The following is a 274,168-nucleotide window of genomic DNA, read 5'->3' as shown; positions in this document are numbered from 1 at the left end:
CAGAATCCTACCTGTCCGGCCAGTCCTGGAAGTCATGTAGTTTTTCTCTAATTCCATTCTGATTTTTCAGGACTTGGTGAAATGGACAGAGAAAAAAGTTTCCACTGTTTTTTTTTTTTTTTTTTTTTTTGAGGGTCTGCTTGCAGGTTGGAATAATTCAACTCTTCCGCTCCCCGTCGAGCTTTTGCAGCTGATCACTGAGCTGAAACTAAACGTTTTAGGTGGAAAAAAAGCCTCCGAAGGAACCGTGAAATGATTAAGGAACTAAAGAGCTTCTCGCCATGTGAGATCATGTCCTGTTCTCTAAAACATCACAAGATGTCCCCAGACGCAGCCAAAAACCAAGAAACTCTGACATCTGTTGTAGCAGGAATCAAAGTTTGTTTGCAACCAACTGCCTTAAAGTGTGACTTTAGCTGTTTACAGAGCAGCGTGCGAAAGGCGGAGGCAGAGAGAGACGCCTGTGATTTTACTGAAACAAAAACAGTCAAGGGGTTTTAATGTATAGCTGGCAAAATTAAAGTGGCTGATCAACTTTTCATCAAAATCAACTGCCATAGCATGAAATGGGCAGCCACCACTAAAAGCTGATGGGGACACATCGGGGAATCATTTTCCCTCTTAAGTCTAATAATTAAATATTATCTTTCTGTTTCTTGCAATATTTGATCGAATGCTCACTTTACAGGGAATGGAACTTGTCTTTGCCTAACTATATCTGCGTGGATAATCAGACCAAAACAGTCCCTTATGAAGGATCCTTTTGTCCTAATATCAGCTTCTTGCTTTAGAAGGGCACCACGCTCCCAAAAATAGCCCAGATGATCATGAACTAGAATGAGCACCTTAAACCATAATCTCATCTTTGATTGTTTTTTAAAGAGGAGCCTAGGCTGGACTTTTCGAGAGGGAATATTTCGTGACACGGTGCCCTCCGAAATGGTATCAAAGGACCAGTCATAACAATAACATGACGTCCCACAGGCCTGGGGGGAAAATAAAAAGGTGAAAAGATCATTCGATTTCCTGCAGCCATTTACTTTGTTTTGGGTTTTTTAAGTAAGTCAGTAAGGGAAAGGTTTCTTATTTTCATTTCTTAAAAATTCTAACACCGGAGGCGTTTCAAATGTTGTCATTTTACGCAGGACCAAGTCTTCGGTTGAAATAAAGATTTTTCGGTGCATTTTTATTTTCACAATATGTGCGTCTCCTGTTTTACTGTCTCTACACTGTGTGAGAGTACACACACAGGCCTTAAAATTGCGCTCAAGACGGGATGAGGTTCAGTTTTACCAGAAAATGAAATATCGGGCTCAAAATTATTTCAAAGAACAGGGGTTGCACTTTAATCTCCTTCCCTGTTGTAGTAAATCTGATTAATTTGGAAATATTCATGCCTGTCGAAAATCTACTTGTTCCACGAGACAGCTAAGCCACCCACACTTCGCTATCTGCCATTACAGCTGAACTTGGTATCAAAATAGTTTCTAGAGACCTTATTTTTCCCCCTGAGTGCAGAATATGCTTCAGTGGATACAGTTTTAGAAAAGCGAAAGCCCCTCTCTGGCATATTTAGTGAGTGGAAAAGGGGGGAACATGGTGAGAAAGGCCGATATCGATTTAATAGCAAGCGATACATTTATGCAAAACATTATTTCACCGTACAGAGGGTGGTAAAGGCATTTTTCTAGTGGGCCAAACTCCTACCTGTCTCTGTTACAATTAAAAGGGCAGAAAGGGAATCTTTAAGCTCCAGCTTTGACTAAAATTAGCACCCACACAGCTCCAACCTTGCTTCAAGCGAGCACAGGAAATGTACAAATCCTACAGCAGCCATCTACAATGTAATGTTTCTCCCTCGGAAATAGTGCTATCCCTGAATTCTCACGGCCTCGTTAATTGATCAGTGATCGCTCTTATTATTTATTCATTATTATTATTATTAATTATTATTATTATTATTTCCACCCGATGAAAGCGCGTGGAATATTTCCTCTCCTCCTTGGCTCATTGAAAGCCGAGCTCTGGCTAGAAATCACCTTTTGGAATCGAATTTTTCTCACCATATCCTGACCTGTGTTTCAAAGGAAGCAAAATAAAGACTAGGCAGCTTATGGAGGCGTATTGATTTAAGACATGAAATGAGTAGTAATACTGATAGAAATATGCGTATTCCAAAGAACGGCTTTACCTTCTTTATCAAGCGATATTGGTGTTTTGCGGGGGGGGGGGGGGTGTGAATGGGGAGTGAAAAACACAAACCCGTGCTTGAGGAAAAAACCCCCGCGAAGATGGGAATCAATTCGCGGGTGCGTGTTTTTAAAATCTCAGCAGATATGCTGTCCTCGCATACAGTAACCTGGGCACACTGCTGTCACTTCATTTCAAATCAAATACTTTCGAAATCCACATTTATTTAAAAAAAACCACCTATTTCTTCCAAGGCCAACCACACAGAGAGCTAGGACACGTCTGGCTTTTTCCGCTCCTACTTGAATCCAGGCGGGCGGCGCCCACCTTTATAGACACCTTGTTCGATGGCCAGTCAAGGTACCACAAACACGACAGACCGTGCGGCTGAAATAAAGGGGCCCGAGCTGCCTGCTGCAGATTTGGTTTTGCCTGCAGCTCTGTTACTTCCCTTTTTCCTAACGTCCTTTGCTCTCATTTGTTTATATAAAAATAAACCCGCTCAGATAAACATTTCCTAGCCGCCTGCTGACCCCGAGGCAAAAGCCAGAAGCTCGGCGTGCCGAGGTGGGGCTCCGGCTTTCCGCGGGGCGTGAAGTGGATGAGAAACCTTGCCCGGACCTTCAGCAAATCCCACCCCACCAGACCGCGACCGAAGGATCGCAGGCTTTCCGCGCTTCACCCGTAGGCTGGGGGGGGGAGGGGGGCGGGGGGGTAACTTTAGGTCTATATTGCAAACAGGTTTAAGGGTCTTTGCTCCCCAGCCCGGAAGCGTAGCAGAGGGGGATGAACTAGCCCCAGTCATCGAAGTAAGAAACAATTGCTTTGGACACGGGGCGCCGCCGGTAACAAAGGGGAAACAAGCCCTAGGCTGTTGGACCCTCTACCCCCCCATCAAGAGAGCAGGGCTCCTTATCCCGGTGTCTGCCACGCAGCACATGGCCCCGGGCGCATTTCCTGTCGGATGGGTGCGTATGCTGCGCACATGCGCGTGTGGGTACAGGGGTGTGTGTGGACGTGTTACTGGGTGTGTGTATATGGATAGGCGCGTGTCTATGTGTGTGTTAGATTTGTGTATGGATATGGAGTTGTATACAGGCGCGTATATGTAATCCATAGAGATGCATACATACATACCTGTAGGCGTGCGTATCTCTATCCATGCATGTTTGTGTATTCTTAGCTAGCTATGAATGTAGATGTATAGTGTGTGAGTCCACAGAGAGACACCTGTATGTAAATAATCATATTTTATCCTCTGCTCGCACCTATGCAGACACGTGTCTGTCTGTCTCTCTGTCGACACAAGACCCTGTGCACATGGGAGTATTTTCTCTCTCCATGGATATGGGGACACACACGTGGCTCTCTCGGGAGGCAGACCATGGGGCCGAGTGTGCCTGCCCTTTCCCAGCTCTCCCGGGGGTGTGGGCGTGGATTTCCCCAGCGCTGGGCAGTGCCTAGCCCTTAGCGCCCAGCCCAGGAGCCGAGCCCGCGGGCCTCGCACACCTTTGGAGCGGGCTGGCGCCTCCCCTGAACGAGGGAATGGCCCCGGAGCTCAGCCCCATTCAGAAAGCGCTTGCACAGGGCTGGGGGGTTGGGGCCGGCTCCTGCCCTGCTTTCCCCAGGCAGCGAGCCCATTGGGGCTGCAAGGCCAATCCGGCCACAGCTCGGGGGGCTGGGGCCATTCGGCCCCGCACCCTGCCTTTGCTGACCCCTGACACCCGAGAGGCCCCAGCAGAGATGGGCTGGCTCAGGGCTGGGCCCGGGAGAGCGATCTGGGAGCTGCAGACACTCCCCGAACTCTGTGCCCCCCCTCCCCAAGAAGGGGCGCCACACCCCAGAAGTGCATGGGCCTCCCGTTTCTACCGCCCGCCAGCTTGGGAGCAGAAGCCGGGTGCATTCGCCCCGTGCATCTAGAAACGAACGGGTCGTAGGAGAACAAATCCAGGCCGGAAAGCTCGGGCTGTCTCCACCCCTGCGGGCCCAGTGAAGTTCTCCGCTGAATGCACTGGGTGACTGGAGTTAATGGCTCTCCCATGAAGACCCAGGAAATCCCCACAAAATCAATCGCAGGCGGGGTGCAGCAAAACCAGCTGCGGCTGGAGATGCGCAAATTCTGGCTTCTCCCAAACCCGAGGGACCGCACAAAAGCAGGCCTCAGAGATCGCTCGATGCACACACAACCCCGTTGCCGCTGGCCTCTGTGTGTGTCAGACACACACACCCACCCACGCCCACACACCCCAAAGCGCCGCTGTCGCGGGGAGTCCGCAGCCCCGCCGGTGGAGAGAGATGATCCGCTATGCCGCCCGGGCAAAGGAAGAGCAAAGCCCCGCCACGGAGAGAAACCAAGTGAAGCAAAGGGCCCTGGCGATCAGCCCCGCCCGGGGTCCGGGCCCCAGGCTGGCCGGGGCCGAGGGGGATCAGTGCACGCCAGTCCCGCCCAGGCTCGGGCCGTGGGTCATGCAAGAGGCGATGGGCCACGTCCGCCCAGCCCGCTCCCGGGAGAGAAAGCACCTGGCCCCCTTTGGGCCAAGCGACCCCCGGCGGCAAGCCACGGGCGTTACACCAGGGCGGGGGCTGGCCCCGCAGAGGGGCAGTGAGCAGGAGCCCCGAGCCGGGGGGCTGCGATTCAAACGCCGCTGGGCGGAAAGGGAGCCCTGGGTCGGCCCGTGCCACTCGGGAGGGTCGGTTGCTGTCTCTGCCCTGCGGTTCCTGCCCCCGGCTGGCGCCCTCAGCCCCACGCCGGTTACCGGGAGGTGAGGAAACACCCAGCGCACGGCGGGGGCCGGGAGCCAGAATCGCAGCCAAGCCAGGGAACCTGGGCGCCGGGCGGTTCCCCGGTTAGCAGCGTAACCGGCCTCAGTGACACCCCAGCTGGGGACCCGGGAGTCGGGGGTAAAACCCTAGACACCCTCCCCAGGACCAGAGAAACCTTCACTCCGCTACCGGCCGCCGCGATTCCTCCTGTGCCTGGGGGCTGGGGGGGGGGCAAAAGGTAACTCCGCTGCCCCCTTCCTGCTGCTGCCCTGGGACAAAAGCAGCCCGAGAGCCCAGAGCCTGCGGGGAGCGGGAGCGGGGACCCCCAGGTTATCTGCAGCCCAGGAAGGGAGGTCTGGCTTGCCTTCCCCAAGGTCACGGTCACTTTCTCCCCCTCCCCCCGGGGCCGACACTGGACTCCAGCAACTCACAATAATGGCAGCGGATCCCACTTGTTCCGAATCCCAGCCGGGCTGCGGCAGAGTTTAATACCAAATACACAGCAAGGGGACAAATCAGACACACACACACACCAGCCGGCCGCACCCTGCAGCTGCCCCCCCCTCCCCCCGGGCGCCGCTGGGAAAACGATTCTACTGGTCCAGGGGCACGGGAGTGTGAACATGAAACTGTCCCAAAGCCGCGTCCGGCCTGGGATTTAAAAGGGAAACCACGGGCATCTTGCGGGCGGGACAGCGACACCTCCCATCTCTCGGCCCTTGCACCGCAGCTCAGCAGCCGCTGCCAGGAGTTGCTTTCATACATTCCTAAGGTGTTGAAACGCGGGGCAGAGAAATGCAGACAGGTGGTTTTTTTAAGATGGGGCTTCCAAGAACCTGTTCCAATTCTCAAACCTTCGGTTCGCTAATTAGTTCTTGCCCCTGAAAGACACACCAAGAAAACGTTATTCAAATGAACGCCAGCTTGAATTCTTAGGAGAAAGACCTGCTCAGTGCAGATCCACCGGAGAGCATTAAGCCATTTTAGCCAAATTCAGGGCTGTCTGTCCTGGGTGGGTTCTTGACCATCCAATTGCCTGAGCCTGGCACGTGTAAAAATATCACGCTCTCCAGCCAGTTTTTGTCCCTTTCTTTCACCCTTTTCCCCATGGATCCCTGTCTGTTTGCTCACCTGAGAGTGTTTGAAATATGCTGATGGCCACAGATTTGGTTTTTTATTCAGCTTGGCAAGATATGTACTTTGGAAATCACTACACACTGGTCACACACTGTCTTTTTATCGCCAGGGCTCCTCGTTCGTGCGCGTGTTAAGAGCAGCAAACGGGGCTTTATGCAGCTGTTTCTCAGCACACCGTGTATTTTAGACTCCGATCTCCGAGGAGACTCCGGGGGTGAACTATCAATCCCTTTGCAATGTGTACGAACTCCCCTTGGCTTCGGTGGGGCCACGATTTCCCTCAAGGGGTGCAAAGTAGAGGTAAGGTCCCGGTCCCGCTGGCAGAAAATCGAGGGCAAAACTCCCGTGGGGGTCAGAATCGGGCCCCGAATTTTACAACGGTTTAAGTGGAGAAATTAGAACTTTTTAAAACTGATCATTAGGAGAAACCTTAGGACTTTGGTCCCAGGCAAAACAGAACAAAACGAGGCAGCGGCGAGGCAGGAAAGTGGCCATTTCCTGCGATCGGTTATTTCCTGGGAGCCTGCTTTCCCTGCGCTGTTTTTCTGCGCTGTCCTGGGCTGGAGCTGTGGTTCCCAGCGGGGCTGGGGCTGGCTCCAGGGGCCCTGGCGTGCCCCATAGACGTCTAAACACAGGAGAGGCACCCGATTTGCCAGAGCGGCTGAATTGAACCAGTTATTTTCGCCCAGGCCATTCAAGATTTGTTTCCTGTTCATTGGGGGGGGGGGGGTTGCAGCTTGCTACCAAGTCAAATCAAATCCAACCCAACCGAACCAGGGTTTTGAACATCTTAATCCCTGCCTAAAACAAACCGGGATTGATTAAACTGCTGGAGCTTGCTGCGCAGTATTTAAAGCCCAGCTGTAATTATGGTAGTTCCTAGCCCGGTCCAAGACAGGGACAGAAACACAGACTCAGAGATTTAGAGATATCAAGGTCAGAAGGGACCATTATGATCATCTCGTCTGACGTCCTGCACAAGGCAGGCCACCGAATCTCACCCGCCCACTCCTGCAATAAACCTCTCACCTATATCTGAGCTACTGAAGTCCTCAGATCGTGGTTTAAAGAAGGGTCCCCTTCGCTGGTGGGCAAGCGCCTGCGACCTGGTCCCACAGCGAACTGTCCCAGGCTGCTGCTTTGCTCCCGGTGCAGGAGGCAGTCATTCCTACAGCCTGCAGCTGGTCATGCAGACGGTGACAGCCCCCATCCTCCTCCCACTGAAGTTAAACAGTCAGAGAGAGCAGGATCGGGTCCCGCAACCAGTCCAGAGGGTGCTTTTAGTGCTGGGTGTTTGCAAGTTTCTTTGCAAATATCTGCATAGAAAAAAGGGGAGAGGTTAAAGCAGGTTTTAAAAAGAAAATTATAATCCCCCCAAAAAAATCTTCTAATCAACATGTATAATCCTTTATTTCCTCTAAGCACCAGAGGCATTGGATCCAAAATGAAAATTAGAGAAATGAGTCATTTATTTTACTGACTGAGTTTAATTTTGAAATGTTAGGCAGCTATTTCAATTTTTATTCCTGATGTTTTTCCTAAGACAGACCTTCATTTTAAAGACATTGTGTTGGAAAGAATTAAAGAATGAGACCTTAAGAGCAAAGTACCCACCTAAACCAAACAGATACATGGATTGTTTAGTCCTTTGCAAAATACAGAAAAGAAAATCCAAATATAGATGCCTAAAGGTCTCCTCCACATGCAAACTCCCCAATTCTTTATACAATAAAACCCACTCAGGGCTCAAACCATATTTTTCAAGCTTGACGAATAAGGACAGAAAGCTTTCTTAGCTGGCACTGTCTTGGTTTTATAAAGTCCATCATGTGTATCATTTCACACACAGTTTTGTTTTCTGTAAATAGCATGATGCGGGGGAATAATAATAATAATAAAAAAGAATGAAGAAGAAAATTGTTCTGTTTCTGGAACCTGATCCCTTTTCCAAACTATGTAAAGGACACTTTCTGTGGCCTTACTAATAGGTATGCAGTTAGATGGGTCTTAAACCAGACCTAGCCTTTTGTCTTTTGACCTCTGATGCATGAAATTAGTAGCAAAAGAAAATGTGACGAAAAGGATAAAAACACATGGAAAATATGTTCCAGAGCTCATTGCATCAGATCATAGCCCAGCTACTGGGAACATCCAGAATGATTTGTTTATAAGAATGTTTCCCTCCCCAACCACATGCTTGTTTTCATTTACAAGGACTCTGTATTCATTAGGAGGGATTAACCTCTCCTTTTGCTCAGGGACCAGGCAAAGGTATTATGTTGGAGATTGTACAGTTTAACTCCTTGCTCAAATTCTTTGCTTTTTACTTATTTTCCTGAAAAACCACTGACCTCCTAAATCTGCAGGACTGTCACAAAGGATGATCCTCCCTGCTAGCATCAGGAGCTGAAGGTATAAACAGTGGTTTTATTGTTGTCTCAGAGCTACATATCTGTGCAGAGCATTTGGTGCCATGATGCTGTTTATTTCACCTCTCTTCCTCATTTCATTTTAATTTCAACATATGGACGCTCGGGTAGTGATTGTGACCTAGTATCTTCCCAGGGATGAAATTAAACCCTGAGATGAGCAGGCTAATTAGACTAATGTAATTTAAGGAGCATTCGCTGGGCCCTCCCCAAAAGTGGAAAGCTGTTGGTCAATGGTATAACCTCATGTCCTCAGTGATCCTTAGGAAATTGACCAAAAGAAGTCTTCAGGAAGTAAGGTTTAAAAGAGGTTAGCTTGTGATCCATGCAGCCAGCCATCAATAACACATGATAAGTTACACCCTGTAGAAGGTGACCCAGAACTAGTCCCTCTCCTGTTTTAATGTTGATTTCATAATCAGGGAAGTTAAAAAAAAGAACTGGCAGGTGCAAAGGTGCAACTGAAGTGCCTCAGTGGCAGTATTCTGATAACATAGCTCTGCCATGTATAGCAACAATTTCAACAGTGTTCAAAATTTCAACAAAAAAGTCACATTTGGGGGGCTTAAAAAACAACGCGAGCAGTTTATCTTGCTTTCCCTGGTTTTTGAGGATGGCCTTTCTCCCCTTCCCCCATAAGATGGCTGGGTTAACAAATGCCTCAGAAATGTCTCATTTAAACAAGATGTGTCAAGTCTCTCCAGACCTGTATGCTGAATACAGTCAAAACCAACGCATAAAATTGCTCGCTTCTCCCATTTCAGGAGATACAGACCACCAGATTGTTGTACCCATTCAGCTCAATAGCATAAAACTTAGTCTTCAAATGGCAAATCCAGATTATCAGAGTTGCCTGTCCCCAACCACCATTTCATCTTCCTTTCATGTTTTGAATTCTTTTCCTCAACAGGACCACTCACCTGAATACCATGAGCAGGAGCTGCTCTTTTTATTTTTTTGGTGCAAGGATTTAGTCAAATTTAATTAATAAAACACAGGGCCTAGTCCTGTTTCTACTGAAATTAATGGCCACAGATCCTAGTGGTTTCAATGGCAGCGGGATCAGGCCCCGGTTATAGTCACTGGGTTGAGTGTTTTGTTAATTCACAAAAATAATTTTTAAAAAGTCAATTTTGGAGCAACTTCTGGTTGGCGACCCTCTTACCTGGATGGCAGAAAATGCAGGCGTGCGTGGCTGCCGTTGGCGTCTGCCTCTTCCACAAAGTTGCAGCGAGAAAGCTCAGTGGGTTCTTTGAGACTGACACCGTGGTGGGGTGGAATGGGGCATGACCACAGGGACATCAGCCTATCCCACAGTTACTGCACGTGTGTAAGTGGCTGCTTGGGCCAAGTAATGGTCCTGACTAAGATCCTCTCCATGCAAATTAGCTGGATTAGAAGGACTGAGGGATGTATAGGGCTGGTCTCAGGTAGGTGGCAGAGGGCCGTCAAACAGCATCTTTCAAAATGGCTGCATTAGGAGCAGGAGCCTGGCAGATGATGCGGTACAAGCAACACGCCTTGGATTAGCCAGTATTTGGCTGTGTTTTCAAATGCAGTCCCTTATAATTGATACAATCCGAGAGGTTCCTCACCGGGAGAAACTGCAAAATGCTGAACTGAATGAAGTGGGTGCAATGACATCACACCTACAGGCTCAAACCAAGTTCAGGGCCGCATTATGCTGCACATCCACATAGTATGAGGCAGATCCTGCCCCAGGGTGCATGCAATCTAAATAGACACAGATTATTAGGCTCATTTTACAACTAAGGATCAGAGGCATAGAGAGATGAAGTGACTTACCCAAGGTCACTTGGGGAAGCTGTGGCAGAGCTAAGACCTTTGAACAAAACATCTTCTAAGTCCCAGGCCACTTCCTTAAGTGCAAGGCCATCCATTCCTATTCAAACCCCCATATTTTACCCGTGCAATTTATGCTGGTCAAACATGCTCACAAATTGTGTGTTTTTAAACAATCTGCTAACAGAGCAGAAAGACAATTTTGAGGCGCTTATGTTGTCTCTGCAATTTTGCTTCAAAGCATATTTTGTGTTTGCCTTATTGCAACCCCCTTCCTAACTGTACTCTTTCCATAGACGTTCTGAAATGCTGGGGCCCTTCTGGGCAGGGGAAATGCTGCCAAGTAAGGAAAACTATGAATGAGATTTTTCTGATGAGACTTTTTGCAGGAGACACATCAGATGGGCCTAAACAGTGCTTGCTTTTTCAGCCTCTAAGGTCAGTGTCGCAGCAAGAGAAGGAAAATTTCAACTCAAGTACATCCTGTACTGTAACTTTTGTGCTTGCTGCTATTAAAACTCTGAAAAGGTCAAATTGATTACATTGCTAGGCTAAAAGGTAGATGGGAAGATATGAAGTGAAATGGGTGAACAGTCTGCCTCAGACAATGGCCGGCAAGGGGGCAAATACCATTGAAGTAAACAGTGCATTGATTAAGGTGATCTCTCCGATGGATAGAAAAGTAGAAACTCAATGCAACTAAAGAGAGGAAACTTAAGAAATCTAAGGTTTTCTCAAGGCACAAAAGGAGAGATGCTTAAGGTATTATTTATTTGCTTTCCTAGATGGTATTCCAAGTCAGGAATATGATTCTCCCTCGTTGATTGAAAGAGTCGTGTGGGTCACAATCTCTGAGCACATGTTTAGCATTAACCAGGTGTCTGAGATTAAAATGTAGGCAGTGCTGTGAGCCTGTTCCCCTCTGAGTTTGGGGTCTTTTGTATAGAGGTGAAAAGTCTGGGATTTCCGTCCACCTACCCCCTATGAATCCCTTGATTGGTAGACAGGTGCATCTTTTTCCTGACATGCTTTCATATGCAGTGAATTCATACGTCTATAAATCTCCCTTGGAGAAGGGTTTTGATTCTAGCACATTTTACTAAGTGGCCCATATGTGGCTGCAGGGAAGCCAGATATTCCCTGTATGTGTCTCTGGTAGATATAATAGCATATAGTTCGTATGGGTGCATGCCATATATTCTGTGGTAGACTGTCATGGGATAAGAGGGAAGGTCCTCTCATGGATCGGTAACTGGCTAAAAAATAGGAAACAAAGGGTAGAAATAAATGGCCAGTTTTCATAATGGAGAGAGGTAAATAGCGGTGCCCCCCAGGGGTCTGTACCAGGACCAGTCCTGTTCAACATGTTCATAAATGATCTGGAAAAAGGGGTAAACAGTGAGGTGGCAAAATCTGCAGATGGTACAAAATTAAATTGTTAAGTCCCAAGCAGACTGCAAAGAGTTACAAAAGAAACTCTCAAAACTGGGTGACTGGGCAACAAAATGGCAGATGAAATTCAATGTTGATAAATGCAAAGTAATGAACATTGGAAAACATAATCCTGGCTATACATATAAAATGATGGGGTCTAAATTAGCTGGTACCACTCAAGGAAGAGATCTTGGAGTCATCGTGGACAGTTCTCTGAAAACATCCACTTAATGTGCAGCGGCAGCCAAAAAAGCAAACAGAATGTTGGGAATCATTAAGAAAGGGATAAATAATAAGACAGAAAATATCATATTGTCTCTATATAAATCCATGGTACACTCACATCTTGAATAGTGCGTGCAGATGTGGTCACCCCATCTCAAATAAGATCTATTGGAATTGGAACAGGTTCAGAAAAGGGCAACAAAAATTATTAGGGGTATGGAATGGCTTCCATATGAGGAGAGACTGGGACTTTTCAGCTTGGAAGAGAGACGACTAAGGGGGGATATGATGGAGGTCTATAAAATTATGACTGGTGTGGAGAAAGTAGATAAGGAAGTGTTATTTACTCCTTCTCATAACACAAGAACTAGGGGTCACCAAATGAAATTAATAGGTAACAGGTTTAAAACAAACAAAAGGAAGTACTTCTTCATACAACGTACAGTCAACCTGTGGAACTCCTTGCCAGAGGATGTTGTGAAGGCCAAGACTATAACAGGGTTCAAAAAAGAACCAGATAAGTTATTAGCCATAATGGGCAGGGATGGTGTCCCTAGCCTCTGTTTGTCAGAAGCTGGGAATGGGTGACGAGGGATGGATCACACCTGTTCTGTTCATCCCCTCTGGGGCACCTGGCATTGGCCACTGTCGGAAGACAGGATACTGGGCTAAATGGACCTTTGTTCTGACCCAGTATGGCTGTTCTTATGCTCTTATGGTCAGAAAGTCCTCCCAGGGTTTGATCATAGAATCATAGAATCATAGAATATCAGGGTTGGAAGGGACCCCAGAAGGTCATCTAGTCCAACCCCCTGCTCAAAGCAGGACCAATTCCCAGTTAAATCATCCCAGCCAGGGCTTTGTCAAGCCTGACCTTAAAAACCTCTAAGGAAGGAGATTCTACCACCTCCCTAGGTAACGCATTCCAGTGTTTCACCACCCTCTTAGTGAAAAAGTTTTTCCTAATATCCAATCTAAACCTCCCCCACTGCAACTTGAGACCATTACTCCTCGTTCTGTCATCTGCTACCATTGAGAACAGTCTAGAGCCATCCTCTTTGGAACCCCCTTTCAGGCAGTTGAAAGCAGCTATCAAATCCCCCCTCATTCTTCTCTTCTGCAGGCTAAACAATCCCAGCTCCCTCAGCCTCTCCTCATAACTCATGTGTTCCAGTCCCCTAATCATTTTTGTTGCCCTTCGCTGGACTCTCTCCAATTTATCCACATCCTTCTTGAAGCGTGGGGCCCAAAACTGGACACAGTACTCCAGATGAGGCCTCACCAATGTCGAATAGAGGGGAACGATCACGTCCCTCGATCTGCTCGCTATGCCCCTACTTATACATCCCAAAATGCCATTGGCCTTCTTGGCAACAAGGGCACACTGCTGACTCATATCCAGCTTCTCGTCCACTGTCACCCCTAGGTCCTTTTCCGCAGAACTGCTGCCTAGCCATTCGGTCCCTAGTCTGTAGCTGTGCATTGGGTTCTTCCGTCCTAAGTGCAGGACCCTGCACTTATCCTTATTGAACCTCATCAGATTCCTTTTGGCCCAATCTTCCAATTGGTCTAGGTCCTTCTGTATCCTATCCCTGCCCTCCAGCGTATCTACCACTCCTCCCAGTTTAGTATCATCCGCAAATTTGCTGAGAGTGCAATCCACACCATCCTCCAGATCATTTATGAAGATATTGAATAAAACCGGCCCCAGGACCGACCCTTGGGGCACTCCACTTGATACCGGCTGCCAACTAGACATGGAGCCATTGATCACTACCCGTTGAGCCCGACAATCTAGCCAGCTTTCTACCCACCTTATAGTGCATTCATCCAGCCCATACTTCCTTAACTTGCTGACAAGAATACTATGGGAGACCGTGTCAAAAGCTTTGCTAAAGTCAAGAAACAATACATCCACTGCTTTCCCTTCATCCACAGAACCAGTAATCTCATCATAAAAGGCGATTAGATTAGTCAGGCATGACCTTCCCTTGGTGAATCCATGCTGGCTGTTCCTGATCACTTTCCTCTCATGCAAGTGCTTCAAGTTTGATTCTTTGAGGACCTGCTCCATGATTTTTCCAGGGACTGAGGTGAGGCTGACTGGCCTGTAGTTCCCAGGATCTTCCTTCTTCCCTTTTTTAAAGATTGGCACTACATTAGCCTTTTTCCAGTCATCCGGGACTTCCCCGGTTCGCCACGAGTTTTCAACGATAATGGCCAGTGGCTCTGCAATCACAGCCGCCAATTCCTTCAGCACTCTCGGATGCAACTCGTCCGGCCCCATGGACTTGTGCACGTCCAGCTTTTCTAAATAGTCCCTAACCACCTCTTTCTCCACAGAGGGCTGGCCATCTCTTCCCCATTTTGTGATGCCCAGCGCAGCAGTCTGGGAGCTGACCTTGTTAGTGAAAACAGAGGCAAAAAAAGCATTGAGTACATTAGCTTTTTCCACATCCTCTGTCACTAGGTTGCCTCCCTCATTCAGTAAGGGGCCCACACATTCCTTGGCTTTCTTCTTGTTGCTAACATACCTGAAGAAACCCTTCTTGTTACTCTTGACATCTCTGGCTAGCTGCAGCTCCAGGTGCGATTTGGCCCTCCTGATTTCATTCCTACATGCCGGAGCAATATTTTTATACTCTTCCCTGGTCATATGTCCAACCTTCCACTTCTTGTAAGCTTCTTTTTTATGTTTTTAAAGATTTTATGTTTAAGATGATTTAAAAGTCATTCCCATTTTTAATAGCAAAAACAGAATCCAGTGCATCTATTTCTCTAATTTAGATTTTAAAACCATGCTTATCATAGCAATGTGAGCCACTTCATTAAATACAGGAGTCAGTGAACTGCCACCCAAAAATAAACAGGTGACCCCAAATTAAGTTGTTTAAAACAACAAGTGTTCTTCATTCGCGCCCTCCGCAGGCAAAAGCCTCAGCAAACGGGTGAGCTTCAAAAATATTCAGACAAGGGCGCTGTCAGACTGATGGAGGAGGCAATACGCTCCACTCACAAGGGCAGCTCCTCAACGGGTGTGAATGGGAGCTGCAGTAATTTAAACCAGCCCCAAGATGTCCTGCCAGGATGCGCTAGTCTGCACAATGGAAGTGGGACCGTCAGCCGATCGCAGTTGTAGCATGGCGGAGAGGAAAAGGGGTGGGCTCTTAGGCAGGTGAGACCTGCAGTGAGGGCTTTACAAATTAGTACCAGCCTGTTGAATCACACTAAGCAGCTAGGGAGTGCACTCTTGGAAGCACTGGTGAAATATTCTTTCCTGCTGTCAACGATCCCAGCAAGCGAGTGGGTGCCCCAGTTCTGCACCAGCTGCAGTTTCCAAGAGCTGTCCCAGCCACAGCTCCTGCAGCAGGTCCTATCGGGAACTCACCAAGGCACAGGAGAATTTGGCCAGGTCCACATCACACAGAAACATTTTGAATCATGGTGGGGAATACAAATGAGAAATGACGCTTCACACCCTCAGGACACCTGGGACCCAGAAGTAGCTCTGAATTGTGGATCTTATTGCCAAGGGATAAGTAATCCCCCCTCAGTCATGGTTCAGTCACCATTCTTTGGTTATTATTAATTGTGTGCATCACCTAGGAGCCCTAATCATGGGCCACGACCCTACTGTGCTAGGTGATGTACAAACACAGAACAAAGAGATGGCCCCTGCCCTGCTACTGTGCATTCTCAAAGCCAGGCCCATGCAATGGAAAATTGTTGTGTCTTAGCATTTCACACATCATTGCTCTGGGTGTTTAATTCACCCCACTGAAATAGACCAGGGAAATACCTGATAAAAACCACAAAAAACTCCATTTCAGACACTTCTGTCTTGGGGCTTGAAAACCAAAACAAAGCTCTGTCAACAGAAGCGATAGTGAGAACTCAACGAGCCAGGACACAGCACATTTAAATGCCTGTTGGAAACAGTGCTGGGAGCAGGCTTACAACTAAGGACATCTACAAGAGACATGGCCAATCTGACCTGCCCACGGTGTACCAGGCAAGTTCTCCACCAAAACCATCCTAGCTTTCTACAGAAATCTGAAGAGAAAGATCGCTGCACTGAAGTCCAGGGAAACTGTGACTAATGATGCCTGCTCAGGATGGGCTCACGAGTGTACCCTGAAAGAACAAAAAGGAAGAATCTGTTTTGCACCATGATCATTCTGGAGCCAGCCACCATGAGTATTTAAAAATGGACGTCAGGAGGTAGATGCTGCAACACTGCGCTCCCAGCCAATCTGCAAGTGACACATTAAAATGTATCAAAGGTTTTTTTATTGTGATGCATTGTGATTATTGGAAGCGACAGCCCCAATGCTAGTGGAAGAAAAACTCGACTGTGGTGAGGGAGATGGTAGGGCGGCTGGTAGTTTGCTAAACAATTCCTTCACATGGAATTTAAATAACTCTTATTGATTTACTTATATAGAATTATAGATCCAATTATAGGTTCTGATACTATGCTTTCTTCAGAGAATAATTCTCATCAGATCTTTGCTCCCATCCACTCCCCTTTGGCTGTTTTTGGGCCGTTTCTTTTTTATTCTTTCTGTAACTTTGCAGGGCTGGGTTCAGAGGAGAATTATAAAGAGCCCTGGTTTATGATAAAAAACTGTGACTTGTAGTTAGCTGAAGACTTTAAGAACAATGCTGGGAAACAATACTTACAAAAATCTGTTTAATTAATTCCAGAAACTGCTGAGCTCCAATTGGACAGCTGTATGAAAGTTACTAACTGTGAAATATAAAAAGATTGTTCTGTAATTGGAACCTTTTGTTTCCTTGTTTTTAGTTAAATTTTGAAATCAATAAAAATAAAATTAAAAACAGCAATTTGATAACACCCCGTTTGCTCAATATATAGTCATAATCACTGTGAAAAAGCCATTTACTTCTGTGGTATGTTCTCCAGTGAAAACTGAAGAATTTCCTTGCTAGCTTTTTAATAAGCCACCACAAGACTTGTGTAATATAGCACAGTAAAATACCGGATCATGTGGGCTGGCAAGACACCCTAGCATAAGATGCTGCCTCAAAAGGACAAGCAATTCCTGGCTATTGCCTGGTCCCTTGCTGCAGAGGGAACAGTGAAGTCCTGGGTGGGGACTGCCTCCCCTCACTCCGCCGCAGTGGTCTAGCAGCAGGTCAGCTCAGCACCCCTTTCTGCCATCTTTCCACTCGGCTGATCCTGGAGTGACAGTTCCACTGGCTGGAAGCTGAACCTGGACAGATGTAGACTGGAAATAAGGTGTTAAATTTGAATGGTGAGAGTAATTAACCATTGGAACAATTTACCAAGGTGGATTCTCATTGTGGTGGATTCTCGATTGCTGGCAACGTTTAAGTCAGAACCGGATGTTTTTCTAGAAAACCTGCTCTAGGAATTAGTTTGGGGAAGTTCCCTGGCCTGTGCTGTGCAGAGGTCAGACTAGATGATCCCAGTGGCCCCTTCTGAGTTTGGCCCCCGGAACAAGTTAGAGCAGCCTGAGGCTGCTCTGACTTACATTGGCAGGACAGCCTCAATGGGCCACTCTGCTGGCCTAGGATCGCTAGAGTAGTGTCTTCTAGCTATGACCTGGCCTGCTCCCAACATGCCCCCCACATCAGAGAGACCAGGAGTACGTGGCATAGAACCACCTATGCTGCCACTTCATGAGACCCCCACACTTGTTCGAACTTGTCCCCTTAGCAGAGCAAAGTACCTGAAAAGAGGAAGGCAAGGACCCTGGTCCATTCGGCTAAACACAGCCTGTAAATTGTCAAGATCCCCGCACTGAAGAGTATTTGGGCTGTATACCACCAAGCATATCTCATATAGAGCCTGAGCACCCCCTCATGGCCAGGGCTGGTTCTGCAGCACCCTGGCCTCAGTTTCCCCTCTTTTCAGGGCTCTCTCAATTAAACTACCAAAAAAAAATCTTCTCTGGTTCAGCAACACCCCTGCTCAGTGCTGGATTTATTATAAATTATAAAAATAAAGTTCTCCAAACCCCATCAAATCCATACTCCCAGTGTTTCCTGCAGTTCTTCCCTGTCTGGAGCCTTTCCCACTGAAGGCTGAGGTTTCCCTGCTGCAGTTTACTCACCATCACAACCATGCCTTGCCTTCGCAGGCTTCTGCTGCCATCTCTCACTCAAGCTGCCTCTCCTCTACTCTGGCAGGTTCCTGCTGCTCTTTATAGGGGAATCAGCTCCTCCCAACCCAATTGCTGCTAATTAAAGGTGAGGAGGGCTAACTGGACAGGGCTTACTGGCGTCAGGCCTCCAGCCCTTAAAGGGGAGGCCAATACCTTTGGGCATGGTATAAACAATAGAGAGAGAATAAATCATCATCATCAGAGCAACCCTCCAGCAAGCCCCAAGCAGCGATGATGGGCCTTGGGGGAGCTGTCTTCCTTGGTCAGAGAGATCACTGTGGCTGTGGAAGTGAAGGGCTTCCTGGATTGTACAAGCTAATGCACAGCTCTGATAAGGCCACTTCTAATCACCACCGTACGTCCCAGTTGTGCAAGATGCTGAGCCCTTTCCACGCCTGTTCACAGTGAGGAGACTGTTTCTCACCATGAGGCAAAGCAGCAGCTAAGAGAATCCAGAATGTGTGGCCAGGAATTCAGTGACAGACTCTCGCAGTTCTAGCTTTGCTACACTGGAACTAAACGGGGCTTTAATGGTTACCATGTTTTAAGGGAATTTCCTACACGTTATTATAGTTTGTTTTGTCATTGGACTGACTCATTAACTCATTCTGTTTACTATGCTATTTTATCTTGGGGAGGTTTATTTTTTGGCCTGTAGGAAGTAAATGGAGTCAGTGATTTCCAAAGATTGTCTTATAAGGAACATTTTTCAGTGGGATACATAGGACATTTTTACAGCCATTCGATGCTCTATTTAAACAGCTGCTGATTTCCACGGGGGCGCCGCTCAGTTCAAAATGACGGACAGCATCAGATCTAGGTATTCTGGAAAACCTGTTGTTGGAAGATGCGCAAAAGATGTGATGCAGAGGTGCTCATTCTTGGCAGGAAAAGAAGGCTTTCGTAGCATGCCACTGTTTCTTTCTTCCATTGATTTTAAGACCAGAAAGGACCACTATGATCACCTAGTCCAACCTTCTGTACAACACAGGGCAGAGAATTTAACAGAGTGACTCCTGCACTGAGCCCAACGCTGGATGTATCTTTCAGATACAATACACGATTTAAGCTCTGTTACCAGGCCCTCCCTGGGATTTGAACCCAGGACTTTGGCACCACAAACAAGCCCATACTCCCAGGCCATCTGGCAGCTTCTTGTTCCCACTTCTGAAAGAAAGAAGCAATTGCTCCACTGCACAGTTTGATTACAAAAAACAAACAAACCTCTACAACCTGCCCCTGCTGCCCAGAGGTGAGCGTTCTATAGTATGAGAAAGGAAGACGGGGGAGACCTGATAACAGTCTTCAAATCTGTTACAGGCCGTTATAGAGAGGACGGTGTCAATTGTTCTCCATGTCTGCTGAAGACAGGACAAGGCTCCATCTGCAGCATAGGACACTTAGAAAGTGTTTCCTAATATCTAACCTATCGATAAAGGCAGTTCAGCTCTGGAACAGGCTCTCAAGGGAGGTTGTGGAATCCTGATCATTGGAGGTTTTTAAAAACGGGCTGGACAAACCCCTGTCAGGGACGGTCTAGGTTCCCTTGGTCCTGCCTCAGCACAAGGGGCTGGACTAGGTGACCTCTCGAGGTCACTCCAGCCCCACATTCCTATAGTGTGGGAGACGAGCACTCAGTTCCCACCCTTGATCTCTCATTCAGGGAGTGTCCACATGGCACAGCTACTATAGGTTCTTATAATGGTTTTAGCCTTAACCCTCCTGCCATCCACACAGGAAAACCTCTGATGCTTGTTTGAGCCTAGTGTACCCGGCTGGAGGTGGGGTTAAAACCTAGGCTCCCCTTTTACTCTGGCTGGACCCTGCTCACTTTGCACTGAGGATGCAGGTTAAACTACTTGAATGCCCATAATCTTCCAATGCCTTCCCACAATCACCCCCAAAGGACAGAGCAGTTTTCCTGCAATTGACTGGGAAAGAATCCTAGAGTGTCTCAGCTCAACGAACCATGGGCTGTACCCCCAGATGCACCCCGGCAAGTGCGGAAGCAGTGGGGACACAGGCATGCAGGTAGGGCCGGGGTGGTGTGAGTGCACGCAGAACAATGGAGCTAGGCTAACCCATGAGTTCAGACCTGGCGCCGATCATCCATGTGAACTATGCTGTGGGGACATGCCCTCCCCTGCTGACCTGGAAAGCAGGAGCACTCACTCTGAAGTGATCTCACTGCCTGTTAAAGAGCCAGGGTGACATGTTATGAAGGGAGTCCCATTCAGTCCTGAAGGGGAGGGCGGGTGGCTGGAATACAGGGCAATGGGGGAACTTCACAGGGCTCCCCGAAGAAAGTGAGAGACTTGCATCTGAACCAAAAGGGGCTTGATCCTGAAGGCTCAAATCTCTCCCTGACTTCAGTGGGTGCTGAGAGCTCTCAACACCTCATAAGATCAAGCCTTGTATGGGATCTGATCCAACACTCATTGAAGTCAGTGGAAAGTCTGCGATGAGAACCAGTGTTACCAGCTCTTATCACATGACCGCAAGTCTCACCATATTTGGTATTTTTCTTAAAACCCCAGCTCTTTGAAAATGAGAACCTCAGCTTTTGTTAAAGAGAAAAGAACATTTCTAGCCCTCATGGTAGCAGAAAACAACTTGTAACTGTGACCCCCTAAAGATTCAAAACCCAGAGGCAAATAAAGAGACCCCAAATTGATTCTTTTTTCAAATCTCATGATTATTAATCCAATTAATCTCATGATTTTTGGGGTCCAGGCTCATTAATTTTGAATGCTTGGGGTTGGCAAAACTGCACGACTCACATGAGTAACCTTTATATGAGCAGTTCCATTGCAACTGATAGCACAATTCACATAAGTAAAGACTCTTCACTAGAGTAAGAGGTGCAGGAGTGGTCCCTAACAGAGACCTTGAAAAGATTGAAAAGATGAAAGTCTGTATAGACTAAACAGTAATAATACATATATTATATTTGAACACACACACGTTCATTAGTTAATGCTTATAATCCAATTCCTTATTTATTTATATTACCAAAGCCTGGTAATAAGCTAGGACCCTGTTGTGCTAGATACTATACAAACACGCACCAAAGATGTGTTTTATAAGTGCTAAATTTATTATGGTTGCTGTTATTTTAACAACAATAATTTCCATAGATAATCTCAAGGGAGATCAAAATGTATAAACATCTATGGAAAGCAGTTTCTAGAATTCCAAGTTCTTTCTTTGTTTAAATGAACCTTGCTACCTGGCACTGGCTGGTTGTATTAACATAATATATCCATCACCATGCACAGAGGAAAACAACGGCTTCATTTCCTCAGCTGGAATATTGATATTTTAAAATGTAAATAGCTCACATACAAAATATGGCCTTTAATCCAACCTTTAAAAAAAATTCAAATTAATGTTCTAAAGACATAGAAAAAGAGCTTTTCTGTCGGCTTTATTTATCTGAATATTGCAAATTATCTCAAAACAGAGCTATACATGTATATCAGATATCATTGGAAGTAATGAGTGTATTTTTCTAATCTTTCCAACGCCAACTTAACAACCCATTTCCAATATCATGCATAATAATTAATTTGTTTTCCATATAGTAATAAGATTAACAACTTCGCATTTACACGGGGTACTGAGTCATGTTCAAATAAAATAAGTTCTAATGAGAAAAATTGGATATGGCAGCAAATCAATGTTCCACTAAGCAATCCAGGTTTGTGTGTGTTTGTCTGTCTTTTCAGCATGTATTTTTTGTCAAGATTCCACTGTAAACAAGATAATTTCTTTCATGTTGGGTTAGCCTGGGTAAATATGTTTAATGAACAACAAATGTATTGTAAATATTGAAATAAATCTAAGTGCCTTACAGAACAGCTATGAATCTATAAGGTGCTTTAAAAGATACACGATATGAAATATGAAGACTACATTTAATCAATGAGGTACACAGCGTGAGGTTATCTAAGCCATGCACAGAGAGCTGGTTTACAGTCATTCCAACACGGCTTGTTTAAAAACAAAAGAACATCATATACAATAGATATATTTTAAAGAAGCCCTTTTGGGGCGAATACTTCTAGATTCCACAAGGAAGTGATAAAATATTGCAATGAACGTACAGAATTATGTTATATAAAAAGAGGTAAATTAGGAGAGCATCTCTTTCTCTCCAATATGCAATAGCTGTTCAGAGATGAGTTAGTCTGAAAGTACATTAGACTAGCTACTGGAACACGTCTCAACCTGCCAGGTCTGCCCTATGTGGAAGAGTCAACTCACTGCTGATGCGCCCTCTCGTGGCTGGGTGTGGGGTAGCAGACCTCTCTCTGGCACCCTCCTGCCGACAGCCAGTCCAGTCCTGCAGCGGGCTCTCCTCTTGCACCTGGGCCCTCCAGTCAGGTCATGTTTTAATTCCACTCCTTTCGGGGTAACAAGAATACAACTAAAAGTCCCCAAATGTCCCAACACAAAAGATCCTGCTGCCCCCTTTGGGCTTTATGTTGGCCTGACCTTGAGGCTGAGTCTTCAGCCCCACCCTGGGCTCCGTAATGCTTAAATTGGGCTTGTATGCCCCATCATCAGGGCTGGTAGGGGCCCATCCCCTGCTCCAGGTTGTGGCCCAAGGGTCCTAGACTGCGCAGCTGGTTCTGCTCCTTCAGACGCGCTGCTGCTTCTCTGGGCCACTTCCTACCTCCTGCTTCTCTGCACCCCGTGCTAAACACAGCCCCTCCTCTGATTCCCAGGCCTCTGGCTTCTCCCTCTGCTCTCCCCACTCCTCCTTTCTCGGCTGGAACACAGGCTGCCTCTCTGTGCCCAGCCCCCTTGCCAGTGCCCACCACAGGGTTAATTCAGTGCCTGGGGCCTTCTGCAGCCTGTCTGCCCCAACCCCTCCCCAGACAGGGGCAACTCCCAGCTCAGAAATCAGGGCCCACAGCAGAGCCAGTCTCCAGGCAACCTAACGAGCACAGCTGGCCTGCAGTAGGCTGCCTAATTAAGCCCAACAGTAGCAGCAGTTCATTGACGGCTCAAAGTTTTTGCCTGTGGTGGCAATAGTCTGTCTTGGACCCTGCCCTGCCTCACTCCAGGTAACCTGGCTCTGACCTTCTGCTCCGATTCCTGGCTCCGGCTCTGGTTCCTGAGTCCAGCTGACCTTGGGTTCTGACTTCTGACTCTGACCTATGGCTCTAACACCTGGTCTTGGCCTCCAGCACCTGGTCTTGGCCTCCAGCTCTGACCCTGGGATCCAATTTCTGGCTACCGACACCTGCTCTAGCCACTAGGCATGTCTTCTTCTCTAACCAGTAGGTATAACCACTTCTATGCCAGTCACTGACATCTGTCTCCTGGGTTTATCTGCCCTGGGTACCTCTCCTGGACCTCCCTATAGCTTTTGCTACCTTCTTCGATCAAGTCTGACACGCCCTCCAGGCGCAGCAAGGTGCGTTAACTGAGCTCGCAGGCTCCTGTTAACTCTTTGTTTACCTGTGTGGGGTAGACACCCCCATCACGCCTAACACAATCATTTCTCTTTTGGCAGGGCCTACATTTCAGACTCAAGGCTGGAGACACCGAGTGCTTCTAAAACAGTAGAGTAATACACTCTCCAGATTGGAAATACAAAGTAAGGGCCCGAGCCTGCAAACAGTTACACACAGGAGCCGTTTGGCTGAGATGAGTTAAATATTCGCATGCATAAGTTTTTGCGGCAGCTCAAGCTGTGTCCTCTCATTGACGCATCCACTTCCACCAGTCCTTCGTGTCTAAAGGATGACCCTGACTATAGGCCACTGATGTCAAATGAAAACCAAACTCTCACAACATTTTACAGTCTAGGCAGCATGATCAGAAACTGGCTCAGTTATATCTGTAAATTGTGGTGGGCCCTGGCAAGGCTGACCATGTAACATAAGGTCCACTGATGTCCCATGTTAGGGATTTTTAGGGACCATGAGTGGCCCAAGAGCCCTGAACCAAAGTGCATTTTACACACTGCTAGTTTGTTGCCATATCTTGGGGTCCCATCTCTGCTAGGCTGGAACAGCCCACAGAGGGGAGAAGAAATGCCATGAAAGTCAACTCATGGTGTTTCCAGCTCATTCTTCCATTGGGGGCAGGGGGTTGGGTCTCTCCCTACCCCTGCAAAAGAAGCTAGTGGTCCAACTTCCTTCTCTTGTGAATCCCTCCAGAGCTGCAGGTATCTCAGGGGATCGGCTGGAGGCAATGGGCATCCATGCCTCCTCTTTCCTGTCCAGCCCCCCCCAGCATCTCCCCAGCCCTGGACAGCAGAGCTCTTGTGAGAGCTTTGTTTCTAGGGGCTCCCATTACCCTGGTAGCCCCTGGGGTGTGTGGAGTTCTTCAACATGGAGAAAACAGCGTTGCCAGTTAACACAACCTCAATAGATATTGACCAGGGTTCTTTTCCCCATAGGTTTGGAGGTGAGTGAGAATCTGGAGCTGGAACCCTGTGAAAGCCCTACGGAAGGCAGGGAGAAGGGGACAGCTTTGCCACAGGGTTGGAACCATCCCTTTCACAAGAAATGAGTTCCATCGTAGCACAGATAATGGACAGCAAAATCCTGGCCCTAATGGAGTCAATGGAGGCAGGATTTACCCAGAGAGTGCGTGGGCCTGTTAGTTTTTAGCTTTGGGGGCCTGGTTCTGCAGTACAGACTAAGCAAAACTCCCAGTGAAGTCACTATGGCCCAGGTCCTCAAAGGATCTGGATCTGGGCCTGTCATACTGGAGTTGACGTCAGTGGGAATTTGCCTGATGAAATGTAATTGGTGCAGTTAGAACTCCCAAGTTACACTAAAAGCAGGACGGAGAACAGAGTGCTTAAAAGGGCAACGAACTTAAAGACCACGGATATTGGGAGAGTTTGAAGCTGAGAAAGGTCAAGTACTTAACCCAAAGCAAAACATAACTGACAATTATGCCTTCAAAAAGCCCAGTGTATAAAACACAGGACGCTGTAAAACAGATCAATCCTGCCTACAATATATTTCATCCTTCGTCGCTCTTAGGTGGATTAGTACAAATTAAATTTCACGTCAACCTGCACAAGGCTGTAAATGCTCTATTAGGCAGAAGGACGGTGCTTCCTAACCTTTTTGGTCCTGTGATCCACCGATCACAAACATAACCATTTCCTGACCCAATGTTCTGACAAACCATCCTGGAACTCATCCAATATAAGGAATATACACAACCCAGTCTTTGCCTTTGACAGTGGCTGTCACTGCTCAGAACCCCAGCTCGCAGAGCTATAGAGTTGTTAATGGAAGTAAGTGCATCACGCCTTATTAGCAAGAGGTGGGTACTCAACCCTGACGGAACTCCGGCATTCAAAGCATGAGCCTGTCAATCAATTTTCAGGCTAAGGAGAAAAAAAAAAATCACCAGATTATCATCGGAGAGTTTTACTGCTGGGGCCAGCCTATGCAAAGGAGGCCACTTGCCCTTTCCTTCCAATGGATTAGGGTCTGATCCTCAGCGGGTGCAACTCCATGGACTACAGTAGCTGAAGGTCTATCCCATTAACCACATACGCCAAGGGGATAGACAAAGAAGAATAGGCCCAGCCAAGAGAGAAACTACTACTACTACTAAAAATACTGGCCAAAGTCATCCTTAGTGTCACTCTATTGACTTCATTGAGGAATTTGGCCCCAAGTGTAGTAATCAAGCAGTGCTGATTTATTATTGTCATTTACAGTGCAGTACCCATGGTGCTAGGCGCTGTACATACACACAGGAGACAACCTCTAGCCCCAAGAACTTACAATCTAAATAGACGAGAGGTGGAAGGGGAAGTGACTTGAGCAAGATCACCCAGGAGGACTGATTTCAGAGTAGCAGCCGTGTTAGTCTGTATCCGCAAAAAGAAAAGGAGGACTTGTGGCACCTTAGAGACTAACAAATTTATTTGAGCATAAGCTTTCGTGAGCTACAGCTCACTTCATCGCATGCATTCAGTGGAAAAAGGAGGACTGAACCACACTCTTTCTTCAGTAATATTGTTGCTCTGTTATTCTCTCTCCGCTTCAAACTCCATGCCTCATTCTCTGCTCCTCATCATTTCTCCCTTTAGTTGGAGTTTGTGGCCAGTATTATTCATTCTTCATAATAGAGTCCACGGTTAGGCTCAGCAATCCAACCCAACCCAACCCTTGTTTCTTGCATTTCTTTGTACATTCCAAAATGTCTGAAACGCCTTATCCTCCTCATGATGAGAGCGGGGCAAATAAAGGGTTTGTCAGTTTGCTGGTAATTCTGGAAAACGGGGGCGGGGGGAGGATTCACTTTGGGTTGACTCCCCACACTTTTATTTAATTAATTAATTTATTTATTGGCCAATTGAAAAGTAAAAAAGAATTCTGGTTGAACAAAACATTTTGTTTCCGTTTCAACCCTCTTCTTACATTTTTGAATTTAAAAAAATAAAACGGACAGAAATGTCGAAACAAAAAGCCATTTTGAACTGACACCCCCCCACACACACACACACACTAAACGGTTTGACATTTTGGGGATTTTTTTCCAGCCTAAATGTAACCCTTCTGCCAGGCCAAGTTGATAGCAGCAAGGGCCGGGTTCAGTACACAGGGGTTCCCTCTCATCAAAGCAAATGCAAAACTGGCTCGAGCCCCCACCCAGTGACCTGGGAAAGTCTTACACACCCCCTGGGTGCTTCAAAGAGGCAATACTTCCCCTCTCGCAAGCACAGAGTCTAGGTGTAGTAGAGAATCTTTAATAACATGAGGTAAACTACATCAGCATTAAATTGGGGAAACACCACAACTAGTGTTCATTAACCAAACCATGAGCAAAGACCCACCCCAGCAAATTGGGCCACATCCTTTCCCTTGGGATCTTGAGTCCCGGAACCCAAACCTCTGAGTCCAGCAATCCACAAATCACCCAAAGTCCAAAAAGTCCAGTCCCAGAGTTCAAAAGTTCATCTGCATAGTGTTACTCCCCAGTCTGGCTAAAATGTGCCTGTGTGTGGGGGAAAGAGGTAAGGGGCACCTTACATGTCCTGAAGCTGACTGCCCCACAGGGCTCTGCTCTGCTACGCTGTCTCACGAACGGCTCTGCTCCACCACGACCGGCTCCGCTCTGCACAGCTCGCCATCTCACGAACACACCGCCGTCTCACGACCGGCTCCGCTCTGCACAGCTCGCCGTCTCACGAACAGCTCTGCTCAGCTCGCCGTCTCATGAACACACCGCTGTCTCACGAACGGCTCCGCTCTACCACGACCGGCTCCGCTCTGCACAGCTCGCCGTCTCACGAACAGCTCTGCTCAGCTCGCCGTCTCATGAACACACCGCTGTCTCACGAACGGCTCCGCTCTACCACGACCGGCTCCGCTCTGCACAGCTCGCCATCTCACGAACACACCGCCGTCTCACGACCGGCTCCGCTCTGCACAGCTCGCCGTCTCACGAACAGCTCTGCTCAGCTCGCCGTCTCATGAACACACCGCTGTCTCACGAACGGCTCCGCTCTACCACGACCGGCTCCGCTCTGCACAGCTTGCCGTCTCACGAACACACCACCGTCTCACGACTGGCTCCGCTCTGCACAGCTCACCGTCTCACGAACACTCCACCAGCCTATCCACGAACAGCACCGCTGCACTCTAGATCTTCCGGCTCCCCACTACTTGACACAGTGCTCAGTGATTTCAGCTCATAGTACTGGGAGCCTTAGTGCTGGTGCACCATAAGGCCAAAGTGAATGCAGCACAGTACCTGTAGCAAGTCTCTTAATAGACCCAAAATTAGCTCTGACATTCCACAGTGGAGAGAGACAGAGGTGCAATTGGTGCTTCAGGCCCTCACAAAGGGGCCCACACACCCCAGGTACTAATACCTGTCTCAAGTCTCTCTCAATTCACAGAGTTTTGGAACCCATGTCCCTTGCCTAGTGAGTGCTACTCAGTGATGGTGAGTCCCTCCATCATAACAAAAGGCCAAGTACAGTTCCAAGCACAGTTCCCATAATCAGGGTAATAACAATTTATTCTTCCTGCCCCAATAACAGAGACACTGGGCCTCATTCTAGGCGGGGTAGGTGTGCCTATGCAAATGAGATCAGCCCCTGAAGTTCTTTTCCACAACTTGCCACACCTCACCACCAGATGTCAGGGTGGAGCCCATCCTGACTCTGCTTACATCCACAATTCAGCTACACTGGTACGAATCTGCTATGTGTTGCAGTGTCTCTGAAGCGGCATTTGTCACCGAAAAAAGGTTTTGGCCAGAAAATTTCCCCCAGGTCTACTTGTGACCAAAGTGCAGTCAGACGGTGACCCCATTGCTTGGCCACCACTGTTGTTGGGTATGGGGGTAATTGCATTATAGAGTATGCAGTTGGACTGTTGATGATATTTGTGTGAAGCATAAAGAATAGGGGTGTCACAGGTGTCTGGGGAAGAGCGGGGTGCGGCATTTGAATGGCGACGAAGGCAGATACCTGTATAATTTATTTATTTAACTAACAACTAGGAATAATGTACAAAGCAGATCTAGCATTGATGCAGTTGTTCTGACCAGGCTGTTCTCTCTATTTTACTCTCTCTCCTGTTTAAGTGTAACCCAGGCCGGCTCGGTGTGCCGCTCGGTCCCCTCTGGGGGCACCTAGTTCAGCTGGAGATGGACGAGTCTGCTACAGCCTTAGCTAAGAGATGGGTGGTTTTTAGCTCATGCTCTAGAGCCGTGGTTCTCAACCTGCAGGCCACTTGCGGCCCAATCAGCACGCAGCTATGGCCCATGTGACTCCTCGTGGCCATAGAGGTAGTATATCTACATACATAGAGGTAGTCCTCCCAAATTGCCCATGCCCCCCTCCCATTGAGAGGTTGGGGTCACTGCTCACTCGAGTCCTGCCTGCCCCCCGTGCAAGGCTAGGGTCGCTGCTCGCTTGAGCCGTGCCTCCCCCCACCTGAGCCTTGCCTCACCCCGCACCAGGCTGGAGTCGCCCCTCGACCCCTCCCTGCATGTTCCTCTGCACCACACCCCACTTTTTTTGACAAAAGTGAGTGTTTGTCCCGTTTGCTCTTGTCAGCTGATCAAGTCGGCAAGAACAAACGTGACAAATGCCCGCTTTTGCCAAAAACGTAGGGATAGCCAAGAAAGGGCTTAAAAAAGGGACTGTCCTGGCTAAACCAGGATGTATGGTCACCCTATATATATATATATTGTGTGGTTGCGGCCCACCGAACACCTAGAGAGCTGCATATGCTGCCCACAATGATAAATAAGTTGAGAACCACTGCACTAGAGGTTCATGCATTTAGCTCCACAGGTCCCAGATTCAATCCTCCTGCCAACAACTGGGGTCTGTCCGTGTTACAAAAACCAGTGGGAAATGTGGCATTGTGGAATATCCTACAGGAGGTGGGGCAAATTTAAACTTCCTGCTCAAGCTTAGCCCTTGATAGCAGGGCAGTTACCCAAGATGCAATTCTGAGCATCTTGGGGGTATTTTACAGCTGAGGGACAGTTTCATTTGGGGCCTGAACACTGTGACAAGATGTTTGGCTTCAATTCAGCTTTTAGGAGTGGCTGTGGTGAACTTTGGACTTCTGAGAAAGCCTCCAAGAAAGGAGATTGGAGTCAAAGGTCACGGCTGTCTGCTCTGGGACCATTGGCAGAAGGACCATTGGGGCAGATTCATCCATAGGGCTGGCACAGGAACTAAGAGGAGGTGGGAGATGCAGGGACTGACTCAGTCCTCGGCAGAAGATAGGACTAATGCGCGCACACCACTGCGTTAGCCTGCATGGGGCAACGAAGAATTGCCAGCAAGTAGAACCAGTCTGATCATGCCTTCTCATGCTCCTCCATCCAAAACATGCTCCCAGATCACTCCACAATGCCACCCTAGGTGAGCCAGCTCTGCACAGAGTAAGGGGTCTGTACTGGGGCAATTCAATAGCAGGGGAGGGTTTTCACCTGCCCTTCACCCCTTTGCACCATTGCAGTGGTTGACTACTGCTACCTAAGACATGTGGGTCCTGTTCCTGCATCAGCTATAAGTAAGGATACGATTTAGTCACGGAGGTCACAGATTCCATGACTTCACCAGACTACTGTGACTTCTTTGGCTTCAGCTGTCAGCAGCTGCAGTCAGGGCTGTGCATCTCTCCCCACGGCTGTGGCCTGCACTGTGCGCCCCTCCCCTGCGGCAGTGGGGCTTGGGCTGTCAGTCCCGCCACTCCCCATGGCAGGGCTCGGGCTGTTAGTTCCCCCACGGGGCTCCAGCTGTCAGCCCTCCCCCCAGTTACTTTTTGTAAAAGTCACAGGCAGGTTACAGGCTCCCATGAATTTTTGTTTATTGCCTGCGACCTGTCCGTGACTTTTACTCAGAATAAGTCTGATCCTATCTTAACCTTAGCTATACGATTTGCTTGTGAAGCGGCTCAAGTCACTTTGGGCAGAGGTGTGATGTGTTTTTGTTTGTTTTTCATTAAGTGCATGCTTCTCTTTTTTTGGGTGCCCAAAGTGAGACACCACCTGGGGCCTTATTTGGAGAAGGGTTGGGGACTCATTCACTCCCTGGGAGCTGTGAATGCATGTTATTGCTGGCAGTAAAGCACACAGGGCTAGGAGGAAGTAGGGCTTGATGCTAAATCCTGTCTCTGCTACTATTTCACTATGTGGCTTTAGGTGAGTCTCATTCTTCAGCGAATATCAGGGTTGGAAGGGACCTCAGGAGGTCACCTAGTCCAACCCCCTGCTCAAAGCAGGACCAATTTGCAACTCCCTAAATGGACCCCTCAAGGACTGAACTCACAACCCTGCGTTTAGCAGGCCAATGTTCAAACCACTGAGCTATCCCTCCCCCCAATTTCTCCATCTGCAAAACAGGGATAAGAATTCTCTCCTAGGGGTGTTGTGAAGATAAGTCCATTAAGGACTGTGACACACTCATGTACTCTGGGGAGAGCACCACAGCAAAAGGAAAAAGTCCATATGCAGTGCTGGGGTTGAACACTGTGCAGCCAATGAGGCAGGGCTGCACACTGCATGAGGAAGATTATATATATATTGACTAGTTGCCTCTTTCCCTGAGCATCATTCCGCTTTCAGGCAATTTCCATCCCCTTTACCAAGGGGAAAGAGTATGTTTACCTCCCTGCATTATCAAATAGCCTTGTCCGAGGACTGTGCCTTCTCTGTCTATTGTGCCCCTCCTCACACCCACTCTCCTCTTCTCTGCCTCATGCATCCTCACCCCATGCCTCTTGTTTGTCTCCTTTCACAACTAAAGAGGACTGACATTTTTAATCTCTCCTTGTATGTCTCTGATTAATCTCATCACCCACTGCTGAACCACCTCTAAATCCATGGAAGTTAGGAGCCTGAATACCTTTGAGGATCTGTATATGTCCTTTTTGACATGAGGTGATGAGAACAGAACATGCAATTCACAATGGTGTGTATCATCTATCTAGATAGGGGCATTATAATATTTTCTGTATTATTGTCTACACCTTTCTTAGTGCAGCCAAACATCGTATCTGTGTTTGTAACACCACTTTATAGGGGCAGAGGTTTCCACTACTATGTAGGGTTGGGAACAGTGAAGCTACTGACTAGGCCTTTCATCTCCACAAGTCTCCCCTGGAACTGGATCCAATATCCGATGAGAAGCCAGCGGAGTGCACAGAGCACAGGTGAGTGACTTGATCTGATCAGCAGTCAGAGATTGGGACACGCTGGAATTCTTGATGGGCCCTGTGTAGCAGGCATTAAAGTAGTCCAGGCTAGAAGAGACAAACACTTGGTCGTTGATCATTGTTCAAGAGGAATGGGTCCCATGGGGATCAGTTCTTGGCCCTACACTATTAGACATTTTTATCAATGACCTGAAAAAAAAACAAACCCAAAAAACATAAAAGTGTGTTTACGAGGAAATGCTGCTACGTAACACAGCAAGTGATCATATGCGTGCCAAAAGCTTTGGTGGGGCGATAAGATTGCCAGTGATGGACACAAACTATATTCAGTCGGGCCAACTTACGGACCTAACCAGAGATCAACTTGGCTTATGCTCAATCTGCAAGGAGGCCACATCCGTTGGGGATTTGCCACGATAATGATGATTTGGCACGGGCACAACTGCTACTGGAATACTGTGTCCAGTTCTGGTGCCCACAGTTCAAGAAGGATGTTGATAAACTGGAGAGAGTTTAGAGAAGAGCCACAAGAATGATTAAAGGATTAGAAAACCTGCCTTATAGTGACAGACTCAAGGAGCTCAATCTATTTAGCTTATCCAAGAGCAGACTAAGTGGTGATTTGATCAGTCAGTCAATAGATACCTATCTGGGAAACAAAATTTGATAATGGAGAGCACTTAAATCTAGCAGACAACGATATAACAAGATCCAGGGGCTGGAAAATTCAGATTGGAAATCAAAATATATACCTTAACAGTGAGGGTAATTAATTATTGGAATGTTACCCAAGGCTGTGGTGGATTCTTCATCCTGAAAATTATAAACTAAGGTTGGATTTTATATTATATATATAAAAAAAATTAAAATATGCTGTTGTTCAACCATAACTACTGGACTTGAAACAGGAATTAAGTCAGGGAAGTCCCATGGCGTGTGTTATGCAGGAGGTCAGACTAGATGGCCCCTTCTAGCCTTATGATGTATGAAATCTCAGTGATTGTCCAGAGATGGGACAAGGCATTCCTGGTGGCTGCTATCTGGAACTCAAGAATACTCCTGTGGTGAATGTCCCTTTGAGACATGTGGCTGGTGCGATAAAGGCAGCTGGGAGATTAAGGGAACTAGCCAGCTGAGTTTGACAATAGAGGAAGGCAAGGAGGTAGGATTTTGGATTGCCAACTTCCTAATTGCACAAAACCGAACACCCTCGCCCCGCCCCTTCCCTGAGGCCCTGCTCACTACATTCCCCCTTCCTCAGTGGCTCACTCTCCCTCAACCTCACTCACTTTCACTAGGCTTGGGCAGGGAGTTGGGGTGCAAGGGGGTGAGGGCTCTGGGCTCGGGGTGCAGGCTTTGGGGTGGGGCTGGCAATGAATGGTTTGGGGAGCAGTGGGGGCTCCAGGCTAGGGGGTGTGGCCAAGGGATTCAGAGCGTGGGATGGGGCTGCAGGTTGAGGCAGGGAGTTGGGGTGTGGGATGGGGCTGCAGGCTCTGGGCTGGGGATGCGGATGAAAGGTTTGAAGTGCAGGAGGGGGCTTTGGCTTGCGGGGGGGGCTCAGGGCTGGGGCAGGAGCTTACCTCAGGCAACTCCTGGTCAGCGGCACAGCAGGGCTAAGGCAGGATCCCTGCCTGTCCTGAAACCATGTTGTGTGCGCCCTGGGAGTGGCCAGCAGGTCCGACCCTAGTAGGTGGCGGGGGAGCCAGGAGGCTCTGCGTGCTGCTGTCACCTTTAGACACCACCCCTCTGGCTCCCATTGGCCAGGAACCAGCCAATGGGAGTGCAGAGCCGGTGCTTGGGGTGAGGGTATCACGTGGAGCCCGTGGCCCCCCTGCCTAGGAGCCGGACATGCTGGCTGCTTCTGGGGCACAGCACAGTGCCAGGACAGGTAGGGACTAGCCTGCCTTAGTGCCGCAGCACTGCTGACCAGACCTTTAATGGCCGGTTGGCAGGGCTGACTAGAGCCGCCAGGGTCCCTTTTTGACTGGGTGTTCCAGTCGAAAACTGGGCACCTGGTCACCCTAGTAGGATTGCATGTTGTTACTTTCCTTCATCTGCAGATACTCTACAAGGAAGAGCCCACAATCAGAGGAAAACAGAGTGACACCAACACCTGTGCTAGCTCTTCCTCTGCCTGCACCTGTGGGGACCCCCCACCAGCCAGGGATTCTGACTCTGGAAATTAAATATTAGGAAAACCTGTTTAACTATACAGGGAGTTAGCTCTGAAATAGACTTCCAAGGGAGGTTGTGGAATCCCCAAAATTGGAAGTTTTAAAGAACAGGTTGGACAAACTTGTCCTGGATAGTCTAGATTTACTTGGGCCTGTCTCAGTGCAGGAGAATGGACTAGATGACCTGTGGAGGTCCCCTCCAGTCTCCAACCCTACATTTCTAGGATTCTGTAAGCAGGTGCTATATTCCCTTTGCTCAAGAGTACAACTAGGGTCTTTTAAAACTCCTCTAGTCACTTACCTTTTTCTACCAGCCCTGCTTTTATCTTGCCAGGGCTGGACTTCAGTGAGTTCTTCTCAAGTCTCCTGATTTCATAGACACTTAAGATACCACTTACCTCAACTTTAAGAGCTTTGGAGAAAGCTGTCAGAGCAAAATAAAAAAAAAACGATCTTCCAGAAATAATCATACACAAGTATTTTATTGTAACACAACACATTTACCAGCCTCACAGTCAGCAACAAAACAAAATACCATTCCCTGGCAAACTTGTAAAAAAGCACCAGATCCTCAGCTGGTGTAAATTGGTTTCACTCCAACAAATACCAGCTGAGGATCTGGCCCAATATCTTTGTTTAAGCATAAAAATTAAAAATAAAATAGCAATAAAGTAAAAAAAAATCTAATGTAATCTGTTATTACACTTGCAAAATAAGGAGAAATAAATTTGTATTAAACATTGTTACGCAAGTTTCCTCAAGCATAGGTGACATGTGACTATTTAGATGTTGCCCTTTGAGATGTCAGAGTTTAAGGAAGTAGAATAAATCCTGCACAGGAGAAAAGAACATAAATTGGATTTATCCTATGCAGGATTAGCTTTACACCTATATTTGTGAAAACAAATAAATATAAATTGCCCATTAGGTCAAGAATGCCCTTTTACACTCACTGCACATCATGTTGCTTTTCTGTACTCTGCCAGATACACGCCTGATGATAAGCCACATATGCACATTGAATGTACAATTTAATTAATTACAAGCCCATGATATTTGTACAGTTATAGACCATTTCACACAGATGGGGAAATATGCAGTCCTTGCTTAGGCAAAACAACCATTCAAGTGTCAATTTTTACTTCAGCTTTTGGCTCTAACAAAGAAGATACATGGCCTTGCCGAGGGTCCTGGATGGGAAGCTTTGCTTATAATATATGTTGGTGTAATTCCCCTTGTGTTGTATGCATTTTTCCCCCCACATTCTGCTGAATCATCAGGTGTTGAAGGCTGCCAAGAGCACAACATCTAACTAAACAAAGCAATGGTCTGATGCAATTTGGTCAGCCCTATCTCCCATGGATTTTTATAGCAGTTGTTTGGCTGAGGCCATAAATCTGTGCATTTCCCAGTCAATTTTAAGTGTGGATGGGCAGCTAAGCAAAAAGAATAGAGTGACAGTAACATGTTAAACCTAGTGAAGAGGAGAAACCTTGGCATGCAACAAATAGGCCTCTGAATATTTCCCCTCTCCCCCTGCCCGGGTGTATAGTAGACTGTACCTGTTTCATCTTTTCTTGGGTTGAAAGAGTTTTTTTCCAACCTTCTTGAGTTCTTAAATAGAAAGCTCTGCTCAGCCCCAACTACAGAATCACTAATGGGCCTAAAAATATAAATAGATGTAAAACTATCGACCTCTCTCAAAATAATGACTAGGACATAACAGGTGCTGTGTGTGGCTGGGAGATACTGGCGCACGTTGGGTTCCTAGCAAGGGAGCAGGAACCTTTGTAGAAGTGTGCGGGGGGCATGTTCTGAGGCTGGCTGCTCAGGCAGTGAGCCAGCTGCCCTCTCTTCTGGCACCAGAGCAGCCCCTGGTGGGTGAAAGGTGTAATTGCAGCACCTCTCCAGCAGAATCTGCGGGGAGGTGGGGGAGAGAAAGAGAAATCTGCAGCGGACATGAATTCTTCGTTTATGTTTCTTTTGTTAAAAAGTAGGGGGGGGGTCATGGCCCCCTGCCCCCCAATACTGGCACCGGGGGTTCCTAGGCTCCAATCCAAAGCCCATTGAAGCCAATGGATGTCTTTCCTCAATGGATCAGGCCCATAGAGGGGCCCAGGGCACATTGCAGCAGAGTGTCTCATTGCATACCAGAGACAACTACTGCAGACCTGATAATGAGTCACGTCTTCTCTTAGATTAAGATTTAAGACAATAAAAAGTGCCATGTCATAAGGCGTTTAAAAAGCTTTAGGAGTCAGATCCTCAGCTGGCATAAGTCATGCTAGCTCCTTTGCAATCAATGAATTACAATGAGCTAGGCTGAGTTGTGCCAGCTGAAGATCTGGCCCTAAGGGGGTAAATACATAGCATTTACTAATTGTCCCTTTATAAATAAAAAGTGTATTATTTAAGGGAATAGGAAAAAGCAGGAGAGGCTTAGGATCCTCAGACAATCAACGTGAGCTGAAGTCGGCACTTTTGGGGGCGGGGTGGTCTACACTACAAAGTTCAGTCGATGTAAGCTGCCTGGTGTCGACTTAGCTGTACATGCATCTACACTTAAATTTGTCTCCCCTGATGTAAGTTCCCCATTACAGCCATGCAGTACCAACACCTCCCAGGGTCAATGTACTGAGGTTGACACAGCGTGAGTGTAGATACGGTGTTACCTATGTCGACCGTAACAGTCCTCCAGCAGCTGTCCCACAATGCCCAACACTGACCACTCTGGTCACAGTTGTGAACTCCACTGCCCATGGATCACAGAGAATGGGAACCACCCCACTTTAAAACCCTGTGAAAGTTTGAAATGCCTTTTCCTGATTGCCCATCTTGGTGAGCTCACCTAGCAGCTCACCCTTGTTGTGTGTAACTGCCCAGATGACCACACCAGCTATAGACATGCTCCAGCTAGACGTAAACAGGAAATATTGGATCTCTTGGGCCTGTGGGGAGAGGAGGCTGTGCAGACACAGGTCTGGACCAGCCATAGAAACATGAACATTGATGAGCAGATTGCTTGGGAGATGAAGGAGAAGGGGTATGACAAGGATCATCAGCAGTGCCACATGAAAGCCAAGGAACTGTGGCAGGCATGTCAGAAAGCCAGAAGGCCAACAGCTGATCTGGTGCCAAGCCACAGACCTGCCACTTTTACAAAGAGCTGTATGCCATACTTGTCAGAGACCCCACCAGTTCCCTGCACACCACTGGGTTACCTCTGAGAAACCCAAGTCACATGCCCCTGCTGCGAACAGTGAGGAGGAAGAGCAGGGGGGCATGGAGTGATGCTGGCAGACCAGATGCCAGATCTTGTGAAGGCTGGAGTCACCAGCTGAGCACTGACAAATTCATAGCTGGAAACTAGACCAGACCTGTATGTTAGTATTGTTCAAGACAAGTGTTAGACTTCTAAAGGACATATTTAGTGTTTGGACTCCAAAATGCTTATAAGTTGCTGCATGCATTAATCTTACTTGTAATGGATGTATATAGCCCATGTGATAAGGTGATATGTAAGTTTTGCTTTATAACTGTACAGATAGCTGCTGAGCTTGTGAACTCAGGCAGGAGGAGTCATCCCCCTGCCCATCAAGGAGGATGAACAAAACTAAGCATAGGCGCTGCCTGTGGAAAATGGTGTCAGCATTCAATGCCATTGTCCTGTTGTCATAGTTTCATGCAGCTGAGCAATTCCTGCCTCATTTCCCTCACTGCTGGTGTGCTGTGGTCACCCTGGCTGGAGCTGGGCACAAACACTCCCAAGCAGAAGTGTCAATCAGCAGGTCTTATTTTAAACTTTAGGGGAGCAAGGGAAGGGAGTTCTGAATTGTAACTTTCATTTTGGGTTGTAACTGTACTGACAATAGTACCTTTGTGTGGGTGTGATCTGCTGCCATTGTGGCTTTGAGCAGGTCCCCCTCTACACCTGTGGAATGCCTGAGCCAGCTAAGAAGAAAGAAGGGGACTTGTGATGACATGTTCAATGAGATCCTGCAATCCAGTGCTGCATTAGACTGGACGGAGGGTCTGGAGGATGAACATTGCAGACTGTATGGATAAGGAAAGAGCAGACAGGAGAAAGGGGCAGGAGTTGAACCAGGACATAATGGGGCTTCTCTGGCAGCAAACACAGATGCTGCAGCCTCTGGTGGACCTACAGATTCAACAATCCTGGGCTCACCTCCCTTTGCAGTCTACGGATAACTCCTTCCCCTCCTCATGGCATTAGGTGCCACATCCCTACCACCCCACACTAGGGGACATTATGGACAACCAAAGTTTCACATACACTGACTAAATGAGAGCCAGGGTTGGCATATATGTAGCTAAAATGGATGTGAATGTTCCTTCCCCTTCTTTAAGCTCTGTTCCATACATTTAAACCCCCTTAAATGTATTTGCTTTTAACTTGCACTGTATTTTTAAGTATTTTCATTATTCAGTAAAACTATTGTCTAGAAAACAATCTTTTAGTTCAACATATGCTGCTGAATGCCTGGCAGTAGTGAAAGTACTCACTTCTTTGTTGTGCATTGTGACAGCTCATAGGATCAATAACAAACAGTGTCCTAATCATAAAGATACAGTAAGCACTGCAAAATTAACAGGTGCATGGTCAGTATTTATTCATAGATGTGCACTGTACACCACACAATTCTTAACAGGGCCCCTGTGATAAATGAAGGGGAGGGGATAGCTTCCTTTTATGGATGCCCAGTCAGCCATAAAGTCCCTCATGGTGGCTGTTCTCTGATTGCTTTACCGGTAAAGGGTTAACAGAGTTCCCCAGGTAAAGGAAAAGGAGTGGGCACTTGACTAAAAGAGCCAATGGGAGGTCTAGAACTTTTTAAAATGGAGGAAAAAAGCAACCTTCCCTTTGTTTGTGTTGTCATCTCTCTGGAAGAGAGGGGAACAGAGGGCAGCAGGAATGTTGTATAAGAATTTATCTTCCATACCTAGAAAAAATTGGACAGGGCATGTTTAAATAGACATGATTAGGTTTATTATTCTTTATTTTGGCTTGTGGATCTCCTCTGTGCTAACCCCAGCTGCTTTTGTTTGCTTGTAACCTTTAAGCTGAACCCCCAAGAAAGCTATTTGGGGTGCTTAATTTTTGGAATTGGTCTTTTAAAAATCTAGCAACAGCCTAAGTTCCAGATGTATTTTCTTTCTTTTTGTTTTAATAAAAATTACCTTTAAGAAGGATTTGGATTTGTGTCCTAAGAGGTTTGTGCATATGCTGTTTGATTAGCTGGTAGCCACAGCAGATTTCCTTTGTTTTCTTTCTCAGCTCTTCCCTGGAAGGGGGGTGAAAGGGCTTGAAGGTACCCCACAGGGAGGAATTTCAAGTGCTCCTTCCTGGGTTCAAAGGGTTTTTTTTTCATTTGGGTGGTGGCAGTGTTTACCAAGCCAAAGTCAGAGACAAGCTGTAACCTTGTGAGTTTAATACAAGCCTGGAGTGGCACATATTAATTTTTAGAATCCTTGCAGGCCCCCCACCTTCTGCACTCAATGTGCCAGAGTGAGGATTCAGTGTTGACACCCCCAAACAGGGCCAGGAAGAGCACCGTACACTACAGTGCATTACTGTGACTTGTTGTGATTACTAGGACTTTCAAAAAGTCTCCTTCAGCTGTATAGCTCTGCATTGAGCTCTGATAGCTCTTGTGTCTAGCTGTTTAAGCTCTGCAGACCCCCGCTCCACCTCCTCCCTGGCAGCAGCTTTTCCCTCACAGATATTATGCAGGACACAGCAGGCAGCTATAGCAATTGGGATGTTTCTCTCATTGAGATCCAATCTTTGATTAAAGAATGCCAGTCCCTTCAATCTATCAAAGGCTCATTCAACGGTCATCCTGCACCTACTGAGCTGCTAGCTGAATCTTTCCTTGGTGCTGTCTAGATGCCCAGTGTACTGCTTCATGATCCAGGGGAGCAAGGCGTCAGCTGGGTCCCCTGGCATTTCAACATTACCAATGGTAATCCACCATTCGTGAAAGAAAGTCCCTGCTTTTAGCTTTCTGAACAGTCCTGTTTTCTTAAAGATGCTAGTGTCATGCACCTCCCCTGACCAGCCAACACTGATGTCGGTGAAGCATCCCAGGTGATCCAGCAGCACTTGCTTAACCATAGAAAAATAGCCCTGTTGATGTACTGTGTGGCAAGGTGGCCTGGGACCAAAACAGGGATATCTGTGCCATTGATTGCTCTACTGCAGTTCAGAAACCCCATTGCTGGAAATCCATCCACTATGCCCTGACATTGCTGAGAGTCACTGTTCTGTGCGGCAGGAGACAATTCATGGGCCCTGCACATTTGCATGACAATGGCCGTCACAGTGGATATACCAACTCCAAACTGGTTTTCTACTGACGAGTAGCAATCCAGCATTACAAGTTTCCACAGTGCAATCACCACTTGCTTCTCCACGGTCATCACAGCTCTCATTCTGGTGTGTGCGCCCTGGAGGGCTGGGGCAAGCTCTGTACACAGATCCAGGAACGTGGCTTTGTGCATCCAAAAGCTCATCATTCCAAGCCTGCATTACGATGTGATCCCAACAGTCGGTGTTTGTTTCTCAAGCCCAGACGTAGCGCTCCACCATTTGCAGATGCTCTGTGAATGCCACCAGCAATCTTGAAGTGCTATGTCCCACAGCAACCTGTCCTCCAAGAAATCTGCCTGGTCCCTGCTGATGCAGTTCTTGCGGCTCTGCAAACAGTGGAGGATTGTGCATCCTGTGCTTGCAATGCTCATGACAATAGGGCAGGGCAGAGCAGGCTCCATGCTTCTGTCAGAGGCGGCAATAAGTCCCATGCAGGTTCATGGGATTTGCAAAATAAGTGTGAAAATTATGGGATAAAGATAGCATTGTGGGGTGGAGAAAGTTGCACGTTGGGAACTTGACCCCGGAGCCTCAGACACCCCTTCTGCTCCACCACGCATTGCCAAGAGACAGCACGCTGGATGGTGATGGATGGCACCTACCCCTGGTGCACCACACTGCGCATTGACACAAGCACTCCTGGTGAGAGCACACAGCACTGACGTCAGAGGCCAAATACACATGTGCATAACCAATATACTAACTGCAGCAGCTTTATGCGGATGTAACTTGCGCTGGCAAAAGTTTGTAGTGTAGTCATGGCCTTTCATTTTCTGTTTCAGCCCCTGGCATGGAGTCTTCACCTTTGATATACTATTGGCTGGGCCTGGAGTTGCTCAATCAATGTGTCCAGCTGCTAGAAAACAAGAAATCTAACCACAGTAATGGGCTGGTTATTTTACCATGTGCTGGGGCTTTAAGGGGCCCCAGTGACCATCCTCTGCCCTCCATCAATGCACAGTGAACAGGCTCCATACAGCACACCAGTGGACATTCCAATATGCACTATTAGAGCCCTTCAACCAGGAGTCAGTAGACCAATGGAATCTGCCAGTTCCAAAACCTAGGGTCTCTGTCTGTAAACCTCCATGTCTCCAGGCACAGTGCTCACTCCAGTGAGCAGTAAGGTACAGTCCCATCCAAGATCTGCAGAGCCAACAGCCTACTGGCTAGATGAAACCCTTTGAAAGCTTTCAGCTGGAATTTCCACTTTGGGATTCTCCATTATGATCTCAGTTGGAAGTAGCTTGAAGTGTTCACTTGCTTCCCCACCACCAACTGATGGGTTTTAGTCAGCGAGAGAAGCTGCCAGAAAAGTCAGACATCAAAGCTGGGAGACCTCAAACATCAGAGCTAGGGTCACAGCTGAAATTGTAGGTGGATGCCTACTTTAGTCTCACAGGCTGTGTTTCAAGAGCATCAGACTCCTAGCGGTGGTTTACATTGTGGAAAATCTCCCCTAAATCCTAACCAGTTTTAAAACTGGTTCAGCTTTAAAGTCATCTTAGCTGTCTAGTGCCTTAGGTGCTGGAATTAGAGATGCTGGGGGTGTTGCTGAACCCCCTGGCTTGAAGTGGTTTCCATCATATCCAGCGTTTACAGTTTGGTTCAATGGCTCTCAACATCTCCACTATACAAGTTGTTCCAGCACCCCTGTCTAGCACTCTTGTGTAGATGAGGCCTGAGCCATTTTTACATTTTTCATTAAAATGAATTTTAAATATGAGGTAGTTTTCCGGAAGAGCTTGATAAAGATGTGGACAATCAGTTCTGATATGTTGGCCATGTGGTCATCAGCTGGAATCTTTGTTAAGCAAATCAGAAGCCTAGCTCTGTAATCCCATGAGTAGCCTCACCTCAGGAAAATGGGACTGTTTGGATAAGAATCATCCCTACAAACAAGGATTTCGGGATAGATTTCTAGACTACTCCCTTCTTGAGAGCCCATTGAACAATCAGCAATTTTAGCAGTAAACTCTAGCCAAAAGGTCCTATTTTCACTGTTCACTTAGAAGACAGTATCCCACGATAGAAAAGCAACATTATTCCCATATATTTATAATGCAGCCCTCTGGGATGCAAGTGGAAGGTAAAGGAAGAATTGGTGGAGCAGTTTGTCTCCATGCAAGTTACTTTGATATCTTCTAATCTTTGTCATCTCATAATCAAACACAATTTGGCATCCTAGGTGGCCCCATTTTCAGACCCTCTCTCCTTTTCTCCATGCACATTATTTTTAGAAATACTAATCCTCCCATAAGGGTAGGCCATTCTTTTACAGTAATTAACGCAGAATAACAAACTTGTAAACTGTGAGCAGATTTGGTTTGGAACATGCTGATGAATTTGGCAGCAGAAAATGGGTCACTGATTATATTGCCTCTCTGCATCTGGTACTTGTTGTTCACTTTCTGCTCCCATGCCAGGAGCACAGGTGCTAAAACTGAGCGCTCTTGCTTTTGGATTTATGAGTCTATCTTGCATTCAGCACACAATACCTTAAAGTTAGCTTGGACCTTTTGATAGAGCTATTAAGTTGTTACTTTAAGTTTGTCTCTTCTCTATACTTCCAAAAAGAAAAGAAATCATCCAAATAGATTTGTGCATATGAAGAGAATGAAACAAAGAATTTAATCTTAACATTAGTGAATGGTTTTCAGACTGACATCTGTACATTAAGAATATGTAAAAATACCAATTTCATGCTCTGACAACTTATTCTGCACTGGTGGGTGGGACATTACCATGGGAATGCCAAATATCAAAACATTACATAATGTCAGCTACTCACATCTTTGTCCGATGAGCCATCCCTGGGAATTCCTTAAGGGAAATTCTCAAGAAAGATGAGACACACACAGAGACAAGGAACAGCCAAAAGAAAGCAAAAATCATGAGGTCAGAGTTAAAAAACTATTGGTAATGCAGCAACAAATCATTGAGCTTGAATTCTTCTCTGGCATTAAATTGTCCTTTGATTTCCATCAGAGGATGGAACTCACATGTTCTTTTCAGAAGCGGCGGATAAAGCCAAAATGATGTGACACCAGGGGGTCCCCCTCTCCTACATTCTTTTAAATAAATTGGTTTTAGTGGTCATGAAAAGCACCAGCATGACAGATATGGAGACTAATGTTTTCTTCATGGAACAGATAGAGCAAGGCAGCAGCAACAGGAGATTCCCAAGCCCTTTTCTGGAGAAACAAGTAGGTCAATCTACACATCCACTTAGCCTGTATAAGACCCTGCAGCTCTAGAGCCCAGGTCTGTAAATCTGCTAAGTAGCTGGCATCTCCAGGCCGTCATCCAGCAGCAGCTGTAGCTAACTTGTGCTCCACTGCCCATGACCCCCCGTGGACACAGACTATGGGAAGTCCCACCTCAAGAGGTTTGACAGGCAGCAGCCTCATGGCTCCTGATTGGCTCCCTGCCCTATATCAAAATGCAAGGGGTGTGCTGGAAGTGTCCAGACAACAGTGTGGCTCTCCTGTAGTTGTTCTTGCCCTTGAACGCCTGGCTTTGACCTTGGCTTGATTTGGACTTTGCCTTCTGATTCAGATATGAAACCTGACTCTGCCTCTGACCCTGGGTATTAGCCCTGGCCTGGAACCTAACTATGAACTCCTCTGCTACTCCCAGGCCCAGGCTTGACCCTGCTCTGACCCTTGGTCCTGACTGTGCTTGCTAGGATCCTGACAGCCTGTGCCTTCTCCCACTGAGGCTTCAGGAAAGGATCTGAGGTGGGGCGAGGGGGTGACAGAGGAGGAATATGGTGTATTCTGAATTTATTCACTGTATCCATGATCCCCATCACTCTATGATGTGCCATGCCCACCATTGCTCACTCTCCATGCCCTGCTCACCATATCCATCTTGTCAGCCCCTCTTGTGTTTTAGTGGTAGTACATTATTAAATTTATGTAATTTATGTGTATCTGGGTTTTCTCAGCTTGCTTATCATGATGGTATCTGAGTGTCTTCCAACACAACCAAGCAGGAAAAGTAAAATTCTGCATCAGGGATATTTCACTTATCACTTCTTAATTATTCTTTTAAAAGGTATATGTATCTGGTTGTCTGATATTTAATTTCTCAGTAATTTTGCAATTTAGTTTATTACAGTTATGTGTCAGTTAGAGAAATTGTTTTTCCCCATGGAAAACTTTGACTTTTCAAATTTTTTGGCCAAAACATTTTTGGCTGAAAATCAGAAATCTTCAGTTTGTGGGGTTTTGGTTGTCCAATGGAAAAATCAAAAGTTTTCTAGACAAGCAGGCACTTTCTGCAAAAAAAGTGTTAATTTCATTGTAAAACCCAATTTTCCATAAAAATTACAAATGGAGATTAGGGTGTCTGACCTCTGCTCATGTCTATGCACTCTCTGCACTTCAACCCCACACCCTGCTCTCTGTCCAGTGCCTGCTCCCTCTTTGCTCACCACAGGCAAAGCAACATTTCTCCCCTTCGCCACAATCTGTTTTTCTGTCCCATCTCTTCTCTTCTCTCCTCTTTATCCTGCTGTTCTCCCTCTCCCCATCCATCTCTGCATCCTCTCCTGATCCCTAACTACTTCTCTCCTCCCCCAAATTCTCTCTCCTCCCTCAAATTTCCTCCCTGCTTCCTCCTGATTATACCCACTCTCTCCCCTCCCCTAACCCTGGTGGCTTCTCTCCAATGTACGGAGCTCCTCCACCTCCCACTACTCCACTCCACCCTTCCCCCCCTCCTTGGCTGAGTGAAACAGCAGAAACTGTAATTAAAATCTACGAAGCACTGTATGTACAGCTAGTGCCATGGAGCTCAGTAATTGCACTCCCTCCCTCTCCCGCTGCTTCCTCTTCGGTTGCAGAGTAGAGCATTAGGAAGAGGTGGAGCAGAACAGGTGGGGGCAGGGGTGGGATTTAATTAACGTCTGAAGTACTAGTGTCACTCAGTTGAGGATGGCTTGGAGCTAGACTAAGCACGGGGGTGGGCTGGAGCTCACAAGCTTGCATCAATGCAATACAACTCTCCCAAGTAGGAAGCTGTACTGATAACGCACCGCAGGGTGCGTGTTAGTGGCCTATGGGGCATTGTGAGGCATGCAGCCAAAATCCACCTCCCTTCACCCAGAAGTGAACCACAGGCCGGATCCAAATCCCGCTCAGGTCTATGGGATTCTTTCCACTGATTTCCAGGGGCTTTGGATCAGACCCCAATAGCTTACTAGTGCACAACATTGGGCGATTTAGAGTTTGGCTCATTAATGTCTCATTTAATTTAAAAGCAAAACTTTTTGAACGCAGTTTTATAGGGATTTATGCAGTGCATGTAAAGTAGCTGCAAGAAAAATGATGATAAAGTAGTAAGGACAGATAAATACATTTCCCCTGCTCTCTTGAATATATTAGTTAATTTTTTTAATCTTCCTCCTTTCTCTGCCCCTCCCCTCCAGGGTTTCCCTGAACTATTTGAATCCCTTTCACACCTCTCCATCCCCATAAGCCTAGAGGCCCTAATAAGGGGCTCAAATAGATGGCAGAATCAGGTTCAAGAAGCAAACATATGCATCACTCAGCATGTGATGCATGTTTGTTTCTTGAACCTGATTCTGCCATGTGCTGAGCACTCTAGTCTGATGCAGCAAAGCAGTTACATGTATGCTTACCTTTAAGGAACAAAAAGGTGGCCCTGCTGACTTCAACAGGACTATTCACAAGGGATAAAACAGTGAGGTGGCAAAATTTGCCACTGATACAAAACTACTCAAGATTATTATGTCCCAGGCAGACTGCGAAGAGCTACAAAAGGACCTCATAAAACTGGGTGACTGGGCAACAAAATGGCAGATTAAATTCAATGTTGATAAATACAAAGTAAAGCACATTGGAAAACAATTCCAACTATACATCTAAAATGATGGGGTCTAAATGAGCTGTTACCACTCAAGAAAGATCTTGGAGTCATTGTGGAGCATGGGGTTGAGTCCCTGCCCATCCTGGCTAATAGCCATTGATGGACCTGGTCTCCATCAATTTATCTAGTTCTTTTTTGAATCCAGTTATATGTTTGGTATTCAACATCCCCTGGCAATGAGTTCCACAGATTGACTGTGCATTGTGTGAAGGAGTACTTCCTTTGTTTGCTTTACACCTGTTAATTTCATTGGGTGGCCCCTCATTCTTGTGTTATGTGAAGGAGTAACCACTTCCTTATTCACTTTTTCCACACCAGTCATGATTTTATAGACCTCTCTCATATCCCCCCTTAGCTGTCTGTTTTTGAAGCTGAACATTCCCAGTCTTTGTAATCTCTTCATATGAAAGCTGTTCCATGCCCCTAATTCCCCCCACCACTTCTCTGTACTTTTCTTAATTTCTAATAGATCTTTTTTGAAATGGGATGCTCAGAACTGCATGCAGTATTCAAGGTGTGGGCATACCATGGCTTTATATTGTGGAATTATGATTTATTGTTATGTGCATAACTTTGTATTGATCAACAATGGGTTTCATCTGACATGTTTTGCCCAGTTTGGATATATCACTTCATAATTCTTCTCAGTCTGCTTTGAAATATAATGATGTAATTTTTTATCATCTGCAAACTTTGTCACCTCACTGTCCACCCATTTTTCCAGGTCACTTATGACTATGTTGAAGAGCACTGGTCTCAGTTCAGATCCCTGGGAGACCCTGCTATTTACCTCTCCATTCTGAGAATGGACCATTTATTCCTACCCTTTGTTGCCTGTCTTTTAACCAGTTACTAATCCACAAAAGGACCTTCCCTCTTATCCCATGACTGCTTCCTGTGCTTAAGAGACTTTGATGAGGGACCTTGTTAAGTACACTATATCATCCTTGTCCACAGGCTTACTGGCCCCCTCAGAGAATTCTATTAGATTGGTGAGGCACAATTTCCCTTTACAAAGGCTATTTTGACTCTTCCCTGAACTGTGTTCACCTGTGTGTCTGATAATTCTGTTCTTCACAAGAGTACCAACCAATTGGCCTGGTACTGAAGTTAGTCTTACCAGCCTGTAATTAGCAGGCTTGCCCCTGGAGCCTTTTAAAAAAATTGGCATCACATTAGCTATCCTCCAGTCATCTATCTGATACAGAAGCGGATTCAAGCAATAGACCACAGTTAGAAGTTTCTGCAATTTCAAATCTGAGCTCCTTCAGAACTCTTGGGTGAAGACGATCTGGTTCTGGTGCCTTTATTACTATCCATCAATTTGTTCCAAACCCTCCTGTATGGCACCTCAGTCCAGGAGAGTGCCTCATGATTTTTGACTGCTTGAAAATGGTGAGATTCTATTTCAGACTGACTACATGGGATACCTTTCATTAAGGCTAAATTCCAAGGAGAGACCTTTGGTTTGGGGCTAAAAAAGACACTGGAAATATCACAATTAAAAACATTGCCCAGAACATCTCCTCTCCTGAAATAACTGCCTTCCAGCCCAGTAGAATGTAATCCAGAACTCAGTCCACTGCCACAAAGGCCTCCTCCAGCAATTACACCAGAAATTAGATTGAAGCAGAACATCTATTGCTCTTAGACACACAGCAGTGTCAAGTAGTTTCATGCCTAACTAATCTGGAAAATTAAACTACAGGGATGGGAAAAATATATGTAATTTAGATTGAAAGGGATTATCAAGGTCATCATAGTTAGTGTGATCACTAGTTTAAGATAACATCTAACATGAGTAAAGAAAATAAGGCTCTACAAGTGTAATAAATATAAAGGGAAGGGTAATCACCTTTCTGTGTATAGTGCTATAAAATCCCTCCTGGCCAGAAGCAAAGTCCTTTTACCTGTAAAGGGTAAAGAAGCTCAGGTAACTTGGCAGGCACCTGACCCAAAATGACCAAAGAGGGGACAAGATACTTTCAAATCTTGAGGCGGGGGGGAAGGGGGAGAGAAGAGAAGGCTTGTCTGTCTGTGTGATACTTTGCCGGGAACAGATCAAGCATGTAAGCCCTCCACCTCCTGTAAAGTTATAAGTAATCTAGCTAGAAAATACATTAGGTTTTCTTTGTTTTGGCTTGTGAAATTCGCTGTACTGGACGAAATGTGCAGAGCATCTTCGCAAGCAGGCTGGCTAACCTAGTGAGGAGGCTTTAAACTAGGTTCACCGGGGGAAGGAGACCAAAGCCCTGAGATAAGTGGGGAAGTGGGATACCGGGAGGAGGCATGAGCAGGAGCGCGTGAGAGGGGAGGGCTCCTGCCTCATACTGAGAAAGAGGGGCGATCAGCAGGTTACCTCAAGTGCCTATATACAAATGCACGAAGCCTGGGAAACAAGCAGGGAGAACTGGAAGTCCTGGCAAAGTCAAGGAATTATGATGTGATTGGAATAACAGAGACTTGGGATAACTCACATGACTGGAGTACTGTCATGGATGGATATAAGCTGTTCAGGAAGGACAGGCAGGGCAGAAAAGGTGGGGGAGTTGCACTGTATGTAAGAGAGCAGTATGACTGCTCAGAGCTCAAGTATGAAACTGCAGAAAAACCTGAGAGTCTCTGGATTAAGTTTAAAAGTGTGAGCAACAAGGGTGATGTCGTGGTGGGAGTCTGCTATAGACCACCGGACCAGAGGAATGAGGTGGATGGGACTTTCTTCCGGCAACTCGCAGAAGTTACTAGATCGCAAGCCCTGGTTCTCACGGGAGACTTCAATCACCCTGTTATCTGCTGGGAGAGCAATACAGCGGTGCACAGGCAATCCAGGAAGTTTTTGGAAAATGTAGGGGAGAATTTCCTGGTGCAAGTGCTGGAGGAACCAACTAGGGGCAGAGCTCTTCTTGACCTGCTGCTCACAAACCGGGAAGAATTAGTAGGGGAAGCAAAAGTGGATGAGAACCTGGGAGGCAGTGACCACGAAATGGTCGAGTTCAGGATCCTAACACAAGGAAGAAAGGAAAGCAGCAGAATACGGACCCTGGACTTCAGAAAAGCAGACTTTGACTCCCTCAGGGAACTCATGGGCAAGATCCCCTGGGAGAATGACATGAGGGGGAAAGGAGTCCAGGAGAGCTGGCTGTATTTTAAGAATCCTTATTGAGGTTACAGGGACAAACCATCCCGATGTGTCGAAAGAATAGTAAATATGGCAGGCAACCAGCTTGGCTTAACAGTGAAATCCTTGCTGCTCTTAAATACAAAAAAGAAGCGGAAGATTGGACAAATGACCAGGGATGAGTATAAAAATATTGCTCGAGTTTGCAGGAGTGAAATCAGGAAGGCCAAATCACACCTGGAGTTGCAGCTAGCAAGAGATGTTAAGAGTAACAAGAAGGGTTTCTTCAGGTATGTTATCAACAAGAAGAAAGTCAAGGAAAGTGTGGGCCCCTTACTGAATGAGGGAGGCAACCTAGTGACAGAGGATGTGGAAAAAGCTAATGTACTCAATGCTTTTTTTGCCTCTGTCTTCACGAACAAGGTCAGCTCCCAGACTACTGCACTGGGCAGCACAGCATGGGGTGAAGGTGACCAGCCCTCTGTGAAGAAAGAAGTGGTTCAGGACTATTTAGAAAAGCTGGACGAGCACACGTCCATGGGGCCAGATGCATTGCATCCGAGAATGCTAAAGGAGTTGGCGGATGTGATTGCAGAGCCATTGGCCATAATCTTTCAAAACTCATGGTGATCGGGGGAGGTCCCAGATGACTGGAAAAAGGCTAATGTAGTGCCCATCTTTAAAAAAGGGAAGGAGGAGGATCCTGGGAACTACAGGCCAGTCAGCCTCACCTCAGTCCCTGGAAAAATCATTGAGCAGGTCCTCAAGGAATCAATTCTGAAGCACTTAGAGGAGAGGAAAGTGATCAGGAACAGTCAGCATGGATTCACCAAGGGCAAGTCATGCTTGACTAATCTAATTGCCTTCTATGACGAGATAACTGGCTCTGTGGATGAAGGGAAAGCGGTGGACGTGGTGTATCTTGACTTTAGCAAAGCTTTTGACACGGTCTCCCACGGTCTTCTTGCCAGCAAGTTAAAGAAGTATGGGCTGGATGAATGGACTATAAGGTGGATAGAAAGCTGGCTAGGTTGTCGGTCTCAACGGGTAGTGATCAATGGCTCCATGTTTAGTTGGCAGCTGGTATCAAGTGGAGTGCCCCAGGGGTCGGTCCTGGGGCTGGTTTTGTTCAATATCTTCATAAATGATCTGGAAGATGGTGTGGATTGCACCCTCAGCAAGTTTGCAGATGACACTAAACTGGGAGGAGTGGTAGATATGCTGGAGGGTAGGAATAGGATACAGAGGGACCTAGACAAATTGGAGGATTGGGCCAAAAGAAATCTGATGAGGTTCAACAAGGACAAATGCAGAGGCCTGCACTTAGGACGGAAGAATCCAATGCACCGCTTCAGACTAGGGACCGAATGGCTCGGCAGCAGTTCTGCAGAAAAGGACCTAGGGGTTACAGTGGACGAGAAGCTGGATATGAGTCAAGAGCGTGCCCTTGTTGCCAAGAAGGCCAATGGCATTTTGGGATGTATAAGTAGGGGCATTGCCAGCAGATCGAGGGACGTGATCATTCCCCTCTATTTGATACTGGTGAGGCCTCATCTGGAGTAGTGTGTCCAGTTTTGGGCCCCACACTACAAGAAGGATGTGGAAAAATTGGAAAGAGTCCAGCGGAGGGCAACAAAAATGATTAGGGGACTGGAACACATGAGTTATGAGGAGAGGCTGAGGGAACTGGGGATGTTTAGTCTGTGGAAGAGAAGAATGAGGGGGGATTTGATAGCTGCTTTCAACTACCTGAAAGGGGGTTCCAAAGAGGATGGCTCTAGACTGTTCTCAGTAGTAGCAGATGACAGAACAAGGAGTAATGGTCTCAGGTTGCAGTGGGGGAGATTTAGGTTGGATATTAGTGTGACGAAGTGGGACTGTTCTTAATGTTTCCTGTGAATAGTGTGGGGGTGCCTCAGTTTCCCCTAGGCAGTTCTTAAGTATCTAGGTGGTGGGGTAAGGGTGTATGATCATTGCAGAGCCCTAGAGGGCCGGTGTGTGCAGGAGTCTGGACACAGAGAATGGCCGACACCCTGTTTCCTGGCAACTGATGGCCTGGGCCCTTCCCCCCTGTGAGGTGAGAGCTAAAGGGTTGGAGAACAAAGGAATCAGGTGACCACCTGGCCCGGGAAAGGAACAAAGCCCAGAGGAGGAGGGGCTGGAGGGAGTTTCAGTTTGGGGCTGGCTGGGACATGGAGTGAAGTGCAGACGTGGTTGTCTGGCTCACTGCCCCCCAAAATGGACCCAGCTGAGGGGTCCCGTTCTCTGCACCTGCAAGCTCTGTTTTAGACCATGTTCCTGTCGTCTAATAAACCTTCTGTTTTCCTGGCTGGCTGAGAGTCCCGTCTGACTGCGAAGTTGGGGTGCAGGACCCTCTGGCTTCCCCAGGAGCCCCGCCTGAGCGGACTCGCTGGGGGAAGCGCACGGAGGGGCAGAGGATGCTGAATGCTCCGAGGTCAGACCCAGGAAGGTGGAAGCTGTGTGAGCTGTGTGTCCTGAAGACAGGCTGCTCACAGAAAGGCGACTGCCCCAGAGTCCTGACTGGCTTCATGGGGAGCAGTTCCAGAGCAACGCCCAGGGACTCCGTGACAATTAGGAAAAACTTTTTCACTAGGAGGGTGGTGAAACACTGGAATGCGTTACCTAGGGAGGTGGTGGAATCTCCTTCCTTCGAAGATTTTAAGGTCAGGCTTGACAAAGCCTGGCTGGGATGATTTAGTTGGTGTTGGTCCTGCTTTGAGCAGGGGGTTGGACTAGATGACCTCCTGAGGTCCCTTCCAACCCTGATATTCTATGATTCTATTCCTGTTTGTGTCTTTTTGTAACTTAAGGTTTTGCCTAGAGGGATTCTCTATGTTTTGAATCTGACCGCCTGGAAGATTTTGATCTTCCATTTTGATCTTACAGAGTCGTTCTCATATTTTTTTTTGTTTTAATAAAGTTCTGTTTTTTTAAGAATCCAAGGCTGGTCTGTGCTCATCTTGTTTATTCTCAAGCCTCTCCAGGAAAGAGGGTGTAAGGGCTTGGGGGGATATTTTGGGGAAATAGGAACTCCAATCCCTGCTTGTTTGTTAAATCACTTGGTGGTTGTAGCATTTGCCGAATCCGAGGGAAAAAACTTTGTGCCTTGGGGAAGTTTTAACCTAAGCTGGTAGAAATAAGCTTAGGGGGTCTTTCATGCAGGTCCCCACATCTGTACCCTAGAGTTCAGAGTGAGGAAGGAACCCTGACAACAATATATACAGATGGTGGAAAATTAAGCCCATGCATACATTGTTACTGGGGTAGCAAGGAAGTGAAGGAAAGGAGGATCTGACTGGCTATCTAATATTCCACTTAAATAAAGGTCAGTGCTGCATAGGAACAGCATATAGAGCTAGGACTGAGTGAATAATGCATTTTTTGGTTTTGCTGGCAATTTAGAAAAATTGTTTTGGATTGAACCAAAAAACTTTTCTATTTGCTGAAAATTTCAAAAGTTGAAGAAAAAATAATTTCAGGTTGAACTAAACATTTCTTTGGAGCAGAAATGAAATGTTTAATTGTGATTTTGGTCTTTTTAAAATGTTTCTGATTGTTTTAATAAAAAAAGTTAAAGGAAACATTGAAACAAAGTTGCTTTGAACTGAAAACTTGAAAGGTTTTATTTCCAAAATGTCAGAACAAACAGTTTTGATTTTTAGGGGGATTTTTAAGGGTTCTTTTTTCCTCCCTGCACTGAAACAATCTGGTAAAATTAACACAAATTCACAAAGTGTTTTAATGTACCTGTGGCAGTGTATGCACACTACATCTCTTGCCAGGGTGGAGGTCCAGGGCAGCACAGCCTAGTGGCCAGTGTCCACAGCAGCACAGCCTAGCAGCCAGAGTGAAAGCAGCAGACCCAGTGTCCAGGGCAGTGCAGCCTAGCTGACAATACCTGAGGGGCCACCACCAGGAGGGTGGCAGCCCAGGTAGGGGGGGCCCCCAGGCCTACCCAACTCCACCAGGCCCCAATCAGTGGTAGAGTGATCTGCCACTGGGTCAGCAGGGAATCCCATCAAAACACACTGACCTCACATGGGTGGGATATACCACTCACTCACTCACCCTCCCTCCCTCCTCACTGCCTAACATGCTTCCTGAAGCTGTAGTCCATGGGGTATCAGGGTCTCTGGGTGCCTCAGTGTGCATAACTCCCTTGGGCTCCATTGGCCACATATCTCCAATCTGCTTCGCAGCATCTCTGGCTCCAACAGGCAAGGGCTATGAGGGCTACTCAGCTGGAGACTCCATCAAATGTCCTTCCTCTCCAGCAGTCCATCTAGACTGAGCCAGGCTGCTGCCTTTTATACTGGCATGGTACTTGGAGCATGCCCAGTACAGTCTGAGGGGCAGGACTTCCTCCACTCATAGTATGGTGTTAACATCTTCCAGCCCAGTGTGGGGCACGCACACCCTGTCACACCACCAAATCTGCATTTTCCACAGAAGAAATGTTTTGTATGAGAAATTTCACCCAATTCTAGCTATCGAGATCTAGCTATCAAGAAAGTGATGTTCAGTTCATCTGATCTGACACATAAAGGTCAAATCCCCAAAGTGGCTTGAGATAGAGAGAAATAACCTATAAATCCCACCCAATTTTTTTCTTCCAAAATCTAAGTCTTTGCACACAAGCAAAGAGGAGATCCCTGGTACCTCTTTAAAAGAAGGGGTGGGAGGTATGCTCATACTTCCTGCAAAGCTGGGAGTCCCCACACACCATGTGAAGCCATTTGTGTTTTGGGACTGAGGTGCAGTAAAATGCTCATTGGACAAAGTACAGCAAACTGTACAGGGGGATGGTTCAGATTCTGGCATAGATGATGCCTAATGGACAATATATCTACTTCTTCTTTTAATTCTGAAGGAATGTTTGGTTTCAAAGGCACTGATAAGCTATTGGGCTGTCACTGTAACTTTCCTTCTTTAGGTCACCAGTGAACAATATCCTCTCAAGCTAAAGTTCATCAAGAATGAATATTTTTCAAATGCAAACTTGGATCTGTTTTGTTGTCAACATTAAGATTATCTTCTATTTTGACAGGTTTCAGAGTAACAGCCATGTTAGTCTGTATTCGCAAAAAGAAAAGGAGTACTTGTGGCACCTTAGAGACTAACCAATTTATTTGAGCATAAGCTTTCGTGAGCTACAGCTCACTTCATCGGATGCATACTGTGGAAACTGCAGAAGACATTATATACACAGAGACCATGAAACAATACCTCCTCCAGAGTGGGGTAGGAGGAGGTATTGTTTCATGGTCTCTGTGTATATAATGTCTTCTGCAGTTTCCACAGTATGCATCCGATGAAGTGAGCTGTAGCTCACGAAAGCTTATGCTCAAATAAATTGGTTAGTCTCTAAGGTGCCACAAGTACTCCTTTTCTTCTATTTTGGTTTGTAGTCTAATATTGTGAGGTTTTAGAAGGATGGAGGTTTGACTTCTGGCAATCTGATTAATGTTTTCTGTTTTAAGATTTAAAGTGCTATGGGGTGTGTGACATTGCACTCCATATGTTTTATGAAAATATGCTTATGAATGTGAATATAATGTAACTGGAATATGCTTTATGCAAAAGGTCTCTTGTAAGGTATCATTACAAAGCTTATAATCTAGTGAGTCTGTTCATCCTATTTGTATGTATGTATCATCCTTGTATCTGAAGCTAGAAATATGAAGTATAACTCTAAGGTCCTACTGTAACTATGCATTAATGGTGGTTTAGAATCTTGATGGCTCACATTGATTAGGACAATTGGTTGTAAATGGTTTATTTACCTGCAAGCCTTCCTGTGTACATGTGGGCCAACCCCTGAGTAATGCAGAATGAGGTCTCACAGGGACGTGTGATCATGTCACCTGATAATGAAATCCATCCTAAATCTGGTACTTTTCCATTTAGAAGGAGGAGTAGGGACCCAAAGAGACAAAAAAGACTCCCACCTTGTGCTAAAGCTATAAAAGGGGGTGGAGCAGGACAATGGGAAGCCAGTCATTAGAAAACCCCTGTTTTCCACCTAAGATGTCTGCTGGAACTAACAAGGACTGTACCAGGGGAAAGGATGGGCCCAGACTAGGAAGGAGTCTAATCTGTTAAAAAGAAGTTTATTGGAACATCTCTGAGGGTAAGATATTACCTGTAATCAGTTTCTTAATGTATTAGGCTTAGACTTGTGTGTTTTGTTTCATTTTGCTTTGTGACTTACTTTGTTCTGTCTGTTTTTACTTGAAACCACTTAAATCCTACTTTTTATACTTAATAAAATCACTTTTGTTTATTAATGAACCCAGAGTAAGTGATTAATACCTGGGGAAGCAAACAGCTGTGCATATCTCTCTATCAGTGTTATGGGGGCAGACAATTTATGAGTTTACCCTGTATAAGCCTTATACGGAGTAAAACAGATTTATTTGGGGTTTGGATCCCATTGGGAGCTGGGTGTCTGGGTGCTGGAGGTTGGTAACCTGCAGAGCTATTTTCACTTAAAGCCTGCAGCTTTGGGGGCGTGGGCTGGACCTTGGGTCTTTGTTGCCAGAGGCTAGTGTGTCTGGCTCATCAAGGCAGGGTTCTGGAGTCCCAAGCTGGCAGGGAAAATGGGCTCAGAGGTAATTTCAGCACATCAGGTGACAGTCCCAAAGGGATCTCTATGACCAAACCCATCACAGGGTGTATATTTTATACCATTCTAACTCAATTGTAGTTATCAAAGATTAAAAATAAAATAAGGTGAAAAACTCAGAATGAAAACATTTCTTTGCACAGTAGTTGTTGTTAAATATGGTTTGGCAACACCTGACTGTTGATCCTAAACTGCACCATGAGGACCATTTAATGAGCATACATGCAAATAAACATTTCTGCATTTCCTGCTGATCTACCAGTTCTTAATATACATCTTGCCATCTTTACAAATATTTTCCCATGATAAATTGGTCTATTTGAAATAGGAGTGTTGCTGATACCCTATAAACAACATATTAGCTTTTAAAAATATCATTAGCAAGCTTATCCACAATTCGTTTCTACTGTACATATCCCCTGAATCTCATGTTTCTGTCATTTTCTAAGATTTGCTTGCCAGCTGCAAGAAGATATAATATGTCACACTCATGGATAAATTTTTTGTTTCCCAACCACAGCCTACTGGGTCACAGAATCCATCTCATTTTGTGAGAGGAAACCTTCGAACAGATAGAAAACTTAGCTGAGACAATGTTAGGGCTGTAAGGATACAGAAATTACTAGAATGTTGTTTAAAAAAAATCTAAAGCCAGGAAATTCAATGGTAAGGTTCTTCAAGCAATATGAGGCCTCTGGTCCTGCATGTGTATATCTTTACACATGTGAGTAGTCCTAGGACTGCTCATGTGAGTAAAGTTACCTATATGCCTGTTTGTAAGCTCAGACCTTTAGCTCTGAGAAGAAAGATGGGCTACTGTTTAAGGTTCTAGCCTGGGACTTGGGAAACCTTTGTTCCACTACAGCTTTGGAGATGACCTGGGACATAGGCTCAGATCCTGACAGGTATTTAGGTGCTTAATTCCCATTAGGATCTGTCACTAATGTCTCAGTTATCCCTATATACAGTGGGAATAATCACAATTCCCTACCTCAGAGGGGTGTTGGAAGGATAAATACACTAAAGACTGCGAGGTGCTCAGATACTATGGTGATTGAGGCTATAGAAGTACCTTAGACAGACAGTGCTGATGCTGTATATCTTCTTCCTCTCCATCTAATAGAGATACTGATATAAATATCCCTGGATGATGGTGAGCAGCTCCCATTGGGAACTTAGTGCTAGCTTTTCTGTTTCTTTCAAACAGTATAGTAAATCATTTGTAATGGAACACTTGGCATACAGTAAAAAAAACAAACAAACAAGAAAACTCTCATACCACCTTGAGTAACAGGGTGAAGTCTTCTGACTTGTGCTATACAGGAGGTCAGACTAAATGATCTAATGGTCCCATCTGGCCTTAAAATTGGTGGATCTGTGCATACCCTCCTGAAGACTGATGTTGAAAGTTCACGTCTCTACCCTGAACTTAGTCTCTCCTGGACCTGTGCAGTTTCTTCAGGTCTAAGACAACCCAGATTCTTCCTGATCTCTTTCTTACTATGGAGAATGTGAAGCAGAGCCCACAGCACCTTTCCTGTCCAGGGACAGGTACTAGCATTGCTAGCAAAGGGGGCCAAGTTACATGTGAGTAGTAAGTTGGGTTTTGTGAGAACTGAAATATTTTATGACAGTGAGGAACTGACTGGATTGCTTGCCTGTTCATTATCAGACTTTTTAATGTTTGGGTTTTTTAAAGTTGGAGGGACAGATTCACTGGTAGGCTTCAATTAGGCTGGACTTATAGCTGCTTTGCAAAGTTGTCAAAGCATCCAGGTGATTCTGGCCCATATTATTTTTGTAATATGTGTGTGTGTGAATGTGAGAGAGAGATGGACAATTTGAAGGTTTCAGAGTAACAGCAGAGTAACAGCCGTGTTAGTCTGTATTCGCAAAAAGAAAAGGAGTACTTGTGGCACCTTAGAGACTAACCAATTTATTTGAGCATAAGCTTTCGTGAGCTACAGCTCACTTCATTGGATGCATACTGTGGAAAGTGTAGAAGATCTTTTTATATACACACAAAGCATGAAAAAAATACCTCCTCCCCCCTCCACTCTCATGCTTTCCTAACGTAAGAACGGCTATACTGGGTCAGACCAAAGGTCCATCCAGCCCAGTACTGGTCTACTGACAGTGGCCAATGCCAGGTGCCCCAGAGGGAGTGAACCTAACAGTGATCTCTCTCCTGCCATTCATCTCCACCCTCTGACAAACAGAGGTGTTAGGGAAAAAGGGTTCCCCTCCCGTCTAGGGTTAGGAGGGTAGCCTTCCCTGGACTTCTGTATTAGCCAAACAAAACACAGAGTCTTGGCTCTTAGATAAAGTGAGGCACTTTATTGCTAGCGAATACGACAGCTGAAGGGCTCACCAATTCCTTTTCAGAGGAAAATGGTGAAGCCCCGAACAAAGAACAGGGATGAGCTTTTATAGCTTGGTTCAACATACATTGTGATATCTCTTCCAGTTCGAACCGGTTAACCCAGTCTGTTTGAAGTTCTGGGGTAGGTAAGAGCATGGAGGCTTATCTGTATAAGGAATTCTCTCCCCAAAAGCAGGGAGTGCAGGTTACACACAGTTCGCATTCTTTCTATCCATAAACAAAGTAGAAAGGACAGATAAGCATAGAAAAAAGACAGCAGCGTAGCTTTACATGATTATAGGGTCGCTTTCTGGGTTTTTTTCCTATCAGTTCCCCCCTTTGAGCCTGAAGATAATTATCTTACATGGCTCATTATTCATTGTTTAACATGTTCATGTGTTTCTCATCTTGGTTAACACCACCCTTCTTTACATATAGTATCTTTGCTGGGCTCATGGTTTTGGTACATACCCGGTGGAAGAGAGCACAACAACTGGACGCACAGCAAAACAGCAGACCCACAATCATAAGGAATCCCACTCCATACACAAACAAGGTTTTTAGCCATCCAAAGTTAGGCAACCAGCTGGTGAGCCAGCCCCACAAGTCAAAGCCCACACTGGGAGAAATAGAGGCCTGCTTATGAAAGAAGGCTGACACGTTTGCAATTATGTTAGTATCTGTGACTATGCGTCCGCTTTGATTTACATAAAGGCAGCATGTGGCATTGAGAAATGTGCACACCCCTCCCTGTGCACTTAAAAGCTGATCCAGGGCCAACCTGTTTTGCATACTGTAGCGAGCTAGTGAGCTTATTTCTTCTTGCAAAGCTTGGATTGCATCTCGAGTGGCGTTAGTAAATATTTCCATTTCGGCTGACATATTTTTTAGCGCGTATTCAAGTTGGCCCACCCCCACCCACGGAAACAGAATACGGAAGGCGCGCATACCTGTACTGCCTTCCTCGACAATAGGATTATAACTGGTATCTCGACGGGTTCGTCGGGTTGTGTCTCTGATTTCTGTTAAGTCTCTACGATGCATCCCTCCTGGCCAGGCAAAGGCCACCGTGCATCTTCCCAACCACTTTGGGGGCAAGGTCTTTCCTGCCCAAGTGCCACATACCCACCATAAGTGATGATCTCCTAATACTATGCTATAGTTGCCTTTATTGCCCCCTGAGTTCTGAGATACTTCCTGCAATCGTCCCACCAGGGATGCAGCATCATCAGGATTGGGTCCTATTCCCCCCCATTTCCATAATAGGGTCGCTTTCTGGGTTTTTTTCCTATCAGTGGCTAGGGACACCATTCCTTACCCATCCTGGCTAATAGCCATTAATGGACTTAACCTCCATTAATTTTTCTAGTTCTCTTTTAAACCCTGTTATAGTCCTAGCCTTCACAACCTCCTCAGATAAGGAGTTCCACAGGTTGACTGTGCACTGTGTGAAGAAGAACTTCCTTTTATTTGTTTTAAACCTGCTGCCCATTAATTTCCTTTGGTGGCCCCTAGTTCTTATATTATGGGAACAAGTAAATAACTTTTCCTTATTCACTTTTTCCACACCACTCATGATTTTATATACCTCTATCATCCAAGCTGAAAAGTCCTAGCCTCTTTAATTTCTCCTCATATGGGACCCATTCTAAACCCCTAATCATTTTAGTTGCCCTTCTCTGAACCCTTTCTAATGCCAGTATATCTTTTTTGAGATGCGGAGACCACATCTGTACGCAGCATTCAAGATGTGGGCGTACCATGGATTTATATAAGGGCAATAAGATATTCTCTCTCTTATTCTCTATCCCTTTTTTAATGATTCCTAATATTCTGTTTGCTTTTTTGACTGCCGTTGCACACTGCGTGGACGTCTTCAGAGAACTATCCACGATGACTCCAAGATCTCTTTCCTGATTAGTTGTAGCTAAATTAGCCCCCATCACATTTTATGTATAGCTGGGGTTATTTTTTCCAATGTGCATTACAAAACATATTTTTGTCCATAAATCCTCCAAACACATGGATCATCCCTCATATTAAAAGTGAATTGTTTTCAATACTATGTCATTCATATGTTAATGGCCAAGTCTCAAAAGTATATATTTGTATTGCAGTGGCATTCATGAGCCCAGGTCATGGACCAGGACACCATTGTGCTAGGTACTGACAAACACGGGGCCGGGGGGGGGGGGGGTGGGTGAGAGGGGAGATAGTCCTACCCGCAAATATCTGAGAATATAAGCAATAAAAATAAACCTAAATAACCATTAGTGGTTGGTTGATATTGATTAGCTAGGTCTATTTGACATATATTTAAAGAGAGAGAGAGAGAGAGAGAGTGTAAAAAGCCTCTTTAGACAAATTGGGATATTTTTCTCCAAGAAAAGCCTTTCAAAAACAAAGCTGCATCAAGTGAAAAAAACAAAAAACCTAGTCCCTGCCGATTACAGTTTTCCTGGAACTCATTCAGGCAGAATGTTATGAGTTGAGAACTGTCTGTTTTATTTACACATTTTAAAAAAGTATATTTCCAATGTAGTGATGAGGCATACTCTCAAGTAAAAGGGAAAAGGCATTTATATGGAAGTCTATAACTAATTAAAGAATTATTTGTAACCTGGGTGAAAACTGTTTGCTCTTCCCATCACCTTGTAAATTTAAGAACTACAAATCAATAAATAATATAAAAGGTAGTTAAACTCTTTAACAAGTCTGGAAGGGGATAAGAGCATCATTGAGAATGTCTAAGAATTACCTTGTTTGCTGCCTCTGAAACGTAAGCCAAAACTGAAGGCATCCTTTACTACTCACCTTGCCTTTGGTATCAAGAAGTGTCTCCATAAAAATATTTTGTTAATATTTGTTAGTATTGATCTTTAATGAGTTACATAGAAAAATATTTGAGGCACAGACACAAATACAGTGGGGAAAAGATACTCAGTTTGAGGAAGTTCAATATATACAGGTGAAATTCTTGAACAAGTAATGATGTCTAAATTAAAGATAAAAATATCTATATGTGAAATATGTAGCAGTTCACAGGCAAAGTTGTTAAGGTTGCAAGTTCTCAGCAATGTCCTGTGCTTGTTGTGTGCCTCCAGAATGGGAGAGTTTAATTCTCAACACTCAAATGTTACTAAATGAGGAAATGTGGCAGCACATTCTCTGCACAAGAATAATAGAAATGTAGGGCTGCACAGGAACTCGAGAAGTCATCTAGTCTAAACCCATATGCTGAGGCAGGACCAACTAAACCTAGACAATCACTGACAAATATTTAACTTATTCTTAAAAACCTCCAATGATGCAGATTCCACAAATTCCCTTGGAAGTATTCCAGAGCTTAACTATCCTTATAGGAAAAACTTTCTAAATAGTATCTGTCATAAATATAAAGGGAAGGGTAAACCCCTTTGAAATCCCTCCTGGCCAGGGGAAAGCTCCTCTCACCTGTAAGGGTTAAGAAGCTAAAGGTAACCTCGCTGGCACCTGACCAAAATGACCAATGAGGAGACAAGATACTTTCAAAAGCTGGGAGGAGGGAGAGAAACAAAGGGTCTGTGTCTGTCTGTAGTCGTCTTGGCCGGGGATAGACCAGGAATGGAGTCTTAGAACTTTTAGTAAGTAATCTAGCTAGGTATGTGTTAGATTATGATTTCCTTAAATGGCTGAGAAAAGAATTGTGCTGAATAGAATAACTATTTCTGTCTGTGTATCTTTTTTGTAACTTAAGGTTTTGCCTAGAGGGGTTCTCTATGCTTCTGAATCTAATTATCCTGTAAGATATCTACCATCCTGATTTTACAGGGGGGATTTCTTTATTTCTATTTACTTCTATTTTTTTATTAAAAGTCTTCTTGTAAAAAACTGAATGCTTTTTCATTGTTCTCAGATCCAAGGGTTTGGGTCTGTGGTCACCTATGCAAATTGGTGAGGCTTTTTACCAAACCTTGTCCAGGAAGTGGGGTGCAGGGTTTTGGGAAGTATTTTGGGGGGAAAGACGCGTCCAAACAGCTCTTCCCCAGTAACCAGTATTAGTTTGGTGGTGGTAGCGGCCAGTCCAAGGACAACGGGGGGAATATTTTGTACCTTGGGGAAGTTTTGACCTAAGCTGGTAAAGATAAGCTTAGGAGGTTTTTTCATGCAGGTCCCCACATCTGTACCCTAGAGTTCAGAGTGGGGGAGGAACCTTGACAGTATCTAACCTAAATATCCCTTGCTGCAGATTAAGCCAATTACATCTTGTCCTACCTTCAGAGGACAAGGAGCACAATTGATCACAATCCTCTTTATAACAGCCCTTAAGGTATTTGAAGACTGTTATCAGGTCCTCCAGAGTCTAAGTTTGCAAAACAGTAGGACACAATGCAGTAAATATCTGTTTGGCTGAGTCTTTGACCAACTGATAGACCTGCAGTACAGCTAAGAATGGGGATTTTATTTTTGTATATCTTCAATTGGTGTAAGGCATCCAAAGGCTCAGTAAAGTGCACTATATATAAATAGATACCCAAATAAATTACAGGCAAATATACCATGCAAGTTCAGTATAAACACAGAAAGCCCTTCTTCTTCCGTAAACAAACTTGGCACCAAGATTCAGATTTGGAGAAAGGAGAATCTTTGAATTTGAGCCATCTGTTTTCATACATGGAAACATATTTTAAAGGATTTACTAACAGAGCAAATAAGAGGTTGCATCAAATATTTATTTAACACAAAACATTTGAGGTGTTTGATTTTTGCACAACTTTTGATAAAAATACAGTCTATTCTATAGAGGTTCTTATGGCACAATCATCCCTGTAGCAATAAGCCATGAAAGAGCCCATTATGCTTTATATAAATACATAGCAACAAACAACCTAAACCCCTACCAAAACAAGACACTTCAGCACACGTGCGTCTCCCCCTGTGGAGAGGGTGAGAGATCAACCACCACATAGCAGATATGTAGCCCATGTTTTCTGATGCCCCACTGGAAGGTGTTCTGTGTTTATAATAAAAAGCTCTCATGCACAAAGGCCTGCAAGTGCCTACAAATAAAACTAAACCAATATTCAACTTTGAGTGTTGTGTGACAAGCAACTTTTACTCTTGATCTTTTAACAGATAAAAATACCTTTCCAGAGATAAATGTATCTAGACATTTAGTCCTCACTGTAGTATCTGAGCAGTTCATAATCATTAATGGGTTTTATCTTCCAAATTTCCCTGGGAAGTAAAGAATTAGTATCTCTATATTACAGACGAGGAACTGAGTCACAGGGTAAGTTATGTGACTTGCTCAAAATCACACAAGGAATTTGTGGTTGAGCCAGGAATTGAAACCAGGTGTTTGGGGCCTCAGTCCAGTGCTGTAGCCACAAGCCAATCCTTCCTACGCTGTGACAGTAATTAATCATAGAAATCGGAAACAGGTCATCCTGCGCACACAGGAAAGACTATGGCAGCAGATCACAGGAGCCAGGAAACTTTGTCCTCATGGAGTTTCCCAGTGATCTTGCCCTCAAGTGGGAGGGCTCTTGGAGTATGTGGAAAGGGCAAAGCCTCCCAAGCTGGTGATCCTGGTGACATCCAGAGAAAAGGTGTCCTAGACCAGTCAGTCTCATGCACCGGCTTCTTTGCTTCCCTCTCTTTTTGCACCATGCCTGCAAGGAGCTGCTTGCCATTGCCTGTTTCTCCACAATGAAGGGAGGCTCCATGGGAGATAATGGTGTTTCAAACAACATTAACTCCCAATCTCCGAGGGATCTGTAGGGCCTGCAAGGGGCAATGCCATGGAAAGTGGCCAGTCCCTGCCTTCAAATACTTCTTGCGCCCTCCCCACACCCCATCAAAAATCCTACAGAGCTCTCATCCTATGCAGGTCTAACTTCCACAGGATCTGAAGGAGAGTTTGTGGCTCCCTGGCAGGAATGGCTGAATCAGAGTGCTCTCTATCCAGGGACGAGAAGTGGATAATGCAATCCCAGAGAGAGAAAAGACTAGTCTTTCCTCTTCCAGTGCAATAACACATTCACTCTTTGCCCCCTGTAACTTCAAAAGAGATTCACTGAACTAGAGTAACACATTGCATCTCTCATTAAAAAACTAATCAGAATAATATATTAATTAACTAGCAAGGCTATGTCTATATTACAAATTACTTCAGTATAATTTATGTCGCTCAGGGGCATGAATAATCCACATATCTGAGGGATGTAAGTTATACCAACCTAAGCACTTCTGTGGACAGTGCTACGTCGGCGGGAGAGCTTCTCCTGTCAACATAGCTACTGCCTCTCATGAAGGCAGGAGTTACTAAACCAGTGGCTTAGAGTGTCTTCACCAGAAGTGCTACAGTGGCGCTGTAGCCGTGCCGCTGTCGCATTGACATAGCCCAAGTCACTGTACAGTGGAGGCAAGAAGTGTCAGATCACCTGGTGAAACTACAGCACCAAGTTTTAGTCAAAAAAGCTGGATAGGAGAGATGGGGTTGAGAATCAAGGCAAGGTCCCCAAAGACACTCAGGTCGGGGGGCGGGGGGGTAAGAGAGAAATGTGGAATAGAAAAGGATAACACCACGTTTTTTTAAATGACGTCTCAGAGGTAATTGGAATCCCCCCACAGTTATGGGAAAAAACAGAACTGCAGGATTTATTTTATTGCAATGGCATGTGGGCACGTCACAGATAAAACAGACATTGTGTAAGTCAGGCGTCAAAAGAGGCAGAAGACATAGTGTCTCAAGAGAGCAAACCAAAAACTATCAGCAAAAGTGCCTCAACTGATCTAGTGTTGAGCAGAGAAGTGATGAGGTATCTGTGTAATGAAAGATTTTGCTTTTAGCTGTTTTGAAAAACCTTACAGCACCTTGATAGAGACCATCAGAGAAAAACTGGGAGAAAAAAAAAAGGGGGGGGAGGTTAAATATCATAAAAATTTCACCTCTCCCTGTTGATATAAGTAAGGTGGTGACAGTACCGGGACACTCTGATTTGCATAAAATAGCAGTTAGTTTTAAGATTAAGGCTTTAGATAAATAATAATTAGTGATCATTTAAAGTTAGAAATCCATAACGGTGGACACAATAATCCTCTATAAAAGACACGGGGTTAGGGTACGGAAAGTTCCAGCAACTCATAGGGAGAAGCCTACCTATCTAAAAATAGGTATGACATAATAGGAAGGATCTAGAAATATGCTAATTACAGGAAGCTGATTGGCTGAGCCAGGCTAATAAATTATGTTAATGAGCTCACCTTGCAGTAGCAACCAGTATATAAGACCAACAGCTAGCAGGCTTGGTTGGGTTGGTGAAGATCAGAAACCTCAAGACGCAGCAAGAACTGCAGCAGCATCTTAAGAAGATTCTGGAAAGCAGCTACCTGCAGAAGCAACAGTAGAATCTTCTAGAGAGCAGCAGCTTTAGAACAAAGTAGCTACGGAAGCCTCTAAGGCAGCAGAAACCGAGGCTTCCGAGGAAGACGGTACTAACAGTTCCAACCACCACTGCAGCCTGAACGGCAACCTGACAGCACCTCCTTCCTTGTGTGACAGAGCAGAAAGACCTTTACAGACGGTATCGGAGGGCTGTGAGAACAGCAGTTGTGATTTTGTCTCTGGTAAAAAGGAATGATCGGGTGTGCCTGTCAATAAAGCTGGATGCCTGTGTCTGAGTGAGATCCACCCCACCCATCACTGCTCACAGGATGTTAGTGTTAAGCAAACGATTTCATTAAATCTGTAACAATGTAATAGTCTCTTTTACGTGTGTGTAAAGGTCATGCATGCTACATTAGATCAAATAACGGCATTGGATTATAACATTAACACTAAGACCTTTGTGTAGGCAGGGTCTCTATATGCCTATTACTGTGTAACTGCTATATGGTCGGTGTATCCTGTATATTCTGTGGTTTTTTTGTATTATTTTATTTTGCCGCTTTATTATACAACTCTTTAAATGTAATTCTATTGTGTTTTACATATTCTTTCTTGCTTTATTAGATACATTGTAACTACTTACTTCTTCTAAATAAATATTATTTTGTTTTTGAAGAACTACTGCCTGTGTGTTCATCCTTGAGCAGAAGGCGGTATCAGTGTCCTTCCAAGGGGTTAGCACAATTAGCTTGCTCTGGGGAGCTCTCTGCGGGTCAGAGACAAGACCCCTGGTAACACCCTGGCAATTCCTCTACAGTGGACCACTATCTTATTACCCCTTTGCATAAAGCAAATTGCATAGTCTTAGGTAAACCATCATTGGAGTGCCTGAGATCTAAATCTTGGGGTAACATCTGAATCTCAAACTACATAGGGGAATGGTTTGCGGAGTCCTTTTAACAGAGGCGGCTTAAAATTTATTGGGGCCTGGGTACAAAGAACTTTTGCCCCTCCTCCCCCCCGCATACCACTCACCATGGAACCTCACCCCCCTGCTCCTCCTCTCCCCTGAGGCCCCACTCCCGGCCAGGCCAGAAGTTGGAGACTGGCCATGGTAAGAGCCAACAAGGGGGCCTGGGCTGCTGTGGGAAGCCCTAGACCGTCCATCTGCCCTGGGACACAAGCCAGGGGTTGTTCTCAGGTCCCCTGTCCCCCCACCCAGGGCAGGTGGAGGGTCCAGGACTCACCACAGCAGCCCAGGCTCCTTGGGCATCTCTTACTGTGGCCCGGCTCTGACTTCTAGCCTGGCCGGGGGCAGGGCCCCAGGGGGAAGAGGAGGAACAGAGGACAGGACCACAGTTCAGGCACCAGTGGGGGGCCCCCCACTTCTAAAAAGGTTCTGGTGTTCCTGCAGGGGCCCCCAAATTGGCTGGGAGAATAAAGAGGCTGGAAGTGGGGGAGCCCAGGGTAACCCATGAAATGAAGGAACATGAGAACCCCGCTACAGATCTTTATAGATTAAGGGTGGGTGAACTATAGTGCCAAAACAAGAAAGTCTGGCTTTGTTGCTTCTTTTTGATATATAAAGAGCAAAGACAGAATCACTGTGCTTCTTTAGCATTACCTATATCAGGCCCTCTCTTCCACCTCTTTACCAGATCGTTGGAGGACACAAATGGAGTCTCAGTATCCCCCCCACCCAGAGTTGAAGATGGAGGAACAGCTGTAGCTCGTAGCCTCCTGTGACAACTCTGTTCAGATCCTAAAGAGATCTTGACAGGGTCCTCCACCCCCAAGAAGAACACTGAGGACTTGCTTTTTCTTCTGCTTGTTCTGTTACATTAGAAATATCTTTGAAAAGAAAGAAACCCAAACATTTTCAAACTTATATGTATAAATCCTAAAGAGCCAATAAAAGGCAACACCTACCTTTTTGGGTGTAGCAGCCCTATTTATAGCACACCTCTGGCACTGAACCAGAAGCAAGTGAAACTAGTGCAGCACCTGGATCAAGGGTGGGAAGGACTGCAATGGCATGGAACATGAGTGTGGTGTGATGACAAGGGTGAAGATGGAAGCCTGCATGGAGGAAGAATGGGAGCACCTGTATGAGGATGCGGCTGCAGATGCAAACCTCAAACCGGCAGGGCACTACAGTCTGCAATAGGCGAATCTTCTCATTGGCTTTTCCCTCCTATGCTCCCAGTGAAGCTAGCTGTTAACAGTTGCTATTCACATACCCTCACCATGCTTTATCAGGATCACAAGTTCACAGACTCATGGGAAAGAGAAAGGCCTTAGTGCTAACTTCTACCAAGCTTCCTGAGGCAAAGACAATTAACCCCAAAGCAGCTACACAAATTCTACATGGCAGGAAGCTAGAGGAGAATAAATATTATCACAAGAATACTTCAACTACAAGCGGGAAAAAGGATTAGATTTCTGACAGAATTGCTTGACCACACTTTGGTTCATTGTGAAATATATTCAAGAGATTAAATGTCAGTTTGGTTTATTGTTAAAACCTAAGACTAATATAGTACTGGAAAAAGGTCCAATATGATACCAATCTCCAGGAAGTCATCTTGTGCAGGGTTGTCACATTCACCTTATGCAGCAGGTGTGCTCCCAATTTTACACCACCTAATACCATCTTTGTATACCCTACCCGTTTACAAGTAAAGGATGCTACATACATCCTCTGAAACTAGATATAACCAATCAGCTTTCTACCTTGTTCTTCTGGTATCATTATGTATCCCTTATCTCTTTGTTCTGAATATGTGCAGTCCAGGTACTAAGGAGCATGAAGGCACCTTCTAGTTTTTTACCATGATAGAACATTCTTTTATTTGTCCTTTTCCTTTGGGATATTCCAGTATTAGCCTATGAGAGTAACTCCCTACCTCTTGCTATGTCCCAATCCTGACAGTTTTCCTATCTACTTAAGCCAAAGCTTACTTCAGCTGATGCAGGGGTGGCCAACCTGAGCCTGAGAAGGAACCAGAATTTACCAACGTACATTGCCAAAGAGCCACAGTAATATGTCAGCAGACCCCAAGCAGCTCCCACTACCCACTCCCAGTGTCTCACCCACCAGCCGGCTCACCAGTCAGCACCTCCCGTTCCTTCCCCACACCTCCTGATCGGTGGTTTTGTGGCATGCAGGAGGCTCTGGGGAGGAGGACTGACGGCACGGCAGGCTCAGGGGAGCGAGCGGGAAGGTGGAATGGGGGCAGGGCCTGTGGCAGAGCCAGGGGATGAGCAGTGAGCACCCCCCGGCCCACTGGAAAGTTGGCCCCTGTAGCTCCAGCCCCGGAGTTGATGCCTATACAAGGAGCCACATATTAACTTCTGAAGAGCCGTATGTGGCTCCAGAGCCACAGGTTAGCCACTCCTGACCTAATGCATGGTGTTTTGGGAAACTTGACATGGGTGGAAAGAATTGTGGGGAGAGAATACTACATTCAGTTAACATAACTTCCCAACCCTTATACAATACTATGCCTAACATATGTATTGGCTAACAAGATTCTAGACATGAAGTGGCTGACAACCTGCCAATGTACCAGCTATTACCATCAGCGCTGTGGTCATACTTATCGAGGGTCAGTCATACAGGAGGGAAAAAAGACTTTTAAATGAATCCAGGGAGAAGACTTGCGCTCTGTTCCTTGAAGACATCCAGAATGCTGCTGACAGAATCATCTCCCTTTTCCCATCTCGTAAGTCAATGACAGTGAAAACACCAATAGCAGTAATTTCAGGCTCCAGTCATCAGCTCCACAACAGTGAAATGGCCAATGCAGAATGAGCTGTGCTGAGAACAAGTAAGCAGCACATAAAGGCCAGCCTCATGTAAACCAGCACTATCGATTGTTACACCCTTACTACCAGGGCTGCAATGGGGATGTGAGGGGTCCTCCCCAGGATCTGCCCACTAAGCATCAAGATGAGATACCACTCACAGTAGGTTGGGCAGATGTTCAGAGTATGATCAAGTGGGCTTTTCTAGGCATCATAGCTTAGCTCCCCTTTAACAGAGTTTGGATACCCCATAAGCAGGGCCAGACTAAGGCACAGGCATGTGACCCTGGCTCCTAGAGTTATGTGATTATCAGAATCTCAGCTTTCATTTAACAAAAAGGAAAGTTTCTAGTCCTCATGGATGCAAAGAAAAGTATGAAAACACATGCAACGCAGCAATAATTGCCTGAGTCTGCCAACAGCCTTCATCTGAGGGAGTCATTGGAGTCTGAGGGGAAGAGCACCCTGCTGCTGCTCCCACCACTGCCACTGGTCCATGAGGGGGAGGGAGGGCCCCCCGGTCTCTCCAGATAGCCAGGAAGGAAATGGAAACACCCCCAATCCCCCAGAGCAGAGGGCCCCCCCCATGCAGAATACTGATTGCCAGCCTTGCACTATGGGATCAGAGAGGTGGCCCTCACTGAAGCAATACCCATTTGTGGCAAGAAAGAGAGCCAACCCCTACAGCAGACTGTGGAGCTGTTGCTAATATGCTCATCCCTCTCCTTCAGGCTGTGATCAGCAGGGAGATAGTGTCATTGTCTTTAAGTCGTGGTATTAACAATCTGCAGAGATGCACAGGGCAGTTCCCTCTCAAAGCTGTCATTCCAGGCTCTGCAGACTTGGGCAAATATTGCACGGTCAATTAGGCTGGGATCAGTCCCCTCTCCAGTCGGGACTCTTGGTCCTGGCTCTCTGTAGATGGGGTCAGTCCCCTCCTCTGATGCTATAGGTCTCTACAGACTCAGGCAGCGTCACTGTGTTGGTCACTCTGGGATCAGTCCACGCTCTTGGGGCCATTGGTCCAGGCTCTCTGCAGACTCAGGCAGGGTCGCTGCCCAGGGTCCTCAGAGGTCAGTACTCTACGGGGGCCGCCGGGGCAGGCTCAGGCAGTGGAGCACCACTGTGGGGTCAGCCGCTGTGGGTCCAGGCTCTCTGCGCGCCTCACTCTGGCCCCCGGGGCTATGGGTCTCGGGCAGGCGCGCTGAGACCAAGCGGTTCCCACCTCCCCCCGCATGGCAACCCCGCGCACGCGGCCAGCCCGCACGCCCCGGGCAACGCTCGCAACGGCCAGTCTGGCGCCACGCGCCCTGACCCGACCGGTCCCGCCTCCACTCCCGCCCCTCTGGGCGCCACGTGCCGCGGTCACGTCGGAAGCCCCACGGGTTCATGGGACATGTAGTGTTTTGGCGGTTCGGCGCAGCCCAGTCTCCGTCCGCGCGCAGAGGGAAGCGGCCTGGCCCTGCGCTGGGACCGCGCCTCGCCAGCGGCGCGCGGGGCCAGGGGAAACGCGGAGCTCGCGCCCGTGACACGCGCGTTCAGCAGCCCTCCCCTCCGCAGGAAGTGCCGGCGCAATGGGCGGGGCCTCGGGGGCGTCCCCGGCGCGTGTTCCGGTAGCGGGGTTTCCTGGTTGGTGCTTCCTGGTGCAGGAGCCGGCAGCGAGTATGTGAGTGAGCGGGGCCGCCGGCGGGCAGGCAGCTCCCAGCGTGGCGGGCCGGGCCGGGCCGGGCCTCCCCCGCCTCCACCCTTCCTCAGCGCTCCCCCCGTCCTCTTCCTTTCCCCCTACCTGTCCAGAGCCCCGCTTGCCCAGCCAGAGCGACCCCCCCTCGAATGCCCCCCACCCCTCCTCTTCCATACCCCCTCGCCGGCCAGAGCCCCCCGTCCCCGGGCAGAGCGCCCCCCCTCGAATGCCCCCACCCCCCTTCTCTTCCATGCCCCCTCCCTGGCCAGAGTCCCCCCTCCCCGTCCTGTTCCATACCCCTTATCTGTCCAGAGCCACGTCCACCCCCTGAATGCCCCCCCCCCCCCAAGTCCCTTCTCTTCCATGCTTCCTCCTCGGCCAGAACCTCTTCCCCCCCTCCAAGTTCCCCACCCACTCCCCTTGTCCCTGGCCTGCCAGAGCCCCTGAATGTCCACCCCCAGCCCCTTGTGTTCCATACCCCCTACCTGTCCAGAGCCACCTCTGCCCCTTGCCCGGCCAGAGGCTCCCCCACACCCTTTTCTCCTCCGTGCCCCCTGCCTGGCCAGCCCCTTCCCCAACCCAGAGCTTTCCCTCTCTACCTAGCCAGAGCCTCGCCTATCTCTGTGTTCCCTGTGCACTCCGCCCGGCCAGTGCCTCCCCCCATGTCCCCTGTCTATCTCTGCATTTCATCCCCCCTGTTTCCAGAGGCCCGTGCCACTCTTCCGCAGCATGCTCTGGTCCTTGCCCAGAGCCTCCTGCCTGGCCCCAAGCTCCATGGTCCTAAAGCCCCCTGCCTCCGGAGCCTCTTCACCCCCGTATACCTCCTGTTCCCCAGAGTTCAAATGCCCCTTTTCTCAGACTCCCCTACCCAGAGCTGCTTCTTCACCACATATACCCTGTCTCAGTCCCTGGAGACGCCCCCCACTTCCAGTACATGTCCTCTGCATCAGTGCCCCCCCCCCACCTCATCACATCCTGCCCAGAGTCACCTCCCTACCGCCTACCCCTTTTCTCTTCTCCCTTCCCCAGTCCCAAACTGCACACATATGACATGGTTTCCATATGATGCTGGCTCCCAAATTTTGACCCTTTTACACCTAACTAGTATAAATCCGTGTATTGCAGCTGGCCTTGATAGTGGGGTCCCAGCATGCAGTACTCCCTCTTGATCCAAGTAGTGTCTACTTAGACCAAGATGGTACATCTCATGTTGGCACCTGTTGTCTTTATTTAAGCTGAGGTGGGCCAGGCTCTGCTGTCTTGTACCATAAAAGCTTTTAGTAGTGCTAAATGCCTTAAATTTTAGAGCTGTGTGGTATTAAAAAAAAAAAAGTTCTTGTCTTCTGTGTTTTTGTATAAATGTCTAGTTCTTCAATTGCTATATGAGTGCCAAACCTGTAAATCCCTAGACAGTTCAGGAAAAGAGTGAGTAGTGCGTCCCTGGCAGTTTCATCCTTAGAACTTTGTATTTTATGGGAAAGTTCAGAAGGAGGCACTTGGAGGGGGAGAAGAGATTAATATAATTTCAATAAAATTACACTTGTGTGTTCTGTAGATGGGTACCGCGTATATTCAGCATAGACAGTTGGGTTATCACCTTTCCTCTCCTTCCCCATTCACTGTCCTAAAAACCTCCATCTTTATGATCTTCTATACTGGAATAATGTTGGGTTATTTATAAGTTCATCATATGGACTGTTGGCAGAGAGCTGTGCTTAGGTCTTCAGGTAAAATTAATCCTTGATGTAAAGGAACAACTCAGCTGATTTCAATGGAATTGCCCCATTCTGTGATCATGGTGGGAAAAAGTGTTTTTCCCCAAAGTGAAAAAACTTTCAAAACACTCAAAATAAAGTTTCTTGAGTCTTTTATAATAAAATGAAACCTGTACTAAGAACTAGCTCTGAAAGATAACATTCCTAAGAGATTATTGTAAAGAATCCTTGAAGTTTTTAATTCTTTATAAGAACATAAGAATGCCCACACTAGGTCAGACCAGTGGTCCAAGTGGCTCAGAATCCTGCCTTCTGATAGTGGCCGATGCTAGATGCTTCTGAGGGAATGAACAGAACAGGGCAATTATATCCCCTGTTGCCCAGTCCCAGCTTTTGAAAATTGGAGGTTTAGGGATACCTGGAGGATAAGGGTGTGTCCCTGACCTTCTTGTGTAATAGCCATTGGTGGATCTATCCTCCATGAACTTACCTAATTCTTTTTTGAACCCAGTTATATTTTTGATCCTCACAACGTACCCTGGCAATGAGTTTCACAGGTTGATTGTGCATTGTATGAAGGAAATACTTCCTTTTGTTTGTTTTAAACCTGCTATCTATTAATTTCATTGGGTGACCCCTGGTTCTTTTGTTATATGAAGAGGTAAATAACACTTCCTTAGTCACTTTCTCCACACCAGTCATGATTTCATAGACCTCTCTCATATCCCCCCTTAGTCATCTGTTTTCTAAACTGAACAGTCCCAATCTTTTTGATCTCTCCTCACATGGAATCTGTTCCATCCCCCTCATCATTTTTGTTGCCCTTCTCTGTTCTTTTTCCATTTCTAATATGTCTTTTTTGAGATGGGGCAACTAGAACCACATGCATTATTCAGGGTGTGGGTATACCATTGATTTATATGGCATTATGATATTTTCACTCTTCTTATCTATCCCTTTTTAAATGGTTTCTAACACTTAACTTTTTGGCTACCTCTGCACATTGAGTGGATGTTTTCAGAGAACTAGCCACAAGGACTCCAAGATCTCTTTCTTGACTGGTAACGGTTTATTTAGAAACCATCATTTTGTATGTATTATGGGAATTATGTTTTCCAATGTTCATTAATTTGTATTTACCGATCCTGCATTTCATCTGCCATTTTGTTGAGATTCCTTTGTAATCTTCATAGTCTGCTTTGGTCTTAAGTATCTTGAGTAATATTGTATCATCTGCAAACTTTGCCACCTTTTCCGCCCTCTTTTCCAGATCATTTATGAATATGTTGAACAGCACAGGTCTCAGTACAGATCCTTGGAGGACCCCGCTATTTACTTCTTTCCATTGTGAAAACTAACTATTTATTCTTATAATTTATTTCTTATCTTTTAACCAGTTACTGATCCATGAGAGTACCTTCCCTCTTATCCCATCACTTTGCTTAAAAGCCTTTGGTGTGAGACCTTGTCAAATGCTTTCTGCAAGTCCAAATACACTCTATCCACTGGATCATCCTTGACCACATGATTGTTGATCTCCTCAAAGAATTCTAATAGATTGGTGAGGCATGAGTTCCCTTTACAAAAGCTGTTTTGACTCTTCCCCAACATATTTTGCTCATCTCTGTGTCTGATGATTCTGTTTAAGACACCATTTCTGTCTCAACTCAATATTTTTTTGTTTAAAGCAGTTTTCGCTCTACCTGAAAACTATTTCTCTCCATTTGAACAAACTACAAACATGCTAGAAAACTAACATTACAAGAAAGAGCACTTAGTCTCTCCTTTTGCTTCTTATTTGTTTGGATAGGCTGCTGTTTAGCAATGCAAGCTATCATTCCTTTGCCTCTGAAGTAATCATAACAGCAGGACCACTTTATCCATTAGTGTCAACCTCGTGGCGCCCTCCATCTACTTCTGTGCTACTTGAAACTGGGATAAAAGACACTTAGATACATCCTATGTCAGCTCCGGGGCAGGATGGATTAAAATGATTTCAATTTAAATAAAATGTGTTTCAGTTTAAATAGATTTGTTTAAAGATTAATTTAAGTTTACAGCCATCTATCTGAACTTCTGTTAGAATAATTTAAAATGTTAAAAACACCAGTTCAGTAAGTTAAATAGACATTATGCATTGCACATCTTCAGTTGTCATAGTGGTATTATTCATGATACATGAGCTGTGTAGTGCTTTAGCCTATTTAATTAAATATAGATAAAATGGAATAGAGATTTTCTAGTCTGGACTCTTAAGTGTTACAGGTATTATCCAAATCTCAAATGATTTAAATCTGAACAAGCAGGTGTGGATTGAATAGGTTTTGGCAGTTCTCTAAGACCATTGATTTTTCTAGAACAGAATATCTTCATTTGCTGCTTTGTTTTGTTTTGTTTTTCATACTTGGCAAAAAGACTAGCTATTCTCCTTTCTCTTGTGCATACTCCATTAAACAATACAACACATCTTTATTTTGTAGAACTTCTTTAATACAGCCTTTGTCCTAAAACAGATTAGAGTTAAGTAACACCACTACAGAGATTACATAAAAGTACAGGAAGAGAAAAATGAAGATGTATAGATAGAGCCTGAAATATTTACCAGAGACCCCTGCCATCGCAGGGCCTTCTGACCACAGTAGAATTCTGCTGCTCTTTTCTTTCTCAGTATCCTGGTTTCTGCTGGAGCCTTATCCCTTCTCATTCTCTGTTTTTTCTATAGCCTCTTTCCCATCCTGGATTACTTCAAATGCCTTTGATGCTAATATTCTTAGCAGCAACCAGCAGTTAAGTATCATGTCAATTTTGCTCTTCAGTTTTATTGCTGTCCATCTGGTATTAAGTAGCATCAGAGAAACTGACTAGATTTGTCAATTCTGTTGGCTGCTGATTTGTGAAGATTTGAGCTGTAGCAGGTGCACTGGAGGTGACTACAGACTCAGGGAAAAAACCCTCCATGGGTCCACATCTGAAAGGCTGTCTTTGCAGCTGCAAGGAGATAGTGTTAAAAAAGATGTTTCCAAATTATATTTGAAATAAGATGGAGAGTTATTTAAACAAGAGTTGTCTTCCAGATGGCAAGAGCAGGAGAGGAAAAGGCCATCGTACCATCTGTGTGCTATATGTTGGGGGTATCAGGAGGACAGTATTAGATTAGCAGAGGAATTGTGGGGAGAGCAAAAGACGTCATAGAGACACAGGGTATGTGAAGTTGGTTCAAGCAAGTCCATGAACAGTTTTTAATATAAGGGGTACTGTTCTTCCCAATGCAGGATGGTGGTGGCGGCAAGGGATAGCATATGCCAGGCCACCCAATTGGCTGTTGTGCACAACATTAGTACCTTCTCAACTGTGGCCAATGAAGGAGCTTTCTGCAAGAGAATGTGTTTTACTAGCCATTATTCCAGAGCTTCATTTGGTACGACTGTTGGGTATTCTTTCTCCATCCTGTATGTAACTCTGCCTTCTAGTCAGTAACTACACCTTGCTCTTTTCCACCCCCCCCCCCATCCCCTACAATGTTTGTCATTTTTCAATCACATGATGCTATTTTAAAAAAAATCTCTCCCCTAAGAAACTTATTTTCTAAATGGCTATACAGAAAACTGCTGTCAAATGCACCATGTAAATAAGTTGAAAAAAATACAATGGTTTTTTCTCTAATCTCTTTATTTTAGAATTCTAGGGTGTTGCCTGTAACAACAGTGGTTTAAAGAAGTTCAGACAAGTGTGACTTTTTTTTTCAACTTGGCTGTGTTCCTTTAACTGGGTTCTCGTTTAGTGTCCGAGAGACACTGCCAGCCATTTTACAACCATTTTTGTTCTTTGCCTGTGGCACAAAGCAGCTTAGTCTCCTGAGGACTAAAATGCTTTAATTTAACTGAAATCATTGGGCTCAACATAGGGATATTTGTTACTGAGTTTCCCGTGATACTAGACTAGATGATCTAATGGTCTTGAACTCTAGAACATATTGAGGGAAGCCTTGCACCAAAAGTTGTGCCGTGTTACCTACCGCCGTTAGCTACCGCATTTGGCCAGATCCCTGCACCTTCTGTGTATTAGCACCAGGACCTTGATGTGGATCTTGAACAGGATGAGGAGACAGTGTGGAGTGTGACTCACCAGTGTGATGTGCTGTAGGAAAACGGTGGACCAGCAGAAGCTTCTGCTTGGCTTTTTCACTCTAACATAAGGGAGTGCTTTGTGGTAGTCCAGCATAAAGGTCCTTATTGGTAGGCCCATATCTGAAAGGAAATATCCTCTTTAGCTGAAGATAGAAAAAAGCATTTCTGGCTATTTGAATGTCAATAGAAGTTCAGTAAGATTCCAGGACTTCTCTATCGCAGTCTGAGTGCAGATGTCTTCAAAAGAGGATGAAGGGAAAGCTGTGTCAATTTCTGTCAAGGGCTTTCTCTTCTTCCTACCAATATAATTTCAATCTTCCTTGGCTAGAGCTTGATCTGCCACTTTTCATCCAAGTATTTTTTCTCACTCCAGCACTAGGAAGTATGAGTTAAGTTATTGCCCATGTTTGGGAAGTATGAGATGGGGAGCTGGATGCCATCATCTTATTGATGTTAAAGTCTATATTATCTCATCTCCCCAGTAATCTGACATATATGCTGAAGAAGAGAGGAGACACGATTGATCTCTGTAAGACTCCCCAGTTCAAGAGCCACGGTGAGGAGGAGGAGCAGTTAGTTATCCATCCTGATCCTCTGGAGTCTGATAGGAGAGAATGAATAGACGTTAATGGGGATGGGCCAAATTGCACTAATGTTGTCTACATGGGTGAGCAGCACCTCATGATCAAGTGTCAGAGTCCTAATAGATCTAACATTGGATGCTTATGTTTTTGGCCATGGCTCACTGACCAGCTTCTCAATAACTTTGTCTAGAATGCGAGGGTTAAAGACACAACAATAATAGGCAAGATTATTTGAGTTGAGTGATGGCTTCTTGAACACAAGCCAAAGTATTGCTTTTTAACCGTGATGGTGAGCTCGCCTTGTTGAAGGAAGTATTCTATACTTGCTTTCACAAATCTCAGATTATTAGTATACGGTGGCATAAGGTTGCTTGATTGGGCAAAAACTCTGTCCAGGAAGGTGGTATGTTCCTCATCCTCTGCTCTGATTCCGTCTGTTTGGACCTGGAGAGCTTATATTGAGTTTAAGAGACTCACTGCCAAGCCCTCTGCCTCTGAAAGTAATACAAGGTCTCTTCAAGGTAGATGCTAGTTGAGTCAGAGATTGTCTTGTTGAATCAGTGCTTGTACTTTAGCTATTACAGGTCAGCTAGTCAAGATTTTACAGATGCTGTGGCAGACTTTTTTTTAACATTTCTCACAGTTGCAGCATAGCATTGCATATATTTGTTTGGTCCTAATCCCGTTTGGATGCATTTTATGTCAGAGTGTTCTAATCTCATTCTCTCATGCTTTATCGAACATAGGTCATCAGTGAACCAAGGCAATGGGAGGAAGGTGTGTCTAATGGCCAGTGCACCAAGAGTAGTGGTCAACAGATGACTATAGGGCCTTTGCCAGACTATCATTGCACAGGTCATGTAGCTAAATAGAGCTCTCTGTCATGGTGTTCTTTCTTGAAACTGAATGGATGATGAGTCTCCTCTAGTGGACCCACCAATTCAGAGGGATCCTACACAGAATGTTGTAGTTGTCATGGTGGAAAAGAGGTTTCATGCTAGATAGAAGTGTCATCTGTATGGGTGTTAAAGTCTTCCAAATTTATAAATTTTGGAGACTCCAGTACCAGGCCAGAAAGTAGCTCAATTAGCTGTGTTAAGAAATGGTCAGAAATTTTTTGATGGAACTGAATTTTTTCTGAAAACTGAAATTTCGTTGGAAAGGGCAGGTTTTAACAAACTTTCTAACCCCCCAAAAAGTTAATTTTTTTTAATTTGTCAAAATGTCCCATCTTGACATTTTCAAAAGGAAAAGTTTTAGGTTTTTTAGTGCAAAATGACTTGTCATTTTGAAATTAAACTTAATTTATTATTTTAAAAAAAAGTTTTTAAAAAGGTCAAACCAAACCAAAATGTTTTGAAATTATCAAAACAAAATGTTTTGCTTCACCGGAACCATTAAACTGTTCACTTTTTGAAAAATTTTGAGATTTTTACTTTTGTCTCTATTGAGAACAAGAATGTTTTTCGAGTTTTCAAAAATTCTTGCCGTATGGGAATGATATTTCCTGCCCAGCCCTAGTGATAAGCCAAGGGCTGTGAAACAGCAGGATTCCTATGTTGTCCTTCTCTCTGTCCTTGGACTTGCCGAGCAGGTGATCACGTTAATCTTTGCCGTGAGCTCAATAATCTTGGGATGAGGCTCAATAATAGGACTCTCTTCAAATTGTTGGTGTGTACACCATTTCAAATGGAGATTTAAATTAGAGAGGGTGCAAAACCCCTTGTTCAGTGGTCATAAGCATTATTTTTTTCTACACTTAAAATCTGCAATTTGTTTGCAATTTTAGCTACGTTTACATTGGTTACTTTTGTAAAAACTTGTGTATGTAAGGTTATGTTGTGTGCTTTTCTTTTTAGTTTGACCTTGTGTGGAATTGGCTTTACTGATAAGGTGTTTTATTTTTCCTAGATACGGGTCTACTTTCTTTCCAGAATGTTCGGGGGGCATGGAGACATAGAAGCGTATGATGATGACCTTTATCGTGAAGAGTCATCCAGCGAACTAAGTGTTGACAGTGAGGTAGAATTTCATCTCTATAGCCAGGTCCATTATGCACAGAGTCTTGGAGAAGTCAATGGGCAGGAAGAGAATGAGGAGGTAGTGGACTCTGCGGAGAAGACGGAAGGTCAGAGTTCAGTTTTGATCAATAAATTGGATCAGGGCAAGAACCGTATATTTTCGGACAATGATGTTATTCAGATTTCAGATGGCCCTGAGGTCATCATCTTGTCTGACACACCTGATGAAGACAGTGTTTACAAAAGCAAAGTGAAGAAGACAGCAACCTCCCTAACACCAGCTAAGCAATACAGTCAACTAGGATGTTCCACATGGAACCCTGCAAGAGCTTCTGCACCTACTACCTTGGATTCTGATGGAAAAAATTCAAGTAAAGAGAAAAGGGCTAATAAGAAGTCTAAACCAACTTCTGCTGGTAGAGTACGCATGATCCAAGAGATTCTGGTAATAGAGGATAGTTCAAATGAGGAGAAAGAAGAGGAGAGCACAATCTCTGAAAGCGATAATGTGGAGAGTTGGATGCTGTTGGGATGTGATGCAGATGTCAGAGATGAAAATATCATTTTGAACCTTGAAGGCTGTGGAACTGCTGTCAGTGAAGGTCAGTACTTTTGTGTAGATAACACTGAATAGAGTAAAGGAAACTGATGGGAAGATCTGGTTACCATGATATTGATGTCAGTATTATAAAGGGAAAGAAGCAGATGCAGTACAAGGTGGCAAAAACCCAAAGGAGGAAGTTGTAAAGTGGGATGGCAGACATAAAATGTGTCTAGCAGATAATCGTTAATACTGATGTGTATTATTTGAGTAGTGCCAGACGTGCATAGTGCTTTGCAGAGAAGCAAATGACAGTGTCTCTACCTCAAAGAACTGACAGAGAGAGAGGGGGGAATTCAGAAGGAATTTAATTAGTTAAATAAACCTATTACACCTCTACCCCGATATAACACCGTCCTCGGGAGCCAAAAAATCTTACCACGTTGTAGGTGAAACCGCATTATATCGAACTTGCTTTGGCCTCAAGCATTTTCCTTATTAATAGGCAGGAAGTGCCCCCTGACTGACCCCGACCCATCCAACCCCCCCAACTCCTTGTCCCCTGACTACTCCCTCCAGAGATCCCCTGCCCCTAACCACCCCTCCCAAAACCCCACCGCCTATCTAAGCCCCCTGCTCTTTGTCCTCTGCCCACCCCCTACCCAACCCCTCTGACTGCCCGACCCCTATCCACACTCCTGCCCCCTAACAGGCCCCCCGGGACTCCCACGCCCTATCCAACGCCCCCGTCCCCGGACTGCCCCGCCCCCAGAACCTCCGAACCATTCAAATCCCCCCGCTCCCTGTCCCCTGACTGCCCCCTGAGACTCTCTGCCCGTCAGCCCCAGCCCGGCACCTTTAACACACCGCTCAGAGGAGTGTGTTGGAGCCTGACACGCTGATCCTCCGGAGCGCGCAGCCCCGCCCCTTAGAGCTCTGCTTTACCGCGTTATATCCGAATTTGTGTTATATCGGGTCGCGTTATATCGGGGTAGAGGTGTTTATCGGGGAGAAAAAAGATAAACCAATATTTGGGAAGCAAGAATAGAAGTAAGAAAGGTATACAATGGTTAATTATTGTGATCAAAGCAAATAAGTAGGTAGTGAAAATATAGCAATGTCAAGAGAAATTTGAAAATAAGCAAAATTGGAGGGAGAAATCACAAAACTAAGACTACTGAAAAATACAGTAGGAGGAAAGGTATAATCCCTGTGGTCAGTGTAAATAATTCAGTTATACTGATACTTAGCTGTTTTCTAAAATTTACTATCCACAATATACAAATCCTGCATGAAATAGTACACAGTGATTCCTAAACAGTGGGATTATTGATATCTAGCTTTTTAAAAATATGTTTCCAAATTACTGTAGAGGAAAGTCAAAGAAGATGAGGTAATTCAAAGAATTGATTGTAGAGACTTGTTCTTTGCAAGTCCTTTCCATGGTGAAGTTATCACATTGGCCGCATGTTGTGATGATTATTTTATTGCTAGGATAATATGTATTCTGGAACCAATGACTGAAAAATCTACTTGACTGTCATCTTTCCTTTCCCTGTGCATGCTAGTCTCTTGTTGCACTGAGATAATTTCCAGAAACAGTGTCCCCTGTCAGTCACTTGAGAGGGAGCATTGCTGTCAGAGATATTGATTCAGTACAGTAAGGCCTGTCAGGTCACCTGTAGCAGTTGGGGCTTTTACTCAGCTTTGACTCACAAAAATATGGGTAGCACTTTCTCAGCCCTATATTGCTTTAGTTTTCTTTTGGTGCCCACAAATGACACACTATATAGTTGTGGGTGTTGAGGGAGACGTTCTTAGTTGCTAATATATGGACTAATATCAGTAAGCAAGAGATTGCCTCAGAATTATTGTTCAAACGGTTAGTACCCCTATTGCCCACATATTTGTAATGAGGGAGGAAGCCAGAAATATGTCTTCTTTCCCTTCTTTAAATGGTCTGTTCTTTGCCTGTAAGAATTCTATAACGTCCCACCAACAGAATGTGTTTTTCTCTGGTTTGCTTTTCTGTAGTTACTTGCTAAATAGATTATAATATGCCCTTTACCACACTGTGTTGCTTTGAGATCATTGTGCGGCTGCCCATTGTCTAGAAATTTCACAAAAAGATTGCTGTGCACATTGTTCTCAAATCAATGGCAAGTATAGTGGTACAGACCACAAGTTGCCACATCACATTTCCAGATTGTCACGTTCTCTATGAAATATGTTTTCTCCCTATAAATCTCTCTTAAAAATAATTTAAAAGTATAATAGATAAGTATTAAAGCCTAATTTTACTAAATTTTATTTGATTGTTTTCTTTTTATATTTTCACATTTTCTTTCCTTTCTTAAAACCACAACCAATGTGTTATGGCAGTATAAAGTATATATGTTTCTTTAACAGAATGCTTTGTGGCTTTCAGGCAGCAAATGTACCAGGACATTTGGCAATACAGTTTGTGCACAGCAAAATGATACGTTGTTACTGGTAACTTGTGTACATGTCACTTTTTTTTGGTCATCTTATATTGTTCAGTGAATAACCATATTGGACAGGAAGGTGATTAGTTTATTTTTTGACTCTACACATCCTTCGTAGGCTTACCTATAGGAATTGCCCATGGTGGTTATAAAAATTACCCCACAGCAGAAGATAGAGAAATGTGTAAAGAATACGTAAGCTTTTTATATTACATGAATTTTTTTGGAAATATTTTGTAATTAGTTTATCAAAATAGTGATTTTATTAAATGTGATGCCAATGTGAAAATTCAAATCTTTGTTCTCTTATTGCACTACCATAATTTTGTTGTGCAGCTGCCTAAACTCAAAGTGTAGCATTTAGAAAAATTAACTTGTGCATAATATCCAGAGGTAGTTTTGCTTCATTTGCAGCAAAACCCTTCAGAAACCCTTCCCATGTTTTTGACTAACATCAGTAATGGTATTGTCAAGGGTAAGCTCATGCTTTATGATTTACAGGACAGTGATCAGTTACACTGTGGAGTCTGGTACCATGCTGTAGCCTTCTTTTAAATATTTGCATTGAACTTAATTTGTTTTTGTTCAGGTATTGTTTCCTCCTTTCATATGTATTTACTTTGCAAAACATCTCAAGATTTACACAGTTTTTTCTGTTTAAAAGGTGCAAGCTAATGATGATATGTTTGAGAGTAGTCTAATGTATGTGAGAGCCAGAAAGGAACTGTGTGCTCTGAGCCTAAACCCCCAGCCTGAACGCAAAAGACTGAGAGGTAAAGCGCAGCATGCATCTTAGAAGAGGTGTAGGTTAAATCAGTATGTCTGTATTTTCACTGAAATTTAAACAACCTCTGTTCAAGCATACTCAATGCAGAAAAGTTTGCTCCATCTGGTATTTTGTTTGTAAAACAAATACTGTGATGTGGAAGGTAAAGACAGCACAGGGCTGAAAATTATTTTTGTCTTTTGCTGGTATAAAAGTAAAAACCAAAAGACTATCAAAATATTAATGCATTCAAACTTAGTGGATTCATGGATAACTGTAACATGTCAATTTTAAGGAGCAAAACCTGCAAGTCTTCAACATCTAATATATCCATAATTTATTTATTGAGCTTCACAGCATCATCTCTCAGGTGCTGTGGACTCCAAGTACAAGTGTTTTGCTGAAACTTGAACACAGTCATGTCAAATCAAAAGAAGATAAGGAAAAACAAGGTGTTAATTTGTTTTCATTGTAATTTTATTAGCAAATTATTCTTTCAGAGATTTATTTCCTCTAATTCATGTAGGAATTATTTTGAGAAATATTTTTAGTTATACTCTCAGAATGTTTGGGGCAGAGAATTAAACATCACTTCTGTTGATTTACTGTGAATACCTACTATGTAAATTACTACTTTTTAAGGCTTTTAACTTGAGCGTAGGGGGGATATAACATTTAATAACTGGTGAAACCTTTATTTTTTGTCAAAGTTACTTACGGCTGTATAAATTTGAGAGACCTCTTGTGACAGTCTGTTGGTATATGTAGTGCCCAGTTTAATTCACACTAAAAAGGGAATGAAACATGGACAATACTGTGACTATTGGAGTGGCCTGTTGTGTCAATCATTTGGTGGGCCTTTCTTTGTACTTGAGACATGGAGATAAAGATAGTGAGGTTCCACGAGAATAAAAAATTACTGCTCCAGGGAAAGGAATGAAGCACCCCTCCTTATTGTGTTAAGTTTTCTACATCATATTTGCCACCATAGTTTAAGCTAAGAACCATATTATTTTTAAATTATAAAAACAAAGAACATCCTTCCTTGGTTCCCCAAGCGCACACACGGAATCCCTTCCATACATAAACTTCCTGTTTCGATCCTGTGTCTATTATGGTGATACTTAGAAGAGATGGAAAAGCATACAGTGACCTGCATTTTCCATTGAGACAGAAAGATGTGTTCCTTTTATGCTGGGAAGAAGTGTTTTGGTGCTTGCTGCACAAATCAAGCTGCTTCTGCTATTTCTATTTTGAATTAAAATTCTGAAAGTTTTAAATCATGCTGTTCAAATTCCCAACCTGTGCAACATGGCTCTGAGGTACATATATGAAATCCCTTATATTTTGACCCTTCCTTCAGCCTCTCTAAAGATTCATGGTACCCTTTACATTTTGGTTTTATTTCAATTTCCCGCCAATATTTTTTTTTAACCAAAACTTGTGATGACACCAACTTTTAATTATAGCTATGCAGTGATATCTGGCTACGCTTTGTTATTTGAGGAGACGAGGGTAGGTACTGGCTTTCTTGTTTCCTGCTAAGGTGTCTCTGGAACTCTGCAAATAGCTACTGTTTCTCCCGTGATTCTGACGGGTCTCACCCTGATCTCAGTTTTATGTTACAAGATTGCACATGGCTTGGAATTGATCAAGGCTGTCAAAATTTCATGAAGCAAGTTAGATCCAAAGGGAGAGTGACCAACAGTGACCATATCTCTTGTTCCATATGTACATTGGCTCTTTTTTTAGCCTTCCATGTGTGATATTTTTGAAGGTACGTTCCACTGCTTTTGCCATTTTGCACAATGAAAGGGAATGTTTTTTTTTTCATTTGGCATTTTAAGCAGGGATTATCTTCTAGAGTTGGACCTTTACTGTGTATTTCCAGGACATGTAAATGCTTTGTGCGTGAGACAAATATAGAGACAAAAATTGCAGATTTTTATTTTGTAAATATATATAATTCATTTTTGAGGCAGAGGTATCACAGACCTTTGAAAGATGGGCTTTCACCTCTTCTCTACCCCAATAAGGGTATGTATGATGAGAGGGCTAATCTCCTGTAGCTGTCAAGATTTCATCCATTCCCTCATTAAGGACCATCTTTTAACATATTTGTTCTCCTGTATCTAGCACTCGTCTTAATCTCTGCACTTTTTCTACATTTGGAGAGACAGTTTTCAAAGTTGCAGCATTGAGGATCACCCACTAAGGGGAGCAAAAAATGATTTCTCTCCTATCCCCCCATTCCCATCAGTGACAAAGTGGGTTATTTAGCCAACATTCTCTGCCATTACCCGTTTGCAGAGTGCAATTCCTAAGGCGCTTATTGAACCCAAAGATCCCAGGAAGCAACACACATTGTTCTCCACTGGGCCATTGGAAAGGCTACTTGTGTTTTTAACTAACACAATAGGTCAGCTTTTTGAAAGAGTGTTTGAAGTATCACTTCTGGCAACTAGAAATTGCTATTAAAAGTAACAAATACTGGATATCGCTTGTTCTGGTAAAAAGCGTTTAATTCAAATGCCCTTTATGGTCATTGCTCAGCAGACTGAAAACCTCATTAGAAACTCTGGAACCTTCTTAGCAGCTTTGGCTGGCATTGTAATAACATTTTGGGATGTTGACACAACATGAGATATTTTAACTAATTTACATGTTCTCCGCACATAGCAGTTACTGTTTGGGATCCCAGCACATGATAACTTGTCTTCCAGCAGCTGCGCTCCAGATTAGATTTCTGATTTAACTTTTTATTCACATATAGTATCTGTTTTCTTCCAACAATGATCAATACCTCAACAAAAAAGTGTGTGCACCAAGGATTACGCTCTACTCTTTTATTTAAACATTTCACTCAGTGATTGCATGAATGCTTTGCTTCTTATAGCTTTGGCTTTGATGGCAAATTCAGACAAATGAAGAACTGAAGACTCAGAGCAGATTGTACAGAATTGAGCCAAAACTTGCTGGTCATTAGAAAATATTTTAAAAGCTATTTATCAAATGATCTTCAGACTCTACAATCTATAATACAGAGTACTTCCTGCTTCTTCTCCTACCTGCCCAACAAATTGATTTTTAAAGTACTCTTTATGGTGGTGTTCCGTAGTGGAACAAACCAACGGCTGACTGACATGTGGGCAGATTATTTACACTCCAGTTTAGGAATCGGCTGACCCTTACTTTGTCAGTGCTGAGAAGAAGTCTTTTCAGGCCTTTTCGTTTGGTTATCATCGCTGTGTTGCATTTCAAAACAGTTTATGCTTTGTCTATTGAAGATGCTTTTTCTGTTGAAAATTTATTGGTTAAAAACAGCGGGATTCATGAGAGAAGTAACACTGGTCATCATCCTGTAAAATAGAAGCTGCTATTTCCAAAGCAGTTTGCTCATCTTTAACTAACCCCTTTAGTGTCTGTCTATCTGTCTCTCTTTTGCTGGGTTTACAAGTCTTGATAACTCCAAACTTCCCTTGTTAAGCTTCCCTTTACATTACCTACATTTCCCATTCAGCCTGCAATGAAATTGTAATGAAAATGTATGCTTTTAAAACAAAGTATAGAATCTGCAAAGACTTTACTTCTTGCCCTATTAATGTTGGGTCTTGACATTTGGCCTTGGGGTGAAGCTTTGCTTAGAAGTAGTAATCATAACAACTACTGCATATGCAGATATTGGAGTCAAAATGGATATAGCAACCTCAAATCCTGCAATCTAAGTGTTTTACTAGTCAGGATCCAAAAAGGAAAAGCCCTTCTTTGACCATTACTGCTTTACACAGATTCTTCCTGACAGCTGAATTTTGTTAAAATTCTAGTGCTCTGTGTTGAATCTGCAAAATTGCTTTGAAACTTAGACTACGATTATAACAATCCTGCCTGCGCGAATAGCCCATTTTACTACTTATGAATGTATTTAGGCAAAAGCAGAAAATCTTTTAAATATTTTTGGGGAAAAAACTGCTTAGTTTACTGCCCCATTCCTGTAACATTTTCTTTGATAACCAGTTTTACCTACTTGGTCTTTGCAAAATGTAGTATCATCTTTTTATACTAGAACTTTGATATTTTTATAACAATCCCTTACTTTGTTTCTGGATTTTGTTTTTTCATTCGTTTTAGTACATGAGAAATCTTTTGTTCTTTTGATGCTTCAGGAAAAATCTGAATGACCGTTTCTTCCCGTCCTCAAAATAAATTTTTTTTCTAATTCTGAAAGGAATTTTTACAGATGCTTAGCTCAGCAGTGAAAGAAAATATATTTTCTCTTCAATGAAATTAGATTCAATTAGAGTTATATCTCTAGCGTTTCATATTTACATTAAGAACTCCCCCACTATGGGACAATGTACAAATTTATATCAATTTATGACACCAAAATAACACAGAAAAAGGGGGTTTGGGCAGTGAAAAGGAGTTTTTGTTTCAAATACGTTGCTGTTCAGAAAGGTTTGCCAACAATATACTGTATCTTTGTTTGCTTGAGACATTTCATATAAAGCTTTAACCTTTGATAAACTGTTGGGAATTACAGTTCAATAACTGTGGCTAGTGCTGCTTTAGTTAATTCCCACTCACCCCCCTCCTTTTATGGGTTTATAATTCTCCATTTAAGGTTTACTCTGGGCTGAAAATCAGAGAGGTGAATCTTAGCCCAAGAACATTTCGTACATGTCCAGATATATATTTGATGAATTAAGATATAAATGTAGCAAACAAAAAAAAAGTTCATGGTATTTTTTTGACACACAAAATAATTTACATTTCAATTTAAAATGAAATTTGACATGTTATAAAACCCTATAGTCACTTTTGATATTTCAGTAAAATAAAAATTGGCTGGCAGATTTCTCTTTGAATAGGGGCTCAGGGTCTGATTCTGCTTGCTTGGAGCACAGTTTGAGAGGTGCCGAGCAACCTCAACTGAGATTAAACTCTCGTGGCCTATAGGATGCTCAGTGTCTCTGAGGAGGAATTGGTGCCTTGCAGGATTGGCGCCTGAGGCCCAGGTCTTGCACTGAGCTCTGTGTGGATGGAGATATCTTGCTACATGGAGCAGCTTGCGGTATCTGGCACTGTGTAACTATTTGTGTATGGAGGTTTACTATATGTATTTTAAATGCAGACAGAAGACCATGAAAGTAAATAATCTTCTTCTCTAAAAGTTCCAGTGCATGGGCTGATATGGTGGTCTCTAAAAGGCTCATTCTATACTTAATTTTATCTTTCAATTTTCGAAGGGCTCTGTTATAATTAATATTATATAGTGTGTGTATTTATAACTATATGCTCACAAATAAGAGGAAATTAATAAAGTTATGTGTAACATCATATCACATCATCTAAGTTTAAAATTAAGGGTGCTGTCATTAACTTCTGAATTTTTTTCTACACATTGCAATAGTATTGAATCAATGTATAACTTTATAATATGCACTTCTTTTCTTAGGAAAGTTTTAAAACTGATGCTTTATCTTTAATGTGAATTTTTTCTTGCCTTTGTTTGTCAGAACTTAACGTTACTTAAACGGAGGGGGAGTTTTTTGTACATGAATTATTATAACAGCATTCACCCTGGAGCTATAATAAGCAGTGGGAATCCACCTACCCTTTACTAGATACAGCACATGCATATGGATATTTTGATTAAAAGAAAAAAGTTAATCTTCTTTACGGTGTAATGAGGATACACTTGAATCTCTTGATTATTTTAAAAAAATTAATAAAACTAATAAAGTTCCTTTAGAAATCTCAAAAGATCTAGTCTGTCTACCTGCAACCTTAGCAGTCCCTTTTATCTGTACAGATTTCCCTGCCTATTGTGGACCTTAGCTCTAACTAATTTAAATTTCCCATGGCTTTGGGTTGCAGACTAGGTTTTCTGCAAGAGTGCCCATGCTTACATGGTCGTATATTCTGGGTGACTTTTCCACTTTTTTTTTCCCCGCTGTTTTGTTGATTGTTAAAAGGGGAATTTTTTTTCCCACTTCTCTCATCAGTTTGATCTTTCTTCCTTGTCCCATTTATTTGTGTTTCTTGCAGGTTGGGAAGAAGTCTTATATTGTAGCTAGATCTCTAGGGACTGGTGGGAAAACTAATTTTGTCCTTTTTTAGTAGAGGTGTCATTTTTTTTAGCAATTAAAAAAATGCAAATAGTTTTTAGGGGGCAACAAGTACAAAGAGAGTCAGCATTTATGACTCGCCATACTAGAGGAAAGGGGGGGGGAACATTTAGTTAAAATAGGTACAAAAACAAGTAAATGTATCACCCTTTCATATTAGAATAAAAATAATAGGCCAAAGTAGAATGAAAAGCAAGAACATGACTAATACCATTATTGTGACAATAATTCTGGTTTGTAAAACTGTCTACTGGAAAGAGTTTCTCTTTTCCAGGGAGTAAGTAAAATTAAGACTTCTTCCAGTGGAAATTGTCTTGCCAGTCAAAGTTTTAAAATGAAGATGACTAAGGAAACAAGAAGATTTCATTCTGAGAACTGTTGTGTTATGTTGGTAACTCATGCTATTGAAGAAATTCAAGAATTTGTCACAAATCAGAATTCTGTCCTTTTCCTTTTCACATGTGTGGGACATAATGTGAAGGTTTGAAAAATACTATATGAAACTACTGTCATATCAAATGGCAAGAAAATGCAGAGTTTTAGATGACTGTTAAAAGATTGTGTACTAAACTGTTACGGAAGACTTTAATTCTTATGAAAGTGCTTACAATTGGCATTCAATATTGTGTGTGTGTGTGTGTATATAAAATAATCTGTGCGTATTATGGAGGAAAAGAGGCAGATTCTTGTCTTATTAATTCATCTTTATGGACACAACTGTAAAAAGCCCTGATGCAAATGCTCCACCCCATATTATTTACATCTGCTAATATTCCCATTAGTTAAAAAAAACAACAAACAGTTTATAGAATTTCAGATGTAGCGATTGTGTTGTTTACTCACTTCTACTGGACAAGAACTGTGACATCTGGATTCAGATAGTCAATATATCTTCATACATACATGATACTATTCTTTACAAAAACAGCCAATAATCTACTGTATACACATTTTAAAAAGAGAGCAATCCCAGACTGTGCTTCATTTTGTACTTTGGCTTCTTTAGAGGAGATTACAGCACAGGGGACGGATCTATTCTTAGAGTGTAAATCTGCCTGGAGTAACTCTGTTAAAGTCTGTGGAGTAACTCTAGATTTAAGGCAGTATAACTGAGACCAGAGTCTGGCAAGTTATCTATTGGGTTTAAACCACCCTGGTTTCCCAAGAAAACTCTCAACACTGGATAATTTTCTGTTCTTCTGGTGTATTACTAAACTGATAGGACTCCCAGCAATTTTAGTAAAGGTGGGAAGGCAGGATAGACTGCCACCTGTGAGTATAGCAGTTCCTGCAAGATATGGCAGTGAGAAGGGGTGGCTCTAAGTTTACATAGAACAATATGGTTCCAGTGTTAAGCTTTTGTTTTATTTTCAAATTACTAAACAATGTCTGTAACAAGTATGGGAGCGACTTGGAGTATTCTTTTTACAGTACACTATCTGACAATTTTACACTTTATGAATCACCCTGGGAAACTTGCTTTTAAAAGTTAACACAAACTTGTCAAGTTCATGAATTTGGTCTCACCAATTTATCTTGGAAAGTGCAATTTTTTGTTTTTGGTTTTAAAGTGTTAACGGTTGACATACCTTTTAGATCTCCAGAGGTGATCTTGTTCTGGCTTTGTATCATTGTGCTGTTTCACCTCTGCTAATACATCTGGCAAAGTTTTATCTGGAATGTTTGTTACGTGTCTTTAATGTATGTTGAAAATTAATAATGTAGCTTGGAGTTGCAGAAAACAAGTAACTGTTATTTCTGTGTTGTCAGGGAATACTCATAATGTATTTAGTGCTAGAGAGCTTACTCTGGTGAAAACCTGGAACTCCCACCCCCAAAATGTGTATATTATTTCACAAGTATCTGTATCTCTGGCCACAAAGATTGATTTTGTGGTTGTCATTAGTTTGCTGCTGTTTCTGTTGAATCCATTTGTTATGTTTATTCAATGCCAAGTTTGATGTTGACATTTCTTATGATACATATTTTTTTTTCAAAATATGCATACAGCATACTTGTATCTGTGTTCTGTGTAACATTGGGAATGGGAAAATACAAAGAGAACAGGATCTGTTGGATACAACGCATCTCTGTGGGAGATGTACATAAAACCTAGTCTTTGTACAGTGCGGATAGGGTTAGGTGCAAATACTGCTTTATTATTGTTGTCGATCTTGTCATATAGGAGGCTATTACAACATATACTTTGACCAAAGTCCATAAATCTGAAGAATTGCCAAGTGCTCTCCGGGCTTTTTAAACACTTTATAAACTATTCTCCACCAACTGTTTAAAAAAAAAAAAAAAAAAGTCATGACTGCCAGATGCCTTTTTTCAGTCTTTATTTGAAACTCCATCTGCGTCTTGAAACAGTAGAGTTTTTTCTCCCCTTTTAAAGCAGAGGCCATGAAATACTTATGGTGATTAACAGCCACTGTGGTGACAGTAATAGTTTTAGCTCTATATTTATTTCTCAGTCTAGATACTGCTGTGAAGGTAAGTCAATAAGGTTTCATAAGGTTATATCTTGTAGATTGAAAACTTTAGCTTCAGGGTCCTTTCATTTTATAACAATTGTGGGCTCAGAATGAGTGTCTCAATGTGACTATTTGCTCAAACTCATGTAACTCTAACTTGGGACAGTATTTAGGGGAGGGGAAAAAAGGCTTTAGCATTCCCATTTGCTCTGCATTTACTGTGAAATACCTGCCTTTATGTCACTTTAAAAAGAAAAAAAACGACACAGAAAAAGGCAGTTGCCAACTTTGAATGCAGATTACTGTAATATTTGAAAATGTTTCTTTAAGGTATGACGTAATAATTTCCAACTTTGCTCTTTACCAAGTCAGTCATAGTCTCTGTTGTAAATTTCAGAAATTTTGGTAATACAAAACCAAACCAGATTCTTGCATATGATGTTTGCCCTTCAGTGACATAGAAACTTTTCCATATTATTTGAATTATGTTTCTGCAGAATTATAACTGAGTTGAGCATACGCTCTCGTCAAGGCCCGATAGCTAGCTTTTGTGTATCCGATTTCTGATATTTATGTGGCACATTTATAATTTTATCTTAACAGAAAGAAAAAGTTAAAAAGATTAGCCACGGTCTATACACAGTTCAGAAAGCGTGATCGGATGTGAACAACAGCATTCAGAACTGGCTATTGAAACAGAGAAAATTCAGTTTAGGTTTGTAGTATGTGACTTATTAAATATTTTGTAAATATCCCCAAGTGTGTGTGTGGGGGAGGGGTGTTTGCTTTTAGTGTTTCAATGAAACATTGCTGTATTGACCTTTGGTTATAAGGAGATGGGGAAATTTTTGATTTTTATTAGTGTGTCTTTATAGTTTGTCTATGCTGTGATGCACCAGTCTTTAAAAAGTGTTATTTTTTGAGCTTTCAAACTTGCAGGAGTTGAGAGTAAATGTGCAAAGTGTGTTAGTGGTGACTTTCATTTTTGACAACTGGATAAACCTTGAAAAACAGGCATGCTCTAACATTTTTCTCAGAATTTTACTTTACTTTAATTCAATTCAATTTACTTTGTAAAAAAAAAAAAAAGTGAGTATTATTTAGACAAAATGGATGTCCTGTTATGCAACGTGTAGTTCCTCTGAATAACCTTCTGACCCAGGTATGGTTTGAAGTTGGAACTTTTTTTGTTAGCAAAGTAAATAGCCTTTACGAAAAGATGAAAAAGAGGGAAAAACAGAAGTAAATTACCTGCCAGTAATGGTATTGCTTCATTTAATTTGCACAGGATTTTGTTTACAGGCTTCTGGCATTTGCCAGTATGCTGTATTTGAAGTGTGTTCATGTCACAAAGCCAGTAACGCTGTAGTCCTGTAAATGTCTATGAAAGGAAGCCCAAATAAGTCGAGTATTCTTATTCAATAACCTGCTTTGAAAATGGACTGTCAGAACATCCTGAAAACTTGAATGTGTCTAGGTGTTCGTTCTTAAAGTTTAGTGTAAGTGCCTCAGTACAGACATTTGATTTGTTTACACATCATACATGTTGTTTTATTTGTGTCTTTTACTATTATATCTACACAAGTCCTGTTTTCACTTCTGTAAGCCAGGCAATTTGTAAGTTCTACTTATTAACATAACCGCCCCACCCCCCAAACAGTACGTTTATCCAGGCTACTTGTTACATAGTTTTAACTATCATCTTACCAATTTCCTTTAATTTAATTCAGTCCAGTATTAAGTAATTACTAAAACTGGAACATAGTTTATACATGAAGTTCTTCACTATACCTGTTACGCAAAGAAGACTATCAAATCTGTGAGACTAGCCCACCCCTTCTGGAATAGTTTAAAAAAAAAAGTCTCAGAAGACTCAAAGGAATTCTTTAAACTCCTAGCAGGGCCAAGGGGTCAATGTCAGATTTAGTCGTGCTGTTATTTTAGCCCAGTCGTCCAGAGAGATGGCTGAAAAGTGAGTCTTTTATTTCTTTTTGTGTGTGATTATTAACAGGATTAAATGTAAGCCATTGTGTACTTAGTGCCAATTAGTTTCTCATCTGAGAGGTTCATTATGATTTTTTTCATTCTTCGTCTTGTAATATTTTGTCAGTGTTTGGTTAGATATGAGAGAGAACGAAAGGAAACATTTTTAGAACTATGCCCTAACTACTATGGGGTCTCCATTTCTGCTTTTGCAGTTTGTAAGGTCGTAGCAGCATTGCCAATAGCGAGCTCTGTATCCAAATATTTAAACATTTTCTTAAGTACTTCTTCCTTGCTGAAAATTGTCATAAGGTTTCCAACCTCAAGAGTACATTGTTTAAATTATTCCCCCAAATCTATTCAGACTTTTGTTAAGTTACAGAATTGCAAAAAAAAGTATGTCCTTTTGTATTTATTCCAACTTTTTTGATGTTTTAAACAAAAATTAGCAAACTAGCCCCTATAGTAATATACAAAATGTACCAATCTATTAGGTCTTTAAAAAATTGGCTACTATCAATGTACAATAACTTATTTCTAATATTTAATACACATGTGATGGTCCTTTACACAGTTCAGTAAATTATTAAATATATCAGTCAGTGGCATATATTTTTTTTCATTCTCACACCCAAACCCATGTGTATATAGTTCCTTATAGAGCAGAACTGAAAGATTTTAGTTTAAAGGGTATCACCTCACCCACCTTGTCTATCTGGTAAATACACATTTTTAAAACTTCTGTCTGATGGTCTATGATGGTTGAGAGGGCCACTAGAAAATGGTTCAAGCACTGTTGAGGTGGTGAAACAAACTCATAAGTAAGACTATAACTCAGCCCTTAACTCAAGCTATTTGACACAGGGGAAAAAAGCAAAATTCTGTGAGTTAAGTGTTCTAGTTACCTTTTGGCTGCATGATATTTTCTGCTTTATCACATCATGGAAATTGAAAAGTAGAGTTTGCTTTTTTTTTTAATTTAGAGTATGTCTCCCTGAAGTTGAGAAAATTTTATCTGTATTTTAAAAAAGTATACAAGAGTCTAGTTGAACACCAGGTGACATCCATTATGTATGTAATATAGATGCATAAATGTGATAGCTATTTTTGGGCATGATAGTTACTTTCCAATTTGTAGAGCATTTGTTTAGTTTATATCTTCGTCAGTCGGCTTATTTAGCATTTCATATTATAATCACCAATATTACTCCTTCATAGTCATCTTTTTATTGTTTAACTTCAAAGCTTTGCTAAGCTTGGTTTGCTTTGTTGTAAAAGTTAACAAATTGTAAGTGCTTAAGACTTTGGAGGAGCAAGCAAACCATTCAGAAATTGAAGGACATTTCCCAAAACAATAGAGAATATACTACTTTTTGTTATTTATAGCGGCTACATAGGCTTTAAAAACAGAATTATTTGCTGAGTGGTGAGGGAAAGATTAGTGAACCTCACCTCCTGGCTTAATTCTCTTTCTCTCTGTTTATTTTTTTTCTCAGTAAAATATAAATGTTCTCATGAGGTATTGTCATTCCAGTTAGTTTATATTTTATGTTGAGAGAAATTGTTTAGAACCATATAAAAAGAGATTTGAAAAACGTACCAAACATGGATTTTTTAAAAGTATTTGGAGAAAACCTCTCTGATATAAAAGCATATATATATTTCAGATAAGAGACATTGAATGCAACAATGGTTCTAACTGGGATTCACCACTGTGCCTCAGAATGAAAAATGGGAAATAAAACAGAACTTCCTATTGCAGACTGTATTGCTGTAACTAGCAGTGTACTAATTAACTGTTAAAATACCAACACAGCCACAAAACCATGTCGGATACAAAGGGCTAAAAGTTGAACAAAACTACTTCATAAATCATGCCTTATCTCAGGGCCTACTGTTCAGAATTTTAAATCTATGTATTATATGTAACAATATGAAAACAGCTATGGCAATCAAACAGTGTGTAACCTCGGCTAACTCATCTTCTGAAGAGCAGAACTCTGGGAACTTTGCCTGTGCTTAGTTTTAAACAGGTACCTAAAAAATCCCAAGCCTTTATCTGTAGTTTGCCTTTCTCTTGTGTGGTTATAACAGCCCTAGCCATGGGTCTGCTGCTGTAAATTAAAACAGAAAGCACCATAAGATTCACTCATTTGTTGTGTTATAGTAGTAATATAGCTGCACCTTCACAAATAAATGTTGTTGGCACACTCATTTGAAATTGCTGTCTGTTACCTATGACTTGGAAGCTGCATGTTATGTTTACATGATTAATCAAAACCTCAAAATATGTAAATAGACTTATAAAGGATATACATGTTAAGTGAAACCTTTTCTGTTTTTTTGTTTTTTTTTAAGGAATCTAGTAGCAGCTGTGCTATTCCAAGTTACTGATTTTTATTTTTAAATGGTAGTTTAATTTCTGGTGCCCACGGAGAACTCTGGGGGTTACTGGTAAAAACAGTTAATCCAGAGGATGGAAAAAGGAACATTTATGCATCATGAACTTGAAATATTAATTGGTTTTGTTAACATATAGTGAGGCGTTTGACAAATTAAAAATTTAACTTTTTTCTTCCACATAAAATGTTATTACTGCAACCGTTAAGATTATTAATATAATAAAATACCATACAGGATACAGTTATATAAACTCTCAGAGCACTGGTTATCTTTGAAATCTTAGAAAGTATAAAACAGTTGAATGAAAAATGGCCCCCACTCCATATAAAAGTCTTAAAGTAAGAAAGAAAAGGAGGAAAACAAAAAGTTAAAGGAAAAAAGAAGAGGAAAAAGCAGGAAATGACATCAGAATCAATATTGCTGAGATTCTCTTAGCCAGCTACAGTACTTAGAGAAAGTTTTTAGACTTTTAGGTAGTGGGATTTGCCATCATGATTCAAGCAATTAGGGCCAGTGATAGGAGTATAAAAATCACCATCTTTGAGGGGTTAAAAATAATTGCTAGACAGCTTGGAATTCCTGTACTGTAGAAATCTTTGAACTTTATACTCCATTACAGAGTATAAAAGTTCTATTATGCCTTAGCCCTGGGTAAACTTTAATGGTCAAGTTTCAAAGTTTGTCTTGCAATAAAATTTCATATAAAGCTGCTTCTCATCATGCAGTAAATTCATTGGTACAAAATTTAACTAAATATGGTTTCAGTTCTAAACATTGTGTTTTGTAGCCCATCAGTCTACCTATGAAGTAAGACTTTTGGTATTTAAAATCAATAATTTTTTTACCCTCCCATAGTATACATTGTGTATAAACGAACAGTTAAGGAAATACAGTATAATTATAATGTAAGGTCCCATTACTTTCAGTGGCATTTTGTATATTACTATTATAAATAAAAACATAAATTCTGCTCTGCCCCCAGTCTGGCACTTCAGGTGCAATATACCATAGAAACCCTACTAAAATTAAGTTGTGTGGCAAAAGGGGAGAAAAATAGGTGGAAAGAGGGGAGGTAATACATATGGAACCAACAGTGATTTAAAAAAACCTATTTGATATATAAAATTGAGAGTGTTTTTCTTTGTTAAAGTGGGGAGGGAGGATTTTCCCTAAAAGATGGTGGTGGTGTCTGCATAGATAGTCATCACGCCAACAGTCAAAGATAAGATTTTAAATAATGCTGTTCGGTAATGCATCGTGCATTCAGACTATATTTTACAAGGACAATATCCAATTTCAGTGTGCCATGTCACAGGTAAGTACCCCACCAGTGTTCATTTTACTTATGAGCTCTTCAGTACTTGATTTTATTAACAAAAGTCTTGAGTGCATTTGTATTGTAATATTACATATGTAAAAATTATAGCAAAATACTTACGTTTATGCATCTATATTGCGTTCAGATAACAAACGTTATTAAATAGAAACATTGTTTGGATCGGGTAGTTTTTTGGGTTCAGTAAGTTACTTTTAAATTTTGGCATAAGGCAGATGATAAAAGTTATACTCAGTACTATGGAGAAACTGCAGAAAACACAATAGTGCAGTGTTCTTATTGCATCTAACCAGGACAGAGTTTGCAAAACAGCCATGCTAGCAGGTTCAGTTACTTTCTCCTGGGAGCCCAAAGGTTCTTGGGGTGAAATGGGGAGTAGGGGATTCTCTGCCATCAGAAAACCAAAGGAAATTAAATACAAAAATATTCACAAATCAATTAAATCTCCTTAAATTAACAAAACAAAGAAATATGTAGGAAAGCTCTGACTTAAGTTCATTCTTTCATGCTAAAATGTTACATTGGGTCTGTCTACAATGCAGTTAAAACCCTGTGACTGGTCTCTGCCAGCTGACTTGGGTTTGTAGGGCTTGGGCGAAGGCGCTGTTTAATTGCAGTGTAGACACCGGGGCTCGGGCTGCAGACTGAGCTCTGGGATCCTCCCACCTCGCAGGATCCTAGAACCTTGGCTACTGCCAGAGCCTGGACGTCTACACCACAATTAAACAGCCCCGTAGCCCGAGCCCCAAGAGCCCAAGTCAGCTGGCATGGGCCAGTCTCAGGTTTTTACTTGCAGTGTAGACAGACCCAGTGGGTTTTAAAGTAGTAAATGATAATACAGAACATAAATGCAATACCTGAGCATTATAAGGGTGATTTATGGTTGGAATAACAGCTCTTTAGAATTTTGTATCTTCTTTCCTTCTATGTGCAATATATAGAACTTTAAAGACAATACTTTATAACTGTGTGAGGTTATAAAGTTTGTTGTATCAACTCTTCATTTTTTTTAAACCACTGTGACAATTAGGACTGTGAATGGCAAGGGTGGAACTCTACAGCTAACACTTTCTTCTTTTTATAGCTTTTGTAATTTCACTTTCTAGCCTTTTCTCTTAATTTTATAGCTGATTGCTACTTATATTATATATTTCTTGAAAGATAGCAAGACCTTTTAATGATTGGTAAAACAAATTTCAGAGATGAAATCCCTGCGTCATTGAAACATTTTTTAAAAGCCAGTGATCATAATGACCATTACCTTTAATGGCAGATTTCCTCCTTCCTATTTTTATGAGAAAGCGATAAAATGACATTAAGGTTTTAGAAATGATTCCTCTTGTGGTCCAGAGGACCACAGGGATTACAATGATGCCCAGTATGTGTTCATCAGCTTTCCTGCTGGGCTGTTTTCAAGATTTTAATCCAGTTTGGAATAAAGGAAAAAATGACTGCATTTTCCTTGCTATGTAGTATTGGGATAACTGCTTTGCCTCTTACCTGTAAACCATGGTGTTTTCCCTTTTGTGTATCTGTATGTTTAACCTCTGCTGTTTAATGTGTGCCAAGATAAATCAATGGTCTGAGAGAGAAAAAAATAGAACAAACTATCCTTGTGTCATTTGTGCTTTTTAATTTTTTTCTTGAGGCATCCTGTTTTCTGCATTTAACTAAAACTGGATACATTGAATCTGAAATTTCATTTAAGCCATAATTTCACTTTGACAGTAGGGATATTGTTTTAATGCATTGTTCTTTTCCTTAATAAGCATTAATTACACTTGCGATATAGTGCAGGCCAATAACTTTGTGACACAGATGTGTTTAAAAGAAAGATGATCTGTGGAAGAACTGTTTCTCAGTATCTGGTGAAAAAGGAATAATCAAATATAATTCTCTTACTAAAAGTAGCCTGTAGACTCTAAAAAATACAAAGGAAGCTGTAAACACAATTTCCTGTAATATTAATATAATTTACTGCCAGAGTTCCCATTCCCCTGAAAATGTTCAGTCATCTCTCTAGAGAGACAAGGTGGGTGAGGTAATTCCTTTTATTGGATCAACTCCTGTTGGTGAAAGAAGCTTTTGAGCTTACTCTGAGCTCTTCTTTGGGTCTGGGAAAGGTACTCAGTGAATCACAGCTCCACCCTTCTATTTAGCTGTGACGCTCTGAGTAACTTTCCCAGACTTGAGGAAGAGCTCTGTGTCAGCTCAAAAGCTTGTCTCTCTCATCAACAGAAGTTGGTCCAGTAAAAGATATTCCCTCACCCACCTTGTCTCTCTATTATCCTGGGACCAGCATAGCTACAACAACACTACAAACAGTCATCTCTTTGACTTTTCTTATAATGGTTTATTTGTTATAATTTGGTTAAATGCTTTATTGTACTTCAGAGCACTCAAAGTTCGTCTTACTATTTCATGGTTGAATTCTTATTTTTAAAATGCTAGTAATTCTTATGCTTCTTAATTAAGGAAAAATTAAGACCTTTTAAAGAGAACCTACAGCTGCCATAGTGATGGATGCAAAAATAAGTATCTAGTCCAGATGACATGAGCCTTCTCATGATGCCTCAGTCATAAGCTTAGCCATAACTTGAAAACAACATATGCTTTGATTGCCAAAATGTACTTGTTAAGATTTTTACTGAACCCTGTTGTCCAATAAATATTTTGTGCAATGAATCTATTGTAATTAGGTTTCTCTGGATTTGAATTTTGTAATTAGACTTTCAGATCTATTCATGTCTGTCACAGACTTGGCTTTCTTAGGACATGGCAGTGTGAAGATTGAGTGGTACAAAGCCAAAGCTTTCTCCTAACAAGTTGATGATTGCCTCATGTAGCAGTTAATGGTCAGTTTCTGTTGCCTGTTTCCAGATTTGGAACACTTTCTCCCACTGGAGTTGTAAAAGAGGTTAAATGTGCATTCTACGTTCTCCAGCATGTTCATTTCCCCCCTAATTTTATCATGTCTCTGAGTTAATGGTTTTAGGTCCACCCTTCATGGTTCTATCAAAAATAGAGAAATTGGTTCTAATCCCTCTATCCAAAAGCTTTTTGATTCCCCTCTTTTTCAGAGAGATAAGCAACTCCAGTAGTTCTTTTGTGGGACTTTTCCTTGGTTTCCCAGATGATCATGGGACACCATTCAAAATCTTGGGAAACCCATCCTTGAAACTATAAAATATCTAAAATGGATGGATAGCTACTTTCTCCAAGGTAGCATGTTCAGTTGTGGTGACCATAGCTTGAAGAATGTGAGGCACTTAATTTTGACTGTCATGTACCCATAGTTCTAGGAAATCTTAATTTATATGTTTTTAAGATTGTAATAAGGCACAGGGGGCCATCAATACCACAGTGACTCAGTGATTTAAAGACTCTTCTGATTAGCCTGTGACCAGGTCAAAATGCCTACATGGAAAATTGTTAAATAACATTATGTAAGACTTTATAGCAATTTCCTGGGCTCAGAGAACAGAAGCATCTGCTTCTGGAATTTATGAAATGGTTACTGAGTTGTCTTCTCATGTGTACATCTGGCATTATCAGTTGCATCTATCCTTGTCTGCTGACATTTGTTGGGTGGTAGGAGCTCCAACTGCAGCTCAGTGTAAGTCCATGAGTCAGTAGTGTGCCCTTGTTGCCAAGAAGGCCAATGGCATTTTGGGATGTATAAGTAGGGGCATAGCGAGCAGATCGAGGGACGTGATCGTTCCCCTCTATTCGACATTGGTGAGGCCTCATCTGGAGTACTGTGTCCAGTTTTGGGCCCCACACTTCAAGAAGGATGTGGATAAATTGGAGAGAGTCCAGCGAAGGGCAACAAAAATGATTAGGGGACTGGAACACATGAGTTATGAGGAGAGGCTGAGGGAGCTGGGATTGTTTAGCCTGCAGAAGAGAAGAATGAGGGGGGATTTGATAGCTGCTTTCAACTGCCTGAAAGGGGGTTCCAAAGAGGATGGCTCTAGACTGTTCTCAATGGTAGCAGATGACAGAACGAGGAGTAATGGTCTCAAGTTGCAGTGGGGGAGGTTTAGATTGGATATTAGGAAAAACTTTTTCACTAAGAGGGTGGTGAAACACTGGAATGCTTTACCTAGGGAGGTGGTAGAATCTCCTTCCTTAGAGGTTTTTAAGGTCAGGCTTGACAAAGCCCTGGCTGGGATGATTTAACTGGGAATTGGTCCTGCTTTGAGCAGGGGGTTGGACTAGATGACCTTCTGGGGTCCCTTCCAACCCTGATATTCTATGATTCTATGATCTCTTCTGAATGACACTAATCCTTTTTGGGTGGAATAGGGGAAGAGGGACATATAACAAAGGAAAACTGCTCATCAGTACTTTTGTAAATCTGCTCATCCCATCCTACATTCCTCCCATTTCTCTTTGGGGGCGTGTAATTTGGAGCTTTTTTTTTTTCTATGATCTTTTTATTTATTGCTTTGCTTTGGAAGTTTCTAACCAGAGTGGAAACAGATTTGTGCTTACATACTAGCCTGCATTGACAGATCTTTTCTGTCTCCTTCCTTCCAGAGGGAAATTACTTTTGCTAGGTAAGATGGGAGGAAAGAGTACTTTGATCAACAGAATTACAGGTGAATGCAAAGTAGCACAACAATTCTGCTCAGCTGGACGGGCTGTACCAGTGGAGACATGTGCTGGTTGGTTAGGTGTCTTGTTTCTGGAAATGTTCTTCTGGCCTAGATTTCATTGATGATGCAATGATGAATGACTTCATAAAGTACTATATGAATGCTTTATGCTGTAGCTGATGGGATTCAGAACTACCAGAATCACAATAACCTTCTGCCCTCTTGCTTAATCTGCTGGTGGCCATCAATGAACTGTGTGTGGGCAGTGTAGGGGGGCTTTTAAGGACCAATGGTTATGTCATCATACTTGGTTGTTGATGCTCCGAATGATGTATGAGTATCCTGGAGACCAATGGGATTAAATAGTTTCTGAAGACTACCTTTCATGGTTGCTGAGCTCTAAAACTCCAGTTGATGTTAATAGGAGCTGCACCTTTGAAAATCAGGCCAACAATGTCTACATTTGGGTACCCAAAAATTTGATGCACCCAGTGTTAAAGGCCAATTCTGAAAATGTGCAAGGGTAGCTAGCCATTGGGACAATTTACCACAGATTGTGGAGTATTCACCATCACTTGAAATCTTTAAAACAAGATTTTGATATCTTATAAAAATATTCTCAGTTCAAGCAAAAGTTATTGAGCTCAATACAGGTATCACCAGGTTAAATTCTCTGCCTCTGTTATACAGGAAGTCAGACTCGATGTCCCCAAAGATCCCTTGTGTAGCCTTTATCACTGCCTTCAGTGATGGTCAGACCATGATTGAAGTGTGTTTCTTAAATCTCCAAAGTCAATCCTTAGACTTAAAGATCAGATTGAGAAGGTATTCAGGTGGGAAAACTCAGTGGTTGCCAATTGATTATAAGTTCCTGGTCAACATGTTAGAAATCATATATTCTGATATTTAAGTCTTCTAAAATGAGGAGTCTAGGTGACTTCGGTGCTAGATATGACAATGCTTCAGTTAATAAAATGAAGTCAGTAGCATTATGTGTTTTTTCTTAATAAAACCAGGATGTCTATGCTGATTTTTACATTGGGACTCATATCATGTACATATCAAACAGGGTCATGGGACTGTATCTTTCATCTAAGGTTAGATATGAAAAGTATTGCCATTCTTTGTTCGTGCCTTCTGTAGGTGTGTGTTGAACTGAGTCTGTAGCTGGTGCAAACTGTACCAATATAGGATCAGATGGGTTATCCAACAAAGTCTTGGTGATGCAAGCAAGGTCAGCATTTAAATCTCAGATTGTTATGGTTGACGCTGTCTTTATTAACAACCAACAGAATATTGAAGGGCAGGAGTTTGACCATGTAGTTATTAGGCCTGATACTGCAGCCGTTTGAAGTCAGTGTTAAAGCTCTCATTGATTTCAACGGTATAGAATCAAACCTACCTTCTTCTGATTATTAGGGTAGGTGTGATTGCAATGCTGATATTTCATGTATGAGAGCTGATGTAAGATAAATATTTAAGGGTCTAAATTAGGTGCCTCTGTAAAATTATGACTAGAGAAGTTTCCTGCCAACACACAATTTCTACCAATCAGTCAAATGACTGAAAGGGATAGTTCAAGAAGTTCTGCTACCAGGCTTTAATTCTGAATGTGGAAGAGACACCTGCAACACAAAAAATTAAGCGTTACAGCAGTGGCGAAAAACCTGTCCTTTGTAAAGCAGGAATCCAAATGGACCCAGCCTTGAAGTCATAAAATTCCTGTTATTCTTCAGGAAGGGACAGTCTCTTTTAGGGGGTGGGGGGAAGGCTTAATGTTCTTAAATGGAAATGACCCTGCAGTGCAGGAAATTCCAACAGGACAGATTCAGTTTTAAGGCTCCACGGGTGTAATTAATTGCTTTCAAGGAAAAGTGAGGATTATGTTACCTCAGTAATTAAGGTGCACAGTGCAAAACTTCTAGATGGATTTGTGCCAGGTAACATTGAAGCAATTTGGAGGCTTGTGCAGAGTTCAGGATGGTGTTCAAAAATTATAAAAAGGGGCACTGCACAGAGGACAAGTTTAGAAGCAAAATAAAAATGGAACAAACAAATTAATATTGATAATTTTAAGTAACCTTTTACAGCACACATCTTGGAATAGAAATAATGATTTTGTATTTAAATTCACTGTACAAATCCTATAATTGAAATGCACATCTTTCATGTACTTAAGCATATGTTCACAACATACAAGACAATCTTTGATTTCTTCTTAGGAAGTGGGTAACCTGTGCCATTAAGATGATGTGGTAACCATTTTAAATCTGCATACCATAAGCGTGAGCTAAGTAAAGTAGGTTAGTAGTTTACTGAATCTTAAACTACTTCACTGCTGGTCCTCTTAAGAAACCACAATCTGTAGCCTTATCTGTTAGTTCTCCTGAAAATTAGCAATCTTTTTACTCAAGCTAGTGAAATGCTGATCTTAGGGGTCTCAGACTTTCTGACTTAAATAATTTTCGGTTAGTATCTTTCAGTCAGAAATCTGGCATGCAGCTCAAGTTAAGCAGATATGGCTTGTAAAATGTGCGTGAAAATTGTGGAATAGGCGCCGAGAAAGAGAATAATCGCTGAAACTGAACAACCCATAGTTTGTGTCCATAATCCTGGCAGGGACCGCGATGCTGGCTGTCCTTGCTAGGAAGACAGCTCTTACCGTACGTGTCGCCAGCCCCCATCCGTGATGCCCACAGGGTTCCAGCTGTTCCACTGCTGCTCTTTGCACCGGGAGTTACCGACTCGCGTTAACCGGATCCCGTACGCTCAGTTCTTGCTTCACGCAGGGGCAGGGGCAGGGGGTTGTCACCTTTCGCAGCTCTGTCTCCCTCTCGCTTCCAGCTCCCAGTCTCTAGTCTCCGTTTAAAATGTAAGAAAATGGAAGAATACACCTTTTTCAAAACGTGAAAGGAAAAAGAACAGGAAACTGTTCCCAGCGGAAAGAGCACCTGTGCCCCAATCTGTATTTCCACCCTGAAAGAGTGCAGGCTGTAGAACAGTGGCGTCCAGCCTTTTGAGCCTGAGGGCTGACTGTCTTTCAAAAAGATCAAGGGGCCACGATCAGTGCTTTGGTCAGATTCTCTGCCCCATTCTGCTTCCTTTGTGCTGCTCAGGTAGTGGAAACCACCTGCAAGTCCTCAGTGGGTGTGCAGCCAGAATTGCCACTTCTGTGCCTACCTTCTCACAGCCACTGAGGAGGGGAAGTGGCTGCGGGGTGTTGCTCTCCAGCTGGCTCCAGATGGCCTGTGGTGCCTAGATGATGATGATGTTAGTTGTATTTGTACTGCCATAGTGCCCAGGAGCTCCAATCATGGACCGGGACCCCATTATGCACTGTACGGACACAGAGAAAATGATGATCCCTGTCCCAAAGAGTACAATGTAAATAGAAGACAAGAGACAACAGGTGGACACTATTGGGGGTCTGCAAGGAAATAATGAAACAGTATTGGTCAGCACGATAGGAAGTGGTCTCAGCATGCTGGCAGCCGAACTATTGTCAGGTAGGCATCACATTCACAGGAGATTTTTAAGGAGGTTTTTGAAGAAGGAAAAGGCGTTAGTTGGGCATATGTTTATGGGAGGCACCGCCCATACATGAGGCATAGCACAGGAGAAAGCAGGAAGAAGATGCTTGTTTGAAATTTTAATATATGGATAATGAAAGCTGACATCATGGGCCAACTGGGCCAGAAGGCAACGTGTTCATACTGAATGAGAGATAATAAGTAGGGGATAAGCTGTGAAGGGGCTTGAAAGTGAAGACAAGTAATTTGCTGTAATAGAAAAGGGGGAGCTAGCGGTGGGATTCGAAAAGAGGGGTTACATGGTCAAATCAACGGGCTAGGAAGTGATCTATGCAGCAGCATTCTGAATGGAGATGTGCAGGGCAAGACTGCGTTTGTCAAGGCTACAGAGAGGGATATTGTAGTAATCAAGATGTGACATCCATCCAAAGAGGATGGATCTAGACTGTTCTCAGTGGTAGCGGATGACAGAACAAGGAGTAATGGTCTCAAGTTGCAGTGGGGGAGGTTTAGGTTGGATATTAGGAAAAACTTTTTTCACTAGGAGGGGGGTGAAACACTGGAATGCGTTACCTAGGGAGGTGGTGGAATTGCCTTCCTTAGAAGTTTTTAAGGTCAGGCTTGATAAAGCCCTGGCTGGGATGATTTAATTGGGGATTGGTCCTGCTTTGAGCAGGGGGTTGGACTAGATGACCTCCTGAGGTCCCTTCCAACGCTGATATTCTATGATTCTATGACATGATGAGAGTCCCGACAAGACTTTTAGCTGAGTGGAAAGGCTGTATCTTAGAGAGGTTAAGAAGAAAGAATTGGCAAGATTTAGAAATGGCCTGGATGTGAGGACCTAGAGGGAGGTGTGAGTCAAAGACGGCACCCCAGTTACAGGCCTGAGTGACAGGTAGGATGGTGGTGTTGTCCACCGTGATGGAGAAAGGAGGTAACAGAGAGGGCTTGTTTGAGCCCTGTTGAGCTTTAGCTGATGGCTAGATATGTACGAGGAGAAGTTAGAGCAGCCCCAGGGCTGTAACCTGAGCTGGGGGAGAGAATCAGGGATGTGGTTAGAATCAGGGGTGGCCAGCCTGAGAAGGAGCCAGAATTTACCAATGTACATTGCCAAAGAGCCACGGTAATATGTCAGCGGCCCCCCATCAGCTCCCTCACCGCGCTCCCAGCACCTCCCACCCTCTGGCAGCCCCGCCGATCAGCGCCTCCCCGCACCTCCTGATCAGCTGTTTCTTGGCATGCAGGAGGCCGGGGGGGGGATGAGAGGGAGAGGAGGAATACGGGCATGGCAGGCTCAGGGGAGGGTCAGGAAGGGATGGAGTGAGGGCAGGGCCTGTGGCTGAGCCAGGGGTTGAGCAGTGAGCACCCCCCGGCCCACTGGAAAGTTGGCGCTTGTAGCTCTAACCCCGGAGTCTGTGCTGATACAAGGAGTCTCATATTAACTTCTGAAGAGCCGCATGTGGCTCTGGAGCCCCAGGTTGGCCACCCCTGTTACAGATTCTCAGCTTCTCCTCTTTTCCCCTCTCCTGGGCTGCACCGCGTGGCTGTGCAGGGTGAGGGAGCCATTCTGTACAAGAGGTTCCCTTAGGCTCAGGCAGAGCCACACAGGCCCCTATTCCTGCTCTACCAGGGGCTTCCACAGCCTGGAAAGGAGTAGCCAGCAAACGAGTAGCCAGCAAACGAGTAGCCAAAGCTTCTACTCCTTCTCCCTCCCCAGTGATTCAGGACATGGCCAGTGGAGTTGCTACTGAGCGGCTGAAGCAGGGAAAGGGGAGCAGCTGCTCAGAAGGTTCCCAGCTCACATGACAAGTATCTGCAGTTGCAGGGAGAGGCAACTGGGGTGGCTGTGCCCCGCCTCATCCCTGCAGTGATGGCCCTGCTTCAAACACTCCATTGCAAAAACTGGCAAGATGTGGCTCAGGGAAAACATTTTCAGTTCATAATCAGATATATCATTTATTTTTAAAACAGTTGCCCTCGAGGGCCACAGTTCAGAGCCTCAGAGAACACAGGTCGGACATCACTGCTGTTTGTGTAGAACTTCGGTTATCTAGGCCCTAGCATGCAGCCCTGCATGTGTGGAGAACTGTGCTGGGGCTCTCTGGGTGGCTCTGGAACACATCTGTTTCTAATTTGTGGGGTCAAAAGATGTTGGGAGCCTGTCCTTGGGTGTTCCTCAGGTGACTGACTGCTCACCAGTCAGTGATATGTGATGCTTACCCTCACATCTGATTCATAAATAGATGAATTTAATTTCCTTACATTATAATATTAAATAAGATTTCTAAGTTTTAGCTAGGTTATGGAAATGAGAAGCATCGTTCCAGTTCCATCTTTTCTTATATCAGAGAAAATAAAGATGTAACTTTTACCATTTACATTTTTCAAAAGTCTCTTCTATGATACATTGTAAGGAGAGTGATCACTTTAGATAAGCTATTACCAACAGGAGAGTGGGTTTGTGTGAGGGGGGTGGGGGGAAACCTGGATTTGTGCTGGAAATGGCCCAACTTGATTATCATACACATTGTAAGGAGAGTGATCACTTTAGATAAGCTATTACCAGCAGGAGAGTGGGGTGGGGGGAGAGAAAATCTTTTGTAGTGGTAAACACCCATTTTTTCATGCTTTGTGTGTATAAAAAGATCTTCTATACTTTCCACAGTATGCATCCGATGAAGTGAGCTGTAGCTCACGAAAGCTTATGCTCAGATAAATTGGTTAGTCTCTAAGGTGCCACAAGTACTCCTTTTCTTTTTGCAAATACAGACTAACACAGCTGTTACTCTGAAACCTTCTAAGATAGGGTAATTTTAATTGCACCTTTTTTAAAAGATCACATCTACCCCAATGGATCACTATGACGTTTGTTGCTAATTGTTGCCACTTCATTCCTCTCTTACCCTCTCAGTTCACATAACACCCTGGTAATCATAAACTTGAGTTATCATGGGTTTCAGAGTAGCAGCCGTGTTAGTCTGTATTCGCAAAAAGAAAAGGAGGACTTGTGGCACCTTAGAGACTAACAGATTTATCCGATGAAGTGAGCTGTAGCTCACGAAAGCTTATGCTCAAATAAATTTGTTAGTCTCTAAGGTGCCACAAGTCCTCCTTTTCTTTTTGAGTTATCATGGAATTTTAAACAATATCTATTTGCCTGTTGGATGCGGTTCACTCTCTCAGTCCATATAGTCATTTATGGAGCTCCTTACATTGTAGAGACAGAAAAAGCTCTAATAAAGGAGTAGCATAGACAGCCACCTCGTACAGGCCCTAGTACAAATGGCTCTGGTCCATTACTCGGGCTCTGAGGCACTATAATAAATACGAGGCAATACAAATAAATGATACTCTAAAGATCATTATTACTGTTTTCAGTTGGCTGCTGCAGTTTGAAATCCTGCTCTGAGCTTAGCATTGTAGTTTTGACATCTAAAAATTAGGGCTGTTGATTAATCACCGTTAACTCATGTGATTGACTCAAAAAAAATAAATTGTGATTAATCGCACTTTTAATTGCCCTGTTAAACAATAGGATACCGATTGAAATGTATTAAATATTTTTGGATGTTTTTCTACATTTTCAAATATATTGATTTCAATTATAACACAGAATAGAAGGTGTACAGTGCTCACTTTATATTTTTTATTACAAATATTTGCACTGTAAAAATTATAAACAAAAAAATAGTATTTTTCAATTCACCTCATAGGGTTGGTGTAGTGCAATCTCTTTATCGTGAAAGTGCAACTTACAAATGTAGATTTTTTTTTTTTGTTATATAACTGCACTCAAAAAAACAAAACAATGTAAAACTTTAGCGCCTACAAGTCCACTCAGTCCTACTTCTTATTCAGCCAATCTAGGACAAAAAGTTTGTTTATATTTGCGGGAGATAATTCTGCCCACTTCTTATTTACGTCACCTGAAAGTGAGAACAGGCATTTGCATGGCACTTTTGTGGCCGGCATTGCAAGGTATTTACGTGCCAGATATGCTAAACATTCGTATGCCCCTTCATGCTTCAGCCACCATTCCAGAGGGCATGCTTCCATGCTGATGATGCTTGTTAAAAAAAAAAAATGCATTAATTAAATTTGTGACTGAACTCCTTGTGGGAGAATTGCATGTCTCCTGCTCTGTTTTACCCACATTCTGCCATATATTTCATGTTGTAGCGGTCTCGGATGATGACTCAGCACATGTTCATTTTAAGAACACTTTCACAGCAGATTTAATAAAACACAAACAAGGTACCAATGTGCGATTTCTAAAGATAGCTACAGCACTTGACCCAAGGTTTAAGAATCTGAAGTGCTTTCCAGAATCTGAGGGGGATGAGATGTGTGGAGCATGCTTCCAGAAGTCTTAAAAGAGCAACACTCCGATGCAGAAACTACAGAACTGAACCACCAAAAAAGAAAATCAACCTTCTGCTGCTGGCATCTGACTCAGATGATGAAAATGAGTATGCGTCGATCCGCACTGTTTTGGATCGTTATCGAGAAGACCCCATCATCGACGAGGACACATGTCCTCTGGAAGGGTGGTTGAAGCATGAACGGACATATGAATCTTTAGCACATCTGGCACGTAAATATCTTGTGATGCCAACTACAACAGTGCCATGCAAACACCCTGTTGTCACTTTCTGGTGACATTGTAAAAAAGAAGCGGGGGCACCATTGTCTCCTGCAAATGTAAATAAACTTGTTTGTCTGAGTGACTCATTGAACAGGAAGTAGGACTGCGTGGACTTGTAGGCTCTAAAGCTTTACATTGCTTTATTTTTGAGTTCAGTTATTTTTTTGTAAATTTTCGACATTTGTAAATTCAACTTTCATGATAAAGAGATTGCACTACATTATTTGTATTAGGTGAATTGAAAAATACTATTTCTTTTGTTTTCTACTGTGCAAATATTTGTAATAAAAATAATATAAAGTGAGCACTGTACACTTTGTATTCTGTGTGGTAATTGAAATCAATATGTTTGAAAATGTAGAAAACATCCAAAATTACTTAAATAAATGGTATTCTATTATTCCATAACAGTGCAATTAATCGCGATTAATCACAATTAATGTTTTTAATCACTTGACAGCCCTACTAAAAATTTAAATGATCTCGTCTAAAACTTTGGTTGCCAAATATACTTATCATGAGACTTTTTTAGTAAGTGTGTCTGGGACATACAATGTATAATTTTGAGACATTTTAATATTTCTTTAACTCTAAATCAATGAAAAATTCAATTAGAAAACTCAGAACAGTGTATTAAAATGTAAAAATATATGATTTTCAAACATCTACTATGAATCAGTGTATAGTTAGGTGGCTGAGAAGTCAGACCTTTTTTCATTGTGAAAACCAGCGATCTCAATTTTTTCTACACAAACAATTATAATCCTGCATTTAAGAATAACAAAAAAAATTCTGCTACACTTACATAAATCACAGTTCAATTCAGACCAATGGTGCCTTCAAATTAAGAATTATGGATAGTCTGTCTCTTATAATGGAATGTTGGTTGCAACCTTAACTATGTAGTCATGACCAGTGCCTCTGTAATGAAGAATTAACTACATCATTAATATTTTAGTAGTGTTTTTTTACTCTGAAAAGTGCCTGTGAAAAAGTGGCACCTTCTAACTCAAGAGACTGCTACCAGAGTATCTGCAGTGATCTATCTCTTCACTCTACTGATTAAAATACATTTTTAGTAGCTTGTTAGCCTTGCAACACATTACAAAAGAGTGAGTTGGTTACATTCTCTTTGTTCTTGTGTTACAAAGTTCACAGAAAACTTATTTTGCATGAAGTAGTAAGAATAAGCAATTATATTCTTTATTTAACATGCAATTTAAATTTACTTTCCAATCTTAAGTGTTCTGCTAAAAAAAAATCTAAACAAAATTATGTTCCTGGGTGTATTTCTTCTGATTAGGAAAGACCCAGTAATCTGAGGAACAGCCCCACAAACATGTTAAGACTTAAGCCTTTCTGCTTTTGTCACCACTCTCAAACAACATAAGAACGGCCATATTGGTTCAGACCAATGGTCCATCTAGCCTAGTATCCTGTCTGCCAACAGTGGCCAATACCAGATGCTTCACAGGGAATAAACAGAACAGGGCAATTATTGAGTGACCCATCCTCTATTCTCCAGTCCCAGCATCTGGCAGTCCAAGGCTTAGGGACATCCAGAGAAATGGGGTGGCATCCCTGATCATCTATCCTCCATAAACGTGTCTAATTATTTTTTTAACTCAGTTCTACTTTTGGCCTTAGGATAATTATTTTACTTTGCCTAGTGACACATTAAATACACAAGGTATTAAAATATTGGCCATGGTTGTCCTTTTGGGACAAAACAAGTAAAACTTAAGTTTAAAAATAATTGATTTGCATTCTAATCATTTTTCCCTGTATTAATTTAACAAGCACATGTGTCTGTGTGTCTCAGATTTGCTCATAAAGAAATGGGAAATTTTCTAATTTCTAAGCAAATTCTGTTAGTTTTTTCCTGATCACTTCATTTGAAAATCTTTATTGGGGCAATCTGTAGTATGGTCTCAAAAATGTGTTGGCACTGTGGTTTCATAAGGCCTGTTTCCAAGGGCTGAGTTCTGCAGCACTTAAAGGATTTCTCAGCAATTATAATGTAACTTGCTCTTTGCATGGAATTTCATTTTGTTTAAAACAAAGAAAGAAACCTAGCTTTAAAGTAGTTAAGAGGCTGAAGAATTCAAACTTTCACAGGTCAGGAATTATATGCAGTGTTGTTGTAGCTGTGTTGCTTTTTATTGAACCAACTTCTGTTAGGGAGAGAGTCAAGCTTTCGAGCTGACACCGAGCTCTTCTTCAGGTAAAGTTGGGAAATGCAGTTTGTAGGTTGAATGCTGGAACTTTAATTTTGCCTTCTTACACTTAGACCTTAAAATAAAGTGTCTCACTATACCATTTAATATGATCAGATAATAAAATACAGCAAACTGTAACTTCTTGCATAACTTTACATACAATAAGTTACTATATATTAAATAAAATCTCAGACTTTGCTTGGTTATTTTTTAAGCCTCTAGAAAACAAGCCAAGTATAAAGAAAACAGATTTAGTAGTTCTAAAGTTTTTAATGTTTAAAGCCCTGATCCTAGAAAGAGTTAAACACTTGCTTAACTTTGAAGTCAACGTGTAAAGTGAAGTCTTTGCAGGATCAGGACCTAAAATTTGACAAATTCTTTCGTTTATTTTGCCATTTGAAAACACTGCTGTCTGAAATTTTGGGCTACCTAGTTTTGAAGTTACGAACATTTATAATTATTACATCGATTTGCTTTAAACTGTGCTTGTTTTGTAGATGAGACTTTGAAAATCAAGTCATGTTTGAAGACTTTATGTATTGTAGTGTAGCTTTCAAATGGGAATTTATAGTATAGCCCTCACAGGGTCCCAGAGCCTGGGCTCCAGCCCAAGCCCAGACGTTTACACTGCAGGTTTATAGCCCCACAGCCTGAGCCCTGCGAGCATGGGTCAACTGACATGGGGCAGCCATGGGTGTTTCATTCCATTGTAGAAATACCCACTGTTAGGGCTGAGCTTTCAACCTTCATTCTCCATTTTCTGACTCTGGAGTGCTTAATTTCTCAGTCCTGATGTTGCATTAATGCTATTTTTTTAGCTTGTGATATGCATTACTGCAGGTATCTGATGCCTGCTACAGCTAAGATTTCAAAACAGTTTATATTAAAACCTACTGTTTTCGTGTCATACTTTCTTTCCACAGCTTTTTTGGGCTGAAATTTTCTATATTTTATGTTTGTTAACAAAACATTTTGGTCAAAGTTTGAACAAAATTTCTTAAGCTGCTTTTGTATGAAGGGAGAATGGAAACAATATTTTCCCCAATGGTTTTAAAAAAATTCTAATGATAATTTTCTGGGCAGATATACAGCAACAATGAAGGAGATCTGATACTTTTTATTCAAGACTAGTTCCTTTGCTTGGTCTGGGAAGGGAAATATAAAAAATAAAGCATCAGAGGGGTAGCCGTGTTCGTTTGTATCCACAAAAACAACGAGGAGTCCGGTGGCACCTTAAAGACTAGCAGATTTATTTGGGCATAAGCTTTCGTGGGTAAAAAAGAAGTGGATTTTTATCCGCGAAAGCTTAGTCTTTAAGGTGCCACCAGATTCCTCATTGTTTTTATAAAAAATAAAATGATGAGAAATTGAAAAGTCACTTCTGAGCATGCTCAGTTGCCACCTAAGGTTTTTAGCAGTCTCATGAAAGTCTGCCTCCTTTGTTACATTAGAATGGCACATTCCTTGCCTGAACCCCCTCGTCGCGCCATACGTGGAAAGAGGGACTTGGGCTCTCAGGCTGCTAATGGGAAAAAAATATGTGAAAGATTGTGAATGTGTTATTAAAATACACAGCAGTTCCTTTTAACAAAACAACAAGAAGAAGAAAGCGTTGCCATCAGAAATTGGGGAAAATCATGTATGCAGAAAAACAAAGCATGGATCCCGTTGTGTTAGAGGCTCTGCTGCTTTGTCTCTAGAAAAAACATGCAGTAGTTGGGGAGAGGGAGTAGAATTCTTTCCTCCATCTTGCAAGTAAGACTCGTGACATCGGTGTGTACACAACATGGCTGCTTCTGCCACATATGGGGAAGTGCAGCATATATGGCTTGCCATTCCATGTAGGTTTTTTGTCCAGTGTGCCGATTCTTCTCTGTCAGCCTCTACTACAGCTACTTTTTACCCTGGTAATGCAGCTGGAGAGCACGAGACTTAGATGTTCTGGCTCTGTCTAGACCAGGAAAATAAGTCACATTTTAAAATATTGTATTAATATATTTTAATTAACACATTTTTAAACACCACATATCACCTAATGTAGACAGAGTGCAACACCTTTAAAAATGCATTTGATAGTCTTAGTCAAATGGGGTTGGCCAAAATCAGCTAACATTTTTAAAGGTGTTCCACTCTGTCTACACTAGATGCTCTGTAGTAGTTAAAAATGTATGTGTTAAAATGTATTGATACAGTATTTTAAAATAGCTATTATTTTCCTAGTCTGGACCTTGGCAGTATAATTCCTTGCTGAAAGAAACCAGATTGAACTCAAATCTGACTGTGCTCAGATTGAACTATAAAACACATCTTTTCAATTCCCCTGGAAATACCTCAAACAAATTATGTTTAAAATAATAGTTGCACGTAACTGGAAGAATGGAGAAAATGGAAATCACTTTGTTCCAAAATAAATTTATTCTGGACTCTTTTTATAAAGACTTAAATGATTGAATTAGGTCTTTCTAAGTCTACCTTTTAACCCTAATTCTTGTTGTGTCATAGATAAATCATCACATACTTGTAACTCCTGACATTAGATCCTTTGCACCTTTTAAAGGGTAGTCATCTTTATTAATGTGACTAGTAAATCACACATGTGATACCACATTTGAATTGGTGGATCTTAATAAATTGTGGCTTTAATGTGTGGTGAGGTGATAAAATGCACTTGAAATCTATGTATTATGAAGTTACTAAATGCATGTATGCTCTAGCACTAAGAAATAATTACACAGATATTCACAGGGATAAGTTAGCAAGATTATTAAAGAGCTCACAACAAATTTTTGTTATGGGTAGTACAGCACCTCAGAATGTTGTTTTGCATACTCAGTTCATTGTGCCAGGGTACAGTCTGTACTAGGCTTTGGGGTCCTGAGATAACGAAAGTCATTTTAAGTTTGAGATATATACTGTATTTTATCAACACTCTCTCCCTTCAGTGTCAGCAGCTGTAGCTAGCCAAGAGATCTAGCTATTTTTAAATTAGAGTAATTGACAGTCTTCCAGATGTGCACTGTCTGCCTCCATTCAATGTAATATGACTAAAAAGCACAGTTGTGCATAATTTATAAATGTCCTATATACAAGTCAACCCAAATTTCATTTTAAAGTTAAGATAGGAAAATATTTATTCTTTAATGGATTTTATTTTCAACAAATCTTTTGGGGAACAAGTGAGAAAATGAGCAGTTGAACCCAATATTCAATCAATCTCTCTAGGTGTATATATATGGCCTCTATCACATTAATTCACATCAATGAATTCATTCTCACAACACCCCTGTGAGCTAGGGCAGTGACAGTATTTGTACTTTTACCGATGGGAATTTAGGGACTGCAGATCACGAGTCTCATATACTGCTTTAACCACAAGACCATCCTTCCTCCTCTAAGATATTCTAGGTCTTATTTTGAGTGTTGCTGCTTTGTATTTTATTGTGAAAGATAGCGGATTTTTTCATGTTGTATCTTGATCTCCAAAATATCCAGCCATGCCACTTATGCTAGCATGAAACTGATAGGAATAACCCATGTTAATCTTTGACTTCTTCATAAGAAAGAGGTGGAGTTTTTCCCCTGGCAGCCTTAATAGTGTTTTCATAAAATATGATGATTTATATATATGTTTAACATGCTTTACCCTTTTTGTCTTAGCTCTTTGCCTCTAACTTGCAGATTCAGTGGCTGAACAATAAACTGTGTGGTGTGACAGGTAAATTTCACAATTTACCTGCCGTAATAGTGTGCTGTGTAATGCCATTCAGCCATCTCAGAATTTTACTTGCCTGATTAGTTGAGTGCAGCAGATTTTCAATTTAAATGTAACTTCATCTACTTGATTAAAAATGTAACAGAACATTATCTGCTGCAAATAAATTTCAGAGGAAGAGATGATTTTGCCTGTTTAAAAATAACATCTGTTTATATTGGCTGGGAGCAGATGATTAATACCTCTCTAATTTCGAGGTTTACCAGTCCAGCTCACCTGTCTCTTTGCATGGGTAGTTGAAATTGATGGCTGTCGGGTATAAACATTTACCTGTTGATGTATAGTTGATGGATTTCTTTTTAGAGGATAATATAGAATCCCATCATTGGGCATTCATTTATTTACTGCTCATCAAGATGATTGACAGTTTTGCCAACAACCTCGAAAAAGGTCTTCCATCTTGGTGCCTCATGTCTAGTGATAAGTGCTTCACAGAAAAACAGATTTCCAAGATTTTTCACTTCCTAGAATTTATTTTAATTCTGCGTAATCAAAGTTTAAAGTTCGCATTAATTCAGTAGGTCATAGTGGAAGATGGACTACTCACAAACAGTAGGACAATCCTGAAACTGGTTTTTATTAAGTGATATCTTGTTTAGAGTTCAAAATAAAAACTGGGAAAAGTCTGGGAACCTGAACCAGGTGGTGATAGTTCTTTAATTGAATTATCACAAAATGTTGAATCTGTAACTGTCCCAATTTATTGAACAAAGACATTAGACACTTGAAGTAAATCTTCTGTCTCTCTGCAGTTCTTAAAAACTATTTTATAGGAATAAGAAACTGGAGCAATGTTAATGCAGTGAATTAAATAACATATAGATACAAAGGTCTATAGCGATTGCTATTGCAAGGAATTTGTTGGTTTAATTAAAACTGTTGATGGTTCTTTCTTCCACAGCTAGTATTAAACATCACCCTTTCTTGTTTTCTTAAATAAATCCTACTCCTAAAAAACAAGATAATGTAGCTCAGTAGTTAGGGTACAGGACAGGGAGTCAGGATAACTGAGTTCTAGTCTTGACTGTGAGATTGACCCATTGTATGACCTTGGGCAAGTCACTTCATTTTTCTCTGTGCCTTAGTTTTCCAATCTCTAAAGCAGGTTTAAAAATATTTACCCACTTTGTAAGGCCATACATGTGCTAAGTATTATTCATATATATTAGTAAAAGGCAAATGTGGTTTCTTGGCATTTTTTTTTCTAAAGATACAATGATGTTGATTTTACAAACTACAGAAGTCTTCCCCATTTCATTTTACTGGTTACAAAACAAATTTTTGAGGGGCTGATAATTGACATAAATAGAAAATATTTTTATATGAAATCATAAACATTGGTATATTTAAATTAGTTTGAAAATAAGGTACTGTAGATAATGTATTGCATGCTGTAGCTGTGTTCTATAGCTTCCCCCGCCCCCCCCATTCATTATCAGCTAGAACAGTCCTCCTCCTTTCATTAGCTAAAACCGAGTGTCAAAAACTGCAACATGCACACACAGGGAGGGTATGTCTACACTCCAGTTAAAAACCTCACAGGGTCCTAGAGCGGAGGCTGCAGCCCAAGCCTGAATGTCTGCAAAGCAATTAAACAGCCCCTTAGCCCGAGACCCATGAGCCCAAGTCAGCTGTCACAGGCCAGCCATGGCTATCTAATTGCAATGTAGGCATAACCTAAGGGCCTGATTCTCCATTGTGTCCAAGCTGCTTTCAGGTATAGTGGAGAGTGGCAGCTGCAAGGCGCTGTTGGTTGTGCCTGGATCCTCTGCCACCTAGTCCTTGCGGAATTTAGGGGACTAGGGAGCCTAGCTCAGGGGTTCTCAAACTTGGGGTCGGGATCCCTCAGGGGGTCGCGAGGTTATTACATGGGGGGTGGCGAGCTGTCAGCTTCCGCCCCAAACCCCACGTTGCCTCCAGCATTTATAACGGTGTTAAATATATTAAAAAGGGTTTTTCATTTATAAGGGGGCTTGCACTCAGAGTCTTGCTGTGTGAAAGGGGTCACCAGTGCAAACGTTTGAGAACCACTGGCCTAGCCTAACTTCTGCCACTGTTGTAAGGTCCGTGTCTCTCATACAAAGTAGTGGAACAGTCTCTGCCAGCTTCCCATCGGCTGAGTGCACCTGTGTAAGGGGAACACTCCATATTTCATGACTTATGTGGCATAAAGTTGCCATGACACATTGCAGGATTTAGCCCTAAAATTCAAACAGATACTTTTGCAGGGTGTATGAAAACATTTCATATGCTCAAAATTTGCTGGTCACTAATGTAATACAGGGGGAAGAAATGTGCTGAGTATCATTAGTTACCTATTTTAAACAACTGCACAACCTTTTTATAACTTATCTGTAGCTTGATGTATGTCAATTTTCCTTTTCCCTTGCCAGGAGCATGTGTATAGTTACAGATTTTATACGGTATAGTAATAACTTCAACTTTTTAGACAGAGTTAAAATGGAAAACCTTTCTTTGAATAAGTCACATTCATGAAAGGCTCAGTCCTGCTCTTGTTGAAGTCAGCGGCGAAACTTTCACTTCAGTGGTGTAGGAGCTGGTCCCAACTATGTACTTTATAATTTCTAGCCAAAAGTATTTACAATTCAACAAAGCAACCCTCTGGAGAGAGAATTGTCTGTTGAAGCTCGGACATGACTTTCTTGTGGACACCACCACCCATGTGGATTCTCTTTATGCTATGTCCTAAAAACTAGATGGTTAAAATATAGACTTCATAATGTTAGTAGTAAGTTCTGAGTATCATACCCATTTGTGATATGAGTACTACCTTATTTTAATGTGCCATACAAATATTGGTATCACAGCTCAAGAAAATTTGAAGACATTTGTAGATTTTTTTAAGAAAAATAATCATTTGGCTTTTCTAGATTTTATTATTGCCATGTATTGCAAAATAATGGATGAAGTATAATGTATCTCCATGCTACAGGTACAGAACAGTTTTATATGCAGGATATTTAAATAAACCAATTAGATTATTTTCTTTAGTATTGTCATTTTCTCTTCATTGTACATGAGTAAAAAGGGTTATTGTATTTTTAAATCTCAAAGCTGTTAAAAAAAAGTCTCTTAAGACTAATCCAGGCTATATGGAAAACAAGTGAGGGTACTTCAGAGGATTTGCTGAAGTTGTGCCATTGTCAGTCTGTGAGGTTTTAGAATGCTATTTCAATAGGTCAGGATGACCTCATCTTTCCGTGCTCACTAATCCACAACCTCCATTTTCATAATGTCTTAGAAAAGTTTACTTAAGGAAACTTGCTCTGAAATAATGAGTTGATACTTTGCCTAAAAGTCCCAAAGTTTCAAAAAGTTAAACAAACATGCCCAGTCACTACTAATATTGTAGTTATTAAAAAAAAAGCCATAGTTTGACTAAATGGTTTTGTAATAGCACTTGTTTTTATACAGTGATTTTAACACTACCTCATCTAATCTATAGCAAGAACAGTAATTGTAATACCTGAGATTCAGTGCTCACCTTCTGAAATGTTTTGACTGATTTTTCTAGATATTGCTTGAAAAAAGTTTTTCTCTAAATATACTATCTATCAGGAGTCTCATTCCTTAGCATTAAACCAGTGGAACTCCCTGAGCTCTTAGAGAATGTTGACCCTTGAAGACGGATAGAGGGGATGGAGTATAAGCCATACTCCCTTCTGTCTAGTGCACATCATCCCCTGCCATATATAAATAGTGACCTCTATAGTTTCCACTCTGTTCCTTCTTCACTGTGGTTGGTGAAGTCACTTTCTGCCAGGCAGACTCCAGTTCTTCAGTGGCATCTCCATGAGTTCCAGCAAGAAATCCAGAGAAAGCTTGAGGACTGCCTTACACAGGAATTGACATTTATGGGAAACAGATGGAGTCCCTTTCCAGATGGTGAAGAAGACAATGGCAATGCTGTCTTTTCTCAGGTCTGTCCCTTGCCCTTGGGTCTCCCCGCCGATGTAGGGGAGAAAAAGGCCTTTTGTGAAAAGATTAGTCTCTGTTGCTACCAGTGTATCAAAATCACTAAGGCTCATGACAAACTACCCAAGGATTCAGTGTGTTCTGAGGATACAAGTGGAGTGCATTGGATCTCTGCTAGGCACTGCTTACCTCAAAGTCTTCCTTGCCTATGTCCTGATCTAGGCTATCACCAGCATGGCAGAAAGGAGAAGCAAGAACCAGTAGGTTCTTACAAATTGTTACAAATGTTGAGTCTCATCGCTGCAGCTGAGATCAGAGTACCCATGGCACATCTCCATCTGAGACAACCTCTATGAACAATGAGGTCCCATTGGATGAAAGCAACATGGAATCTGGCATCACATCTGGGTAATAATTGACCTCTGGGACTCTCTGGCCTGGTAGTCCAGAGACCATTTGCAGCTAGGAATGGAATTCCATTCAACTCCCATTCAAGTTATGGTCTCATGGATACTTCTCATTTGGGATGAAGAGTCCATGAAGGAGGACTTCTCACCCAGGGGATTTGATCTCAACAGGAACAGCAACTGCACACAAATGTGGAGATGAGGTGGGACCTTCTGTTGACTTCAATGGACATTGGATCGAACTCTAAGGACCTTTGTTATTCCCAGAACTTCACCTGGCTCAGACAGACAACTAGGCCACCTTATATTACGTAAACTGCCAGGAAGGCACGGGATTGTGCTTCCTGTATTGGGAAGCCCTGCAAATATAAGAGTGAGCTGTGTTTTACAAAGAATTCCTGGCCATCACATACCTGTCAGTGAATGAGAACAAAATCACAGAGTTAGTAAGCAGTTTTTGATGGGTCCTCACAACTTGTCTCTAGATATCAGGGAGTGGCAGATTGCATCTCTCTCTGGGGGACCCTAGAGGTGCCTCTCTTCACCACCTGCCCCAAACAGAAGCTACGGGTTTGCTCACAACACTGGGAGAAGACAGTATTAGCAAGGGACACCACATCCATCCACTGGAGGTTCTTGTACTCCTGTCCACCAGTTCCTCTAGTGACAAAGGTCCTGGGAAATCTCAGGGAGACCAGTTCAAAGATCTTAACAGCCGAATGCTGGCCCAGACAGGTTTGGTCCTTGGCTCTGTTCTAAGTAGCCAGAGCTGATCTTACCGGGCAGGGAGTCTGACCTCTGATCACCACTTGGAACCAGGGTACTTTTCTCCTTCCTACCCCAGAAGCTGTCTTCCTGACAGTTTGCTATCACAGGCATAGTGTTTCTGAGCCGATAGCTCTTGTGCCTTTGACACCTCAGAAACGATCTACAAGAAGGACCTATAATACCAAATGGAAAATGTTTGTGCTGTGGTGCACACAGCCTTATACTTGCTCCACATTAGAACTGCTTGTCTCTGTTCTTCATCCTCTGAGTTTATTGTAAAGACTAACTGCATGCACATACAATTGGCAGCACAGTTATTGACATTCCCTTACAGCAGAGGTGGGCAAACTATGGCCCGCGGGCCACATCCAGCCCACTGGACCCTCCTGTCCGGCCCCTGAGCTCCTGGCCTGGGAGGCTAGCCCCCGACCCCTCCACTGCTGTTCCCCCTCCACTGCAGCCTCAGCACGCCATGCTCCTGGTGTAGTGTATTAAACTGCTCCACGCGGGAATGTGCTACCGGTAGCAGTTACGGAGAGCAATTTACTACACTACATTGGCACAATGCTCTGGGCGGCATGGCTGTAGTGCAGTCAGCCACCGGTGCTCTGTGCTGTGCGGTAAGGGGGCAGGGAGCAGGGGGGGTTGGATAGAGGGCAGGGGAGTTCGGGGTGGTTGGTGGTCAGGGGACGGGGGTGTGGATGGGGCCGGGGCGGTCAGAGGATGGGGAGCAGGGCGGTGGTTGAATGGGTGCAGGGGTCCCGGGGGGTCAGTCAGGAAGGAGTGGGGGGTTGGAGGAGGCAGCGGGGGGCTGTCAGGGGACAGGGAGCCGGGGGGGGGCAAGGGTCCTGGGGGGGCTTTCAGGGAACGGGGGGGGGGTTGGATGGGGCAGGAGTCCTGGGTGGGAGGGCATCAGGGGGCGCGAAGCAAGGGGGGGGCGGATAGGGAGCGGGGCACAGCCTGGCAGAGCCTACCCTAACTGGCCTTCCATACAATTTCCAAAACCCGATGTGGCCCTCAGGCCAAAAAGTTTGCCTGCCCCTGCCTTACAGCCATGGCCCCATTCACTTTGCCACACAATGGGACTAAATGCAAATACTATGTAAGTAGCTGGGCTGCACTTCCCATGTCTTGGCTCCTGCAGCATTATGCAGGCAGCCTGGCTCAGACCTCATTCACCCCTTGTGTGCCAGAGAAAGGGGAAGTTGGAGCTGGCTCCAGTAGCTTATCTTTACAGGTCCCCGCATCTTGGCTGCAGTGCTTTTCTCCAGGCAGCCCAGCTTGCCAGCCTATACTACCGGCTTCCCCTGCTCCCTGACTGCAAGCTGCGATCCAGTTCTGGCTCCCTGACCTGCTGCTGCCTGGCTCTGTGGCTTAATGAAGGCAGCATGTACTGTATGCCAGTAAGCTCCCGCTTTTGGGGAAAGTTGGAGAGCAAGGGGCAGCTGGAGGCAGATGCTGACAGAGCACAGAGACAGAAACCATTGAGATGACTGGCAGCAGCCAAAATAGTGAATTCTGGGGAAAAAATGCTAAATTCCAGCGCATATTGGGAAAATGCCAAATTCCAAGACTGCAGGAACGAAGAATCCATAGGGACCTAATTGAGCTGAATGGGGCAGTTCGCCACTTCAGAACTATTGTTTCAGGCTGTCTGCAGACTCAGGGAGACATCAGTCCTGCAGTTTATAGCCATTCAAATTTTCAAGGTTTTCTCTTCAATCATAAAGGCTACAAACATTATTTAAAAAAAAAAATAAAGATGAGCTTTTGGAGCACATTCCAGAGGCAGAGATGAATTCCATAGTAAATTCCATGGCTGCAAAAATGCGGACTACATGACACCCCACTAATAGCCTATTTACACAGCGTGCAGTAACTGACATTTTATTATAGCTCATTTGATACTATGCCTATCTTAGAACATATGAGTAAGGTACATGCTTAAATATCTGTTTTTTCTTTACCTGAACTTACTTTCCAATGAAACGAAAGTAACAAAGCTTTTAATTAAATTACTGATGCACAAAATTGTTGTTTAAGATTTGAGTCCATTCTCCTGTTTGTATCTAGTTCCTGTGGGCCAAATTCTGTCCTTTGTTTTCTCTATGAAGCTCAACTCAATTAAGGGAAGTTGATTAAGCAGAATATGGAGTTAGGAAAGTTGTTTATAGCTATGAAAACCGAGTTAGAAAATTAACAGTATTTTTAGTAATACTGCTAATAAAATTATTAATAAACTATTTTAATTTTCTATATTATGATAAACTAATAACTATTATAATAAAACAGACCTGCAGAAAGGCTCTGTGAAGCTTGCAAGCTTGTCCCTTCCCGCACCAGAAGTTGGTCCAATGAAAGAAATTAACTCCTTGTCTTTCTCCTTTGACTAACATGGCAACAGCAACACTGCAAACAATAAACTTGCTTATTATTTGAAGGCCTCTAAAATTATATAGCTCTTGGCTCACAAAGTAATGAGCACTGTATTTTACATTCAGAATTGTTTGTGTTTTACTATGGAAGTACTTTGTATGGTTTAGAATATGGTTTTTGAGTGTTTACATTTGTCTAATCTGTTGGAGTAGAAGTATTGCAAAATTCAATTCTTTTGTAAATAAGAAAAAAAGCTTAATATGCAAATTAAATACCTTTTTTTGGTATTAGTTTGAAAGTTGCAGCTTTGCAACTTGAGGCGTTAAATACCTAACTCAACAGTCATTGGCATAGTTTTGTGTCTTCACAGATTTACATTACTTTTTATATTATTTGTAGGGGACAGGGAAAACTCATTCATCCATTGCAAGGAGGCTGTTTCTAAAATTCCAGTCTTCTCCATCTGAGATCTTTACATCAGTCAATGTTTCTTTTTTTCTCCAACATAGTAATACTTTATAATAAGCTTTCACCATTTTTAGTTTCTCAGATGTCCTATCACAAGGAAGAAATAAATTTTAAGTCTGGGAAGTTATAGGCTGAAGTTACTGGAAAAATCCATCCCTTTCCCTCCCCACAATTGTCTTTTGACAAGTTCAAAGCTGAACGTTTTAGATGAGATGCAAACTTGGTGATTCTATCTGAGGATGTACTGTACCAACATTTTCTGTAAACTTTTACTGACATGAGAACTATGCCCTAAGATAACAATCAGTTCAGCCATTTCTTCAGGAGGGTAAGAACCAGGATGATTCTAAATATTCACCTTTATTCTGTGTTCATCTGAATACCCAAATGATTTTTTCTCTCTCACTCTCACATACAGGATGCCATGTGAGTAAATCCTTAAAATGGAGAGGGGAAAAAAAAAGCAATCCAATTCTAAGGCTGTGACAACATTTCCAAAGTAACTGATTCCAAGGATGAGCGGAATACATTGTGCTTAATAGCTATGAGAAATGGATTTTCATAAACTTTTATCTGAAGTAACTAGATTCTTATATGCAGTGTAAATGGGGTTATGAAAATGTAAAGTTCATTAATATGCTGTGTATTTTTATCCCCTTGAATGTAAGTTAGAGATTATATACCATAATAGGATTTATGACATTATACTGTTTAATCTTGAGGGTGTTACAGACACATCAAGGACATTTGGCAGTAACTGCAGTTTGCCTTCATTTTCAGGGTATACTAGTACTAGAAAATTAGCAGCACATTCTTCTACCTAAACCGCATTTGCTCACCTTTATAGTATTAACAGATTTAAGGTGTTCTCTCTAAACTATATACAGAACCTTTTGGGCAAAATCAGCAAGGTGAATTCAACACTTTATTTCCAAGGTCAAATAAATTGTTATATAAGGGAGAAGTTTCTAGTAGATGATGAGTATATTTGTATGTTCATGTCAGTACTGTATTTGTCTTTGTATATATTTATGTTTGTGTGTGTATTTTTTTCAAATGGTTTGAACTGGACAGCACTCTGAGATTTTTTTCGAATAGGAAAGGAGATACCAGCACTTCCTGAATTAAAACAAACAAAATGTTCCTTATTCGTTATTTTGCTTTTTTTGCGAACCCAAAAAGTGTTCTAGGTGCTTCGGAAACACAGACTTTTTTTACTTGCTTGCGGTCTAAATATAAGAGAAGATGTACCAAGTGAGAACAAAGAAAACTATAGAAGGGATAGGGAAATGGCATGATAGGTAGTTTCATAGTATATGTGCACTTTTAAAAAACAGTTCCCTTCCCCAGTTTCCTTATTACAGGGGGTAGCGAATCATTCTTGCCAAGTTCTTAGACACTGTCTATTTTTATTGTTTCACTCCATGTCTATAAACCAATAACTTCATAACCAATTGTGTTATACCCTTTAAAAAACCTAGTAACATCCTAGTTCACTTACCTCATTTTGCTCATGCCTATCCCTCAATCCAAAAAACCCTCACTCTGTCACACTGCATTTTTCTCATGCCCCCGTCGTCTTTTTAAGAAACCTTGTTAGGCCACCTTTGTAAATCTTAAGGAAGCAAAAGAGCAAGTTGTAGGCCCATTTAAAAAAAAAAAAGTCCATTGCAGATCACCTTTAATACCATTGTGGGATCTTCACACCAAGTTGACACAGTCCAACAGTTCTACCTATGGGGGGCAGAAGGGCGCTCCCATATTTTTGACTGGATACAATCCCCACATCCACACGCTTCCTTTCCTGTTCTCATTTCACTCATAGTGCACTGAGTGCTTGGCCAAGGACATGTTACCAACACAGGCTCTACAGTGTCATTCAGCCCCAGGTCCTGATACAAGATGCACGCAAAGTCAGGGTCTTTCTTATCCTTAATAAGAAATAATAATAACCCTATTCTGTCACTGAATATATATATTCAATCTGAGTGTCAGCCATGTTGAATATGAAGCATCCAGTTTGGAGAAGTGAAAGCCACCTGAACTCAGCTGTTTGCATATATTGGATTTTAGCCAAGAAAATGGCCATAAATGTTTGAGAGGAGGGCAGTTATGGAAATTGCATTAATTTCTCTGTCGTACAGACATCTAAGAGCAAAGAATTTGTTCATGGGGAGTTATACGTTGTTTTAGGGCTTGTTTGATCACAGGCTGGTTATAGTGTTGGTGGCACAACAGCAGTATAAAGAATGTGTCCTCCTCCTACGCCTCACCATTACGGTATTTCCGCAAGTTTAAAGCAGGCACAAACAATGCTCTAGTGACACTAATATGGTAGCCTCTGGCTCAGTTTTACAGTGATTTAAGGTATAGTGAAATTCTTTCATTTTGCCATACATTGAAAAAGATCATAAGCAGTGATATTAGAAAGCTGAAAAACTGCCTATTTATGAATAAGGGATCAACAAAGATAAGAATGTCTCTGTTGCTCACAAGTTGCTCTCTTTTATTAAGAAATGAAATTAAATAATGCCTGAAGATTAATACATTGTAGCTTGCCTAAGGCAGGCAATTGTGCGGCTGGTGCTGATGTTGGCAATCTGCCCTTTAGGCAGACAAAACTACCATCAACTAGTTCAAAAAAAAAGTTTGTTCTTTTCTGGCAGTTCTTTATGAAAGATGAAAGCTTGGGAGATGTAGAAGTTAGGAATACTTTTCACTGTCTGTTCCACATAAAGTATTCTAAACTTCCTGAGCTTTCATTCTTTAGCTTTATATTATGCACTGTACAATCAGTTTGAAATTTGATCACCGAACTCCCTAGAATAAAAAGTCAAGGGTATTTTCTATTCAATAAATTTTCTTTCATATAAAACATGTCAAAATTTAAAATAATCAGCCAGGGCATGCTGCTAGTGGCAATGCGGCAGATTGCCTCTCTGGGAAGATCATTCACATTGTCAGTCAGTCAGTCACCACCCTGCCCCTCCCTGCTCTGTGCCAAAACCTTCTAATAATTGATTTTGGATGGAAGGTGGGCCTCCTGCCTGATTTAAATGAGGGCGATTTTAAAAGGAAGCACCTTTCTTCCTCTGAAGCAGCTGGTAGTGACCACCGTCAGAGACAGGATACTGAAGCTCTGGCATTATCCGGTATGGCAATTCCTATATTGCTATCGGAAATGTCAGTTTCACAATGACTTGCAGGATGAAAATTTTCCTCCTCCTCTGAACCAGCCTGTTTCTCAATCAGTTCTTTTCATTGCTAAAAATGCCAGATAGGTTGAGACTAAGCTCTCCCACATCAGAAAAAAATTGTTGTTCTGAGAGAGAGACATCCACAAATAAAACAGGCATGTGAACAGGGCAGCTTCAACAAAGATATCCATTAGTCAATAGATGTCACCCCATAAATCTGCCTAAAATGTCCATTCCTTTTTATCTCTCCTTATAGATTTTTCTTTACTTTATTTAAAAAAAAACAAGTTTTACAAAATGTAAACTTTTTACATTGGGATTATTCTTTGGCTAGGTCTTTTCTTTGCACAAAATAAGCTTTGGATGCTTATTTAGATGTTCAGTGAAACAGTGTGGAGAACAGTAATTGTGTTGTACTAAAGAATTAATCCATTTAGTCATGGGAAGCACTACTTAGCCTTTCTTTAGCAGCTGAATTGTCGTGTAACTTAGTTGCCACTTTAAGGAATAGAGAGTTCAAACTTAAAGTTTAACATGGAAATGTAGTTTTCATAATGGGGTTGATAAACACACTCGCTTATTTGCTGGATGGACTCAATTTTTCTACAAAAATATTTGCTCATAAAGAAAATGGATTCACTGCCTGCAAAATTTTATTTGTGTTGACATTTTATTCTTCATGTTTTAAAGGGACAATGTCAAGTTAAAATTGTATATGTTAAATTGATCTATTTTATAACCTATATTACAGATAACATCTGAAGCCCCAGTTCTCCATAGGGATGGAGATATATATATATATATATATATATATATATGATTAACCTTAATCAAAGCCATAGATTGTTAAAATTGAAATTTTTGAAAGTTAATTTACTTATTACTGGCTTATATGATTTGTTTTTTGGATTCTACTGAATTTAAACTAGTCAGTTTTGCTTTTATTTAGTCAAAATCATTTTCAGATTCTCTGTAAAATAACTCTTTGGGCTACAAACATAGCAGGGAGATATGTTTTTTTTGTTCGTTTGTTTTTTAATTTCCTTTGGAATTTTAAAAGTCTCAAACATTTCTCTACTGATTTTAGGATTTCCAGAAATCCTAAATAATGGGCCAAATTGACTGGAATGTGTCCCTTGAAACTTTCTCAAACTCTACTAAGACCTGAGCCAGGAACGTGCTCGGAGACCTCAACTCACATTGCAGTCGAGACGTTATGGGTACTCAGCTTCTCTCTCATGATTAGCCCCTAAATTACAAATTAAAACATTCTCTGGATGTCTTTAGGAGAACTAAAATAAGCAAGGAAAAGTTCTTTGGTAATTAAGTGATAAAGAAGAAATCACACAGCATTTCAAAATTAATGGGAAAATGTGATCAGTGATTGAGGTTTTTGAGTTTAAAACATTATTTGTAAAACTCAGTGCATTTTATTTAGAAAATTATTTTATCACATTACCACTTAAATTAAAAAGAGGAGATTCTGCTACATTTTGGTAACTAATATTCCTGAAAAAAGATTGTCATTAAGAAATTTCTATTTTCCATCCCCAGAAGTATAAATAGTGCACATTTAATAGAAAGCATTCATAGAACTTGTTAATTTACTTACTGGGACAATAGAGAATTTCCTACCTTATATAGGTAGGAGGAAGGGCAGTGTAGATACAAGTCTAATAGGTTATACTGGTAGTAAAATGACTGTGTCTAATAGGGTACAGAACATGAGTGAGGCCAAACAGCAAAAATTAAGATGTTTGTACACTAATGCGAGGAGCCTAGGTAACAAAATGGAGGAACTAGAGCTACTGGTGCAGGAAGTGAAACCAGATATTATAGGGGTAACAGAAACATGGTAGAATAGTCGTCATGACTGGGCTACAGGTATTGAAGGGTATGTGCTGTTTAGGAAAGACCGAAATAAAGGTAAAGGTGGTGGAGTAGCACTGTATATCAATGATGAGATAGAATGTAAAGAAATAAGAGGCGATGAAATGGATATGACTGAGTCCGTCTGGGCAAAAATTACATTGGGGAAGAAAACTACTAGAGCCTCCCCTGGGATAGTGCTTGGGGTGTTATAGACCGCCGGGATCTAATGTGGATATGGATAGAGACCCTTTTAATGTTTTTAATAAAGTAAATACTAATGGAAACTGTGTGATCATGGGAGACTTTAACTTCCCAGATATAGACTGGAGGACGAGTGCTAGTAATAATAATAGGGCTCAGATTTTCCTAGATGCGATAGCTGATGGATTCCTTCAAGCAAGTAGTTGCTGAACCGACTAGAGGGGATGCCATTTTAGATTTGGTTTTGGTGAGTAGTGAGGACCGCATAGAAGAAATGGTTGTAGGGGATAATCTTGGCTTAAGTGATCATGAGCTAATTCAGTTCAAAGTGAACGGAAGGATTAATAAAAATAAATCTGCAGCTAGGGTTTTTGATTTCAAAAGGGCTGACTTTCAAAAATTAAGGAAATTAGTTAGGGAAGTGGATTGGACTGAAGAATTTATGGATCTAAAGGTAGAGGAGGCCTGGGATTATTTTAAATCAAAGCCGCAGAAGCTATCGGAAGCCTGCATCCCAAGTAAGGAGAAAATATTCATAGGCAGGAGTTGTAGACCAAGCTGGATGAGCAAGCATCTCAGAGAGGTGATTAAGCATATAGGGAGTGGAAGAAGGGAGGGATCATCAAGGAAAGCTACCTTATTGAGGTCAGAACATGTAGGGATAAAGTGAGACAGGCTAAAAGTCAAGTAGAGTTGGACCTTGCAAAGGGAATTAAAACCAACAGTAAAAGGTTCTATAGTCATATAAATAAGAAGAAAACAAAGAAGAAGTGGGACCGCTAAACACTGAGGGTGGAGTGGAGGTCAAGGATAATCTAGGCATGGCCCAATATCTAAACAAATACTTTGCCTCAGTCTTTAATAAGACTAAAGAGGATCTTAGGGATAATGGTAGCATGACAAATAGGAATGAGGATATGGAGGTAGACATTACCATATTTGCGGTAGAAGCGAAACTCAAACAGCTTAATGGGACTAAATCGGGGGGCCCAGATAATCTTCATCCAAGAATATTAAAAGAATTGGCACAAGAAATTGCAAGCCCATTAGCAAGAATTTTTAATGAATCTGTAAACTCAGGGGTTGTACCGTATGATTGGAGAATTGCTAACATAGTTCCTATTTTTAAGAAAGGGAAAAATGTGATCCGGGAAATTATAGGCCTGTTAGTTTGACATCTGTAGTATGCAAGGTCTTGGAAAAAATTTTGAAGGAGAAGGTAGTTAAGGACATTGAAGTCAATGGTAAATGGGACAAAATACAACATGGTTTTACAAAAGGTAGATCATGCCAAACCAACCTGATCTCCTTTTTTGAGAAAGTAACAGATTTTTTAGACAAAGGAAACGCAGTGGATCTAATTTACCTAGATTTTAGTAAGGCATTTGATACCGTGCCACATGGGGAATTATTAGTTAAATTGGATAAGATGGGGATCAATAGGAAAATTGAAAGGTGGATAAGGAATTGGTTAAAGGGGAGACTACAGCGGGTCATAGTGAAAGGTGAACTGTCAGGCTGGAGGGAGGTTACCAGTGGAGTTCCTCAAGGATCGGTTTTGGGACCAATCTTATTTAATCTTTTTATTACTGACCTCAGCACAAAAAGTAGGAGTGTGCTAATAAAGTTTGCGGATGATACAAAGCTGGGAGGTATTGCCAATTTAGAGAAGGATAGGGATACCCTACAGGAGGATCTGGATGACCTTGTATACTGGAGTAATAGTAATAGGATGAAATTTAATAGTGAGAAGTGTAAGGTCATGCATTTAGGGATTAATAACAAGAATTTTAGTTATAAGCTAGGGACACATCAATTAGAAGTAACAGAGGAGGAAAAGGACCTTGGAGTATTGGTTGATCATAGGATGACTATGAGCCACCAATATGATATGGCTGTGAAAAAAGCTAATGCGGTCTTGGGATGCATCAGGAGAGGTATTTCCGGTAGGGATAAGGAGGTTTTAGTACCGTTATACAAGGCACTGGTGAGACCTCACCTGGAATACTGTGTGCAGTTCTGGTCTCCCATGTTTAAGAAGGATGAATTCAAACTGGAACAGGTACAGAGAAGGGCTACTGGGATGATCCGAGGAATGGAAAACGTGTCGTATGAGAGGAGACTCAGGGAGCTTGGCTTGTTTCGCCTAACTAAAAGAAGGTTGAGGGGAAATATGATTGCTCTCTATAAATATATCAGAGGGATAAATACCGGAGAGGGAGAGGAATTATTTAAGCTCAGTACCAATGTGGACACAAGAACAAATGGATATAAACTGGCCACTAGGAAATTTAGACTAGAAATTAGACGAAGGTTTTTAACCATCAGAGGAGTGAAGTTTTGGAATAGCCTTCCAAGGGAAGTAGTGGGGGCAAAAGATCTATCTGGCTTTAAGATTAAACTCGATAAGTTTATGGAGGAGATGGTATGATGGGATAACATGGTTGGTAATTAAATATTCATGGTAAATATTCATCCAATGGCCTGTGATGGGCTATTAGATGGGGTGAGATCCGAGTTACCCAAGAAAGAATTTTCTGTAGTATCTGGCTGATGAATCTTGCCCATATGCTCAGGGTTTAGCTGATCGCCATATTTGGGGTCAGGAAGGAATTTTCCTCCAGGGCAGATTGGAAGAGGCCCTGGAGGTTTTTCGCCTTCCTCTGTAGCATGGGGCACAGGTCACTTGCTGGAGGATTCTCTGCTCCTTGAAGTCTTTAAACTACGATTTGAGGACTTCAATAGCACAGATATAGGTATGAGGGTTTTTTGTAGGAGTGGTGGGTGAAATTCTGTGGCCTGCGTTGTGCAGGAGGTCAGACTAGATGATCATAATGGTCCCTTCTGACCTAAATATCTATGAATCTATGAATTCCACACGCATGCAGCTGTTGCCTCCTTGGATCTTCAGTAGGGGAAACAATTTAATATGTCTAAAAGAACTTGACATAACTTAAATATAGGATAGGGTGCCAATATATTATTTTCTTTCCAATTTTCTTCAAGTAAAGACTTATGCTATCCATATTCCATCTTGGGTAATGTCTCTAGTAATTTAGTTAGCTGACTTTTATATGGCATAAATATGTGCTTGCTTTTTACAGTATATCATATGTGTTCTTGTGGGCAAATATGCAATACAGCCTCTTCATTTATTTCTTTATAACTTTGCCTGTTTAGCTAACTGAAAAGCCGTTATAGTGTACTGTATTTTAGCACAGAGTGCAAAATGAAAGGGAGAAAAATTGTAGTCGCCCCAATCCCCCTTGTAACAAACACAGATGCATACTTACATCCATCTTCCCCTCTTATCCTCATTGTCATGATCATGAAGAATAGCAGAAATAAAAATGAAGTGTTAAGTAAATAATAAAAGAATGAGATGAAAATTGCAACATGAAAAGTGCTTAGAAAAGACTGAATTGAAACTGTTTCCAAACACTGAACTCTCTTTTACTGAAGTCCTAAGGCTAGATTCTCAGCCTTGTTTTTAACCCTTTGGGCTGCCTAAATGGTACCTCGGGGATGTGATTTGGTTGCAGCTGGCCAGTTGAGAATTCCATTGGTGGAGAGGAATTATCAGCTGTTGTACAGCTCAGGGAGCAGGCTTTTATGCCAACTGACACCCCCGCCACTCCCGGCATATGAAGCACATCAGGGTGTGTGATGTGTGAGGTGGAGTGGAGTTCTGCTCCTCTACAGTAATTCTCAGCTGATGTACAGTATCTTAAGGACCATAGTCAGATATCATAATTTCGCAGCCGCAAAGCTACTCTAAATTACACCAGGCCAGAGCAATTGTAAGAAATAGGGAATCGCAAATAGTTCTCTGACAATTACTCCTCCTCTTCCTGTTCCAAATGTGTCTTGGCTTCGGAGAGAATCTGGCCTCTATTTTTTTAAATGTCTTTCTGGTCAGATATAAAATCTACATTACAGATATGTCATCAACATTAATTTCTGCATGGAGAGGATGGCAAGAAGTAAGATTATCTAGCAAGAAAGGAACAGATAATAAAAGATGAGCTGTACTGGACATTAACTGAATTATAGAAATGTATGTGGTTCCTTTAGTTTCATATCTATAAAGATTGTTGAAATTATTTGTTAATACTTCCTCTTGCAATCACTCAGAGTTTAAATGGGTCTGACTTACAATTTTATGAACCAAAAATCAGTCTGTGTATGTATACTCTGCAACATCACCATAATATGCAACTGAATTATGTAAATTCATTTTAACAGGAGATATATATGGTATTTTACCTGCAGTAATCTAGAGTAATTTTTAAAATTGTAGTTAACTGTGGTCTTATACCTTGCTTATTTGCAAGCTACCTCAAGGGACAGAGAAAACCCATCAGGCCCTTGACAGGTTGGGAGAAGGCTGTTAGGTAGCAGGTGACTATAGCAGTAGTAAGGGAGAGGTACAGTGCCCTATTATTTGTCTGTTCCTTAGTCTCCTTGAAATGTGTCCCCAGAGTCTAGAATATTCTTAGGTGTATAGCCAACCTGAGGACCCAGTTCTAAGGTATGGCTGACTAGGTACATGCCTACAGGTTATCTCTGAGAACCAAAGTTGCAGTTGAAAGTGCTGGTAGGTTTTGGGCTATCCTGTCATAAGCATTGCCTTTGGGGTTGTTTGAAGTCTCTGAAAACAGTGAGTTTTGCAAACTTTATCACCATGTCAGACAGTATTTCTATCAACTCCTCTGGGAAGTCTTTGGAGTCTGGGGTTTATATAGTAGCATAATGCTTCACTTAGCCTGGTAAATGTTTCAAAGTTCTTTTCCTGCATTTTAGCTCAAAAGGAAATAGAATGGCTACTTCACCTCCAGATTTGAGGTCTGGGTGTGTGGTGAATAAAATATCTTGAGGCGTTGAGGGGCTCTAACACTGGTCCCGTGGTATCAGCCAGATTAGGTAATTTGCAAGTGATAATATCATGGATGGTGAAGGGCTTCTTGACCATAGATCTTGAATTAATCAGCATAAGTCTGAGGGGTGTGTGTGTGTGTGTTTATTTGTGTGTTTTCAGATTTGGGCCAGCATGATGTAGTTGTCTAGTGATCTCTTTTCCAGGCACTGGTTGATATTTCCTCTGTTTATTTCTTCCTATTATTAGTTGTATTGGAGAAGCATATAGTTGAGAGGAAGACCTAGTTGGCTGTGGTAGAAATCTAGCCGAATGCTAGATGTCTAGTGAGTGACAAGACTTTGTTACGATGAGCTGTTGATGAAGATCTGGGGGTTGTCAGACGTTTAGGTACAGTCAGTGTGCCCAAAACACCTGGGCACTTTGCTGTTGCTGTGCTTTGGGAAGCGGCAAAGTTAGCAAAGCAATTTTGACGTGAGTGTGTAGATGTGCTCAGAGTATTTAAAATATGTTTATGCAGAACATTTTCAGGCTCTGATTTCCCTCTTTGTGGCCTGAGGGGTCAGTCCCAATATGGGGAAGATAAGATCCTACTCTCTTATTGCACAAGAAATCACTATCGTGTGAGACTGATCAGGGGTTCTTTTTCCCATCAGCACTCACTCTGGTAGATCTATGGCTGTCACAGGCTGAGCGAGAGTAGTTTTTGCTGAATAATCATGTTAAAACACTAGCATGGTGCTCTCTATCTGTTTCAGTGAGACATTACAGACTTGATGTGTCAGCATCAGCATATCCCAGCCTCAGCAGGGCAGAGCTCTGTCACGCTGAAAGCATGTCTTCCCTCATGTGAAATTAGGGTATTTTGGGCCCTGCTACTAGAGCCATTTGGTCCAGATTGCTGAATGGTTTGGGAGCACAAAGGGAGAGGTTTCCATATTTTGTTTCAGTGAATTCTCTATTCATCAATCTGGATCCCATTGAGATCTGTTAACCAACTAGATTTGCGCAGCACCTCTTCTAAATTCTGATATCTGCTATTGTTCAGCTTGTATGTTGGATTGATAAGAACTGGTAAACAGCTCACAGATTTGGAATTTTTTGTAGTGTCCCACAAAGAAAGCAGAGTCAGTCCTTAGCTAGAGGTTTTCTGTGCCTTTTTCTCAAATGCCGCCTACTTTGTTTTCTTGCCCAGTTTTCTCTCTGCCACATATGAGACAGCATTCAGCAGCAGCTGACTTTCTATAGTGCCTACATGCAAACAGCTGAAACAAACTACAGATAGGGTAGAAAGTTCTTTAAATGTGGAGCCCTCTTGTTGCCTTCCGTTTTTGGAATGTGTTTGTTTTTATGTTATGCAAAGACATGGGTGCCTCAAAGAGCAAGTTCTCAACTCCCTTGTGCTCTCTAGAGCAGTGGTGGGCAACCTGCGGCCCATCAGGCTAATCCGCAAGAGAGTTTGTTTACATTGACCGTCCGCAGGCTTGGCCGCCCGCAGCTCCCAATGACTGCGGTTCACCATTCCCAGCCAATGGGAGCTGCAGGCAGCTGAACAAATGTAAACTGTCTGGCGGCCCATCAGTGGATTTCCCTGACGGGCAGCAGGTTGCCCACCACTGCTCTAGAGCCTACCTTCTGCCCACACTTGTAAGATTTCTGAGTCAGTGATGGAAGCTTATGATGCGGCTTTCACCTAAGCGTGGTCCTCCTTATCTAGAAGGCACAAAGGAAAAGAGGAAGATAGTGAGTGTCCAAACAGGCATAGGGTAAGCTGCATGAAGAACATCAGGCCGTTTTTTACCTGCCCATTGGCTTCCTAAACTTGATACCAAGAGTACGTGACATGCCCTGGATAGTTGCAGAGCACTAAAATACTACAGAGACAAATCTAAAGCCCGCAGAAATACGCACTGGCTCTTTTTGTTATGAAAGGGTCCTAAAGCTACTGGGCAAGATCTTCAAAACAGGAACCTAAAGTTAAGCTACTAAAGAGTGGTCTCACTGAGGTGTTTAAATACAGATATAGCAGCCTAACTTCCCGTAACTATTTTTGAAAACTTGGCCATTCATTCTGGCTGGATTGAATGGTGTATTATTTAGGCCTGTTCCTTAGCAGACTGTCAGGTGCCTCCACTAGGATAAGTAGCCTCTTGCCTGGAAAGATATTTGGCTCCGCTTAAGAAATGGGCAGGATCCTTGAAAGACTTATCCAAACAGTACAGACTGGACACTTAGCCTTTTCCTATGATCACTTGGACTGTCTTTGCCTTGTTCCTTGCTTCTCAGTCTTATGGAATTGGTACTTTCAAGAAAATGCCAGTGGATGCAAAAATACGAATTTCCGGATCAGATTCTGAGCTGTGCTTCAGGTCTTATCCAATCTAATCTAAGCGTTTTCTGCCAGGTATGGAATATCGGAGTGTGGGGTATTCCAGTCACGTCCCCTCCCTGACACACCCTTAAGTGTGCCCTCTTGACCCGGGCCTGCATGAGCGGTGGTGGTGTAGGAGCCAGCTTGCTCTGTGCTTGATGTGGACTCTCACATGCTGGGGAGATACAAAGGTAGAGAGATCGAGTTGCTTTCTGGCCCCTTTTCACAATTCTTGTAGTGCAAAGGGGCCAAAGCTCAGTAAAGAATCTGTCCCTATGTCTGATTGCTGCATTTTTAGACCCCAGTTTAGAATGACCTGTCCACAAGACGCACCAAAAATTGGGGGGTTTCCTCAGTTTTATTTAATACTTTCTCAACCACAATATCTGCTTAGATAAAAATCTAGTATGGTATACTCACTCCTCTAAGGCAGCAAGACATGGATGCTCTACCAACACTACATCAAACAGCTGGAGAGTTTCCACCTTCGTTGCCTAAGATTCATCTGTGACATCAAATGGCAGGACAGGATCCAGAACACTGAAGTCCTTGAGAGATGCCAAATCCCTGTCATCAAGAGCATGCATATCAGGGTTCAACTTTTTTGGACTGGACACGTGGTCCAAAGTCAATCTCAAAGCATGCAATTTAGACCTTGAAACCTGAGAACTCATTGCATTGGACAGACCCAAATGGAGAGGTGTGTTCCATGAGGCCATGTCCCCTTTTGAGGAGTAGCATGTGAGGTCTTTGCAGGAGAAGAGAGCACATAAGACCAATGCCTCAAACCGCGCCTCCCGTCCCCCCCCCCACACACACACCTTCCCCAACAACAACTACACTTGCAAGACATGCAACGACATTTGCAAATCCAGGATTGGACTCACTTCCATGTGAGAAGCCATCAAAATAAATAAATCTAGAACTCAAGTCAGCATTAACCAAATACTCATTCGTTGAAGCAACGGGAGACTCCGTCACCTACTTAGAAAAAACATAGGGAGCTTTTCCATTTCGCAGTTTTAAGGTGCTTTTTCTGATGGTTTATAGTTAGTGCCCTAGGATTTACCTAAAATAACTGCAAGAAGGATTTGCCTATTGAAGAATATAAGTGAGCAAAAAACAAAACATAATAACCAGGGGTGGAGGTAGTATCCAGAGAAGAAGATGCCCAAAATCAGCATTAGCACTGCTTCCTGACCATCAAATGAGATGAGAGGACAAACCACACATTTCAGCTTGAGGTCTGAAGATGCATAAATCAAATAAATACAATGTTACCCCTTTTCATCCTTTCCAGCATTCAGAGGAGATATTTAATAGGCTTCTCACATGATTAAAGTTAGATGCCTAAGTGACTGCCCTCAACTCCTCCTCAATAGATTAAAAACATATACACTCTGAATATGTAAACACATAGCCCATTCACACAATACAGATTCTATATAAATCAAATATACATTACTTGTAGATTCCCTGCTTTGAAAAAAGTCCCATGAATGAGTTAGCGAATGTACTGTAAGTACTATATTATTGTGACCTCTTTTAATTAAACTTCTGTGCAATACTGTTTCCCCTTAAATTGTTGTCATTTTATTATTCGCAGGAAGTAAGCAAGCAATGTGTTGACTTCTTAAGATTGTAATACTGTAGCTAGCATCAGTTGGTATTTTGCTGCTGAGAAGGGAGGTCACTATCATGTTTACTCCTTTATTTTTTCCTAAGACAACAAAATGTAATTGAAAGCAAGTTATAGCAACTTGTTAAACACTTTAAAATCAGAACCTGTTTTTATCCAGCATTGATATTTAGAATGCAGCAGCTGCAGATAAACTCTGAAGCCCCAGATGGTGGCTGTCTAATCCTCATGAGAATTCATGTCCTAGAAGCAGCCCTTATCTCTCCAGACCTGACATTGTCTGCAAGTCTGCTATAAGGGAGAATAATAAAAACATGTTATGCATGAGTTTCACTTCCTTGAATATCACAAAGACACAGGAAGTTATAGTTAAATATTACAAGAACAGAGTTCACATTACCGAAAGTGTAGTTATTTATGTTCCATTAGTAGGTAGCCAGTGGTCTGCAGGGTGATTGCCTCTCACACACATCATGTATACTGTACCTTGTTACTCATAATTGTAGTGTGTGGGTTGTTCTTATTATCCTTGATCAACAGTTCTATGTTGTCATCAATTAAATCAAAAAGTGAGAGTTGCCACTTTTTTGTACCTAGGATTTGGGGGAGTTCTCAATGTAGTAGGTATATACTACATTATTTGGTCCCAGTACATCATGGAATGGTGCACATGAAAAAGGTCTTCACAAAGTTACAAAATAGATTTTTTTCAGGAATAAATCCTTCATATCCCCTATATCCAGAAATGTTCCTCTATTGCAGCAAGTAGTATTGTAGGGGTTTATTCCAATCATTTATCTGAATGTATTTTATTATTATTTAATATTTATATCACAATAGAGCCCAGAGACCAAGCTTGGGGTCCCACTGTAGAAGACGCTGTACAAATGCATAGAAAAACATGGCCCCCACCCTGAATACCTTTCAATCTTTGTTAGAAATACCCTAAACCACACTTAATAAAAGGAGTATTGCAGAATGGAATCTTTTCCTAATATGCTTGAATTAAGGTGTTACTTGGATTTACACAGTGTATACATCATTTATTTGGGCCCTGTGAACTTGATGTTTGAATGTTGAACTTGAACTCCACAAACAGTGATAATGGTGGTAGTTACTCAGTGGATGGCTACAGAGTTTATAAATTCCATTTACTTTTAGTGGTCAAAGTTGCTCTCTGTTGAGTTTGGCCACATTTAAAAAGTGCTATGGACTGAAGTAACCATCTGCAGATGGATGAAATTTAGTATAGTTACAGAATTTAAAAATGAAACAAAACTGATCCCACCAACATTGACCTCCAAAATTCATCAAGGTACATTGTCCAAGTAAGTGGGACTGATGAATAAAAAACGTTGCCAGAATTATAGCCCTGGAAACCAGTCTCTGACCATGAGTTGGGCAAAGGAGGGTATTTGAGAAACATAATTCAGAAAAACACTTCTATCGAATTAGAGCAAAATTTTGCTGACTTAGAAACCAGCCTCAATGAGAAATAAGCATTTTTCCCTAAACTACCAGTATCTTTGGAAAGGGGTTTGTTCCTGAGCTACAGTAATTTAAACGCATCTACCATCTAAGTATTACAGAAAGCTTATAATATTTACCTTAAAAAAATAAAGAAATGGATATACAATGGAGAACAGATGAGGTATTTTCCCGTTTAATATGGGCATAATGATATGGTCAATTTATGATGATCCTGTTGACTTGCAGAGTTATATTTTAATTCACAATTAGCTAAATTAATCCCCGGTGTAATTCTAATGAAGTAAGTGGTAGATTAATTTGGTCCATTTCATTTGTGAAAGAATCACAGAGGCACATTTCGAGTTTGGGTCTTTATAGCATGATATGAAAGTGCCTCCTTCCCTGCCTAATGCAGTATGTATGCCTTCACCAGTTTACTATCTTTAAAATACTCCAGGCCTGAAATTTGGCATCTCTGAGAATCCTCCTCAGAGATCCACATCTTTGAAAATCGCCATAAGATTGTAAATAAAGTAAATCATGTGCATTTTGTCTGTTTTATTTGAAAGGGAGTATGTAGGAATGTTTATTGAAATCTAGTGACTGAAATTCTCTGGGTTCAGAGAACAAGTCAAGATTTTTTTATAGCACCTCGTGATACAGAGAACAATTATATTTCTATATCACATCAGAAATCATTGTTAGATACTATAGGACATATGGTCTGATTGGTGTACTCAAACTCAGGTTGCATCCAGAAGAGAGAACATCCTTTGCACACTTTGAATAACTGAGTCCCAGGCAATACTGTTGTGAGGAGAGTGATGCATATGTTGGAATCCTCATCAGCCAGTCAAATTGCTCTTTCAGTTGAAACTATTTTATGAGAGATCATCAATCTACTATCTGCAGCTGTATTTAAACTGGCAATAAACTTCTAATCACGTGTGTGTGTGTAAAACTAGCAGGTTTCTACATTTCACTGTGCTATGATTTAAATTATAATTAAACTGAGTACATTCACCACTCTGAATCTGAATCCTAAGTTTGTAATATGAATTGCATTTTAGTTCACCATACTGCAACCATTAATGTTCTTTATGGGCTCCATTAGCTTTCATTTTAAGAATGTATTGCCAAATTTATCTGGGTAGGAGTGCATTAGAAAGGTAGTGTCCAATGAGTGAGAATGTTTTGGTTCTTTGAGGTTATGTTGTGTAATTTGCTGATGCTTATTTTAGTTTTGGTGCAATTGTTCCTAAGTTATTTCAGTTTAATATGATTTGAAATGTTTTATGCAGTATTCTTTCACTAAGGCATACTTTTATAAACAGGTTTTCTTAATGTGTCATCTGGATTGTAATGTAATTCTAGAATTGTTTCTGAAATTGATCACTCGTATAATTAACATGAAAACAGTTTAACTAAGTAATACTCCGTTCCAGTTCTTAAAATAATGCCATTGGAGAATTTATTTTTATTACATAATAATTATCCTGGCAGCACATTATTGCATTGTAGGAACACAACAAAATGATAACCCGGCTGGAGCTGAACATTATTCAGTAAAAAAAAAAGTTCAAGATAATATACAAATAACTGAAAAAACAATGGGCGTAAGGCAAACTTATCACTTTTTAAAGTTACTTTTTTCCTTGTCAATAAAGCATTCAAATAGTGGAATCTTAAGTGAAAACAGTTTTAGCTAGTGGGAGCAAAAAAATCAGGTGTCCTATATTTCTAGTGTTGAAATCAGGTCAGTTGTAGCAATGGTTTTTTTTCTTCTTTCCTGATATAATCTTAGAAAATGGGGTGCAGTAAGAATAAACTTTCCCTGTTTGCGGTTGAAAGCTTTCTGTGTGTTCTCTTTAATTTTACTAGCATTGAAATATTCTCCTTGCTTTATGAGACCCTTTATTACAAACAGTTATGAATATGAACATCTCATTTGACTGCTGATGAACAGAGGGGGAAATCTAAATTAAAACTTTAAATACCACTATTTAATTACCCAAATGGCTTTGACTGTGTTAAAGGGTGCCTGGGATTATTCTGTTTTTCAATTTGTTTTAATGCTTCCTTGGTAAAAGCTGATGGATTCCCAGGCCCATTGCTGTCACTGATGAACTATATAAAGATAAATGACATTATGGTAAATTCCACTTAATGACACATTTTTAATTTTCAGAACACAGACATTTTCTGGCTAGTGAATGAAGGCTAATTACCTCAAGATTGGAACAAAATAACTCCTCATTTTGAAAGATAATAGAAAAGAAATGTTGCAGATTAATGATGCTATTTATCTTTAAAAGAAAAAAAAATCTATCTTTATCCAGATAGCACTTCTCCCTGAGGAACATGGTTATAAAATGAATCTGAAGTCTCAACTTAATAGGTTATTAAAATTGTTTGAGTGCAGACTCTTCTAGTTCAGCCTTTCCATAAATTTAAATTGAAGGTCTGTTATATTTCTAAAAGAAGCAGCTCTTTTATGAGACCACAGGAGGGACATGGGTTACCAACAAAAGATCCACTTAACCCCATTCTAAATCCTGCTTCCTTCTTTCTCTGAATGAAAGTGAAATGTTTTGGAAATAGTTCAGAGAAATGTGTAAGGTGTCTCAATTATGCTTTCAAAATTATGTGCCTATATCTGTTCTTTCAACATATGTTATTGGAATGGTAAATGGGAAGAATAGTCATTAAGGTGAATTTGCCAAGGGGATGTGCCAATAAATAGCACTAGTTACTTAACATTGAAATCAGTAGTGTATTGGTCAGTTGCATGGTATGATGTGCTGGTAGTTTCTGTCAGTAGTTCAGAAGTTTAATTTTGTGTTTTAAAAGGTATGCATGGAAGAATGATCCTTTCCGCCTATAGGATTTTTACATGGTCTCATCTGGAATTTATTGTAGGACTTGTTCAGTAAATCATTTTTTCCAGACAGAGAATTAACAATAGTCCTTTTGCTGCGCTCCCACACCACAAATAAAATTGTAGTTCGAAAGAGAATTGCCATTGTAGACTTCTGTCCTTTTCTCTAATGATAATTTTGCAATTTTAAAAGAATGTAACATTTAATTAAAAATTTTCTGCTCTTTTAAACTACAAAATTGTGGACCAAAAGACTATGGCATTTAATCTGTTTCGTTTGGACTTGTTACCCTAAACCAAGCCATGGCAAACTGGGCTGTAATTTACAGGTGAATGCCCAAGTAATTCAGAGATTTTATTTTGTATATATGAGCTATAGGTAAAGTCTTGAAATATTAAAATGTATTTTCTCCAGTGAAGTTGCTGTCCTGTAAAATAATCTTTATAGGATGACTTGGAAGAGTGTAAAGTTGAACAGTGGATGCTATGTCATCAACTGGCATGATTCTGATGAGATGTTTCTTAGAATTGTCAGAGTCTGGGAAAGATAAAGGTAAAGGGGAATATTCTCCATCAGATGGAAGTCATAACTGGTGGTTTATTCAGTCCATTCCAGCTGAATGAAGGCAGAATTCCTTTCTCTTTTCTTCAAACCTCCCCCTGCTGCACACTTGCTGAACTAGAGACGTTTCCCCCAGTGTGTCTCCCTCCACACAGGAGAGCAGATGCTGCTGCTTCTTCAGCTGTCTCTGAAGAGAGCCTTTGGCACGGGATTCTTTTCTTCTTTATTTTTTCCGCCAGTTAGAAAGGAAATGGCTGCAGGGTGTTCTTGTTATCCCAGAATTGCAAGGAGGGCCTCTAGTGATAGTGTCTTTTTTCTAACACATTGATCCTCAACTATCTTCTGGGTTGGCAAAACAAAGATTGCCTCTTCGAATGGGGGTAGTGTTTAGAATGGATTCTCTTGGGGTCCATTGGTTTCCTTCAGTGCTTACCGCCTCTCCAACTGTGTTCACAAGTTCCTCACCCAGTTCCATAGTCAGCAACTTAGCTGACTTCCACTTTGCTGCACAACAGAGTTGAGGACACTCCAGGTGGTTCAGCAAGGTGGTTTTCACACCACCCCTTCTCAGGATCATAATTATATCTTTGATATGAGCCAGACCTCCACTTTTCTGGCAGTCCATTTGGGACCACGTTGGGGACAGCAGTAGAGGAGCCTTACAGCTAACACCATTGATCTGCTCTCCCACCAGAGCCTGCATCATGCCACAAAGCCTGTGAACAATTTAAAGTAAGAGGAAGAAGACACCCTCTGGGGACCGATGCATACAACTACCAAAACAGCTTCCTTTTGTGCTAAAGGCTTTAGCACCAGTGCAAATTTCTCCATGCCTGTACTTCACCCTCCCCATTTTAGGAACCAGTGACGCTCAGAACTGCTCCCGGCATAGGAAATTTCTCAGAGCTGCCTGCATGTGCAGCATTGATAGCTCACTCACTGGTTCTAGTCCAATCAGCGAGAGGAGGAAGGAACTTCCTGTGGCCGCATTGATGTGTGGGTCAGTTCTCTATGGTTCTCTTAAACACAGAACTTAATAGTTGCCTTAAAGCCACTGGCATCTCACAGATCTGCATGTCATCTGGTTCAAAGCAACATATAAAGACTGGAGTAGTAAGCAATCTTTTTCTAGCCTTTCTTTTCTATGATCTTTGCTGGTCACAGTAGCTAGCTTGGTTTGCCTTTTATACATAGGGAATGTTCTTATCACCAACACCCTTAATGAGCCGGGGAGGGGGCCTCTCTTCACCCTAGCTCAGTCCTGAAATAATGAATCAGATTTAATAACAGCAAACTATTATCAAATTATTATTTATCCTGAGATTTCTCCACCATGGACTCCTTGGGCCTGCTGTATCCTGTTTCCTTTTCTACAACTTCAATATTATGCTCAGTGAGATCTTGTGGCACTGAGTTCAACAGGTGAACTGTGCGTTGTGTGAATAAGTATCTCCTCTCATTAATTTTAAATGTACTGTCTTTCAAGTTCATTGAATGTCCCCCTGTTCTTGTATTACAGGAGAGGGTAAATATAAGTGCCTGTTTTACCTTCTCAATACCATTCATTATTTTGTACAAATTAGTTATGTTCCCTCTTTTTCTCTCTCTCTCTCTCTCTCTCTAAAGTCAACAGTTCCAGACTTTTCAGTCTCTTCATATGGAAGTTTTCACGTTTCTAATCTTTCTCATTACCTATCTCTGAACCCCCTCAATTTCTGCTAAATCTTTTTTTCAGATGGGTTGACCAGAAATAAACATAATATTCCAGGTGATGGCATACTAGTGGTGTCCAAATCTTTTCCTGAGTTGGTTTAGTTAATGTAGAACCCTGTAAGGTGCATGAGTAGTACAAATAAATCATTCCCATGTGCATTATCTGCATTTGTCAACAATTAATTGTTATCTGCCATCATGTTGCTCATTCATGTAGTTTTATTAGGTGCCTCGGATGTTCCCTACGCTGCAGAATGATGTGTTTGTGGACCACACTTGCAGAGATGGTGACAAGACTACTGTGATAGGGGAACTTGTGAGGAGAGACGAATACGGGGGGGAAAAAAGGCCGAGGTCAAGTCCCTCAATACAAGTCCAATGACTAGGCTGGCTAGCAGGGTCATAGTGTGAGACCTTAGGAACAGGGGGAGCTGAGTTCTGGCCTTGAAGAAACTGTTGTATTGCTTGCTTAATAGTCTGGATGACATTTGCTTTATTGATACTTCTCTTGCGCTTCCCCCCCCGTTACTTTTTTTATCCTCTTCCCCAATAAACTGGTCTCCCTGGTGTTGTGCACGTGGAAGTTCATATTGTATATAGTCTCAGCTGGTTTGACATTTAAGAAGATTGTAGAAGATAGGCTAAATAAATTCTTTGAGGCAGGGAGATACCCATTTTGTACATGTCTTCATGGTAGCTGAGGGGACTGCCCTAAACAGCAGCTAACAGATCGATTGAATGTTGGCAGTGAACAGACTGGTCACATTAATGGAGTTAATGTGACTCTAACTGAAAGACCCAGTTCATCATAATCACAGGTTAGTACGGTTAAATCTGCTGCACCTCAGTGCACACTGCGGGTTGCAGAATGCACCAAAGTGTTGCGCTCTAACTGTCCTATGTAGACACGGCTGGCACGAACTAAAAGGTGCCCACATTAATGCAAACTAGATACCTTTTAGTGCATCCACATGGGGCAGTTGGAATGCAACACTCAGGGGGCATGCAGCAATTCACACCTCATAGTGCATCCTGAGGCACAATGTAGGCAGGCCTTCATGTAACACACATACCTAAGCTCTCTTCCGTCCCACCAACCTACTACTTCTGCTTTGTGTTTCCCTGGAAGTCATCAACCTGCATTGTACAGCAATCCCTTGCCACAGAAAAGAATGTGATGCAGCAGATGTTGCGTGATGATTTCTGTGTAAATAAAGAAGATCAAAGCCTTCCCTAAACAAACATGAAAAATATAGCAAGAACATAATGAAAAACTATTTTTGTAAAGCCTAATATTTTTAGTTTGTCTCCTTATTTAAATCTCTCTTCATAGTGTTGAGGGAACATTTTTCAAGGAACTCTGTTTCCTTATGTGAAAAGTCTGTCTCTTAGAATAATGATCTAAAGATGTTTTTTAAAAGTTAGGGTAGGTTTTAAGGTTGGCAAAGTTACACAAGAAGAAGTCTACATGTTATTAGCTCTGAAATGAGGTCAGAGGATTCCATATCAGAAAGAGAGAGCCAGTGAGTACTGCCTCGGTTACGCACAAATAAACATAGAATTTATTTGAAGTATTATTTTGTTGTACTATTATGTATTCATGGAATAAGTTACTTTGTAGCTGGAAATTAGTGTTGACTGTCTAGAGTTTCAGCCCTAATCTAATATTCTGCCAATGGTAATAACAAAAGACCACTGTTCGCATCCCCAATGTATTTACTGTTTTTTTTCATAATTATTAGTGCTGTGCAGTATGTTCACTTTGTTAGGCTCTTATTCTAATTTCTTTGCTGTCTGCCCTGTGGTGTGGCTTTGTTGATTTGTTCACCTACCTTGTAGACCTTGGTGACCCCCATGTTCTAGTCTTTGGGCTTTTTACTAGGCTGAACAAAATTAAAGCACTCGGTTAGCTGCAAGAGAGACTAACAAAAGTAAGGAGGGAGGGTCATGAGCAAGTAATATGTAGCGTCACATCAAAGGCACACACAAAAAGCAGTTGTGTTCCAGTTAAACTTCCAAAAGCTGTCCTGAGTAGACCAGAGCACTAGGCTGTAGTTTAAACATCAACTGTAGGTATTTTATTGGCTTCCAAATCCTGCCGTGGAGGGATCAGTGTCTCATCCCATAGTATTTTCTCTAAATTATTAATCTATTTGAGAAAATGTAATTGGGGCATGAATTTTACCGTAGTGGATTACTGGAGTATGAATACTAAGTCTGTGATTGCTTACTTGCCAAACCAATTTCAAATGATTCAGAAATCAATCAGCCTCCGAGAGTTCTGGTCCTTGGAAAAGCTTGAACTCACAGCTTCTGCCAGGCATTGACTGACACCTTTTGGGGGCTGGTTAAGGAAATAGGACTAGTAACGGCGTGCAGTTGCTCATGTCCATATACCAAGGGCACATCTATACTGCACACTTCTTTCAGCAGTGTGTAGTGTTGAATCTCCACCGCTGGAGCCTTTCCCCCACAGTAGGAAAAGACTTCAGCAGGGAAAGGGCCTGGCAGCTCCTCATTGCTGGAGCCAGTCTCTGCAACAGAAAAAGAGGGAAAGGCTCTGATAGGGGAGAAAGGAGACTCGGCCTTTCCCTCCTGCCTCCCCCCATCAGAGCCTCTCCTTACCACAGTGAAAGGCTCTGGCACTGGGGAGCTGCTGAAGCCTTTCTCAGCTGCCTCTCCTCCCCTCCATGCCTTCCCTCTGCCAGAGCCTTTCACTGACACGCAGCTACACACTGCAGTGAGGACATAGCCTGCTTTTTACTGCAGAGTGTAGCTGCATGTGCATTACCTGCCACCAGTAGAGGCGTGTAGCGTAGGCATCACTAAAAAGATTGAGGATTGTTGTAATCTGACAAAGTTCAGTAATGGCTGAGAGTACTGTTCAAACATGCACACTCTGTAGGGGAGTAATAGGACCAGATACTCTGAGCATCGGTTGGGGCACAAGCTCAGCATGGTTCATCACCATCTCACAAATCATGGTTTCCTGTCAGAAGATCAGGGTAAAATAATCTGTTAGAGCCAAATATTTGGGTCTGGAAGCTTTAAATGTTAGTTCATTGGCTCATCTCCGACCCTACTGCTCCAGCTGAACTTCAACCAATCCTTTAGATTTCAAAAGCCATCAACTTTTTTTTGGGGGGGGGGCTTTAGGATGGAAGCGGTGTTGATTGTGAATTTGTCAAAAGGATAAGATTGGGGAGCTCTCTAAAATTATTTTATTTTTATTGCATTATTATGTCTCAGTCTGAATCAGTGGTGGGCAACCTGCGGCCCGTCAGGGTAATCCGCTGGCGGGCCGCCAGACAGTTTGTTTACATTTCCACGGCCGCCCGCAGCTCCCAGTGACTGCGGTTCACCATTCCTGGCCAATGGGAGCTGCGGGAAGTAGCAGCCAGCACATCCCTGCGGCCCACACCACTTCCAGCAACTCCCATTGGCTGGGAATAGTGAACCGCGGCCACTAGGAGCTGCAGGTGGCCATACAAATGTAAACAAACTGTCTTGCGGCCCGCCAATGGATTACCCTGACGGGCCGCAGGTGGCCCACCACTGGCCTGGATTGTCTTTGAGTACTCTTAAAGTTCATTTAGCAGATATATATCAGTCAACCATCTTCCTGTATAGGGAATCTTCATTCATTCTACAATCAGCATGTATCTTTTTAATTTTTTTATAAAAAGGACTAATTCATGTATTGCCATCGATCTCTCATTTCCATTGGCATAAAGCTTCTGTTTTTAGCTTTGAGGGTTCAATGGTATCTGACCATAACCCTTTCACTGGTGCATGAATGAAGATTGCCCATTTTAAAGCATAAATCAGTATATGGGGGGGGGTGGAATTCCATATCTGGGGAAGAAAGAAAATGTTCCTCTGGCTGGGTGGGTTTTTTTTGTTTGTTTGTTTTGTTTTTATGGTGATTGTTCGAAGCTGTTCAGAGATTTAACATGTTAACAGCAGTGTTGGTGGGCAGAGTGCAGGTTAGGCTGTCAAAAGCATATGATAAAATAATTTATTGCATGGCTCTTTAATTGATCACAAATATCATTTTTGCATATGTGGAGCATCTTTGTTAATGTCTGTTATAATATTTAATAAAATGTAAACAGTGTTTTGTAATGGAGTGGTGGAACTGTTAATTAGTTAGTTTCCCTAATATTTTCATACACCATCAACTAAAAAAATATTATATACAGCACATGCTTATTTACCTTTATTGTGAATCTTAAATCCAGAAACTGTTGATCATGGTTTTTAGATTTTCTGGGTTTTAGTTTTCCATTAGAAAATTATTACTGCAGTCTAAGTAGGAGATCTTACTTATTTTAAAAAATCAGATTTCACTTTGACAATGTAAGCTATACGCACGGATCCTTTTAAAATGGCTGGCTTCAGTGGCTCATTTCTGGCTTCAGTATATAAATTTTTCCGGCTGTGCTAGTGGTGTCTTAGTCCCAGCCAGCAGCATTTTTACCATGCCATAGCAAAAGCAATGTTTGAAACGAGAAGTAGTGTCTCTCTGAAGTTCTCCCATATTTCAGGTAAAACGCACTCAGCAGAAAGATATGTAAATTAAAAGAAAACCTCCGGTTTCCTATTCCGAGCAAAGATTTGATTTTTTGCAGAGTCAGGCAGTTAAGGTTGACACTGGAGCTTCTCATTTCATCTGAAATAATCACTTTTTACTTTTGAACAGGTTTCAGAGTAACAGCCGTGTTAGTCTGTATTCGCAAAAAGAAAAGGAATACTTGTGGCACCTTAGAGACTAACCAATTTATTTGAGCATAAGGTTTCGTGAGCTACAGCTCACTTCATCGGATGCATACTGTGGAAAATACAGAAGATGTTTTTATACACACAGACCATGAAAAAATGGGTGTTTATCACTACAAAAGGTTTTCTCTCCTCCCACCCCACTCTCCTGCTGGTAGTAGCTTATCTAAAGTGATCACTCTCCTTACAATGTGTATGATAATCAAGGTGGGCCATCTTGTTTAGTGGATGATATAGATATTGGTGGTATTCTCATTGTAATTGAAAAGAGATTGGGTGAAATTCTGGTCCCACTGAAGTCTATGGGAATTTCGCCACGGACTTCAATGGGGCCAGAATTTCACCTGTTGTGTTTACAGAGCAGTTTCCATTTTATTTTGACAATCACATTTAATATACTGTTGATGATAATAATGGTTTTCACTTCAGAATTGATATATTACATGTTGATCTTACTTATTTGTGACACTAAAACTATGGTTTTCAAAAGCCAACATTTTTTAATTTAACTGTGTGCTATAATAACGAGCTTCTAATACTGTAGATAGGAATGGCCATCTTTATGCAGAAGGGTGGGTATTCTGTAGGTTCTGGTTTAACTATGCTAACTATTAGTATGTACCAGGGCTGCCTTGAACATACCTTTGACAAACCAACCAAGTTTTTGAGCTGTACTGATCCTTGCAACCCTCAGTAGAGAGGCGATTATGGCCTCTTTCTGCCGTAGCCTCTTGGCTGGACTTTCGGCTGCTGGGGCCTTGTGCTTACTGGCTTTGTCCAACAGAACCACAGCCTTAATGTAGCTCATTTAGCCTGTAATGGCTACTTAAGAGAAGTCATATAGTCCTCTGTTCCTGTGCAGCAATTTTCCTCTTTCTTTTCTTTCAAATTCTCATTTAAAACCTACTTCTTTTGTCCTTCCTTCTCCAACAGCTGACTACCTGACCCCACTCTGTTCTCTATCCTTAAATGTTATTGTTCCCATTCCATTTAGATTGTAAGTTCCTAGGGTCATGAACCCATGTCTACTTTTTGTGTGTAAAACCTCATGCACACCCATGATGCAACAGAGATAATGAATTTATCTCTCTCGCTGAAAGGCACTAAAGTTTTTCAATATATACTGTTGACTCACCAAGTCATAGAGATCGGTCACATATTGAACAAAAACTTACAGTCCTTTTGTGCTCAAAATTCTCATACAACCCAGTAGAATTTAAAGCTTACATAAGGAAAGCAAGATTATTTGCAGGGCAATCAGCAGTATTGATACCTACTTAGATAGATAACTCTTCAATAAATCATTTAGAGCACCCACTTAGTGACTAAATTTGCAAATAGTTCATATGCTTAGGGAAAGTAACAGTAAACACCATAAACCTGATTCATTCAGAAACATTTTGGAAAAGGAAAACTTGTCTATGCGCTCTAGAGCACACATGTGCACATGTCTTTTCTTTTTCCCCAGGAAAAAAGCTGAGTTATGAATGTGGGTTTCCCCCTACAAGTTACCCACAAGGTAGATTAAATGGCCAAGAAGACTTCATTTTAAATCACAAAATCATGTTGTTGTTCTTTTCCCCCCAGTGGCAGGTGTTAGCACAAGTTTGATGTTGGGTCTGTTTTGCTCCCTGAGCAGACTGAGAGAGAAATGACCGGGGGAGGTGTGTGTCGAGGAGGGGGGTGGTGTGCGGTGTGGGGAATACCACGTGACGCTCAGTACTGACACCAATAGCAGTTTAAACAGGTCTGGATTGTTCTCACGGAAGTCTTTTCTAGTCTTCAGCTCAGCTGGAAGGATAATGGATATGGCTTTAGAGTCTTGAGGCCTGGGAGTTGTTCAAAGAAAGGAAAAAATGTTATTAAACTGTAATGACCGAAATAGCGATATTGGCAAATAGTGTTTTATCTCTGTGAGTCTTCATAATGGGGTACAGGGTAGTTTGGTCCTACGTCGACATTTTCAAAGGACCAGCCTGATCTATGTATCTTCCATGTCTGACCAATGCCAGTTCGCATGATGTAAAAAATCCCCTTCCAGACCTTTGTCTCTTCTGCTTTGTATTGGGATTCCCTGCTGCGGCTCCTATGTTTTGGTAACTGTCCCACTGATTCAGCATCTCTTTCGTGGGGAAACAGAATCCCAGAACATTGCCCCCTCCCATTCCACTTTGCACTCTGCAGTCATCCTTTCTATTCTGGTACAGATTCTTCAGTGGAGACAACAAGTACTGTATTAGAGGGTCTCCGGATTTCACCTTCCTGATAGCCTCACAGTGGTTGCTGCCAGCTAGTTTGGGGAAAGGCTGTTGGAGCCGTGCAGCTTCTCAGTGAAATTTCCCAAACTGGCCCACCCCCATCTTCTTGGGTTTCTGCAACAGCCCACATAGAAAGCTGCCTCTGAGAGTTGGTCAGCTGGCTGGTCAGTCCTACTTAATGCTAAGCAGGACCATGAGACCAGTTTGTGCTCAACACTGCTTAAAGCATCTACTCGTGAACAAGATGCTGTATGTAGCTGGAACCTCTGATACATTTACAGGGTTTGGACTACATGCTTCAAGTCACTGGGTTTCCGGCTCAGAATGAGTCAGAGCTGTAAACTCTGTTGCTATTAAAAGTCTTTTCTAGCCAAAAACGAACATTTTTATACTTCAGAAGTATTTTTACTCTTTTACTTTTAAAAAATGTATTTACTTTCTTTTTCCTAAGTAATGTGAAAGCTTGAGGGGGTACATGAAGCTGCCTCTTAAATGTTTTGAAAATGTAAAGCTGCAAGATACCATGGGTCACAGAGTGAAGTAGCTCAGCCACCATACTAAAAGGGAAGCCAGGGTGTTCACTGGTAAATAATTTAAATTGTCTTTAGCCAAACCTGTTGTATTTTGTCATTCATGATTTTGTACCTTTCTGCTTGGTAGATTGTTTATTTTAATGACACTAAGCAAGCTACTTTGAGAAAGCATTCCTTAGGAAGCAGGCCTGTAGCTCACGAAAGCTTATGCTCAAATAAATTGGTTAGTCTCTAAGGTGCCACAAGTACTCCTTTTCTTTTTGCGAATACAGACTAACACGGCTGTTACTCTGAAACCTGCTTTGAGAATAATTTTCAACACCCACCCTTCCCCATTCCAAAAATTCACTTTATCTTAAAAAGTTCTGTAGCTGGCAAATGATATATCTAGTGTTCTTGTCAATGTCATGGCCCTGTGTCGTGATGCTGAAAGGTATCTTGCCCAAATCATTGTTCTGCAGTAGTTGTTTCTTTCAAAGCAGGCCTCTTGTATAGCTATTTGCTGAATTGTGTACCCACTGAATTAGTCAAAGACCTGGCTAAAACCATTTTTTTTCTTTTCCTCTTCCCCCTCCCCCAAACTTGCTTTTGTTATGTATTGGCTTGCTAATCCTTATGTTGAGCAGTATCAGACATCACCTTTCTTGGGGGCAGTTAGTCCACCCTTCCGCTTTCTTTGTCAAAGGGCTCCCTTAATAGGAGAAGTCAACAGGGAGGACAAAAAGGATTGAAAGTTGTATTTAATCAGGGTCAGAGAGGTGGTGTTCAGAGTGACGGGCCCACAGGCAGGCTGGCCTTTTATGCTTACCGACGCAGATGGTCCCAAAGCATTCATTTAAGGGAAGAGAAAGCTGCCCAGTGAAAGCTTTTGTAGGGCAGCATCGTTACAGTTGAGAAGGGTTGCCAAGGGTAACTGGAGAGTATCACCAGTATCGTGTGATCACTAGTCTGTGCCATAGAAAACGTTAGACTGAGGATTGCTCTGCGTCCCTTGGCATCTTGATGTTCGTGCATAAGCAGTATTATTTTACATTAGTTTTGTTTTAATACTTTTTTTTTTATTTTGAGGCACACAAACTGTAAAAATCATTTGCATTTCTTAATCTGAGAATTACCTTCCAAAAACATACAGCTACTTATTTTAGAACAAGTTGCTTTTCTTCCCAAGGGAAATGTCTAATAATGTTTGAACTTATTAAGATAACACTGTGTTTATAGGAACTTAATATTTTTAAATTGTCTGACTGCAAGAATAGCTGAGGGTTTGGGGGTTTTTTTGTTTTTGGGTTTTTTTAAGAGGATGCATTATTCAGTATTCAGAGAGCCTGGAGTGGCATGCTAAATCTTTGGAAACAGTATCCAAATTTACCCCAATGGGATCACTTGAGTTCTCCCTTTGGCTTAAGAAAATAGCATATTACAGCAGGTAAAATATATTTTTGACAAAAATCACTTAATGTGTTTTTGAAACAAAAAACCCTACTGACTTTCATATTGAGACCAAAGGATTCAAGATTTAACAATGCCTAGGCCTTGCATTAAATGTCAGTAGAAGATATAAACAAATGCATGCACCCTGAGTCCAGAAAAAAAGGTTAGCATAGTAAATTAGTGGGCCACATATACCTTGCATATGATATGACTAGATAAACTGAATTCTCAGATCCCCAAATCTGAGCTTTCAGGCTCAATCCTCAGCTGCAGCTGAGCTCCGTTTGGTGCAGCTGAGGAGGGAAGGGCAAAGGTGGCTAGCTCCCTTATCGTGGGGTTGGCTAGAATCCAGTTTGTCCCCTGGTGCAATTTAGAGAAGACATGGTGCCCAGATGGGCTACAAGGGAAGTGGCGTAGAACCAGCTACACCACCCAGGAATTCCCCACACTAAGGGAATTTTCAGCTGGCCGGTTAAGCTGGCTCTATAGCCCACTTGTACTGCCAGAGAAGTGCAAAGGGGCTGAAGTGAGGGTCAGGTTCTGGCCTTCATTTTTTCTTTTTTCACACTTGGATGTTTTCAGATTAAGCCATTGTCATTTTACTCTGTGTTCATAAAATAATTTATGGGGTAGTCTTCTAAAATGTAATAGCAGGTGTGTAACAAACACAAATACAACAAATCTTGATGTAATCTTGTGGTTCAAAATGAATGATAGATTAAGTTTTAATTTCATGTGTGTATTTTATAAAATAAATCTCTAGGGGTTTGAGTAAGGATTTAGCAGCATCATAAGGAGTTAGACATCTGCAGGAGTTTCATTTAAAAAAATCTACCAAATATTTATTTGATCATGAAGCTGTTTTACTGAAATATGTGATTATGCAATCAGTATTTTTCTCTGTCCAGCTAAAGGTTTTATACTGCCACCCATCACCATAGTATCTCAGTGTATTCTATTAAAAATTGATAGTAGTAGGGAAGTTCATAGTGGTCTTCATGCAACCCCTGGCTCTTATCTATTCTAGGGATATAAAAATTCTGATAGGGCTATATTTTTGTATGTTTTTAGAAGGGAAAGAAGCAGGTAGAAGGATCGTGTTGGTGTTGTGAGAATGTCATTCTTGCTATAGTGGTAAGTCTTTGTTAAAGAGGAAAGTTTTTGTAGTATTTCCTGAAGATGAGCAGATTCTAGAATCAGAGTATAATAAATCTTGAATATAATTATAATAAATCTTATAGAAAATCACTAAAGTTAGTGGCAGGTGTGAAATTCTGATAGAACATGTTGTCAGGGACCATGATGAAGGACAAGCTAATGTTTCTAGAAACACCTCTAGACATATTTCTTTAGGGTGGCCACTTAATGGTTATTTTCTTGGATAATTGGGCATTCCTTTCCTAGAAAAATAATATCCAGGTTTTGAATATTGATGGCAACTAACTTATGAGAAGTTTGTTATGATCTAGCATATTTATTTGAAAGCATTTATGCTTAGTAGTTTGTACTATTGTCATGCTGTTCCTTCTAGATTTCTAGCATTATATAAAGATTCCTACTGAGAAGCAGATTTAATTTTATCACAGCATTGGTGGACACCCCCCACCCATACTACTTTCTCTCTTCTGTAAGAAATAGGAATGTTAATGCCACCACATTTTATGCTTTCTTCTTCTTTTCTCTCTCTCTCTCTCTCTATTGATCTAGTTTCTATTCTTCTTTACTCTGTACAAAATATGGATTAGATTGAACACATGGGAAAAGTAAGTGAGCTCTAGGAATAAAAGAATGCATATCAAATTTACGTTCCATTTAAAGAAAATGTATGGAATATGTGATTTGAAAACTTGTACAGTAGACAAGAAAACTGAATTTACAAATATATATTCCACCGCAGAATCAAGTCTTAGTCTGGCTTCTGAATCAGTGGCATGTAATGGTATGTAACAAAAGTAAAAGGGAATACGAACTTCTAGTAGCCAGGAATTTATTTGTAGCCAACCTAGCAAGAATTTAAAGCAAGATTATCTAAAGTAATCACTTAATTAAGACATGACTTTTTTTTTCTATATGAATGCCAAAATTTTACTCGTCTGCTACCTTTTATTAAGCCTTTGTTTTAAAAACTCAATATATGAGAATTCAAATATTGTAAGCCTTAATAATGGTACTTAAAGGAAACTTTTCAAATTAACAGTATAGATCCAGACTCATTCAAGGTCATGTGCTCTCTGAAACCCTCTGAAAGACACAGGCCATTGGAGTTGTGTGTGCATGAAACAGTTACTAGTTACAGTTAGATTCTGTATCCATTGCCTGGATCAGTCAGTTTGAGCTTGTTCGGTTCTGTTAGTCTCATTTACAGACATTGGAAAGACCAGGGCCTTCCACCTCTTTGTTTCCCAAAAGCCCTGTGTGATTATCATCACTGTCACTGAGGCCTTGCACTGCATCTACCTGATCCTATGCAATGTAGTTGAGAGGATTCCATCGATCAGTTGAGGAGGAGGATATAGATGTAGGGCCACCCAGGGTCTCATCCATTTTCCTCCTCTACTGCTTATTTGTTATTTTAGAGCTATAATGTGTGAAAGAAGAGTGGTCATCCGAATTCACATGGGTCTCCTTGAGCCAGCTTGTGATGTCTTTCTTACTCCTATGCCCACACCGGGGCCTCCAAGGGTAGGTCTACACAGCAATTAAACAACAGTGGCTGGCCTGCATCAGCTGACTCAGGCTCGCAGGGCTTGAGCTGCAGGGCTGTAAAATTGAGGTGTGGATGTTCAGGCTCATGCTGGAGTCTGAGTTCTGGGACCCCAGCAGGGAGCAGAGTCCCAGTGCCCAGTCTCCAGTCTGAGCCTGAACATCTACACCATAATTTCGCAGTCCCACAAGCCCGAGTCAGCTGATGTTGGCCAGTTGCAGGTGTTTAATTGCTATGTACCCCAAGAAAGCACTGAATAGCTCATCCATTGTTGTCATCAGTGTTGTGTTGGTGCCACATACTGGTTTGAAGCATGATTGTGAGAGGTTCAGGATGTCAGACATCACATTTCATTGGTGTTTTTTATCCATTCCTTCTGAGTTTTGCCTCGCATAAGTGGGTGGTAGTTGGTGAAATTATCTGCATCAAGTATTCTATTTTTGGGAGAGGGAAATGGACTATCATATAATTCAGGAAAGTTGGTAGGTTGCATTCTGTGAATGAGGCATTTATCCTCTTCTTCAGTGGTGGAACCAGCTGTTCTTTGTGGCTGTTGCTAGGCAGGAGCAGAATCTGAGTCAAAAGTGGTAAGAATGATTATTGCCCTCAGATTTGGTTTGAAGTCTTCTGCTGTGGAGAGATTGTCCCATATGCGGATGTTTTTTTTATTTAGCAAAGTAGGGTAAGAGCACAGTGTCAGTGTTTGGGTCTTTTACTGGGTTTATGCAGTTCAAGCTGATTAGTTTGTTCACTATTTAGCAGGGTGGAGTCATTTAGATAGTTCTTTAAGATCACCCCGCTTTTTAAAAATCATACATTTTAAATCAGTGTTACTAAGCTGCAAACTCATTTGAAAATGTATACTATTGAAATTTTAGTTTAAAATTTATCATTAAGTTTAATCAAAAAACAAAATATTAAAATTAAAGTTGAATTTTAATTCAAAACATTTTTCTAAAGTTGAATAAATATCCTGTCAATGCAAAGCAAACTCACTTTGGTGTTAACACTGAAAATGTTGTTTGGAGTTAGAACACTTTTTAAAGAAATGTCAATTTTATTAAACCTTATTTTTATGCACGCAAACTCACAATTGTGTTAACACATCAGAATCTTTCCTAAAACGTTCTTTTAAACAAAATTACAATCAATCCATGATTCAAATCGCAAGTCAATTACTGCAGAATTCTATTATTTAAATTCACTAAGGGTGCTTAAAACCTTTCAGAATTAAGATGCTTGAGAAGGAAAGTGAACTTTGAAACCCTGACTGTTTCCATGTGGTTTCTAATCTTAGAGTGCACCAGACCCAACTATCATCCAACCTCATCAGAAGACAATGTAGCACTCAACAGTTGAGACACTGCTTTCCTGATCACATCCTTGTTTTCTACCAGAGTGAGATTTCCAGGAATGAATAGCTGTGACTTTTTCAGTATTTCACTGTGGAATATGACTTTTGAATTAGAGGAGATTTGATTTACAGTTCAGTTACTGGTGGCAGTAAGCTATATCCAACATAAACCTCTTCTGCATAATCATGATCAAGTGCTCCTCTGTTGTGAGTGGAAACTGGAACACACAGGGATCAATCATAGACCACAGAAAATGGAAAGGTTTGATTTTAATGCTTATTGATTATAGAAGCTTGATTATAATGCATTCAGAACACACACATTTTGCCATCCTCTAATTGCAATTCAGTGAAAGGGTCCGTCCGCCTTTATTTATCTGAAAAATCTGCAGATAAATAGTAGGTTTAACAGCTCCCTTGGGAGCCCTTCTCTGCTATTTATGGACTACTATCACCCTTTCCCATCCTCCTTTTGGGATCATGTCTGTTTTCTGCAGTGTGAGTGGAACTACTACAGACAAATGGGTATTAGAAATTATTCAGAAAGGATACCCCCATTCTCCTTATGGGGAACCTCTCATGAAAGGCTGTGTATTTCTTCATAACACCACATTTCTTTTTGCACATGAATACAGTAAAAGAGTGATTTGAAAAAGGAGGGGTTCTAGTCTCTTTATTTTCTCATTCCCAGATGACTTTGTCCCATACTGAACCTTAGAATATTGAACGAGGACCACAGATGGGTAAAATTCTGCGTGCTATTAACTTCCCTAAGTTCTCAAGCTTGGTTTGTGGCCCCTGACATTAGGATTGTCTCTCCATATTTTTATTAGACCAAGTCATTGAAAATACCTAAGGTTCATTGTTAGGGCAATTATCTTTATCAATACCGAATACTACTTTTTGGACTTTTTACAGCTGCTAGAGTCTTTACCAAATGGCTGACAGTTGTGGCTTGCTCTTTTACAACAGTGAAGTATCCATGTGTTGTCCTCCCTAGCTAACTAATTTTCAAGGATACAATCCCTACAAGGAAATCTCTTTTCTTCCCTAAATGTGAACATGAACCTCAAGGGGCCAGGTTTTCAAAAGTCCTTAGCACCCATTAGCTCCCAATTAGGCATCTAAATAAGCAGACATATTTTTTGAAATAACTCAACCCTCATTTTGCAGCATAGTTCTCCAGGGAAGCTGCTGGCTGCTGCGCCCTTATGAAAATCTGGCCACTTTGTTTGCAACATCTCAACCTCGAAACAACATATGGTGGTTTTTGAGACTTCTGAGTCTCATGGCCTCCGAACATATTTAATACTGTTAGCTAGACTCAATATGACATGTCTGCAGAGTTGGTTAAAGACCGTGTATTACCCTGGGCAAGGCAGCTTAAGATTTCTGGTGGCACTGACTCAGGAGATCCAACACTCTCTTCAAGCAGGCAATGCACAAGGATGTCTGCAAGGGTTCACCTTTCAGCCTTTCTCGGCAATCAGTGGTGATTCTGGAAGCTTTGGGCAATGGCCTAAAGAACTTGCTTAGATTGTGATACAATTTAAGATCTTCAGAAATCCAAAGAAACCAGACTTACAGCTGAGTATGATTAGTGTACTCTTGTGTTTTCTTCCCACTCATTAATGACATGTTTAAACAAATCTTCACTAATGCACCACTGCTATGTATTTCATAACGGACAAAGAGGGGAGTTAGCTCTTGACTAGTATGTCAAAAGGGTACCTAGCTTTAGGAATGGTGTATCCTGAATCAAATCACTCCTTTGGCCCTTTATTTTCCCAGCAAGGACAATATGTAAGTAGGCAATCTGAGGTAGAAATGTAGTGTTCCAGATGCTTGGTCTGTCAAGGATATTGTGGTTATTCCAGTCTTCATCATCTGGGAGTTTCCTCAAACAGATCTCCTTCCTTCAAGGAAAACCATGAAGTGCCTTTAATTCTGTTCTTGAAGTTGCAAAGGTCCAGGCTCCCTAAAGTAATTCTTCCTCAAGAGTGTTTTGTATGCCTTTCCTCTGAGATCCAGGCTCTTTAGAAAGATCAAAAAGGGCACTGCTGATGACATGGCACAGGTGATAACTCTAGGTTAGGATCATCAGTTCTAGTTCTTAGTCTTAGCCCTGGCATCAGAACCTCCAGCTCCTTTGAATCTCCTATTTTAAGGCGATGGCCACATTCTTCAGCTATTTCTGAAATTTCTGAGTTATGCTGCTGAATTCTGATTGACTGTTTTCAAGAGGTACAACAAATCCTTTTAACGAGGAAGACCATATGTCTTAAATTGCGAAGATATTTTCATTGTCGTTTTCTAGAAAGAGATCTGCTCCATTGTTTTCCATGATTCTTTTAAATTTGGGCTGCTCATTATCACTTATGCATTCTAGACTGTCCTTGAGTCCTGTTTGTCTCTGATACCCATTTCTGCATTAAAGGTTCAATATGTTTCTGAGAGTTCACACATCCTACTGTATAAGTGTTGTAAGTATTGCTGCATGTCGTTCCACATGTGTGTGAGCTGTCACTTGTTGGCACCTTATTCAAATGCTTACAGAGGTGAAAAATTAGAGCCTTTAGCAGAATGCTGCTCATACCAGCAATCACTAACGTGCATTTTTAGTATCAATAACATCAACCAGTGAAAGCCAATCTACAACGGCTGATTCTCCTTATATTTTGTTCTTGAAGAATAAGGTGGTTTATGCTCAAACTGTCTGTTTCCATTCTATCTTAATGTTAGGGTAATTCTTATTCCATTGTCTTCATACTTTGCAAAGGAGCTGTGCTATAGGTCTGAGATACCATTGGCCTTTAAACAGTTGTTTTAGGCAGGCAACTCAGTTGAAGCATTGATGGACCCAGGGGCATGTGCAAGGGGGGGATAAGCAGGGGCACGAGCCACCCCAATCAGTGGGGGCACAGAACTACTCCAGGCTGGGGCAGGGAGAGAGAGCTCCTCCGGCCTAGGGCCAGGCCAGGAGATGACAGCTCCTCCAGCCCTGGGGCCATGGGGGGAGAGCCAGCTCCTCCGGCCCCAGGGCCGTGGTGGAGAGAACCATCTCTGGCTACAAGGGCTGGGGGAGAGGGCGAGTGAGCTCCCCAAGCCAGGGCAGGAGATGAGCGATCTACCGGCCCCAGGACGAACCAGCTTCTCTGGCTGCTTGAGCTGGGGAAGGGAGGAACCAACTCCTCTGGTCGTGCAGGGGCACAGAAAGTGCCCCCCCCCAAAAGTGACCAAATTTTTATTCCTGTGCAAATCCCTGGATGGACCAATTCAATTGTAATAAATGCATCTGAGGAAATCTAAACATGAATCTAATCAAGAGATTTCTTTTCAACCATACTGTAAAAAGAGAAAATTTACCAATCTGTCTGAGACAAGGGCATTTTTCTTGCTTTCTTTAGAAGATGGACATTTTAAATATTTCCTGATAAGCAGGAAATACTTCTTTCCAGAATGTTGCAGTTATGTTGCAGTTACAATACAGCCATCTTGTTACAGCAGATAAATAGGCTCCAAACAAAGCAGGGTAAATTCAAAGCCTTGATTCCTATGTAATGTTGCAAGCCATGACTTCAGAGTATGGGCCCATATTAAAAAGTAATTATTTTAAAGACCTAACTACATTAAATACACATTGAAATTTTATTTTTTATCTCTCTCAAGCAAACTGCCACTACCAGATCTCTTATTCCAGGGCTCTCTTGGGCCCAGTGACTTTGTCATGGTGAATGTCATACAGAGATTCGTTAACAGTATTGTGATAGCCATGTTGATCCCAGGATGTTAGAGAGACAAGATTGGTGAGATAATCTAATGGTCCAATAAAAAATATTGCCTCACCCACCTTGTGTCTCTAACACAGAGATTGACAGAACAGGATTCCAAAGTCTTATTTCTTGCCTTGAATTGTGAGAGGATAATACATTAGCAGTATATTATATTAATGAATCTGGGATTGATTCTCTCCTTGTTGCCGAAAGAGGGTTTTTGTTGCAAGAATACACTCCCTAGCTGAGGTGCTAGATTTTCTACAGTTATGTTCAGTGAAGAACTGAACCATTTCCACTCACCAGCCTCCAGTCCTTTCCGTTGTTATGGGGAAGACAGATGGTTATCGAATACTCAATTTCCATCTTCTGGTCATTCATTATATTGATAATTCAATTGTGGTTTTTGTGAAACAATATAAATCCTCAATTAATTAAATGATTAAATATTTATCATTGACTATACAGAAAAAATTCAATATCCAACAGTATTTAATTATACAATTTTGAGTTCAATATACCTCAGTTAATATGAACATGGACTCAAATGTCTTTAGTATTCAACAATGGAAACTGTTACATCTCCTTCATGCCAAGTGCAAATAAAATGAAGTCTTTAGCTATCCCAGCACCAACAGTAAAATCAGCATATAGATTAAAAGCATTTGGCTGGCAAGCAACAGTGATGCTGCTATGAGGGAGAGGCTTTGAAGAACTAAAACTGGCAAAATTTCATCACCTTCCAACAAAGGGGACGGCCCAAAGATCTTCAAAATGGGGCATGGCCAGTGGTGAGCTGGAGCTGGTTCACACTGGTTTGCTAGAATCGGTTGTTAAATTTAGAAGCCCTTTTAGAACTGGTTGTTCCGCGAGGGACAACCGGTTCTAAAAAGGCCTCTAAATTTAACCAGCCAAAAGTGGCGCCTTAGGTGCCCATTCCACGGGTGCTCCAGCCCTGGAGCACCCAAGGGGAAAATTTGGTGGGTGCAGAGCACCCACCAGCAGCTCCCCGCACCATCCCCAGCCCACCTCCACCTCCACCTCCGCCTCCTCCCCTGAACGCGCCGCCCCACCCTGCTTCTCCGCCCCCCCCCCCCACAGGCTTCCCGCGAATCAGCTGTTCGCGCAGGAAGCTGGGGTGGGCTGAGAAGCAAGCGGCAGCTTCCCGCTCAGGCCCAGCGAGGCGGAGGTGAGCTGGAGTGGGGGGGGGGCATGAGGAGGGCCTCCCACGCCGCAGCAGGTAACCTGGGGGGAGGGGGAGTTGTGCAGGGGAACCGCTCCCTGCCCCAGCTCACCTCCACCACCCTCGGCCTGAGTGGGAAGCCGCGGCCTGCTTCTCAGTCCTCCCCGGCTTCCCACCAAACAGCTGATTTGCGGGAAGGGGGGCGCGGAGAAGCAGAGCGGGGCGGTGCGTTCATGGGAGGAGGCGAAGGTGAGCTGGCGCGGGGCGGGGAGCTCTGCACCCACCAAATTTTCCCCATGGGTGCTCCAGCCCTGGAGCACGCAGGGAGTCGGTGCCTAAGGCGCCACTTTTGATGCGATCAGTGGGGGAGCAGCTGCTCCCCCTGCTCCCACCCCAGCTACGCTCCCCCGCCCCTAGGAGCCAGAGGGAGCTGTCGGGTGCTTCCTGGGAGGTACCCCAGGTAAGCACTGCTGGGACTCCCCACCTCGCCCCCTGGCAGGTGCCTCTGGCTCTTAGGGATGGGGTGGGCACCCACTACGGTGGCTCACGAGACCCTCCTGCCCAGTTCTGGGGGCAGTCGGGACAGGGCAGGGGGGTGGATGGGGTTGGAGTCCCGGGGGGCGGGGGTGGGCAACGATCCCCTCGTGGGGTGAGGAGGGAACCCGTTGTTAAAATTTTGGCAGCTCATCACTGGGCATGGCTTTGGTGTCCTGCACTGCTTGCTGATATTTAGATTGGTGGCTACTAGGAATATCTCTTCCCATTTGAATCTGACCAGGAGACTGTGCTGAGTACTGACAGGTACAGACCTCGCCATGGTGATTCATGCTGTCATGACCTCCAGGCGTTGATTAGTGCTCAGCTTTGTACCTTAGAATGAATATGCAAACCTGGGTGGTTGAGAGAGGGCAAGACTCAACTGGCTGAGAATATGGCAGCTGGAGCTTATCAACTCAATGCTGTGGTCATTATTCGGGCTCCACAATGAATACAGGATCCAATTCAAACTCTTGGTTCTAATCCTTAAGGTTCTCTCTGAGTTAGTTTTGGGCTGCTTGAGGCATGACCTCTCTCTTCAAGACCAAGACCTTCCATGTCAGCTATCCACCTCAGGAACAATGGAGTCATCTCTAACAAGAATAAGTCTTATGAGACCTGCAGACAGACCTCTTTAATGACAAACTCACAGCTACAGAATTGTGTTCCTCAGGAAATTAGAATGATCTCAAATCTTGCCTCCTTCAGGAGAAAGTGCCAGAACTGTCTGTCTTATTTCCTCCACAGGAGTAATAAACAAAGAAACAAAAATGCTACACATTATGCAGGGAGAACACCTATCCACAGCAAACTGTCTTCCTATAAAATGTGTAGTTGTGGCCTTGCTGGTCCCACGTCCCACCTTGTGTCTTCCTGTAAAACACTCAGGCACTACAATAATGAAAGTTGGTTGGATACCTAATAGGCATGTTACAGTTACCACTTAGAAAGCATATTTAGCAGTGACTAATTTTCCAATGAGTACTTTTTCATTGAAAAAATTCACCACACTATTTAATCTTTTTTTTTTCCACTTAAAAGTGATACACAATCTTGTGCAGAAATAAGTGAAAAATATGGCCCTTTCGGGAGGGGGGAAGCAAAATAAGTGACTTTTCTCTCTTTTTTTTTTTTTTTCAAAACTAGTAATCAATTCTAATAAAATCTAATCTTTTATACCCTGGGACTCTGTAATCCATGAGTTTGGGGTATCAGCATTTGTTGTGAAATTCAATCATAACCCACATATTGCCACAAAATTGTACTTCAGAATCTGTCTTGCATTTATTTAATAACCTGTTTCTAAAGATGCTGGCTGTCACGCAGATCTTAAAGCATAAAGACTATAAACTAATGCAGTGATGTCTTCCTGCATCTGCAGACTGAAACAATAGCTCTGAAAGATGTGAAGTGTCCCATTTGTATCAATGGGATTGTAGCTAATGTGCTTATCCTACAATCATACGGTCTCCCACGCCATCCCAGTTGCCCAAAGCTCAACCATCCCTTGCCCAGTTGCCAAAACCTTCAGCTTCCCCCATGACAACTTCTGTGGTGGTTACATGTGTAGGTTCAAAAAATAGGGCATGTCATCAAACACTTAACATGTAGTGATAACATGGCATTGGATAGCCAAGTAAGTAGTTTAGGATCTGCTGTTCTGATCATCTTATTCATTTTCGTAATTAATTCAAACCTCATTTTTATTTAAGCTATGTTGAGGCAGATTTTCCAGTCTGCCATGGTAGAGTATAGGAGAGACCAGAGACCTTGCCTCAGAGTACACAGATTTTGTTTATAGTCAACCAAATAAAATACCTGTTCCTGATCTATACAGCAAGCATTCCTGAACATTTAGTACAAGTCCAAGGAGAATCTACACTGCGGTCCAAGGCCCCAGGCACATAAGAATTAAAATGAAAAAGACTCTGCTGAAATAATTTATCTCTAAGCCAACTTCTCTCACACACATTCCAGAGAAGAAACCTTCATGTTAGACCACTTTGTCATTGTCATCATCATTCCACTTAAAAAAAACGACCAACCCTCAATATTTACTTTCCATATATTTTGCCTGTCTGTCTTGTCTGTTCATGCATCCTTCAAATATAGCATCTTTCATATTTATTTCTCCACCAAGAATTGTTGGCATCTTAAAAGGTACTTAGGACAACTTAATTAAATGCCTCCCTGTTCAAAGAAACTAGTAATTCTCTTTCCACAATCATACAAGACAGACCAAAAGGTGAATGTTTGGTGTGAGGGCTAGTTCTGGTTTTGTCTTGCTTGGCTAAATCAAAATTCAAAGTATAGACCACTGGATTTCTAAATTACATATTATACATTTATTCTCCAGTGGGAATAAAATGTTCAGGTTTGCCTCCTTCTCTCTGTTTAACTTTGACTGCTGTGAACAATGGAAAGAATAGCCCTGCAGCTGAGCTACTTATTTTTTTTAATCTATTCATTTTATACTTTTCAGACAGATTTTTCCCCGGGGTGAAACAAAGGTTAACTGAAATTTCCTCTGTTGTGTACCTGAACGAATCAGCAGTTTGAGAAGGAAATCCCATTGATGGGCAAAGAGAGTGACAGGCTCTATTTAAAGAATTCCCCCGACTGTGTGGTAGACCAACCATGCCATGAATTTAACTGTTCCTGTGGTCCCCATACTTGTACCCACCAAAAAAAGAGAAAAACCTACTTTGTTCTGCAAATGTTGCACTAAGCTTTGAAAACCATGAGCCATTGAGTTTTGTGAATTAACATTAGCAGCAGTGGCCAAGACTTAGGGGAGAGGATATCTATCACAGAATACACAGAACAGATTGAAAATTACACATTTATATAATATACAAACCCACACATGGTGTGTGTATATTTTAAAGTATACATATGTATCTATATACAATTTTGCATGATACATACGCTTCAAGAATGTGAAATATTATATATTCACTGTTTACTGCTTTTTGCTCTACATATTTTTATTCCCATTACAGTTCTTAGAGCATCTTACACATATAAAACAGAAAAGAAAGAGGGAGTAAAATAAGGGGACAATATATGTTTTATAGCTAAAAAACTGCAGAACAGTTACACTGCACAAAGCAGAAATGTGAAGCAGTCCTGAACCTTTAAAAACTGTTAAAAGAAAATGTATGTATCAATACTTGGCAAATTTTTGTATTTAAAAGGCTGCTTTAAATATGAAAAGCAAGCATCTCCACTTAGATTAAACACTCTTGTGTACTTCAAAACTTGTGAACCTTCTTGAAAATCCCAGTTTTAGCCCTGTGGTGGGCCCCAAGAGAATATGTTGCCTAGGGATTATAAATACCGTGTCATAACCCCCAACTGTCAGACTTTTCTTCTCTTGTGATGACAGTTAAAGTCTACTCCCATAGGTAATAGGTTCGTAAAGTTTGTTTAAAGTTGTTTTAGCAGGTCTTGAAATTATTATATTCAGGTTTTGGGGTTTTTTTTAAACTTTCTAAATACCAATTTTTGTTATGCCGGAAGCAAAATCATATGTTTTGATACATTTCAATGTGGGTTGGCTTTCCGTGTATGGTCACTGGTAGATTTGGGCCAATAAGTGGCTTTAAAGAGTACCATAGTGCACAAAGATAATGGCTGCTAAAGATAAATGGTCACTATTATCATAAGAGTGACCAAAACAACACAGGGGGCTGATGAGAAATGTCAGAGAGAAGAGAGGTGGTATGTTTTGCTATTGTGGGAGGAGGGAGGTTCTGTCCTTGCCATAAGGAAATTTTTCATGTTGGACTGCTATCAACTACTGTATGAACTGATTTTTCAGTGGGAATCTATGGATCTTTTTCAAAGTTCTCTACTTTTAAGGGATATTAACACATAATCTGTTCCAACAGCAGGTGTCTATTTCAAGAAGTCCTCTATTATCAAAGCAAAAGTTGAGAAATCCCTTGAAGTGTCTAAGGAAGTCTCAGAGAACAGCCTTTACAGCAGTTGATTCCAGTTCTTCTCCAGAAATAGTTCTACTTCAAAATGTCCGACTGGTATATCCAGAGCTTCATCTGCTGCTGCTTCTCTGCATCATTTAGCCTTGATCTGCTGCCTAGGGTTGTGTGAGTTCAGATGCCGGTACCCACCATAAAAGTTTTGTACTCATCAGTCACTACTGGAGTTGGAGAAATCGGACCGTTAGGATCTAAGTCTGTGTTCAGTCTTTTGAAGATATATCATAAACACTACCAACTGTTGTTTAGGCCTGGAGGTGCCTCTCTTCATCCAGTTGCATTTTAGAATGTTGTGTACCACCTGAGTTCAGTTCGATTTAGGTGTCCTTTGAATGGAAACCTTAACTGGAATGAGCAACAGGGTTATTAGCACAGACCATATGTTGATGCCTGTAAAGCAGCCACTGTCAGTACAGATTTAAGCCTGTAATATATGGGTATGTAGAATACATCCTACTCGAGGGAAAATATTATCCTGTCGGAATAGCATTTCTTGTACTTCTCCAGAATCAGAAGTGTTTTGAAACAGTGGCTTTTTGCCTTGAAGAGTGACAGGAATAGAGAGAGAGAGAGAGAAGCAGCAGCAGAATTGAGTCAGCTTCTACAATCTGAGTTGCCTGAGTTAGCTGTGCATGGGTTTTAAACTGAAAATAAAATTTGCATGGGCTTTCCCAGTATAAAAAAATAAAGGTAAATACTTTGGCCATTTTTAGTTCATTATTTTTCAGAGTAGAACCCCTATAGATTGTAAGTTTTGGGGGGCAGGGACTCTTTCTGACTGTGTGTGTACAGTGCCTAGCACCATGGGGCCCAGTTCTCTCTTGGCCTCTCAGCACTGCTATAATAAATATGATTGATTAATTAACCTCATTTTAAAACCTGGTCTTTCCACATGACATTTGCGTGATAACTGTGCGTTGAAAAAGTTCATTGAAAAGACTCGAGTCAGGAGGTTGAGAGTATAAGAAGCATCATGAAGCCTTGTTCTTTCATCTATGCCTCATCTGTGTTCTGTGTACTTCTGATCAGTATTATGTGTGGATTGTACTGTCTGTGTTCTACTTAGAATGAAAGGTCATTGGGGAAATTCATATTTTTCCCCTGTACGTTGCCACGCACATTGTTGGAGTTCTATTGAGGGTCGTGCTAATAATAACGTCTCTGCACTCTATGACCAGTAAATTGGTTGTTGGTTTTAATAAACAAAATATGCACTCAACATCAAAATGCAAATGTTTGATTTTCCTATAAGCAAAAGACAAACTTTGTATATCTGTTACCACCAGTCACAACAAGAAGTGAATTTTCCATGATAGCTTGGAAAACTGTACCACATTAAACGTAGAGAACTTGCCAAATTTCTATTCCATTTCTAAAACAAGAGCTGTAAAAACCATCAGAAAATTCCATCACAGAAAATTCTATTGTAATGATATTTGAGTCTTGACGAGGTAAACAAAAATATTTACTGATTTAGAAACCCTAGAAGTTTCAGGTGCATGTAAAACCTGCTAGCATTAAATTAGTCTTTTATGGAGAAAAAAAATCCAGATTATTTTTCTAGGGGATTTATCTCTACCCATTTTAAGTTATTATTAATTATTTGTAATGAGGTAACACTCAGAGGCCAGGATCCCATTGTGCCAGGCATATGAGTCAGAGATGGCCTCTGCCCCAGAGAGTTTACAGTCTAGTATAATTGTGATTATATTTTAATTAAATACAATTATGGAATTAAGATTTTAATGTGATTTGGAAACCAGGGATGCTTGCATCCATGTTCCCACCATAAGAAAAAAATCTCACCTGTTTTAGGGAGTATGTCCTTTTCATTGTAAAGTTGAATGCACAAGTACCATCAAACATTAAGCTCATTGCATATTGCTACCAAAGAAACTTCGTATGCATAATGTCTTTTGGAGACACTGGAGATGCAATTAGTCTTAGACTGGGGTTAACCATTCCAGATAACAGGATAAAATTCTCCAGATTCCCTGCCGAGAGGACTGAAGTTCAGTGTTCCTAGTGGTGTAAAAGGTCTCATTTTCCCCAGAGACTGAAAGTCAGGCCAAGCTGTATGCTTGACTGCAAAGGTGACATCTTCAAATCCCTAGACCATTGGTTGTAGCAGAATAACCCAAGTTTTAGGATCATATATAAGGAATCAGTTAAGTTGTAGCTCAGCCTAAATTTGTTTTCTCTCTTAAGGGAATCCACTGCCCTGCCAAGCTTGGAACTCCTGGATTTTTCCACCTTTGCCAAGTCTCAGAGGCAAGCAAGAAGGTCCACTCACCACCCGCGTCCCCTCCCCCCTCCGGGAGTAGCACCCTCTATAGGCACATTTGGTGAATTGTATTGATATTGCTCCCCAATACTATTCTTCCACGCTTGGAGCAGAGGTTTTCTCAACAGTTCTCTTTCATGGTTTTTTTTGCCATCTCCTTCCTTTCTCTGGAAGAAGAGACTTGGACTCATGGTCGTCTGGCTCTTAGCCCAGAGCAGGTTCCCCCTCAACTATAGAGCGTTTTCTGGGAGGGTCTCTCTCTCTCTGCCAGGAGTCTGCATGGTGCTGACATTCTTTGAGTTGCTTGCAGCAACACACTAGTCCATAAAACCCAGAAGAAAGTCCAACAACTTCTGAACTATTGGGCTGTGGAGTTGATTTACAATACTTGGCCATTCTGTCTCAAAAGGAGCAGTCCAATGATATGAATAAATTTTGTCTGCAGTTTTCTCTGTATGTCTGTCTGTCTCTCTCTCTCTGGAAAAAAAAATTAGAAGGAAGTTTTTTATTACGTTTTTAAAACAAATTGGGGAGTGGGTGGGAGGGACGTCTATATCTCAGATACCCCCTTGGCCAAGCAACCCCAAACTCTGTCTAGGGCCTTAAACCGATATACCAGTTTTTACACTGCTCAAATTAGGCATGTAAATTTTAGTGCAGTTTGAAAAATTTGGCTTTAAACAGAAATACGGTTGCAACCTTAACTGTGGTGCTTCGATAGGCTATCCCATAATATTGTGTTATTCCAGGGTAACCAAAGTGTAATTGTCCATAGAAGAAGCCCCTTTCACAGAACTCTTTATTTCCATCCAAGCACTATACATTTAACATCATCCCCATTCTCATTTACTCTGGCCCCATCCTCTCTCACCACACCCCGAACTGACAGGATGTTGATATCAGCTGGATGCACACAAAGCCATTCTCCTCCCCACCCTCTAATACAAATGCAAAAAGTTCATAAGCCTAAACAGAAGAATAAACAGGCATGTATTTTTCTCATCAAATTATGTGAAAGAATGAATCATAAACAAATAAAAAGTATCTTAATGCGGTTACCACAAATGAAAAAGGTGGAAAAAAATCAAAGTATGAGAAAATCCATTAAAAATAAAATAATTTAAGTGTGGCAGGTTTGTGTTCTGGGGGTTTACCTTGATACCATGTGAAAATTAGCAGCTTCCTTTGAATAACACATGCATTTGTGGCTGTGAGATTCTGGTGCAGTCACTTACTGGAGAATGGAGAAAGCCCCAGGGGAGATTTTCAGAATAATTTTTAAAAATGTTAATATCCTTTCACAAAGGCACTGTGAGCTGTTTAAAAAAATAGAAAGAAAAGTGGTGTTTTTGCATAAATAAAATAATTACCAAAGAAACCATAGACAGTGTCAAGAATTTAATTACCGAAATTTTTGTGGATGCCTACATAAAATGGATAAAAAGATGACAGCACTTTCAAAGATATTTAGTAAAGAGCTGCATTACATTTTTACAGTCCTTATAGCTATGCCCCCCCAAAAAGTGTGAAGTGAAAAAGGGACATGTGAACCCCCAGAAGAACAGGAATTAAAATATGGCTGCGTGGCTTTACTGAGTGCTAAAAACATGGGGTTACATCTTTGCACATTTTTCCACATACTGGCTCACTACAAAAGCAATTTTCCCCCTCTTGGTATTGAGACCTCCTCCTCAATTATTGGGACTGGACCACATCCACCCTGACTGAATTGGCCCTGTCAACACTGGTTCTCCACTTGTGAGGTAACTCCCTTGTCTTGGTGTGCCATCTCAGAATAGTTTATTATCCTCTTCTGGATCCAATATTTTCTATTTTGTCCCTTTTAAAAGAAAATTCCACTCTTTTTCTCCAAGCTTCAGAAATGACTATAATTTTTTTTTTAAATAGATTTATTTATTTATTAAAGTTTAGCTGTCTAGTTAAAAAAAGATAGTCTTACTTTATGGCTGCTTACTTGATAGGAGCATTTTCCTACTAACAAGCAGAAAATGAGAAATTAGGATTGGAACATTCTCATTCTGCTCTCAATTCGGTTGAGAGACCATTAGTTTTTAACACCAATTTAAGGTAAGTTTCATTCTGCTAAAGACTTCCAAGTAAATGTAACTTTTGTTTTAAATGAGCAGGTATTTCTTTATTTTATTTCCATACCTTGTTCAAGAATTTCAGATGAACATGGGTTACCTTCACACATCCTCCCCTTGTGTGTGTCTGCTCCATCCACATTCCTTACTGCTTCAGTCATCCTTTCTTCCACCCTGCAGCACGACCTCAGCTCTTGTCCCTGGCAGGACCTCACACCAGCCACCTAATTTTCCTGTCCCCTCCCATGTCAAACCCACAGGGTCCACCACCCCACTACCATATGGACAGATGGATGGCCAAATTATGAGCTGTAAATTACTAGGTCTGTCACTTCATATCTGCTCCCAGCTCCTGCCAAGCAGCTCTTAATCATCTCATCTTAACCTCCCATTCCTCCTACCAACTGGCATTCAGCCACCTCTTCTTCCATTGATCCTGCCAGCAGTGACTCTGAGGTTATGTCAACCTAACTTATGTCAGCATACAACCGCCACAGTTATAAAATCGTGTGTGTGTGTACACTTGGCTTCTTGTGTCGGCTGTGTGTGTCCTCACCAGGAGCACTTGTATCTATTGCATTGTCAATGTGGGGTGACTCCTGAAAGCCAGTAACAGTCGACATAAGCCATGCAGTGTCTACACTGACGCAGCATCGACCTAATTACATTGACTGTGACTCTACACCACTTGGGGAGGTGGTGGCATTAAGTCAGCATAGAGAGGCGCTTTCATGGGCTGGAGCCCAATTAAATGAAGACACTTCCACAGCTGGGTCGACACAAGGCATCTTACGTCGGCCTAACCCTGTAGTTTAGACCAGGCCTGATGCCTCTTACAATTCAGCACAGGTGTAATGAGGTTGCTAGCCTTGGGAGGCTGCTGGTCTGGGGGCTGGAAATGGGAGTAGAGAAATACTCCGTATACTGCTTTGAGAATGTAGCCTGGATTGGTAGTTTGGTCGAGCTTCAGAGCAGGTGGTAGGCAAGGTTTAGTACTGAGGTCATGCATCAGAGTGGGAGAAAGAATGGTAAATCAAGGGGTTTGGGTTTGAAGAAGCAGGGACAGAAAAGGGAGATTAGAGAAGCTCAGAACACAGCTAATCTGTGTTTATCCAAAACTCATGGACACTGTCTGGCAGTAAATAAATAAATACAAGTTAAGTAAAAGTACATTTACTTGGCTTTGTTGTAATTATATATTGAAGCTTTTCTGATGTTGGTGTTCAGAGATTTTCCCACAATTTCACTGTAGAATGTGTTTCTTTTGGTCCTATTTTCTTTTATTTATTTCCAACTAACAGAAAAAAGGCAGCCTGTATGTAATAAGTTTAGACACATCTACAGCCACCAAAAAAGTTTTGAAACTTCAAAAGTTATTTCTTCAGAAAGAAACTTAAAATTTAGGTATTTGGGGGGTACGTGTCAACCTATGCAGTGTTCGGTGATTTGTTTAATAAATATCGCAGCCAGTAATGCCCTATTCACTGCCTCAGAATATCCTAAATTCTTCTTTCAGGGTACCCAAAACATCACCAACTACATCAGTTTAAATTGAATTGAAATTAAATAATTAAAATTCATGTACAACAAATATAAGGTTTTTCTAAATGGATACAAAAGCAGGACTGTTCATGTTTCAATATGTAGCTTTTCTAGGTAATAAAACCAAGGCCCTCTGTTCTCTGTAATAAGTTGGACCTCAAGTCTGCAGTTTTTCAGGGTATCACACTGGAAAAATTGCAGCAACTTAATTTAATAAGGGGCAATTTAACTGGAACAGCACTGTCATTACCCTAGCTTCTGTGTTAATTACTTTCAACTGTCCACTCAGTTTCACTTTCCTATGGGCTCATAATTTTTTACATGAAAGCTTGGATTCTGGAGCCACAGTTCAGCTGCAAGGTTTGGATTTCAGTTCAAATTCTCCAGCTTTGAAAAACATGGGGTCACTGAGGACTTCACCCCGCATCGTGTCCCTATGTTTAGTCAGTGAGACTACTCATATGCCTTATATTAAGCATGTGTTTGAGTACTTTGCTGGATTGAGGCCACAGTATTCAGCTGTGCAGGATTTTTTTGCCTTGCAGGATTTTTTTGCGCTCAGATGCCATCCTTTACTTACCTTTTTGACATTTAAAAAATGAATGGAGGGGGCTTGCCACCTTTAATTATCCGTGAACTCTATATTTAGAGTTTTTGCTGTTAGTAAATGCAAGTTATTTATTCATGCATTTCATAGGCAGGGCTGGTAGAATCACTTATTACTGAGGTTGTCCTAAACTTCACGTTATAAAATCCTGTTTTCAGTTGATTATAACTTTGCTAAATGTTAACTATTCGGGCTGAGATTTTCCATGGCAGGTGTCTACCTCAGGCTTGTTTGTTTCTTTAAATACTTCAGCTGGAATGGTTCTGCTGTTTCAAAGTATGAGGCTAAGGAAAAATACATTGTTTTGCCCATGTTAAAAAATTATTTGAAAAGCTTTGGAGCAGGGACTTCAGATTTGGCAAGTTTATCTCCTTTGTGTCAGGGATTTTCCTTTCGCTATCTCCATGAAAATCTGCCTCTATTTGGCCAAGTTATAAGCTTCTGAAATATTGCTGTTCGCACATGCTCAGTAAAAACTTATTAGATTTTAGCAGCTGCATTTTCCAAAGATTCTGTCTGCACTGGACATGCTCCAGTCCAGGGCTGAGCAGGTCTTCCCCTGCCATTAGAGGTCTGGGCTGCTGCAGGCCAGTCCGGGCTCAGGCACCAGAACTGAGTGTATAGAGACTGTTTCATCTGTGCACTAAATGAAGATGAGGACTCTCAGGAAACTTGTGCAACACTTTCAAAGGGTGAGCTTAAATTCATAACCAAAAATCATGGATTGAACAGAGAAACTGGATTTATGGCTTATCACAACAATCTGTTACCCACTAACCTCCTCTTTTTGTCCCATGACTGCAGAGGTGTTAACAGGTCACTCTACCTTGAATGGTCCCTTACAATATGTGCATTCCACCTTACATTTAGCTGTGACACTGGGAGTACATTTCCCAGAACTGAAGAAGAGTTCTGTGTGGCTTGAAAGCTTGTGGCCTGATCTACACTACATAGTTTGGTAGACGTAAGCTGCTTTATGTTGACCTAATTATGTTAATGTACGCACTACAGCTGTGTCCCGCCGATGTAAGTGCCCTACTACAGTGACATAACTCCACCTCCATGAGAGGCGTAGGGCTTATGTCGGTGTAGTTAGGGCGGGGCAGGGTCTGTGTAGACACTGCGTTACTTATAGCAGCTGTTGGCTGTCTTGTCAATTTCAGGGCTCCATGCTGACACTGTGAAATTGGCAAGAAAGCTGGACAGCTACAGCCTGGCTTCCCCCAGCTCCCCGCTCAGAGAGGCAAGAAGCCTGAGCAGCTATCCCTCCGCTGCCCCTGGTGGGGAATGGGGAGGCAAGAAGCCCAGGCAGCTGGCCAACACTCTTGGCTGAGAGGGGACATGCTCCACTGGCAGAAGGAGGGTAGCGTGGACATCAGCCATCGCAGTAATGACTGCAATGGCTGTAAGTCAACCTAACATATTAAGTCTGTAGTGTAGACATGCCCTGTGCCGCTCACCAACGGAAGTTGGTCCAATGAAAGATATTATCTCACCCACCTTGTGTCTCTGAGATCTTAGAGGACCATGAGGGTGACTGTGGACTTTCTAAGGGTTCTGTATGCCATGACAGACAGCAGTTAAATGTAATTTGTGTAACCAGCAGTGCAGTACTTCAGGGCCTATGCCACTTACCACATGGGGAGTTCTTCCCTAGTTGATGGCTTGTTTAACAAAACACACACGATAAAGAGCACACATTAATTATAAGGTAGGTCAAATTTGGAGCCAAACAGATTGGTAGTGTCCCTTCGCTGAAACTAGATTCGCCAATGATGTGCTTTTAAAAACAGGTCTGGTCTTGTCTCCTTTCAGTGACTACATAGAAATCACCTGTGGTTGAATTTACAAAATAACTTTCAGTGCATTAATATATTTCACAATATATCTGTTTTGCAGGAGAAGATGGAGTGGACTGGTCCATCAGTGATAAAGACCTAGAGGTAATATAGCCTAATAAATTATTCCAAATACTGTAGGTTGTTTTTAAAAGATGGGGCATAACCTTATGATGAAACCCCTTATTATAAACTCTCTGATCCCTTGTGAACGATATACTTAGAAAACATTCTTATATATCATGTATGTGTGTGTCTCTCTCTCTCTCCATTCTTTATTGGTAAGACTGGTTTACATGAAAAGAGGATAATTGCTTTTTAAGAGTTCATCTATCCTGCTCCTTATTTTCAATTTGAAGTAATAATTCTTTCTTAACATCATAATCATTTCCCACAGCTTCCAACTGTGATGTCAGAAACAGAACATTAAGATATCAGATGTGGAATAAGCAGAAAAAAGAGATGAATTCTTAAAAAATAAAAAATTCTTTTATTCACACAGGTATCCCTATATAAACAGAAAATAAAAAAAATAGAGTAAAGGTGTGAGCAGAATTATTAATTTTTCTTAAAGATATCCATGAGACTTCAGTAGCTCTCTGAAGCAGAACCAGACTCTTCAACTTCTTGCTGCACTTGGATATGATGCCTTTATCATTTGGTGGGACTTCTTCTTGTCTTACTCTACACACACCCCCCCCTCCTTCTGGAGGGTCTGGAAGAAAGTTAATCCTAGTAGCCTCAGGCTATCTAAGAGGAGCATGGTGTACTCTTGAGGGTCCCTCTCACTCTGTCTCATAACCAGCTCCAGTAAGGTTCAATAATGCTTCCATATTAGAGTTACCAACCCATGGTTACCAATAATAATGCTTCCATATTAGAGTTACCAACCCATGGTTGTCCTGGAGTCTCCAGAAATTAAAGATTAATCTTTAGTTAAAGATTATGTCATGTGATGACACCTCTAGGAATAAGTCCAACACAAATTGGCAACCCTATTCCATATGCAGGGGCCCTCAATCTTTCAGCTTGGCTTGTGACAGCTGCACCTGTCCTTCTGTCTGTTTTAAAAAAAAACAAAAAAAAACGGATGTTTACTAGTTCTAAATAAATCTTCAGGAGCAAGAGAGAGAATTATCAACTTCCTCTGCTTCTGTGGAGATAACATGTGAGGTCACAGTTGTGTGTTTTGCAGGTTCACTGTAATTTGTCATGGTGCAAAATGCAGTTTTAATTGATCTTCCTACAGCATTATATTTCTTCTGAGGAATGTGTCAACCCATGTTGTATGGTGACTTGTATTTGTAATTCATGTTAGCTGCATGTGCAATCTGGGGGGAACTACAGTTCATCCTGGAATGAGAGAGCCAATTGAGCCTCACTGAGATTTTCGAAAGAAGACAAACCTTTTTAATTATTCTTTTGTTTTACTCTGAAAAAAAAAAGACAAAACTGCCTGAGATTTAGCAGCCAGTCATTTAGACACAATTAGGGCAAAGTTTAAGAGAGCAGAACTATCCAGCGCTAAATGGTTGACAAATGTACGAGTACAATATTAGATTTCAAACTGAACTTACCAGCACTGACCGCTACAAAAATACAATTCAGCAAAGCACTACACCACAAAAGCCCAAATAATAGATACATCTTTTTTTCTTGTTGTTTCCTTAGGCACAAATTGGTAATTATGCACCCCTGAGACGCACCAACAGATACTATGCAACAGACAAAAATGTTACTTGTAGAAATTGTGATAAACGGGGTCATTTGTCCAAAAACTGTCCTACTCCAAAGGTAAATGCAATATTTTAATTTATTTTAGAGGCTGCCACTTGTTCTGTGGTTACTAGTTAACACTCTTTTGGGTTGTCCTAGGGCTGGTCCATCACGCTGTGAAGTTTATAAACATCCCCGTGTGGTCCAGATTGGGAGATAAATTGATTCGGACCGGGTGATTAACCAGTTAACAAGGGAATCCAGCTCATCAGCTGGGGACTGTTGCGTGGGGGGGGGCGAAGAGGGGGAGAAGGGAAGGGGAAGGGGAGAGGCAAAGAAGCTCAGGATCTGAGAGAGGTGAGACCTCTCTCCCCCACCTCGACTCAGTGCCTAGAGGTTTACAGTGACATACAAGAAAAGCCTTGTGGTGGGGCGACGTAAGACACTGTAAATAAAGTGCAGTGTGGTGAATTTACGTATGCAAGTGTGAGGACTGCTTGAAAAGAGACATCCAGGGTGAGAGAGCCTGCTCTGAGCCACCCTATTTCAAGAGCTTGTCATTTGGCTTAAAAGTTTGTTTCAGGCTGAAATTTGACAATAAGGCCTCTTGGAGAAGACTAATTTAATTTACAAAGTTAAAAAAGGCTGTGTTAAGATTTTTTTTGTATGACGTTAAAATCTCTCACAATTACAAATGAATACAGAGAAAATAAAGGTCAGTACAATGTAAGGACATATTGTTGAGATCCTAAAAGAATAGTTTACATTTTTTAACTGTTTCATATTGTACAGACTCTCAGAGAAAAAGAAATAAAGTAAAGAGAAACAATTTATAGGAAATGAAAGAAGGAACAGCATCTAGACTTAGCACCTATTGCCCTGGCAAAGAATTATTTTAAAGATCATTTACCGCCCTTTGCCATCATAGAAAATATGAAATTATATGTGACCTCAAAGCAGCTCAAATTTCTACAAAACAAACAGGGAAAGTTTTTACCTGAAATATTCATCTTCAGTTTTTTTGAAAAACACCTACTATGTAAAGTATTATGTAGAAATGGCTGCAGTCTCTACTGAGCGTGACTTTACCAATCCCAACAGAAAAGACTGTAAAAGCTATGCAAATTTTGCAAAGCCTACACCGTCTGAGACTGCTTCCTATTCCAAGTCTATGGATGTGTCTATGTAAAACCGGTTTCTCAGTGACTGAGTATCAGTAATTCCTATCCAGTGGCCATTTTAGCCTCGAATAGCAGACTCAGTCATTGGGGAAGTTGGCTTTGAATGGACACAGCTTCAGAATAGGCTTTCAATAGTTTGATTTTATAACTCCATGAATGCACTAGTCCGCATACGTGTGAATCTCAAAAGTATGATCATTCACTTTCATGGCATAGATAAAGAGGTGATTCGTTAAGAGTCCATTGTGTTACATATCACACAGCATGTAACTAAGAGAGACCGCTTTTTCATTTTTTAATACAGTATCCCAAATTACAGTTTTCAGGTATGAAAAGTTTGTCTCTAATCAAAATGTTCCTTTCCTCTCAGCATGATTGTTGTTGATTCGTTGAAAGTAGCGCAAATGTATGCAGTAATTCATTAAACTTGAGAAGAAACAAGGACCAGAAAGTACTGTATATGGAATTACAATGTTAGCTTGTATTTCTCTTGTTGTTGTACAACATCACCAGAATTTCTTGAAGAAACACTATAATCTTACTACCCAACTGAGAATACATAATTATGAACATTATAATTTGTAGGAGTTTGTGCTCATTTTGGTTTGTGTTTCTCCAGTTATTATTTTTTACTTTAAACAGTTGAAATGTTTTCACCTAAGATCCTTCTTTCTGTCTTTCTCCACAGAAAATTCCCCCTTGTTGCCTGTGTGCAGAGAGAGATCACCTACAAAATACCTGCCCAGCACGGTTTTGTTTAAACTGCTGTTTGCCTGGACACTGCTCTAGGGAGTGCCTTGAGAGAGCTCATTGGCGTAAACATTGTAACCGCTGTGATATGAAAGGCCATTATGCTGATGTGAGTAGAACATTTAGCGATCATTAGCCCTTGTCCACCTTGGTCAATAAATGTTATGCAGGGTAAAACTAGATGCTCTAACCAGCCGTATCTGTTTTTACCCTTCTATAATACAGTGGGCATACATTTATACATACATAAAAATATATTTGAGTATCTGTCTATATAGCATCATAGTTTCCGTGGGGACTGAGGCCAGAATTTAGCAAAATGTGGCAACGGAAGCCCTTCTTTTTGCTGTGATGCCAGTCTAAGTTCCAGTTCCGTTCGTACAAACATTACTTGCTCACAGAAATGTTTTTCTTCCTAAAATATATCTGTGCAGCAAGTGTGGTGAGAAAAGCCCACGGAAGCATCATTTAGCCCCATGGAAGGTATGTGAAGGTATTGTGTGTTATTCTTTCACACTTTGGATATAAAGATTTGAAAATTGAACTGGTGGAGCACAGATCGTTTTGCTGAGTTTGATTTCATTTTTAGAAAACAATTTTCAAAAAAGCTGTAAAAATGCAATAAGCAAGACATTTCAATTTAAGTCAGAACAGGCATCAGGACAGGGGAATGCAAATATATGTTCAATTTCTGCGTGGGTGGGTGTGTATAGATGTATACTATTCAATGCTCAATAGATTATGACAGTTCTCTGGGCTTTTGTTCCATAGACTGGGAGGAATTTGGGGGTACTAATGTCCATGCTGAGAGAGGTAGTGAGGGGCTCTCACTGGAATTTCATCCAGTTGTACTCAACCAGAAGACTGGGGAAAATACATGGGTCCTCATCAGTGATGGTGGCTTAAAATGAGGGGACATCAGAAGTCCCAAGTGCTCCAGCAAAGATGCAGAGGACAGCTTCTACCCACCCAAAGCCAGTAAATAGCAGTGTGGTGTTCTGATACTGCTCCATATTCCTATGTTGTTATAAAAGCATCAGTAGAAACTTAAGTTAGTCTATATCTTGGTTTGGTATGTACATTACCTTAGGCATTTCATATGACAAGTGTACCTGAGCCAGGTAAAAGCACATAATACAGGTTTTTCCCATGTAAATACAGCTAAATAGAAATGTTATCTAACAGTAGAATAGTAATGTTAAAGGAAGATGTTTAGAAACAGTTTATTTGAATGACTCAGTTTACACTTTTCATGCTTTTCAGTTGTGGATATATAATTAGCTATTGTGTGCAGGTTTGAATTTCTGCCACAGTCACCTGTTAACTTTTATACGAAACGTGAAAGAGGGAAGATGGTGACAAACAAGGTGAATTGTGTGCTCCTCCCCAGAAAAGCATACTGTATATGGTGTGGGAGAAAAATTATAAAGAGACTGAACAGTCAGTCTGTCTTGTATCATTCAACTATCAAATTAACAGTATAGTGTAAGGAGAGAAATATTTCTGAAATCTATTGATATCTTTATCTTAATCCTTACAATATATTAGTAAGAGCTATACTAAATCCATCTTTCAGTGTCTGTCATTTTCATCAGTGTCATTCAGAATTGCACTGTTGCTGTGTAGATCAACACTACTCATACCAATTGGGGTGTACAGTCTGATCAGCATTGCCAATCAACCCCTTCCTTCTATCTTAACAAAGAGAAGGTTAAGGAGTGACTTGATTACAGTCTATAAGTACCTACATAGGGAATATTTAATAATATAATAATATTTAATAATGGGCTCTTCAGTCTAACAGAGAAAGGTATAGCATGATCCAGTGGTTTGAAGTAAAACCAGACAAATTCAGACTGAAAATAAGGCAGACATTTTTTATAGTAATTAACCGTTGGAACAACTTGCCAAGGGTTGTGGTGGATTCTCTATAACTGACCATTTTAAAATCAAGATGGGATGTTTTTCTAACAGAGCTGCTCTGGGAATTATTTGGGGACGTTTTCTGGCCTGTGTTATACAGGAGGTCAGACAAAGCTCCTTTTAGGCCTTGGAATCGATGAATATCCATTACACCGTGTTACCTCCATGTCACAAGATAGAGAGGGAAAAGGTACGTAGAACAAATATTGAACTCCATACCTCACCTCATAAAACATAAATTTCTGAAATCTTAACCATCCTTTTTCTGTAACCAAAGTATCTCAAGCCATTCCCCGTTGACCTTGCAGATCTCTCTTGTCAAATGAGCTTATGAAAATGCCCCCCTTCTTCAACATAGTCACAGTCCAGATAAAGAGATTCTTGTAAAAGATGTACTGTTCATTTTATCACCCTACCAGGCATTTGTCAGCATCAGGTTCCAGGCCAGGCAGCAAAGCAGTGGAGTTTTTTCCATATATTTTGTTGACTGGAAAAAAAACCCCTCAATAAAAACATATACACAATGCTATTATGTGCATATTTTTGAGGATATACAACCTTAAATAAAAGTGTGTTTGTGGGATCGATAATTAGTTTACATTTTTTTAATAAGTTAAAGCATTCAGTCTGTATATATTAGCAGGCAAATCGTTATCCAACATCAACTATCAAGAGTCAAAGAAATTAATAAGTTTGTGGGAGCACATTGGGAGATGCAAACTGCTACACAGAGCAATTCAAAAGTTACAAGAATACTGAGGGTCCAGTCAAGAATGTCACTTGGGCAAAGGCACATTTTCTGTACAGGTTTCAGAGTAGCAGCTGTGTTAGTCTGTATCCGCAAAAAGAAAAGGAGGACTTGTGGAACCTCAGAGACTAACAAATTTATTTGAGCATAAGCTTTCGTGAGCGACAGCTCACTTCATTGGATGCATACAGTGGAAAATACAGTGGGGAGATTTTATATACACAGAGAACATGAAACAATGGGTGTTACCATACACACTGTAATGAGAACGATCACTTAAGGTGAGCTATTACCTGCAGGAGGGGGGGAAACCTTTTGTAGTGATAATCAAGGTGGGCCATTTCCAGCAGTTAACAAGAACGTGAGAGGAACAGTTTGGGGGGGCGGGGGGGGGATAAACATGGTGAAATAGTTTTACTTTGTGTAATGACCCATCCACTCCCAGTCTTTATTCAAGCCTAAGTTAATGGTGTCCAGTTTGCAAATTAATTCCAATTCAGCAGTCTCTCGTTGGAGTCTGTTTTTGAAGTCTTTTTGTTGAAGAATTGCCACTTTTAAGTCTGTAATCGAGTGACCAGAGAGATTGAAGTGTTCTCCGACTGGTTTTTGAATGTTATAATTCTTGACGTCTGATCTGTGTCCATTTTTTCTTTTACGTAGAGACCGTCCAGTTTGGCCAATGTACATGGCAGAGGGGCATTGCTAGCACATGATGGCATATATCACATTGGTAGATGTGCAGGTGAACGAGCCTCTAATAGTGTGGCTGATGTGATTAGGCCCTATGATGGTGTCCCCTGAATAGATATGTGGACACAGTTGGCAATGGGCTTTGTTGCAAGGATAGGTTCCTGGGTTAGTGGTTCTGTTGTGTGGTGTGTGGTTGCTGGTGAGTATTTGCTTCAGGTTGGGGGGCTGTCTGTAAGCAAGGACTGGCCTGTCTCCCAAGATCTGTGAGAGTGATGGATCGTCCTTCAGGATAGGTTGTAGATCCTTGATGATGCGTTGGAGAGGTTTTAGTTGAGGGCTGAAGGTGATGGCTAGTGACATTCTGTTATTTTCTTTGTTGGGCCTATCCTGTAGTAGGTAACTTCTGGGTACTCTTCTGGCTCTGTCAATCTGTTTCTTCACTTCAGCAGGTGGGTAATGTAGTTGTAAGAATGCTTGATAGAGATCTTGTAGGTGTTTATCTCTGTCTGAGGGGTTGGAGCAAATGTGGTTGTATCGTAGAGCTTGGCTGTAGACAATGGATTGTGTGGTGTGGTCTGGATGAAAGCTGGAGGCATGTAGGTAAGTATAGTGGTCAGTAGGTTTCTGGTATAGGGTGGTGTTTATGTGACCATCGCTTATTAGCACTGTAGTGTCAGGAAGTGGATCTCTTGTGTGGACTGGTCCAGGCTGAGGTTGATGATGGGATGGAACTTGTTGAAATCTTGGTGAAATTCCTCAAGGGCTTCTTTTCCATAGGTCCAGATAATGAAGATGTCATCAGTGTAGCCCAAGAATAGGGGCAACTAGTGGCCAGGTGAACCACTGACCATTATATTACAGATCAGTGTAATAAAGCTAAGTCATGTGAATTTGGACACCTAACAGGTGAACTGTTTGGAGGCCAAATTATTAGTGGTATAATGGGTCAAAGCGGATAGTTGCAAGAAAACGACTTGATCTTTCAAAGGATATTTGCAAGTTTATTGAAAATTGTCCTTCTGAAGTGAAAGTGTTTGCAAACCAGGGGAGAGGTCATTTAATTAGACCTATAATCCAAGACACACAGACAGTATACAAGTCTAAACCAATGACCAAGATGAGACTTGTTTGCAAATAAACATCAAGACAACCACACCATGATGCAAAAGTATACAGCATAAGGAGTGTGTATCTCTCAGCCCTAATCACAAAGACATACAAAAGCAGAATGTATTTAAGAACATACCACTAGAAGACTAAGTTCTGGTGGTAATGTAGAAACAGAGTTATGTATTGGGCTTCTAAATATATATTCTACAACAAAACAGTTTTTCACAATAGAAATAGTGAATAAAAAGTTAAAATTGAGTTAAAAATTAACTCGGTGCAACATAATCACATCATGCACATACAAAAAAATTAGTGACTGTGTAACCCACACACCTCCTGGGTATGGTGTTCTGTCCCATCTAGTGGCACTGAGGAGAGAGGGAGGCAGGGAGGGGTTGCAGCTGTAGCGAACAGCCAGTTGGCTTTTAGCTCATGCAGTAGAGGCTCATGCACTGAGGTTCCATTCCGCCCGACGACAACCAGGGTCTGTCAGCATTACAGCTGCTCAATGCTGGAATAGAAAAATAAGTTTGTTTCATATAGTGGACATGCTTACCAGAAATAAACAGTGAAAGCTAGGAGGTGCAGTAACAATGTAATAACTCCCTGCAATTCACAGTGTACTGTCCACAAAAGAGACTTAAGGAGCAGGGTGGCTAACCAGCTGAACATGGATTCCTGTTGCAATGCTGTAGCTAAAAAGGTTAATAGTCCCTGCCTGTATACACAAGAGAATTATAGTTGGACCTGGTAGTGCTCCCTGTTATTAAGGTTTGCCTGACACTTCCCATTACAAGACCCTGTTTTCAGTTGCTTATAGCTTTGCCAGACTTCAGTCATTTGGACTGAAATTTTCCATGCCACATGTCTGGCTTAGGCTAGATATTTTTTGGAAAATGTTAGCCAGAATTGTTCCCTAGAATGAATCTAGGGGAAAATACATTGTTTTGCCCGTGTTAAAAAAATTCTGGTGATCTTTTCTTTGAGACACTCTAGCATCACCGTACTTTCTCAACAACTCTCAAGTAATATTTTAGGGACTCCGTGTAACATAGGCACAACAATGAGTGTGGGTAATATGCACAGGCTGCCAAATAATCCAACTAAAATTCACTCCTTTGCTCTTTTATTCTGTAATCATTGTAGACACTAGCAGCTTGAGGTGGAATGTTGCTACTGATCTCAACAGTGCTTTATCTGATGGAATTGTAACATTTGGGTTGCACAGGGTATAAATGTCTGTACGCATGGTTTCACTCAACCTTGCCATGCAAAATCTCACAGTAACAAAGTGATGAAATAGATTTTAAAGTCTTCATTGGTGGTTGGGGGAACAATTTACAAAGAGTTCAAAATGTGAGAGTTTTTTCCTGCACGTATTTTGTTCATCTAAACAACTATCTAATTTGATTCAAGTTCCTTGCTCTTTACAATTTAAAAGGACCTTACAGAGAGTGAAAATAATTGGATAGGGAAAATGAGCTGATACAGTCGCTATCCTGAACCACTATCCTGTAATTTAGCATAAAGTTTTATGGTTGCCCAGTTAATGTGGTATACCACAATATATGTTGGATATAGAGAACTATGATTAAATAAGGCTGTTGTGAAGCAAACCAGCAACATGTAGAAAAGCATAAATCACGCTGATCTCGGATGGGTAGATGAGCTTCAGGTAAGAACTCCAGGTTATAGCTGGTTAGGGCTTGGGGTTATCTTTGATTTCAGGAGGAGTCGTGCATACACATCTGAAGACAGAGTTTGGCTCCAGGTTTGAAGGTACTTATTTTTCTCAGTTAGCACACCAACCTTTTGTCATTATTTACATCCAAAGTTCAGTACACAACTCCCCCCTCTTTTTTTTTAATGGATAGTTAAGACATTTGTTTAAAATAAATAGGGTCTTTTCTGCACTTGATACATATGCCCAAAAGTCCTGTTACTGCTAATAGGAGTTTGTGTATATCTTGTGTACAGTGTTGTAGTTCTATGATAAATTGCTAATAATATTGGATCCATTCCCAAATATCATAAATTTATACTGGTATATACAACTATGGGTACTAAACAGTAGTTAAAATCTTTAAAAAAAGGTAGCTATTGAGTTGAATATTCAGGTAAATTTTAATTAAACTCATTTTGAGAGTTCAAAATAGCCACAAACTGGGAAACATTTTTTTTAATCTCATGCGTTATAACACTAGACATAATTGTTTTTGAAGTGTTCCTTACTGGATGAAAGATTTTTGTCAGTTTTTACTCTAGAATGAATTGTTATGGCAAAAGTATAATCCCTCTGAAACAAAGAACGTTATCTCTGATGTCATAAATGTATTGCTATAACATATTTGATTATCAAACATGTTCTAAAATGTTCTGATGCACACTATGAAAGCTTGGGGTAGAATAAGAGAGGTTGTTAAAATAATTGAAATTGAAACTAATCTGACATGAATGTAGAAGTAGAGCAGTGGGATAGAGCTACAAGATCACAACTAGAGGGCGATACACCATGATGATACACTTCGGATGTGGTTGTTTATGACAGTGGAGAAAAGTACTTGGGAAGGACCTAAATAATATAGATTCATAGATTATAGGGCCAAAAGGGGGACCTCAGTGACAGTCTAGTCTGACCTCCTGCATAACACAGGCCATAAGAATTCCCCTGAATTAATTCCTGTTTGAACTAGAGCATATCTTTTAGGAAAGCATCTAGTCTTGATGTGTGTAGAAAGAGGTGAGTGATACAGTAATGACACTCAGAGGTAGTAGAGAGTGAGACAAGATATGGAATTAAGGAAAGATAAGAAATAAGAGGCTGTTCTGTATTATTCTGAGAGGTACAATATAAGGCAGAGGTGGGCCACATCCAGCCCACAGTACCGTTCTGCCCAGCCCCTGAGCCCCCGACCCCTCCCCTGCTGTCCTCCCTCCCCCGTAGTTATGCTGCCACATGGGCAGCATGGCTTGCACCCGCGCACCTCCCAAGCTTTCCAATAAGCCTGTCCTGCCGCTCTGAGCAGCATGGTAAGGGGTGGGGGAGGGGTTGGATAAGGGGCAGGAGGTCCAGGGAGACAGTCAGGGAACGGGGTGGTTGGATGGGGTGGAGGTTCGGGGTGGGGGGTGGTCAGGAGACAGGGAGAAGGGGGCGTTGGATAGGGGGTGGGGTCCTGGGGGTTTGGGGAATCCCGGGAGGGGGGGAAGGGGAGCGGGGGGGGGTTGAATGGGGTGGAGTCCGGGGGGGGGGGCAGTTAGGGAAAGGGGTCCCGTGAGGGGGCTGTCAGGGGACAAGGAGTGGGGGAGGGTTGCATCGGTCGGGGTCCCGGGAAGCCTGTCAGGGGGTAGGGGTGTGGATAGGGGGCGGGGCAGTCAGGGGACAGGGAGCAGGGGTGGTTGGATAGGGGGTGGGGTTCCGGGGGGGCGGTTAGGGGCGGGGGGTCCCGGGAGGGAGTGGTCAGGGGACAAGGAGCAGGGTGGGTTGGATGGGGCGGAGGTTTTGAGGGGGGCAGTCAGGGGGCGGGAAGTGGGAGTGGGCAGATAGGGAGCAGGGGCTAGGCTGTTTGCGGAGGCACAGCCTTCCCTACCCGGCCCTCCGTACCATTTTGCAACCCTGATGTGGCCCTCGAGCCAAAAAGTTTGCCCACAACTGATATAAGGTGTAGAAAAGAATCAGATGAGAATGAAGAGAATGTGGATGATTTAGGGAGAGAATAAAAATTAGGTCTGTTCAAAAAAATCTGTCTTACACCTACATTTCCAATATTTCAGAATGAAAACGTACATGAAACTTAAAAACATATTTTTCAGTTTTCCATCAAGTAACCTGTTCACATCTAGTACAGATAGTATTTCAGCACATATTCATTATTCTAACAGTAGAATTGTGGAAGAACAAGAAAATTCCTCAAATAGGGTAGGAAAATATCTTTTAGGGACCATTTATGTCAGAGCACTTCAGAGCAACAGTCAATCATACTACGATTTAAAAAATAGACTGTTCCATTCTTATAATGTAGATGGCCATTCTGAAACTTCAGAGTTTAGATTTTGGCATACTTTAGACCACAGCTTCTCTACTAGCTAAACCTTTCCAAATTAAAAAAGCTTCTGGTTTCTTGGGTAACACAATGTGCTGTTGCTACTGGCAATTCCTTTTGAAAGGCAGAGTGATCGGGTATTCCTAGCGCCCTGATATCTACCATCATCCCCAGTTGGTAGCTTTCTTTGAGAGAGATTATAGGGCTTTTGCCCTAGTCCCTTTCTTTATCCAAAGATCTCAAAGAACTTTACAAAATGGTGTAACCATTATTATCTCTATCCTTTGTCCACTCTGTGTCAATCTTCACCGTGTGGTGTTCCTTCTATCAACAGCAACTGGAGGCAGACCACAACTTTTCTTCTGTGTGTGGGTTTAAACCACCCCTCAGGAAGAGCTCTCCAGAATTCTGGATCTTCACACCAATACAGATGGCAGACATCAGGCCTCCTTTTGTAGCAGAGTTTTTTTACAGGATTAAAAAAACAACTAAATATTTTCCTTTTCTTTTTTTCGTTGTCTTCTAAGTTGTTCTCAAAATTGCTGGACTCCAAAAATGTTTTCCTTTTCTGAGGAGGGTTTGAAGGGCAATCCCTCTTTGATAAGAAAGCAGAAATCTTCAGCACTTCTCATGGAAGCCTGGATCATGTCCGGGGCAGAAGCTCTCGTTTTGTCCCTCCGGATACTACACATCAAAGGAAAAGAAAAGTCAGAATTGACTAGCTGTGCAGGACGCACTTAGACCTGAAGGGATGTAGTCAGGACCAGCCATTTTTGCAGAGCATCACAAAGCAGGTTTCAGAATAGCAGCTGTGTTAGTCTGTATTCGCAAAAAGAAAAGGAGTACTTGTAGCACCTAAGAGACTAACCAATTTATTTGAGTATAAGCTTTCGTGAGCTACGGCTCACTTCATGAAGTGAGCTATAGCTCACAGAAGCTTATGCTCAAATAAATTGGTTAGAGTAGTCTCTAAGGTGCCACAAGTACTCCTTTTCTTTTTACAAAACAGGTTGGAAGTCCTGATGAACCTGTTGGTATCCAGGTCCAGTTGGAAAACCGAAAGATACTACATGAGGAAGACACACTTAAAAGTGGGAAATCTGGACACCTAAGTTCAGAAGTGGCTTCAGGGCCTCCTCCTCCATGCAAGTGTGAAGATGTTAAATAATTTGCAAACAAACAGGCTAGTGAGTTTGGTTACCTTCTCAATAGCTCTTGGGTCTCAGTCCTCAGGCCTGCTTAAGCCGTAAGTGGAATCTCAAGATCCCAACACAAAAGAACATATACCAACAGGAGCAAACCCTGCACCAAAATCCAATGCTGCGAAAACTGAGCAGTAGGGAACTCAGATATTTGAATAAGGTGATAAACTCTCTCCTAGCATCTTGGAGCAGATGGACAGATGATGACTACAAATCACTTGGATGAGATTCAAATATCGGCACCCAAAAGACATCTTGGAGCAAAGTCAGCTTAAAGTAAAGGACACTCTAGCATTTCTACAAGGAGGCTTGTCTATGGCTCCTTGCTAACACTTCAGAAAGACAAGTCTGCAACTGTAAGTATATTGCGCTGTAACAAACCCTGGAGAATCTCTAATCACTCTCACAAAATAGGTTCCTCAGGACCACCACTATCATCAGTGCTCCATTAATACTCAGATTCTTGACATGATCTTCAACTGTGTACTACAGGTCCACATAAACCACCCATCTAGTCTTTGCAATCAGCATGTGTTCTCACTGGAAGACCTTTTCTCACTGGAAATCTCTTGCCTACATGCCACGTCCTCAGCCTTAGGGATTTCAGAGTGTGGCATGCACTCTTTGGAACCTCAGTTATACATATTCTACCAGGGCATAACAGTTCTTGAAAATGACCAGTCCTCCTTTCTGAAGGTCACCATAATCTTTCTCAGAAGATTTGTCTGAATCCAAACATCCTAGGGAAGTAAAAGGGGCATACAAGGGATAAAAGATGTATATAGCAGAGGCATTCAAAGCCTCAGGTACAGCTCCTAAGCTTATTGCTGCTCACTCTAAGAAACTGTGCACCATCTATGGTGAGATCTGCAAGGTTGCTATGTGATATCCCCCCCCCCCCCGCACTTTTCTCAAAGCACTCTATAACAAATATCCACACCCCTGCAGATGCCATACTTGGTACGTGGGTGGTACAAAGTGTGATGCCCCAATAACCCCTTACTTTCCCTTCCAATTTCTACATAATTCAGTTGATTTCTTGCCCCCTTCCTCCCCCCCGGAATGATAAATTGTTTTCTGATTGAACTTCAGACTGATGTGGAGGGAAGGGGAGGAAAAATTCTTACATATGAATTTTACTTCTAAAATATTCCATGTCAATGAGTCTGACCCTCCTTTGGAAGTTTGCATTACGTCCACAGACATTCTGGCTATCACGTGCTTGTTAAGTAATTTGAAAGGGGAAAGTGTGTTCACCTAGGAAATCCCTAAATTTCTTGTCAGATCTACTGCAAACAGTTTGTTTAACACTTGTTGACTGTTGTACAATCAGTTTCCAAAACTGAACAATGCTGTCATTCTTGAGAGTCATTCCTGCGGGCTGACCCTAAGCCCCAGGCTCAGAGCCAAAGATCTGGTCTAACTCTCAGTTGCTGTGGCGGCTGGGAGCATCCCTCAGCGAAGACTTTCTGACACGGAGGTTTCTAGAAATAAAATGCACAAATAAGGTCCCATTTTTCCTTTTACAGATGGGGAAACTAGTCCACAGAAAGTCCATGGTTTGCTCAAGGTCACCCCTTGAGTTAGCAGAGAGTATAGACCCCTATCTCTTGCCTGTTAGTCCCTTGCTCCAACTCTTTGGCCATGCTACAGCCTCCAGCCTTGTATTGATTTCATGTATAATAGATGTGTGCCTCCCACACTATTTATTCAGCTGTTTTCCTCAAAAAGCAAAAGTATATGTAAATAGATAACTGTAGCTTAACGCTCTGGTGTACTTTTCTTCCTATGAGGCCTTTTCTGAAAGTTTAACTTATTGGAATTATACATGTTTCAGGATGAGTTTTCTGTTAATGTCTTCGTTATGATGTTTGTTTGTTTGTTTGTTTTTCATGTCTGTCATTTTAAATAACTACGCTGTCAAATAGCACAGGCCAGTTGTTTGCTTAACTACTGGATATCTATGGAATCAAGTATACCTGTGGGCATTCCAAAGACCAAGGTCAGCTGAAGTGGCTAGAAAAACCTGAGAGTTCTGCCACTAGTGATAAGAGCCTTGCCTATTCACTTTTTTCCTTCCCCACTTTAGCTATATTATGTAACCTCAACCTTATCTGTCTCACCCCTTTCTAAAGAGTCTCTTGAAAAAAAGCAGGGATTTCTACCCATTTTTTCTGATTTCACACAACTCCTATGGCAGTCTTTTTCTATCCAGAAGTCACAAGTTTTCCCTTGAGTTGCTTTTTTCTTTTACTCCTGAGAAATGTTCTGTCTAATCATAAGTAAATATTGCCAAGAGTCCTTTCAATCCCTGAGGTAAAATAGTCTAATTCTGTTTTGTGGGATGTGAGTGGAGAGTGACCAGGTGAGGCATGTTATTGGGAAAGAGCCTCTCTATCTTTTTATTTAAGAATTGTCAAAAAGTGACTCTTGTTCTTGTGCACTAATTATTATACAAAAGTCATGAATATGGCTCATTTTATTAAATCTTTTGTTTTGTAGTGGGGCAGCTTCTTACAGCAGCCGCTTTGACAAAGCACCAGAGGATTCTGTTAAAAAGTTGTGTTTAGTAATTGTAGTCGTCGTGTCAGACCATAACTGACTTGGAGCTGAAGGATTTTTGTGAGATGAGTAGCTGTGCCAGCAGGGACCCAAGTCTCTTGGGCCAGCCGCGCTCTCATTAAGATTTGCCGCTAGCCGTGGCGGTGTTCGGCAAGTATGTGACGTGCATTCTGTTATTGTATGCTTGGCTTGTCAGCCTGCAGCTTTCTGACACTCACTTATGTCACTCTTTATTCAGAGAGGAAGAAGCTTTTGATAATTTGACAAGACAAGCTCTTAAACGATCTAGGTCATGGCCTTCACTGTCTGTGATTGTGAACATATTTCCTGAAAGCCCTGTCACTCATCACAGCTACATTTTCTCCCGGGGAGCCATAGGCCTGTCCTGGTCTCTTGTCAGCTCATACATTTTGGTTATTCATATACCAAATACAGTACTGTGGTTTTTTTCTTCACTTTTGCAAATGCTAGCATGTTAGTAAGGCTAATCCTTTCTCCTGTGCTGTGTTCCCAGCAGGGCTGTGTTCAAGGGTTCTCTCTAGTACAAGGCAGACAACTGGCCAAGGGGAGCTGAAAAGGAGGAAAGGCCGCTTAGTGCTGTTTTTGTGTTTGTTCATTGTTGTGGAAATATGAGAACTGGTGGCAAGGGCCTTGTCTATTGAGCACTTGAGTCTTGGTCTGCTGTCAGGGGCTGTTTAAGATTGAGTGTTTTATTTTCTTTGATGTTCACATTTGAGAATAGGGAAGTGGGAATTAAACAACAGATGCATTAAGCCATTGTTCTGGTAAAACAATAATTAGCACCTGATAAAATTCAATATGGGTCAAAATGCACACTATAAACTCTTGATTCATCTGGTGTGGCAAACTTAGTTGATTCATGTTTGAATTTTATGAATAATAACCATTCCAAGTTATTCATATATGAGTCAGAAGAAAGAATGTAACAGAGGAAAAACTAATTGTGCAGAACTATAAAAAAGGGTGTGCAGATTCAGTTAAAGGGATTTAAAAGTGTACTTTGTGTTTTATGCAGCAGTAAGGTGGTAGGGGGCTGCTTTTAAGAGTATAGGAACCTTTTATGTTCATACATCTAAATGCTAGTAAGGTCAGACCACTGGGGCAGGAAATAAATGCAATTTTATTTTAATGAAGTTCATCACACTTCCATCCTACATGTATACCACAAGGGCCTTTCTTTAAATGAGGGCTATTCATGATTAAATACTTTTAAATAAATAAGAAAAAATCACAGGTTCAATCATGGTTGTATTTGGTTGTGCTCTTTTCCATAACAAGCCACTTTGCTTCATTTGAGAAGCCAGTATTCTGTAGTCATTGTTAATGAGATTGATATATATATATATATATATATATTTGGTCATTCTGTGCTAAGGAAGAGGCACAGACAGTGGTTATGAGTTGATGCAAGGGAGTAAGTCTCAAAGTTGAGTATTATTATTTTTTAATACTATGGCTATTTTTTAGCCTGTCATCCATTTTGGACTATTGCATAAACTATCTGAAGTTGTATTTTGATTATGAAAAATGTTACACTCATTTGCCTTGTGAATATAGAAATATGCCAGTTCAGTTTTCCTTTAAATTTTTACCTTTTTTTCCCCCCACAGCCTTAAAATGCACATAGAGATAAGAGCAATAATAATAACTAGCTCTTTTTAGATAGAGTTGCTGGGTGAGGTGAGGTTGTGCCTTTTAAATGTTTTATTAAGCACTACTAGTTGTAGGAGATATAAGTTTCTTATTTCTTAGCAACAAATTTCCACAGTAAATAGTGTCTTCATATCCAGAGTCACAAAATGATTATTCTAAAACCAAGTAATTTTTTTTTATTAAATAGCTGCTGTGTAAGTAAAGGTCATATAGCAGAGTGGCATTTTGCCAGTATATGACAACTCATTGATTGCGATTTTTCAACCATATTATTCTGGGAACACTGTGGTAATCGAAAACTACCCAGAACTAATGTATAAATAACTGCCTGCTACCCTTGCTAATCCTGTGTAAGTGCCAAACTAGTATCCATTTTAGGAGAGGTGGTAAAATCCTTTTGTTTGCATTCCCAGATAGCTTGAGTGTTTTTAAACTGTCACATGTTGTATTGCTTCCCTATGCCCAGAAATGTAATGCATCTTACTGTTTCTTTACAAAAATAATGTTAACATAAAATACAAATATTCGCATACAATATTTTAATAAGACCGAAAGTGTGGAACAGTCGCACCGCACAAAGTGTACATTTTTCTCCAGAAAATTGCATTACTAGTAAAATATATAATAAATAATAAAATTTTCAGCCCATTTGGAGAAAACCTACTGTGGTGCTCTCTGATTGCATGCCTCAGGGCCACTGGCACTACCTTTCGTTTTTTAGAAGTTCCATTACATTTTGTTAATTATTTGTATTTTTACAGAGAATTTACATTTTAAAATAAAGGAAAGCAGTTATATCAGGCATGTGAGAAAGGATTGTTTCGAAAATCTTAAGAAATGTTACTAATATAAATATACAAGACAGGGGGACTTGAGAGTTGGAAGTTAAAACTACATGATACCGCCTGGAAAACATGGAATAACCAAGATTTCTGATGGAAACACTCAGAATTGAGATTTACAAACCAAATGGGAAGTCATTCAAATGACCGAGAGATTATTTCCACAGTAAATAGAGGCGTTATAAAGAAAATTAAAGATGGTGCGCAGATAATTGCTATATAGCTGAGTGTGTATATGTGACAAACACACACCTGGTTCTGACATGTATAACAGTCAAATTAGCAATAGGTATTTGTTTCTGGCTCTGATATGTGTATAAAATCAGAATCAGAAAAGCCATTGTAAATTTTATAAAAATATTAGCGAATATTCGGAAAATATTTAGCAGCCATGTCTCATTGATTCTCAATACATTTTAATTTTTTTTAAAGAAAAAAGTTTCACATTTCCTCTCTCGCACGTTCTGTGCTTTCTTCAAGTCTGCTGTTAAATTGCTGTTATAGAAAATCTACTTTATATATAGTTTTTACCATGGACTATGCTTTGAAGTTTGTGAACAAGATGGGCAAAGATCAAAACAGGAGACAGCAAGCCATTGTAAAAATAGAAGCATTAAAGCAATCTGTTATGCTCCTTGTTTACATCTCATCTGACATTAGGCTACTGAGGATTATTACTTGTAACAATTATATTTTGATTAGGATTCAGACATGTACAAAAATAGCAACATAATTTTAAATTCACTTCTGTAGTAAAGCAAAGTAACTGCTGAATTAATTTCCGAAACATTATGTAGGTTTCAAATGTTACAAAACACATTTTATACCCTACATGCAGAATTTTAGTGTGCTGTGTTTGGGTTTGTTTCATAGTAATAATAGTTATGACAGTTAAGAACATGTTAGTCTCCAAAACTTCTAACCTTAAGAGAAGAAAGGGAGAGAGAAAACTGTTACTGGCTTTCTGACAATGGCAGGGAGTGTGTTAAACCAGTGTAAAATTCAATTAAACTGTCTAGCCAGGTTTTTGAAGCTGAAATGCAGACCCTTTCAGTTAAGCTTCTTATTTTCCTGTGACCGACACCGGTGGATACTGTGTTATGCCAAAACCAACAGGCTGTAAAGCACCTTGTTTCATGCTCCCAGCTGATCAATATTTTTATTTTCCAGGCTTGCCCAGAAATATGGAGGCAGTATCACCTAACAGTAAGTAGAGACACCTTTTTTATTTTCTTGCACACCCAACCTATTTACTCTTCTGTGAACTGCTGACCATAAAATATAGACAAGCATCTTCTTCAGGAAGATAATAAACATCTGAAGAGTTTTTGAACTGGAGACTGCAATAATACACTGTCCCTTTTTATGCGTTCTTAGAAGTTCTGATTGTTTTTACTACTAGCATAATTTAATGACTGCATCCTATCACTTTCCTCTCCATAACTGCATTTAGTGTATACATTGCAAAAAAAAAGTTTAATTTTATACTGGGGTATAACAGTATTCCTGTCTCAGTGTTTCCCAGATTTGGTTGTCAAATCCCCATATATTACAAGGCAGTTTCTTTAACTTTGAATTAAAGAATATTACCTAGAGAATGGAATGTGAATTTTAGAAATAAACTTTGAAATCTTTGTAAATGATTCTTAAAGAAGAAATCAACTGCCACTTCTTCTTTGGCACCTGGTTAGTTGGTCTTTAGTTATAAAAATAATTACTACACACTACAAATAAATTATTCAGTTTTTAAATTTTTTGTATGCAAAACGTAGGGAAAATTTAAACAAACTGCACCTACATTAACTAATGTGAAGTCTGAAAACAATATTTAACTTGTTTAGAATAGTGTCTAATTGATCTACACTACAAACCTTAAATACTATTTATATATACACACATTTATGTATAAAAAATTAGGCCTTGCCTATGACTTCTTTTCAACATAAGGAAAATGTGTGTTTAACTGGAATAACTTTATAACCACTGTCATCCTTGTACGATTAAACAAAGCAGAAAAGTTTGTCCGGTACTTTTGGTTGTGCTGTGGTTTTGAGGTTTTTCTTTCCAGTAAGGGAATACTGCTATAGGATGTACTTTAAAATCTGTTCCATATGCCTTTTCAACATGTTGGAACTTTCTCTTTTCTGTTTTAGCAGCTAATTTTAATAGTAAAGGATACACTCTGTTGAAAATCTTTCCTGTGCTTAGGGGTTTTTTTTAAACACTTTCACTTTGGAAATCTCCATTTCTATATGAATATTTTCTTTGCTCTTAAATTACCAGATTAAAGATGATGTAATAAGAATAGGTTTAGTTGCATTCACTTTATATTGTTGTTTGCTTTATTTATTTAAAGATACTCAAAAGAAAAGATTCAATCCTTTATAATTTTTTATACTCCAGAAAAGGGAGTGTTAAAATGGTTTGTTAGATCCCTTATGGAACTTAGATGTATTTATGCAATAATGTGATGATGAATTAGGTTTCAGCTAATATGTCAAAATATATTTTGTCGTTCGGGCCTGTTTTGGACATTGAACAATTACTCAGAGTTATAATCAACACTACAAAAAATTCTTACTTTTTAAAAGGCTAAAATCAGATTCTTCCTGGCAGTCATTGACAAGCAATCCCAGCTGTTTCACCATGAAGAATTGTAGCCAACTAATTTTCAGGGAATGTATTTTTACTTTATACTTTCAATGGTGTGAAATTAATAATATCCACCAACAGAAGATCTACTTTAAAATTTTTGAAGCTATGCGTGGAAATGTCATATTGGAAAAATTAATTAATTTGGAAAAATATTGCTTTGGGGTACTCTCTGCTTGTGAGAGAATATTTTGAAATGTGATCAAATATACATGCATATAAATATTTCCTATTTCATTACTAAATATTTAGTCCCTACCTTGTTTCTTATAAATGCCTTTACTATTTAGTACTATAAATTATCCAGGTATTTAATTTACGATGATATTTTGCATAGCATCTTTCATGTGAAGATCAATTTTGACAACTACATTAATTGAAGCATAATCAGATTATACTTTTTTTAAAACTTCCGTTGACAACAGACATAGTTGATGTTTAAAATAGAGGCTATAGTTCAAGAGAACCTATATTATTTAAACTACTTAAACATGTCAGGGTCAACTTTTCTTTTTTCACTTAAGAATTCTCTCTAGATCTAAACTGCAACAGAAGCAAATAATATCCACAGATGATGCTGAAACTGTTGTGTTAGAATAGAGTTGTTGTCTATTTCTTTTACATAAGTATGACTAAAAGGTAGAAGTTGCTTGCTCTCAAATAGGCATTCCACTGTTTAACTACAGTCTTCAATTTACAATTCCATCATAGTTTGCTATAAATACAGATTTCTAAACAAATAATGCAAGAGAAGAAATATACTTGCATTTATTATTTTTGGAGAATATGCATGTATCTTCACAGGTATATGTACTGATGTTAGATTCAGGTTTTTTCACACCTTAACAATATATATAGCAAATTAACAACTGGGTTCAAACTGAATTTGGGAAAATTGTAAACTGATAATGTGCATAACATATATAGACATCAACCCAAGCAGAGCAACGGTTATATTTTATACAAATATGTGTCATGTTTATGAACTTTTAAAACCACTTCTATCATACCGCTTTGCCAAAAGTCCATATAAAAATTGTGTTTAAATGCACATACATTCTTTAAATGTTCCTAATTAATGACTCTGAAAGCTTGTTTAAAACAACAGAACCCAATTGTTGTCTCTTTGTGACGCTTTTGATGATTTTATTCATTATCTGTCTCTTTTCTAAGAGGTGGACTGCCATCTATTGACTCATAGTAGTTCTTGCACTTCAGTGTAGCTTCAGTAGGAACAATGAGTACATAATAATTCTATTCCTACTGTTATGGTTGGTGTTAGGTTTTAGTTTAAACTCTTACGGTTGGAAATTTCGAAACACTAAAAAAACTTTGTAATAATTGTCAGAAATGTCTTGCTGGCAGCTTCTTTTTGTTAGAATTTCAGATATTTTAAGAGGCAGTTGAAATGGCAAAAAGAATGATGAGCAGAATATTTTAGTTTGTTCCTTGTCAGAAAAAAACAGACAAATCATATTAATGAAGCTTAAATTTAAAGGCTCTGTGATAATCAAAGTTTTATAACTGGGCAAGGTTAGGTTCTGGAAATTCCTTTCAACTATAACTAGAATTACTCTGTAAAATCAGTCAGTCACCAAAACATTAATCACATTACAGATTGTGAATTAGCATAATATTTAATGACCAGTTTTGATGATGATTTAAAATGTGATTAAATAATTTTCATTGTGCCTCTTCTGTATATTTCTTCTTTTTTCAGAAAAGATAAAATAAAGTTGTCAACATATTTTTATGGGTTTTTTTCCCTCATTGTTTCCTGCATGCAATAAATGATAGTCAGATACACAGTTCTACAGTTAGCAAACTTGTTATTATGAACTCATAGTAGTAGGGTAATAATACAAGAAGTTGATTTTCAAAATGCAGTAAAAATAATTTTACAATATTTTGGCCAGATATAAATAATGTTAGAATATGAAGAATCACAGTCCTACAAAAAAAGAATTTTTAAGGGCCCCTGAGACAAGTTCATTCCCACAGTGCATTGTCTCTGGGACTTAGAAAACCTACCTATAACTCTGACTGAAGAAATAATATTGTCGTTTATGATTTTATTATGGTTGTATGATTTTATTATTGGGATTGGTGGCCTGGTTGTGCAAGATGAGCTACAAATACTCAGAAAGATGCAGTCTCTGATGCAAAGAACGTACCATCGCTCTCATCTCTTTCATATCAGGACTAGTAAAGAGCACTTTCAGTCATAGCAATTCATTTTAAGAATATTAGCCTCTTTCTAAATTCTATGTTCCTGTTATTTTTCATTTCTGTTTATAAACTACTCACGACCCAAACTAGAATTGTGTATGTGTTTGTAGAATATTTTGCTCCGGACAGATACAGGCCTAGGAAAAATCCTTCCCAGTTTAGTTGCAAAAATAGTGCATACTGAAGTTAGTGGACCTGCTCTCGTGACAAACCGGGTTTATCTTCTAACTAACATTTTTGGATAATTTTGTTCAGCTTTGTTGTTTGACCTAAAAATGCATTGTATATTTAATCTGATCAGCTTTCTTTTTTCCTCATGGCAGTTCCCCTTTTAGGTAACTTTGCACTTCTTGGAGACCCCCACACCTACAAAAACACCAAACAGATTTGTACTCAATCTTGACTGTATAGACTGTATCCTTAGATTGTGAAGTGCTTGGGACCGAGACTAGGCCTTCTGGAGAGTCTAGAAAATTCCTTGAACACTATATGAGCGCTGCCTTAAACAAATAATAATAGCAAGTAGCCCTGTTATTACACAGCAATGTTACCCACTTCAGAAGATAACTACTGCTGTAGAATACTTCTGAAAAAAATGCCACAGCACTTTATATGTATCTACATGCGTGTGGCTTTGGGCTGAATCCAGTTCACCTTCACTGTGGCAGAGAAAGGCAATCCAGTGGCTGGCAGTAGAAGCTAGACAAATTCGGAGTGGAAATAATGCAAACATTTTGAATATCAAGAGTAATTAACCATTGGAACAATTTATCAAGGGTCATGGTGGGTCTCCATCACTGACAATTTTAAAATCAAGATTGGATTATTTTTTTTTTAAATCTTCTCCAGAAATTATTTTGGAGAAGTTCCCTGATCCGTGCTATATAGGTCAGCTTAGATTATCACAATGGTCCCTTTTGGCCTTGGAATCTGTAAATCTATGAATAGCTTAGTGTCGTGGCTCTCAACCTTTCCAGACTACTGTACCCCTTTCGGGAGTCTGATTTGTCTTGTGAACCGCAAGTTTCACCTCACTTAAAAATTACTTGCTTACAAAATCAGACATAAATAAACAAAAGTGCCACAGCAAGCTATTATTGAAAAATTGCTTACTTTCTCATTTTTACCATATAAAATTAATCTATTTAAATAAATATTGTACTTACATTTCAATGTATAATATATAGAGCAGCATAAACACGTCACTGTCTGTATGAAATTTTAGTTTGTACTGACTTCGCTAGTGCTTTATACATAGCCTGTTGTAAAACTAGGGAAATATCTAGATGAGTTGATGTACCCCCTGGAAAACCTCTGTGTACCCTTGGTTGAGAACCCCTGGTTTAGGGGGTCTACTAAAGTAAGTAAAATGAGTGGGATTCGGCTCTGTGTGTGTCGGTATAGTGGGTGTTTGTGGGTATAGCGTGTGTGCGTATTTTTTAATGGAGCATTTACCTTTCAGTCAAATAAGGGATAACTGAAAAATGTAGGACGAAGCTTATTTTTAAATAACCCACAATATTTTGTTTAAGGTACAAAAGCACGTATTTGTATCTTCATGATTCAAGCTGAAAAATGGGACAAAATGTATCCTATATTCACCTGATATGGGGCACAAGACATTAAGCACCGGGAAAGACATGGACAGCCACTATAATGTTTTGGCATAAAATAAAATTTGCGTTCACGTTGTATAATTTCATTTTTTTCTGACTACGTACGTTATACTTTATCATAGCATATTGTAATCTAATTCATTCATACACTGAAGCATATAGCAAACTCAATCCAAGAATAAAATCTACATACAATAAAGAAACAGAAATTAATCTTTCAAACACCAATATGGCCTTCTTCAGGAAATACATGTAGAAAGACTAAGGAAAGGTAAATCCCAGCCGATGGACAAAACATAGTTTCTTTCTTGTTTTTTAATGTATTTTCCAGATGTGTAGATATACTTTAAAAAAAATTCCTGCTGTTTTTAGGAGGGTTCTTTCCATGATAGCTCCTCCTTGATAATACCTCCCTTCCTCTTCCAGTGTTCAAGCAGTAAGGGTCCCCTCCCCCATCTCCTGTCTCTGCTAGTTTCATTTATATTACAACCCCTAGTCCAAGATGGCCACCAACAGAGTTTTACAGCCATCAGAATTTTTAACCAGCTGAGGCTATCATTTAACACATTTTTTGACAGTTTGTTAATCTTACTTTTAATCCACTTACATAAAAAAAGGTGAACCAGAAATTCGCTGTTTTGGCCTGTGTGCGTAAAAGACATGAAGGGACAATACATCTTTTGTGTTTAAATTTTGCACTCTGATTTCTTTGTGTGCCATTATTACAATTCTGCATGGCCTGCCACCTTTTTTCTGAAATAAAAATGTAAGCAGTCTAGCCTCAAATCAATTCAAATCCTTAAAAATGTGACTTTCAGAAAGAGTTTTTAAAATATAGTGTTTGTGAAAAAATATTTAAGCTTGAGAGTTGGGAAATTTGGAAACTAGAGAAGGCTTTGTAGGTTTTGTGCGGATGAAGGTTGGAAAAAAGTATTTTGGTGCAGAGATTAAGTCTTGCTACTCTCCAGTCTTGCTGCTCTCTGACTCGTGGATGGGATTATTTGAGGCTCTTGGGACATGACTACAGTATCAACTCCTCTGGAATTACCTGACCTAAGGTTTCTAGAGCAGTAACTTTGTAAAGATTATGTAAATTATATTACGTCACCAACTGATCAGTGTCGTCTTCTTTTTTAAGAAAATACTGTAAATATATTACTTTTGTTGGACATAGGTTGTATATTTTTCACATACTTCGGAGAGACACGGCATCCCATCACAAGTTGTATGTCAAAACTCACATAGCCATTTTACTGGATGATTTACAGTGAAGATAACCCAGAATTGCAAGGCATTTGAATTTGAAATAAGGATGACTTTGTGATGTTCTGTGCAATGGAAAAACAAGAGCATCTGCACTTAGGAAAAAGTGGTTTATGATGTTTGGGTTGCGTGAAGTTCTCACATGGCTTAAAAATTTATGCTGAAACATGTTTAGTTTAGGACAAAGAAGTTCCAACCCTTTAATAATAATTGGTAGAGTTACTTTTTTTAATTATCAAATGTTTATGAAAATTTCATCCCGCCTGCTTTTACATGTGTGTGACCTTTGGCAGATGTTTCCATGAAGGTATTATGCTTCATAAGCGTTCCATTATTTTAATTAAAAAAATTTTAAAAATCAGTCAGGAGTGGTTTGGTTTGTCAGATTTATTAGCTAAAATAGAAACTTTTTTCCTTTAGTTTTTGTTTTGCAGTATATAGTATTGTTTTCCTATTAATGGCTATTTCTTCCTTACTTGTGACTCCTTTGCAAGGTTCATTCAGAGTACGTTTACTGCTGTCACAGTAGGGAACTCTTAGGGCTGGTCTTATTTCCAAATAGCCAAAGTATACAAAAGGCTACCCTGATAGCTTTGAGATATAAATTAGCAGTTAGATCACTCTACAGAAAGTGACTTTAACTGTATAATGAGTCCAAAATATATACTACAGGTGTGGGTGAGATTGATTGTTAAAATGATTGAGTGTTTTCCAGTTTTTACTTTAAACTGCATTTAAAGTATTATAGGCAAAATGAATGATCTTCATAAATAATAAAAAAGATCATGTTAAACTTTTGATTGTCTACAAACATGTATTATTTACATACTTACCTTCTCAGGAAAATATAATTTTAGAACTAGATGCAGCTAACTGCTTATAAGGGCAAATAATTGAAGTACACAATAATCAGGTTTTGTTTTTACTAGTAAAGACAGAGTAGAAAATTCCAATTGCAGATATATTTAAGTGGTACCCATGTTACTATGTTTGTTTGAGGAGTAGCTGCTGATGCTGTTCCTAATGTTTTTCTATACCTAGTGCCGGATCCTCAGCTGATGTAAATTGTCCTAGCTGTTCAGTGGAGCACTGTCAGTTTACAGCAGCTGAGAATCTGGCCGTATGCTTTGTCCACTGTGTGCTTTGCTAAAGCACTCTAAGAATTCTGAACTGTTGTTAGAGCCTGTGAAAGTTAACCTTGTTGGAATATGAACCTGCAAGTGGCACAATAATGAACTGTCATTTATTTGAACCATTTAACCATAAGAGTTATTTTCTGAATATTTTCTATAACATTTTATGCTGAAACTAGGTGATGGTACGGATTAGGGTAGGGGAGTGATGTGGTACAGCTTAAGCCTTGATTATAAGTTGTGGTTTGATGTACTGTAGGAAACAGTCCTACACCATGGCGGAAGAGACGGATGGACTGATCTCATCAGACCCTTTTCGTTTTTAACTTCTGTGCACCTATGGACAGTAGCCCCTTGAACTATTTCCATTTGTTAAGATACATCCTTCAGTACGTCTGAGACTTCCATGCGTCTTCTGAATGCATAATAAAGATATTTAAGGAACTCTGTACTTTCTGTGGGGTGGGAGACTAGGATACTGGCTTTACGAGGGGTGAAATTAATGTATTTTTATTTCAATTAACAATAACACCTTTTTATTCTGAAGGCTGTTGTACAATGCATGCAACTGTCAATGATCCCAATGGTAGGGCATTCACACAACTGGGAAAGGATGACAAGTACCCCAAATATTTACTAAAAACTGGAGTAGGAATCTCTGTGTTCTTAAAGGCTAAACTGCCCTGTGTTAATCTCTTTTCATCACACATTATTTTTGTGATGCACTGGAATTATTGAATAAATAGTTCCTTAAGTAGAAAAAAGAATGATTAATGTTTAGATCTTATTGTCAAAAGCCTTCTCCCTCATATAACCACCAGCAGTTTCATTTAACTAAAAGTATTAACATGTGCTATCATTTCTGTAATGTTTATGGTGCTGGTGATTACTTTCACTTGTTTTGTTTTTTAAAAATAAAAAAGGTACATTTAAGCATTCATTTAGCTAATTTCTATGCTGACAAGTATTAATGATTTGAACAGTAAAATAAATAGGGTGGAAGATTAGTGTCAGATTTGCTGCATTTTATGTTTACAGTCTTTAGTCTGAGAGAGTATGTAATAATTCTATTCAGTTCACCTACAGTAAAGTGTAGGTGTACATTTTCATGCTTTAAGTTATCTACGTTACTGTAAATGTATGTTCGTTGAATCTTGACATACAAGCTGTGAGCGCAGAAACAAAGTTTACTAAATTTGGTTAAAATATATGAGGTTGTGTCTAAGCTTTCTGTATGAAAAAACAAAAAATATGTTGTGGTTTTACATTGGTTTTATATAAAATCTAGGTATAAATATTTTCAATTTAAAATATTTGCATTTTTCTGTTTTAAGTGGATAAATGCCTTTGAATATTGCAAAATTAAAACAAAAGTTTAAAGATGTAAACTGCTAACTCAAACAAGGACATCCTGTTCTGATTCATAAGAATTTTGAGTCTGCCTGTCATAATAATAATGGCTCCTTTGCTTGTCAGTTGTCCACTGAGTAATGGTCTGTAAATGGTATGTTTTAGTATCATTTAAAACTATTGCACTATATCATATAAATAATCTGCATGTTAAAAAGTCAGTGAGTATTCAGTGACCCAGAAGAAGAGGATATGGTGTATTGCACCAATTAATATGTGTATTTAACTCTCTTTTACTAGTCATGTATAGACCATAATTGCTGTTTAGGACCTGTGAGTTTATCTTGTCAATGAACCATGTATTAAGGAGCAGCTAAGAACTCAAATACTTTAGACCATAACTTTCTAAAGTTATGCTTGATCATGTTAATCATCTACAGATTGATTCCCTAAAAATATTTATTGACTTATTTCCGAGCGGTCTGTCGTGTCAATAATACCACCACCACATCTAGGTATGGCCTGTCATGTCAATGAAGAAGTTACTATCTCTGACAGATTTACCTTGGTTTTGTTTTAATTAAAAAGAAAAACATAAAAGTGATTAAAATATAACCCCAAGCTCCATATATTAAGAGTTAAAGAGCTTAGTTCCAGGCTGAATAGGCACCATTTTACTTCAGTATTAGAGAAGTCTCAGAACAGTGGGTGATCTGATTGAGCACGTGTTAAAATAAATATGTATGACAAAGTAAGAAGTCTCTTGGCTCTGAATTTTTTGGCTTCTGTGGATTGAAGTTAGACCTTCATCTTTTAACTTATTTTAGTATGTTAATTTTGTTTGTAATGTATAGTAAATTTATTCCAAAAAGCCATGACTGTAACTCTCAAATGTGCATAGTTATACAATATATTTTCCTTTACTTTGGCAGTGCTTCAAGTTTAAACAGCCCATGACATTGCTACCATTGGCTGTTTGTTTCCGCCACCACCAGGTCTCTACAAATGTTTTTTTAATTACTCGTTTGATTTTGCAGTTTGGTCTATATCTACTTGAATGGGATATTCTCCATTAGTACCTCATCTGTGCATCTGCAGTAGATTCTAATCATTTTGTTCTATATAACTGTACCTATGATAAATTCTCATACTATAGTTATTTAGCTGACAATGCTGACTGTACATGGCGTCTTGCTTTGTTTTAGGTCTTGACAGTGCTGTTAATTCTATTAGTAAATTGTTGCCGTGGCATTTTAAATAACCAGCGATATAGCATTGGATTTCTTGGAAACAGAAGATTGCCATAATGGCTCTAAAATGTTAGGGATTATATTATTTTCTGTCTGTAAAGAGATTGAATTTAAATTATTCTATTTATTTAGATATACTGAATTTGACAGTGGTGTATGGTTTCAGTTTGACTTTTTGATGGGCAGCTCAGAGAACCTGGTTAAATGCGATCCCACTGATGCTGCTTTTCTGATGGTGGTACAGGGGTGTTAGAGAGAGAGGCAGCGGGCATAGAAGTTTTCAGAAGGATGATTTGGGGACATGATTACTGCCTGGGGTATTTATTTAATTGGTGTTGGAGGAAATTAAAATATTTTCTGCTTTGTTTTAAGAAATGCCCCAAATCATGTTACAAAGTAAAATCTAGCTACAGGTATTTAGACTTCTTCAATAGAAATGGGTATATAAGAAAGACATTTGAACCCCATATGAAGTTTCAAAGAAGTTCATGTAAAGATTGGTTTGAATTTGTTTGACCAGGGATTATCTTCGCTGCGTGTATCAAATTTATAGTTATGAGGAGTTCATTGCATAGGCAAATAAAAATAATTACAAAGTTTCTGTCTGGGTTATATATGGTATCTTTAAAGGGGGAATGCCTAAGGGATGTAGCTATCAAATTATAGACGCTGCTTCCTGCCAAATGAACGTTAACTTGGATAGTCAGTAATCATACTGGTCATGTGCCGGTGCCCAAGGTATAAGGAAATGACCTTGTCTTTTTAATAGTCCGATTATTTAAATGTACTGTATGCATTCACTCATCAATACAATCAAAGGCAATACAGATTGACAGCTAGTTGATATATCGTTAAAATAGGAATCTTTACTTATAATTTGTTCCTCCTGAGTATCTGATGTCAAGATAACACTCCAAAAACACAGCTATAAGGGACTGAAACACATTCTCTCAGATTCAGTTGTATTCAAGTACTACCATAATAGGCTTGGTTTTCATATTCTGCCATATTTTAAAGAAATAATTCCTTTTTGGAAAAAACTTTAGTCGTGGTTAAGGGTGTTCCAGTAGGCCAGATATAGTTGAGAAGGAAAAAAAAAAAAAAAGGAAGCTGTAAATCATTTAGAATGACAGTAAAAATTAAAACCTTGGGGTTTGTTTAGCTCCCTAGTGTATTAGCTAATAAATATAACCAAGCTTTAGTTCTGTTCAACTCCTAATTTTACAAGCATTGGAAATGTTTGTGTTCAGATTAATGCACAAATGCTTGTGTAAACATACATATTCTTAGTAGTGTGAGTGCATATTATGTGTGTGTGTGTGTGTATATGTGTGTGTATATATATATATTGTGTGTGTGTATGCCTGCCTATAAATGTATTTGATAGCTACACTAATAAACATTCAAATAAATATACCGGGATCCATATATGTCTCCTCCCTCTCCCTCCCTCCTCCTTCCCCCCCCACCACATCAAAGCTTGTGGTCCTTTTCCATCCTTGTACTAAAAGGTTTCTTTGTAAGCCAGGCCATTTGTCCGTCATTGTTTGGGGTCCAAACAGTAGTAAAATACCCTGTCACCGATCCAGAGTGCTGTGAATGGCAGCTCCTCTCCGGACAATTGGTGGAGGTGCCTAGAAATATTCCTGAGAGGATTATTTAACCTTTCAATTTAGGGGGCACAAAGCCTGGCTGATTAATGAACTTTCTGATGGGTGCTGATAAGCGGATCTATTTCTTTATTTCCTCTAAGAGTGATTCCTTCTCCTGCCCCATATTACTATAATCTTAAACAGAAAATGTGGCAAATAGATTAAAAAACAGCACTAAAGAGTTTATCTGGCTGGCAAACTGAAGGAGCTAAATTAAAATTGGTAATGAAAGCAGTGGCTGAGCCCTGTATATGGTTTTTAAATGCGCTGTGTATTTTGAAGAGACTTATTCTCCAGCTCGCCTGGTAATGACTGCTTTTGGTGCACAGTCCGGGGCTGGCTTCTGTTATGCCCCCCTCTCCCGCCTTCCCCCCCCCTCCAAAAATGAGTTGTGTTATCTGGATGACTGCAGACACATATGCATCCCCCTTTCTCACTGCATGGGCAGACAAGGTCGATAGCATTACAAGGTATTTGTGGCAGTGCTTGTTTCAGTTTTCAGAGCTGCCAGTTTCCAGCCAGATTTGAATTACAAAAGAAGAAGCTGGCATGAAAATTGAAAGGGTTTATCGGCTAGTCTGAAGCCTCATAGCACATTGCTTATTTATGCAGTCCATTTGCACCAAGAAATATAAAAAGGAAATGCATTTTAAAAATACGGTCATAAAGACCCAGATATGTTTAAGATGGCAAATAAAATATAGATCCCTATAATATCTTCCAGGAAACGATTTCACTTAATGTTGCACATTACTTCAGAGGAGCATTTATGTTACTGTCATAAATTTGTGCATTTGTGTCACTATAGAGGTAGTCTCTGGGGATTCAGAAGGAAGCTTTTGCTAACTTACTTTAAAATTAAAATAGAGGAAAGATCGGTCTGTAGATTGAGAGCTCCATAGGAAATAGTTGAAATGTAATGCACCACCCTATTTAAATAACGTTTTGCATTCCGTGTAAAATTAGCCATGGACCAGTGAATAAACGCCACCACCTTTGGAGAAAATTGGGATGCTTTTTAAGCCAGGAAGACGTTGGAGCATTCAGGGAGCGAATTGCTGTTATCCATACTATCTTGCATATATTCATTGTTCTGAACTCACTGAAGACTTTTGTTGTCCATTTTACAGAAGCGACATCCTAAATTAATATTTAGTATTTTTCCCTACTCGTAAGAGTATCAAAAGATTACATTCATTTCTTTCATATGTATAATTTTCTAGTTTTTGTCTCTTGGTTTCATCTTTTCACACAGTGAATTGTAGCTGCCATTTGCATCTATTTAAAATGCATTGTATAAATGTCTACTTCTGTAGAAGACTATCATGTCTTACCCCTTGTATTGTGGATTGAACAAGTTACATTTTTTCTTTTGGTTATTTGCAAGTGTTTGCTTTTCCAGACTATCCAATTAAAAAAAAAAATCTAGCCATTGATTTGTGACTTACTAGGTATTGATTAGAGAAAATATAACTGCATAATTCACTCTGCTTTAGTAACACTTATTTCATTGTTTCTGTTTTGTAGCCTATTTTTCTGAGGTTATAAACACACCTAAATATACTCATTCACAAAGTATAACTTGTGAGAAGAGGTCACAAGCCATGTGCAATTTAAAAAAGAAAAAAATAATGGTTGGTTGATTTGAGCAAATGAATTTTTGGATGTGTACAGTTTTAAAATGGCTAAAATGTAAGAAATAAATTTGGCAAGGAATTGGTCCACTAAAATAGTCTAATTGCTTTGGTGGCTGTGAGATTTTTAAGCCAAAATATTTAAGTTATGTACTTCACCTGCATACTAAATATGCTCTGTACATTTTTTTCATGAATTTTCATAAGGATTTTTACTACGTAGCATGTGCGACTTAATGATGCAATCACGCGATAGACTAGGAATACTCTAAAGGAGACGTTCCGGTCTGTTGTGTACATAATACACGTTTCAAAAATCTGCCTAATTAAGGAATTACCCAGTGGAGTGGAAGTCTACTGGGTACATGACATGGTTTAAAAAAAAATCTTCGTATAATTACAACATTACATGTTAGCTGTTACGGGCAGTTTTGAATGCAGGGGAATGACCCATAGTTGCTATTTCTTCTGCTAAAATATAAATAGATTATGATCTGTTTTTAAAGAGAAATGAAATATGCTCTTACAGTAATGCAGTTGTTGTGTCACTTCCCTTGTTGTGTTTTGCCTAACTGTAGTGACATCTGTGGTATGTGATGATACAGTCAGACCATCATGCCCTGGTCTCAGAAAGCAGACGTAGCAGCACTGATGTAAATGAGTTCCACCCTCAGTTTCACATTTCCTTACTTGTCTTTTTGAGTCACACATTTAGGGCCTACAGCCGCAGTCCTCATGCAAAACACGCATTGACTTCGATAGGAGGTTTGCCTGAGTAAGGACTGCAGGATCATTCGTGTTGCCTAGATGACGGTTTTTGTCTGATTAATTACCAGTTTAATTGTTGAGCACTAGAGAGAGAAAATACACTCTCAGTAGAATGAAGTAAGGAATAGCAGCAGAAAATGGAATCTGCCATTGAGATGGAAACATAGCAATTGCCATACCGGATCATCCCATCTAGTCCCAGTATTCTGTGACCAGCAGAGGCCAGTACCAGATGCTTCAGTGGTCGTACAAGAAAACTTGCAGTGGGCCGTTATATAGGATAAGCTGTACAGATAGTTTCCAGAGAGTTTGTGGGTTGGGTACTAAAGTGGACTCAACCTACAGGGTTGTTTAGTGTACTCATGAAAATAGGCATTAGTCTAAAACAGAGGAAGAATGGTGGCTGGTAAAAACTGATCTGTGTAAGGAGACAGTGACCTTGGTTTCAGCTCAAGGTTATTAATAGGCAGTTGAAACTTTTCACATTTTACTCAACTGTCAAAATCATTCCATTAGGTAGTTGTGGATCATAGTAGACTTGGTTGTTTGGATGGGGTTCTCTCTGATAATCAAGTGGGAATCCCGTATTTTAAAATATGTTTTCATGCAGTTTATTACAGAATAATGGGGCTTGGAAGGACTTTGTAAGTGTCAGGTCTAAACTTTATTTAATCATCGCAGTTCTATGCATTATTCAAGTTTGATATGTGTGTTTGTATAAATCGGTGTTATGGAGTATGCAGTTAAGCACTGTATTTTCCTTTAAAAGTGACATTATGTGCTTGACAGTGGAATGAATATACTGTACTTGTCAAAAATGCAATGTTCAATTCACATAGCGTATTCTAGTGTAGTTTTGGTTCTGTGTGTGTGTAATCGCACACATGCATATAATATAAAACTGAGACTGGACGATTCTCTTTAATTAGTGAGATTTAGTCAGATTGCATATCCTAGGTAGTAATGAGCTTCATATAAGCAAACCCTCATTGGATCAAAGTCAGTTTAGATAAGGGCAGCTCAAGGTCACAGAGGGAGCTGCCCAGCAGGCCAATTTGCATAAAAAATTACTGTCAGAAATAGGCCACTGAGGCAGCCCTGGCATTTTGATCTCTTGGCCTTTGTCATGGAGATTCCTGGTTGAGAAGGGAGGAAGGCCAGTGTCCCAGATAATGATTAACTGTTTTAATGGCATTCATTCATTCATTCCGCACTAACTACTCATGCAGAAAAAAGGGTTATGTAAAATGACATTAGAAGAAAAATCATTTGTAATCGTTGCATCGGGCTGCACTTTGAGGAGACATTAGGAGTAAATCCATGGCGTGGTAGGCTTATGCTTTATCTTCTGATATTTACTGAGTTTACTGGTGCATGAAAAGCTTTCAGCAAGAATAGCAGATGGGATGGACCTTTCATAGGTAATGCTATCTACCAGGTTATTACTTCTATATATTGATAGTGAAGTAATCTCCTAGATATCACCGTACAAATATAGATTATTTAAATGTTTGTAACAAAAAAAATAACATAGAGGAGCTACTTTCATGAATGCTTTATTTTGTACCCATTGGATTGGAGTCCTTAGATGCTTTTTTAAACCTTAAATAATAATAAAATAGAGGGCTTAAAAACATACAGGTTCCCCTTGTGTTTGGCTTTTGGAAAGCCGCAGAGATGTGTATAGTTGTAATCTGAACTGTAAGTATTCAGTTTAATTTGTCTCCTTAAATCTGACCTTTTCTATTTGCTAAACACAAGGGAATGTTGTGTGGAGCTTTTTTCATGTCACTTGAGCATACATTCCTAATGCAGTGAATACTCTCAAGGATTCTTGTTAGACCTTGTACAGTACAATAAGAAAAGCTTAACATCCCTCTGTTTCCACTACCGAGTTCTGATGTACAATTGTTTTCTAATGAGGTAAGACCTATTCAGAGTGCCATCCTCTTTTCTTAGTAGCATGGTGTACTATAGTTGGTTAAAAGATAGCATGCAGATAACATTTATCATAGTAATTAAAGTTTTCAACTCAAAGTGTTATTCAGATTAACATCCAGAGGTTTATCAGGCAAGTCAGCAGTACATGAACTTCTGAGGAGAGCTGTTAGAGGCTGTAACTGCTAAGAACTTCAAGTGCTAGTGTTGACCCATCTTTAAATAGAAGAAAAGACACAAACTACAGAAGTACACACATAATTTATGAGCTGGGAGGATTACTTTTATCTTGAACTGTAAGATTTAACTACTGGATTAGAGTGAAGGAGTCTATAAGTACTTTTTATTTATTCATTCAGTCATATAAATTACTAGCATTATCACTGGCAGACATGATAAATTCTATGCTAGCAGTATCATTCTGATCCTTAAATCTGGTGTTTATTTAACAAATCATATCTCAGGAGAGAAGAGACCCTGATTTTTCTTTTTCAAAAGAAAGTTATATTGTTTTAAGCATCATGTACATTTTAATAGAGATTTTAAATACATACAACACTAGTAGTCTAAATTGTTTTATTGGCTGAATCCGTGTAACACCATTTGACAGTTCAAGGTGAAAAACCCGACTAACATTGTAACAGATACTTTGAGGTTAACATATATGTGTGTCTGATGTGTCACAGTTGCAATTTCGCATTCCAAATACATGACAAACTATAAGAATAAGACCATTTAATCAAATTTCTCCAATTGAAATATAACCCTTTAAGGCTTAATAGAAATATAGAGTCATTTGTAATATAATTCAGTTGATCTTCCCTTGACAGATACATTCCACAGATATTCTAGATGAAGAGCTGTCTCTAGTAGACAAGTGGTGACTGAAGTAACCAGAGATAGTGACCTGTTGCAGTTTCTTGGTCGCATCACAATGTGAGCTGCAATTGACATAAGCCTAGAAAATGGATTTCATACATACAAAATTCTGTATAAAGGCAGAGGAAGAAGGATCCAGATTATTTAATTTATGTCTGCTTCTAAGGAACTCTGTATTAGAACCTATGCAACTTTATTTCCCGTGAGTGACAGAGTATGGGATCCAAAAACGGGAGCTGGCCAAACCTACTAGGGTTGAAGGCTTTGCACACCTCCTATTCAAAAACAGTTTGAATTTATGAATTTTTTTTTCATGTAAATTAAATATGGGGGAGGGGGTTTTAGCCTGTTCTATGTAGTAGAAAGAATGTCCAAAAAGCTAGGCTGGCACACGTGAGTGGCCTGAACACATTACTAGCTCCATATCTATCTACAGAGAGAGACAGAATATATATCTGTTGTTTTATGAGATTTTCTCTTTTTGTCTGTGTGCTCCTTTTGTCACAAACACTGGTTTTCATTCTCTCTGATTTTTGCGCCATGTTTATACTGTTTTTCATTGTACATGTCCCTTCTCTGATCCTTCATTCACAGCATGTAGTGAATGAAATGTGAACTGAGTTACATGAATCTGAAGTGCGCTTTTAAAGCCATATGGGTTCAAAATGTGGTGAAACAAGCTTGTCCTGTCCTACCAAAAATGTGATCAGATGCATAAAAGATGATCAAGGAATAATCCTGTAGTTTCTGTCTGTTTTACAAGCATCACTATAATTCCTCTGTAAAGAAAGAATATACAGTTGCATTAGAAGTATTAATGGGATGTAAACACAATGAGAGGTTTAAAAGAAAAAAGCATCCCTTGCAATAACAGACTGATATTTAAAAAAAAATTGATGAATTCTTTGAAATCACACACATTTTCCTGTGTTCCACTAGAATGAATAATAAAGGAAAATATGTGGACCTTTAAATTAATTGGATTCTGTTTTGACCGGTTTTCATAGAACCTTTATTCCATCCCCCTTCCTCGGCGGATATGCTAACTCTGATTAAACAAAGGTTTTATTTTTTATTGTTTTCTATTGAATAAGTGTGTGTATATAACCTAGAACATGTGTGCTCACACACTCCGTTCAAAATGTATGTGGTGGTACTCTGAGCAAAGTTATTATTTATTGGCTCTGGATTTAAAAAATAAATCTGCCTGACCCATTGAGTTCAGCTTAGTGTTCCAAAACTTTCTTTGCGTTAAAAAGCAGTTCTGACTTCAAACAGCAAACACAATAATTTAATTTGGTGTTTGGTGCAGATTCAGATCCACTAGTGACTTGAAAATTGACATTGGCAGATTCTGTTCAGTGACTAGGGGAAGGGGGCAGGGGAGGTGGAGAGTGAGAGGAAATAGGAGTGTGGTAGATTTAGGCTGTGTATCTCTCTCAGAAGACCTTCCCCATATTGCCTTAAGTGAGTCCTGCTGGGAGGGACTCGTTTTGCAATACACAAAAATGCTTCTATCCAGCTGGTGGATGTAATATCTGATGGCCCTGGTTGTTCCCTGAGGATAGTGGGACATCTGCAAAAAAGAGAGCGAGAAATCAGCAGCCTACTTTCCTGCACTGAGAGTCGAAATAAAATGGCTGTATGGAACGGACACTGAAGTTTCCTATCCCACTTGATTTTGGTGATCAAGGTTTAATTTGTTCTGTAATATTACATGAGCAACTTGCTCCTTTTTCCAAGCTTCTTGCTTGCAGCTGGAATGCTGTTGATTTAGACAGCTTTTTGTTTAGATTATTTTAAACATTTGGAATTCACTAGACCTAATTCTCACCTGTTTTCCATATTGCAGACCAGACCAGGATCAATTAAGAAGTCCAGTTCGTATTCTGAGCATTCTGCATTGGTGTACTGTTACAACTGCTCCCAGAAAGGACATTATGGATATGTAAGTCTCAGTAGTCTCTGGCTAAATGTTAAATGTATCCATCTTATACATATACTTATCTTCACTGTGGTGTGTGGTTGGAGGAATGAGCTAAAAAGACTCACGCTAACACTGTAGAAAGAACAGTGCTAATTAAATATGGGTGATCTTGCAGCATTGTTAAAAATAATTGGATGCCACTGTAAAATGATCTGGAACAGATAAAAAAAGAAGAAATACCTTAGGCTAATTTTTAAAAACATGTTAAGTTCTCCTGTGGGTGTGGCGTGGAATATTGCTGAAATGTTCAGTGTCTCCACTTTAGTCAGCCAGACTATTTCAAATTGACAGGATTTGGTACTCCCAATTGTTCTGACATTGGGATAGGTATATATTAAAGTACCATAGAAGAAGTCCCAAAGCCATGTCTTGAAGCAGTGCCATCTGATTAGAAATTCCCCCTCCCCAGCCAACTTTCCAGGCCATTTAACAACCAGTTTTCATACAGAAAAAATTGATGGTTTCTAACCTGTAACTTAATGTCTCTTCTTGAGTTTCATATAATTTCTTCATTAGGGAACAATTTTCCAGGATGATGAGCACCCTAAACGTATGTTGGCTTCAATGGGAATTGAGGGCATTTAACACCTTACAGGATCAGTTCCTTGATATATATTTTGACTGTCAGTATCCTTACACAACAGGTGCAGCTCTGCACCTGTAGCCACACAAAGCAGGTGTTGTCTTATTAACTTTGCTGTGAAATATGTCCGGGGGAAATTTTACAATGAGAAACAATATTGATAGAAAATCTGCATTCCAAGTGTCTTGAAAGCTTTAGGTTCATCCTTTTCTAAATCCTATGGATAGTATTCACCCAAACACTCCTTTCTTCCCTCCTAACTGTCTTACATGTCCACTTAGCCACAGTAGTTGTGTTTTACAGCATCACAAACAGAGCAGGGTGTGTTGTTTTCAAGGAGTTTCAAGCCTCATATGGAATGGTATGGGGACATAAGGCAGTTAAAAGTCAATCAGGTTAGCTAGGGCTACCCCCCAGCAGACTTAAATGTTAAATGAAGAACTTTAAAATTGGTGCACAACTTTACTTGGAGCCAATGTAAAGATTTCTAGATTGGAGGGCTGTATTGTGACAAACATGTACCTATTAAGAAATCTGCTACACTCTGGACAAGGTGTATCCTTGGGGGCGGGGGGACCCTAGAAAATAGGCAACTGCAATAATCCAATATATATATAATAGAAGCATTAGTCATCAGCCCTATTTCATTCATATTGAGCAGCAATCACAATCTTGGCAATAGTTCTCAGATAGTACAAAGCGGTCTGCCTAAGAATAGCTCTAAGGTGCAAGTCATCTGTTTTAAGATGTATTGATAAATCTGCTGATAGTATGACACACCAACACTTATTCCTGTAGTTTGTTCTGTCATTGCTCAATCTAGGATTTCAGACTGTAATTATCAGAACCTTCGACAAAGGAAATGTTGAAATTATTGGTCACATTTGTTATCTATAAACAGAATAAAGTCCAAACCAGTAATATATATCTATATATACTTGGTGCTTTAAAAGAGTTTATTTCACAAAGTTGAAAATAATTATGAGCCAAAACATTTGGGAGAAAAAATTTAAACAGAAAAAGTGAATGATAATTGGGAAGTGTTAAAATGTTCTTGAGGCCCAAAAAGTCACAATCAAGAGAGAAGACCACAGTGGATAAAAAAAATTAACCTGGCTTAGAGGGGAAGTGAAAAAATAAAATACTGTAAACAAGGAAGTGGAAGTTGGTAGTAATGAATGTGTAAATCAAAAAATTACGAATTGTAGAAAATTGATAAGGGAAGCAAAAGGGGACAAACAAAATTATGGCCAGTGGAGTTCAGGACGAAGAGAAGAAGCTTTTTAAGACTATTAGGAACAAAATGAATACTAACAATGGTATTGGTCCATTATTAGATGGATGGGGTAGAATGGTCAATAATAAAGCATAAAAGATGGAAGTGTTCGAATCATATTAATAATATACTGTGACGAAGTTCCTCCTCTACCTTGGTGGGTCTTGCGTTTATTGGCAGATTTGCTCACCTCGGTTTTTGCCGTTTTCATGACCCACCGTCCAGGTCAATTGCTCCTGTGTCTGACCAGGAGTTGGGAGGTTTGGGGGGAACCCGAGCCCACCCTCTACTCCAGGTTCCAGCCCAGGGCCCTTTGGAATGCAGCTGTCTAGAGTGCCTCCTGGAGCAGCTGTGCAACAGCTACAACTCCCTGGGCTACTTCCCCATGGCCTCTTCCCAACACCTTCTTTATCCTCACCCTAGGACCTTCCTCCTGGTGTCTGATAATGCTTGTACTCCTCAGTCCTCCAACAGTACATGTTCTCACTCTCAGCTCCGAGTGCCTCTTGCTCCCAGCTCCTCACACACACCACAAACTGAATCATAGAATATCAGGGTTGGAAGGGACCTCAGGAGGTCATCTAGTCCAACCCCCTGCTCAAAAGCCTGACCTTAAAAACTTCTAAGGAAAGAGATTCTACCACCTCCCTAGGTAATGCATTCCAGTGTTTCACCACCTTCCTAGTGAAGAAGTTTTTCCTAATATCCAACCTAAACCTCCCCCACTGCAACTTGAGACCATTACTCCTTGTCCTGTCCTCTTCTACCACTGAGAATAGTCTAGAACCATCCTCTTCGGAACCACCTGTCAGGTAGTTGAAAGCAGCTATGAAATCCCCCCTCATTCTTCTCTTCCGCAGACTAAACAATCCCAGTTCCCTCAGCCTCTCCTTGTAAGTCATGTGTTCCAGATCCCTAATCATTTTTGTTGCCCTTCACTGGACTCTCTCCAATTTTTCCGCACCCTTCTTGTAGTGTGGGGCCCAAAACTGGACAGAGTACTCCAGATGAGGCCTCACCAATGTCGAATAGAGGGGAATGACGTCCCTCGATCTGCTGGCTATGCCCCTACTTATACATCCCAAAATGCCATTGGCCTTCTTGGCAACAAGTGCACACTGTTGACTCACACTGTTGAAGTGAGGTCCTTTTTAAACTCAGGTGCCCTGTTTAGCCAGCCTTAATTGATTCTAGCAGCTTCTTGATTGGCTGCAGGTGTTCTAACCAGCCTGTCTGTCTTAATTGTTTTCAGAAAGTTCCTGATTGTTCTGGAACCTTCCCTGTTGTCTTACCCAAGGAAAAGGGACCTACTCAACCTGGGGCTAATATATCTGCCATCTGTCACTCTCCTCTGGCCATCTGGCCTGACCCTGTCACAATATTCATATCAGATAACGATGATGAATTAATTTCCTTTCCAACAGCAATTAAGAATGGTGTTAAACTGCAGCTACTAAAGCTAGACATTTTTAACTTAGCAGAACTGGGTGACTTGCAACCAAGAGTATTAAAAGAGGTGGCCAATGAGCTATCTCAGCCATTAATGTTGATTTTCAATAAATCTTGGAACACTGTGGAAGTTCCAGAGGACTAAAGGATAGCTAACATTTTAAAAAGAGAAAGCAGGGTGATCCAGGTAATTGTAGACCTACCTGCCTAACATTGATTCCAGGCAAAATAATGGATACAGGACTTGATTAATAAAGAATTAAAGAAGGGTAATATAATTAATGCCAATCAGCATGGTTTTATGAAAAATAGATCTTGTCAAATAAACTGGATACCTTTTTTTGATGAGATTACAAGTTTGGCTGATAAAGGTAATAGTGTTGATGCAATAGACTTCTGTAAGGTGTTTGATTTGGCATCACACAACATTTTGAGTAAGAAATTAGAATGGTACATAATTAAAATGGCAGTCTTTAAATTGTCAAAGATATAACAAGATCCAATGGCTGGAAGTTAAAGCTAGACAAATTCAGATTAGAATTAAGGCACAAATTTTCAACAGTGAGAGTAATTATCCATTGGAACAATTTACCAAGGCCTGTGCTGGATTTTCCATCACTGGAAACTTTTAAATCAGGATTGGATGTTTTTTGTAAACAAAATGCTCTAGTCCAAACAGAAATTAATTCAGGAAATTCCTACGGCCTTTGTTAGGCAGGAGTTGAGATGAGACTATCTCAGTGGTCCCCGCAGACTTTAGAATCTATGAATCTATTACCTTTGTTTAAAGTTTGATAGAACAACCCCAACACCAGAACAGTTTTCCATCCCGCAAACAGAGCTAACCACACCTGGCAGGAGTAAACTCCCATGGGATACAGCCCTGTAAGCTAGCAAAACCCAAAGGAAAGGACTTAGTTCACTCAAAATAGAGTTGAAACAAGGTGGGGATCCGAGAAGGAATCTTCAGTCGTGACTTGTTCTAGGACCTGGACACATGTAGACAACCCACAGCCAACTGCAGCAAAGTATATGGGAGACTAGCAACCATTTAGCAAGGTCTGAGCCAGGAGGATGCAATCTGTGTTTTTTACCCACTGGTCTTGACCCCATTGTGGGTGACACATTTACCCCCAATCACATTTCCCTGTGAAAGATTGCTGCAAAAATGAGTTCTGTGGCAACTTTGAGACTGTGGAGTCCCCATGCACAGTTTTCCACACATTTTGTCCCCAACGCAGCAGAAGGGTATTGTGTTTGTAGCATTTGAGCCTTGTGCATCGACAGAGCAGTTAAGAATTCAGTCCTTTGTAATTAAAGAGTGTATCATTCAGACTTTGGCTTAAGTTGCTCTATTGTAAAAATTCCAGCTCAAAAGTGGCTGAAAGTACGGATAGTGGCCGCGGGAACATCTTGGTAGTGTTGCACCTAGACACGTGTAGTCAGTAGATAGAGTTCAAATCTACAAATCCCACAAACAAAGAGAGCTGTTCATAAAGCAAGTGCAAAAACCATTGCCCCTCTCAACTCAGGTTTCTAAGAGATGGACATCTCTGCCTGGATTTAAAAAGTCTGTCTTTAGAACAGAAAAAGACTGCAGGAATTCCCAAATAAATGGATCTGCATGGTCTTCCTCAGTTTGCTGTTTCCAAACCTCAAGAAATAAATGACACACAGCAGAGTTCTTCTTTCCTTTAAAGCTGAAGTGTACCAAGGTATAAGGAGAGAGAAGGCTCAGATTATGGTTTTGTAAAGAACTGTCTCAGACAACGTTTTTCACAATAGTCCATCAAATGTTAAGCTACCTCTTACTCCTGTTGATGAAATCTGAAATACTCAGTACTTGCTAGAAATTTAGGGATTCACTGGACTTTCACCATTCCCAAAAACTGAAGCAACAGCAAAAACTTAGTTAATTGCTAGCATTAACAGGACCATTTCCATCCATAAGATCATCATACGCCAACTAACTTCCTCCATTGTTTTTAGAGGTGGAAATACTTGGACATATATTTAATACAGCATTGATGCCTTGAGGTCACAATTGCCGTAGACTTAAGTTACCATATTATCTGTTTACTCAGAATACATTTTTTAAAACTGTCACTTCCGTTAAAGAGTCAGTATTGATGGCAAATCTGTTCTTTTCACTGGACTTCCAAGAATGTTCCATTTCATTACAATCTATACATCCAAGCCATCCACTGGAACAGCCATAACAAGGACTAATTTTTTAGGGTCTCACCATTAAGTGTAACAACTTCCCACATTAATCAGTGGCAACCCATTGCATTATTCAGACTTTGCAGCAAGTTTTGCATGTAACAAAACTAAGGAACTGGGTAGTGTCTGCAGATGTGCCTTGCATTCACATCCAAATGCGTCAATCAAATGGAAAATGCCTCTGCTGGGTTAGTAGCAGGCTGTGCTTTCAGTCCTTTGTGGGTTACCTCTAGTGCTGAAAAATGTCCCAAGGGTATTTAATGGCACAAAGTGTATAGCAGTAGTGGCAGTATATTTGAGAGAGAGGGGTGTGGGAGAGTGCATGTTGTACACTATTGAGATGATTATTCAATACAGTGAAGTTAAAAGAGGAAGCAGAAGTGCTGGTTTTGGACGCATGTGCATTTCATCCACTAGGGCTTTACTGTCAACATATTAACAACATGAAAAATAACGAAAGGGCCATCTGTCTGTGGCACAAGCCCTAGACTTTGTGCAGCATCTCAGAACAGACCTGAGGGAGTGTGTTTCACAGCCATCAAAGAAGATAACTGTGTCTTTGCATTACTTGTCTAAAACAGTATCACCGCTGCTTTTGAGTAAATATTTGGCAATTTTTTGGCTTAATGTTTTCTTTCACTTACTCAGTATAGAGTGCCAAACCTAAACGCCTCTTCCTAGGCTTCTCCCATCTTAAACCTTGGCCAAGTGTGTAATATTAATCTTTGAAGCCTTTTTATGTACTAAAGATGCAGTTATGCTTCTCTATCCCTTTGTACCTTAGTGGGGCAACTGGTATTGGGGCATGTAAGAGCTGGGATTATGCAAAGGGCAGAATCCTGTGTTTTATGGAAACTCCAACTGTCTCTCTCCACCACTTAGTTTTATATTGAATTATTGCATTTGGATGACTGACTCATGCCACTCATATTTAAAAAATGTTTTTTTCCTACCTATGTCTTAACATTTCATCATATAGGCATTGTATCAAACAGACCTCATAGGAAGAGGAGGAGCATTAATTGCTTATCATGGTAGGGAGTCCTTTATCCCCTTTCCTCAGGGTCTGCCTTGCACTTTTCAATACGCAGAGCATCTAAGTCATGAAAGCACCATCTGGGAGGCAAGAATAGGAAAAAGTTTGGGATTTGTAATTATCAGTAGTTAGACACAGATTACAAATTGCAACAATATATATTGCATGCCAAAAAAGGGCGTAGATTGATTCTGAGACCTACAAATTTCTGTTGAAGAACAGCCATATTGGAGTGCTTATCCAGCGGCTCTGTGGTTGTGGCCAGACATGCCTCCCCCCGTCTCAAAAAAGAAAACTGTTTTAGAATTCTGTAGAAAAATTCATAAGTAGTTCTGATCTGTTTGTAGGCATTTCACCTGTCTTTGCTGTCTGTCCCATCACACTCCCTTCAAGTGGCCTATTTTATTCTGTGATTCTATTGGGATGATTTAATTGGGGATCGGTCCTGCTTTGAGCAGGGGGTTGGACTAGATGACCTCCTGAGGTCCCTTCCAACCCTGATATTCTATGATTCAGCTGAAAAAATACTTGAGTGTCCTCCTCTGGATCTTTCCCAGCAGTAACCAGTTCATTAGCCATTCTACAGCCTCCTGCCCCGCATTTATTCTGATAATACGTGTTTTGAGGAGTTTGGCAGTAAGGTTACATTCTTGACATGTCAGGTACTGATTACTGCTGGAAGCAGCTTGCTAAATGTATTGTGCCAATAATCAATGCCTAACCTGGAATGGAAGTCTTGTGGTCCAATATGCATCTCTTTCCTGAATATTCGTATTATGTAATAGAATCCTAGAACCACAGGGTTAGACGGGACCGCAGGGGACATCTAGTCTAACCCCCTGGCAAGATACAGGATTTTTTGTGTCTAAACTATCCAAGAGAGATGGCTACCCAGTTTCCGTTTGAAAACCTTCCGTGAAGGAGCAGCCACAGTCTCCCTAGGCATCTGTTCCATTGTCCTACTGTTCATACAGTTCGGAAGTTTTTCCTGAGACTTAATCTAAACCTATTATTCTGTAGTTTGAACCCACTGCCTCTTGTCCTGCCCTCGGTGGCAAGAGAGAACAACTTTTCTCCCTCTTTTTTTATGGCAGCCTTTCAAGTGTATGAAAACCGCTATCACGTCCCCCCTTAATCTCCTCTTTTCCAAACTAAACATACCCAGTTCCTTCAGCCTTTGCTCATCTGGCCACATTCCATCCTTTGATCATCTTTGACACTTGCCTCTGGATCCTTTCCAGTTTCTCTGCAGCCTTTCTATATGTTGGTGACCAAAACTGGGGACACTACTCCAGATAAAGCCTAACCAGCACTGAGTAGAGTGGTTCTATCACCTCCTGTGACTTGCATGCTATGCCTGTTAATGCAACCTAATATTGCATTTACTTTGTTTGCAACAGCATCTCACTGCTGGCTCAAGTTGAGACTCTGATCCACCACAACATCCAGATCCTTCTCAGCAGCTCTGCTGCCAAGCCAGTTTTCCCCCAGCCTGTATTTGTGCTTTTGATTTTTCTTCCCTAAATGTAGCACCTGACACTTGTCGTTGCTGAATTTCATTTTGTTATTGATAGGTCTATTCTTCAATTTATCAAGACCCCTTTGAATTTACTCTATCCTCCAAAGTGTTGGCAGCCCCCACCACCGGCTTTGTGTCATCTGCACATTTGATCAGTATGCTCTATATTCCTACATCTATGTCATTAATAAAGCAGGGCTGTCACACGCTTAAAAAAATTAATCGCGATTAATCACATTGTTCAACAAAAATGGAATACCATCTGTTTAAGTATTTTTGGATGTTTTCTACATTTTCAAATATATTGATTTCAATTACAACATGGAATACAAAGTATAGTGCTCACTTTATATTTATTTTTTATTACAAATATTTGCACTGTAAAAAACAGTATTTTTCAATTTACCTGATACAAGTACTGTAGTGCAATCTCTTTATCATGAAAGTGTAAATTACAGATGTGGAATTATGTACAAAAAATAACTGCATTGAAAAATAAAACAATGTAAAGCTTTAGAGCCTACAAGTCCACTCACTCCTACTTCAGCCAATCACTCAGACAAACAAACTTGGTTACAATTTGCAGGAGATAATACTGCCCACTTCTTGTTTACAGTGTCACCTGAAAGTGAGAACAGGCATTTGCATGGCAAGATATTTACGTGCCAGATACGCTAAAGATTCCTATGTCCGTTCATGCTTCAACCACCATTCCAGAGGACATGCCTCCAAGCTGTTGATGGGTTCTGCTCTGTAACTATCCAAAGCAGTGCAGACTGACATATGTTCATTTTCATCATCTGAGTCAGATGCCACCAGCAGAAGGTTCATTTTCTTTTTTGGTGGTTTGGGTTCTATAGTTTCCACATCAGAGTGTAGCTCTTTTAAGACTTCTGAAAGCATGCTCCACACCTCCTCCCTCTCAGATTTTGGATGGCACTTCAACTTTGGATGACACCTTGGGTCAAGTTGCTGTAGTTATTTTTAGAAATCTCACATTGGTACCTTTGTGTTTTGTCAAATCTGCTGTGAAAGTGTTCTAAAACAAACGTGCTGGGTCATCATCCGAGACTGCTATAACATGAAATATATGGCAGAATGCGGGTAAAATGGGGCCGAAGACATACAGTTCTCCCCCCAAGGAGTTCAGTCACAAATTTAATTAACACATTATTTTTTAATGAGCATCATCAGCATGGAAGCATGTCCTTTGGAATGGTGGCTGAAGCATGAAGAGGCATACGAATGTTTACCATATCTGGCACGTAAATAACTTGCAACGCCAGCTACAAAAGTGCCATGCAAATGCCTGTTCTCACTTTCAGATGACATTGTAAGAAAGAAGCAGGCAGCAATATCTCCTGTCAATGTAAACAAACTTGTCTTAGCGATTGGCTGAACAAGAAGTAGGACTGAGTGGACTTGTAGGCTCTAAAATTTTACATTGTTTTGTTTTTGAGAGCAATTAGGTAACAAAAAAAAATCTACATTTGTAAGTTGCACTTTCATGATAGATATTGCACTACAGTACCTGTATGAGGCGAACTGAAGAATACAATTTCTTTTATCATATTTACTGTGCAAATATTTATAATAAAAAAATAATATAAAGTGAGCACTGTACCCTTTGTATTCTGTGTTGTAACTGAAATCAATATATTTGAAAATGTAGAAAAAATCCGAAAATATTAAATAAATTTCGGTTAGTATTCTATTGTTTAATAGTGCAATTAATCGCGGTTAATTTTTTTGAGTTAATCACATGAGTTAACTGCAATTCATTGACAGCCCTATAATAAAGATGTTAAATAATACTGGACCCAGAACAGAGCTCTGTGGAACCCCACTTGAGACCTCCTTCCAATCTGACATCATTTCATTAATAATTACTTGTTCGCAGTCGTTTAACCAATTATGTATTCACTTAATGGTAGTTCTGCTGAGCCTGTATTTCTCCATCTTACTCATCAGAATATCTGTGTCAAAAGCCTTGCTGAAGTTCAAGTATATTATGTCCACCGCATTCCCCCATCCACCAAACCAGTTACCCTGTCAAAGAAGGAAATCAAGCTGATTTGGGAGGATTTCTTCTTGGTAAATGCATGCAGTAATAGCACTATGCTTAAAATAACTCCCTGCTTTACCTCTTGCTTTGAGACTATTGCAACCACATACAGCAATATGTCTTAGTGTTTGTCTACACTTGAAATGCTACAATAGTGCTGTGGCGCTTCAATGTAGACACTACGTACCCTGATGGGAATGATTCTCCTGTCGATGTAGGTAATCTACCTCCCTGAGAGGCGGGGTGGCTGGGCCGACGAAAGAACTCTTCCATCAGCCTAGCACTGTCTACACCAGGGAATAGGTCATTTTAGCTACACTGCTCAGGGGTGTGGATTTTTCACATCCCTGAGTGACATAGCTGGGTTGACCTAACTTCTTACTATACACCAGGCATCAGTAAACTAATCTAATCTTCATTCTCACTGACACACGCTTTTCTTTCCAAACTGCCTTCCATTTACATGAGCACTGAATACACCATGGCTAAGCTTCCCTAGTTACCATTTTAAATGTCCTTCGAGATAGAGCCCACATAACTGAAATCATTTTACCTGAGATCACATAACCCTAAAGTCTGAGGGCTCTTTTTGTTGGTCACTCTGTTCACCAGCTCCTGCCTGTTAGTCAGTTTTCATGCTTGTACATAGTGTCACGGTTAGCAAACTTTCAGGGAACATACCACAAAGATAATGTTGTCCTGGGGGTGGGGGTGAGGGGGAAGGATATCAGAGATTCATAGATTCATAGATATTTAGGTCAGAAGGGACCATTATGATCATCTAGTCTGACCTCCTGCACAATGCAGGCCACAGAATTTCACCCACCACTCCTAAAAAAACCTCACACCTATATCTGTGCTATTGAAGTCCTCAAATTGTAGTTTGAAGACCTCAAGGAGCAGAGAATCCTCCAGCAAGTGACCCGTGCCCCATGCTACAGAGGAAGGCGAAAAACCTCCAGGGCCTTCCAATCTGCCCTGGAGGAAAATTCCTTCCCGACCCCAAATATGGCGATCAGCTAAACCCTGAGCATATGGGCAAGATTCATCAGCCAGATACTACAGAAAATTCTTTCCCGGGTAACTTGGATCTTACCCCATCTAAAAACCCATCACAGGCCATTGGGCCTATTTACCATGAATATTTAATTACCAAAACCATGTTATCCCATCATACCATCTCCTCCATAAACTTATCGAGTTTAATCTTAAAGCAAGATAGATCTTTTGCCCCCACTACTTCCCTCGGAAGGCTATTCCAAAACTTCACTCCTCTGATGGTTAGAAACCTTCGTCTAATTTCTAATCTAAATTTCCTAGTGGCCAGTTTATATCCATTTGTTCTTGTGTCCACATTGGTACTGAGTTTAAATAATTCCTCTCCCTCTCTGGTATTTATCCCTCTGATATATTTATAGAGAGCAATCATATCTCCCCTCAACCTTCTTTTAGTTAGGCTAAACAAGCCAAGCTCCCTGAGTCTCCTTTCATAAGACAAGTTTTCCATTCCTCGGATCATCCTAGTAGCCCTTCTCTGTACCTGTTCCAGTTTGAATTCATCCTTCTTAAACATGGGAGACCAGAACTGCACACAGTATTCCAGGTGAGGTCTCACCAGTGCCTTATATAACGGTACTAAAACCTCCTTATCCCTACTGGAAATACCTCTCCTGATGCATCCCAAGACGACATTAGCTTTTTTCACAGCCATATCACATTGGCAGCTCATAGTCATCCTATGATCAACCAATACTCCAAGGTCCTTTTCCTCCTCCGTTACTTCTAGTTGATGCATCCCTAGCTTATAACTAAAATTCTTGTTATTAATCCCTAAATGCATGACCTTACACTTCTCACTATTAAATTTCATCCTATTCCTATTACTCCAGTTTACAAGGTCATCCAGATCCTCCTGTAGGGTATCCCTGTCCTTCTCTAAATTAGCAATACCTCCCAGCTTTGTATCATCTGCAAACTTTATTAGCACACTCCCACTTTTTGTGCCCAGGTCAGTAATAAAAAGATTAAATAAGATTGGTCCCAAAACTGATCCTTGAGGAACTCCACTGGTAACCTCCCTCCAACCTGACAGTTCACCTTTCAGTAGGACCCGTTGTAGTCTCCCCTTTAACCAATTCCCTATCCACCTTTCAATTTTCCTATTGATGCCCATCTTATCCAATTTAACTAATAATTCCCCATGTGGCACAGTATCAAACGCCTTACTAAAATCTAAGTAAATTAGATCCACTGCGTTTCCTTTGTCTAAAAAATCTGTTACTCTCTCAAAGAAGGAGATCAGGTTGGTTTGGCACGATCTACCTTTTGTAAAACCATGTTGTATTTTGTCCCATTTACCATTGACTTCAATGTCCTTAACTACCTTCTCCTTCAAAATTTTTTCCAAGACCTTGCATACTACAGATGTCAAACTAACAGGCCTATAATTACTTGGATCACTTTTTTTCCCTTTCTTAAAAATAGGAACTATGTTAGCAATTCTCCAATCATACGATACAACCCCTGAGTTTACAGATTCATTAAAAATTCTTGCTAATGGGCTTGCAATTTCTTGTGCCAATTCTTTTAATATTCTTGGATGAAGATTATCTGGGCCCCCCGATTTAGTCCCATTAAGCTGTTTGAGTTTCGCTTCTACCTCAGATATGGTGATGTCTACCTCCATATCCTCATTCCCATTTATCATGCTACCATTATCCCTAAGATCCTCTTTAGTCTTATTAAAGACTGAGGCAAAGTATTTGTTTAGATATTGGGCCATGCCTAGATTATCCTTGACCTCCACTCCATCCTCAGTTTTTAGCGGTCCCACTTCTTCTTTCTTTGTTTTCTTCCTATTTATATGACTATAGAACCTTTTACTATTGGTTTTAATTCCCTTTGCAAGGTCCAACTCTACTTGACTTTTAGCCTGTCTCACTTTATCCCTACATATTCTGACCTCAATAAGGTAGCTTTCCTTACTGATCCCTCCCTTCTTCCACTCCCTATATGCTTTCTGCTTTTTCTTAATTACCTCTCTAAGATGCTTGCTCATCCAGCTTGGTCTACAACTCCTGCCTATGAATTTTTTCCCCTTTCTTGGGATGCAGGCTTCCGATAGCTTCTGCAGCTTTAATTTAAAATAATCCCAGGCCTCCTCTACCTTTAAACCCATAAATTCTTCAGTCCAATCGACTTCCCTAACTAATTTCCTTAATTTTTGAAAGTCAGCCCTTTTGAAATCAAAAACCCTAGTTGCAGATTTATTTTTGTTAATCCTTCCATTCAATTTGAACTGAATTAGCTCATGATCACTTGAGCCAAGATTATCCCCTACAACCATTTCCTCTATGAGGTCCTCATTACTCACCAAGACCAAATCTAAAATGGCATCCCCTCTAGTCGGTTCAGCAACTACTTGCTGAAGGAATCCATCAGCTATCGCATCTAGGAAAATCTGAGCCCTATTATTATTACTAGCACTCGTCCTCCAGTCTATATCTGGGAAGTTAAAGTCTCCCATGATCACACAGTTTCCATTAGTATTTACTTTATTAAAAACATTAAAAGGGTCTCTATCCATATACAAATTAGATCCCGGTGGTCTAAAGCACACCCCAAGCACTATCCCAGGGGAGGCTCTAATAGTTTTCTTCCCCAATGTAATTTTTGCCCAGACGGACTCAGTCATATCCATTTCATCGCCTCTTATTTCTTTACATTCTATCTCATCATTGATATACAGTGCTACTCCACCACCTTTACCTTTATTTCGGTCTTTCCTAAACAGCACATACCCTTCAATACCTGTAGCCCAGTCATGACTACTATTCCACCAGGTCTCTGTTATACCTATAATATCTGGTTTCACTTCCTGCACCAGTAACTCTAGTTTCTCCATTTTGTTACCTAGGTTCCTTGCATTAGTGTACAAACATCTTAATTTTTGCTGTTTGGCCTCACTCACATTCTGTACCCTATTAGGCACGGTTATTTTACTACCAGTATAACCTATTAGACTTGTATCTACACTGCCCTTCCTCCTACCTACAGCTGTATCCACTCTTACTTCATTTTCTTTCCACTCTATGCTAAATTCTGGCGTGGAGATTACCTGGACATCTCCCAACCATCTCCCCCAAATTCCTAGTTTAAAGCTCTCTTAATCAGTTGTGCCAGCCTCCATCCTAGAAGTCTATTTCCTTCCCTACTCAGATGAAGTCCATCCCGAGAGAACTGTCCTCTATCCATGAATGCCTCCCAATGGCCATACATCCCAAAGCCCTCCTTATAGCACCACTGCCTAAGCCATCTATTGATAGTCATAATCTTGTCACACCTTTGTTGCCCTTCTCTAGGAACAGGCAGAATCCCACTAAAGATCACCTGAGCCTCAATTTCCTTAAGTGTCCTCCCCAGCCTAGCATAGTCTCCCTTAATACTTTCCAGCGAGAATCTAGCCGTATCATTTGTTCCCACATGAAGGATAATTAGGGGATTCTTTCCCGCTCCCTTTAGAATCCTTTTCAACCTCAGGTCTACATCCCGTATCTTAGCACCTGGAAGACAGCACACCCTCCTATTTTCTGGATCAGCTCTGGTTACAGGCCTATCTATTCTTCTCAGTAAAGAGTCCCCAATCACATAGACCTGCCTTTTCCTAGTGACGGTGCTATTCTCCAGTCTATCCCCTGTTCCCTCTGGCTGCAAGTTTTTTCCATTCCCATTCTCCCTTGTAATCCTTTTTAACCCATCCTGTATCCTCCTGGGGCTCATATTTGGTGTAATCTCCATTAACTCTTCCCCTTTTCCTATAGGACTAACCGCTCTTCTCTTCTTCCTTGCCCTGTCACCTTCAGTGACTACCTGCTGAGCCCCTTCTTCATTTTCCAACTCTGCAAACCTATTCTGAAGCTCTATTTCTCCTTCACTAGCCCGTCTTTTCCTCTGCCTAGTTCTTTTAGTCACATGCTTCCACTGACCATTTTCCTCACCCAGTCTCCCCTCAGAATTCCCTAGTCCTGCTTCCATCTGCAAGTCTGAGCTTTTCCCTTCAGATACCTCATGTCTTTGCTCCATAATCTGCTCAAACCCCTTCCTAAACTCTACCAGACTTTCCACCTGCATCTCCAAATCTCTGATCTTTTCCTCCATCAGCTCTATCAGACGGCATTTCATGCAGACAAAACTCTTACCAGGTGCCCCCTCCAGGATCATGTACATACCACAGCTTCCACATCCAGTCATCTTCATTGTGTCATCTGCTACATGGGTCACTCCCACTGCCACCTCTGAGATGTCAGTGTTGATATGTCATATCTGCACAGAGTGCTTTCTAGACTTTTGCTGCATATTTGACAGTATTAATGTTTTGAGTTGTTCAGCAGAAAAAGAAAAAAAGTCAAAGACGAAACATTTTGGCATATTTTCCCAGCTAGCCGTGCAGAGGGCCAGCACAAGTCTTGAGTGGGATTTAAGTTGGGTATGGGGGCAAATTTCACCTTAACAGATAGTTAATAACATTGAAAGCTTAAGCTATAGACTGCAGACCGGAGTCTTAAAGACCGGAGAAAAAGACCCTGATTCAAGACCAACACAACTTGCAAAGTATCTATAGAAAGGAATAAAGAAAGGAGGGTTGGAAGGTGAGATCACTTAGATGGCAGAATAAGGGTGGTTTGAGTTCCTTATCTGTAAATTTGCATATTTTCAAGTGTTTGGGGTTCTTGGACATTTGATCTTTTAGCTTTCCTGATTTTTAATGTGTTTTTTTGTTTGTATGTGGGTTTTTTCCTAACTGCAATGTGCTTATAAGGATTTTTACTCTTAAGTTACTGAAGTGTTCTCTGAACCTTAGCTTTACTTCAGCCAAGTTCTTTGTTTGAATAGGAACCAGAGTAGTTAGAAATTTAAAAAAATGCATTCAGTTGCCAAGTCCACTGCTGCCAGTTTGGGATATAGTTTAATCTTGGCTCAAAGACCAAGGAAATCCTAGCTGAAGACATTTCTAGTGTGTAGTGGATCTAAAGTATATAGGAGGAAGTGTGAGGACACATAGGAAGAGGGGATTGTAGAGTTAGCAGTACCAAAGTCTTGAAAGAAAGCTGCTCAGCATCTGGTGGGGACATCAGAAAAGTGAAAGCCACTGAAGATTTCATGAGAACAAGAAGACAGATTTAACTAGATTTGGGCGTGTTCAGAGAGGAAAAGAATCACACCTCCAAGAAATTTACAAGCAAAAAAAGTAGCAGTTAGTATCACCTAGCACCCTGAAGTTGAGCCAGATTGGCTGTCAAGACTGCAATAACGCTTAATTCGTACGATTCATATTTGCCAATCTGTGTGACGGAGAAATAAGCCCCACTATAAGTGAGATTCTGAGTACAACTAAACCAATCAGTTCCTGTGACTCAAGATTCTAGACTTTCCCTTCTCATCTCTTCTTCATGCCAAGTCTGATGTCTCCTTGCCGACGAAGTCTCCTGCAGAATGTGTTTTGATTCAGTATCTTTCAGAAAGTTAATTCTGATTGGTTTTTTTTGTACAGCACCTGCTTACAGTGTGCCTGACTCTAGCCCTTCACTTCTATGTGTACTACATTTGCTACATAGCTTTGTAAATCAAAATAAGAGCAGGTTTGTAATAACTGATGGGAGACATGGGATTCCATCTGTCACACCCCTAGCTATCAAAGTATAGTAACAAAGAAGTTAAATAAACATTTAAATAAATGTTGCTGCATATGCACAATTGTGATACAAATATAAGCAGGACTATTGGAAACTAATACAATTATCAGGATTTAAAGAACTGAAGGCCAGATTCCCCAGCTGGTGTAAATCAACATTGATCCATAGACTTCAGATATGGGATAAACCTGATTTATACCCTTTGAGGTTCTGGTTTATTTCCTTAACTCTGAAATCAATAATCCAAAGCTTAACAAGATGTCACAGCATGTAGTAACCTAAAATGTGATTTGCAGGAGTGCTCAGAGAAGCGGATGTACAATGGGGCATTCCCTTCTTCCCCATTCGTCTACTACTATGATGATGAGTATGACATCAAGAGGAGAGCTCAGAGGGCAAAGAGAAAGGTTGAAGGTATGGTATATTTTGTGAAATACTTCTTACTGACCATCACGTTTTTAAGTGGTCTTTAATCAGGGTACATTGGTATATTTACTGCTTTTTGTTAGGCATTTTGTAATCTTGGCTTTCTTCATGTTGTGTAAGATGATGATGGGGATTATCTCAATCAACAAGCAGGGCAAGGCTAATGAGTTTAGTAACCTCAGTCTGTTCCTGAAATTCATTGTTCTAAAAGGACACCTGGAAGTACTTTAACCCCCAAAATCTCACTGGCCTTAAAATGGTTATAAACTGATGGGGAGTGTTCTCTGAATTGTAAATTATGTTTTTAAAAATCTGTTACAAAAAAAAACAACCAATGTATATGAATGGCCACTTTCTACAATGAGTCCTCTTGTGGTGGAAGATACTACTCAACATGAGTAAAATTGGCAGGGTCTGGTCCTTACTCTGTCCAAATCTCTGAAGACCCATCTGTAGAACAGGTATGTCTACTTCGCAGCCAGATCAGCAGTTTTTGGACTGCAGAATCTTGACTATAGAAATGTCAGAGGTAAAATGACACTGTTTGATTTTCCAATCCCAGATTGAATATATTGGTCTTCCAAAGATAATTGTTTTTTAAACTGAGCAAATTTCATATGAAGTCACAGAGAGAAAATGATTATGGAAACCCACAATATCACTTTTTTGGCTACAACTGCGCTTTAAAATGACATGACGATAAACTTCTGGCTTACCCAGTGTTTGCCAAAATATCTGAGTTTTATCCAGGTCCTCAGATTTTTTCATACCAGGTCCATTGCTAACCCCAAACTGCAAACAGAGCTGTGGTTTTCAAGCGTTGTGGTTCTGGCCTCTTAGTGACTATTAAAAGAAACTATTCTATTTTACAGAACTTCAAGAAGCCGGCCTTTTGCCAGTGCAGTTCAAGAGACTGAGGAAGGAGGAAGAACATAGGGGACAGTGTCATAAGAAAAAGAAAAACCTTTGGAAAGAGCATGTAAAGAGTCCTAAAGAAGAAAAGTGCCACAAAAAGGCCGGTAAGAAGTCCTGGGCAGAGGAACGCAAAGAGAAGAAACGCAAGAAAGATGTCCAAAGGAATAACAACCAGGAGGAGGACTTTCCTAGGGGGTGTAGAATACACTCCCCTAAGGGCAGCAAAAAGCATCACAGCTCTGCCTTCTGTCCACATAGCAGGAAAACAAAAAATGGCCAGGAGCTGCTGGATGCAGCTAAAAAGAAGAAGAAAAAGAGAAGGCAAAGAAACAAGAAAGACAGTAGTTCCACCATTGATGAGAGCTTATTTCTTATAAAACAGAGGAAAAAGAAATCAAAACAGGAATCCAGCTGCTAATCTGTCAACAGAAAGCTATGGTGGGAGGGGGGTGTAACTCATCAGGGTATTTTTCTGACCCTGTGCTAAGATGTAGAATTTGAATCCACCTTTGCATACAGGCATGGATGTGTAAAACCAATACGACAAAGAAAACTGAGCTTCTGACTCTCAGCTTCTTAAAGAGAGTATTTGCAAATGGGTAGGAAGTGGTTAATGTACGCAAGTAAAATCATACTGTATTTTTGGCAATCCCTCTTTTTCTGTAAGTCGATGAAAGGTTGGGAACTTTTTCTTTTTGTTTGGATGAATGAGGGAAAAGGTCCATAGTGGGGAGATTTGGCCTTCTTTCCTTTGAGCGATTCCTTTTAAGAATGCTACACCTGTCAAAGTACTGTAGTTAAGCAAACGTGATTCCCTTGCAGCCTGACTTTAAAGAGAGGCTTTCACACTGGGGAGACTTGGAGAAGGGGCAGGGAAGGGGAAAGTAAACAGCAATACAAAAAACAATCTTTTTGAAGAAGCATTTTCTTACTTCTCACCCAGCTGGAGTCTGCAGTGAAATTGTTGTATTGTACTTATGACATGACAGTCTTCTGCCCTGGAAACTCATGTGATGTCACAAATTCATCATAATCACAGCATTGCAAGTTTAAGTATCAGAAGCAGATGAACTACGAGGAAGCAAATCCTTGATTGAATAACAAATCTTTTTGCTGACTGGTAAGCAAGAGAAGTTCATTTAAAAAATGTTACAAGCAGTTGGGTTGACATCTGGAATTAAATATGCCATTGTTTTCCACAGTGTGGAAGTCCTGCTTTTTAAAAGATAAAATTATGTAACCAAGCTGTAGAATGCAAGCAATTTACCTGCTTCCAGAAATATAATGCCTAAGTTTAATGACTTAATGGGGGTTTTTTTGTTTGTTTGTTTTTTTAAGAAATGAAGTACTTTTTGTACTCAAAGAATTAAAAACTTTGTAAGGATAAATACTTTATCAAAGGAACCAACCAAATAAAGTTTTATGTGGGGATACATGAAACAATACATTGGTTATACATTTTCTTTTGAGGTAGAAAACAATGCCTAGTTTTTGTTAACAAGATTAAATTATGTCAGTTCCAACCAAAAGGCTCTCGGCTATGGAATAATATAGATACCCTCCTCTAAGCCCCTTTTCTAGCCTGAGCAAAACAGTAGCTAACAATAATGGCTTCATAGAGTTGGTACATACTCCTTGAGAGAGTTCTACTAGTTTTGAAACCTGTTGGATTTTGAAACTGAACAGGATGTGTATTAACCTATGTAGGCAAGCCCTTAGTTACATGGGGAGAATTGCCTGCATAGCTATACCAGTATAATTATGCCAGTAAAATTCTACATGTGGACACTGTTATCCCAGGATAATTATGCCAGTAATTTTCCATGTGTAGACAAAGCCCTAATTCATCGGCTTTTAGGTTGAAGGGATCACCTGGGTGAATGTAAGGATTTCAGTAGCCATATTCTTACATATCAGAGATTATTTGGAGCAAAAATAAACAAATAGGAATTCATGTATCTCAGGCCCCAATTCTACTTCATGTAAAATGTGTCCTCAGAGGGGGTTCCAAACTGATTTTTGTTTAACTCAATGCTGTATTGAAATGACAGTTCTCTAGAGGTACTTTTGGAAAAAATTAATCACATGTAATTTTTTTTTAATTCACTCCTGAAAAGACTTTTCCCTAATATCCATTCTGAGCCTCCTTCCCTATCTGCTGCATTTCGCATTCCTTTTTACTTCTCAGCAGATCGTCCAGTCTGGACTAAAGGCCCTTGTGGGACACCAAATTGAGGAGCTTTTCTTGCTTTGGATTGAATCCATCAGCCAACCCCCTAGCCTCTATTCTGTCTCCTTGGTGTGAGGATATGGCCAGGTAGCCCACAGCAAAGCAGCTGGGCTCCTTCAGAAGAGGAGAGTTTTTTGCACAGCATGAAGTGGTCTGCTTTTCACTCTCATGCAGTCAGCTCCCAAAGCCCAGGAAACAACATTCAGCATAATGAGTTGTAACTGAGCACCATGGGTATGTCTACACTGCAATTAGACACCTGCATCTGGCCTGTGTCAGCTGATTTGGGCTTGTGGGGCTCAGCCTACCAGGTTGTTTAATTGCAGTGCAGATGTTCAGGCTCAGGGACTCTCCCTTCAATGGGAGAATCCAGAATTACCTCAGCAGCTAGCAATGAGTAAAAGGCCCCGATGTGATGTGGGTTGTCATAAAGGAGAGAGGTTAGCAGGCGATAATTCATAGATCTTATGGCAGAGGTGACCATTACGATCAACAAGCCTGACCTGCCTAACACAGACCACAGAATCTTATTCGGTGATTCCTGCCTCAGGCCCATCACTTCTGGTTAGTGTGACTCCAGCATTGTATCTCGTTTTCAAGACACCCACAAGGAAATAAAGGGCACAATGCATTCCTCACCCATCCACAATGTGGAGATGTGTAAACTGTATGTAACAGCATAGCCCAGTGACATGTAACACAGGGATTCCACAAATATAGTACAATAAAAACACTCAAAAAAGCAAATTATAGCATCACTATCATTACCATACTAATGAGGCAATGCTATAGAAAATCTAGCAATTATTGTGCTTAGTAACTACAAGTGTCCTTTAAATAACCATATAGATGCATACATTCCAAGACCAGACGGGACCACTTGTGACCTCTAGTCTGAGCTCCTGTAGAACATATGCCATAGGACTTCCCCAAAATAATTCCTAGAGCAGATCATTTAGAAAAACATCCAATCTTGATTTGAAAATTGTCATTGATGGAGAATCCACCACGACTGATGGTACATTGTTCCACTGTCTAATTACCGGTTTCAGAGTAGCAGCCGTGTTAGTCTGTATTCGCAAAAAGAAAAGGAGTACTTGTGGCACCTTAGAGACTAACAAATTTATTTGAGCGTAAGCTTTCGTGAGCTACAGCTCACTTCATCGGATGCATACTGCAGAGATATAAATAGAATGGAAATTGTGTTATCACCATATTATAAGACATCATCTGCTTTTTTCCACATACAGAACAGACATATTTATTGAACACTTCTGCCTTTTCTGTATTGTTGTTGATAATTCTACCATTTCTATCTAGTAATGGACCAATACTATTGTTGGAATTCTTCTTGTTCCTAGTATATTTTTAAAATTCCTTTTTATTGTCCTCATCTCTGCTGGCCATAGATTTCCTTTTTGGGCATCTAATAAAGTGTTCTTCAATGATGCCCAGTTATCATTAAAGACACTTGTTCTGAGGTGCCAAAGGATGTGGGAGGCAGACCAGTTGAGAGTCTCTGAGTAAGATAAAAGGTGTAAAAAATAGGGGTGATGTCAAGGTTGAGGCCTACTATAGACCACCAGATCAGGATGAGGAGATAGATGAAGCATTTCTAGAACAAGTAACAGAAATACCCAAAACAAAAGACCTGGTAGTAATGGGGGACTTTAACTACCCAGACATCTGTTGGAAAAGTAATACGGGAAAACACAAAATTTCCGTTAGTTCTTGGAATGTATTGGGGACAATGTTTTGTTCCAGAAACTGGAGCAAATAACCGGGGGCATAACCATTTGAGACTTGATTCTGACCAACAGGGTGGAATTGGTAGTAAATCTGAAGGTGGAAAGCAATTTGAGTGAAAGTGATCACAAAAATGATAGACTTCATGAGTCTATGGAAAGGAAGGCTCTGGGAAGAAGGATAAAGGAGTTTGAGGCGCAAGTGGTGTTCTCGTCCATCCTCCCCGTGGAAGGAAAAGGCCTGGGTAGGGACTGTCGAATAGTGGAAGTCAACGAATGGCTACGCAGGTGGTGTCGGAGAGAAGGCTTTGGATTCTTTGACAATGGGATGGTGTTCCATGAAGGAGGAGTGCTGGTTAGAGACGGGCTCCGCCTTACGAAGAGAGGGAAGAGCATCTTTGTGAGCAGGCTGGCTAACCTAGTGAGGAGGGCTTTAAACTAGGTTCACCGGGGGAAGAAGACCAAAGCCCTGAGGTAAGTGGGAAAGCGGGATACCGGGAGGAAGCACAGGCAGGAATGTCTGTGAGGGGAGGGCTCCTGCCTCATACTGAGAATGAGGGGCGATCAGCAGGTTATCTCAAGTGCTTACATACGAATGCACAAAGCCTTGGAAACAAGCAGGGAGAACTGGAGGTCCTGGTGACGTCAAGGAATTATGACGTGATTGGAATAACAGAGACTTGGTGGGATAACTCACATGACTGGAGTACTGTCATGGATGGTTATAAACTGTTCAGGAAGGACAGGCAGGGCAGAAAAGGTGGGGGAGTAGCACTGTATGTAAGGGAGCAGTATGACTGCTCAGAGCTCCGGTACGAAACTGCAGAAAAACCTGAGTGTCTCTGAATTAAGTTTAGAAGTGTGAGCAACAGGAGTGATGTAGTGGTGGGAGTCTGCTATAGACCACCAGACCAGGGGGATGAGGTGGATGAGGCTTTCTTCCGGCAGCTCGCGGAAGCTACTAGATCGCATGCCCTGGTTCTCATGGGTGACTTTAATTTTCCTGATATCTGCTGGGAGAGCAATACAGCGGTGCATAGACAATCCAGGAAGTTTTTGGAAAGCGTAGGGGACAATTTCCTGGTGCAAGTGCTAGAGGAGCCAACTAGGGGGGGAGCTTTTCTTGACCGGCTGCTCACAAACCGGGAACAATTAGTAGGGGAAGCAAAAGTGGATGGGAATCTGGGAGGCAGTGACCATGAGTTGGTTGATTTCAGGATCCTGACACAGGGAAGAAAGGTAAGCAGCAGGATACGGACCCTGGACTTCAGGAAAGCAGACTTCGACTCCCTCAGGGAACGGATGGGTAGGATCCCCTGGGGGACTAACATGAAGGGGAAAGGAGTCCAGGAGAGCTGGCTGTATTTCAAGGAATCCCTGTTGAGGTTACAGGGACAAACCATCCCAATGTGTCGAAAGAATAGTAAATATGGCAGGCGTCCAGCTTGGCTTAACGGTGAAATCCTTGCGGATCTTAAGCATAAAAAAGAAGCTTACAAGAAGTGGAAGGTTGGACATATGACCAGGGAGGAGTATAAAAATATTGCTCGGGCATGTAGGAATGAAATTAGGAAGGCCAAATCGCACCTGGAACTGCAGCTAGCGAGAGATGTTAAGAGTAACAAGAAGGGTTTCTTCAGGTATGTTGGCAACAAGAAGAAAGCCAAGGAAAGTGTGGGCCCCTTACTGAATGAGGGAGGCAACCTAGTGACAGAGGATGTGGAAAAAGCAAATGTACTCAATGCTTTCTTTGCCTCTGTCTTCACGAACAAGGTCAGCTCCCAGACTGCTGCGCTGGGCATCACAACATGGGGAATAGATGGCCAGCCCTCTGTGGAGAAAGAGGTGGTTAGGGACTATTTAGAAAAGCTGGACGTGCACAAGTCCATGGGGCCGGACGAGTTGCATCCAAGAGTGCTAAAGGAACTGGCGGCTGTGATTGCAGAGCCATTGGCCATTATCTTTGAAAACTCTTGGCGAACGGGGGAACTCCCGGATGACTGGAAAAAGGCTAATGTAGTGCCAATCTTTAAAAAAGGGAAGAAGGAGGATCCTGGGAACTACAGGCCAGTCAGCCTCACCTCAGTCCCTGGAAAAATCATGGAGCAGGTCCTCAAAGAATCAATCCTGAAGCACTTGCATGAGAGGAAAGTGATCAGGAACAGCCAGCATGGATTCACCAAGGGAAGGTCATGCCTGACTAATCTAATCGCCTTCTATGATGAGATTACTGGTTCTGTGGATGAAGGGAAAGCAGTGGATGTATTGTATCTTGACTTTAGCAAAGCTTTTGACACGGTCTCCCAGAGTATTCTTGTCAGCAAGTTGAAGAAGTACGGGCTGGATGAATGCACTATAAGGTGGGTAGAAAGTTGGCTAGATTGTCGGGCTCAACGGGTAGTGATCAATGGCTCCATGTCTAGTTGGCAGCCAGTGTCAAGTGGAGTGCCCCAGGGGTCGGTCCTGGGGCTGGTTTTGTTCAATATCTTCATAAATGATCTGGAGGATGGTGTGGATTGCACTCTCAGCAAATTTGCGGATGATACTAAACTGGGAGGAGTGGTAGATACGCTGGAGGGCAGGGATAGGATACAGAGGGCCCTAGACAAATTGGAGGATTGGGCCAAAAGATATCTGATGAGATTCAATAAGGATAAGTGCAGGGTCCTGCACTTAGGACGGAAGAACCCAATGCACAGCTACAGACTAGGGACCGAATGGCTAGGCAGCAGTTCTGTGGAAAAGGACCTAGGGGTGACAGTGGACGAGAAGCTGGATATGAGTCAGCAGTGTGCCCTTGTTGCCAAGAAGGCCAATGGCATTTTGGGATGTATAAGTAGGGGCATAGCGAGCAGATCGAGGGACGTGACCGTCCCCCTCTATTCGACATTGGTGAGGCCTCATCTGGAGTACTGTGTCCAGTTTTGAGCCCCACACTACAAGAAGGATGTGGATAAATTGGAAAGAATCCAGCGAAGGGCAACAAAAATGATTAGGGGTCTGGAACACATGACTTATGAGGAGAGGCTGAGGGAACTGGGATTGTTTAGTTTGTGGAAGAGAAGAATGGGGGGGTGGGGTTGATAGCTGCTTTCAACTACCTGAGAGGTGGTTCCAGAGAGGATGGTTCTAGACTATTCTCAGTGGTGGAAGAGGACAGGACAAGGAGTAATGGTCTCAAGTTGCAGTGGGGGAGGTTCAGGTTGGATATTAGGAAAATCTTTTTCACTAGGAGGGTGGTGAAACACTGGAATGCGTTGCCTAGGGAGGTGGTGGAATCTCCTTCCTTAGAAGTTTTTAAGGTCAGGCTTGACAAAGCCCTGGCTGGGATGATTTAATTGGGGATGGGTCCTGCTTTTGAGCTGGAGGTTGGACTAGATGACCTCCTGAGGTCCCTTCCAACCCTGATATTCTATGATTCTATGAAGGAGTGAGAGCAGCAGAATAAGGATAGTGGACTTCAAAAAAGCAGATTTTAATAAACTCAGAGAACTGGTAAGAATATCCCTTAGATTTTCTTCCAATGGGACCAAGGAGTTCAGGAGAGCTGGCAGTTTCTCAAGGAGACTGTGTTAAAGGCACAACTGCAAACTATCCTGATGAGAAGGAAGGATAGAAAGAATAGCAAGCTACCAATATGGCTCCATCAGGAGCTCTTTAATGACCTGAAAATCAAAAAAGAACCTACAAAAAGTGGAAAAATGGAAAAATTGCCAAGGAGAAGTACAAAAGAACAGCACAAGCACGTAGAGACAAAATCAGAAAGGCTAAGGCACAAAATGAGTTACACCTAACAAGGAAAATAAAAGGCAATACATTAGGAGCAAGAGAAAGATGAAGGAACATGTAGGTCCTCTATAGACAGAGAAGGAGAGTTAATGACTGATGTCATCAAGAAAGCTTAGGTGTTTAATGTGTATTTTGTGTCAGTCTTCACTAAAAATGTTAATGGTGACCAGATACTCAACACAGTTAGTATTAACAAGGGGAAAGAAATGCAAACAAAAACAGTGAAAGAGCAAGTTAAAAAATATTTAGATAAATTAGAATATTGAAGTTGGCAGGGCCTGATGATACTCATCCTAGGATACTTAAGGAACTAGCTGAAACAGTTACAGAACCATTAGCAATTATCTTTGAGAACTCCTGGAGGACGAGTGAGGTCCCAGAAGACTCGAGAAGGGGTAGAGTAGGAGTACCTATCTTTAAACGTGGAACAAAGAGGACCCAGGGAATTACAGATCAATCAGACTAACTTCAGTAGCTGGAAGGATACTGGAACAAAATATTAAACAATTTGTCAGCATGTGGAGGATACGAATAAGGAATAGCCAGCATGTATTTGTCAAGACCAAATGATGTCAAACTAACCTAATTTCCTTATTTGACAGGGTTACTGATCTAATGGATGGGGGAAGCTGTAAACATGATGTATCTTTATTTTAGTATGGCTTTTGACACAGTCCCACATGACATTCTCATAAGCAAACTAGGGTAATGTGGTCTGCATTAAATTGCTATAAGATGGGTACACAACTGGTTGAAAGACCATACTCAAGTGTAGTTATCAATGGTTCGCTGTCACACTGGGAGGGAGTAGCTAAGGGGGTTCTGCAGGGATCAGTCCTGGATCCATGTTTTCATTAATGACTTGGATAATGGAGTGGAGAGTAAGCTTATAAAATGTGTGGATGACACTAAGCTGGGAGGAGTTGCAAACACTTTGGAGGACAGAATGAGAATTCAAAATGACCTTGAGGAATTGGTCTGAATTCAACAAGATGAAATTCAATAAAGATAAGTGCAAAGTACTTCACTTAAGAAGGAAAAATCAAATGCGCAACAACAAAATGAGGAATAACTGGCTAGTGGTGGTAGAATCTGAAAAGAATCTGGGGGTTACAGTGGATCACAAATTGAATATGAGTCAACAATGTGAGGCAGTTGTGAAAAAGGCAAATACCATTCTGGGGTGTATTAACAGGAGTGCCGTACATAAGAAACAGGAGGTAATTGTTCTGCCCTACTCGGCACTGGCGAGGCCTCAGCTGGAGTACTGTGTTCATTCTGGGTTCCACACTTCAGGAAAGATGTGAACAAACTGGAGAGAGCCCAGAGGAGAGCAACAAAAATGATTAAAGGTTGCAAAACCTGACCTGTAAGGAAAGGGTAAAAAACAAACAAACTGGGCATGTTTAGTCTTGAGAAAAAAAGACCAAGGGGGACCCAATAAGTCTTCATATATGTTAAGGGCTGTTACGAAGAGGATTATGGTCAATTGTTCTTCATGTCCATGGAAGGCAGGACAAGGAGAACTGGGCTTAATCTGCAGCAAGGGAGATTCAGGTTAGATGTCAGGAAAAGCTTTTTCTAAATCTAAGGGGAGTTAAGCTCTGGAACAGGCTTCCGAGGGAGGTTGTGGAATCCCCATCACTGGAGGCTTTTAATAATGGGTTGAACAAACCCCTGTCAGGGGTGGTCTAGGTTTACTTGGTCCTCAGCACAGGGGGCTTCGACTTGAGGTCCCTTCCAGCCCAACATTTGTATGATTCTATGATCCTTCACTTTTTCTGATTAAATCGTTCCTCCAGGTCATGTGGCTCATGATTGTTTTCAGCTTTGTGAACTGGCCCTATTTAAGCACCAAGTGTACACATCATTGGTCTGGGCTTTATAAACTGTGCTGGAAAGATACTATGCGATGGAGTGACTGAAGCTCTAGAGGAAGCCTATTTGGGTGATTTCTCAGAGACTCAGTGACATCAGCCAACTCTGTGTTATCCTAGATTCTACTGCCACGTTTTCAGTTTTGGGTGTCTGGTGCCTTACTGCAAAGTGCCCTGATTTGTCTTGGAAGTTAATGGGAGCTGTGGATGTGAAAATCAGGCCACTTATTTAGGTGTCTGAATATACTGATTGGGGCCCAACATCAGGCGCATAACTTAAAAAATGTGTCCGTTGATCTCTCAGTGGTGGTGATGCTCTCAAGCCCTGGCTCACACAGCTGGGAAGGAAATGACTGGTGGTGAGAGAGCGCCCTCCCCTCAGCTGCGGTGAAAGTGCAACCCAAGGACTAAGGCAGTTTCCTTTGCCACTAAATTGAGGAGCATCAGAGCGCTGCTCCTGCTGCGTCTACCCAACCGGTAGACTCTGACTGATGCTCAGCTCCCTCTGCGTGTGGAATAGACCTGGCAGTACGGATGGCAAATAAGCAGCACCCTTTACACCACACACACCGAGAGGAAGCAGAACACTGGGGGCAAGGGGAAGAAAAAGAGAGTAGGAATAGGAAGGAAAAGATGGGTGTTGGACACAGTGTGGCCCCTGGCCCAGCGCTGCTGTATAGAGCCTGCCAGCCTTGCTGTCTCCATTCAGATGAACAGTGCTCCTACCGATTGCCAGTGGAACGCCCCAGCATGGCAGGAGGTAGCGTACGGTGCAGGGCTGGAGCAGAGTCATGGAATGTAGAGATTGAAAAGACCTCGTAGGCCAGGGCAGGATCATCCCTCACGCTCTACTGGACCCTGTCTCATCTAGTTTTACGTGTTTTCAACAATAGATCCCAGTCCTGATTCACACCTGCATTGACACTTCCAGTTCTTGTCACTTGTGCTAGGCCATCCGACCACCAGTCCTCCACCTGATCTTCATTGCATCCCTCCTCCTCCTCCTCCTCCCGCCAGGGGAACATGGGTTCGGTTGCTGTCCTGGGCCACCCTGCAGTCCGCTGAACACTCAGTGGTGCTTGGCATATTCTAGCCACTATTTGCCCATTGTGACCTGCTCCAAGCCTTGACCCTACATTGTTCACTTGGCTTGTGGAGGGGGTCCACTGGCTGTGGGGGAAACTGGGTCTGGCACAGCTGAGTTCTTAGTTTGGTGAACCATTCTGAAAAGAGTCGCAATGCACCCATCCTCTGGCAGGGCCCAGGGGAAGCCCCTGTTCAAATCCCTTTTCCCCCTCAGGCTGAGGGGGGAATTGAACCAGGGTCTCCCACAGCCCCGATGAGTACTGTAATCACAGGGCTAATGGTTACCAGAGGGGAGTTCTGTTTATGTGGAGTGAGGCAGACATCTAACTCGTTCTTACAAGAAACAGCCTGGTCGCCTAGCCCCTGCATTCAGGAGAGGGAGTCCTGGCAGCGGACCTCTACCAGAGAGAGGTGCCTAAGTCCACAAAAAGGGTGGGGCTTAGCGCACACACCCCTCTCATCCACTTCTCCCCTTGGCCCTAGCGTGCTGGGTTTGGTGGGTCCCATTCGTAGGCACCTCTCTTTCCCCAAGCATTGCACAGGGAGCCTGGGCACCTCACTCAGGCTTGGTGGATCCCAGTCTTGCAGTGATTTTCTAGGTGCCTAAAAGTTTGCAACGCCTAAGTCTCTTTTTGTGGCTCTGGGGCTCAGTAACCCACAATGGAGCAGTGTTACCAATTGTGTAACATGAGCACTTGCTGATGGGCCAGGGGAGGGGAGGAAATGCCACTGAGACTCGGCTGCACTCCTTGCTCTCTCAGAGCCTGATCCACCTCCTGTCCGTGTCAGAGGGAGTCTGCCACTGATTTCAGTCAGCTTTGGCTCAGGATCCAGATTGTGATGTTGCGATTGTGATTAGACACAGGACTGCTGCAATAGCCAATGAGCCTGTACTTAACGTGCATCTAGCAGGATAGTCCATATTTTTCCCTGCAGTATCCAGACGGAGGTAACGTGGACATAAGAACAAATGGATATAAACTGGCCATCAACAAGTTTAGGCTTGAAATTAGGCGAAGGTTTCTGACCATCAGAGGGGTGAAGTTCTGGAACAGCCTTCCCAGGGGAGCAGTGGGAACAAAAAAACCTCACTGGTTTCAAGGCTGAGCTTGATAAGTTTATGATGGGATGGCCTACAATGGTATGGAGTTGAACTGCAACTTCCTAGCAGCAAATATCCCCAATGGCCAGTGATGCGACACCAGGTGGGGAGGGCTCTGAGTTACTACCGAGAATTCTTTCCCAAGTGTCTGGCTGGTGGGTCTCGCTCACATGTTCAGGGTCTAACTGATCACCATATTTGGGGTCAGGAAGGAATTTTCCCCTGGGTCAGATTGGCAGAGACCCTGGGGGGTTTTCACCTTCCTCTGCAGCATGGGGCAGGGTTCACTTGCTGGTTTACTCTGGTGTAAATGGTGGATTCTCTGCACCTTGAAGTCTTTAAATCAAGATTTGAGGACTTCAGTAACTCAGCCAGAGGTCAGGGGTCTGTTACAGGAGTGGGTGGGTGAGGTTCTGTGGCCTGCAATGTGCAGGAGGTCAGACTAGATGATCACAATGGTCCCTTCTGACCTTAAAGTCTGTAAGTCTAAAACATGAACTTCACTTAAGTTTTTTCAACCCCTCTGTCTCAGACCTGGTGCCCAAATGCTGCTGGCTTTTTCCCTGCTGTAATTTTTTCCTTGCAGGGTAATGAGCATTTTTGTTCTGTTTTAACTCCTCTGGGTGGTATTACTTTGAGGTAATTAAAGGTAGCTTGATCTGTTTCTGATCGCACTGGTTAATATTAACAATCACAGCTGTTCTATCCTGCCTTTCCACACTAGTGCTCCGAGGTCAGCATCAGTAGCCCCATTTTACAGATCAGGTAACTGAGCCACAGAGCGGGGAGGTGACTTGCCCAAGGTCGCCCAGCAAGCCTAGGAGTGGGACCCAGTCTCCTGAGTCTCTGTCCAGTGCCCCATCTAGCAGGACCCACTGTGTTACTGGAGCACTTAGGCCTGGATCCCCAAAGCTGTTTAGGCACCTAACACCATTGATCTCAGTGGGAGCTAGTGCATGTTTGCGAATCTGGGCCCTAGAAACCCCCAGCTGAGATCCAGGCTCCAATGTGCTAGGTGCTGTATATACATTCAGGGCAGATCTACACTTAAAACGTTGCATTGGTGCTGCTGCAGCACTTACGTGAAGATGCTCCCACTCCGACGGGAGAGACTCTCCTACGGGCAGTGCTGGCGACGGGATTAGGTAGGTCTAACTAGGTGGATTTTTCACACCCCTGAGCGACACAGTTCTACTGACACAGGGCTGTAGTGTAGACCGGTCCATAGTGAGAGACAGTCCTCATCCCAGTGAATTTACGGTCAAAATAGACGAGACAAAGGGAGGATTATTTCTCTATCAACAGCGGGGCACTGAGACACGAAGAGTCTGGAAGAGCTGGAGATTGGACCAAGCCCTTCCCTGCCCCATTCTTGGCCCCTAAGCATAAGATCATCCTCTTACATTCCACAGGTTTCAGAGTAGCAGCCGTGTTAGTCTGTATTCGCAAAAAGAAAAGGAGTACTTGTGGCACCTTAGAGACTAACCAATTTATTTGAGCATAAGCTTTCGTGAGCTACAGCTCACTTCATCGGATGCATTCAGAATCAATCAGGAGCATTTAATCAAGGCTCACCTTTTCAGTCAGTGCCCCGTGGAGTGGCATAGAACACTAAAGAGTTTTCAAAGGAATTTCAATAATAGAGTTAAAAATAGATTTTTTTACACAGGACAAAAGGCAGGGTAGGAAGGGAACAGGGAAATCCTAGACAAGAGCAAACAATGCTGGCAGCAATATTTAGTGGCTTGTCCACGAGCAAAGATAGCCTCAGCCACCTAGCAATATTGTTAACCTATCCAACTATACTCTCAGCCCAGCAGAAGCAGCTGTTCTATCTCGGGGCCTCTCCTTCTGCCCCTCCACCCCCACGAACATGATACAGTTCTGTGGTGACCTAGAATCCTATTTTCGACGTCTCCGACTCAAGGAATATTTCCAAAATACCTCTGAACAGCATACTAATCCACAGAGGTCTCCCTACCAACACTACAGAAAGAGGGATTCTAGGTGGACTCCTCCTGAAGGTCGAAACAGCAGACTGGACTTCTACATAGAGTGCTTCCGCCGACGTGCACGGGCTGAAATTGTGGAAAAGCAGCATCACTTGCCCCATAACCTCAGCCATGCGGAACGCAATGCCATCCACAGCCTCAGAAACAACTCTGACATCATAATCAAAAAGGCTGACAAAGGAGGTGCTGTTGTCGTCATGAATAGGTCGGAATATGAACAAGAGGCTGCTCGGCAGCTCTCCAACACGAGTTTCTACAAGCCATTACCCTATGATCCCACTGAGAGTTACCAAAAGCAACTACAGCATTTGCTCAAGAAACTTCCTGAAAAAGCACAAGATCAAATCCGCACAGACACACCCCTGGAACCCCGACCTGGGATATTTTATCTACTACCCAAGATCCATAAACCTGGAAATCCTGGGCGCCCCATCATCTCAGGCATTGGCACCCTGACAGCAGGATTGTCTGGCTATGTAGACTCCCTCCTCAGGCCCTACGCTACCAGCACTCCCAGCTACCTTCGAGACACCACTGACTTCCTGAGGAAACTACAATCCATCGGTGATCTTCCTGATAACACCATCCTGGCCACTATGGATGTAGAAGCCCTCTACACCAACATTCCACACAAAGATGGACTACAAGCCGTCAAGAACACTATCCCCGATAATGTCACGGCTAACCTGGTGGCTGAACTTTGTGACTTTGTCCTTACCCATAACTACTTCACATTTGGGGACAATGTATACCTTCAGATCAGCGGCACTGCTATGGGTACCCGCATGGCCCCACAGTATGCCAACATTTTTATGGCTGATTTAGAACAACGCTTCCTCAGCTCTCGTCCCCTAAAGCCCCTACTCTACTTGCGCTATATTGATGACATCTTCATCATCTGGACCCATGGAAAAGAAGCCCTTGAGGAATTCCACCATGATTTCAACAATTTCCATCCCACCACCAACCTCAGCCTGGTCCAGTCCACACAAGAGATCCACTTCCTGGACACTACAGTGCTAATAAACAATGGTCACATAAACACCACCCTATACCAGAAACCTACTGACCGCTATTCCTACCTGCATGCCTCCAGCTTTCACCCTGACCACACCACACGATCCATCGTCTACAGCCAAGCTCTGCGATACAACCGCATTTGCTCCAACCCCTCAGACAGAGACAAACACCTACAAGATCTCTGTCAAGCTTTCTTACAACTACAATACCCACCTGCAGAAGTAAAGAAACAGATTGATAGAGCCAGAAGAGTTCCCAGAAGTTACCTACTACAGGACAGGCCTAACAAAGAAAATAACAGAACGCCACTAGCCGTCACCTTCAGCCCCCAACTAAAACCCCTCCAACGCATTATTAAGGATCTACAACCTATCCTAAAGGATGACCCAACACTCTCACAAATCTTGGGAGACAGGCCAGTCCTTGCCTACAGACAGCCCCACAACCTGAAGCAAATACTCACCAACAACCACATACCACACAACAGAACCACTAACCCAGGAACTTATCCTTGCAACAAAGCCCGTTGCCAACTGTGCCCACATATCTATTCAGGGGACACCATCACAGGGCCTAATAACATCAGCCACACTATCAGAGGCTCGTTCACCTGCACATCCACCAATGTGATATATGCCATCATGTGCCAGCAATGCCCCTCTGCCATGTACATTGGTCAAACTGGACAGTCTCTACGTAAAAGAGTAAATGGACACAAATCAGATGTCAAGAATTATAACATTCATAAACCAGTTGGAGAACACTTCAATCTCTCTGGTCACGCGATCACAGACATGAAGGTCGCTATCTTAAAAGAAAAAAACTTCAAATCCAGACTCCAGCGAGAAACTGCTGAATTGGAATTCATTTGCAAATTGGATACTATTAATTTAGGCTTAAATAGAGACTTGGAGTGGCTAAGTCATTATGCAAGGTAGCCTGTTTCCTCTTGTTTTTTCCTACCCCCCCCCCCCAGATGTTCTGGTTTAACTTGGATTTTAACTTGAAGAGTGGTCAGTTTGGATGAGCTATTGCCAGCGGGAGAGTGAGTTTGTGTGTGTATTGGGGTGGGGGGGATGTGAGAACCTGGATTTGTGCAGGAAATGGCCCAGCTTGATTGTCATGCACATTGTGTAAAGAATTGTCACTTTGGATGGGCTATCACCAGCAGGAGAGTGAATTTGTGTGGGGGGGTGGAGGGTGAGAAAACCTGGATTTGTGCTGGAAATCACTTTAGATAAGCTATTACCAGCAGGACAGTGGGGTGGGAATAGGTATTGTTTCATATTCTCTGTGTATATATAAAGCCTGCTGCAGTTTCCACGATATGCATCTGAGGAAGTGAGCTGTAGCTCACGAAAGCTTATGCTCTAATAAATTGGTTAGTCTCTAAGGTGCCACAAGTCCTCCTTTTCTTTTTGCGAATACAGACTAACACGGCTGTTACTCTGAAACCTGTAATTAAAGGATAGTGTCTCTGGAAGATCCTCAGCTCGGCCAAGGGAACTGCAGACCAGATAAGTTTGACCCATCTCAATTTTATCCTATTAAACCAAAGTGCACGTCCGTATGTCCTCCCTCCCACCTCCTATTTTTCTCCTTTTAAAGAGCTGTCAGTCTTTCACTCCAGAGATGCCTGGGACTGGAAAACATGCTCATCCCAGGAGGGGAGGGTGTCTCAAGGTCACAGTTGATATGCATTGGTGAAGCAGCATGAGGAAGCCTACAGTGTGTGAATAAATAAAGGGCTTTAGCTCAGCCTGGGGCGTGAGGTGCAGGGGCTGGGCGGGAGTCTCCGAGTCTTGGCTAGTAATGGGGGCAGTTGGCCCAAGAGTGGGGAGGGGGGAAGACAGAATTCCGTCTTCCGTTTGTTGCAGCTACTTCAGGGCAGACCCTGCGGGGCTAGGGGTGGAGGGAATAAAGCAGCGTGTGTATTCGGAGGAACGAAAGGGGCCTGTTGGGGAGGACTCTGGGGAGGTGCTGGCTTCTCCACAGCAAAGGCTGCAGCCAAGTCTCTGTTTAAAGCTAGCTGCTCCTTAAAGTCTACCACCGAGGTCTGTAAAATCGCGAACGGCGTGGCATGAATAAGGAAGTGGTATTTACCCCTGCACATAGCACAAGAACCAAGGGTCATCCGGGGAAATGAATAGGCAGCAGCTATAAAACAAACGAAAGGAAGTACTACTTCCCACAATGCACCGCATGGATGCCGTGATGCCAGTGTAAAGGAGCTGATATCCATATAGTCTATTCCCCTAGGGTGTCACAGCATCCACCCTTGGCTTTGTGTCAGTCTAACTACCAGCAAAAAGAATCATCACCCCACACACCCCCTACTTGAACTAGTTATACCAGCACCAAAACCATGTGTGGACCAAGCCTAACTCCTTTACTTGGCAGCAGCAGTATGCGCTTGTCCTCCTTTGTGGACCAGAGAGTAGGGAAGGGCCCACAGCTTGCACTGGGTTACCTTTACCCTCGGGGTACGGTACAGAGGCGGGAAGTTTCTCAAGGTCATTTCTGCTGGGGCCAGGAATAGAACTTAGCCCCCTCTTATTGCAGTGCCAACCCTTAGCCACGCTGCCTCTTAGAAAGCTTAGGCCAGATCTATGTGCTTCACTGTGCTGTGAGATCGAGGCAAAGGAAGGCCTGGGCAGTAAATTAAGTAGGGTTTGGTAAAGAGGGGGATGGTTGTGTGGCCTGGGCATCTAGGAGCCTTGGCTTTGCCACGGCCTCCCTGCACGGTGTCTGGCTTAAAGCAGGACCTTTGGAGGTAGGCTCAGCCTGGGCCTGCTGAGACCTCCCTACCTTTCACAGGAGCCATGGGGATGATGGGAGCCAAGCAGAGGGGCCCTGGGTCGGGCCGCCCTTCTCCCTCTATGCCTGAGGAGGGTCATGCGGGGTCTCACAACCCCATATGGCCCTTAGCAGACTACTTGGTTCTTTGGCAAACTTGCTGGGGCCTGGTCAGCTCGCTTCGGGGGAGGAGCTGGAAGGAATCCCCTCCCCCCTGCATGGGATCAGCGCAGACGGGGGAATACACTGCACCCACCCAAGGGGGCACCAGCCCCTGTGCGCGGCGGAGCATTCAGCACCTCCCAGGGCTGGTGTTACACCGTGTCACCCCTGAAAAGCACCCTCCCGCCCTGCACCGCATCCAACCCGGGTTCCTAGTTGGAGTGAAATCCAGCTAGGGGGAGACTATTACACCCCACCACACTCTTAGGAAGAACCTAGGCCCAGATGTATGTCGGTGCCTAAGTCCTACTGAAGTTGGTTTCAGTGACAGTGAGGTGCCTAAATGGCCTTAAGGATCTGGGTCCTACGTGTGTAAAGGCCTTCATATTCGAGCAGGTGAGAGCTGCCACTTCCCCTCACCTGGTGGAGATGTTTGTTTACCCAGCCTTGGGCCAGGTTACAAGCATAAACTACTGTCAGTCCCATGATGGCTACCCCTCACTGAAACAATCCCTCTGGAGGAGAAAGGACATTCAGGCTGGAAGCACGCAGGCTGTCCAGCTGTATTTATCTGTCAGGAGCACTATGCTTCTGGAGAGGAGACAACATCCAGCGGCTTTACAGGCCTCCTCGAGGAGCCAGCTGTCATTCTTTGGTATCCCAGCAGCACATAAAGACCTCAGCCAAGACCAAGTGCAGTGTGGCCCAGTGGAAAGATAACTGGGCCTCAGGAGAGCTGGGTTCTATTCCCAGCTCTGCCACTGGCCTGCTGCAGAACCACTTGGCCTCCCTGTGCCTCAGTTTCCCCATCTGTAAAATGGAGGTAATGGGGTTGTAAAGGGCTTTGAGATCTACTGATGGACTTATCTAGTGTAACACTGTTTCAAAAAAAGCAAATACAATTCTGGGCTGTATTAGCAGGAGTGTTGTACGCAAGACACGAGAAGTAATTCTTCCACTCTGCTCTGCGCTGGTTACGCCTCAACTGGAGTATTGTGTCCAGTTCTGGGTGCCACATTTCAGGAAAGATGTGGACAAATTGGAGAAAGTCCAGAGATCATCATCATGTTCCCATTACGCCTCTGGCGTTTAGGGCAGTGATGAAGCTCCTCCACTCCTGTCTGTTTCTGGCAAGTCTTTCAATGGTTCCCCAGCTGTGCCCCAGGTTTTTCAGGTTGACTTCCACAGCTCTTTGCCATGTTGTTTTCAGGCAGCCTTGTTTTCGCTTGCCTTCAGGTGTCCATCTTATTGCTGCTCTGGTGATGGAATCAGTTTCCATCTGAAGCACATGGCCAAGCCATCTCCAGCGCCTCCTGGCAATGATGGTACTCAGATCTTCTTGGCTGCACTGTGTCAATATATGTTGGTTTGAGATTGTTTTGGGCCAAAAGATACGGAGGATTTTTCCGAGGCAGGTTGAATGGAATGAAGACCATTTAGACACGTCCTACTTTCTCATTCCCCAGCATTCTGCAGTATAAAGTAGTGTTGAAAGTACACAGCTCTGATAAATCTTGAGTTTGGTTTTGGTGTTGTATTTTGATGATTTCCAGACTCTATTTAAGCTCCTGAAGGTGCCCCTGGCTTTACTGATTTTGTTCCGGATGTCCTGGCTTGATCCACCATCCTGACTGATGGTGCTGCCCAAGTACGTGAATGTTTCCACATTGGTGAGAACATAATCCTCTATCCGTACTGGTCATGGTGAGGCAATATTAAAGGTCATGAGATCTGTCTTATTGGATTGATTTTCAATCCAATTTTCTGGCTGAATGCGTTGAGTCGAGTTTTTTCTTGTGTATGGTGTTGGGTATGTGATAGGAGAGTGAGATCATCTGCGAAGTCCAGGTCTTCACGGGATGAGACGAGTGTCCATTTAATGCCTCTTGACATGTCTTCTGTTGTACACTGCATTACCCAGTCGATGGCAATGTTGAAGAGGATTGCAGTCATGACACACCCCTGACGTACTCCTGTTTCGACTTCAAAACTGAGCTCACTGTGATCAACACTGCATGTAAAGTTTAAATAGAAGCTTTTGATGATGTTGATGATACAGAGAGGGATTCCATATGCTCGCAGAATGCGCCATAGGCTGATCCTGTGAATGTTATCAAAAGTCTTCTCAAAATCTATGAAGTTTATGTAGAGCTGCTGTTGCCATTCTAAAGCACTGTTCTATTATGTTTCGTAGAACGAAGATCTGGTCTGTGCACCCACGCCCTTTCCGAAAACCGGCTTGCTCTTTTCTGAGAAGTGCAAAGAAGAAATTAAAAGAAATTAAAACCAATAGTAGAAGGTTTTTTAGCCATATAAATAAGAAGAAAGCAAGGAAAGAAGAAGTGGGACTGCTAAACACTGAGGATGGGGTGCAGATTAAAGATAACCTAGGCCTGGCTCAACACCTAAACCAAGGTGGAAGTCAAATTCAAACAGCTTAATGGGACCAAATCAGGGGTCCTGGATAATTTCCCTCCAAGAATATTAAAGGAACTAGCACATGAAATGGCAAGCTCAATAGCAAGGATTTTCAATGATTCCATAAATTCGGGGGTCGTACCCTGTGACTGGAATGTTGCTAAGATAGTTCCTATTTTTAAGAGAAAAAAAAGTGGTCTAGGAAACTACAGGCTTCTTAGTTTGACCTCAGTTGTATGTAAGGTCTTGGAAAAAATGTTGAAAGAGAGAGTAGTTAAGGACATAGAGGTAAATGGTAATTGGGATGAAGTACAACATGGTTTTACAAAAGGTTGATCTTTCTTTGAGAGGATAACTGATTTTTTAGACAAAGGAAATGCACTAGAGCTAATCTCCCTGGATTTCAGGAAGGCATCTGATACAGTTCCACATGGGAAATGATTAGTTAAATTGGAGAAGATGGGGATTAACATGAGAATTGAAAGATGGATAAGGAACTGGTTAAAGGAGAGATTACAGTGGGTCATGCTAAAAGGTGAACTGTATGGCTGGAAGGAGGTTGCTAGTGGAGTTCCGCAGGGACTGGTCTTGGGACCAGTCTCATTTAACATTGTCATTAATGACTTTGGCACAAAAAGTGGGTGTGTGCTAATAAAATTTGTAGATGAGACAAAGTTGGGAGGTATTGCCAATATGGAGGAGGACCAGAATATCATACAAGAAGATCTGGATGACCTTGAACACTGGAGTAATGGAAATGGGACGAAATTTAACAGTGCTAAGTGCAAGGTCATGCACTTAGGGACTAACAACAAGAATTTTTGCTATAAGGTGGGAACATATCAATTGGAAGCTACAGAGGAGGAGAAAGACCTGAGTGTATTGGTTGATCACAGGATGACTATGAGCCACCAATGTGAGGCAGCCATGAAAAAGGCAAATGCAATCCTAGGATGCATCAGGCGAGGTATTTCCAGCAGAGACAGGGAAGTGTTAGTACCGTTATCCAAGACACTGGTGAAACCTCATCTGTGCAATTTTGGTTTCCCATGTTTAAGAAAGATGAATTCAAAATGGAACAGGTGAAGAGAATGGCTACTAGGGTGTTCAGAGGAATGGAGAACCTACCTCATGAGAGGAGACTCAAGGAGCTTGGCTTGTTTAGCCTAACAAAACAAACGGGGAGGGGAGATATGACTGGTCTCCATAAATACATCAGAGGGATAAATATCAGAGGGAGGGAACGGAGTTATTTAAGTTAAGCATCAATGCTGACACAAGAACAAATGGATGTAAACTGACCATCAACAAGTTTAGGCTTGAAATTAGACAAAGGTTTCTAACCATCAGAAGAGTGAAAGTCTGGAACGACCTTCCACAGGGAGCAGTGGGGGCAAAAAACCTAACTGACTTCAAGACTAAGCTTGATAAATTTATGGAGGTGATGGTATGATGAGATTGCCTACAATGGCATGTGACCCATCGGCTACTGCTAGTAGCAAATATCCCCAACGGCCAATGATGGGACACTAGACAGGGAGGGCTCGAGTTACTACAGAGAATTCTTTCCCGGGTGTCTGCCTGGTGAGTCTTGCCCACATACTCAGGGTCTAACAGATCACTATATATGGGGACAGGAAGGAATTTTCCCCCAGGTCAGATTGGCAGAGACCCTGAGATGGGGGTGTTGCCTTCCTCTGCAGCATGGGGCAGGGGTCACTTTCTGGTTTGAACTAGAGTAAATGGTGGATTCTCTGTGACTTGAAGTCTTTAAATCGTGATTGGAGGACTTCAGTAACTCAGCCAGAGGTCGGGGTCTGAGACAGGAGTGGGCGGGTGAGGTTCTGTGGCCTGCAATGTAAAAGAGGTCAGACAAGATGATTATGATGGTCCCTTCTGGCCTTAAAGTCTATGAGATGTCCTCAGTGTCCAGTCCTGGGCTGAAGATCATTCACTGTGTGGGTCCCAAGAAGGCCTGTGTGAAACCCCTGTGGAGAGGAGAATGATTACAGATGTATCCTTGGCACCATCCCTGTGCGTGTTGAAGATAAAGAACATTGTGCTGGACAGAAGGTCCATTAGTTCCTTTGGGAAATTGATGGGTCTTCATGTGGAGATCTAGAGGCCAATAGAAGGGCTCCAGTTTTTCTCCTATAGTTAACCTAATTCCATATCTGATATATACACTTGCTTCAAAGCTCTAATCTTTTCAGGGTCAGGGTGAGAGAATCAATAGTCATTTATGAGAAAGAAAGCCATGAATTGGTCCTTCCTGTCTATGTATCTCTTACATCTTCTTCTTCTTCTTCCGCTTATCCCATCAACTAGGGGTCAGGATGTCAAGCAAGCATCGCGCATCTTCATGTGCCTGAGGAGCCATTAAGGTCTAACTGCTTACCATCTTCTTCAATGCACTCCATCCATTGCCTCGTTGGGTGTCCTTGAGATCTTTTTCCTACCGCTCTCTCCTCCCCACGTCTATCTATAAGGGGAAAAAAATCCATTAATTTAAACCTTGTCAGCAGATCTTAGATAGAAACAAGGGATCCTTGTTGCCCATTAGGGATCAAATCCTAGCCCCATTGAAGTTAATGGCAAAAGTTCAATCGACTTCAATGGGGCCAGGTTTTCACTTAGGTCTTTAGCTGCCTAGTTGAAGAGACACCCAAATACCCTTTTCCTGCAGAAGTCTAGGATAATCAGGTAGAATCTTTGAGGACAATAGCAACAATAAAGGCTGTGGAAATTGCCACAAAGGCCACATTCTTAGTAAGTAAAGGAATCAACTCAACTGTTGCATTATGAAGAAAACCTGATTATGTAGTTGATAGAGAGAAAATCCTAGTAGCCAGTTCAGGTCAGGTCATAGGTAAGATGAAGGATGAGATTTTTGAAGAGTGCCTAAGTATTTACGAGCACAAGTCCCAAGGAAAGACAAATGCTTTTGAAAACCGTGCCCAAGGGCACTAGAATTTGTTTCTTGCAGACTGATTGCTGCCATTCATTAGTTATTCAAAAGTACATTTCTGAATGAGTGGGTTAAGGGCACAAAAGACTCCTTGAGCTGTTACTAAAAAAAATGTTAAATTCCTAGTTAGAAGCTGTCTTGGATCTGCATGGACAAAGTATGGCCTCCATTAGGGAAGAGAAAAGTTTTTCCAATGGCTTGCTTCAATACAAGGAATGATTCAATCGGGCAATCTTTGTGCAAAAACTTGTGCAAACTACACACAGCAGCAAAGAATAAGCTTGTCCCAGGGGAAAGAGCAACAAAATAGGCTAACTCCAACATTTTCTATGATGGGCTGGGGGAGGATAGGGAGAGAACCCACATGGACCAATCCAGAAGATATTCCTTATCAAATTGTAACAATATTAAGGAGACAAGTTGGTGAGATATTATCTTTTATTGGACCAACTTCTGTTGGAGAAGGCAACAAGCTTTTGAGCTTACACAGAGCTCTTCTGCAGGTGACCTGAAGAACACTGAACACAACAATATTTAGGTGCTGAAGGTCAAATTTTGGATCTAAGCTATTGTCCCTTGGGAAAGGACCTCATCACACAAACAACTGATTTAAAATCATACCTTTAAGCCCCCATATTTATTCACAAAGACATGTTATTTCGACTATTACTATTTACCTGTGTCCTGCATGTTGGAAGTTCAAACCCTAGAGGAGTTTCACTCCTCTGGAGGTTTAAAGTGTGGTTGTAACTCACCAAACCAACTCAAAAATGACACGGTGGGATTCCAGGTTAATTGGGTCTCAGTGAATCTGGATCAAATATGCTCAGTTTTCATATAAAGAGACATTTTTCTAATGGCAAGCCTCACAACCTGGGAGCTGAAAGTCAGTCTGGGTTCTTTCCTTCCGCCTGCCTTCACCAGTTGATAAACATTCTGCAGGCCAGACTGTACCCTCCAGGCCACCTGTGCAAACCTCTTCAATGAGGCTGCAAATCTGTTTCTGTTTGGAATTAAGTAAACAGTTCTGCTGATGATGCACAAGAAGGAATAGGATCCACCTCCCTTCCTTGTAAGCTGCGTTAGTTCTGCAGGGCTAACAGGTGTAAAACGTGGTGATGGTACTTTATTACATGCCTCGGCAGATAAGCATCTGAACACACACAGGATTCAGGCTGGCTCTGTCAGAAAATGTCAAGTGTACACGGATATTTTCCAGAGTAGAACTGCATTTTAAGACAGAATTTTAATATTCATTCAACAGGGTTTGTTTTTTTCAATGAATAAAGTCCATCATTGATAAAGCCAGATTTTTAAAAAAGCACCAAACAAAGAATAACGGTCTGCCCCCAACACCTCCCACTGTGGAGAATACATTGTCATTGAGGCCTTACTTAATTTGCGATATTGCGGAAATTACAGATCCCGCGATATTATGTTTCCATCGCAATTTTGTCAGCTGCCCGGGACTGACAGAGCGTGGTGGGATTCCCGCTGTCAGCCCCATGCATTAATGACTGAAATATAGCTGCAGCAAAATGTCTGGTTATCAAAAAAAAAAATAACAGGCATAACCTAGTAGTTGAGTGTTTATATTGTTCCAGGAAATTTTTCTTAAACAGGTCTTCTCTGGCTTTTCAAAGTTACCACAAATAATAAAGGTCCATTATTACTTTTCCGCCATTTTCCATGACTTGTCCGCAACTCAGCCGCAATTATTTGACAATCATCCTGCGATTCAAGTAGGGCCTTACCTATCATTTTTCCATAAGCGTTGTTTTCTCCCGCACATATTAATGCAATTTGTCAAACTCCCACCCAGCTCTCACCACTCTGGTCATTCACTCCATCTGTGGAGTTCACATAGGGCCTGACCCAAAGCCTCTGGGGGTCTCCTGTGAGGGCTAACTGCCGCGGAAGTTTGAAGTGCTATGTCAGAATGAACAGGGCTCTTTTGATAAACTAGGAAAGCTCTTGTGATTTTTGTAATGTCTGACACCTTGGCCCAGATGACTCAAGCATGGTTTTCCAATGGAGACCTTCATGCAGGTTTGCCGGGTGAGAACATCTATCTGCATAAGAATTCGTTTTAAAAAAACACATTTCCAGCTATAAATTAGCCATGAAAGCTGCCTGGGTTGAAGACGCTGCTCTGTGGACTGTTACCACTTGAAATCTCATTGCATGTTCTTTCTAAAACAAAGTTAATGAGGACTAACAATGCTGTGAAGGCCAATCTCCAACATTACAACTCCCTAATCACCCTGAGAATGTGGCAGCACTCACATAAAAATACATTTTTATCCTGTTGTTCAGGGCTTAAACAGAATGTAAGCTCCAGGAGCCCTGGTGTATGGAAAATTTGCCACTGACTGAGCAGCCTAGATACATCTCGCTCCTCCTCCACTCAACTTGTATCTTAAGAGGTTCTTTTGAACTCTTGGTGGATTTTCTATGCCCAGTGGTTTTCCATTTTGCCTTTTAATTTTTACTTTAATGACTTACTTTTAACAAAAGAACAAAGTAACCACAAAGCTTTAAAATAATAATAAAAATAACTCCTCACACACACATTGGGTTGTTTAAATTTTAAATTAGCTTCAGCAAAATTCTGCTTTAATTAAACTTAGAAAATTCCACCTAAACTGCATACTGCGTATAGATTAGTCAGACATTCTGTATTCATCTATTTAGATTGCTGATCTGAAATCTGGCAGTTATCATGTGTGTAGAAGTTATGTGGGTGCTATAGAATGGGGAGACTTTAGATTAATGGATAACTTGTACCTATTCAAACAGATAAAGGTATCTTGGCATCAGAGTGTGTGAGCCCAACAGAACAAAGGCCTCCAAAATGAACCCAATTCTGTTTTCAGCTGTATCCTACAGTAAAAAGAGGACCAAAGAGGCAGAAGTTGTTGGAGTGTATCCAACTTTGTCACTTATTCTAGGCCTATGCTCTGTAAGCTCCTTTACAATGATACAGATTTTTATTTTATAAAAATAGTATTTTATCTGTATGTGCTTTACACTGTGGTATTCAAAACAACTCAGTATGGTGAGGAAAAAAGAATTCCTTAAACCAGTCAATACAAATAGACTGATTTGGGGGGAAAGAGAGTTCTTAGGGCAGTTCCAAAAAGTTAATCCATTTTTTTTAAATAGTATTTTTTTATCATTCAAACACTTCTTTGCTTTTATATTTTTCCTCCTTTATAGACTAGGGTTCTTAAGATAGTCAGTTCTGAGTGGAATTAACCACAAGGTACAGTGTGGGAACGGAAAGGGGAGGAGTAGTGGGGGAATCTACATAAAATTTGTAAATACTTAAAATATTTTAAAAATTGATATGGTATTCCAGAGTTTCACCTTTTCCAAACCGTCCTGTTTTCAGCACTTGTCTTATCTTTTAGGCAATTGCTACAATATATAACAGAGTTGTAACAATTCCAGAAACAGTCCTTTGAATTTCAGTACTACAGCTTTCAGACAAGCAGTCCAGGGTTCCTTGTGCCATTCAGTGATATATCTCTATCCACTACAGCAGACGGGCTCAGAAGAGGGGGTTGAATGAATTGGATATACTAACTTTCAAACAGGGATTTTTTTAAGTTTCATTGCTATAATCTATCTGTCACTCAGCCCATAAAAATGGGGAGCTTTTGTATTCATTCTCTTCATTTTTCTTACAAAAAAGAATCAGCAACATTATATAATGCTGCCCGGGGCTCTATGTCATGTAACTATCTCCTGGCCATTTCTTACAGCGATGGTCTGGTCCGTGTTCCTCAGTATCCGGGGCTGGGTGTAAGACCCCCCTTATGTAAGCAAATATATATGTGTGGACATAGGACAACGCTGAATTCCAAGTTCTGTTTCCCCCTTCACTATTGTTCAGAATGATAAATTGCCTCTTTTTAGTAAGACGACAGCCAGCGCTATTCTTGTTCAATCTATTCCCAGTTTACCAAAACTCAAAGGGCTTCTGTTCCACTGTAACATATTTTTAAATAAAGACCTACAGGGGATCCAACCCTTCCATGGTGAACAACTGGCCCAGAAAGAACTTGGATTGCAGAATGCTTTCGCTAACCTGTACCTTTACTGAGGAGCCCCAGCTACCAGAGATGATGTACCCTGGCAGAGTTCGCCTCTGCTGAAATATTTAGTTTTTGGAGACAGGGCCTGACCCAAAGCCCATTGAAGTCAATGGAAAAATTCCCACTGGCTTAGGTAGGTTTGGGATCAGGCCCCAAGTCCTGTCTTGGGGGAGGGAGGGTGGCAGGAGAATGGGTTGGCTTGGTGTGAGGGCAGCCAAACAGCTGTTAGCAGCATCCACGATGAGTCATTATTAAAGAGAGTCATTGTAGGTTTCACTTGAGTGGAGTGGGTTATTGTCCCTGTGATGGGAGGTATAAGCCCCATCCTGCCTACGGTTGCCAACTCAGTAATATTTAAAAACCGGACACTCCAGAAGGAGTGCTGGAATCTCCTCTGCCCTGTCTCTTCCCCCTGAGGCCCCACCTCTGCCCTGTTTCTTCCCCCCAAAGCCCCACCTCTTCCCCAAGGTCCTGCCCCCATCCACTCCTCTTCCCCTCTCCCCACTATTGCTCGCTGCTTTTCCCCTTCCACACCCTACCTCCCCACCTGGGTCAGGAGAGACTCGCCTGCAGCACCGGGGCTGGGAGCTGCACCCACCCAACGCAGGTAGGAGTCGGCCCCGGCTGAGTAGGGGCTGGCACGGATGATGACCCAGTGCCTCCCCTGCCCAAAGTAACTGGACTTTGGGTGACCAGTCAGTAGATCTGACCGGACTTTCCAGTGAAAAACCAGGCACCTGACTACCCTAAGCCTGCCATAGCTACTAAGGGGGTTAAGAGACAGTAGATACCTCCTCAGCGGAGGCTAATTCGCAGATCTTCAACAGCTGGGTCAGAGCCTGCAGACCAGGCAGGAGGGAGCTGCTGAGGGGACCCTGCGTCAGCCACAAGATGGCAGGAAGCAGCCGAAGGAGCTGGACCCTCTGGGGAGAAAGTGCTGGAAGGAATTGCTCTGCAAAAGGCTCCTGCAGGCAGACAAAGGTAGAGCATGGCCGAGGGATACAGCACACCTACCCGCAATGGGACACATTTACAACCCCCAGGGTGTCGTCCACCACTGATCTCGCCCCACGTTCCCACCCACAGCACTCAAGCGCCTTCTCCCACAACTAAACGTCCTTTCAAACAATTATAGCCGAGTGTGACACTGCACGGCCTGACAGTCAGTAATTGGGCTTTTTTGCATTGCAAAATGATGATTAGCCCCTCCGCTCATTATCAAAGCAAATTAAATTTTTCCATGTAGAGGAGCCAGTTGCATTCATAAAAGCTATATTGTTGATACAGGCAGAAAAAATTAATTCGTGACAAATGTGAGGAAAATTAATAGTCTTTAACCGGGACAATATTTGACTGTGTCTAATTGTCCTTTGCCGCGTAAAGCATGCTATCTCCTGAAAAGTACTGACAGGGATTCTTGCTAAGGTGTCTACATTTATTCTGAAGAGACAGTATTTAAACCATTTGAAACATAGAAATTAACCTAATACCAACCTGGGAAAAGTGCAACAACAACAACAAGTTGCAGAAACTCAGCAGCAGTCTGTGGTGTATTTGTGGATAAATACATTGGCAGAGCTTCCGGGTACATTTCAGGAAGGGCTCATCTAATCCATACCCGTCAGGCGGGGGGGAAAAGAGAAACTGCCAAGGAGCTGATGGTCACTGAGTTTTGCAAAGGGCCCCGAACTGGTCTATGGAATCAGCTGCCTACTGGCACTTTGAACAGCTGCCCCCTGCAGGTGTGAAAGGAGTGACAGAGAAAGAAATTTCAGCCACCCTAAAAATATCCACCTTAGAAAAATTGTGATCTATTTAGTGTCAAATTAGATGTGATACGAATGGCACTAACCCAGGTCAGGGCTTAACTTGTGCCAGGACTTTCTAGGTGTGGCAGGTCGTAGCCCCGGCACCTCTGGGCTTGCCGCATCAGTTATTCAAGTAAAAAAATTGCTTGAGCCCCAGGACCTAATTGCTTGAGCCTCGGCACCTCTTTCAGACCCAGACAGTCGTGCTCCTTGTCCCTTACTTAGTGCTCATGCAACAGGAGAGGAAGCACTAACACTGCCGTGTATAACGTGGCCCTTTACAAAGCTGGATGTTCCCAATGCTGCCATTTTAAGAGCTCACACCTGTGTGTGGCCAGCCTCGCTGCCTCTAACCTCTTGTTGGACCCTGGGGAACAGCTGACTGGCAAGGGAATGTCATGTTGGATCAAGCCACCGGTAAACCGGATGTTACTGCTTCAGAAGGGCCCAAGGATGGACGATCAGGGCAAGAGTGAAAAGCATTGGCAGCGACACATGGGGAAGTTGGCACAGGACCATGCCCAGCCAAATCCAGTACTCAATCCAGCTGCTTTGTGCCAGGCCGATGGAGCTCTTGTGTGGCACCAAACAGCTGCAAAATCTCTCATGCTAGCCCTGCCCCAGCTACTGGTGTACAGGGGGTGTGTCGGGGGTGGGTGGGAGTGGGTGTGTCCAAGGTATCCTGGCACCCCAACAATGGAATGGGGCAATTAAGTATGACTTAGAGCAGCCCAGAGACTACTCTTACTTACATTGGGGACTGTTGACACCTAGCTGGGCCCAGCATCACAGTAGCATAAAGAATTTAGAAAAATCTGACCTACAAGGAAAGGTTTAAAAAACTGGGCTTGTTTCGTCTTGAGAAAAGAAGACTGACGGGGGGACCTGATGACAGTCTTCCAATATGTGAAGCACTGGGATAAAGAGGATTTGGAGCAACTGTTCTCCATGTCCCCTGATGGTAGGGCAAGACATAAAGGGCTTAGTTTGCAGCAAGGGAGATTTAGAGTAGACATTAGGAAAATCTTTCTCACTCTAAGGGTAATTCAGCTCTGGAACAGGCTTCCAAGGGAGGTTGTGGAAGACTCAGGACTGGAGATTTTTAAGAACAAGTTGGACAAACTCCTGCCTGGGTGGCCTAGGTTGACTTGGTCCTGCCTTAGCACCGGGGGCTGGATTTGATGACCTTGCGAAGTCCCTTCCAGCACTAGGTTTTTATGATTCTGTAAAGCAGGCTTGAATGCACCTTTGCTCCCCTGCCCAGCCTTGCACTAAGCTCAGCCCTGGGTCAGTGTCACTGGTCCCTCACATTTATACACGCTGAAATTATTCTACAAGAGTTTTGGAGGGGAAAACTTTTTTCAAAATCCCTAGAGGACCAGGGTCTGGCAGATGGCTTGGATCTACAGGGAATGTAAGGAGCAGCCCATAGTTCACAGGGGCAATGTTACCTGGCAACTCCCTGGAGCATTGTGGGAAAACAGGGAATCGGCAAACCCCAACAAGGAGCAAAATCTTGCCAGTGCTGCACCTGTTACCGCCGCTTCCCGGCCCTGGCAGCTAGAGCAGGTGGCTCCTGGAAGGGCTAGACAAAGAGAAATCAGCCAGTTTGCCCTTCTTCCTTGAGTCTGCCCCTTTCTCCACATCTGAAGCCCTACTCTGAATTCTCTCCCCTACTCACCCCCTTCACTGAGGGCTCTATGAATCATATAGAATTAAGACACAAAACCTCGTCTGATGGGCCTCTAACAACCACACAGACAGACCTCTGGAGCTTGATTTTTGCAAGCGCAGCCGTTACTAAAATCCTTTTGACTGCATTAGAGCCTGGTTTTTCGCTGCTGCTACGTCTTCCAGCTCTCTAAGAAGCATGCTTGCTTCATTGGAGTGTACAATTATTTTCAACGCTTACGATAACATAAACACTTTCACGTGGCTCTCTCCCATAGTTACACTGTGAAAGGCCTCATACTCCTCGGTCTTATAAAGCATCCTTTATCTCTACTGTTACATATAGCTAAAACATCCACCTCGATCCCCCTTTACACTGATCTGAAATGCTCCCTTCGTTCTACTCAGCTAGGCAAGTTGAAGTTAATTTGCATTGGATAATGATTTTCAATTAAGTGATAACAATCCTGTTCCGTACAGAAATAATCTCGTCCACAGGCCAAATAGTTTATCCTGACTAGGGAACAAGGCTAGAGCAGTGCCGTTACCATTGTCAAGCTACCAGTGCTGGAGAGCGTGATGCTGTGATCAGGGAGGATTAAAGGGAAACCCAAGGGCTAATTCAGCTCTTCTCCATCACTTTTAAAGTGGCCCAGCAATGCAATCAGCACTTGGTGCCAATCCACAAAGATACTGAGGTGTCTAACTCCCTTTGAGGAGCTGGGCCTAAGTATTGTTGACGATCTGCCCGTTCCGTTTTGATTCCTAAAGGAAAGCTAAACTGCTCCAAAAATCTGCGGTTTGTACCTGTTGTGGCTATACCAGCCCTCTGTCCCTCTCCCTTATATAGCATCGGTGACAGTGTCGGACAAGCGGTGCCCACTGTAATCATTATGATGCCAAAAACCCCAAATACACTTAGGTAAGCTGGATTTCAGTTTGCAGATTTCGATCAGCCACTTAAGGGAAAAAATATTTCAACTCAAGGGAAAAGGGCAGCTTTCTCAAAAGAAAAGCATTAGCCTGGAAATGAACGGTTAGGGTGCGCTTTGCAGGGAGAGGAAGGGTGGGGTTGTGCGTAAGGCATTAGCTGGGATTCAGGAAACTTGTGTTTAGTTCCTGAACCTGTGCCAGACTCCCTCTGTGACCTTGGTCAAGTCTGTGAGGCCCTGATCTTGTTCCCATTTACATCTTGTCAAAACTCCCAGTAATTCCAACGAGCACAGAATCGGGGTTTTCATCTCTCTCTGCCTCCAATACCCAGCTGTAAAGGGAGGATACTAATGTCTGCTTTGTCTACGTAGCCAGTAAGCTCTTGGGGATAGGGACTGCTTCTTGGTATGACTACATGCAGCACCAACAACAATGGGGGCTTGCAGTGTTGCTGTATCATTTTAAAATGAGAAGTTACTGAAATGTGCAATTCTCATCACCTAAACAACCTGCACACTGCCCCTGTCAGGGCAAAGCCATGTGGTGGTGCTTATGGAGCCTGATTTTCTGCAAATAAATGTATGCCTCCTTGTGCATGCATTGCTTGATGTGTGCATTCAAATAGCCAGTTCCTCACTCCTAGGGCTAAATGCTCAGCTACTTAGCTAGGTGCATATGCAAGTCAGAGGTGTACATTTTGCAAGCCCATGAATCCTGCACTGGAGCTGTGTGAATGGGCCTTAGTGTACAGCACAAGCGATGTGACCCACTATGTCACAAAGAATTTGGCAGCGAAAAGAGGGAGTATCGATCAGATTAGATCTCATTAGGTTTCAAGTCACTTTGCAAGCCACACAAAAGGCTTGGAGATTCCAACTCTCAACATAGATTCAATAGCTGACACAGTGTTTGGGGCTCTTTACTAAAATTTCGGTAATGTTACCAAATGCATGACAGGACCCTCACTGTATTCTCTGCAGTATCATCATCATCAAAACTAAACTGAAATTGGCAAAGTAAGTCAACAAGGCATATTTGGTGTTTTTTGTATTGTGTGAGTTCTCTTTACTCACCAATCTCATGATTCAGTAATTCACCAGGGGGCTCCCAGCCACTAGTGACATTCTACTGAGAGTAGCGTACAGATAGATAATCCTAATGTGCAACGCAACAATAACGTGAAAAGAAATACCGGGGAGTGGAGTGGGGGGGGGATCACTACAGGAGTTTGGGTAAATGTTTACATTTTTTAGAAATATAGGGTGAAATCCTGGTCCCAGTAAACTCAATGAGCGTTTAGTCATTGTCTTCCATAGGACCAGAATTCACCCACAGCTAACAGCCTTATATGGCAGACAGCTCAGTTCAACGTACTGAAACTTCAGCATAGAAAAATAAGTCAGAGCTCTTCCAAGTGAAGATGGCAATACCCTTCAATCCACTAGAGGGCACTCCGTCTAGGCCAGGGCTGAGTTACATTAACAGAGCCAAATTCAGAGGCTTGTCCACCTTGTGCATACTGATGTTATTTATTCACATAACTTTTGTTGACAAAACTCTGTAGTGTAGACAATACTTAGGACTGCTTGTACATTGCTGCATGCATTAATCTCACTTGTAGCATCTGCACCCCATGCTTTAAGGTGGCGATAAGTGTTTGTGCAGTGTAATCCTTTGTAAGTCATCAAACAGGAAAGAAACATTAATTAATGTAAAATGCTGGCTTCGTAAAGAAGGTGGTGGGTCAGTGGTTCTCAAACTTTTGTACTGGTGACCCCTTTCACATAGCAAGCCTCTGAGTGCGACCTCCCTTATAAATGAAAAACACTTTAAAATATATTTAACACCATTATAAATGCTGGAGACAAAGTGGGGTTTGGGGTGGAGGCTGACAGCTCACGACCCCCCATGTAATAACCTGGTGCCCCCCTGAGGGGTCCTGACTCACAGTTTGAGAACCCCTGTGTTAGGTCCTGCCTACCAAGAAGGCCCATTGAAACCAAATGAGCCATTATGGACCATCAAAGAACAAAGACTTTGTTGATTTTGTTCCTCCCTCCCTGCACCCCTTGAAGAGGAGACGGGCATATGAACTCATCCCATCAGCTTGAACTCTGTGGGAAAGGCAATAAAAATCCCTAACAAGAAGAAACTTGTATCTCTGTGCTGCTTGGACTTTGGGAGGTCAACATTTCCAAGCATAAGCAAGGGATCCTCAGATGCTTTGCCTGGATTAGCCCTAAAAGACATATAGAGTTTGCACATTACAGCAGCGTTTAGCACCTTTTGGAACCTAACACTGTAACTCATTTCTGTGTGTGTGTTTCCCTGCTTTAACCTTGTAAATAATCTCTTATTTCTTCTTAGTTGATACATCTTTAGATAGTTTATTGTAGGACTGGCTACAAGTGTTGTCTTTGGTGTAAGATCTAAAGTGTAATTGACCTGGGGTAAGTGACTGGTATTTTAAGATTGGGAGTAACCTGAATATTGTTGTGATTTTTGGTGTAAGGGACCATCTATCACAAAGGCCGGCTTGCCTAGCCGGCAGGCTAGACCAGAGTACCCAAGGGGACTGCCTGTGACTCCATGGTTGGCCTGTTATAGCGTCTGAGGAGCTTACACTTGATACTTGGTTGGTGAAATCTAAGTATGGAACTGACAGCCAGGTTGCGGTTTGTGCCCTGAAGTTGGTACTTCTACTCCTAAGCCACTCTAGACAGCTTGACACACATCAAGCAATGAATGACCACGGAATGGACACAGCCCATTTTGTCTGCCTAAGGCTCCAGTCGGAGTTATCCAGGCACAAAGGTCTGCCATTGTGCACTGCTGTGGAGGATCTGGGCCTTAGGTTTTAAGCTCCTTGGAGCAGCATCTTAGTTACTGGGATCAGTATCATACTGAGCGCACAGACAGTTCTCCGTCAATATTATCTATTATATTCATGCGTCAGCTCCCTTCCAGCGTAGGGGAGTGAAATACAGTCACCAAGCTAAAATAAAAAGATAAACATTAGAGATGGTCGGAACATTTTTTTGCCAAAATATGCTGTTCCAAAGCTGAAGTGATTGGCAGAGACGTATTGGTTTCCACAAATCTCCATTAGGCAGATTGATAACATGAGGATCCCTGGGACAAGAGCCCAGCTCTGCGGAGCCTGGACAGCTGACGTTCTCACAGCAGCCATGCACAGCCCCGTCCATGGCGCCCTGTGGAGATTAGACACTGCACGAAGCGCCTCCCAAAGGCTTCAGCATGGCAGGCCTCTGATTGGCCCATGCACACTATTTAGCCCTGGAGGGTGGCCCAGGGTGTTGTCTGGGTAACCACGCAGACTCCTGGCCTGCTGTGACTCCAGACCATGCCTCGCTTTCCCATCTCCAATCTCCACCCCAGCCTCACGCTGACCCTGTCTCTTGCTTAGTGATCCCAGCTCTAGCGATTATTCCCATCCCTGCTCGCCGGCTTGTGCGCACCAGCCCAACTGTGACTGCTAGGCCAGACTGCCTAGGCCCTGGTCCCTTACAGAGAGCCAGTGAGAGGCAGCAACAGAGGGAGAGACCCTACAGCTTGGGGCTAGCGGGACTAGCCTGGGTTTGTGGCCTGGCTCTGTCTGATTTGAAGCGATCGGGGAAGAAAAACTTGAGCAGGGTTCTCCCCACTGCCAGGCCAGTACCCTAGCCACCAGGGCACGGAGTGTGACATACACAAGGCCATTGTTGTGAAAAGGTTTTGTTTTCAGGCCAGTGTGGAACACAAACACATTTTAAAACCCTGAAAGTCGCCATGAAACAGAATTGTTCCCCTCTAGTCAGCCCTAATACACCTTTGCCAAAAGCGGACGACATTCGCATAAAAATATTGCTCGGGCATGTAGGAATGATATCAGGAGGGCCAAATCGCACCTGGAGCTGCAGCTAGCCAGAGATGTTAAGAGTAACAAGAAGGGTTTCTTCAGGTATGTTGGCAACAAGAAGAAAGCCAAGGAAAGTGTGGGCCCCTTACTGAATGAGGGAGGCAACCTAGTGACAGAGGATGTGGAAAAAGCTAATGTACTCAATGCTTTTTTTGCCTCTGTTTTCACTAACAAGGTCAGCTCCCAGACTGCTGCGCTGGGCATCACAAAATGGGGAAGAGATGGCCAGCCCTCTGTGGAGATAGAGGCGGTTAGGGACTATTTAGAAAAGCTGGACGTGCACAAGTCCATGGGGCCGGACGAGTTGCATCCGAGAGTGCTGAAGGAATTGGCGGCTGTGATTGCAGAGCCATTGGCCATTATCTTTGAAAACTCGTGGCGAACCGGGGAAGTCCCGGATGACTGGAAAAAGGCTAATGTAGTGCCAATCTTTAAAAAAGGGAAGAAGGAGGATCCTGGGAACTACAGGCCAGTCAGCCTCACCTCAGTCCCTGGAAAAATCATGGAGCAGGTCCTCAAAGAATCAATCCTGAAGCACTTGCATGAGAGGAAAGTGATCAGGAACAGCCAGCATGGATTCACCAAGGGAAGGTCATGCCTGACTAATCTAATCGCCTTTTATGATGAGATTACTGGTTCTGTGGATGAAGGGAAAGCAGTGGATGTATTGTTTCTTGACTTTAGCAAAGCTTTTGACATGGTCTCCCACAGTATTCTTGTCAGCAAGTTAAGGAAGTATGGGCTGGATGAATGCACTATAAGGTGGGTAGAAAGCTGGCTAGATTGTCGGGCTCAACGGGTAGTGATCAATGGCTCCATGTCTAGTTGGCAGCCGGTATCAAGTGGAGTGCCCCAAAGGTTGGTCCTGGGGCCGGTTTTGTTCAATATCTTCATAAATGATCTGGAGGATGGTGTGGATTGCACTCTCAGCAAATTTGCGGATGATACTAAACTGGGAGGAGTGGTAGATACGCTGGAGGGGAGGGATAGGATACAGAGGGACCTAGACAAATTGGAGGATTGGGCCAAAAGAAATCTGATGAGGTTCAATAAGGATAAGTGCAGGGTCCTGCACTTAGGACGGAAGAACCCAATGCACAGCTACAGACTAGGGACCGAATGGCTAGGCAGCAGTTCTGCGGAAAAGGACCTAGGGGTGACAGTGGACGAGAAGCTGGATATGAGTCAGCAGTGTGCCCTTGTTGCCAAGAAGGCCAATGGCATTTTGGGATGTATAAGTAGGGGCATAGCCAGCAGATCGAGGGACGTGATCGTTCCCCTCTATTCGACATTGGTGAGGCCTCATCTGGAGTACTGTGTCCAGTTTTGGGCCCCACACTTCAAGAAGGATATGGATAAATTGGAGAGAGTCCAGCGAAGGGCAACAAAAATGATTAGGGGTCTGGAACACATGACTTATGAGGAGAGGCTGAGGGAGCTGGGATTGTTTAGCCTGCAGAAGAGAAGAATGAGGGGGGATTTGATAGCTGCTTTCAACTACCTGAAAGGGGGTTCCAAAGAGGATGGCTCTAGACTGTTCTCAATGGTAGCAGATGACAGAACGAGGAGTAATGGTCTCAAGTTGCAGTGGGGGAGGTTTAGATTGGATATTAGGAAAAACTTTTTCACTAAGAGGGTGGTGAAACACTGGAATGCGTTACCTAGGGAGGTGGTAGAATCTCCTTCCTTAGAGGTTTTTAAGGTCAGGCTTGACAAAACCCTGGCTGGGATGATTTAACTGGGAATTGGTCCTGCTTTGAGCAGGGGGTTGGACTAGATGACCTTCTGGGGTCCCTTCCAACCCTGATATTCTATGATTCTTTTGTTAAAGGTCGCACAGCTACCCCAAACCAGAGAGCGAGTAAAATGAAGCATGATTGCACCAGCGCTCTATGTGAGAGGAAATGCGTTAATGATTAGCAAATCAGTCATAAGGTCTAATCATGCTTCTGTTTGTCAGGCTTGTGTTCCAGGGGATCAGGCATGGAGCCGGGGTCTAGAACAGGTTCCAAGGGTCACAGCTGGCTGTAGAGTTGGGAGCAGGCCAAAAGCAGAGCTGGGGGACATGCCATGGGTCAGAACCAAGGTCAGAGTCAGTAGACAAGCCAAACCAGGGTCGGAGTCTGGATGCAGGCAAATGGTTGAAGCTGGGTTGGCGTCAGGCCAGGGGTTAGGTGTAGGGCTGGAGCGGGCCAGTAACAGGGCTGGAGCAAGGTTAGAGTAGGGCACGGACAAGTCTGGAGCAGGCTGGAACAAGAGTGGGGCCAGGCCGGGACAGGAATTAGCTCAAAGGCCGGCTGGAAGCCTAGGGAGTCTTTAGCATTGCGAGGCAGCAGGAGAGTTCCTGGCCACATCGTGCTGTTGCCCAGACTAAGGATTTGGCTACATTTAAATGCTCTCGTGGTACAGCTGCGGCACCTCTCCCGTCAGCGCAGGTTATCCACCTCCCCGAGAGGAGGTAGCATCAGCCTAGTGCTGTCTGCACAGGGTGGAGGTCGGTTTCACTAGGCCCTGAGTGATGTAGTTATGCTAATTGACTAGCCCTAATTGTCTAGTGTAGCCCAGGCATTACTTGGTGCCCCTGGGCTGGGTTTGTGGGGATAGGACTGGTGGAACTCACAGAGGGGTCATGGATGTGGTTCACTGGCTCCCATGCATGTTCCTCCAGGCCGATAATGTAACGTGAACTCAAAACAGGAGAACAACAGGGACCATGGGCTCTGGCATTGGGTGAGGGTCTTCAGGGATCACAGGTGTTCTAAGTTTTTATGGTCAGTGAATACCTGGACAGAGAAACATGCGCCCTCCAAGTGCTGATTCCACCCCCAAAGGCAGTCTCAATGGAGAGCAGCTCTATTGTAGATTTCATAGTTCCGTTCTGTGGGAGTTTGCTTTCTGGGGTAGAATGCGCCTGGGTGGAGACTGCTCAGTGACCCCAGCAATTCTGCCAGTACCCCTCTATGGCACAATCTGAAGTGTCTGCGTCGCCAACAAAGGGCTTGGATGGTCGGGGTGCTTCAATATAGGTGCAGAGGTGAAGGCCTTCTTTAGCTGCTTGAAAGCCCGCGGCGTCTCCGACACCCAGATAAAGGTGGAATTTTTATGGAGAGTTTGGTAATTGGAGCCACTACTGGGGAGAATTTCTTGATAAATCTCTGATAAAAATTCACAAATCCCAGAAAGCACTGAATGTCACAGGTAGTCTTCGGTGAGGCCCCATCCACAATGACGAAAAATTTCTGTGGACCCTTCCTGATCCTGTCGAGAAAGATGATCTAGATGACACAATGGACAATGGTGCAGTCCAACTCATATCTTTCCAGTTTGGCTTATTGGCAATTTTTCCTGAGGCATTCCAGCACTGGCCGGATGTGCTAGTTATACAGAGACTGGTTCTCCAAAAAGATGAGATGTCATCTCAGTAGGTCCCAGTGAACTGGTCTAGGATGTCTTTGAAGGTATTGCTCACTAATCGAAACACGGCCAGGGCATTGGAAAAGCACAAGGGCACAACCAGCTACTCAGAGGGACCATACCTGGTGCAGAAGGCTGTCTTCCACTCATTGCTGTCCAGAACAGCAAGGGGTTGTGTCCATGCCTGCCCTGCAACCTTGGGTGCCTCACAATGCTTTACTCTTGCAGCTCCCACCTGGGCTGCTCACAAACAGCGGGCAGGTCACACTCTGCATGTGCCCTGGTCCAGCAACTCTGACCCCAGCAGCCTGTCCACAACACACCAACCACTCTGGCTTCCTGCAGCCTTGGTTACTACCTGTAGGGTGACCCCAGCACATTCCCAGACCTGAATTTCTCCCCTCCCACCGAGATCTGTATTCTGCACTGGCCTGCCCACTCCTGAGCAGTTCAGATATTACAGGTCCCTTGCATCTGTGAAAGGTCTGCTACTTCAACTGGAGTTACCAAACAGCTCAGTTTATCCACAACACTGGATACGTTTTGATTAAGAAAATAAAAAAGTTTATTTAACTACAAAGAGAGAGATTTTAAGTGAGTCCAAGTAAAAGGCATTAGAGTCAGAAATGGTTACAAGAGAAATAGAGCTGAAAGGCTTTATAGTAACTAAAACTTAACAAGCTAGACTTGGTCCCAGGTAAAATCCTTACCACAGATTCCAGCAACAAGGATTCTCCATCCCACCCTCAAAGTTCCAGGGCTTGTTCCTTTCTCTACTTAGGTGAAAGAGAGAGAGAAACCCCCCTCAGTGGATTGTTCTGAAGATTACCCCTCAAAGCAAAGTTTATTCAAACCAGAGTGAAGAGTCTGGGAGTGAAGGTGGGCCCATGCTCTTTCTTCTCCCCTCCTTCCCCACTCTGAACTCAAGGGTACAGATGTGGGGACCTGCATGAAAACCTCCTAAGCTTACTTTTACCAGCTTAGGTTAAAACTTCCCCAAGGTACAAATTATTTTACCCTTTGCCCTTGGATTTCCATTGCCATCACCAAACTTTATCTGGGTTCCTGAAAAAACGGAGTTTGGACACGTCTTTCCCCCCAAAAATCCTCCCAACCCTTGCACCTCACTTCCTGGGGAAGGTTTAGTAAAAATCCTCACCAATTTGCATAGGTGACCACAGACCCAAACCCTTGGATCTTAGAACAATGAAAAAGCATTCAGTTTCCTTACAAGAAGACTTTTAATAGAAGTAAAAAAAAAAAAAAAAGAATCACCTCTGTAAAATCAGGATGGTGAATACCTTACAGGGTAATTAGATCCAAAACATAGAGATTCCCTCTAGGCAAAACCTTAAGTTACAAAAAAGACACAAAAACAGGAATATTCATTCTATTCAGCACAGCTATTTTCTCAGCCATTTAAAGAAATCATAATCTAACACATATCTACCTAGATTACTTACTAAGTTCTAAGACTCCATTCCTGTTCTATCCCCGGCAAAAGCATCACACAGACAGACACAGACCCTTTGTTTTTCTCCCTCCTCCCAGCTTTTGAAAGTATCTTGTCTCCCCATTGGTCATTTTGGTCAGGTGCCAGCGAGGTTACCTTTAGCTTCTTAACCCTTTACAGGTGAGAGGATTTTTCCTCTGGCCAGGAGGGATTTTAAAGGGGTTTACCCTTCCCTTTATATTTATGACACCTGTGTATGCTGACAAGCAGATTTGTCTTGTCTTCTTGCTGTCTCAGGGCCCTGTTTACTACTTATATGTAAATTGAGATAAATACACATTCCTTTGTTTAGGATACACCTGTTTAACCACTCCTGCCTACTCAGGGCTATGTGAGTTTGAACATAAGAATGGCCAAGTTCCCTCTAGCCCAATATC

The 274,168-nt window shown here is 42.0% G+C and overlaps 1 protein-coding gene across 2 annotated transcripts; it reads left to right on the top strand.

The window, feature by feature from the left end:
• The first annotated feature begins 71,020 nt into the window (after nt 1–71,020).
• Nucleotides 71,021–234,643, top strand: ZCCHC7 (zinc finger CCHC-type containing 7). 2 transcript variants are annotated; one of them, XM_084627879.1, is made up of 9 exons: nt 71,021–71,240; nt 79,593–80,304; nt 176,317–176,360; nt 177,927–178,049; nt 179,841–180,011; nt 195,864–195,899; nt 214,910–215,005; nt 232,184–232,301; nt 233,186–234,643. In XM_084627879.1, the coding sequence occupies exons 2-9, from the start codon at nt 79,617–79,619 to the stop codon at nt 233,644–233,646; spliced, it is 1,737 nt and encodes a 578-aa protein (XP_084484005.1). In that variant the 5' UTR covers nt 71,021–71,240; nt 79,593–79,616; the 3' UTR covers nt 233,647–234,643. The 2 variants fall into 2 exon arrangements, with proteins under 2 accessions (XP_084484005.1, XP_084484004.1); XM_084627878.1 differs by having other exon boundaries at nt 71,160–71,236.
• Nucleotides 234,644–274,168: the final 39,525 nt, after the last annotated feature.

The sequence above is a fragment of the Lepidochelys olivacea genome, assembly GCF_965140295.1.
Source record: "Lepidochelys olivacea isolate rLepOli2 genome assembly, chromosome: 5".
In the NCBI taxonomy this organism is placed as follows: domain Eukaryota; kingdom Metazoa; phylum Chordata; order Testudines; family Cheloniidae; genus Lepidochelys; species Lepidochelys olivacea.
The sequence above is the reverse complement of the archived record's forward strand: the minus strand, read 5'-3'. Positions and strand labels throughout refer to the sequence as shown.

What these genes read in the sequence shown, in the direction of transcription:
- ZCCHC7 (XM_084627879.1), top strand. Translation starts at nt 79,617, where the DNA reads ATGTTCGGGGGGCATGGAGACATAGAAGCGTATGATGATGACCTTTAT. An exon ending in TCAGTGATAAAGACCTAGAG is followed by an intron (nt 176,361 to 177,926) that starts GTAATATAGCCT and finishes TTGTTTCCTTAG; the next exon opens with GCACAAATTGGTAATTATGC. An exon ending in GGCAAAGAGAAAGGTTGAAG is followed by an intron (nt 232,302 to 233,185) that starts GTATGGTATATT and finishes TCTATTTTACAG; the next exon opens with AACTTCAAGAAGCCGGCCTT.